This window comes from Cucumis melo, chromosome 3 (assembly GCF_025177605.1).
Source record: "Cucumis melo cultivar AY chromosome 3, USDA_Cmelo_AY_1.0, whole genome shotgun sequence".
Taxonomy (NCBI): domain Eukaryota; kingdom Viridiplantae; phylum Streptophyta; class Magnoliopsida; order Cucurbitales; family Cucurbitaceae; genus Cucumis; species Cucumis melo.
The window spans coordinates 26,633,246-26,869,488 of record NC_066859.1 but is presented as its reverse complement, the minus strand read 5'-3'; the positions used below and the strand labels follow the sequence as shown (position 1 = coordinate 26,869,488).

The window sequence follows — 236,243 nt, the reverse complement described above, 5'->3', positions numbered from 1 at the left end:
GAACAAAATATGAAATTTTTTCTTTTTTTCTAATTTTTATTTTTCTTTCTTTTTGGTAATGAACTACAATAAAATTTACTATAGTTTTTTCACTAACATAGATAAAATAAAATATAAAATAATAGAGAAATTTTATATAAAAAACAAAAAAAACGAATCTCTATTTTAGGGATAGTTTCTTTTGTTACTTTTATGTGTTTTTGCTTTGCTTCTTGTTCTACCATTGAAATCAATTAAATAAAAATATAATAGGGTATGCATGCATGTATATGTATGTGTGTATATAAAATCAAATGGAACTATGTCATTTTTTAGTCATAATTTTCATCGGTCTTAAAGTATAAACCGTAGAATTCTTAGCTAAAATATTCTAAAACAAGATCTATATCTTTTTCTTAGTATTCAAAACTTATTAACTTGAATTTTAAAATGTCGTTAAATACAGAGGACACAACAAATACATCACTAGCAGTGGAAAGAGTTATGGAATGAAGAAAGGATGGGCAAGATTAGTCAAGTAATTTCCAAGAGAAATTTGGTAGGTTAATTAATTGGAGTAAGAAATCTTGAATGCTTTAAGCTAGTAGTGTTTTAATTAGATCATGCGTTGATTGTAGTTAAACTTAAAACAAAATGAATATTAACCTCAAATGTTGATATCAAAATTTTAATTTTGCAAATATATTGAATATAATCAAATATCTTAAGATATAGTTACAGGGATAAGTGATCAAATTATTAATTTTTGAAAGGTGTCATTGTAACAAAAGTTTGTAGGTTGTTTTTTGAAGACTTTTTTTTGCTAGAAAAATAAATTAGCTATGAATTCATATATGCTTCCCTTAAAATTAAAGATTACCTAAGAAAAAAGAAGGAAGAAATAATAGATGTACCAATAGGATTCATCATCTTAATTTTCAAACATGAATTCATCATATAACAAAGACTATGAATTCATCCTTTACTAAACAATCACTTAACTTTTGGTCAAACTTTAAAAACAAAAACTATTAATTTGTCAAATTTTCAATATTCGAATTGATTTTTTGAGAACATTATAGTGGAAAAAGGGACGATATATATAACAAAGAAACTTGTATATATCAATATATAGTATTCATCATCTTAATTTTCAAACATGAAAAACTAAAATTCAAACCAATTGAAGCGGAAGATCAAATGTAAATTAAACAGTTATTGATATAAAAAAAATAAAGTTAAAACAATCTTAAATTTCAAGCAAAATACATGCTTCACTGCTCACAAACACATATCTAGGATGCATAAAAATAGCATAATCTTTATTTGAAAAACTTAAACCAAAAGAAATACACACATATATAAAGTACATGAATAGATCTGAGGTAGCTAAGGAGCAGAAGGTTTAGATTTAGGAAAGGCGGATATAGCAGAAAATATGGTTTGCAGGATGGTAAGGACAAGAAGGAAAGTTGCAGCGGAGACAGAGATAGCAGCCCATGGCGTATTGAAATAGTTATGTTTGAGTGAAGCTTTTGCCTTGTTCCACCGTCTATCACAATGATCACGTAAAGCTTTGCTGGTATCGTTGAAGTAGTTATCGTTAGGTGAGCTTGACACAAACTTACAGAGATTGTTAAACAGTTGTGAAACTTCTCTATCACTGCCACCAATATCGTTGATTATGATTTTTTCCTTCACAAGTAAATTCACATCTTTCTCTGTGCTTATCTGTTATTTTCTAGAGTAAAAATAAATATTGCAATGGAAAATTGAAGACAAATTCATTTCAATTACATTCAAAGAAAAATACAGTATTTAAAGTCTTAAAAATAACTACCCACTAACATCATGACCCTAAACTTTCTCCACTAACATCATGACCCTAAACTTTCTCCACTAATCAACATGACCCTAGACTTTCTCCATGATTACAAATCATGAATGACTAATTCCTAAGAAATAGGAACAAACTTGGACTAAATTAACTTAACAAAGATAAACACACATGAGCATGTTTCAATCATAAAGCACTTTCTTAACACTCCTCCTTGCTTTAGGAGTTGCAAACACCAAGTTTTGACCTTAGAAACTCGAACTTGCAAGTAGGCAACGGTTTAGTTAATATGTCTGCAACTTGATCTTCTGTTTTGCAGTAGACAAGAATCACCTCTCCACTTTTCTGCACTTCCCTTAAAAAAAATAACTTGATGTTAAAATGTTTAGTCTTCTTATAAAACACAGGATTATGAGAAATAGCAATAGCCGCTTTGTTATCAACAAGAATCTCCGTGCTTTTCTTCTGCTCCAGATCAAGGTCAAGTAAAATTTTCCTCAGCCATAAAGCTTGATTGGCAGTAGCTGTTGCAGCAATAAATTCTGCTTCAGCAGTGGATTGGGCTACAATCTCTTGCTTTTTCGAGCTCCAAGAGAAAACACCAGAGCTAAGAGTAAAACAGTAACCTAAAGTGCTTCTCATATCATCAATGGAACCTCCCCAATCACTATCAGAAAAACCAATCAGTTTGAACTCCTTGCCCCTAGTGAACTTAACACCAAAATCACTTGTGCCTTTGACATATCGTATCACTCTTTTTGCTGCCTTAAGATGTAATTCACTTGCACAATGCATGAAACGAGACAAAATACTCACAGCATTCAAAATATCAGGTCTTGTTGCTGTGAGATACATCAAGCAACCAATTAAACTCCTAAAATATCCTTCATCAACTTTGTCAGCACCATCTTCTTTGCACAACTTCTCTTTTTGATTCATTGGAGTGCTTACAGCCTTACACTCATCCATCTTAAACTTCTTTAGTATTTCCTTTGCATATTTTTTCTGGCAAATGAAAACTTCACCTTGCCCTTGCTTGATCTCTATGCCAAGGAAGTAGGACATGAGCCCGAGATCTGTCATTTCAAACATCTTCATCATCTCCCATTTGAAATTTTGAATATGATCTGCATTGTTTCCTGTAACCAGTAGGTCATCAACATACAGTGAAACAATAAGAATGTTAGTACCATTGTGCTTAACATATAAGGTTGATTCTGATAGACTTTTCAAAAATCCCAAGCTCAGTAAATGTTCATCAATTTTGCTATACCAAGCTCTTGGAGCTTGTTTTAAACCATAAAGAGCCTTCTTGAGAAGATAGACTTTATTTCTTTCACCTTGCTTCTCACATCCTTCGGGCTGCTCAACATAAATTTCTTCTTGTAAGACACCATTCAAAAAAGCTGATTTGACATCCAACTGATACAATTTCCACCCCTTTTGTGCAGCTATTGCAAATAGTAACCTGATTGTGTCCATTCTAGTAACAGGAGCAAAAGTATCAGAGTAATCAACACCAAAGATTTGAGCATACCCTTTAACCACAAGCCTGGCTTTGTGCTTGTTAATCGAGCCATCAGCATTAAGCTTGGTTCTAAACACCCATTTAACTCCAATTACCTTCCTATCTTGAGGTCTGTCAACAAGGATCCAAGTTTTGTTCTTCTCTATCATTGACAACTCCTCCTCCATTGCAGCTATCCACCTTTGATCTTTCTTTGCTTCTGCATAGTTTGCAGGTTCACACACAGCAACATTGCACCTTTCATAAATATCAGAAAGCAACCTTGTTCCTCTCACGGAAGCATCATCTACTATTTCATTCTGCCTGTCATCTTCCTCTTCAATGCTTGAATCAAAAAACTTGAATTTCATCTTTTCCAAGGTCTGACCTTTCTTCTCTGCATCATCAAAGTTCCACTCTTCATCTTCCTCGAAGTGAACATCCCTGCTCACGACAATCTTTCCAGTTTGTGGTTGGAAAATTTTATAGGCTTTGCTGATAGAACTATAGCCTATAAAGACACCCGGTGAAGCTCTCCTATCAAGTTTGTCACGCTTGCTCTGTGGAACATGAGTGAAACACAAACAACCAAATACTTTGAGAAATTTCAATGATGGTTTGTACCCATACCATGCCTCAAATGGTGTCTTTTCCTTCAATGCTTTTGTGGGAAGCCTATTTTGAAGAAATACAGCTGTATTTGCTGCCTCTGCCCAAAACTTCTTTGGCAAACTCTTTTCATGCAGCATGCATCTTGTCATCTCCATGATGTATCTATTTCTCCTCTCACTAACTCCATTTTGTTGAGGAGTGTAAGGAGCTGTAAGTTGATGTTTTATGCCTGAATCTTCACAAAACTTGTCAAATTCTGCCGAAACATACTCCTTCCCATTGTCAGACCTTACCATTTGAATTTTGCAACCACTTTCATTTTCAACTCTTGCCTTGAACTTCCAAAAGACATGAGCAACCTCTGATTTAAACTTCAAGAAAAAAATCCAGCACATTCTGGTGAAGTCATCAATAAAAGCAATATAATAGAGACTACCTTTTAAAGAAGGTGTTCTCTGAGGACCTGCAACATCTGTGTGAATGAGCTGCAATTTTTGAGTGGCTCTCCAAGATGACTTGGGAAATGACTTCCTATTTTGCTTTCCAAAATGACACGCTTTGCAGCTTGAGATTTCTTCACTAAGCTTGGGAAAATCAAGTGCCAACTCCGTTAGTTGTAGCAGCCCTTGATGATGATAGTGACCGACTCTTTTGTGCCAAAGCTGTGTTTCATCTTCTTTGAGAGCAAAAACAGATTGCTTCTCCTCTAAAGGATTAAGTGAAAAACTTTTTCCTTTCATTTTTACTTTGAAAATATCTTGATTTGCTGCATCCTTAATCAAGCAATATTCATTTTCAAAAGTAACTTTAAAACCTTTTTCAATAAGTTGACCCACACTCAACAAATTTTGGTTAATGTCAGGTACAAAAAGAACATCTTGTATATGCTTTGTACCTTTACAACTGGCAATCGCAATAGTCCCCTTTCCTTTGACTGAGATGTAGTCTCCATTGCCAATTCTGACTTTGGTGATATTTGTTGGCTTCAGATCTTTAAACAACTCCTTGTCATGAGTCATATGGTTGGTACATCCACTGTCAATCAGCCAGCTTTCATTTGACTCACCACCCACGAAGCATGTTGCCACAAACAATTGATCCTCCTCCTCCTCCTCCTGATAAGCAATTTTGGCCTCTACACCTTGTTGTTGATTATTGTTCCTGCAAATTACAGCTTCATGCCCCATTTGGTTACATTTGGTGCACTTGGCGTTTGGTCTCCTCCAGCATTTAAAAGGAGGATGACCCTGTTTATTGCAATGTGAACAGGGAGGATAGGATCCCTTCTTGACTCCTGCTTTGTTGTAAGTTGAAGATTCTCTAGTAGAAATTTGATTCTTCTTGAAAAACTTCTTCTTCTTATTGTTCCTAACGTTCTCATGATGCTTCGCTGGCAAGGCTCCTTCAACAGCACCTTCTTGCCTCATGGCTCTTCTTTGTTCCTGCGCTTGCAAAGCATTGAGTATCTCTGCAAGAGTGATTTGAGTCAAATCTTTGGTATTTTCTAAGGCAGAAATAGATGCCTCAAATTTTTCAGGCACTGATACAAGAATTTTTTCTACAATTCTTGAGTCCTTGAACACAGAACCAAGTAATCTGATTTGGTTTGCAATGTCCAATAACCTAACAGAATACTCTTTAATTGATTCTGTTTCCTTCATCTTCTGCAACTCGAATTCTCGAATCAAGTTTAGCACACGCATTCCTTTGATTCTTTCATCTCCCTCATATTCTGACTTGAGATAATTCCATATCTCATATGCTGATCTCAGAGTCATAATTCTAGTGAAGATAGTAGATGAGACTGCAGCAAACAGACATGCCTTTGCCTTGGATTTCTTTGTCTTCTTCTCCTTTTGCGCTTTGATTTGTGCCATGGTAGGATTGTCTGGAAGAGCAGGAATTTCATAATCCTCTTCCACTGCTTCCCAAATATCCAAAGCTTCCATATAAGCTTCCATACGAACTGCCCAAACTTGGTAGTTGTCTCCATCAAATATCAATGGAGAAATTGAAGTGAAACTAGAACTTGTTATGGCGTCCATGACACAACAACTCACACTCACAGATCCCTTAAGAAGAGAGCTCTGATACCAATTGTTATTTTCTAGAGTAAAAATAAATATTGCAATGGAAAATTGAAGACAAATTCATTTCAATTACATTCAAAGAAAAATACAGTATTTAAAGTCTTAAAAATAACTACCCACTAACATCATGACCCTAAACTTTCTCCACTAACATCATGACCCTAAACTTTCTCCACTAATCAACATGACCCTAGACTTTCTCCATGATTACAAATCATGAATGACTAATTCCTAAGAAATAGGAACAAACTTGGACTAAATTAACTTAACAAAGATAAACACACATGAGCATGTTTCAATCATAAAGCACTTTCTTAACATTATCAAATAATCCATAAATGTTAGATATGGTATTACATAAGTGTTCTTCACTTCTACGGGAAAATGCTCGAACGCTAACAAGTTTCGCATCATAGGTTCAAAGTAATCATCAATATGTAAAGGTGGGATTTCCAAAATCCCATTTTCAAACCTTATGTTCAGCAAACATTTGGTGTTTTTATCTGCTTTCTTGATGGTTACACCAGCTTCACAAATCTCGGTTATGGATGGAGGAATAATAATATTCCACTCTTCCTCATCATTGCTTTTTTGATCATGCTCATACTGATGTTCGGGGACCAAGTAAAAGCTTAAGAAATCGATAAAGTGCTTTGGTTTTATTGATAGGATATCAGATGGTTCATAATTTTCTAACCAACCCATAGTAAGATACTCATAAGTAAGCTGTTTGAAGCAGTTGGGGGCATCCTTATGTTTTGGTATTAGGTCAAATAGATGTTGAAGAACGAAGAACGGAAGTTGATTTTCCAACTTAATCAAATCTTCATCTATATCAGGGATTCTTTCTTTGTAGAATGACATAGATACATTGTTTTCAATTTGCGGGAATAATGATTCATGTGACTCGTTGTATTCTTCAAAATCAAGTATAAAAAACTCGACTATAAAACAACCATCCACAAGCATCATTTTAATGAAATCTTCGTCGTTCATGTTTATAGTTTCTGCATAACAATTTCGAGCTTCTTCCACCCAACTTTGAGCTCTTTTCACAAGATCTTCCACTGATTTAGTTCGCACTAGTTGCTCCAATGATTCCATCTTATAAACACGACGTAAATAGTTAATAAAACCTTGAAGCTTATATTGTTCATTGGCTATCAAATTCTTGTGAGTATGATAGTGAAAAGGACCGATGGAAATGAGTTGAGGGGCATAGGCTTTAGGATTCATCTCACGTAGTTGTTTGGGAACTCGATAGATACTACATTGATTCTCGTGAGTGGGAGGCACTTGATCCAACATTTTTTCTATGGATATTACAACATTATCACAAACAAGTTGTTGTTGATCAACTACACTAATTTCTACCATATTGTTAGATTTTTGGTTTGATACACCATGCACTTCCTGTTGACCATTTTCTTCCATTTGGACTTGGAACATACCCACGTTTTCAAATGATCTCCTTCAACAAATTAAACAATATATATTTTAAAATTTAACTAAATATATTGAATAAACATATATAGGAATGAATGAACATTAAGATAAACTCCATTTCTACAAATTTATAAAAGAAAAATTAACTAAAAGAGGTAGTTTCTAATGTGTCCGAAAGTTATTAGGAAAATAACAACAACTAAACAAAACTAATTTTTTTATTAAAAGAATATCACACGATAATCATAAAGGCAATAATTATATTTAATTTACACCTTCTAAATTATCGGCTATTTTGTTGTGTTAGAATAATTAAAATTAAATGTGTTTGATGACAAATATATAAGATTTCTCTTAAGGATCGTCTGACTTAAAATGTTCAAGTTAACCATGTTATATTTACTATTATATCACTTAACCATTTTTCTTATACTTTCGTGCGAAAATTTGAGGATGAAAGAAAGAAATTAAAGGGAAAGAGTTGTACCTTTATGTGGAAAATTTGATGGAGGTTTGATAGAATGAAAACGAAGGAAGAAAGACCTCAAAAGAGAGTTTTGAGAAGAAGATTGAGCAAGAGAGATGATTTGGAACTCTGATAACAAAGAGGGATGTGTGCATATATACATAAAATTAGATGGAATTAAATGTTTTCATGTGGGACTTGGGAGAGTAAAAAAATACTATGAGACCAAGTACTTTATAAACTTTTGCATGTGTAGTTTTTTAAATTTTGAAATGAATAAAGAGAAACCAATTACTTCCTAATGAAGCTTTGTAAAGAAGAATTAAAAAGAAAAAGAGTGGATATGGAAAGACACTTGAACGAAAAGAATAATAACAAAAATAAATAGATAAATAAAAGCAAGTGTGGATATAATTTAAAGTCATGATTGATGATATAATTAAGTAGTTTATATAAGTAGTTCTATATTGATATATAGATTATAAGTATATTAATTATACACATCATAACTTATAACATGGTCTATTAAATTATAAGTGAGTAGCTCAAATTTTATGATCCAAATGTAGCACTAATTAATTTTGAAAACATAATCCCAAGCTTTGAATTTGTAATTGTAAAATGCATAATTATATTAGAAAGATAAAAATTTTAATAAATCTGGATTTCAACTCAATTCATATTTTAAGTTTATTGAACTGAATTTATAAAAATAAACTCAATTTATAAGAAAAAAAAATGTATTAGATAATGTCTCTTGCTTATCTCATTGTATCATGTTGAGAAAAATAAAAACAATTCTTATTTTAAATAAAATGTCTATTTAAATTTTTTTTCTTATATTTTATAAATAATTTCTATATGACAATTCCATAATAATTAAATAGATTTTTCAAAATAAAATATATAGGGCACACTTAAGTGTAGTTCGACGTAGTGTTTGTACTATCAATGATGTTCGGGTGATTAAAGGTAATTCATCATATTTCCTACCCCAAATAAAAAATAATAATTAAAATATATGCTCATAAATTAATCATATTTAACCTAAGTCTACAAATATATTTATTTAATGTTTTAAATCATTTGTTTTCAATTTTGCTACGCATATACATATCTTAAAGCAGGAAAATTTTCATTGAATTCTTTTGTTTTCAGAATGTCTCTACCGAAACTAACTCTCACCTACCAAAAAGAAGATGCTCAAATTGTTGGTTTAGGGCAAAAGAGTGTGTTTATATGTCTGTGTGTATATATATCTGGGTGTGTGTAATAAAAATTAAACTTTAGAAAAAATGAACAAAGAAACAAAAAAAATCCAAGCTTGAACCGAATGCTGAACCATTTAATAAGCTATGGTTGGAAGGTTATAATTAGTGAAATTGGTTATGTCTATGCAATAATACAAGAAAACATGGTTTTTCCAACGCATGTAATTGTCGGGAAATGGTCCAAAACGCGTTGGGAGATCAACTCTCGATAAAGAGAACATCCTAGTAATAAGAGTATTGAGAAAAAAAAATTGTTGTCAAAATAAAATGAGAGTGATGAGGTTATTTTTTAAGGTTTGGGTATGGCAGATTAATAATTAAATTTGTTAGTTGGAAAGAGAAGAAGATGAAGAGGAAGGTACTTTGGAATTTTTTATATAAAGAAAAGAATGTTTGCTTAAGGAGGGGAACAAAATACCCAAAGGCAATGTCTGAAGCATAATTAATTAAAAGAAGCTGCTAAATGCTTAGACGAATGAGCAGGGAAGATGAAGAAGAAGAAAGGAAAAGATTGTTAATTAAAATATTAAAGGGATAAAGATAAAGAAAATGCATGGGAATAATATGAATAAAATAAAGAAAAGAAATAATGTGTTATTGAAGCATTGTGTGAAATCAAATGTAACCTTTCTCTTGGGCTTTCCTCTAGTTCTCTTTTCTATTTTTTCCTATTATTAATGAAAATCATTTGGGAAGTAGGAGATGATGAGGGTGTCACATGGTGCTAACCTAGTTGGGATGATCTGACTAACTGAGAAGTGACTTCCTGCAAGAACTTTGGGTCCAGAGAACAAGTTTTTTATAGATCTTGAGAAGAGAGAGAATTTTGGTGATTGTTTTTTATCAAAAATTTTTACTTTCATGATCCATGGTTAATCAATATATATTACTTAGAGACATTAATTTGTGGCTAGCCAGGAAACGTGGATATAGCAGAGAATATGGTTTTAAGGATGGTAAGAACAAGAAGGAAGATTGCAGCAAAGAAAGACAGAGCAGCCTATGGCATATTGAAATAGTTATGTTTGAGTGAAGCTTTTGCCTTTTTCCACTGTCTATCACAATGCTTAAGTAAACCTTTCCTGGTACCATCGAAGTGGGAAACAAATGGGACGAGGACATATATTTAGATAAATTGTTAAACATTTCGCAAATCTCTTTCATCACTGTTAAATATCAAATCTTGCTCTGTGTTTATGAAATGATCCAACCTTCACAGGTTAATGCCAGCTGTCTTGCTCTGTGTTTATCAAATCATCCAAAAATAACACATATTGGATTGTATACCCCTTCTCGTTTCCTGTGGGATAATGATCAAGTGCTATCATGTTTCGGATCAAGACTTCGAAGGTATTTTCTTCAATAACTATAGATGAGATTTCCAAAACCCCATTTTTAAAGGTTATGTTCATGAAATATAAATTTTCGTTTTCTGCAACTTTAATGGTGACACCATGCTCGCAAACCTCAGTTAAATGGAGGTAGAGGCCTCCAATCCTGACTGTTTTTCTCATTAGGCATCTTATTGGGAAGACAACACAAGGAAGCCCCAAAGAAGCTTAAAAAATTATTTTTAATTACTGTTCTCAGTCTCACTACTTTTGATTTCCACTCTGATATTTAGCACGAATCCAAACCACTTGCGAATCATATTTGTATGATCTATGAAGGAGATAGGGCCATCTTCATCCTTTATAACCAATGAAAGCTGGGTGAAATCATGTTTCAATGTCAAGTCAAAAAGATTCTGGAGAAGGAAAAAGGAACTTGATTTTCCAACTTTATCAAGTCTGTTAGATTGTATGGAATATCAATATTTCATTGATGATTCATTGATAATAATGACAGATTACAGCCCTATATATAACCATATTAAAACACACTAAAGGAAAGAATATACAAGAATAATATAATATTTCCTAAGAATAATATTTCCTAAAAATACTCTAATTATGTCAATATCCTCCCTCAAACTCAAGGTTATCACAAACTTGAGTTTGTTAGACAAACTTACTAAACAAATCAGTAAATCTAGGATATCAAGAACCCACGAAGAAGAAAAACACAAGGAACTTCTAGGTTGGAGACAGATCCCACAAAGAACAAAACGAAGAACTTCTGGGATGGAGATAGATCCCACGAAGAACAAAAGGAATAACTTATGGGATGGAGACATAGATCCTCGATCTATAACAGAACGTACGAAGAACATACCGCACTTCTGGGTCGGAGAAATAATTACTGATTTGAAAACAGAATAAATAAATAAATATATATATATTCTGACTGTTCCACGACGACTTGGAGTTGACGGCTTGGATCGGAGATCTGAACGGAGGTGGGGCGGAGCGGATTTGAAGGGCGGCGACGGATCTAAGATTAGAGGGGGCGGCAACGGCGGCTGATGCGAGAAGCTTCGTGCAGCTGATGTGGGTTGCAAAGGAACGGGCGAGGAATGGCAGATCTGAAGGCAGCGGCAGCGGCGGCTGAAGTTGGGGGCGGCGGCGGATGGATTTCTAGGGAATTGTGGGGGCGGATGTTTTTTTTTTTTTTTTTTTTTTAAGTAAAAACAAAGAGTGAAAGTGGGAGATTTACATTTGGGGCTGCTGGGTCTACCTCCGTCTATGGCTAGTCATTGACGATAGACGGAGGTAGAGATCGAACACGAAAATAGAGATCGACTAAAACCTAAAGCTCTGATACCATGTTAGATTGTATGGAATATCAATATTTCATTGATGATTCATTGATAATAATGACAGATTACAGCCCTATATATAACCATATTAAAACACACTAAAGGAAAGAATATACAAGAATAATATAATATTTCCTAAGAATAATATTTCCTAAAAATACTCTAATTATGTCAATAAAGTCTAACAAGTATTTTGGAGATTACTCCTTAGTAGAATGAAAAATATACTGTCTCAACTTTGAAAGAATTATTTATCATCTATTTCGATCATTCAAGTAGATCACCACCATACTCTGTTAGTATAGCCAAAAAAAAACTCGATCGGCTATATATGAAACAAGCATGACATTTTTATTAGTTCATTATAATAAACTCCTCCTTCAACTTTATTAGTTCTGCATAGCAATGTCAAACTTCTTTCATCCAATCACTGACATTTTTCCACAAGGACCTTCGTGGGGCTTTTTTCCAATGATTGAGGGGCATATGCTTTATCATTAATCTCCTGTAGCTCGTTGGGAACTTGATAGATAATGTTGCATGTTGGATTAAGTGGAGGTAGTCTGATCCTTCCAACATTTTGTCAATAGATATCACAACATTATTAAAAACCTTTTGATCAATATTCTCACTTATTATCTCTCCCACTTTGTAAAATATGTCGTTGGGAATCCGACATGGAGCGTGAGGCACACTAAGATACTGGGGGGTGCCTATCAACGAACTAACCAAAGGCTGATATACGAAGGAGATGGATTTACATAAATTAAAAATCCAAGTAGCTGCTCCAAATTTGACTCAATTTTGAAAAGATTCTTCCCAACAGATAACCAAGAATGATTATGGAATCAGTCCATTTCATAGAAAATGAGAACATTATCAAACAACAAATGGAAACATTACCAAACAAACTCTCTGAATAACTCATTTTTAAAGTAAAAAGATCCCAAAATAAACAAAAGTGACACATACAGAAGAATTAAAATAACATTTAATCCATATATAGATATATAAAAGAAGAATGTAATGAATTAAATAAGGGAATTAAAAAATTAAAAATCGAATAAAAAAAGTACCTTTGTGTACAAATTTGATGGAAAGAGATGTTCAGTGGGTAGAGAAGAAAGACAGATAGAAATATGGGAAGAAGATTGATTAAGAGAGGGTTGTGAAATAATAAATTAAAGGAAAGGATCAGCAATCCCCTTCTTATATAAAACCAAGCAATACAATTGATGGCATCAAAACAGAACAGAATATATTTGTTTTTTGTTTCACTATTGATCTTCACTTTTGCATCTCTCTCCAAATTGGAATTTTAATTTAACATTTTCCTTAGTTTTGTACTAGTTATTAACATGAAAATTGAAAGCTCACATCAAGGTTTTGGGTTAGGTTGGGTTTGAGTGTAGATTAACATTTTCTTTCTAACTTTTAAAAAGAAAATTCTTCCTAAAAGACAATCTTCAAGAAAACTAAATATATATATACTTTCTAAAAAACAAACTTCAACAAAACTATATGTATTATTCTTTCTAGAAAACAATCTTCAAGAAAAATATATATTATTCTTTCCGAAAAAACCAATCAACCTATTTTAGGGAAACTATAGCTTTTGTATGAAATTTCTCAAGAAATATATATGAAAGAAAAGAATGAACTTTGATGGTAGTTAGGGTCTACAGAAGAGTGATTGTGTATAGCAGTAAAGCACATTTTCACTTACGTGTCAAGTTTTTTCTTTTTTCTGATCCCATATATCAAGGATCTTACTACGTATCGAGTTAAAATATTATTTTGATATATATGTGTTATTTAACATTTTGTTCACATTGTTATGATAATACTAATACTTATATACATTAAAAGAAAATAAATTCGAATAATAGACACACCAATTATTTCAAATTTTGTTTGAAACTAACAATATCATATAAGCAAATATAAACAAGAAATTAATATAGCATTATTCATCCCAAGTACATGTTTTATAATAGGGTAATTATAATAGATAACACTTTTTAGAATAATTATTAAATATGTAGCAATATTTTTAAAAAATTACAAATATAGCAAAGTCTATTAGTGATAGACTTCTATCGTTGATAGACTCTTATGGTTTACCAATGGTAGACCAACATTTGCTATATGGTCTATCAGTGTAGACTCCTATCATTGATAGATTTTAACAGATTTTGCTATATTTACAATTTTTTTAAAATGTTGCTATGTACTTAATTCTTTTGAATATAATTGCTACATTTGCAACTTTTCCTTTATAATAATTCTAATTATATTATAAAATACCCATAACTACTCCCTAAATTTTTATTGGATGCATGCATAGTTGTAGAAATTGTTTCGAGGAGCAACGTTCTTGCAAAGGTTGTTAATTAAACAATTGTTTAACTTCTTTGAGCAACATGCTCGTAAGCTATCATCTTCCTCACTTGCGTTTCGTATATGATGATTTTCGGCAATTCTAAATACCAATGATCATAGTCTATAAATCCTAGAAATTATAAAATTTATGTAACCAAGCTAAGTTCGGTGACCATAATTTTCTTTTACGAAAATTTCAGGTACTAACGGTTTTATAATTAAAACTTAAAGCTAAGTTGCTTTCATATATATATATATACATATATTATAATATAACATAATTAGTAGAATAATAATTAGTATAAATGGATCATAGTTACAAATATAGCAATGGGGTTCAAAATTATATCAACATTGTATTACGTAAGCTTCAAAATGAGATATATATTCGATACGGTTGTAAAATGTACGCATGAGAGTCTATTTAGGGTTTGTTGGTTTACAATATAAACTCCTCTGGCTAACATTATTCAACAATGTAGCAAATACAGTATATAAAGGTATACTAAAAGTGTAAGGGATAGAAGTGCTAATGTGCATGGGTACAATCTTAATAAGAAAGAAAAATAATATTCAATAAAAATAAATAATATAGAATCCTAATAACATTTGTTTAGCAATATGCATGAGAGAGCTGGTTTGAAGCAGCTTAGTTAGGAAATGCAGAAATAGCGGAGAATATGGTTTGAAGGATGGTAAGAATAATGAGGAAAATTGCAGCAAAGAAGGAGATAATAGCCCATGGCGTATTGAAATAGTTATGTTTGAGTGAAGCTTTGGCCTTGTTCCATGATCCATCGCAATGCACACGTAAAGCTTTGCTGGTATCATCAAAGTAGGAAGACAATGGGGTGGTCACAAGTTTAGTAAGACTGTTAAACAATTCTGAAGCTTCTTTATCACTACCACCGGTATCGTTGGTTATAACCCCAGCCTTCACAAGTAAACACAAATCTTTCTCTGTGCTTATCAAGTCATCCAAAAATGTCACGTATTGGATTGCATACTTCTTCTGATTTCCTGCAGGGAAAATCTCAAATGCTAACACGTTTCGTATCACAACTTCAAAGGTACCTTCAATAACTATAGGTGGGATTTCTAAGACCCCATTTTTAAAGCTTATGTTCATGAAACATAAATTTTCTTTTTCTGCTGCTTTGATGGTGACACCAGCCTCAAAGAGCTCAGTTATAGTTGGAGGACTCAACCTCCGTTGCTTACTAATTTTCTTATGATCAGACTTCTTATTCCAAAGATGGCGAAAGAAGCTTAAGAAATCGGCCTTATTCTTCCTCTTATCATGTTGCTTGTTCATATCAGGATCATTGTGGGGCACAGGGAGGAAGTAGAAACTTAATAAATCAAGTATGTGCTCTGGATTTTTATGATACAAATTATTAATCTCATATTCACGCACGAACCCAAACGCCTTAAGAGCCATGTATGTAAGATCTATCAAAGAGATAGGGCCAGCTTCATAATCTACAATGGAGGAGGTATCATCATTATCTTTTGGTATCAGATCAAATAGATTTTGAAGAAGAAAAAAAGGTACTTGATTTTCCAACTTTATCAAGTCAAGAAGTATTTCGTAGAATACTCCATAGTAGAATAATGAAAATTTGAATAATCTGTCACCTTCTTGGAATGAACCATAACATAGTAGGAAAAACTCAACTATGAAACAAGCATCCACAAGCATCATGTTAAGAAAGTGCTTTATGATTGAAACATGCTCATGTGTGTTTATCTTTGTTAAGTTAATTTAGTCCAAGTTTGTTCCTATTTCTTAGGAATTAGTCATTCATGATTTGTAATCATGGAGAAAGTCTAGGGTCATGTTGATTAGTGGAGAAAGTTTAGGGTCATGATGTTAGTGGAGAAAGTTTAGGGTCATGATGTTAGTGGGTAGTTATTTTTAAGACTTTAAATACTGTATTTTTCTTTGAATGTAATTGAAATGAATTTGTCTTCAATTTTCCATTGCAATATTTATTTTTACTCTAGAAAATAACAATTGGTATCAGAGCTCTCTTCTTAAGGGATCTGTGAGTGTGAGTTGTTGTGTCATGGACGCCATAACAAGTTCTAGTTTCACTTCAATTTCTCCATTGATATTTGATGGAGACAACTGCCAAGTTTGGGCAGTTCGTATGGAAGCTTATATGGAAGCTTTGGATATTTGGGAAGCAGTGGAAGAGGATTATGAAATTCCTGCTCTTCCAGACAATCCTACCATGGCACAAATCAAAGCGCAAAAGGAGAAGAAGACAAAGAAATCCAAGGCAAAGGCATGTCTGTTTGCTGCAGTCTCATCTACTATCTTCACTAGAATTATGACTCTGAGATCAGCATATGAGATATGGAATTATCTCAAGTCAGAATATGAGGGAGATGAAAGAATCAAAGGAATGCGTGTGCTAAACTTGATTCGAGAATTCGAGTTGCAGAAGATGAAGGAAACAGAATCAATTAAAGAGTATTCTGTTAGGTTATTGGACATTGCAAACCAAATCAGATTACTTGGTTCTGTGTTCAAGGACTCAAGAATTGTAGAAAAAATTCTTGTATCAGTGCCTGAAAAATTTGAGGCATCTATTTCTGCCTTAGAAAATACCAAAGATTTGACTCAAATCACTCTTGCAGAGATACTCAATGCTTTGCAAGCGCAGGAACAAAGAAGAGCCATGAGGCAAGAAGGTGCTGTTGAAGGAGCCTTGCCAGCGAAGCATCATGAGAACGTTAGGAACAATAAGAAGAAGAAGTTTTTCAAGAAGAATCAAATTTCTACTAGAGAATCTTCAACTTACAACAAAGCAGGAGTCAAGAAGGGATCCTATCCTCCCTGTTCACATTGCAATAAACAGGGTCATCCTCCTTTTAAATGCTGGAGGAGACCAAACGCCAAGTGCACCAAATGTAACCAAATGGGGCATGAAGCTGTAATTTGCAGGAACAATAATCAACAACAAGGTGTAGAGGCCAAAATTGCTTATCAGGAGGAGGAGGAGGAGGATCAATTGTTTGTGGCAACATGCTTCGTGGGTGGTGAGTCAAATGAAAGCTGGCTGATTGACAGTGGATGCACCAACCATATGACTCATGACAAGGAGTTGTTTAAAGATCTGAAGCCAACAAATATCACCAAAGTCAGAATTGGCAATGGAGACTACATCTCAGTCAAAGGAAAGGGGACTATTGCGATTGCCAGTTGTAAAGGTACAAAGCATATACAAGATGTTCTCTTTGTACCTGACATTAACCAAAATTTGTTGAGTGTGGGTCAACTTATTGAAAAAGGTTTTAAAGTTACTTTTGAAAATGAATATTGCTTGATTAAGGATGCAGCAAATCAAGATATTTTCAAAGTAAAAATGAAAGGAAAAAGTTTTTCACTTAATCCTTTAGAGGAGAAGCAATCTGTTTTTGCTCTCAAAGAAGATGAAACACAGCTTTGGCACAAAAGAGTCGGTCACTATCATCATCAAGGGCTGCTACAACTAACGGAGTTGGCACTTGATTTTCCCAAGCTTAGTGAAGAAATCTCAAGCTGCAAAGCGTGTCATTTTGGAAAGCAAAATAGGAAGTCATTTCCCAAGTCATCTTGGAGAGCCACTCAAAAATTGCAGCTCATTCACACAGATGTTGCAGGTCCTCAGAGAACACCTTCTTTAAAAGGTAGTCTCTATTATATTGCTTTTATTGATGACTTCACCAGAATGTGCTGGATTTTTTTCTTGAAGTTTAAATCAGAGGTTGCTCATGTCTTTTGGAAGTTCAAGGCAAGAGTTGAAAATGAAAGTGGTTGCAAAATTCAAATGGTAAGGTCTGACAATGGGAAGGAGTATGTTTCGGCAGAATTTGACAAGTTTTGTGAAGATTCAGGCATAAAACATCAACTTACAGCTCCTTACACTCCTCAACAAAATGGAGTTAGTGAGAGGAGAAATAGATACATCATGGAGATGACAAGATGCATGCTGCATGAAAAGAGTTTGCCAAAGAAGTTTTGGGCAGAGGCAGCAAATACAGCTGTATTTCTTCAAAATAGGCTTCCCACAAAAGCATTGAAGGAAAAGACACCATTTGAGGCATGGTATGGGTACAAACCATCATTGAAATTTCTCAAAGTATTTGGTTGTTTGTGTTTCACTCATGTTCCACAGAGCAAGCGTGACAAACTTGATAGGAGAGCTTCACCGGGTGTCTTTATAGGCTATAGTTCTATCAGCAAAGCCTATAAAATTTTCCAACCACAAACTGGAAAGATTGTCGTGAGCAGGGATGTTCACTTCGAGGAAGATGAAGAGTGGAACTTTGATGATGCAGAGAAGAAAGGTCAGACCTTGGAAAAGATGAAATTCAAGTTTTTTGATTCAAGCATTGAAGAGGAAGATGACAGGCAGAATGAAATAGTAGATGATGCTTCCGTGAGAGGAACAAGGTTGCTTTCTGATATTTATGAAAGGTGCAATGTTGCTGTGTGTGAACCTGCAAACTATGCAGAAGCAAAGAAAGATCAAAGGTGGATAGCTGCAATGGAGGAGGAGTTGTCAATGATAGAGAAGAACAAAACTTGGATCCTTGTTGACAGACCTCAAGATAGGAAGGTAATTGGAGTTAAATGGGTGTTTAGAACCAAGCTTAATGCTGATGGCTCGATTAACAAGCACAAAGCCAGGCTTGTGGTTAAAGGGTATGCTCAAATCTTTGGTGTTGATTACTCTGATACTTTTGCTCCTGTTGCTAGAATGGACACAATCAGGTTACTATTTGCAATAGCTGCACAAAAGGGGTGGAAATTGTATCAGTTGGATGTCAAATCAGCTTTTTTGAATGGTGTCTTACAAGAAGAAATTTATGTTGAGCAGCCCGAAGGATGTGAGAAGCAAGGTGAAAGAAATAAAGTCTATCTTCTCAAGAAGGCTCTTTATGGTTTAAAACAAGCTCCAAGAGCTTGGTATAGCAAAATTGATGAACATTTACTGAGCTTGGGATTTTTGAAAAGTCTATCAGAATCAACCTTATATGTTAAGCACAATGGTACTAACATTCTTATTGTTTCACTGTATGTTGATGACCTACTGGTTACAGGAAACAATGCAGATCATATTCAAAATTTCAAATGGGAGATGATGAAGATGTTTGAAATGACAGATCTCGGGCTCATGTCCTACTTCCTTGGCATAGAGATCAAGCAAGGGCAAGGTGAAGTTTTCATTTGCCAGAAAAAATATGCAAAGGAAATACTAAAGAAGTTTAAGATGGATGAGTGTAAGGCTGTAAGCACTCCAATGAATCAAAAAGAGAAGTTGTGCAAAGAAGATGGTGCTGACAAAGTTGATGAAGGATATTTTAGGAGTTTAATTGGTTGCTTGATGTATCTCACAGCAACAAGACCTGATATTTTGAATGCTGTGAGTATTTTGTCTCGTTTCATGCATTGTGCAAGTGAATTACATCTTAAGGCAGCAAAAAGAGTGATACGATATGTCAAAGGCACAAGTGATTTTGGTGTTAAGTTCACTAGGGGCAAGGAGTTCAAACTGATTGGTTTTTCTGATAGTGATTGGGGAGGTTCCATTGATGATATGAGAAGCACTTTAGGTTACTGTTTTACTCTTAGCTCTGGTGTTTTCTCTTGGAGCTCGAAAAAGCAAGAGATTGTAGCCCAATCCACTGCTGAAGCAGAATTTATTGCTGCAACAGCTACTGCCAATCAAGCTTTATGGCTGAGGAAAATTTTACTTGACCTTGATCTGGAGCAGAAGAAAAGCACGGAGATTCTTGTTGATAACAAAGCGGCTATTGCTATTTCTCATAATCCTGTGTTTTATAAGAAGACTAAACATTTTAACATCAAGTTATTTTTTTTAAGGGAAGTGCAGAAAAGTGGAGAGGTGATTCTTGTCTACTGCAAAACAGAAGATCAAGTTGCAGACATATTAACTAAACCGTTGCCTACTTGCAAGTTCGAGTTTCTAAGGTCAAAACTTGGTGTTTGCAACTCCTAAAGCAAGGAGGAGTGTTAAGAAAGTGCTTTATGATTGAAACATGCTCATGTGTGTTTATCTTTGTTAAGTTAATTTAGTCCAAGTTTGTTCCTATTTCTTAGGAATTAGTCATTCATGATTTGTAATCATGGAGAAAGTCTAGGGTCATGTTGATTAGTGGAGAAAGTTTAGGGTCATGATGTTAGTGGAGAAAGTTTAGGGTCATGATGTTAGTGGGTAGTTATTTTTAAGACTTTAAATACTGTATTTTTCTTTGAATGTAATTGAAATGAATTTGTCTTCAATTTTCCATTGCAATATTTATTTTTACTCTAGAAAATAACAATTATAATAAATTCCTCCTCCTCCATCTTTATTGGTTCTGCATAACAATTCCAAGCTTCTTTCATCCAACTATGAGATTTTTCCACAAGAACCTTCGAGCTAATTTTAACCTGATCTTCTTCCAATGATTCAACTTGTTTCTCATTAATATTGATACGGCGTAGAAAGTTATAAAAACCTTGAAGCTTATAATGTTCATTTGCTATCAAATCCTTTCGAGTGCGATAGTGAAAAGGACCAATGGAAATGAATTGAGGGACATATGCTTTATCATTAATCTCGCGTAGCTCTTTGGGGACTTGATAGATAATGTTACATTTTGAATTAACTGGAGATAGTCCATCCAACATTTTGTCAATGGATATCACAACATTATCACGAACCTTTTGATCAATATCCTCACTAATTATTTCTCCCACTCTGTGAGATACGTTGTTGTCTTCTATCATTTCAATCTCACTATTTTTCATTTATCGGAATTGAAACACACCCACACTTTCCAAATCTCCTGCAACAAACACCCTGCATACATACAATACATACATACATGCATTATATATATATGTATGTATTAAAAACTTAACTAAATATGGAATATATTATTACCTATTGTTGGTCAGCATTCAAGCATCCATTAAATATCTAATTTTTAAAAAAATTATCGCCAACAAACTAGACACTATGTATTTCTTTAATTACTGTGTTATCAACCCTATCATAAAAGTGTTTTAAAATTTCAAACTAAAAATAAAAGGAAAAGTAGTGCATAAATCAATATGGGGTACTTTGTAAAATTACAAACCCCCTAAACTTTCCACATAAACTTTGTGGTTTATTATAATTACATTACTCAACTTTTACTTATTTAAAATTTTACATTTATTAGCCACTTGTTTAATTTGTAAGTTATTATAAATGTTTTTACAAATAATGTTAATTTGTTGGTTTATTATAATGTTGAGTTTTCGTCATATAAAAATAGTACACTTCTTCAAAAAATTGTTCAAACAAATTCTTTTAGTCCATGTTGGATGAGATTATTGACATTGAAATTTCCTTAAAAAAAAATTAATCGATTGTTTTGGGTGTGGTAGAGATTACGCTGAGATTTAGCAATTTTTTCAAATCTAATTCCCAAATATTATACATTTATAATCTTTTTAAATTAGGTTATTTTTGCCAAATATATATCAAATTCTTACTTTACATCTAAAAAAATTCATTTAAAGATTTAATAAATTGCTAATATTATTATATAAAAATTTATATTTTTATATAAATAGATAGAATTTTGATCGATTTTGTTATATTTACAATTTTTTTAAAAAAATATTATTATATATGTTAATATTTTGGATCTAATTATCATATTAACAATTTAATTGTAATTGTATTTTCAATTATTCTTTAAAAAATATCAAAATAAACATTTAAAAAAGGAGGACCAAAGAAATAAAAGTTGAAGTACATGGACAAAATGAAAATTTTTAAAGGCACGAGAACAAAAATGAACTATAACCCTCCCTGTCTATCTATTTATCTATGTATATATATATATTTGATATTAAGTTGTCTAGAGCAATTCAAGAAGCAAAGTGGGGTAAAGATTTTTATCTTTTATGCATATTTGATTATATAGTATAAAAGGGTATATTAATTATAATAAAAGAAAAAGAGAGAAGGAAATGAATTGGAAGATGTACCTTAGAATGCGTGGAAATTGTTATGGAAGAAATATGTTTGTAGCAAAAATAAAACTGAGGGAATGGAGGAAAGGAAGGAGACGACAGATCGATTATATAATTATTGTCATTTCGTGTAAATGATGCAGCTAAAGTACTGTTCATATCGTTGACGCTTTGAGGTAAACTATGGAGATCAGTTTTATTATTTTATTAAGTTGCAGCTGTAACGTCAAACTTTTCATTTTCAATCTTTCGTTTAAATTTAATTATAAACTATGTTATCTAATATTGTTTTCAATATTTCTTTCACAAAGGTGTGTATGGCATGGTCTTATATTAAATTTGTATATATTAGAAAATACACAACTTAGTTAACCAGGGCATGCCGGAGACTAATTATTGGGTAATCAATATCTTAATGGGATTATTTTTATTATATCTATACAGCCTCCTCCACTTAATTACAACTTTTAATTTGGAGATTTGAAAGGGAGGAAAATTATTATTTGGTTGACATTTTTTTTTCTTGTTGGATTTTAGAACGTGGTTCTTTCACATGAATTATATGGATCTCATACAAAACATCCTATAAAGTATAAAATATAATAACAATATCAACATATAGAGATCAAACAATAATAATATTACTCAAAAGTTGTTAACCCAATTCATTGATTATGTGAATATGCAACTTGGACAGGCACAAAACATGGATGTAATCCAAATGTGCCTAAGGTTTTTCCATAATTAAACTATAATAAAGGGAAAATGCATGGCTTGGGTGCATTGATCCACTCATCTATGTTCTTTTTTCTGTTTGTGTCCAATTAAAATTTGGTACATATATCAAGTTTCTTTATTATAAAATATCTTTTTTACATGTGTCCAACGTATTAATTAGCCACATTTTTAGAGTTCATATTTTAATTAGTATGATTTGTAGAGCTGATCTCTCTCTTTTATTCAAATTTATATTTAGCAGATTAATTAGTATTATTCAAGTTTGGTTATAAAACTAATCGAAGTTTATAGATTTATTTAGATAATACTTGTGAAGATTCAAACATGCAAACATCAAATCTTTTGAAATTGATTATATATAGTTAACCAAATATAAATATGAAATTAATATAGCTTTGATGCATTGTTTTATAATACTAATAATAATTAGTAGTAGTTGTAATATTAATATTTATTCGAAAGAGAAAAAAATAATTACATAAAAGATTTCAACTCAATAAAATATGAAAGAAAATTTAATATTATTTCAACACACTTTAAACAAAGGATAAATTCTTTATATGACCAGAACTACATACGTGTTAATAAAGGAGAATAATATTCAATAATAATAAATAACGACATAAACCAAATTAAAGAGGAAAAAAGCATATAAAATTGAAGCCCTAAATTATATTTTGTTTTAACAATATATATAACAAGAGATGTTTGAGTAGTTAGCTAGGAAATGTAGATATAGCAGAGAATATGGTTTGAAGGAGAGTGAGAACAATGAGAAAAGTTGCTGCAACGAAGGAGATAACAGCCCATGGCGTATTGAAGTAGTTACGTTTCAAAGAAGCTTTAGCCTTATTCCATCTTCCGTTGCAATGCATACGTAAAGCTCTGTTGATATCATCGAAGTGGGAACGAGTTGGGATGATTACACATTTAGAGAGACAGTTAAACAAATATCAGATGTCTTTATCACTGTCACCCAAAGTGTTGATTATTACTCCAGCCTTTGCAAGTAAATGTGCGTCCTCCTCCATGTTTATCAAATCATCCAGAAATAACACATATTGAATTGCATACATCTCCTCATTTCCTGCAGGGTAATGATCAAATGCTATCACATTTCGTATCATGACTTTGGGTACTGTCAATATCTATACATGGGATTTCCAAAATCTCATTTTTGAAGCTTATGTTCATGAAACATAATTCTTCGTTTTTTGCTGCTTTGATGGTGACACCAGCCTCGCATAGTTCAGTTATGGATGGAGGACTCAACCTGAAATGCTTACTGTTTTTCTCATGAGTTGTTGCCTTCTTACTCGGAAAACATCTCAAGACCGAGACACCAAAGAAATCATCATTCTTCTTTTGCCAATAAGCTGGAAAGAGGGTGCGAAAGAACCTTAACAAATTGTTGTTGTTCTGATCACTATTTTTTGTCTCATTTTGCTTGTTCTGCATATGATCATCATTAGGGGGCAAGGGGAAGAAGTAAAAACTTAAGAAATCAAGCAAGTGTTTTGGTTGCTTATGATACAAATCATTGATTTTATATTTACGAACGAACCCGAACCACCTAAGAGTCATGTTTGTAATATATATCAAGGAGATAGGGCCATCTTCGTTATCTCTCGTGGAGGATAACATAGGGACATCATCTTTTGGTATCAAGTCAAAAAGATTTTGAAGAAGAAAAAAAGGGACTTGATTTTCCAACTTTATCAAGTCAATAAGTGTTTCAAAGAATATCCCTTGATAGAATGAAAAGTCTACATTGTCTTGAATTTGAAAGAATTTATCCTCACAACCATACTCATCATTTAGTAGTATAAAAAGTTCGAGTATGAAACAAGCATCCACAAGCATCATTAAAACAAACTCCTCCTCCATCTTTATTGGTTCTGCATAACAATTTCAAGCTTCTTTCACCCAACCATGACATTTTTCCACAAGCTCTTTCGATGATTCAATCCGCTTGTTATTAATACTTATACGACGTAGAAAATTAATAAAACCTTGAAGCTTATAATATTCATTAGCTATCAAATCATTTCGAGTGCGATGGTGAAAAGGACCGATGGAAATGAATTGAGGGATATAGGATTTATCCTTCATCTCGCGTAGCTCTTTTGAAACTTGATATATAGTGTTCCATTTTGGATTAACTTGAGGTGATCCTTCCAATATTTTGTCAATGGATATCACAATATTATCACAAACCTTTTGATCAATCTTACTAATTATTTCCTCCAATTCGTGATCATCACATATGTCGTTTCCATCTTTCATTTCAACCTCACTATTTTCCATTTATTGAAATTGATAACACACCCAAGTTTCCAAATCTTTCAAACAAACACCGTGCAAAAATCATCTTGGTAACTTATTTATATCATTGTAAAATCGGCAAATTCTATAACTCATATTTAAAATTTCTACCGTTATTCATGTTTCTCATATTTACATTATTTATATACTTTTTAATCTTAAAATTTAAAAAAGTGGACTATGTAGCCTTAGAATTATTTCTAAACACTGTTTGTGCTTTTACACACATACGTAGTTTTGAAAACTAAAACAAATTATTATTCTAGTGATATATTTTTTGTTTTTGGAATTCTACAATAATATCCTCCTGAATTATTGGTCATTATATTTGTCTCCCAATAATTTTAATCTAAGTTAAAGCATGTTTGTCCAAAGTCATATGCAAATTAAACACTTGGACTTCTAGTTCTCCCTTGCATATATTTAATGACAACTTTGTCCTATCTTAAGATTTTATAATTAATATAGATCATAATAGTCAACTTCAAAGAATAAATTAATACACTAAAATCAACGTTTGAAAGCGTACTTGTGAAACTAAAATGAATAAATTAAAAGTTGAAAGTATATAAACAAAAATAAACCGATTTTAGAGTACAATAACTAAAAAAACAAAAAAAAAAAGCTAAAAGTACAAAAAGATAACAATAATATTTAATCTACATACACACACATATATATACATAAAAGAAAGGTTGACTGAATTAAAGAGAATAAATTTAAAATAAAATAAAGAAGTACTTTGGTGTCAAAATTTGATGGAAGTTATGAAATGGTAGACTTATGTTCACTCACAGGTTGTTGGTCTAGCCGACCCAAGAAAGTGTTTTTGGACTACAGTTGCTTTAAATTTTCCACACCTTACTTACTGTATGTGCTTCCTAGGGCTTATGCTTTTCTGATCTCTACCTCTTTTCTTCTTTTTTTTTTTTTTTTTCTTTTGTCATTCATTATGCTTTATTGTTTATTTCAACAAAGCTCCGGAGAAGATGAGGGTATTACGTAGATGTCCACCTAATAAATATGGTTAACGGTGATGAAATGAGGGAGAAAAGAAAGAAAAAAATGTGGGAAGAATCTAAAATGGAGTGCTAGAACATTCATGTGAAAGTGGGAACTACTCTAATAGAATACATATTTGAGTTTTGGCTTTTTGTTCACTCGATCTTCACCCTATATGCACACAAACACTTCAACAACTAGCTAATTAGCACAATCATTGCATCATCATCGTATCCCCAAATTTAGTTTTCGTTCGTGTCCACAAATGTCAAACTATCCAAGAAAAATAAAAAAACCCCATAACTTGTGGTATTACTTTATCTTTCCAAACACCAATAATTGTTAACACTTCATTTTAAAGTATTATATATCCATAAAACTATCTTTCTGTAGATAGGGAGTGGGACAACCACCATGTAAAGCACCCTCAAAGGAGACCAATATTATTCTATTCAAATCATGTAAAACACCCTCAAAAGGAGACCAATATTATTCTAATCACATCATGTAAAGACCAATATTATCTTTCCAAACACCACAATGTAAAGCACCCTCAAAGGACAACCACAATGTAAAACACAGTGATCACTCCATAAATATATAATTAGGTTAGAGGGGCCATGGCAACCTAAAGTTAATGAAATTTTAATTTGTCACTCATACAAATTATATGTATGTTAAAAACAAACATTAATTGATAACCACAAATTTTTAAAAGCAAATGTGAATTTCTTACAAATTTCTTGGATGTATCTATATCGAAAGAAAGTTTGTTTGGTTCAGATTTGAGTTTTAGTACTTCAACTAAGAATAAGAGATTTGAATTACAAATTTCATGTAATTTACTAAATACATTCGTATCAAAAAGTTATATTTATTAACCTATAATATTAACGCTAACATTAAAAGGAAAAAAATGGGTACCTCACCTCTTTGAATGGCATATGTCATGGGCTCATATCCTAATTTTCTAATGTTTTGGTTTTGATGATTTTGCTTTATATTTCAGTTAAATATAATTCATATCATTTCTAAGTAAATAATTTATGGATTAATAGTAATAATATATCAAAAGAAGAAGAACCCACTCAACTTTAAATATATATAAAAAAAAAAAAAAAAAAAAAAAAAAAACTAGTATTTTATATTAAAGATGTCAAGAGGCCATTGATGATAAAATAAAATTCATAACAAAATTGTTTTATATTAAAAACTAATCATTAAGACATATCTATTTGTTTCTCTTAAAATATAAATTCATTTTTAAAATAATTAAAATAAATTGATAATACCTATTTATAATTTTGCTTTAGTTTTTTTTTTTTTTTTCAAATTTGGTTCTGTAACAAATATAAATGAAAATATTTTGAAATTTTTATCATATCTAAAACAATGGGGAAATTGTATGGGATAGCAAGAAAATATGTAAAGATATTTGTAAATTTAGCACTGATCTTCTAAAATTGTAAATACAACAAAATATTAAAATATGACTTTCCTTCTTTTTTTTTTTTATTATTCCAATTTTACTCTCATTTGGGTATCGTTCAGTATACTTGGTATACTTTATACGTGATGTATCAATCGACTAATATACTTTATCTTTCGTACATCAATCAATCGATATTTTATATCAAATATAAAGTATATCATTTAATTGATACAGCAAACATAAAGTAAAGTATCTCTGGGATATTGTTCATACAAACGTAGATATACACCAAAGAGACGAGTAAAGTAGGAATAATGTAAAAGAAAAACCAATAGTTTTTTTTTTTCGTGGTTATGTTTGTAAATTTTGGAAAATCATAGTTAAATTTACAATTTTTAATAACAATATACAATTTCCCTATTTTTGCAACTTTCCCTAATTTATATTAACAATACATAATTAATTTTTCAACCAAAGAACTCACTCAACTGAAAAAAGTTGGAAAGATGTATATGACAGTATATATATTGGAAAAACATTGTTAAATAGTAGGTTAATGTTAACAAGGTAAAAGGAGCCCAAACATACATATATAATAACATACATGTAAAAGAACCACAAAAAAACTGGGAAAAAAAACTTGGAGAAAATCATAATGTAGCTGTTAATTAAATCACCAATTGGTTTGAACATATATAATCTTGGATCTTTTCTGTCATGTATCATATCATGAATGCATAGACTAAAAAACTTAAATTGATGAGTGAAAGATAATAAGTTTGATATTAATTATATGAGCAATACTTAAACACATGTATATTGGTTTATCATTCAACAACAGTAGTAAGACAAGTTATAAAATATATAAGGTAAACTAAAAGTGTAAGCTAGGGATATATAGAAGCCCTACACATGCATGTCCATACAATCTTAATAACAAAGGAGATTAACATTCAGTAAAATTAGATATAACAGAAACACGAGAGGAAAAAAATCTAAAATAGAATATGGGGGGGAAGGCTAGCCAGGAAATGCCGATATAGCAGAGAATATGGTTTGAAGGAGGGTGAGAAGAATGAGGAAAGTTGCAGCAATGACAGAGATAGTAGTCCATGGTGTAGTGAAATAGTCATGTCTCAATGTAACTTTCGCCTTATTCCAATAACGTTTTGCCCTGTTCCTCCGTCTATTGCAATATACATGTAAAGTTTCAGCGATTTCACCAAATTGGGAAAAAGGTGAGACCATGTTATATCTAGAGAGATTGTTAAAGAAGTCTAAAATGTATTTATCACCGCCACCAACACTGTTGACTATGACTCCAACCTTCACAAGTAAATGTACATCTTGCTCTTCCTTCATCAAATCATGTAGAAATGACACATATTCGACTGCATACATGTTCTTATTTCCTGCAGGGTAATGATCAAATGCTATAAGGTTTCGTATCATAATTTCGAAGGTTTTTCCCATATTTATATGTGGGATATTCAAAACCCCGTTTTCGAAGCTTATGCTCGTCAAACATGATTCTACGTAACTTGGTTTGATGGTGACACCAGCCTCCCAGAGCGTAGTTACGGATGGAGAAATGCACCACCGATCTTTAGTGTGCACATATTTATGGTTGTCTTCAACATAAGTGGGTGCCGACATGAAAAAGATACTAGAGAAATCAACCAAGTGCTTTGGTGTCGTTTTATCATACATATAATTAAGATGATACCCCGCCACAACAAAAATCTTAAAAGCAAAGCATGTAAGATCCATCAAGGAGGCTCTCTCATGAGTCCCAACCAAGGGTAAATCATCCTTTGTTATCAGGTCAAATAGACTTTGAAGAAGAAAAAAAGGAACTTGATTTTCCAACTTTATCAAGTCACCAAGTATTTCGTATAGTGCTCCTTGGTAGAATTTAGAATCTATTTTTGATATTATTCTTTGTATATTGGATACACGGCCACGAAGCAGTATAAGAAACTCGACTATGAAACAAGCATCCACAAGCATCATTCCAACAAACTCTTCCTCCATCATATTTATTTGATCTGCGTAGCAATTCCAAGCTTCTTTCATTAACCCATGACATTTTTCCACAAGAAACTTTACTGTATTAATTTTAACCTGACTTCCTTCCATTGATTCAATCTGCTCATTATTAATACTTATACGACGTAGAAAGTTATTAAAACCTTGATACTTATAGTATTCATTGGCTATCAAATCCTGTCGAGTGTGATAATGAAAAGGGCCTATGGAAATGAATTGAGGAGCATACGCTCTATCATTCAACTCGCGTACCTCTTTGGAAATTCGATAGATGCAGATTTTTGGATTAACTTGAGGCACTTGTTCTAAAATATTTTTAATAAACATCACAACATTAACACAAAGCTCTTGATCAGCATCACCAGTTATTGGTTCTTCCACTTTGTAAGTTATGTCGTGGTTCGCTTGTATCATTTCAATCTCACTATTTTCCATTTATTGAAATATTGAAACACACCTATGTTTCTAAATCTCCTTCAACAAGCACCCTGCACCCATATATCTTCAAATTTTTACTCAATATTGAATATGCATTACCGTTTTTTTCTTTGAAAAAGCGTGGATCAATTGTTATTAATTTCAAACTAAAAAGTAGTAGTGCAGCGATCAATTGGAATTCATTACAATTACAAACCCCTGAATCAAAAAAAAACTCTTACAAATGTTAAAATGGAGCTTTCAAGTTTACAATACAATTGTAGAATTGAATTCTCACATGATAAAAACTGACATTTCAAACTTAAACAATTGTTACAATTTCTACACAATCATATAAATTTGTGGTTCACTTGTAAAAAATCGAGGGTCCAATAGTGCAACTATTGCTACCAACACATTGAGGATAATTTTTTTGCAATTTGTTCTTAAAAATTGTGAGGAAAAAAACTCATAATTTTCAAAAACCAAAAATGATTATCAAAAAATACCTTTTAGATAATTCTATCTTTATTTTACAATGTGTTGGTAAAAGACTATCATATTTAAATTCCTTGCCTATTTTATGCATGATAAGATCTCTTAAATTTTGTAAAATATGAATCAAAATAGTTAGTTTTAAAAAATAAATAGCCCAAGAGAAACTTTTTGAAGAAATAAGGGGATCGAAGACGTTTTGAAAATTTGAAAATACATTGATAAAAGTTTTTTAAAAAAATTGAAGTATAAGAACCCAAAAGAATTCAAACCAAAGCTAAAAAAAGGAATATATATTATGAAAACTATAAACAAATATAAAAGGAAGAGTTAGATAAATTAAGGGAAGAAAGGAAATTAGAAGTGAAAGATGAGTACCTGCTTGCTTTTATGGAAGGAAGAGAGAAATATGGGAAGAATTAATTAATTAAAGATGAATAAGTGAAAGTAGAACTCTATGCTCAGGTTTTCTGATAACTAACCAAAGAGTGATGGTTGTATATATATAACGTTCAAGAAAACAGTCCCCATTTAGGTTTTGTGTTAGTTAAGTTTATTGAGTATATAAATTATTTCTTTCTTGATCAATTAATCCATCAAGAAATATCAGGAGAGAAAAGAATCGACTTTATGATGGTAGCGATTGGCTAGAGGTTCAAAGAATAAGGGACGTAGGAAGTTAAAGAGAACTTTGAAGCTTAATTATATTGTTATGCAGTTGTGATCATATCCTTGCTAACTACATAAGCAGTTGATCTAGCAATTTTTGTATGTATATCACAACATTACCACTCACTATTTTTTTCTTCTGCCACATTGTGGGATATGTTAGATATAGTATAATTTAAGTTGCACCCAACCAAGTGGTGAGTAAAGTAATTTAGAAAATCGATTTAATCGACTCAAACTAATCCAACCTTGGCAGGCAAGGGGCAGATTTAATGTAATGACATTATGTGATCAATTTTGACTTTCAAAAGAAAATTGATCAATCGGTAGTCAGCGAAGAAAACAATGAAGTTCAATCTAATCCCAACCGAATATGTGCATTTCTAAATATATATATATATATATATATATATATGTTTTGTAGTTATAAATATAATATAATTATTATCTTATTAATGCTTAGTCATTTTCTATTAAAAAGTCATTTAATTGAGTGAGAAAAATATAATTCCAAACACAATAAAATTAACGAAAATATTTATAAATATAACAAAATATCATTATAAATATAACAAAATATCATTATTTATGATGGACAATAAGAAAGTACTATATCACAAATAAATGAACAGTGATATTTTGATATGTTTATAAAAATATTTTCAACAATAGTTAAAATAAAATCAGGTTGAATATTATTTTTGTCCCTAAACTTTTAAAAACTGCATACTTTAATCCTCCATATCGTTAAGTTTTTGTTAACTCTCCACCTGATTGATCATGAGATAGCTTCTATATATTTGGATAACTAGAGAATGTCAATTACCCTTACTATCATTATATAAAATATTCTTATTCCTTATCGATCCTTTGAAATATTTAATTTTTACAAAGCGGCTGTAGAGAAGAAGGAACGAGAAATGAGAGGGACCTCTCTCTTCATGATCCAAATAATTCAATCAAGTATAATATATGCAGTTCTAGCAATTGAAGCTGGAAGAGTGAGGTAGTGGTGGTGGAAAGAACTATCTGAGAAGAAAGTTGTAGATCGAATTCACGGCACAGCTAATAGATCCACAAAATGAATATTGGGATATGCATAAAATGATGTTTGGAAGTGGTCAGGAGTACTCAGGAGAGAATAAAAGAAAAACTCATAGATAATGCTAAGGAAATTACAATTGGACTCACTTGAGCTTAGATTTTGATGAGCTTTGAAGTGGCTTTGCAATTGGTCGAGCAGGGGCACCTCTAACAACCTTCTTCACATCATACTTAACCGATGAGAAAGCACAGATCACAGCGAGAATCATTGTAGGATAAACATAAACAGCTTTGACAGAATCTGTGTTCACAGGTTTTCCCAGGATTCCTTCCTTAACAAGACCCCAAATTACCAAAAGAGTTCCGAACATGCTCATCCTCCCAGGCTTCAAAAGACCAACAAATGCTCCAGCCACTGAGAAATAGCTTCCCGCAAGAACCTGAGTCCAAGGAACATGTCACTCAATACAGCCTCAAAATACTGCTAGTTATTAAGAGTTTTCCTCTTGGAGAAAAATAACAATGACAGGATCGAAAGAGTTTTTTCTTCTTTTTTTTTGTTTAATAACAGCAAAAGTGGAATGCTGCAATTCATTTGAAGTGATTTGTGCATCAGTAAGAAATTTCTCAACAAATAACAAAACAAACGTCCAGCATCACAGAAAAACATGTACGTAATCAGACGGAATATTTAAATCAATTGACTTATTCAATTAAGAAGGATTTCTGCACGACGATGATATCAATATTTTGAAATAAAACACCAAGCTAGGATACAAAATAGACTATCTTGCAGTCCAAATAGATTCCTCTAAAAAGGATTCTCAGGTGCTCAGGAGGATAGCAAATTCTCAAAGTTATCCCTTCGCAATATACCTCACTGGTGGCAGAAGTTGAACAGCAGCAAAATGATAGGGAAGTTATGCTCGGGGCCTTGAAGGAGTATCAGCAGTAACAGCAACAATAATTGAGTATAACAGAATATAGCAAACAACGAGAAGTCCGATTTGCAGTCAAGGACTAAGTATATCCTAAGTTAAAACAAAACCTCCAGGGACCTCAGGTTAAGCATCCAAGTCATACGTCGGTTCCCAGAGTCATTGGTCAATTTTAGGACAATGAGCCTATTGGCTTGGTGGCAAACTGGTTTATCATTTGCATCTACCGAACAGTGTTTGTTCCTAGTTTTTCATGCTCCCAAGTGAGATAGGTTCTTGGACACACTTTTTCAGTGTTTTTGACTCAAGAAAGTCTCTCTTCTAACATAGTATTGCTGGTCCACTATTTGGGCTAGGGAAGCAGTTGGCGCTTAGCAAAAAGCATTTACATTATAGACTATATGAGCACTTTTTGGTTAAAATCTTAAGCAGAAGGGATAGGTAACTCTCGAATTATCCCTTAGATATGTCCCTCTTTATGTGAATAAATAAGATACATGGTCTATCAGATTCCCAAATGGTTTCCAAAAGAAAACTTCAGGAAGCTTGTCCAGTTAGCTAACCACGTTGAGAAATTTTAAAATAAACCACAATTTGCTTTATCAAAATAAGGGCCTAAATCCAAGATATACAACCATGTATCAGATCAAAGGTTACCAATTGAACCAAAAAAGTAAACAAGGAGGTCAAGAACAAGAACCTCCAAGCGTTGAAGATCAGTCACGGCAGAGGCTTCCTTGATGTTAGTCAAATTATAGATGTCGAACAAATCACTCCAGCTAGGAACTGTCAAGTTCATGACAAGCCCATTCACAACTGCTCCAGGATAGAGAAGTGCCTTAACTACAGGTGCAGGAAAGACTTCACTTGCAATCAACTGAGATGAAGTTACATGCAAAGGGGTCGTACACATGCCAGATCTGCATGAGATCCTGAGAAGACACGTTTTGAATTATGAAATGTGCATATCCATCATACACCAAAGGCTACATCAAGATGGATGTTCAAAACTTGCAAAAAATAAATATCACAGTCAAATATTATTGGACAAAGGAAGAATGTGCTTTTCTATTATTACACTTTTAGTAGCCAAGAATCATAATTGCAAATAATGAAAATGTATTCTACAGGACACTGGAAGGAATATATAACTAATATCGAATGAAGCATATAGTAAAATGAAAGCAAGAAATTCACAGTCGTTCATTTCCGTATTTTCTCCAAATTTTATTTCTAGATAACATAAGCATATTGATCTCAAAGCAAACACACACATTAGGCAGTTCCTTGATCCATTTTCTTAAATGATTTAAGGATAATGGAAACATCTCAAACCTATGGCGAAAATGCTACATATTAATTCAATTGAGATCCATAAACCATAATCCTTCCTTTCTACAGAAGAGCCCTTCATTTGCAAGAAGTGGAAGCACTTACTATGTAAAGCGTTGAACCGAAGGTTCAAATAGAAAAAAGAAATGGCACAAACTTGAGCTATTCAATCTTTTTCATCCCACGCTTCAACACTCTCTTCCTGGTGTGTCCTCGAATAATAGTTTTAAATTCACAAAACTCAACACATAAACTGCGATAGAGAACTTAATACAAACCCCAATCTACGTCAGTCAAATGGAGTTAAATAACGACCAACTGTTAAGCTATGCAAAATTCATTGTTTACAATTCGTTTTATCAAGAATCAGAAATTCAAACTTATACAAACAAGTGAAGACACAGATGCCAAAGTATGAATAACAGAACTAAAGTGAAGGAAGCAAGAGAGTTAATGACAAGCCACGACTCTCATATAATCTTCAAAATTGTATCGCAAACACAACTGGAAGTAAACACAAGTGAAGAGAAACAGTTCTAATCAGTCCTACCATCTGAGTACAAAATCCTAAGGAGTTTCAGAGGTTTAAAAAGGGGAAGAAAGTGAAAACACACCTGAAGAGCGGGATCTGAAGTATGATAAGTAAGAAATAGACACGAGACGCAATTGAAGAAAGATTCCTGACCCAACTCTTTGATGCCGTTGATGTCGACGATGGCGTGGAGGTTGCCATTGTTGACAACTCGAGAGAGAGAGAAAAAAAAAACAAATTCAGACGGTGGAGATGGAAGAAATAGGATCTGGTAATGGCGGTTTAATTAGAAATCGATCGAGAACCAAAGGGATGTTGAAATTGGAAATGTTGTCAACTGGTCGGTGTTTCAAGGACCAAATGCGAAACAGAAGAGAGAGAATGTTGAATGGGCTGGGCCTCGTTATGGACTCTGACCCAGCTTTTCGAAAATAGGCCCAAGCCCAAACTAGAAATTATACGCTGAAACACTGAAGGCTAGAAAATATGGTGTATTATTCAATCAAATTGTATTAATTTTGGATCACTCGTTATAGCAAGAGTTTCATCAAATTCATTAGTTAGAACATTAAATAAACATTTTCCATTAATAAACAACCTTCCACTTTAGTGATACTATTATACTTGTTGATGCAAAAATGTTGATACGTGGTGCTTACTACAAGCACTTATATGCATTTCCAAGATGGGGATCATAGCAAACTTTTAGGGAAGAAAATAAATTTACCTCAAATAGAGTTCATGTTCCATATGCACCGGGGCTAAACCCATGGTTATTTTAGTCCCATTATAAATAACACTACGAAAAGGAGGATAGAGCTTGGGTATGAAAGACGTCTAGAAAAAGCGAGTCTCGATCTCAATCTTTGGGACCAAATGACTCAATTGCTTTCATATGTGGGCCTATAGATGGTAGGCTTTAGAAAAGGGGCATGTTGGTTGGTCAAGGCAAACCCTTTGTATGATCTAATTGCCTATCTTATCCTCAAAATATGTTGTAAATGGACTTGTTTCATGTATGTCTCTAAGTTCATTTGTTGAGATGAGAAAACATTTTTAATTTTACTATCAAACCTTCTATTCATCTTCGAGTCTTTCTTAGATTCGACTCAATGCTAACTAGAGAGGAGGAAAGAATTCGAGGACCTACAAGAAGCAAATTTTAGTTACAACTTTAATGTATGAGGATTAAAGACATCTAATTATATCAAATGTCAATTAATAAAATCCGAATGTTGTCAATTTGGATTGGAGAATGGTAAACTTTTTTGTTTCCAAGAAAAAATTATAATTTGAACTAATAGTAATAACTTCTTATTTAAAAAAAACGAAATAAAATCATTTCAGTCAAATTCGAAAAAACAATAGTATTGCATGTGCCAAAATATAATTAAAATGTTTGACCATATAATTCAAATTTTAATATTATAACATTATTTTTCAATTTAAATATCATATAATCAAAATTTATGTACTAACTTGGTATTATTAATCTAGTTAGTATTATTAATTTTGGAGTTGAAAGCAAATTCATACTTATTTAGTCAACAAACTACCTTCTTTCCAAAAAAAGGAAATTTCCTACCTCATTAATATTCACAAAATTATTTTAGCCGCCAATTATTCATGTGATGCATAGTTGCAAAATCACAAAGAAAAAACCAAAGTGATATAGATACCCGTATGAATCTGTTTGAATAATCTATCTTTTGATACCTTTTGGGTAAAATATTAATGAGTTTGAACTAGATTGCATCCAACGACAATTTCGGCCGAAATGGTCTTCAATGAAATTGACAACTAATTTAGAATATATTTCTTATCTAATTAAACTACATTAAAAATATAGCCTAACAATTTGACCGTTTTTCTTTTTTGTGTTCATATACTAGTTTTTCATTTTCTTTGTGAAGGTCAAAAAAGTTACAATAAACTTACATGAGTTGGAATAAATTTAGAAAAGAAAACGTAGCATTAATTTATGTTAAAATGGTTTAGAGTTAAGTACTGATAAAGCCGATTGGAATTCCGTAACGCCGGACGACGCTTTTTCTTTCTTTCGTTCCTTTTGTTCCAAAGAGTACGAAATCCTTTTTGGCCATCAAAGCAAGTGGTCCCAACAACTACAACTTCTAATCCTAGCCATCTGATCTCAGATCCCATCCAACGACTCACGGTTCACCACGTTCCTTTTATAAGCACCTTTGATTTGGCCACCTTCTCATGGCGAACACACATCCACGTTCTCGCTTTTGAAGCCGTCGGATCAAACAACATTTAACGGCGTGAAATCCTTCTGTCCTGGCTTTCTCAGTTAATTTTCAGTGTGAAGCTTTTATGTCCCGCTCTTTCTCTCTTTCTCCTCTTCTAGAAAATATCTTAACTAAATAAATTAAAATTATTGCAAAAGGGATTTTTATCGACCTCTGTCTTTGATTGTTCGAAGCTTTTTTTTTTTTTTTTTTTTTGTTTTGTTTTGTTTTGGTTGACGAAGAAATGCAGGAGCAAGCGACGAGTTCAGCCGCCGCTAGTTCTTTGCCTTCGAGCAGTGAAAGATCTTCCAGCTCTGCTCTTCACCTCGAAGTTAAAGAAGGTTAATCTTCATTGTCTTTCTCAAATCCGATCGTTTCTATCTTGTGATTTCATACATATTCATATAATTTAGGGGGGTTTCTTTTTTTTTTTTTTTTTGGTTTGAATTTTGTGTGTAATGGATGTTTGGTGAGTCTGAATGGGGTGAGAAATTTAGGAATGGAGAGCGATGAGGAGATCCGGAGAGTGCCGGAGATAGGCGGTGAATCGGCCGGAACATCGGCTTCCGGTAGGGATACCGGTTCGGTCGCCGGTCCGGACCGGGTTCAAGTTTCTCGGGAGGGTCAAAGGAAAAGAGGGAGAAGTCCGGCTGATAAAGAAAGCAAGAGACTCAAGAGGTGAGGCAAAACGCGTGTCGTTTTGGTACTTTTCAGTCCTTTGAGTTTCTTATTTTGTCTCATTTTTCTAATTTTAACAAATTTCTATTAGATATTTAATTAAAGTTATTTTATAAAATAACTTTCTTTCTCTTTTTTTTTTAGGTTATAAACTTTGTTTTTGACCAAGTTAGTTTTGAAATGTTTTATTACTTTTTACTCAACTTCAGATTTTGTTTTAAATGAAAGAAAATGAAATTTAAATTTATATGTTTATCCTTAGATTTCAACTTCAAAATGAAAAAAAAAGAAAAAAAGAAAAAAAAAAGCATTTTTTCTTGGAATTGAGGTTTTTGATTGTTGAAGCTATTTATTTAATATTGGATATAGATTGCTGAGGAATAGAGTATCGGCACAGCAAGCAAGGGAGAGAAAAAAGGCTTATTTGAATGATTTAGAGATAAGGGTGAAGGATTTGGAGAAGAAGAACTCTGAACTTGAAGAAAGGCTTTCCACTTTACAGAATGAGAATCAGATGCTTAGACAAGTAAGTTTAATTAATTACTCTAGTCATTCCTTCCATTTAACATTAATTTATTCCATAATTATTTTCTTTAACTTTAAGTTGGCCTTGTGCTGCTGGGCTTTTTATGAAAAGACCCAAATTCATTGGCCGATATAAGATGAAATTTGATTTTTTTTTTCTTTTTTTTTTTCCTTTTAACAAAACTTTTTTCTATTGCTTAATGTAGATTTTGAAGAACACAACGGCAAGTAGGAGAAGCGGTGAGTGAGAGGGAGGAGAGTGTTTTGTTACACCTGATCAGTTCTGATCAAAGATGATAAGTTACTGCCAAAGTTTGGTAATTTAATTTATCTTGTTTTTTTGTTTTTTTATACTCATTTTTTCCTTTTCATTTTCCATTTGAAGAAAGTAGCTAATTTGTCAATCTTTCATGTTAACTCGAGGTCTATAGAGATTCTTGTACTTCTATGGAATTGAAGTTGCTATAAGAACTGATCAAACAGAGTAAGGGTTTATAAATCGATTTGCCTGTTCAACCTTGCAACAATGATCTACAAACTCGTGATAGAAAAAGATTTTAGTAAGATAATGTACATCAATTGTTCTTCTTTGGTACGATAAGTTCAATTTCATGCAATAATGTTGACCAGCAACTTCATTGCTGGAGCCACCTGCATTTTTCTTTGGGAAGGACATATTTTATTTGAAGTCGGTAGGAACTTGGTTGACGACTACACTCGTGACATCGGGCCAAATTCAGTTGCCTGGCATCCCATCCATGGGTACGACCAATCACTCCCAGGAACGACACTGGACATGTTCCACTAGAACAAGTACTTATGCATTGACTAACAATGAGAACAGTATCATATAAGAAATTATCCAAATAAATAGTTTAAAAAAGAAAATCCAGCTCTAGCCTTTCTAAGGGGATCCTTGAACCGAATCTTAGCAAACCACCGGAAATCTAGTTAAAGAGTTGGGGGAGTGGGGTCAAAACAAAAGCTAAAGGGAGAAAAAAAAAACAGAAAACAAAACTGTGTTTCCTCTCTCTAGTTCAGAGCACGAATTGCTTGCTCTATCATGCCATATAAAGAAGTTGTCTACTCCTCAGTCTTCACCGTCGTCTTCGACGAGGATCCTCTTGCATGCCTCGTAGCACATGAAAGAAATCCCGGCAGCAGGAACCAACTTCATACAGCTGGGACCAAGCCCTCTGAAAAGCCCTGGAATGCCTTCTTTCTCAAATATGCTTACAAGTGCATGGATGACATTCTTGTAAACTTGTCTTCCGCTCAAAGCTCCCACCTGCATTTGCTTACGTGCTACTTCGAGTGGGAACGTAACGCTGCTTGAGAAAGCACCAGCTGCCGAACCAATCAAAAGGGTTTCAATGTTTCCAATCCTTTCTTTCTTACAAATTTTTCGATAGGCTTTCCGTAATGTGTCATATGCAAAATAATTAGTCGCAGAATACGGAATTACACCAATGAGACTAGGGGCAAGGCCTCTGTAGAGTTCGGCAGGCCCCTCTTCTTTAAGTATCTTTAAGAATGCATCAAATAGACCGTTGTATGCATCTCTCTACAACATTCACAGAGCTCATATAAATTTATCTCAAATCAGAAAGGAAAGGGCACAAAGTTGCGAATATAGTTTTAGTTTAGCATGTACCTGAATAGTCAACCGGGTCTTGAGTAGCTCAAGAGGATATGTGCATAATGTTGAGCTAACTCCTGCACAGGCCCCAGCAACAAATGAGGCAGAAATAGGTAGTTTTGAAGGCTCACCAGGTTTAGGTGACAAATTCTTGTTGACTGTGTCATACACAAAGAGCTGCACATGGAGTGGTGTAGAAAGTTTCAAAATACATATTGAATTATATTCGAAGCCAGCTTCAACGTCGTTCCAAGCTGAACTTCACTTTTTTGTATTGTGAACTAAATTTAAATTACTGTTTGAAACAGCATGGAACACATGTTACATTTTTAGAGTATGTTACTTTTTTACGGTTCCACAATATGAGGTAGATAAAGCAGAACTCAAGTCTACAACTCGAGCAACCTGAAAATTCAACGATTTTGAAACAAGGTGATGCTATAACCCAACACAACCACCACAGGTACAATGACACAACCACCGAAGCAAACATATTGATGCTGATGATACAATCGGAGTACAAGAACAGAGAGGCTTCTTGAAAAGCCAGTTTTCACTAGCAAATTTAAGTTCAATGCTCCCAAAACTCCTTAAATAACCACAACCTTTTCACAAAAATACATCCCTTAAGGTTATATAGAATCAATTGGACAAGAACAGCACATAGTCAAAAGTAACCAGTTCAACAGATAAGGATAAAGCAAAACATGCAGCTTCAAACTCCCACCCACCAACAACTAAGCATAATCCAATCAGAAACAAAGTATATATCAGAGAATTGACACAAAATCAGAGAGACTACAATACCTCAATGGCCTTGCTAGGTGCAACACGAATGATGTTAACAAAATTTCCCCTAAACAGCCCCTTCCACCCATCAGTTTGCATGATATTATGAAACACTTCTGTGGTAGAATTTCCACTACTCCCCACCATTAGATGTGTCCTTATTGTCTCCAATGGCGCCACGCAAGTCCTTGACACAGCCCCGGCAACAGCACCACTCATCAGCCTCCTCAGTGAAGGATTAGCAACTTTAACTTTCAATCTAAGCCCACCTTTCTTCTTCTTCACAACCCCTTCCTCTTCGTTAGCCCCATGAATCCGAAAACCCTCCACCCAAGATAAGTACTTCATGTACAAATCGGTGTAAGCAAGTTTATTGCCGCCATTGTTGCGAGGATTGGAAGAATCTGGAGAAATTCCAAAGCCAACACCCATCTGCCCCACGCTTGCAAATAAGCCACCAGGTAGAAAAGATTCATCTTGATGGAGACGACATTGAGATCCCAAACCAGAAACCGTGAAGAACCCATGATTGGAATCATCAAAAACTCGAAATTCCTTCCTACCCATAAATCAAAACCGAGGAAACAATCGGGTTAGGAAGAAATTAAGGGCAACCGTATTGAAATCCTGGAAAAGGGTGAAAAGGGTATTGGGAAGAAGAAAGGAATTAACAAAGAACACCCATTTGAAGAGCGGAAAAACCGAGGAAGAGAAGAGATAGAATAGAAAGCCGCATGAAGTAAAGGCAAAAGTGGGTGGGAGAAAGGGGTTTTTCAGGAAGGGATTTGTGAAAAGGAAGATTGAAGAAATGGGGAAGGGAAAACCTATTAGGGTAGAGAGAAGAGAGGTAGACGAATCTCTCTCTTTCACCAACCCAAAAACAGTGCGGCCGAACTTCTGAAGGTTTTGAAGGAAATATTTTAATGGAGGAATAATAAGCTAATTTTGCTTCCTTTATTCGTTTCGCAGAGTGATTGGCCTCTGCTTCATTCCAACGATTTAGTTTTCTCTCTCTCTCTCTCTTTTTTTCTTTTCCTTTAAAAAATATTTAAATTATTTTTATTATTCTCTAAATACGTAAATCTAAGTTTAAATTGAACTAACAAAAAAAAAAAACAAATTTTTTTTTGTCTATTTTGGCTAATAATATTTGTCCACTTGAGTAGAGAAAAAAATTATAATAAATCTTCCATTCATTTTTATTTCTATATTTCTGTTAAATCATTTTTTAAATGCCAATGATAGTAGATTAAAATTTCAAACTATCATATGACCTAATTCATGTATTATTTATTTTAAGTTTATATGTCAATTCACCTATGGTTAATTGACATCTTATTTATGAAACAAGTGACTATATTATTATTATTATTATTATTATTATTATTAAGCTACATCGATCAGTGAAGCATATTTTTAAAAATATGATTTATGAATCGAATTCTTATTTTCACTATTGATTACATTTACTTTATAAAACTTCTATCATACATTTTCCTATAAGCAAAGAAATAGTGGATTACTTTTTTGTTTTTATGATTGCTTCTTCAATTATGGCGTCTTTACTCTCATTTGCTAGTGTGATCTTTTTTTTTCTTATATTTTGTTTTTTTTTTTCTAAATAAAAACAAAACAAAAAAGAAGATGTAGAAGATATTTTCAAAAATAACATAATATTGAAAGTATTTATAAAATATAGCAAAATTTATCAGACTCATTATTTAATTTTTCTTTTGCTATAGTTTTTAAATAGTTTTTTTTTTCTATTCGTAACAATTTTTCTTTGTACTTGCTTGCGTTATCAAATATTAAATAATTTCTTTTTCATGAATTTTTACTTTTAAATAAAAAAAAAATTAATAATTTGTTAGATGAGATATTTTTTTAAAACTAAAAAATATATATGTTATTTTTACTCCAACAAATATGAGGATTTGAATACTGACTTAATTTGTACTTCAAAGAAAGAAATAGTATCTTAATTACTAAGTTATGGTCAATTGTTTAGTAATAAATTGCAATAACGGGAGGTGAATCTCACTAACTTGTCGAGTTCATAAACAGAAACAAAATATAAAATTACACCAATTTAACACTAGACAAATAAAGCAAATAAATTCACCTGAAAGATCATTAAACATACCTCAATCTAAACGGTCTCTAAGAAGACAGACACCAAGGAAATGGACCTCCATGAATTTTTTGATAAAAGCCAAATACCCTTTAGAACAACAGAAGAGCATATAAAACGCCAAACAACTTGATAAATTTTTATATAAAATGATTAGTAGATCAAATAATATCTCTTAAATATATATTTTTGTTCCAGATGAAATAAATCCCTAAATTAACTAGTTTTCACATCATCATTTCTCGATTCTGATTCTGTATATTAATTAGTGGTCACCTGAAAATACATACAAGAGATATAAATTCGTTAGAGCCTAGATTAACTTAAGGAAGAAAAAATATTTTTCAAAGAACTCATTTTTATCTAATCCTTTTTTATAAAATTTGTTGAAAATATATTTCAAAAATATTTTAGGTGGTTTCTCGAAACACTCCAATTTTTTTTAAATAAATTGTTTTTTAAGTTAACATAATATTTAAATTAATTATAAATTTCACACATACATCGACCAAAATGAATAAAAGACGAAGTAAAGATGACATAAATATATATATATCAAACTTCAATTATTCAATTTCATAATTTATTCTTTTAATCAGCCCAACCCCATGGTTCATAGGGTGCCTCAATAGGCTAAATTCATTATATTTTTCCTGACACATTTAAGTTTTAGAATTATTCAGCAAATTCGAGTTAAAACTTGCAATAAATGTCACAGAACAAAAATCGTAAATGGAGACAAAACCTTCTAGGTAGTATCATTTTTTTTAACCCTAAGTATGAGTCAGCATTATTTTGTTTGAAAGAAAGCTAAAATCGAGGGCATGCTGATTCGGCAATATGAAATAATGTTCTTTTTTCTATACAAATTTAATGTTAGATATGTTCTTCAAATTGGTGTTTAATTATCCTCTTTTCCTTTATCGCTAATTTTCTAATCCATTTATTTTAATTATACTTTCACACAGGAGTGATTTAGTATCGAATTTTGCATTATCATTTACGATACAAACAAATTCATGCATGTCAACTTTATAGCAATTATCAGTATTCTCTATTCTTTTGTTAAGTAAACTTATAAAGCAAAGGTGAAATGAGTTTGAAACGTATTTGGATTTATTTTTCATTCATGGAGCCTGGAGGAGTTGTTCAACAATATGAAGAGAGATGAGAATTCAAATCTCAAAGATGGATCAGTCACCATAGACTAATAAAGCAACAATATCTTGATCACTAATTAATCTATAATTAAAGACGTTGTTTTTAATTAAAATGAATGTTGCATTTAAAGAGTCACTTATCAACTCATTTTAGACGATATTTATAAGCCTTGAGATAGTTTTCTATTACAATTTCACAACAAACAAAATAATATATACTAGCTAGGCAAAGTGAAAGTGTATTTTTGGTTTATCTACCTAACACTTCACACTTGGTTTGAAACTATTATCCATATGTTCGGTTTTGGAATTCAATTATATTTGTGGTGATATTGTCCCACTTTGTAAATAAACTCTCATCGTTTTACTTTTGATGCAAAAATAATTGTCTTTATTTATATACTCATGATCACTTCTATCATTAACAAATATAGAACTCTATGATCGATAGTGTGTTAATGCAAATAATATCACCTAAACAATACTATACTTAAAAGGAATTGTTACAAATATAGAAATTATTAGATTCAAAGTATTATCATGTATAGAACATTTTTAAAAATTTGCAAATATATCAAAATTTGTCAAAATCTATCAGTGATGGATTTTGTTACAAATATTGACCTATCACTGATAGAGAACTATAAGAATATCGATCATGGATGTACTTGAAATTAATCTCATTTTAAAGATGGCACATTGATATTGTCCATTAAACTTGGTAGGAATCCCTATTAAAGAATTTGACCACATATATGTAATTCAACTTTGACCAATCCCACTAGAATTTCCATTTCCTCAAATCATTAGTAGCACTTACTTTTTTCCCAAACTCACATGTTTGATAAAATCAAAATCAAATGCAACGCCTCCTCCCTACTCCCTACTTTTAACAATACTATACTTAAAAGACCAAAACCCCACCTAGCAGCTACTATAAATAGATATATATATATATTGGAGAGTATATAAAATATTACCAAAGCTCCAAGCTCCAACTATATATAAACTCTAACACAAGACAAAGAAGCCTTACAACAACAATGGCTCTCTTCTTCTTCTTCTTCTTCTTAATGATCTTCAAACATGTTTCCATGGCTCTTGCAGACATTGGCACTGCCACACCCTATGGCCCCCCATATCTTCGTAAGTAAAAACACATCTTTATACACATATTCAATATCATATCTACTAATTAGAACGTTCCATTATTATTGTTAGTGCCTAATTAGAAATTTTGCAAATGGTCTCTCGTGCTAATTATTGTTTTTGCAGCCACACAGTGTAACGGGAATAGCATCGAACAGTTCCCGCCCGGCAACCTCTTTGTCGCAGTCAACGAAGGGTTGTGGGATAATGGTGCTGCCTGCGGTCGAAGATATAGATTACGATGTTTGAGTGGTCGAAATCGCCCATGCAAGACTGACATCATCGAAGTTCAAGTCGTGAACTTTTGCCCGAAGTCGCCATGCCCTTCTTCCTTTCTCATGTCCAAAGAGGCTTTCTCCGCAATCTCTCGCTTCCCTAATGCTAAACTCAACGTTGAATACATTGAGTACGTAAAGTTCTCTTCTCATATTGAATATATCATAATCTATCAACTTTAAACGTTTTAAGTTTCGATCTGATTTTGTTTTACTATCCTTTTAATTTGAATTCATTTGTTGGGTGTCTCTGCAGGATATAATATCACAAGTTTTGCAGCCATCAATTTCCAAAGTTGAGTACAGTCTCAAATTTTGAAACATAATTTGCTGTGCAATAATAACAACAACAACAGCATACATGTACCCACCTTTAGCAAAGCGCTAACCATATTAGATATTGTTGTCAAAATGAACTTGCTTCAACTAGCAATATAGATGTATTATCAATCTCGAGATCAAAATTTGAAAGAAAACCATTTGATTGGATATATATGGTTGCTTTTTGGTTTATTTTCATTATTACTATACACGAGCAAATTACAACATATTCTTTCTGTAATCCCACACCCAAATTTTTAATCATATTCCACACGTTTCTTCTCAATAAATATAATTGGATGGCGGTGGTTCGTTGTTTATGATCTTTTGTTTATGTTAGTTGGAAAGGAGATGCTAATTGAATAAGTTTTATATATTTAAACAGATAAGAACCTCTAAACATGCTGCAGCTAATCCATTGAATGTTATTAATTTAACAAATTAGAATTAGTGAGGGGGTTAGTTTAATTAACAGCCCTTAATTAAGTTGGTTAGTGGAACAAAAAGAACTAATTAATACTTATAACTTATCTCAATTTCATTGTGCATTACTATTATTATTATTATTATTCCAATTTACAACCACACCCCCCTAAGTGCTAATGGGTATATAATGATTATAAGGCCAATATATATACTGACGTTAATGCTATATCCTATCTTCATTTTAATTATAAAGAGATCAAACCTACATCGTAAGCACTTTTGAGAAAGTAGTGCTAAGTAGTTTTAATATCAAAAATGTCCTTATCTAGTAGTTAAAAGTAGTGCCAAGTAGTTTTTATCATATATATATGATAACGAACTATACTATACCATATACTGTGGGTAAAAACTAAAATGGGGAAAACCCAACTCCAAACACATTAAGCCAAAACAAAAGGGCTAATAAAAAGCAAAGTATAGAGCCAACCAATAGGTAGTTTAAGTCAAATTTGAAACTAAAAAGTTAGAAATTAAAAGTGGAATGTCGTTTTATTATTGAACTAAAAAAGAAGTGGTGGAAGGTTGGCTTATTGCTTTGACGCAAGAGTATAGAACTTGCAATTCAAAATATTTTTAAAATTAACGTTGTCAACCATATAAAATCACAAAATTAAAGGAATTGACATATTTATATATGAAAAAGTCTGTAATTAATATAAGGGAAAAATCAATGTGCATTTTAGTGTAAAAACTACATAGTTATGTTTATAAATATTTGTGGTTTATAAGTTATCAGTATAAACTAATTTATAGTTGAAAGAAATATGAATTTGGGAAATGGTAGTATTTGTGGTATGCGATGGTTGGAGCCCTATTTCCACTTGGAGAGCCACGCATGCACCATATGCAATTTTATTCAAAGGGAATCGTCCATAGTTGACCAAAGGTCTGTCCACTCTTTATCCATTAATCAATTAAAGTAGAAAAGAGAGAAACCAATATTAATATCCATAAATTCATCGTCATCCAAAATATATTCTCACTTCCAATATCTACCTTTTCTTTTCTTCTTCATTCATTCATTCGTTTCTTTGTTTTCTTTTTTCCTTTTCTGTCACAAATTTCAATTTTATGATAAGTTTGTATTAAAGAGTTTTCCATTGAAGGTCAACATTGGTATTAACCATTTTTAACAATGAATACACAACTTTTCTATTTAAGTAAGCTGTTAATATATGGTATGTACAGGAGCTAGTAATCTTAAATTTCAATAGTATAAAAATTAGTTTAAGTTATGATCATATATGTTGAGAATTTGAATACGTAGTCTATATATATATATAAATAAATAGAAAGTTTAGTGAACTTCTAGTTGGCCATCACACACTAACACTTTGTGATTAAAGATTTGATAATTATTAGTTTGATGAGAACAGCCTTTAACTAATTACTGCATAATTAAGTTGGTAGGTGAAGCAAAAAAGATATCTTATTTTATAGATGACAAAATAATGCCCACACACATGCATCCGATAATCATATAGTAAAAGCTAAAGCTTGTTTTTATTTTTGTATATTATAAGATTTGAAGATATATATAATTCTCAGCCATCTTTAAAGATGGAATTAACTATGGCCAATAACCATGCCTTAAACATAATCAATAGTATCAATATTACATTAAGTAGGTTAGATACACACACATATATATATGGATGATGGATCAATGTTTATCAATGAAAATATAGAGATAATTAAGTCTTATCTTTTAATATCTTTTGACATGACATCATGTGTTAAGATTGGGTAGGGATAACACCTTAGTTAATTTAATTGTTTAATCTATGTGTGTAATATGTGGATAAAGTTATGTTTTAACTTTTTTTTTCTCTCTTTTTTATGTTATATATTTTTAAAATTGTGTATTTTTAATTTAAATTAAGATGAAATTTTTAGATTACGTTGATCTATGATATAAAATGACATTAGAGTGGAAATTATGCCTTTACATTTTATTTCTTTCCCAATTATTAATATCGATTTTTACTCTATAATTCAATTTACCTTTATCTATTAACTTATATTTTTGGATCCATTGTCGATTTAGAAACATAACTTTTACCGTTATAAATTTTTATTTTCAAAGGATGCTAAAACTAACCCTATCATAGAGCAAATCCATGTGTTATATAAATTACTATAATTAATCAAATTCATGAACTAAGTCTTATAAGCCAAAATTCCATTTTGTAGTAGTGTTTTGTCACTGCATTCGATATAATAATCGGCAAGATGTGGTCAATAATATAAGATATAAAGTAAAAGTGGTACATTATATTAATTTTTGAATACGAACATTTTGACCGAGTCAAAGTAAAATCCTTAATCATAGGCAGAGCACAACTTCATTGTTCGAGAAAAATTTTCTAGAAGCAAAAGATGAAATGGAGTCAACCTTGAAACGACAAGGGAGGAGATGATGATATTGAAGCACCATTTTATACATAAACCTCATTATAAGTTGAAAAGAAAAACCATATGAGGTATGTTAGAAAGTATAATCGGGTCAACTTGGAAATGACATTACTAGAAGAATATAATGGTGTGTGACACTTGATAATTTGTGCATAACTCAAATAAATAAGGGCTCTTTAATAACTAATTAGGTATATATATGATGAGTTTTATTGTTTACATTGTTTTAAAATCAATGTCAAATTTTGAAAACTAAATAATAATATTAGTAATAACAAAAGGGGTTTTTTAAATACCAAAATTCATAAATTTTTATTTTTAGAATTAGCCTTGGAATATATATAAATTTTTTTTTTTATTATTTTGAAGAATTAAAACCGACAAGTTCTTATTTAAAAAAGATGAAACTATGAAAAAAGAAATTATAAAAGATGGATAGCAATTCTTTGAATAATAATAAGTATAATGCGACATTTTTAAAATTTGTAAATATAGTAAAAATTTTCAGTGATATACTTTTAACATCCATACCAATATTTGTAATATTATAAATCTATCGATAATAGATTATAATAAAATTTGTTATATTTATATATATTTTTTAAATATTAATATATATATATATATATATTTGCTTAGCTAAAAAAGGTTTAAATTACAAATCTAATCTTGAATTCAATTTGTGCTTATTTTAAAAACTTTGAAATTTATAAATTCGGTTACTCAAACTTTGAATTTGTTAAAATGTATAGATGAAACTTATCAAAAGCAACAAAATGACAAAATATTTCCATACAAAAATCAGATGTAAAGAAATTTCACGTTCGTGATCGTAACTTCCTTTTGAAATTTCACCTTGTATGCTTTAAGAACAACCGAAACTCTGTATTTTGTAAAACCCACCGAAACGGAGGGGGATTTGAATCTACATTTACTGAATGAGGAGGCTCTGCACAAGAATTCGTGCTTGTACGTTTGACTAAATGCAATCTCAATTCACGAAACCCAAGCTATTACGTACAATCAACAATGTTTTAGCTTCTTCTACAACTAATCCTCGTGCAGCCGAGCAGAATTGTTTAGCCCTTCTTCAGGCCTGTAACGCGCTACCCAAGCTCACCCAAATCCATACTCACATTGTCAAGTTGGGTCTCCACAACAACCCACTTGTTCTCACCAAATTCGCCTCCATTTCTTCTCTTATTCATGCTACTGATTACGCTGCCTCTTTCTTGTTCTCTGCTGAAGCCGATACTCGGCTTTACGATGCCTTTCTTTTCAATACCCTCATCCGAGCCTATGCCCAAACTGGTCACTCGAAGGATAAAGCCTTGGCTTTGTATGGTATAATGCTTCATGATGGGATTTTGCCTAATAAATTCACGTACCCATTTGTGTTGAAGGCTTGTGCTGGTCTTGAGGTTTTGAATTTGGGCCAATCGGTTCATGGCTCGGTGGTGAAGTTTGGGTTTGATTGTGATATTCATGTTCAGAACACTATGGTTCATATGTATTCCTGTTGCGCCGGTGGGATCAATTCTGCCCGCAAGGTGTTTGATGAAATGCCCAAGTCAGATTCTGTGACTTGGAGTGCGATGATCGGTGGGTATGCTCGAGTAGGGCGCTCCACTGAAGCAGTGGCCTTGTTTCGGGAGATGCAAATGGCGGAGGTTTGCCCAGATGAGATCACTATGGTTTCCATGCTTTCTGCTTGTACTGATTTGGGTGCCCTTGAACTTGGGAAGTGGATTGAAGCTTACATAGAGAGACACGGAATACATAAACCAGTAGAGGTTAGCAATGCACTTATTGATATGTTTGCAAAGTGTGGTGATATTAGTAAAGCATTGAAGTTATTTAGAGCTATGAATGAGAAAACAATAGTTTCCTGGACTTCTGTTATTGTTGGCATGGCAATGCATGGCCGTGGTCGAGAGGCCACTTGTTTATTTGAGGAGATGATAACTTCTGGTGTAGCTCCAGATGATGTCGCCTTTATCGGCTTGCTTTCTGCTTGTAGCCATTCGGGACTAGTAGAAAGAGGTAGAGAATATTTCGGTTCTATGATGAAGAAATACAAACTTGTTCCTAAGATAGAACATTATGGATGCATGGTGGACATGTATTGCAGGACTGGACTTGTGAAAGAGGCTCTTGAGTTCGTACGTAATATGCCAATCGAGCCAAATCCAGTAATCTTACGAACACTAGTCACTGCCTGCCGTGGTCATGGTGAATTCAAGCTTGGAGAAAAGATCACCAAACTGCTAATGAAACACGAGCCTTTGCATGAATCAAACTATGTGTTGCTGTCTAATATTTATGCAAAAACGCTTAGTTGGGAGAAGAAGACCAAAATTAGAGAGGTGATGGAAGTGAAAGGCATGAAAAAGGTTCCAGGGAGCACTATGATTGAGATTGATAATGAAATCTATGAATTTGTTGCTGGAGATAAGTCTCATAAACAGCACAAAGAAATCTATGAAATGGTGGATGAGATGGGTAGAGAAATGAAGAAATCTGGATACCGTCCTTCGACATCAGAGGTTTTGCTTGATATCAATGAAGAGGACAAAGAAGATAGTTTGAATAGGCATAGTGAAAAACTAGCTATTGCATTTGGTCTTCTTAGGACTCCACCAGGAACTCCAATTCGAATTGTAAAGAATTTGCGAGTTTGCAGTGATTGCCACTCCGCATCCAAGTTCATTTCTAAAATTTATGATCGTGAAATCATAATGAGAGACCGCAACAGGTTTCACCACTTCAAGTCTGGGCAGTGCTCATGTGGAGATTTCTGGTGAAGTTATAATAGCATAAAATGAGTATGAAACAGGCAATTGGTAGTTGGTCAGGTTCATCAATGCCCTGCATCCATTATGCAGTTGAGGGCATTACATGTTAAAGATTGGAAGAATGTTTCAAAGATGCAATTGGTAATGTTATATATTTCCTCCATTTGATTCAAAGCTCGACCCCTTGGGCGCCAATATGCTTGAGAGCTTCAAATTCAACTGAAAAAACATAAAATCAGCTGCTTTTGCTTGGAAGCGTTCTTTTATCAATCTTCCAAGTAAAAGGAAAGCTAGCTTCCTTGGTGGACGGCTCCTCAAAGGCAATCAAACTAACAACTTGGTAACGTTCAACTTATCTTCGACTCCGTTGTAAAAGATCTTTTAAGACATCCTAGTTTATGCTTACTACATTTCGATTCTTCCAAGTCATGATCTTTTTAATCCAACCTGAATTGCAGGCATGTCAAATTTTACTCTTATTACCTCTAGTTGTTAAAGGAACTCCCAGCACAAAGACAGGATGGTCTTAGCCTGGTGATGTCATGACTTTCAAGTTGATGGATATCTAAGGTTTCATTTAGGTTTGCTTTAGCTTTTAAAATACTCGTTGTCAGCTTTGCTTCTTAAAAAATCCACCGCTAGAGAAAGTAAAATAGTATTTGGTAAATTTAATTTCATTGGTTAAAAAATTAGGAGATTTTTAAAAAAAAGTTGAATCTAAAAGTGAGGAGCCTACTACTTTCACAAGTTAGTTATAATTTAAAGAGTGATTTTGTTAGATTATTTAACAATTTGCAAAAACGGTTAAGACTTTTTTTTCAAAATCTCCTTTTTACCATTTTAAACACAATCCAAACGGACTTTTGAGATAATAGTTCGGATTGACTAAACAATATTATTAGTATATTATGTTAGCCTTAGGAAATTAATTTCGTATGAAGTCTGGATTAAAGGGAATGGACCCTCCTTTTTGATGGATTTAGACTTTGTTTTTGGCATTTTACATTAATTAGTGGAATCTTTTTTGCATTATTTTAGGGTGGCTATAAATAAAATTGATTATCAATCAGTGGTTCAGATACATATATTTAAATAAATATGTGACATTTTAAGAGAATATACTGAATTATTATTACAAGTATAAGTTTATAAAGTTTATTAAATCAATTGTCATCTATGTCAAGTTGCCAACCAAACACTACGAAAAGACTGAATTATCCCTATCCAGAGACTAATGGAAGGAACCCCAATTTCATCTGGGAATGGTTACCATTTGGTTCATATCATTTTGAAATGATAGCTCTATTCTACACAACGGTGTTGAAATATATTGAACATGACGCTTCAAATGACCCCAACACGAGATTTATCTCACTTCTATGAAGATTTATGGTTCAATCTTTGTTTTGGACTTTACTTTTGACCTACGGTTTGAAACAATGTATATAAATCTTTTGACTCTTACTCATTTTGTCTTTACGTTTTCTACTATAGTAAATCTATGTATCGATCAATTCTCTTTGTTTGGTTCTTTCCTTGCTGAAGATTCTTTATATAATGGCATGTCGATTTATTGCTTGGTAAAAATAAAAGTGTCAATATGGAAAATAGGAACCATTTGAAACTATATTTTCAAATTTGTAATTTAATTTTGGGATTACTTATTAATTAGAGTCAAATAATTGTCTTTAAGTAATTTAGGGTTAGATGAAGAAGAATTGAACTGCAACACTTTGTGCGTTTGGTAGAGTTACCCATCGGCCACCAAAAAGTGAATGCAATGTCTTCAATCTCTATATGAGTGGCTATCCATTTCTAACGAGTTCTCACACTTTTTTTGACTTGTCCAATTTTTACAAATCAAATTAAGCAAACATGTAAGCTTGTAATTAACAAACCATGGAATTATCCAAATGTTTCTAACTTAATTACAAGCACAAGAAATTTATTTTGATTTGACATTGGATCTTTTATACATATAAAAAGAAATGTGTTTTTTAGTTAATATTTAATACCAATTTATTAGTTTTCGTTGATCTAATGAGTATTTTGATGAAATAGAATTATTTTGAAATAAGTGTTGTACCCAAAATTTCAATGTTCTTTAATGAGATGTTGGTCATGGTAAATCCATATAAAGTCTTATAATTTCCATCCTAAATAATTAGGAAAGCCTTTTAGGGAACCTAACAATGAAAGAGACAACCATTGAGAATAGTTCCATTGAATGAATAAGATTTTATAATTTTATGGACTTTTTTGTTCATGGTCCATCCTACCAACTTTATAATTCTCTATCTATTTTAGTCCTTTACATTTCAATTCTTTCAATTTAATATTTAGACTTCTCATTAAATATAAAAAAACCCAACATTAAATTTTTTTTTCTCTTTTGTTACTCACAATCTTTTCTATTAACATGATTTAATTTTAAATTATAGGGTGTAGGCACTTGTTGATACGAATACCTCCTCACAAATAATAAATAAATGAAAAAGACATATATTTGTGTTTTGTTTCATAAATCATTTCAAAAATGTTAATGACTATTTCATAATTTTTATTTTAAGTATTAAATAATTAACAATCGAGAATTGATTTTAAAAACTAAAATAGAATAAATGAGAGTCATTTTAAAAACATAGTAAAATGAACAAAAATATTTACAAAATATAATCTATCTATTGTAGTTTATCACATATAGATTGCGATATTTAAATATATTTGTTAATATGTTTAGAATTTTTTTTTTCTTTTTCTTTTTTTTTTTTTTGTAAGAAGTTGTCCTAAAATTTTAATCAATTGTATTTAATAATTATAAGGAAAGATAATTCAATTATTAAAAGTAGAAACTATATTAATACTCTGTATACTCTTCTCTTTTTTTTTCCCCCTTAGTAATGCATTTTTCAATTTAGGTGTCATATTCTATGGCTTAAGATTTAAACTTTCCATATTCTGATAGTAATTAAGATAAGGCAAGACCAAAAAAAAAAAAAAAAAAAAAAAAAAGCTTTGTAAATTCAAAGTTTGACAAAGAGCCAAAGTAGTTTAAAATAAATTCTTCGTTTTAGCCTACCTTTTGAATTTAGTTCTCATTTTATATTTAGTGAAACTTTATTGTTAATGACTAATTTACCATATTTATAATTAGTTAAAAAGGTTTCTCTTTTTACATCACTATTAAAATTTAATTTAAATTAATAGTGACTCCATATCTACACTTGTAATTAATTGAATATTTGAAACCCTTGAAAATAATCACCCAGTAATATAAAAACTAATTAATTGATTGAATGATGATGAACATTATATTATTAAGAAAATGAGGGAAGCTCCTCCTCATCTTTTAATTTCAATTTTGATTAAAAATCATCCATCAAGTAAACAGCCCTAATTTTTTCTTTGTTCACCAAACTTTGACTTATTATGTTTAAGAAAGTCAAATTGTGCCAGCTGCCTTGCCCATTGCATTGCATTGGTGATTTTATCAAAACTCCTCATTTTGGCATTTAACCCTAATTACGTTTATAAGCAGCAGCCATTGATTGATTAATCCTAATTATAACTCTACATTTTTTTTTTAAATTTCCTTTTCAATTAATTAATTCTTCTTTTAAGTAAAAACAATCACCATTGACCTTAACTCCTTCAAATTACGATGCCGTTTCATTGTCTTTACGGACAACAGATCCTAAATTAATCGAACTTCAAAATATAAAAATACAAACACTTTGCATTAGTAGAATTCACACTAATTATATTATAATTTTATGGAAGAAATTTTTTATTTATGTCACAACGTGAAAGCTTAAATAAAAACTGTGATGGATTTTTTCTTTTTATTTGTGATTTTTCTCGAATTTAAGATTACACGAAACGCAAACATTTCCCTTTTTTAGTACAATTCCAAGAAACAATCAAACAAATAATTTTTTTTTTCAATAATTATAGTGAAACTAAAAACATTAACAGAAAATCAGAAGTTGGAATCCGCCAAATTCAGCCACGAATATGAACGAACGAGCACTTTAGAACATAAGAAGGATGAATTTCATTTTCATGTCAATTTATTCTTTTTTTTCCCTTTTCTTGTAACTTTTAAATCACGTCAATACGAAACATTGATCTAAAAAGCAACGAACAATAATACATACCCACTGAGAAATTGATTCCATCTCTAATTTCTTTCTTTCACTTAATTCTGTGGTTCACTTCACTTCCCCGATTCATCGCCGGCGTTTTTCTCTTCCAACAATCTTCCGGCCTCCTCATCGGCCTCCGCGGGTTTCTTCTGTGATTCCTTGGCTTTCAAAGCTTGTAATTTGGAGTGGTTATAATACGCAACTCCCAAAAACGCAAGCCCATATCCAAACAAATTGATCGGAGTCACCGTATCCTTAATCACCGACCACGAAAAGGCAATCAACAACCAATCCTTAACAACTCCGGCAACATTCATCGTCAACGCGGAAGTCTTTCCCACAAGCAAAAACACAGCCAAATTCAACGCAAAAGCGCAGAAAGAATTAGTCCCAAAAACCAAAAAGTCGAATCGAAAAGTAGAAGTCTCCTTCAAAATTGGGTATTCCACGAACACCCACGGCACCAAAAGAAAAACGAAACAACAAGGGGCAACGTAATACAGAGAGGTAATGGGATTGAGAGAAATCCCTTTAGAAGTAAGCAAAATTTGAATCATAACAAGTCTTGTAGCTTCAAAAGCAACAGCACCCAATTGAAGAAAAACCCCCCAAGCATTGAATTGAGCCTCGCCGTAGGCGGCGACAGCGACCCCAAATGAAATCGAAAGCATGTTGAACAGAGTATCGGATTTGAATGGCTCTTTTTTGAAGAGAACGCCGATGGAGTAAACGGCGACGGGCATGAGGGCTTTAAGCATTTGGATGAAGGAAACGGACAGGAAGATGTAAGCGGAATTTGAGAGCCAGAGGGAGAAGGCGTAGAGAGCGCCGATGGGAAGAACAGAGGAGATGTACAGTTCTTTGGACATTGAAACGGGCTCGACGAGCTTGAAGATGCGGATGATTATGAAGGCTAAGGAAGAACAAAAACCCATGTGGATCATGGTGAGGGAGATTGGGAATGGCCAATTGTACATCTTTTTGTCGAGAATAAATTTGTTGTAAACAATGACTGTGAAGCTTAGGAAGATCCATATTCCGACGTAGGCGTAGGAGAGGAGAATTTTTTTGATAACACTTTCGCTGAGAGCACCGCCTTTCCCCATTGTTGCCGGAGATGGAAGGAGGGGAGTTGGCGGTGTGGTGGAGACTTAAACAGGGGAAGATGGAAGGATTGAAGAGAAAGGGGGAATTGGGGAATTGGGTGGAGACTATTTTTCAATATATATAAGGAAATAAAATAATACATTGGGAAAGTAAAAGTTTAATTTCTTATTAGGTGGTCTGGATTTGACTCTCTTTCAATTTGGTTAAAAAGTTTTAATTTGGTTAATTATGCTTCTTCTTCTTTTTCTTTTCTTTTTTTTTTTTTTTTTTATTCTTAAATTTGATTACATCAATTTCAAGTTGCTACTATACTATGATGAACTAAATTAAAAACAAATTAAACATAAATAAATTAATTGTAATGAAGCTGGTAATTAATACATATACGTTTCTTTTCTATTAGATATTAGGGAAGCAAAAGCATTCGTCGGGCTTTCAAATCAATTAAATATTTTATTTTTTTATTACAAAAAGACAAATTAGAAAAATAGGGTATTTTCTCCCTCCCCCTCTATTAAGGGAAGGATTAATTATTAAAATTTTGAAATGACTTAATATAAAAGAAAAGATGTTCCCTTTGCCAAAGAAAAAGAGATAGAAAATACAAAGTAGAAGCCGCCATATTTTTGTAAACTTATATCATAAAAAAAAAAAAAGTACATATATATTTATAGAAATTGAAAAAAGAAAAGAAAGAAAGAAAAAGAGAGGCAGTGTGAGTAGTAGTTGCAACGTGGCATTGCAAGTTGTCCTAATTTTTTCTGTTGACTTTTTGACTCGTTGGATCTCACCATCTTTTGAAGAATTGACTATTCATGAATCAGCTATAAGTAGATAAATTTGTTTTTAAATATTTTAATTCACTCTTTACATCTCTCCATTCATGAATTTGTAAATCTTAAAATTTATTGATAAAATTTTAAAAGATAAAAAAAAAAAATAATCATCTAAAATTATCACAAAACAAAGCTCCAAACTTTTACTAATTTATAAAAATTGTAGCGGTAAAGTAGAAACTTTCGTCCATCTTCTTTTACCATTGTAAAATTATCATTGACTAAGTTTATAAAAGAAAGTATAGTATAGATTAAAACTTTATTATGTAATATTATAGCTAGAATTATGTTTTGTATTCAACCATTTTAATTAAAGAAAATCATTTTATGAGATGAAGGTTTTTTTTTTTTTTCCTCCCATTTATGATAAGGTCAACATACCAAGGAAAAAGATTCCAAAACAAATATTAACAAATACTTAAAAAAAATATAGGATTTAAATAATAAATCCTTATGAGAAGCACATTTTAATAATTGGACCAGTTAAGTGTGTAGTTTAATTATTATGAACCTTTTTTTGTTAATTTTAAATTGAATACGTACTTTGGACATTTATATAATTTAAAATATTAAGAATAAATTAAAGAAGTTGAAGAAGATCATGCCATGCACAAATTGACAAAATAAATAAATATTTAAGATCCTGATTACCTCTTTAGATTTGTCGGTGTCTTCCAAAAGTATTGATGTTGAAAAAATACACCATTTTTAAGCAAATTATTATAGTATTAAGTTGTTGGATTAAAAGTTTTATTTCCTAAACTTGAAAATATGTTGATTTGATATTTTTACTTCACAAAACTAATGCTATAGATAGCTTTATACCAAAGCCAAATTAGATGTTGTCACAAATAAAAGTTGAATCCTAAATTAATAATTATATTAGGTTCAAACTTTTCTTAAGGAAAGAAAAAAAAATATGCGTTTGCCGGGAGTCGAACCCGGGTCTATTGCTTGGAAGGAAATTATCCTAACCGTTGGACTACAAACGCTACTGCTGACAGAGAACTAAAATAAATATTAATTAATCATATCTCATTAAAGAATTCAATTTAATTTTTTTTTTTGAAAAAAAAATTATGTATGAATTTTTCAGTCATTAAAAGAATTATAATTGGTTCGTAGCTCTATGCATATGAATTATTTGTTTAAGTATTCTTAACATATAATTTGAAATTTATGTTTGTTTTAGAGTGAATTTCAAAGGGTAGGGCATCCAAACAAATGCCTCTAAATATTATAGTTTCATTTTTAATACACAAACTAAAATATATTATTATTCATTTAAAAAAAATATATATCTCTTCCTATAATTTGGAAACAAACGATGGATAGAAGGTTGAAAGGTTTTTTTGGATATATTTTGAATGTATGGTTAGTAGGGAATTTACTCCAATTATATTTATGATTATCAACAAAAGATTGTAGTATACTAATTACTATGATCATCGGAGGGGTACCCTACTTATCCAAATTTGTTTCAATCAGTCTCTTCCACCCATTCACTGCACACTCTCTCTTTTCCACTACCATTTTCTCCTTTTATCTCCTCCAAGTTTAGAAGAGCAAAATTGGGAGACTAAATATTTTGCAGGTACTCCCTCTCTCCCTATCTATTGATTTAAACATGTGTTTGTTGTATTGTTCTTAATATCATTTCACTAATATTCAAACTTTAATCTGAAGAAAGAAAAAGAGAGGTAAGAACATGGCCAGTGGAAGTGTTCTTGTGATCCATAATTTGTTGGTCACAGAATCGAAGTAAATTGTAATATTGCCTTTAGAAATAAATTTGCGACATGAAATGAGATCAAAGGTTTATATCTCTTCCACATAAAAACATCGTTATAGTAAACAGCTTAGTGAAAATCATAATTAGTATTTTCTTTTTTCCTTCTTTATTATAATGTATTGTATCTAACTAGATAGATATATCCAAATGTTTATAAATGTTGTAGTTTTTGCGTCGTATATCTAATAATGTTTCAAAATTATGGTAGATGTTGTAATTTTTGTATCATATATCTAATTATTCAAAAAATTTAGGTGACATTGGGAGTCAGCAATTTGTCTTTTGTTACAATCTGTTTGAGATGGAAATCAACAACAAGGATGAATCAAATAACAATGCTACTAAGTCAAGAGATGAAGAAATCAAAGAGATTTATGATCGAATGGTAGAATCTGTTAACCATTCTATATCTCGAGAAATTTCAATAAGTACATCATTTTCTAGAGAACGTAGCATATACATGGTTCCCAAGCTTTTGCGCAATGGAAACCCAAAAGCGTATAGTCCCCAAGTTATTTCCATCGGTCCTCTTCATTATTATCGCACTCAAAATGACTTGACAATTAAAGAGAAAAAAGGCAGCTATGTTCTAAACTTTCTTACTGTCGCAAAACTGGGTTGGAATGAGATGATAAACAAATTTTTATGTTGGGAAGAAAGAGCCCGCAACTATTATGTGGAAACCATCAAAATGGAAAGAGATGAGTTCATACAACTTCTAATCTATGACAGTTGTTTCGTGGTTATGTATATCATCGGCTCTATGGTTGCCGAGTTTCGGGACCTCGACACATCGTTTTTATGGAGATTCAGTAATGGAATATTTAAGGATCTTCTTCTACTTGAAAACCAACTTCCTTTCTTCCTTCTCCATCATCTTTACAACTTGTGTGCCTTTGCTCAACCTTCACTGAAAGATATCTCTTTCATTGAATTACTGCGTGGATATTTCACTGAAGTTCGTGAAGGGATGAGTTATGTCAATGAAGGCTATTTGGACATAGACGCTAATGAAGTGAACCATCTTGTTGATTTTCTAAGAATACATTTAACCCAACCTCGTCATATTCCACATTTCTTAGACTTTTCGGTCGACGATTTCCTCTCGAGTTGGCCGCTCACTGCCACTGAGCTTCACGATTGTGGCATTTCTTTCCATGGTCAAAAGAGATGCATGATGAACGTGAATTTTAGAGAACGTAACGGAGTTCTCAAAATGCCGAAGATCATAATAGATGACAGTTTCGAAATCCTTTTTAGAAACATGATAGCTTATGAATATTGTCATTTGAAGAGTAAGGATGTAAGTAACTTTGGTATGTTCATGCATTTTTTGATAAACACCAACAAGGATGTGAGTTTGCTTGTTGACGATGGGATTATACAAAACCATCTGGGAAGCACAAGAGAAATTGTTGTGTTGTTTAATGACCTTTGTAAGAACATCATGGTTGAAAGGAATTTGTACAGCATTGAGTGTAGGAAAATGAAAGAATATTGCAAGCATCGTCGACATCGGTGGATGACTTCGTTGAAACGCGACTATTTTGGTACGCCATGGGCCTTTATCTCCTTTGTCGCTGCTGTCCTCCTCCTTTTACTCACTCTCTTACAAACTGTGGTAGCTTTCGTTGCATTATATAAGTGATGACATCCCATGATCTTTGGAGATATGTTGTTGCTTAGCTGTAAAACAGTTGATTATATATATATGTTCTCAAAATCATTTCCAAAAACACAGCCAAGAGCACGGCAAAGAAGTTGTCTCACTCTTACTTTGTAATTCAAAACTATATGTGTATATATAGAAGTATGTGTGGTATTGAAAATTAAAGCCAACATGAAACACAAGGAAAGAAAAACACACACACACCTGACGTTAAAATTTTCAAAATGCTTTTACGTTAAACTACAAAGTTGGCATTTTTATTCAAAACCCACAAAGATATTCACTTTTTCCCAAATGGGTTCTTCTCGTTCACATCAATAACTCCGATCTCCTCTCATACTTTCGAGCCCAAATGTGTTTCCCATTAATACGGAACTTGGCAATTCGCTTCCCGTCGAGAATCTGATCGACGGGAACCACCGAACTCATCACCATTCGAGCATACAACGGCTGCTCCCCGGCCTCAACTTCCTCCATCTGAATACTCTCAACACAATCTCCAAACGCCTGTACAAATAGACCCTTCACTTCCTCCGCCGTCACCGGAAAGCCTCGTGAAAATGTCAGAAACAGAGTCCGGTCATCTTCCGACATGCCAGCGTCCGCTGACGGCCAACCCCACAACCCGCCGGTCGGAAAATCTTGATCCAAGGATTTTGGGATTATTGTGATCGAACCAAAAATGGGATGCGGGAATCCATGAATCACTAAAGCCTCATTCGATTGAGAATTATTTCTACCCAAAACAATCTCCAAAATATCGGTGAAAATCCGAGCACAGACATTGGTGAGAAAGTACTTCACCCCACTGATGGCTCTGAAACGGTTTTGGACGAACATTTCAACCGGAATTTCTCTTCCGCCCGCCTTGGAGGTGGCCGGAAGTACGGTGGGGTGGGGCAATCCGGGGTGGTTGGTGGAATCTAAGCAGCTGAGACAGAAAACAGCTTCATTGGCTAGAGAATTCAATGAAGGGTCGGAGAGAGGCATGATTCTGAAGATGAAATTGGTGAAGCCTTGTTCTTCAAGCCATAGCCAAAGAGAAATGATTAGAAGAGACTGGGCGGGATCTCGAGAGAGTTTAATGAGTAAACGGGAGAAGATTTCTCTGTCAATGGAGTGGTAAAGATGGAGTTCTTCTAAGCTAATGGAGGTCATTATAATGGCGAATTTTGAACGAATAAAACAGAGGATTTGGAGTCTTTTTTTTTTTTTTTTTTTTTTTTTGAATATTTTGGGTATTTGGCAGTTGAAGGGGTTTTAATGGGGGAGAAGTGTTAAGTGTAAGTTAACCAATTTGAGAAATGAGCCAACTGAGGAAATGTAGATGAAAAAGAGTCCGTTTTTTTAATGCCATTTTTGATGAAGAAGCAGAAAGCTGCTTCTTTTCCATCTTTGCTTTTGTTGGGTTTTCTTTTTGTTATTTTTCTTAAACAATATAACATTACTTAGCTTCAGCATTTTATTTTGTATGTCAATATAACATTACACAGCTAGATCGTCGAATTTTTATGTGTTCCAGCACAAGAAGCTAATTCCTATGTTACACTTAAAATTCATCACAATCATGAAAACTTCGAGTATTGTCGTCACAAAAATGGTCATCCAATGGAATCGACCTAACACTAAAACCTCATTCACTATTCTTTATCTTACCATTTTGCAAATAAGAAATAGGAATGTCGTTGATGTACCAATTTACAACATTTACTACCTTCCATTTGAAAAAACCTCAGGTTAAATTTATAATTATATAAATTAGACTAGTAAACTTTTATAAGTAAATAAATTTAGACACTTAGACAGAATCTACCATTGTCCATCTACTCTATTTTGCTAAATCGACGTTTGAATAACTCCACTCAAGCAGGAGAATTGATGCATTATACATAAATAGATTTCAAATGTTATCTTGAAATTTACTGATTTATAAAAATTTAGATGTCTAATCAACTCAAATAATCTTGAAAGTTTAGAAGTTAAATTATACCGTGGTTAGTTTAAGGATGAGTTGCATTTGATTTTAAAAGGACTACAAGTTTAATTCAACCATTGCTTTAATTTGTATTGAAAATATGGAAAGAAACAGTTCAACTTCCTTTTAATCTTTTCATATTTACGTGTGGTATTTAATCTATACTCGCCATACATAGTAAGTCCACAACTCGCTTTCATTTAGGCTTTCACATTTATGAATTAAGATATCCTAATTCTAAAGTGCATAAGCAAGCCAAAGAGGTTCACCAAAATAACCCTCAACGACAATTGGCATATAACGCCTGATGAATATCCTTTCGGCAGCATGGAGCTGCAGAACTCAAATATCATGAAAAGAAGCTAGAGAGATCCGTAGGAAAGATCTTGAAAAATTAATAGAAGCCCCAAAAATCCATGAAGGGAGGTTGCTGGCCAAATAATTATGTGTAGCATCGGTACTCGATTGATGATGTTGCTTCTTCAACTGGGTACAGGAACAGCAAAGTTTTGGTAAGGAAGTCTTCAAACATGAAAAGTTTGAAATTCTCCAGTCTAACATGAAACACAGTCGTTAAAGAGTTTCTTCTCGAGGTATTACTGTCACATTTATGGGTGACTGAGGACTATTTCTACTGAAGATATTAGTCTTTTTAGTACAAAGGTTTTTATATACCTTAGTCTAAAGAAAATCTAATTACTTTGGGAGAGTGAACAGTTTTCATCGTACAAGTTCAAACTTGAAGAATCTATGGGTAGAGAAAGGCACGTTCTTGGATCTATGCTCAAATTTTTGTTACTAGATTGAATGTTTGAACTTCATGCATACCAAAATAGAGTTTTGCAAAACTAACAGAAGACATTCAATTAATTCTGGAGTATCTTGATTTTGAACTCTAATATTTTTTAGTTATTTAGTGCTACAGGAACAATTATTAATCCATACTATCAACTCCAACTACTCAGCTACTTATCGATATGCCACTGTTACAATTTGAAATATTTGTCCAACTATTGTTGAATTCAAAATGATATGAAACCATATGGTCAATTGATGAAGAAACTTCGACCTCAAATCTCCTACAATGGTAGCAAGAAAATTAAGTATTGAATATAGAAATTACCAGTGAAAGACCAGAAGGAATGCTTCCTAAAATTGAACACAAGCTAACCTCAGATACTAAATTAAACACTAAATTCAAAACCAAAAAGTACAGAACTTCTAGTGAAATAAGTCTCAGTCGTGTAATAATATATAAACATCCGATCTCCAAAACTTAATTTAATGTCCATTTCCACATATAAAGCTCGAGGAAAATCCACATCTAAAGACCTGGCAATAGGGAAGTGAGATGAGAGAAGACGGTGGCAGGTATGGAACTAGTGAAATGAGTTCACGTAACGAATCTAATAAAAATCATAGAGAATACTACCAACAGTCTACCGTAATTGTTAATCTTGCAGAGAGAAGGATATCTAAAGTATTACATTTAAGAGATCATTCGTCATTCAGAATAAAATGCATAAAGAGACTTCCAATGCAAGACAGCCCCAGCAATTAGAATACAATAAAACTCAAATGGCAGAGTACACCACCACATTTTAGAGCATCCACCATTGCCCTCACTCGCATCAAAAGCTAGTGCGCAGTGGCCTTTCATCCATTTTTAGTTCGAACCAAAATCAAACCAAAATGAAATTTGAACCACCCCTCACCAACCTGGGTAGCCGATTTTCTATGGTGAAGATCTCTACATCTATGATGGCACTGCAACCAACAAGAGTGGTCTGTGTTAGCTTAACTTGTAAGAATAACGTTTAAACAGATAGAAACTTGATTTCCCCCATGTTCCCGTCAGTAATATTATTTACTATTTGTACACATCGTATATATCTAAAGCAAGTCGAGCTTTCAGAATTTACACGCGATGCCGCCAGTTGATAAAATAATGCTCTAAAATCCTAGAGACGTGGATTCCAAATTAATGTGCAAGTGAGTGAGACAACAGAGCCAGAATGTAAGTCAGAAATACAATCTCATCTACATGTTTCAGTGAACCAGTAGTTCGGATTTACAATTGAAAATCAACTGCAACTGACTGACAAGGAACAACTATGTAAATAAAAAGATACATAACTACCGAGGTTCACCAATTAAAAAATCACATCTAAATGAGCCAAAAAACCCACAACGGTCAGTAAGGAAAGAAGGAAAACTAAATGATAAAAAGTAGTATTAAACAAAGGCTGAAATATAAACTGGGAACTGGAGTTCAAAAAGGAAAATAATCTCATCAAACAAAAAAAAAGGAAGGAAACATACTGTAAGTGGAGGTATCAATCTGCTCTGGAAGCTCCTTAATATCGACTTCAAACCTTTCTTGAACCTGCAATAACCAAAACTAAGAAAACGCCCATCTAATGGCCACCATTAATAAACAAACGGAAATTACGTACATTGTTGAGAACATCAGAATCAGCTGCAGATGACACAAAAGTAATTGCAAGCCCTTTGGTACCAAATCTACCAGCTCTGCCAACCTGTAAAATATTCAAAAAAAAATTAATTGCACTCTTAGGAAGCACAATATAATGAAAATCAAATGAAGTGGGAATAATTCACTTTACCCTGTGCAGATATGTATCAGCTGAATCTGGCATATCATAATTGATAACAATGTTTACACGTTCAATGTCAATTCCTCGACCAACCAAATCTGTAGCCACAAGAATGCGCTTATGTCCTTCCTTAAAACCTTTGTATCGAGTCAACCTGCCACATCATCTTTCCATATTAATCATTGCCTTCATGAAAGATCAACCTTCAGTAATAACAAATGAAATGGGCAATTTCACAACTTCCTACCAAAAAAAGTTAATAAAGTCTGACAGTTCGAAGAAACAGAATTTCCACATCTAGACAATCCAAATTTAAAGATAAATCAATGATAAGAAACAATCAATTGACAACAAACGCCGCTTCAGTAACTGACCACTGGTCCATTAGCTAACCACCAATATGAAGATCAATGTCTAAACATCCCCATTATATAGCATTAATAAGAGAACCAGTATATTGAGGCAGAAATGAACATGAAATTTTTCAACCTAAAAATCGATGCTAGACCTACCTCTCTTCCTGCGACATGCCAGAGTGGATGCATATAGAGGGGAAGTTACACTCCACCAATAACTTATCTAGCTCAGCTGCCCTATTAACACTTTTGACAAAAATAACCACTTGATTGAAGTCCAATGCATCAAGAAGGTCGTTCAACTTCCGATTTTTCTCCATCTCGCTCAATTTGATGTAGTGCTGACATTCCAAAGACAAATTTTAAGGGAAGGAAGGAAACAACATATTCACAGCTAAAACAATGTCAACAACAATTTACCTGGACAAGACCATGCAATGTCAGCTTTGCCTCATCATCTACATATATTTCCATTGGCTGAAAGGAACAAACGTCACAGTAAATCATACTTCCTCAAGATGAAGGAAATGAAAGAGCATGTTCATCCCATGAATCAAGATTGTGGTCCAACCGTTCTGCCTCCCCTTGCAGCTACTTCTATATTCACCAAGAAATGCCGCAGATGCAGACAATTACACTAATAGACAAAAATCTGATTGGACACTTTTTTCTCAGTCTCCTAACTTGGATGCTCCAGACCGAACAGTTTGGAAGTTGAAACCAGAATCCAACAACCATAACCCAACAAGAGAAAACAAGTGACGCACGGTGTAGAGTAAAAAGAATGAAGTAAGAGACTTCAATCACCTACTACATCAGAACCTCTATAAACAGTATCACCAACTATTACTCTTTCACTATACTAGCAAATTCCTGAACAACCTGTAGGTAACGGTGGATAAAAAGATAGTACTAAAACACACCCCCCCCCCCGAACGACAAGATAGTAGGCAACACTACCATATAAACCACAATTTGCAAAACTCTAGGAGAAAGTGCAATTTAAAGGGAAAAACTTCTAAAATTCAAGGTTTACTAGCTGTGGGACATTACATCTTGCATAAACTTCTTGCAAACTGGGCGGATTTCTTTGCTAAGTGTTGCAGAAAACATCATAACTTGTTTGTCGTGAGGAGTCATCTTGAAGATCTCTTGTACATCCCTCCGCATATCTACAAACCACATGTAGGAGGCACAATAAGAAAGTATACTAATGCCACAATAGACATGAATAAAAAAAATAGCCGAGGAGAAATATAAGGACCGGAATGAAGGGACAAATTAGAATTTGGAATAAAATAATATAAAGTTGAGAATCCAATAGAACATTGAAGACGGATGATTATTAAAAGAAATATACCAAGTGACTCAAGCATCTTGTCACACTCGTCCAAGATAAAATGTCGGACATTCTTCAGGGATAGGTCTTTATCTCTCGACAGTGCCAATATCCTTCCGGGTGTTCCAACAACAATATGAGGACATTCATTTTTCAGAAGATCTTTGTGAATTTTAATATTCACTCCACCATAGAAGACAGCAACCTTCAGATCCGGAAGATAAGTGCTGAACCTTTCGAACTCATGACAGATCTAAAAGGATATAAGTATAAGGAAAATGTCAGAGCTAGATATAATATATCTATATATATATAATGCAAGGAACCAAATTCTGTATATGCTTCAAGAGCATCCAGATTAAAAAAAGATAAGCAGCACATCTACGCACCTGGTATGCAAGCTCCCTGGTATGGCACAGAACTAGGGCAGATACTTGACCAGCCACAGGGTCAATCTGCTGCAGCGTTGACAGAACAAAGACAGCAGTTTTACCCATACCAGATTTAGCTTGACAAATAACATCCATGCCGAGGATAGCTTGGGGAATACATTCATGTTGTACTGATGAAGAACCAAAGAAAAGGATCGAACCAAATGAACCGTTGGTAAGTAAATTATAACGTCTCCGATCCTTTTATGTGAAAGGCTTATCAAACCATATATATTGCTCCGAAATCAAGATTATGATATTAATTTATTACCTGCAAACCATTAAACAACTGGTATAAACATCTAAGATGGACTGGTTATAAAGAGCAAGTACTTAAGCACTGAGGACATAATTGTCTATGAAAGAAACGAGAGCCCATGGAAACTGCATAGTCAATGTTATTCAAGAAAGAAAAGTTTTCCAAGCTGTGCGTTCATCCATGCAAATTATACTCTGCTCAAGAGACGTGTCAACAAGTTTCTCTCTACTAGAAACAAGGTTATAATTTTATAGCATCATGTGTTCTCGAGGAACCAGTAAACCATTGTTACAAACACATGAAAAACTGTGCTTCGGAACACGGTAGGTCTCCTTGATGAGCTACAGACCCCTTCGCAAAAACATACCAGAGCAACATTCAATTCACTTTATCCCATTTATGACGTCATAAGTTGATAATTCCTATACAGAACTCAATTACAACCAATACTTAGGAACTCCAAAAAAGAAACCAAACTTAACAGGCATTTAGTGCAGGTTAGTGAGCTACAGCACCTCTACAAACTTAAAGTCGTTTCTTTAAAATCCTGCTAATAGAAAACTTAAGACAAACAGTGCCAATTTAAATTAAATGGCCAATTTGAGTTACGATTCAAGGGTTTCGAATAAAAGTTAGAAATTTGCCTTCAGATGGATGCTCAAATCCAGAGTCTACAATCGCACGGAGAAGCTCTGGCTTCAATAGAAAGTCTCTGAATCCCGAACTATGAATTCCGACATAACCCCTGAAAGAGAGACGATGAAAGAAGGTAAGAATCTCATAAACAAGAAATGCGACGTTCCAGGAAAGGAAAGCAAAAAAAAATGGAGGAAAATTTCATATTTTGTAAGAGATATGTATTATGGAGAATAAAAAATCGAATTTAAGTTCACTCCAAGCTCAAACAACTACTTAATCCAACTGCCTTAGATCCAAACTAAACCGGATGGATACGATTACTACCAAATCTCAAATTCTCGCATGACATGAGTTCAAGAAACCGTGGTGAAATATTGAATCGATAGTTCATCCATAAGCAAATCTGAAAAGAAAAAAGCTAAAGATGGTGCATAAGAAGACCACTCACTTCTTTCCAGCTTCACCGTTGACTTTAGCTCCAACGGAATCGGGGGCCTTCTCTTCTTCTTCCTCGTAGTCGAGGAGCTCTTCCTCATATTCGTTGTCTCTTGTTTCTCCCATTTCTTCCTACAAAGAAACCCAAAGAACAAATTAAAATTCGGGTTCACAGAAAGTAAATCCAACCCAATTTCAAAACTAGGGTTTAGAAGTTGTAAGACGAGAGAAACTATAGCTTCCAACATAGTGATTTAGATTACCTGCTAGCCTGCTAAGAACTGAAGTTGAGAGTTGGGGTTGCGATTACACAAAGTCTGCAAAGGAAAACTAAGTTAGCTGGAGAGAAATTGTTAAGACCTGGCTTTTCCAAAGATCGTAGAGTGTGAGAGCGGAAGAGCCGAAGGGGATTATTAGGGTTCCAACAAATGAAGCCCCGTTATAAAGGCGGAATACTTTTACGATTTGCCCAAAATACCCTTTCCGCCTCCCTCTATTTACTATATCTTAAAAGGATAACTTGGCCTTTTAATCTGACACCTAGTGGGCAAAACTTGAATTATCGATACTCCCCGCTGAACTATTATCAGATCTTTTTTTCTCTCTTTTCGTTTCTTACAAGATATTTTTCTAAACATAAGTTCAGCTCTACCGTATATGAAATTTGAAGATAATACCATTTATCTCACCGTAATATATTTTAGCAATTGTCTATAAAATTAAAATGTTGCATTTTATTGATGCAACTTCACTCTACTCGTTTAAGTTTAGAATAAAAAGGGAACACCTTACGTCTTTTTATTTATGTCATATAGTCCCACAAAAGTATAAGCAGTTGACACATCCATTACATTGATTTTTCTTTTTTGTGTATTATGCTCTTCTCCCTAATAACGTCCATAGTTTGACATGTTTGCAATTCGCTAGTTTTCAATAGGGGTTCTCCAATCTCCTCGAATTTTGTTCACTGTGGATTTCTTATGGCAACTCATTGCACTTGGAGGCAAGTTATCCATGATCGTTGTTCCATATATTGAGGTTAAATTGATGGTCTCTTGTCCAAATGTCTTATAAAACGAGTTCTCATGATTCCCATGTCAATACCTTGTAGGTTTTGGGGGAAAAATTGTCTTTTAGTTGGTGTTCGTCGTTTTGAATCTCTACAAAACATTACCAAAGCTTATAATTTTTTTGTTGCGAAGTTTGATATACTTTTGTCTAAATAGTCACTCTCTTATGATGATATTCAAGACTGTTTTAAAATACGTGTGAAGTGATTTCTCATTCATGATAAATAAATGTAAAATCCATGTGTAGTTATAATAACCAATTTTACAAATTTTCAACAAAAAAAAAAACAACTAATTTCAACAATATAACACTTATAACAATATTGACATTACAAAATAATTAAGTCATGTTTTTCTCAAATAGGATAGAGTAAATTTCCGCTTTAACTCGTTCTTGATATCACCTGAAATACATACAATAACGATGACTTTCACAAAATTATAGTTGCGATATAAAAATATGCTTAAAAATCTAGTTAAAACATGTGTATGTTTGTTATATGTTGTTTAACACGTGAATTAAAAGCACATTCAAAATGAAGTGTTAACCTTTTTAATGTTGGAACATAAAGGTAATATATATATATATGTACACGTGTGTGCATATATGTGTATGTATATCTACACATTAAAAAAAATATATAAAAAGAACAATATCTAACAAATAGGTAGCCAAACACATGTTGTATATACTCGCTTAAATCACCTAAAACGTGTATATAAAATGAGTTGAAAGATAGTTGCAACTTGCTACCAAAACTTAACCAAAAAAAAGTAAAATAAGCCAAAAAGCTAATTGACCTAAAACACTGTATAATAATGAGTTTTATAAGACATTTAAACTTTGCAAGTTGAAAGATAGTTATGACATGGCACCAATACAACAAATTATATCTAAAACGACATTAGAAAAAAGTACTAACATGTGTACATCCATTACAGATCCCCTAAAACAAGCTTCGAAAATGAGGTTGAGTTAGGGTCTTTACACAAAATACTCAACAAGTATCTACATCCTAAAATTGTACAATAAGAGTAAATCAATATAGTAAAATTATAATCTTGCAACATGCAATTAAAACCTGTTACTAAAACAAATCTTATAAATAAATATTATTTGAAACATCAAATTGGTTATACTAATCTGACCATGATGTTGTACCCAAACTTTACAAATTTTCTGCTTGACAACCACTTAACTTTTTGTTATTGGTTTATAAAAATAATTTTTATAACTGTTTCTCCTACGTTATTTTTGTTATTTATTTTTTATAAATATTTTTAAACATCGAGTCACATTGAAAAAACTAATTAAAAAAGTAGTTTTCAAAATGTTACATGAGGTATAAAAGACATACTTGTAATTTGAAGGCGTCATATCCAATCACCAATCTCATATAAATGACATAAATTGAGTGTTTTGGGACTGAGATGTTAGTAGTACAAAAATTGAAAATTGTTAAAACAAAATGAGTTTAAAATTACAGTTGGATTCTCATGAGATGTTACTATTACATTGATTAAGATCGAATAATATGATTCAATCGCTATTATTGAAGGCCTTGTTTCATAAGTTTCCTTCACCCAATTAAAATCGCCAAAGATCATCGAACGCACCTTCAAGACTGTCCTATCAGAGTTTCAAAGAACCAAATCCACGTCCCTAAATATAGAGAGTATTTAAAAAGATGCAAACCAAAATAATTTTGGTTTCAGAAAACCCAAATAACAAAGGAAATAGTTACAAACGACCTCTTAGACTTCATTTTGGTATTGCTATTGGCCCGACCGTCCCAAGGAAAGAAAAACTTGGAAAAGGAAGTATATAACTAAATATTGAAGCAGTTTGAAGAAAAATGTGGAAAGCCACCGGAAGTTGCCGCGCCGTCGAAAGATTTCGCCGGGTCGATTTCCTTTTCCTTTGTATTACGTTTTAGGGTTACTTTTACTAAAGGTCAATTCCGACATTACATAGGCCAATTTGTTCAAAAATCTCGATCTTGAAAATTGTCCAAAAGATTTTTAATCCTCTTGTCATATTCCCATTACTTTGTACAATTGTAAGAAGAGCAAAGCAAAAGCACATAGTCATGGGTATGAAGACCGCGTCGCTCTCGGTCAATATTCCACCATAAATTATTACTTCACTCCTAAACCTTACTCAAGAAGCTACCCACCCGTACATATCAGCTTATATATTTAAAATCTTAATGGTCTCAGCAATCTGCAAAGATTTCTGATTCTTGCGAGTAGCAGTTAGAGGAACCCAAATTCGCAAGTTATTGTTTTTATTTATTTATTTAAGGTTAGTCGTTTCAATTTATCAAGAACGTCCTTTCTTTTTCACTTTAAGAATTTGGGGTTTTTTGATATTGTTTGAAACTCTGTTTGGTAAAATGTGAGGTAAGAAATGGGTGAAACTGTTTGATGTTTATCCTATGATGGGTTGTTTGGTGGGGTAGAAATGTTTAGAATAAGATTGTAGTTTATGGATTGTTCGTTGTTTGATAATTGTAATGTGGTTTAACCTTTTCGTTTGATCAACATTCACAAATATGTACAAGCCCCATGGTTGTTAGTGCCACCACCTTTCCATAAGAGAATGTTGTACTGTTTGATTTTTAGTAGAAGAACTGCAGGAAGGGGGATGGAATCTCGGGTCTTTAGAGACCGGAGGTTATGGGAATACCACTGACGTACTCTTTGATAGTTAATTTCTTGAAAATCGTAAACATGTGCTTAATTCTTGTTCAGATACTCGTTTCATGGTATGCTCTCAGTCTTAGCCAACTCACGGAGAAGATTACCGAGGCTGTCATAGGAATGCAATGTTTTTTAGTGACCATCATTTTTTGTTTTGCTAACATGTTCTCAATAAACAGCTCAGTTTGGATTTCACTCATTCTGAAAAGGATCTATTTGTTGACATCATGACAAAGCTTTTACAAACTAAGACGTTTTCCTAGCCTGCTAACAAGGATCACAGTCCTTTCCTGTTTACGTGTGAGAGGTGATAGCAGGTAGCAATGCTTTACCACAATATTCTTTTAGTGCAGTTCATTTTTTATTATGTTAATGTGTGAAGCTGGTTTCTTTTTGTTATAAAGTTCTTGCTCAATTGTAGTATTACAAGTGTTATATATATATATATATATAATACTGGCACATTAACGTTTGGTGGAAATTCTGATACCTTGGAAGTTGGAAGAGTTAACTATGAGAATATCATATGACTAGAGAGAACTAATTTTTTCTTTTTTCGTGTGTGTGTGTGGGTGGGGGACATGGCATTGCTAAAACAGTTCTGAAAGAAATTATGTTCAAATCCCTGAAATGTTTTGTTTTATAATAGTTCATGGCTATGGAAGGTCTACATGAAAGAGGGATAGAAAATGAGACTGAAAAAACTTATAAATTTCCTCGTACAAGAATGCGCTGCACGAGTTGATCCCTACGTACCAGTTCATATGTTTAGTTTTTCTCAGGAAACTTTTTAAGTTTTGTTCATGAAATAAAAAAAATTATATATAAAATTATTTTGAAAAAATCAACAAGCATCTCTCTCTCTCTCTCTAAAAGAGTCTATTGCCCAAAATACAAGAAAGAAAATTTGAAAAATCTTGCAACTAAAAGATGAAATAAGATAAAACCGAAAAGTTAAACCTTTCATATTCAAACTAATGTCCTGGATAGAACAACCATTCCTGGAGAAACTATTTACTTTTCTGCATGGAGGCTATTCTCTTTCTTTTAAGATTTGGTAGATAAAAATTTACGTTTCTCCCTATTTAGCCTACTTCACAACTGCGGGGAGGCAGTTTTTGGAATTTTTGCCCTGTATGTATGACTTTACATGCAAGAAATCTGTTATGGGCAATTATTACTGACAACTTGAGGGTGAACTTCAACCCTCAGTTTTCTGGAGTTATTGATAGAACGGTTTTTTATTATTATTTCATTATTTTATTTTATTTATGTATTCTGTGCTCATCAACTTAAGATTTTGTTTATAAAATAAAATCTCTCAACTAATTTATTGCGTATTATGAGGAATTGAAATTACCTTCTCTTTTTCTCAGTCAGAGAAATAAATGGGATCAGAAGAAAGTGAAAAGATAGTGGTAACTCAAGTAAGCTTTGGCGGATTTGACAGTGATGTTAAAGCTAGAGATCTTATGAGTTATCTGGAATCCGAGATTGGGCTTGTGGACAGATGTAGATTGAAAACTTCTTGGACTCCTCCAGAATCATACCCAGATTTTGAAGTCAGCAATGTTGCTAATGTTATAAAATCTGATGATTACAAGAAGGTGGTGCCTCATGCATTTGTGCATTTTGTCTCACCTGACTCTGCTGCTGAGGCTCTACATGCTGCAGGTCGTGGCGAGCTTCTTTTTAACGGTAAATTGTTGAAGGCGAGTTTGGGGCCTGAGAGTCCTTTTCATATAAATCAGAGGCGAAGGACTAAGGTTCCCTTTAAGTTATCTGATGTGCAAGTTGATATAGGGAACTTAACTTGTCATGATGGGTTTTCAGTTGCTTGGAGAGGGCCTTCGAGTGGAATGGATTTTCTAGTGGATCCCTTTGATGGAACCTGTAAATTTTGTTTCACGAAGGATACTGCATTCTCTTTTAAAGATAACAACAAGTATACAGTTTTGAAGTGTGATTACAAATTGGAGTTCATAGTGAGGGACATTAATCAGATCAAAAGATATACGGATACATCATGTTATGTTATTCTCTTGCAGCTTACATCATCACCCTGCATTTGGTATAGAACAGCAGATGATGATATTGCTAAATCAGTTCCATATGATTTGTTGGATGATGATGATCCATGGATCCGGACAACAGATTTCACGATTAGTGGAGCTATTGGTCGTTGTAATACTTTCAGAGTTTCAGTCCCACCCCGCTATGGCATCAAGCTGAATAATGCCATGAATTATCTAAAAGAACAAAGAGTTCACCAGGTCTCCCTCAACCGGCCTCCCAAGATCCTGAATGAACCAGATTATGGTGTGCAAATGACCGATCACTTCTTTTGCATCTTTTATAAAGAAGACATATCCTTTGAGATATTATTTCTGGTAAATGCCGTAATGCACAAAGGGATAATCAACCAACACCAAATGTCTGATAGATTTTTTGATTTGCTAAGAAACCAGCCCAATGAAGTTAATTTGGCTGCTTTAAGTCATATTCATTCTTATAGACGTCCTGTGTTGGATGCCTGTAAGAAGCTAAAACTTGTACAAGAATGGTTGTTGAAGAACCCTACGCTTTGGAAAAGATCTAAAGAGCTGGTAGATATCGTTGAAATCAGGAGATTAGTAATAACTCCTTCAAAAGCATATTGCTTTCCACCTGAAGTTGAACTGTCCAATAGGGTTTTGAGAAGATACAAGGATGTTGCCGATAGGTTCCTCAGGGTTACCTTCATGGATGAAGGCATGAAGAAAATCAATTCACATGTTTATACCTATTATGTTGCCCCCATAGTAAAGGAAATTACTTCAAGCTCCTTTCCCCAGAAGACCAAAATATTTGCAAGGATGAAACATATTCTGAAACATGGATTTCACTTGTGTGGTAGGAAATACTCCTTTTTGGCGTATTCATCCAACCAACTGAGGGACCAATCAGCTTGGTTCTTTGCTGAATGCAAAAATATAAGTGTTGATGGTATTTTGGGTTGGATGGGGAAATTTACCAATAAAAATGTTGCCAAGTGTGCTGCTAGAATTGGTCAGTGCTTTTCATCTACTTATGCAACAATTGAAGTTCCAAGAAACATGGTCAATCACAATCTTCAGGATGTTGAGAGGAATGGATATGTTTTCTCTGATGGGATTGGAACCATTACTCCTGATCTTGCGCAGGAAGTTGCAGACAAACTAAAAATGGATGGGAGCCTGCCCTGCGCTTACCAAATTAGATATGCAGGTTACAAAGGTGTTGTTGCCACTTGGCCATCCAAGGAGGACGGGATCAGACTTGCTTTAAGGCCAAGCATGAATAAATTTGAATCAGATCATAGAATCTTGGAGATCTGTTCATGGACTAGATTTCAGCCAGGTTTTCTTAATAGGCAGATTATAACCCTCCTTTCTACACTAAGTGTTCCTGATGAAATTTTCTGGAGTATGCAGGAGACTATGATTTCAAAACTGGATAGAATGATCACCGATACAGATGTGGCTTTTGAAGTTCTCACTGCATCCTGTGCCGAGCAAGGAAATGCAGCGGCAATTATGTTGAGTGCTGGTTTTGAACCTCGAACCGAACCTCATCTAAGGGGCATGCTAATGTGTATAAGAGCAGCACAGCTGTGGGGCCTTCGGGAAAAAGCTAGGATTTTTGTTACTGAGGGGAGGTGGTGTATGGGGTGTTTCGACGAGAGCGGCGTGTTACAAGAAGGCCAATGCTTCATCCAAGTATCCACTCCATTGCTTGAGAAGTGTTTCTCCAAGCATGGGTCTCTCTTTGCTGAGACAAAGAACAATCTTACTGTGGTAAGAGGGACTGTAGTCATAGCGAAAAATCCGTGCCTTCATCCAGGAGATGTGAGAATTCTCGAAGCAGTTGATGCTCCCGAGTTGCATCATTTGTACGATTGCCTCGTGTTTCCTCAAAATGGTGAACGACCCCATACCAATGAAGCTTCTGGAAGTGATTTGGATGGCGATCTCTACTTCACTACTTGGGATGAAAATCTTATTCCACCTAGTAAAAAAAGTTGGCCACCTATGGAGTATGCTCCAGCGGATGTAAAGACTCTTCAACGTAAAATTACTCGATTGGTATTGTCCTCCAACTCAACTTTTTTTACCCTATGGTTGTTCTTCATTACCTGCATGCATTATTCTTTAATTCTTTAACCTCTTTACATGAACTAGAATGCCTACGCTGTTTCTTTTATTCTATATTGATATTAACTTTTCTTCGTCATTTTCTTTGTTTGACCGTATAGAAAGAATGTGGTTTAATTGTGGTAACATATCTAGATCATTAAGCAAGTGTGACTAAATTATCTTCCGACATATTTTATTGTATTTATCTTATCGTTTTATAGGATATAATGGAGTTCTTTGCGAAAAATATGATCAATGAGAGTCTGGGGACAATATGCAATGCGCATGTTGTTCATGCTGACCGCAGCAAGTATGGAGCTTTGGATGAGAACTGTATTCAATTATCTGAATTAGCTGCCACAGCTGTTGATTTCCCCAAGACAGGGAAGATCGTGACCATGCCTCCCCATTTAAAACCAAAACTATATCCAGATTTTATGGGAAAGGAAGCTACTCAATCATACAAGTCCACCAAAATTCTAGGAAAAATGTACCGCCGAATTAGAGATGCGTATGATGATGATGATATGATCACATCACGTGAGCTAAATTTTACTCCTGGCGATGTCCATTATGATGTAGACCTCGAAGTGGCAGGAGCAGAAGATTTCATTGCAGAAGCATGGAATCAAAAATGCTCATACGATGGTCAGCTGAGCGGTTTACTGGGACAATATAAAGTTAATAGGGAAGAAGAAATTGTCACTGGACATATTTGGTCCATGCCAAAGTACGTTAGTAGGAAGCAAGGAGAGCTGAAGGAGAAGCTTAAGCATTCTTATAGCACTCTTAAGAAAGATTTCAGGCAAGTTTTTGAGAATATTGGGCCAGAGTTTGAGCAACTCACTTGTGATGAAAGGAATGCATTTTATGAAAAAAAGGCATCTGCCTGGTATCAGGTGGCATACCATCCGACTTGGTTGAAGAAATCATTGGAGCTGCGAGAACCCGACGCGCCTGAGGCCATCCCGATGTTAAGCTTTCCTTGGATTGCTGCCGATTATCTTGCACGAATCAAAATCAAATGCAGGCGGATGAAAAGTTTTGACCCAACAAAGCCGATTAACTCTTTGGTGAGTTATCTCTCTGAACGAATATGAACATCACGAAGGGCTCTCGCACTTTTGTAGCTGATTTAGATAATCTGGCTGCAAGACCACTCTGCCAGTATAGAACATGGTTGTATGTAAACTTGTTGTAGCCTGTCATGTAGCAGTAGCACTATCGAGTTGGATTGTACTATAAATTCTGAAGTTGCGTTCCTTGAAACAATATTGCCATTTATATTTCTGAAAGTTCAAGATGTTTGCAGGAAAGGGGTAAACTATTTTTTTTTCTCTTTCTTAGCATTTTTTAATTTTTTTCCGACTATGTGATTGGAATGAGTTCCACAAAGATAAATACAACTCATAATGCACTCAAGTATTGCTCTTTATTTACTACGTCCATCTACAAGCTAGTTACAATTTTATCAAATTTAATCTAGAGTATGACAAGTCAAGAAATAAATGTTTGTTAGTTTTGAGTATGACAAGTCAAGAAACAAATGTTTGTTAGTTTTGAAATGAGTGATCCGTTCAGATCCTAACTTTCATTATACTCATCATTGCACCGTTAAATGTTACAATTTTCGCTTAACATACTAACAATTTTCTTCGTAACTTTTGAAGTTTGAAAAAATCGACAAAAGTTTTTGTAATATATATATATATATATATATGAAAATGAAAAGTTTTCTGTTAAAACAAGAAAAAAAGAAAAAGAAAAGATATTTGAAAATTGCAGAAAAGGGAGGGAAATAGAGTTGGAGTAGCAATGGCGGCAAAAGCTATGCGAGGAAGAAGAAAAACCCCAGAACAGGTAATCTTCTCATTTGGATTTCCCCCATCTTCACATTCTCCTAGGAATACCGTTGCCGCGAACCAAAATCTATTCCATCAAGGCTCATCTCTTTCTTCAATTAAAAATCTATAAAGATGCTCTTCTTCCCATTTCATTTTCCATTTTATATATATGAATCCACGCCGTCTAAGATGGAAGAATATCCGAGTTTTCCTGTTTTTTCGACGTATTTTCTGGGAAAAGCAGGAATCCTTTTCTCTTTCAACTCTGTTGCAAGAGGCAAATGCCGCGCTTGCTTCATGGGACGCTTCATGCCGATATATATGGAATCGACAAGCTTCAAACTGGATTTCCTATTTTCTGCGGGAAGGTATGCTTCTAAAGGCTAATCTATCAACAAGTTCAGTTGTTTTTTATTCTATATTTCATATTGTAGAATGTAATTTAAATATATTTCTCCTGTCTTGAACCAAACTTAACAAATAGCATATTCGATTGGTAATGAAATTGTTTTAGATGATGAGTATTGTCCTCTAAGAAACACTTATAATGGAGAAAACATAGGTTATCATGTTGACTTTATACGTGCTGAAAAAGAACTTTGGTTATAAATATTTCCATAATGTCTTTGGAAGAGAAAAGGGGTTTAAGTGAAAAGGACTGGTTTATAAGAAACAAAAGCAGTTGAGTACCCTATTCTCTATGTTTCAAAATGAATTGAATTCCTTTTCAATTTTATTGCAAATTAAAAGAGTTTGGATGTCATTATGGCGTTGGTATGTTATTTATGGTGATGCATAGTGTGTTCTAACTCTAAGCTTGTTATAATGAGTTCGCTGTATTTATTACGTGGACATTCCTTAATGTCTTGAGTTTGTCATAAAACTTGGTGTAAAAGATTTGATACGATTTCTTTTATCTGCATTTTTGTGCATTGAAGTTTATCAATAATCTTAATTCTACAAAATTGTATTTACTGCATTATTTGTAGTCTCTAACTGAGGTGAATTTTGCATTGCAGGACAAAAGGGTAAGTGGTTTTCTTTGTGAGATTACTTGAAAAAGTCAGGTTTTCATCAAATCCATGGATGCTCTAGTTAATTTTAGATTCATTTATCTTATTTTTCCTCATGGATATCCAAGAATTCTGTTTGTTCTCAAATTCCTATGATTAAATTTATCTTATAACTTAGCATTGGCCTGTGTCCTTTTATCTCTAAATTGTGTGGCTTGATATACTGTTGCAAGGTTGATAATGAGAACTCTAAATTACCTCTTTCCCAGTTGTGGTCCTGCTATGGTACAAAACTAGAAGAAAATTTTAGTGCAAAAATAAATAAATAAACATGTCAAAAAAATGGCACAGGAAGCTGTTCCGTTCCTGATATTTGAAGTTTTTGTATTTGTTCATTATAACAATTGATTAATATAATCATCTTGAGTAAGTTCCGTGATATGATTTCTATGGCCCGTTGGTTTCCTGAGTTTCTTGTTTAGATAAAATTTGAATCCTCCAAAAGTATCATTCTCACGTAAATTGGAACTAAAACTCTTATGTTCAAAAACCATATATGTGAAATAAGCTGGTGACTTTTGGGAAGGATAACCAACAATAAAAGCATCTTTACTGGCCTTACATTGCTCCAAACTTCCTATAGAAGCTAGGTATTCATTTAGAACCTCCTCATAATTGGAACTTAAGATCCTCTCTTGATAACTTATACGTACCCTCACATTTTCATCTTCTTTTCATGTGAAAAAGTCGACCAAAAAGTTTCTTGCTGGAGTGAAGAGATGCATCCTTTGTCGTCCCGAGGTATGTAAATTTCGATGGATGTAGCATTGTTTTCGTGTCTTATCCTTTAACTGTGGTCTAATTTCTTGTTTGTTATTTCTTTTCTATATTCACTCAATACGGAGATTGTTGGATCTCGAATGTATGCAACAGTCGATCTTGATAAGGCCAGAGTTGGTCGGACGAGAATAGTGGATCAGCCATACAGTCCTCAATGGAACGATCATTTTCGTATATATTGTGCTCATACAGTGTCACATATTATATTCACAGTTAAAGATGGAGATTTCATTGGTGCAACATTAATTGGAAGAGCTTATGTGCCTGTTGAGGAAATCATCAAGGGATTTGTATTTGAGAAATGGGTTGACATATTAGATGAAGACGGTAAACCTTTATATGGTCGTTCTAGAATCCATGTAAAGTTGCAATTTTCAAGTGTTAATGAAGACAGGAACTGGTCCCGAGGAATCTTGGATCCGAATTTTGAATGTGTACCTTTCACATTCTTCAAACAAAGATGGGGTTGTAAAGTTTCTCTTTACCAGGATGCTCATGTTTTAAACAACTTCCTTCCTCGAGTTGGTTTGTCAGGAGGGAATTTTCATGAAGTACACAGGTGTTGGGAGGACATTTTTGATGCAATTAGCAACGCGAGACACTTGATTTACATAACTGGTTGGTCTGTGTATACAGAAATAACTTTGATCAGAGACAGAGAAAGAAGACAAACAGGAGATGATATTACTCTGGGGCAACTGCTAAAGAAGAAGGCAGAAGAAGGTGTGACCGTTTTGCTTCTTGTTTGGGATGACAGGACTTCCATTGAAGTGTTCAAAAGAGATGGTTTGATGGCAACTCACGATCAAGAAACTGCAGAATACTTCAGGAACTCGAAGGTACGTTGCGTTCTATGTCCACGGAGTCCTGATGTAGGCAGAAGTACGATTCAGGGGTTTGAGACTGATACCATGTTTACTCACCACCAAAAAACAGTTGTGCTTGATAGTGAAATAGTTGGTGGAGGAACAGAAAAAAGAAGGATCATAAGTTTCGTTGGTGGCATTGATCTGTGTGATGGGAGATACGATACATCGCAGCACCCTTTGTTTTCAACTCTAGATTCAATCCACTATAACGATTTTCACCAGCCTAACTTTTCAGGCTCTTCAATTAGGAAAGGTGGTCCTCGAGAACCATGGCATGACATCCATTGCCGCCTAGAAGGGCCTGTTGCTTGGGATATTTTGTACAATTTTGAGCAAAGATGGAAAAAGCAAGTTGGAAATAACTCGTTGATTCCAATGCAAAAGTTTGAAGAAATCATTACCCGCCCAGTAATGGTTTTACCAGCAGACGACCCTGACACGTGGAGTGTTCAAATATTTCGGTCTATTGATGGTGGTGCTGTACATGGTTTTCCAAATACACCCGAAGGTGCAGCCGAAGTCAACCTTGTAACTGGAAAGAATAATGTTATAGATAGGAGTATTCAAGATGCTTATATTAATGCTATTCGCCGAGCAAAAAAATTCATATACATTGAGAATCAATATTTCCTTGGAAGTTCTTATGGTTGGAAAGCAGCTGGTATAAGGGTAGAAGAAATCAATGCTTTGCATACTATTCCTAAGGAGATATCACTGAAGATTGTGAGCAAGATTGAAGCTGGAGAGAGATTTACAGCATATGTTGTGATTCCAATGTGGCCAGAAGGTATTCCCGAGAGTGCTTCAGTTCAAGCTATATTAGATTGGCAAAGGAGAACATTAGACATGATGTACACAGATATATCTCAAGCCCTTCGGAAGAAGGGCCTTGATGCAAATCCTAGAGATTACCTGACATTCTTCTGCCTTGGCAATCGAGAGAAGAAGAGAACTGGAGAATATATACCACCAGAGAAACCAGAGCCCAATTCGGATTATGCTCGGGCTCAAGAGCACCGACGTTTCATGATCTATGTTCACTCCAAAATGATGATAGGTAAGACTTAAGAGATTGCCTTCTCTCCATCATAACTCATTGAATTGACCTTCCTACTTGAAACATGATAGAAAAACCTGGGTTTCATTGCATTACACCTTCCAATTACCAAGCATTCTTATTTTGATATTTCAATAAAGTTATGTGATTATTTCTCTGTTTCATTGTGTTATCTGAATTTTAGTTGACGATGAGTACATAATTATTGGATCTGCCAACATCAACCAAAGATCAATGGATGGAGGAAGAGACTCTGAGATTGCAATGGGGGCTTTTCAACCTCGTCACTTGGCATCCAGTGAGCCAGCGAGAGGTCAAATCTACGGCTTCAGAGTGGCTCTATGGTACGAGCATCTTGGTCTGTTTGACAAAGTCTTCCATAACCCAGAGAGTGAAGACTGCATCCAATTCGTAAACAAGCTCGCTCAAGAGAACTGGCAATTTTACTCGGACGATACGTACGATGGCGATCTTCCTGGCCATTTGCTTTCCTATCCCATCCAAGTAGGACCCAACGGATCGGTTTCGGCACTGCCAAAATTTGAATTTTTCCCTGACACGAAGGCTCGTGTTCTTGGCCAACTATCCGAGTATCTACCTCCAATCCTCACCACTTGACGACATGTCGTGATTTAATCATCTCGTCGTACCTAGGATTGATTGGTCAAAAGATGTAAATATGATGTGTCGGTAAAGATGTGATCTTTAGATGACTTGATTGATGTTAAATTGTTTCATTATTCTCAGAACAAAAAGGGAAAGTAGGAAATTGGAAAAATGCATACATACAGAAAGAGAAATGGGCCATTATAAGAAAAAAGAATAATTTTTATAAACTTCAAATATTGGAATATATTCTCAACTTTGACCTGCGTTTTACTCCTTTACCCTTTTTTTGTTTTGTTGTTTTTGTTTTTGTTTTTTTTTTTTTTTTTTTTTTGGCTTTTCCCTCTTACCATTGCTGAAGAACATACCAGATTAAAAAATGGACAATGAATTGACTCTGTTTTCCACTTGGTAAGGAGCCATCCTTATTCAATGGTTTATTTATTTCGACCCTTCTAAAATAATCTTCGACTGCTGGACATAATTCGAAGGCTTCTCTCTTTCACGGAAAACACAATCAAGAGAGGTTTGGGGAGTTTACATGAATTTAAACGTTGTAAGCCATAGAGATTGGCTATTGAGTTTTTCAAAGTTGTCTTTCCTTTATTGCTTACTGGTTTTTTTTCGTGCGATTCACTGTGCAGGAACTTTAAGCCTCTCCCCACCAGGATTTAGTGCTCTTCTTCCAACAATTTTGCTTGGAGACGCGTTAATGCATTATCCAGGGATATTTGGCTTGTGCTTTAACAGATTATAACAGATGAGGTGAGTTTCTCGTGTGTTTGCTTATCTCTTCCTTTCTTAATGATCATTTAGAAAAAAAAAAATCCTTTTTGGTCAGTGACAAATTCAAGAGACGACAAGCGATCACTCGGAGTAGCAACGATGGACAACCATTAATTTTCAATATTTTCTTCTGTCTTTCTGGGGGTGGTGTTTTCTCTTTTCTTTTCTGGTTTCGGATCTTGTAGATTACATTAAAAGGAGGATTTATTGGTCATTTTGTGGTTCTTCCCTTAGCTTGCAGGGTAAACAAATAGAAATGGAAGGATTAGCTTTTCATGTGTAGTTTAAGAGTATTTTTACTTTGGTTTGGAATCTTTAAATTTTCTTTTTGCTTCTTCATCAAGTAAGGTTGAGAGTTAGTGAACAGGGAACTTCTCCTGGCTTTTTACCCATCATTCCTTTCTTCAAGTTCTTGGAGATTGTTTACGCAGGGGAAACTATGTATTCTAGGTGTTGTCTCCTCAACCGCTTAGAAGGTTGCTCTAGCAAGAATCCATGTTGTTCTTTCTTACAGTTTTCTGGAGAATATATGCGCGCTCTTATTCTTTTGATGGTGGATAAAATCAAGCTTCTTTTCCATGTAAGGATTCTAGTTTAAGGTTTCAATGCGATATGAATCAGATAGAAATATTTTATGAATAGTTAAGTTGGTCTTCAAGGGAGCTCATTCCTTCTGAAATTGGTACCAAGTAGCCTTTGTTTTTCCAATTACTCTATCTCCATATATATATATATATAAGTTTCTTTGGGAGTTGGCTTCTTCTTCTTCTTCTTTAATTACACTTGTTTGTTTGGAGGATTGGGTGACCAGCTTGATAAAAGGACCAGGGAGATTAGAAAAGGCTCACCAATCGACTAACAACAAAAAGGAAAATCTATGAAATTCTTTTGAGAGGAAAGACCAAATCCCGGCAACTAATACATTAGATGAGTGCCATTCCACTTTTTACAGTTTCCTTAAGGATATTTCATTCAATGAATGAAATCTGTTTCTTATCCAAAAGAAGAACCATTTTTCTTGTTCATTTTCAAATCTGCCAGTCCCAGCATACCCCCTAGATGGAGCTACAACCAACAAACTGACTGATTAGTTTTGTTTCTTTTTTTAATATAATTATATTGTTTTTGGTTCTCTCTTTTTAACTCTTAAGCTTATGGAAACTACTCATTCTATGCATTCTTTGTTCGACTCTTTTCTTTCTAAAAACTACTTTCAACTCATCAAAAATTGTTTAGGATTTACAAAATACTTTTTGGAGTGAACTAAAAATACAAAAAAAAAAAAAAAAAAAAAAAGTAAATATGCTTGACTTTTAAAAAAAAAAATGAAAAAAAAAAGAAGTTATAAGTGGGGCTTAGCATTTGAAAGTCGATTTCTGCCCACAATTGTAGCTGTGGATCTCACTGTAATATGCTCCAGAATTGATGCAAACTAAAGTAATTAGTGTGTTGAGGCTGCAGTTTTAGTGGTTCCAGAATTAAGTATTTTGATTTAGAGATATTGGAATTCTTTACTTTGTGATTTAAACGTGGTGTGTAACAGAAAAGAAGGCGTGAGGGATGCTGCTCTGCATCTGCACTAGGTAATGCAATGGATGGGCCGTCTAAAGGTCTGAGAGTTAAAGACAAAGAAGCAAAGAAACAATGCTTACCAGAAAATTTCCCTAGCTCTAGCACATGTGAAATGGACAACAGTACAGTTTGGTCCCAGAGAAGCATGGCATCAGCCCAATCACATGATTCTCAAAGCAATATTGGGAGCAGTACAGACTTTGTAAATTCTGGTAAATGCAAGCCCGTCTGATATTTTCCTCTGATATGCTTATGGGAAAACTTCATTTTTGCTTGTTCCATAAATTTTCTTTCAATCTTTTCTGTTTGGAATTTGGTTTGTGACTGGGTGATAGAGTTAATTTTACTTGGGTTGGTGTTTGATGGGCAATCTTCTAATCTTGGCTCCTTTAGCGGCAATTCTAACATAACCTTTTCCTTTCGGTTTTTTTGTCGTGTTATTCCTCCTAGTACTATGATCATATTGGTATTAGTAGTGGTGATTTAACATGATATTAGAACAAGGTTTCATGTTCAAAACCTTCTAATATTATTTCATTCTCCATTAATATTGATTTCTACTTGTCAAGTCTTCTATAAGTTTATTGAGCCCACAAGTGAAAAGAGTGTTAAAGTATATTGATTACTAAGTTTATCATAATCTATCGTGGTTCTGAATGTTATGCCTCGACTGCTCTGTTCTGTTTTTTGTGTGTGGATGGGGGGATTTATCATCTATTCCGATCTTAGTTTTCTGAGTTTAAGCTGATCTGCATAATAATGAATGGTTTCAGGACTACTTCTTTGGAATGAGACCAGGAAGCAATGGGTTGGAAATAAAATGTCCAAGAGCCAAAAGCAAGTTCAGGAACCTAAAATAAGGTGAATGAATAACGTTTAAAATAATACGAACTGATTCATATTGTAACGGAATTGCAAATGCAAACAAACAGTTCTCTTAAACCATACAAATCCCTTAGCTATATTTGATGGCCTTGAAATCAAATCGTTTGACGTAGAACTTCACTATTGGATCTTGCTCATGAGCAACATCAACAATAAAAACCTTTTTAGATTTCCCCCCTCACGTCCAGCTGTCAATGTGACTTGCACCGTTCTATCACAGATACACTACTAAAGTACTAATTCGCATGCCTTTAAATTTTAACCTTTTGCAGCTGGAATGCTACTTACGACAGCTTACTAACAACGAACAAGCCGTTCCCTGAGGCCATACCTCTTACTGTAAGTAGTTGTTAGCAGCTTTCCCTTATTATCTAATATATTTTCTTGTGCAATTCAACAATGGTTGTTCATTTTGCATATAAAATGGCAGGAGATGATAGAGTTTCTTGTTGATGTCTGGGAGCAGGAGGGTCTATATGACTGAGCCTACAATTCAAGGGAGTCTTCATATTGTTTAAATTTGTGCAGCTTGAATTTTTTTCCTCTGTCGTTCAATTACGAGCAATCGTTCGATGCTTATAGAACAAATATTAGTGTTTATGTTGAATTCAAGCTACCCATTTTGGATCTTTTTCAAGAATGGGATCATTTTGAAAATAATCTTTTATGTTGAACTTCTGCTAGATTTGATCTGTCTGGTGGGGCTGGCATCTACTGGCTTTGGCATAATGAACACAGTTTGGGCTCTAAAATTCTTAAGCCCATGAAGATAAGTCTTGGGCCCAATCATATAAAAGATTCCAAGGGTATAAAGTGTATAAATACCATTTATGATGGACTTTTCTTTTTCATTTTAAGTATATGCTCTGCTTAGTAATTTGATGGATATGCCATTGTTAAGTCATATATTCTTGATCAAGATGTTAGAAATTGGAATTTTCACTTTCATTGTTCTAGTTGGATTAAAAACAATATATATATATATACCTATTTCACAGATTTGAATTTTTACATGGATGTTTTTAGATAATGTATTGGTGTTGCAAATATTACTTACAGAAACAATTTTTTTGATTCATGTTACTAAGTATGTATTTCACCCTGAAATTTGAATAATAACTAGAAGAGAACAAAAAAAGATGCTTAATTACGAATTGTTTGATGATTGATTCAACATAGTATTCAACAAATTTTGTTTTTTCCTCATAATTTTCAATATTACTTACAGACATAAAATTTTTGGAACGAAAAACAAAGTTTCAACCATGCAAAAAATGGCCAAACACAACATGGAACCATCTAAATTGAGTAATAAGAACCAACAAAAAATGAGCATCCATAAACAATATCAGAGAACTGAGAATATTAAAAAGTGGATAGAAAGTAAGAGTGACAAAGGGAACAAAACGCACAAAGATGATTGGATGGGAGAAATTTGAAGTTTTATTTATGAGATCAGGCAGTGAATAGTAAATTGTTAGTAGAGCATTGAAATGAGTTAAAGAAAGTGGGTATGTGTGAAGAGACAGTGCAATAAAATGATTTTAGGGTTTGACAGCAAATATGTGTTGGGTTTTTGGTGAGACAAAGGAAGTGGGTGTGGGTCTTATAATTTATAGGATATGATATGAAGATTTAGATGAGATAAGGGTATACCCTCATTTACCACCTTCAAACCCAACCTCCCCACCCCCACCTTTGTTCTTTCAGTTCAACACCCATTTCCATTATTATCCTTTTCTTAAAATTTTTTTTTTGTTTTCTATTTTTTCTGTTTTTCTAAAAAGAATTTTTCATGTTTTATGATTGTTTTTTTAAAGGATAATAACTAAACCAAATCAGAGTTAACATTAGGATCATCCTCTGTGATAACCACAGGGGCACGTGGAAAGTAAAAATTTCAACATCTTCTGAGGACGAAGAAAAGGGCCACCCAAAACAACAACCGCATGAGCTAGACAAAGGAGGGCACCATTCGTCAAGTGCGAGCATTGGACGAAAGGCTGTACATGAGCCAAAGTAGCCAAAGACGCTACTTCATCCACCATGCACCCAAGCTTGGACAAATAATAATTATTTCTAACCATGACAAGCAAAGATGACTTCACTACAATCAGACTCCACGATTATAGAAAACGATTTATTTATGTCATTTAGCCTATACATTGCGATTTAATGGACTATGTCTAAACATTGACCATTAGGTTGTACAAAACATCGATTAGGACGAAATGAATGACTTTTATGTAATATATCCCCAAATTCAAGACGTTGGTATTTTCATTAACATCGATCTTTTGAAACTTGATAATATCATGGGTCATGAAATCTTTAAAAATAAAATTATATGAAATATATATATCGAACATGTTTGTGAAAATAAATAGACACATCACTTGTGTGACCCTTTCTTTATACTATATATATAGATATCCATGATTTTACTAACGATAGATTCACTTCACATAAGTTTCTAATCGTTATTGTGGTTTGTGATGGACTAATTTTAGACTCTTTTTATAATATATAGTTTGATAGACTTAGTAAATTAGTAATATATGTAAAAATGTTAATAAAAAAAATAGTCTACATACCTTTTTAACATACATCAATTATATACATAGGAACACATAAGCACATAAATATTTAGTGATAAAAAAAGAAGAATTTTAAAAAATAGCAGAATATCAAAACTAATTATCAAAGATAGCAAAATCCATAAATCTCTCCTGAGTTTATTTAAGATTTTTACTATATTTTATAAATAGTTTGTTTCATTTTCGTTACTATCCCTAACAATTATAAAAAATGTCAAATTTCAATTATCTATCGATAAATCTAGTATTAAGTTAGTATGCTAACAATAATATAAAAAAAAAATTAACGTTCCATAATTTTACCATCAATTAAATAATTTATTTTGCCATCCATATAAATTCCCCAGTAATCAAGCATATAAATTGTATAACTATAAATTTAAAAAAAAAATGGCTAAACACAAATCTAAAAGAAAAAACAATAAAGAAAAATACGATTTTTCGAAGTAAGTTTGACATCTATTTTTAAGCGTTTCTCTTTGACTATGCAACTTATGCTTAAACAATTAGGTGAACAATGTGTATGCGATTGCAATTTGTACAATTTTTTTTCAAACATCTTTTTTCTCACTTTCTTAGATTTTTCCTTACACGTGTGAAAGGGTAAAGGACAAAGTTTTCCATGTGATACAGAGAGTCATTTCTACGACTCGTTTATATAACAATTAAAAGTATAAAAAATGTTTTGGTATAGGACGAAATCCAATTTAATTGTCCAAGGTGGGTTTTGTTTGTCTGACTATTATTTTAATTAAACCCCTTTTCACCACCAAATAAAGCATTCTTTTCTTATTGTTTAGTTTGCTAAATTAAATTTCATATAAGGTTGGGTTGGCCATCAAATTGGTTGTACGGCAGCAACTTGCAATTTAATTAACACTAATTAATTAAATTAATTAGCGTTAATCAATGTATCTAATCTATTCTTTCCAAATGGTCAAATGAAAGAGAAAAAGCATACATTGCATTATCCCCAATTCCCTCCTTTTCATTAACCTTTTTAATTCACTAATAACCCACCAAAATTATTAATAGGATCTTTTTTTAAAAAAAATTGATTATATGGATTAATATAGTGATATGATACCAATTGATTTAACTTTATTATATTAAAATGGTTATCAAAATCGTATAGATTATGTCGTAGAATAGGACCATAAAGATATATATATATATACACACCATATAATGAAGCAAGTTCAACTTTGTCATTTCTTTTGTAAATCTTTTTTTATGTAGTCAAATTTAATTCTATACAATAATTTCTAAAGCTTTCTTCACCTACTCCAATTTTATTTCAAAGTATTTTGTTTATTATTCATCTTCATCAAATGGGGTTAGATGTAGAATTTTTGTTTGAAGTATTTTCCCTCTAACTTTCTCCACATCCATTTTTAATTTAGTTTATTTTCAATTGTTTTTCTTCCACCATTTTGATCTTCAAAATTTTCAATAATATTCTAAATTTTTAAAATTTCAATTTGAAAAACTTTTTGTTAATAAAGCAGTTATGTATTTTGACAAATTGGTGCAATAACTAACAAGTAAAAAAAACTAGAAAGCATATGTGACATCCTTTACAACTTTAGTTATATAAATTAACACACACATGGCTATTAACGTGTAAATATTGATCAACGATTCTAACATCTTCGAAAATATAATGAAATAAACGGTGAAAACAAACTTTATTTTGTATACACTTTATATAGTTCAAGAGCATAATCTTATACAAACTTCAAAGTTAGATAATAAAAACGAAGAGTTTTAAAGTTTAAAAACATAATTAACATTGAACGAAAAAGGTCGTTGTTTTAAATTGAATAGAGATTCACTATGTATTCAACATGAATAACAATGAATGAAAGTGGGTGATGATTGAATGCTTTAAAGGGAAATAGAAAAGAAGAAGAGAAAGGAAGAAAAATTAATAATGAAAAGGAGTTTGAATTGAATGATAAAGAGAATTCCAAAATAGAAAAGAGCTTTAAATTTAGACCAATGAACTTAGGAAAAGAATCCATTGGTGGGTCAGTCAATTGGTTGAATGGGGATTGGTTTTCCTTATTCCTTACATTTTCTACTTATAAATTGTACTTCTTTTTATGTTTAATTTGCTAACAACACTTCCAATTTTCTCTCCCCCTTATTGTTTCAAATTTTGTACTCATCAAAGTCAAAAGTCAATGGTTTTGGCTCTTCTTATTACTTATTACTTATTACTATTATATTTTAAACTTAATTGCCATATGCTATATTATTAATCACTCTAATTTTGTTATTCAATTTAAATCCTATTAATTTAAATTCTCGACTTTCATAAATATTTCTAAATAAAACATAATTTAGGGTTTAAACTGATGTCTTCATATATCTTCATGATTTAAATTGATGTACTTGTAAAAGTTTATGATCTAAATTGATATAATTATTAGTTTGAGATTTAAATTAATACAACTCTACAAGTTTAGGGTCTAAACCTATACAAATTCAACGTAATGATTGATTTTTAAAATTTTTGTATGTGTTAGAGAATTATTAACATAAACCTAAAAGTTTAAGGTATGTTATATACAAATTTAAAAGTTTAACACTTTTTTTGAAATTTTGACTACAAATTTAAATTTATATATTCAAATTGAAAATCTATAAAATATGATGTTTTTTTTTTGTATTATTTTGTTTTCTTCTCTCTTTTCGATACATTATCTTCTTAATTTACAATAAATGATAAAATTTATAAGAGGGTTGATTGGTCAAAAGTTTATATCGATAAGTATAAGTATTGTGCCCATGACTTCAATATAAAGTAGTTGATTTTGAACTAGCCAACGATACTCTCTATATATGCAATTTGAACCAATATTTTAAGTCTTTTTAATTGAAGAACACTCTATTATTATTTTTTAAATTCAAAAATTTTAATCTATAGTTTTATAATTTGAATGTGATAAAATTATATTGTATATATTTGTAAAGAAACTTAAAAGTATTTATGTTTAGTTGTAAGTTTTTAAATAATTTATTGAATTTTGAAGAGAAATTTCACCATTTATGGTAGATAGAAATGTGTAGCTTTTCATTTATAATAGTTGACCTTATTGATTGGTAACTTGGTTGGCCTTTTCAAATTTTAAAATAATTTGAGACTTAGTTTTAAAATGAACATATAGGAATTTCCCCAATTGCTCAAGCATTGTTATTCAACTTGGTCACTTTTTTTTTTAAAAAAAAATCAACAATAACAATAAAATGCAGCAAGTGGTGGAATTTGAACCCAAATTATTCTATTATTTGTGACAAGTTGTATGTGTGGTTGTCATCACTTTATATGAAGCGAAATTAATCATAAAATCTACAAAAGTAGTGAAATTATTTCACGTATTTCTCATAGATCCATTATTATTTTTAATTAGAAAAACAAGAATCTCCATTCACATATCATTATCATACAAGTTTCAATTTCTTTAATTAGAAAAAAAAAATCTTATTTTTGGGTTATGAAAAGTACGAAAAGATTTGTAAGAAAATTGTGGAAAATTAAATTGTTCTAAAGAAAAACAAATTTTTTTTTAATTTTCAAATGCTTTTCAGTTGAGTCAAAGATGTGTTATTCCAATTTCACAAATGTAATTCAACATTAATAAAAAAAAAAAAAAAAGAAATGTCAAAATATAATAAAGATATGAAGAAATATGGTAAGAAAAGTTTAAAATAAAAAAGGATAGGAGAAGGGAGTGGGGGAAAGAAGGGAAGAATAAGGATAGGATAGGATAAGTGAGGATCCAAACAAGGTTTGAGAAGAAAATGCAATGTTTTTGAAGAAAAGGGGAAAAAGGAGTGTATGGTTAAATTGATTTTTGATTAGGTGGAAGAATATAAGAAAGGAAGGCCCACCCCACCATTTTTGTTCAAATACATTGCATTTGGGTTTTGTTAGCGTGTATTCTCATGTACCCAAACACAAACACACACACTTCCTTAACTCTTCCATATCAATCAATTCATTCAATAAAGCTCTCTCTTTTATTCATTCTCTACCTTTCATTTTTTTTCCCTTACCCTTCTTCTTCTTCTTCTTCTTCCACCTCCTTTTTTTTCCCTATCTGATAGGGTTTCCATGTCATTTTGCCTTCCATCCCCCTCATGCTTCAGCTCTTCCCACTTGAAAACTTGGTGATTGCTGTCTTCACCTTTGTTGCTTCTCTCTTTTTTGCTCTCTTTGGAGGGTTTTTCACTGGCTTTTTGACCTCTGTCCTTTTTTTGGGTTTCGTCAACCGGTACCCATGGCTAAGATCTTTGGTTTTACTCGTAAGATTTCCTTTTAACTCTGATTCCTTTTTTTTTTTTTTTTTTTTTTTTGTTGTGATTTTTATTGGGTTGTTTGATTTTTGTGGGTTTAAACGATTGGTTGAAGATAGGGTGTAGATTTGTAATTCATACTTAGTGTTTTAGTCGTCTTGACTTTTTTTGGATTATTTGTGGGGTTTTTTTTTTGTGTGTAGACTATGATCTTTAACTATTCTGCTTTATCTGATCGTTTCTATGGGTTGTTTTGATTTTTTGTAGTTTGGATCTTAATTTAGGAGGTGTGTGGTGATATGATTTAACTATAACTTCTTTTTTTTTTATTACTATTTGGGTTATGAAATTATGTGTTGCTATGTTGTAAGGTGTAGATCTTGGAGCTGTACGGTTTTAGATCAATTATCTTAAGACTTGAAAAGTTTAATTTGGTGAATTTTATTGTTTATGGCAAAGACTTGTGGTTGTGAGCTATTTGTTCTGATTCTTCTGGGGATTTCCTAGCAAGGTCAACTCGAGAACGTTAGCCGTGGCTTTGATGTTAATCTTATTTTAGGTTTCTTGGTAGGGATGATATTGGTAGTGTTAAATTCTGATATGTTGCTCAGACAGAAACTATGTGGTTTTATTAAGTACAAAAATGATGATCTGGTTTGCGTTCTAATAGATTTTCCTTGCGGATGTAACGGTACTCACATATTTTCATAGAAGTATGAAGTTTGTGCTCTGTGTCACATATTTTCATTGAAGTATGAAGTTTGTGCTCTGTGGTGTGATTTATTGGGAATACAGTCTCTCTAGTTGTGAACTTGGTAGGATGTATCAGCTAATTTATTGTTCTCTTGATCTTGCAGTCAAAGAAAGTGAGGATTTTTTTCCAGCACCAATCTATCCGAACCCCAAGGATACAAGTCTCTTTTTATCCCTTGGTCCCCATGTGGATGTTTATTATCCTCTCCGTAAGAGGTCCAGAGTCAGTGCTCCATATGTGCCCAGTGGAGAAATACTCAAAAAGAAGGAGGCATCTATTGAAGTTCTTCCAGATGAGTGCCTCTTTGAGATCTTCAAACGCTTACCTGATAGAGAGACAAGGAGCCTCTGTGCTTGCGTTTCTAAACGCTGGCTCATGCTTTTAAGCAGCATTAGTGGAAACGAATTTTACAGTGCTTCTGAAAACTTGAAGCCTAAAATTGTTGTGACTGAAAATCTAGAAGATAACCAAATTACGAACGAGGGATGTCTTTCACGAAACTTGGAAGGGAAGAAGGCAACAGATGTAAGACTAGCAGCCATAGCAGTAGGAACTGCTAGTTGTGGTGGCTTGGGCAAGCTGTCAATTCGCGGAGGCAATCATGGCACTGAGGTTACAAACCTTGGCCTCAAGGCTGTTGCCCATGGATGTCCTGCCCTTAAAGCTATTTCTTTGTGGAATCTGTCTTCAATCGGAGATGAAGGTATGATTGAGATTGCCAAGGGATGTCAACTTCTAGAGAAGCTTGATTTAAGTCAATGCCCTGGAATTTCAAACAAAGCTTTGCTGGAACTTGCCAAACACTGTCCTAATCTGACTGATATAACAATTGAGGCTTGTGCAAACATTGGCAATGAAAGCATTCAAGCTATTGGGCAATATTGTTCGAATCTGAAGTCTATTTCAATCAGAGACTGCCCCCTTATTGGGGATCAAGGAATATCCAGCTTGTTCTCTTCCACCTCTTACACCTTAAACAAGGCAAAGCTCCAGGGTCTAAATGTCACTGATGTGTCACTTGCTGTCATCGGACATTACGGAAGAGCAATCACAGACCTTACGCTTACTGGCCTGACAAATGTTTCTGAGAGGGGATTTTGGGCCATGGGTAATGGTCATGGTTTGCAGAAGTTGAGATCATTTACACTTAGTTCCTGCCATGGTGTGACTGACGTTGGGCTACAATCGATTGGGAAGGGATGCCCAAACATGAAGAAGTTCTGCTTGCGCAAATGTTCATTTTTGTCCGACAATGGAATGGTCTCTTTTGTTCAGGCTGCTACCTCCATCGAGAACTTACAACTAGAAGAGTGCCACAGGATAACCCAATTGGGTTTATTTGGAACCATCTTAAACTGTGGTGCAAAGTTAAAGGCTCTTTCTCTAGTAAACTGCTTAGGGATCAAGGATTTGAGCCTGAACTTGCCTTCTCTGTCCTCATGCAAGTCTCTCCAGTCACTATCCATCCGCAATTGCCCTGGGTTCGGTAATGCAAGCTTGACTCTTTTGAGCAAGCTGTGCCCCCAGCTTCAGCATGTGGAATTTTCTGGGCTCAATGGTATTAGAGATTCTGGGCTATTGCCATTGTTTATGAATTGTAAAGCAGGATTGGTGAATGTCAATCTAAGTGGCTGTGTGAATCTAACCGACAAAGTGATTTCCTCCTTGACCAAGCTTCATGGTTGGACTCTTGAATTGCTCAATCTTGATGGTTGTTTGAAGGTCACCGATTCAAGCTTGGTGGCAATTGCAGAGAACTGCCCATTGCTCAATGATCTAGACGTCTCCAAGTGTTGTATCACTGATTTTGGGGTTGCAGCACTTGCTCAAGCCAACCAGTTCAACCTGCAACTCCTTTCTGTGTTTGGGTGCTCTGCCTTAACTGACCAGAGCTTGCTTGCTCTTGTAAAATTAGGCGACTCCCTCTTGGGCTTGAATCTTCAGCACTGCAACTCAATCAGCACCAGAAGTATTGAGCTGCTATTGGCTCAACTTCATCGGTGTGACATCCTCTACTGAGCTTATTAGCAGAAAAGGCGATAACAAATGGAGGAATCCATCTGTAAGAAGGTAGCATAAAAATATTATCAGGGTAATATCATTAGACTAGTTTTTGGGTCCATGGGGGTATGGGTCTTCGTCATCTAATAACCTTAGGTCCATTTTCCAGGGAATATGGTCATTCTTTCCTTTTTCACAGATCTCCCTTGAATGGGTTCTGTTTTTAGTGTTTTGGCTCTCACATGAGATGTCTCTCACTTTGATTGATGGCCATCCTTCCCTGAGCTTTCCAGTTTCTGGATCAAAGGTTATTAGGTCCTGTGTTATTTGGGTAATCCGTCTCCTGGTTTTTGTCCCACTCGTCACCATGTAGGGATTATCTCAGGTTCAATTACCCGATCCACCTTTCGGTTTCTTGTGCTTGTTTCTGTTATGTTTGGGTTTGTGTTTGTATTTTCCTCAAAGGGGGTAGAGTTTATGATCGCCTAGACAAATCATCTTCTTGGTTACTCTTAGCAGTTCCGGTATTTGGTTCCTTTCCATGCACGGGGCCTCGGTTGTGGCAGCGGGTTATACAAGTCTGTCACCACAATCTTCTTGTTCGCAAGGGATTGTTTTTTAGAGTTTATACCAGGCCTTTGTTTTTCAGGAACCAATTTTTTTTTAAGGAACTTCGCCATTTGCAACTGAGTTGTATGTAATGACTTGACAGATCGGCCCTATGTCCTTTGTGATGTAACTTGTAAGTTTCGTATCCAATATTATTAATCAATAAGAACGTGCTTTATATTTTATTTGTTAAGATCTGAGCAATGGAATTATTTTTATGGCTGCCGCCGCCTAACTAAATAGGTTAAATTACACCAAGGTCTTAAATTTTCCATGTTTTTCATGATTAGCTCAATGAGTTACAATATTACATAAAAAATCAAGTTCAAATTTCTATAGTGCCCTTATTAATTTTTAGTTGTTTTTTTTATTTTATTTTATTTTAAACTAAGAAATTTATAATGGCATAAGTATGGAAAAACAAATAATTTCATTGTTGAATTGATTTCAAATTTGGCTTTAGCTATTTATTCTTTAGTTCATTTGGAAGCACTTAATACGAGATAATATATATTTAGTTGTTTAATTGTTTAATTGTTTATGAGATAATACATATATTTGTTTTTAATTAAAGAAAATGTGATTTTTTTTCACCTCTCCATTTTTTTATTGTCATTGTACATGTGGTTTTTTACCTTTTTCCTTTCCTTTCTTCGTTTGTAAGTTTCCATGTTACTTGAGTTTTGTACAATTGTATATAATGAAATAAATACGGTTAAACTCTTTAATGATAATGAAATTTTAAATAATGATTTTGTTGAAATTAATTACAAGGTCAATTTCCTCCAATGAAAAAGTAAGATCTTTTGAATGAAATATATTTTGAAATTAGAAAAATGGTGAAATAATGGTTCCCTGATTAGGTTATTACCTTTCCTTGTTTGTATTTCTTTTAAGCTTCAAAAGTATCCTCCATATGTTCGGTTTTGTCCATTTACCTGCATTCTTAGACTGGAAAATTGAAAATATTAAATTTCCTTTTGATATGTTAATGGCTACATTTAATTTATAAAAACAATAATTTTGCCTTGAATTTTAAAAAATATTTATTTTAGTTATTAATTGTATAAAGTATAATTACCATTTTGATTATTTAATTCACCACTTCCATCAACCGTACGACTTTGATTTGAATACATACCTACAGTTTCCATATAGAATATTTATCTTGTAAATTTAATGCAAATTTGCGTTTACATATTTGAAACCATGTTGGTGAATGGGTTGTCCATGTGGTTTCAATTTACCACAACGGTTGGTCGATAAATGTATGTAACCACTATTAGCTAAATGATTGGTACCTAAATAACCACAAATTGAATAAAATCTTTAAAAAATTTAAACATCAAAATGAGAATCAAATGTAGGTAAAAATAAGGCACCTTTTATTACAGTTCTAAAAACTCTTAAAAGGCAAAGTATTTTGTATTTCAAATATAGACTATGATAACCGACCAACTATAATAACAATTCTCTAAACATCTGAAATACTCCCCTATTTCCCAAAGTGGAATTATCTTTATCAAGTAGAGTGGGTAGAGCAGGTTCGTTGCGAGTCAAATCCAAGTGAACAGAATAGGGTCTTAAAATCAAGATTGGCTGCTTGTAGATGTCGGTCATTTCACATCTCAACGAGGCATTCACTTCACGTTCTATTCCCAACCACCGTCTAGACAGGCAAGGCACTATTTTATCCACTACTTCTACTCCTATTTCCACTTTATCCACAGCAACCTTATCTGTTTATCCAATTAAAACTAAAGCAGCTGATAGCTAAAACAATTAATATAGGGCACTCATTCACAACTGGATTGTAAAGTTTTTATACACGTTTTAGTTTTTGACAAGGAAACATTGATAAGCATATGCATGAAATATAAAACCTTTTTTTCCTTGCTTTATCCAGAATTTGGAACTTCGATGAATTGCGAGTTGTTATGTTCTTGTCTTCCTGATAAGATACAAGTGCTTCAAGCCAAATTTAGGCCAACAAAAGATAAAGCTTCAGAGAGCGAGTTAATTTGATGGTGATGAAAGCACAATGCATTTCAAGCTTCATCTTCATCGCAACTTTTGCTTTGTCTCGCAGTCATTTAACCTACCAACAAAGGATCGTAGTAAGCAATGCTTTTGGGGAGCAGAAAAGAGTAGTACTATGTGACAAAGCCATCTATAGGCCAATATGTAGAAGTTAAAGCTTGCCTTAAGGTGTATATTTGTAGTGGTAGGACAATAGTTCGCTAGCTTCTCCACTTTGCACCAGAATTTACTAGCTTGATATAAGCATTCTGGAAATCTTCGAAGAACACATTCTGATCCTTGGCATACTCTTTGATCCATCTAGGAGTTCAAAGTAAGTGACTTTATTTAAGCAGATAAAGAGGGGTAATCAGCTGATTTTTTGTTTATCAGGTAAATCTTGGTGGTTGCCTGGTTGTAAAATTGATCTTTTATGAACATTTCTATTTTAGTTCAACAAATTGAACTCGTTGTTGAAATTCTACTCGAGAGACCAGAAATGCCATCAGTTCACAGTGGTGCAGAAAAGTTGTGATGAAAATAGTATAGATTTGAATGAAAGAGAAGAACCTCAAGCATTCATCATCGTCAGCAAGAGCACGATCAGAAGGTAGCCCTATCATACTGGACATACCACCTAAAATTAAAAATTAAAATAAGGCCCGAGTGGTAATATGTATTAACAAATTCAAAGCAATGACTTGTATTATTAACCAATGGCAAAAGCCGTAAAAATAACACTCAGTTTCGTGTAATCACAAGAACTTCATAGCTCACTTCAACCAGAAAAACAAAAACTAGCATTCATTTTTCTTTACCTACTGATTCACGGGCACAAAATATTGTGGATTTGAGCAAGAATTGAGGCAGTGCCTCATGCAGCCAATAATTTGCAATTGAGGCTCAATTCAAACAATATGAGACGTGTGAAAGTATCAATCTGAGATTGATTACCGTTAGATGACCATGGCTTCTCCAAAAGTATTTTGAAATATGCATTATCAAAAACAACAGGGCTTCCAAAACCTTTCCCACCAATAGTATGGGCTCCAGATAGTGCAACTAGTTCTCGTGTCCTGCAAAGAAAAAAGAGCATCCATGAATGTCCCTTGCAGAAGACACCTAGGAGGTGTACATTCATTCTATTATGAATTATCTGGCATTTGTTTGGAGTTTTACTTTCCAATTTCATTTGCCAATGAAATTGTTTCTTTGTAAAAAAAATATGTGAAAAAGGGAAGGGTAGGACAGATGATGGGCAGATTTCTAGAGTGACAACAGCATTTTAACTTCTCTTATACTGTCCATGTGAATATACTTCACAGTGGGAGGGTTGAATTGGTTTTCATAAAAAACAACATTGTTCAAGACACATTTGAAAGGACCGTGTTGTGCAATCAAATGCAGAACTAGGATTTCCCATTACTAAACTTCTAATAATTGGCTTTTGAGTCATTTTCTGTCTAATGTAAGGAAATGAATCCAGATAACACCTTAGAGACGCGGCCACATTAGTATACTAATAAATATATGAAGGAGACCAATGCAGTAACTTAGAATGTATTGGCCAAGAAGAAAAGATGCAAATCAAAAATGAATACCAAATATATACAGTCGAAGGATTACAATTCCTTCAAATGGAAGAGTCAAAATGAGATAGCAGATGCACTTACGAAAATCCTTTTCTGCTGAAGATTTGCTTCAATCCAACAGCATCCAGAGATTCCTCAGGAAGTTTACCTTCTAGATCTGGTTTCCTATCATATGACGGACAGAGGAATTAATAAGAAAGACAAAAAGTTTGGTAGTGGAAACACAGAAAATTCATTAGTTAAAATGGTCTACTGTATATGGGGACTAAAACTCGGTTAGAGAGCTAGTTAGCAGAGCAAAGGTAGAATTGATGTATGGGAGCAAAAGAGAGTGTACGCAGTGAAGAGGGATCTATCTATCGTGATGAATATTAGAGAGAGGACATCTCAGAAGTTGGAACTTTCTCTTGTGCACAAAGCCCATGGAAAAAGTTAAAATGGTGAGAATGCAACCAATCATAGTCCAGGGAAACAAATGATTCTAGTACATAAAGCTCATGGAAAAACGAGCAAAAAAAAAAAGTTAACAGACTGTAACTCAAGGAAAATATGGCTCATCATATAACAAGGAAAGCAGCCAGCTTCAGCTTACTCGGAGTCTAATCTACCCAAATCAACAGCAATACTAGGACCCCCACATATTGAAACAGCTTCAGCACCAGCCACAACTATCACGTCTGCCCAAGATACTATTCAAAAGAAACCAATTTGCTAAGAAGTTAGCCTGGTTACTGGTCAATACCTCTTATTATGGAAACTTCATCTCCTTTCAGATAGAAATAGAGAAATAGACAGTAAACGTACCAGGTCTAATTAAGTCCAGTGTACTCTTCGCTTCCTGAAGAATCTGAGAAACAACAAAACCAATGGTGAGCTTTCTGGTAGACAGATTCCTAAAACAATACGGGCATAAGAAGAAAGAACCACCTTAACTGATTTCTTGAGACCTTTGTTTTCAGGTCTATCAAGTTCATGAATTATAGATCCGTTCATACCACCTGCAAACAAGGCTCGCTAATATGACAATCATACTGAAAACTATACAAGAACAAACATGTCTGAAAGCCTACATGGAAGTGGATATCATGGCCTCTGTGATCGAACAAAACTTCGCGTTTGGTGCAAATAACAGTTCATACAACATATCCAATGCTGTCTGAATTCCAACAATTGAACTCAAAATTTAAAATCTACCTATGAATTCAAAAAATTCAGGGCGCCTACGAAAACCTCATTGTCTCTCCTCTTAAAGTTCAAGGATATTAACCTGAAGTATCATTGGTTTCAAAAGTTCCAGCATCATGAAATACCAGACGAAGCAGACCAGGAGCCCTTCCTTTGGTTACCACCTTTCTTACTTCTTCTCTTATCCGTTCAACTTCCCTTTTATCCAATCTTCTGCCCATAAAAGAAAACAGACAGAATTCAGTTAATAATTCCTCTACTAGGACATAAGAATTCATAAGTTTTCAATAGTGTTCAAAATTCAAGAATACAGAAAGTTATATACTAAATACTTCAAACTAATCGTAAGCAATATCCTCATCCTCCATCTTACTCTGCCGCCTCAGCTTTAAAACCTTCCACGGATTCATGCAAAATAAGAAGAAAGGGCAGCGCGGCAGAAAACACAAATTCTCTCTTCTTCAGTAAGCAGAAATCAGTCTGAACTGTAATTAAAACAGTATTTTTAGGGATAAAAAAATATATAAAGATAACAAGTACTAGTTCCGCTAATATTAAGGATCAGTTCGCCAATGCAAAATGCATAATTCAGATTTCGGTTTCAGCAGCCACAAACCAAATACATCTACACAGGATAGATAATAGCAATCAAATACAAGTTCCAAAAATTGAATATGCAACGCCATCGGAATTGACCAAAGCTTTGCACAAAAGAAGAAGAAAGCAGTTAATTAATATTTTACCAGAAGCATCGCCAGGGGCGCAGAGAGAACGGTTAACGGTAGTTTTGGCGCGAAAGGAGACCGTCGAAAGAGACGATAGAGGTACGGTGGCGGGAAATTTTGGTATGAACTTGAATCTGAGAAAGGAAGAAGAAACGACGGCGACGTTGCACGGCGGCGCAGGATTGAAGAAGGTGGAAATCATTTCCACGAGCGGGTGAAATGAACCGGTCGTTCGTATTGTATGTTTTGTACAATTCACTTCAAGCTCGACCGGTTCTATCGTTTCATTGGTCCAGGATTTTATCTTATTATTTTGTTGGGAGAGAATTTGTTGATGGGATCTCAATTACAAAATATTGATCCCTAATTTTGACTCATGAAATAAGCTTCTACAAATAGATTTTCCCTTATGGATTGTGCCTCAATTGTGAAAGGAGACTCGGATAATAAACTTGAGTTCGGTTAATATAGATAATGGTTTCATTGGATGTCTCAGTGTGAAAAACCCAAATGAAGTTTTTCTTTGAATTTTAAAAAATTTGGATTCTTTTAGCTTTTACTTTAATCATATCATTGTAAGTTCATCAAAACGATACATTATGCATGGGAGTTAGGGTCTCCCTCTTGCTACTCACTTTTTTAAGGTTTAGGATTTCCCATTACTTGTCCTACTCTTGTTGTTTACTTATTTGCTCTTTTCTCTCACTCTCATTCTTTTGTTATTTCATTGAAAGTGGGCAAATAATAAAGAGATGTGAGTCAACTGTACAATCATCACATAAATAACTTGTTGTACCATTTAAACTATAAATGAAGGTTGAACAATCTTCATAAAGCTGTTGAGAAAATTGTGTACACAAAAGCCGGTTTACAAAACTGCAGCAATCCGAAAATTTACAACGTTCTAAACTCCTAAAAAAATGTGCAAGTTTATACAATTTAATGGCTATCTATCTTGGCCCAGATAGCTGCACCGATGAAAGATACGCATCGCTATTGCAATCGGATGGCCCTGATGAAGTCCATTCCTCACTGCTAGATTTCAAGAACCCTGCAGCAACCAGTCGAGAACCCAACGGCGAGCAAATTGGCGGCATTGGCACAGGGCAGACCCCTTCTAGCATTTGCACCACTTTAGCCATGGGCGGCCTTTGATGCATATCCTCCTGCACGCACCACAGCGCCACCTTAATGGCTATGAAGATCCTCTCGTCGTTTTCCTTTATGTTCAACTTAGCATCAAGAATGGCCTTCATTCTTCCTTCTTCCATCATCTTGAAAGCGTAAGTTGGGAAATGGGATTTCTCTGAGCTTTCTGTCGGATCGTAGTTCTTTCTTCCACCAATAATTTCTAGTAGAACCATTCCGTAGCTGTACACGTCACTTTTCTCGGAAATGGCGTAGTTTGTGATCCATTCCGGAGCGAGATAACCTCTGGTTCCTCTGAGTGTGGTGAACACATGGCTCTGTTCTCGGTTCATTAGCTTTGCTAGCCCGAAATCCGAGACTTTGGCTTGGAAATTGTCGTCTAATAGTACGTTTTCGGGCTTTATGTCGCAGTGGACGATTTTAGCATCACAGTCTTCGTGAAGATATGCTAATCCCTTTGCGGTTCCTACTGCTATGTTGAATCTCGTATCCCAGTCTAGCGACAAATCTGCTCTGTTTTTCTTGAAAATCCATTTGTCTAATGACCCATTAGCCATGAACTCGTAAGCAAGAAGACGGTGAGTTCCTTCTGCACAAAATCCCTTTAATCTGACTAAATGGATGTGATGGATGCTACCAATAATGCCCACTTCAGCTCTAAATTCCTTTTTTCCTTGCCCAATTCCCTCTAGTTTCTTCACGGCCAAGCGAGTGCCGTCTGGTAGAAATCCTTTGTAAACTGAACCGAACCCACCTTGTCCGAGTTTCACCGAGAAATTATCCGTGGCAGTTTGAAGATCGTTGTAACTGTAACGAATTGGAGCTCCCGAAAGCCCCTCTAAGAAATTCTCTTCTTCTGAACTCTCTTGAGCAGGTTCTGGAGGTTCTTTCTTCTTTCTAACGTATCGAAATCCGACGTAAATCAGAACACAAATGACAATCACAGTGGAAAAAGCAATACCCAGAATCGCAGGGATTGAGTTCTTTCCACCATTTCCATTTGCGCCATTGTTTTCACCGTTTTCTCCGTTTTTCAACAGTTTTACGTACGAAACGACTTCGGAATTTTTCGAATTTAGAAACCCACCAATCTCATCAAACAAGAAACAACCCCCTGTACTCGCTTGGAAAAACAGAGCAATACAAGAACAGTTACTTCTGCAAGAGGATTTGCAATTCTCCAAATCTGTTTTCGAAGAGGGCTGCATGAATTGAAGTGCAAAATAACCAATCTTATCCTGAGACTCCACAAGCTCAACAGGTCCAGCAGATTGATCACACGGCGAAGTAATCCCAGTTTGGCAATTTGGACGGGAGCCAAGAATTGAAGGACAGAGGCATTTTTTTTCACTGTAACAGATAAAATTAGTCCCACATGGCTCTGGTGTTCCACAAGGATCTTCAGGAATTCGAATGGACGAAGCATCTCCAGACCCACCATCTTGAAGCTTGTAAAAGGAGATAAATCCATCGTTACCCAGAACCGCAGTCCATGTAGCGTTTGAATCAGTATTAGTTGAGAAAGCAAATTGCCAGAGTAAAACATCATTTTCGCCATGGAAATTCCACGAGTTTGCTGTTAGAGTTGCAGAGATTACAGACCCACCATCTTTGTTAATCGTTTTGCGATTCTCTCTACTCATTGACCAATACGGTTGTGGAGTTTTGAATCCTGAATACAAAACCATATCCCCAGATTTTAATTCCAGAAAATACGTCAAATTATTGGAATCAGGCTTACTTACAAGTCTCATTCCCTCAACAAAACCTTGATTCGACAAAAGTGTATCAGTCGGATGGCCAAAACTTTCCCAAATTACTGCATTATCACTCCCAAACAAAACCAAATTTCCCGAATCCCTCAACGCAAGAGCAGAAACTCCTTTATTCGCAGTGTTCGTAGACCAAACCACATTGCTCTCATGATATAAAACTACATTACCGTTCTCATCAAACAAAAATTTATCCGAAGTCGTAACCGGCGAGGCCTGATTCGCAGTCCAGACAATACTCCTGCTACTCAAGTGAATAATCGCTAGATAATACTGCGTTACATCCTGTTGATTAGTGAATCCAAATCCAAATTCAGAGTTATTAGATCGAAGAAACACCCCATCGTGATCGACCCAATTCATTTGAGTTCCTTGAAGCCCAGGAGAAATCTGCCCAACGCTCTGAAAACCAGCGGCGCAAGGTCTAAACCGCAGAAGAAGAGAAACCCATATAATGAGCAGCAAATAACCACGAAATCCGCTCGTTCCCATCACCCTTTTTAGCAGAGAACCACACAAAACAAAAGAAGATAAATAAGAAGAAACCCAAAAAATCAAAAATAAGAAGCGATCTGAAAGGGTGAAGTTGAAGAAAGATGGTTTAGAAATGTTAGAAAGTGGGGGACAGGGAAACCAAAAAACTGGTAGCGGCGATCAAACCGCGAGGAATTGGTAAGTAAAAAGAAAGGTAAATCCATAAAAACAAATTCCAAGTCTGTAATAGAAGGGAAGAACACAGAGAAAGAGGAGGAGGTAAAGGATTTGATTAGAATGAATGATGGCGTTGGTAATTTCGTCGGAATGTGGGTAAGAAAAATGGGAATAATAAATGCAAAGTAGGATAGTAGTGGTGGGTGTTCAAAGATGTCAACTAACTCAACCTCATAGTCTGCCATTGCCGAGCTGTAATGGTATTTAAATCTTGGACCCCTCTTTCTCCTCTTCTTTATCACAAATTTCCATTTTTTTATTTCTTGTGGAGTCAATGCAAGTCTTTATTTCTTTTTCTATCTTTCTTTCTTTCTTTCTTTCTTTTTCCAATTTTCTAAGAAAAAAATTCCTTATTTTCTTGTGTTCTTTCACCATAGGGGTTTGATTTTTACTTTCCCTTGAGAATTCATTCATCACTTTAATGTTCTTGTTTGTGTATTGGGGGCTAAATAATAAATATCATTTTGAAGTTTATTCTTTGTCTTTTACTTTTCTAACTTAAAAATATCACCTTTGACTTTTTATAACCGTTTGAAACTATGGTCAAACATAACTTTTTTTCTAGTTTTCTTATGAAAATTGCGGTGACAATAATTAAGGATAAACAACGATCTAAATTCTCATTTGAACATCAATATAGTATTTTAGGTTGTAATTTTGCTCCAATTTTAACAAATTTCCATTCCAAAATTATGTTGAAGACGCTTACCACGAATATATTAAAATTTTTGAAAAAGATGCGAGTGTTTTTTAAGTAAAAGCAAATGATAAAGCCATATTTTTTTTAAACTTAATATAATCTCTCATCTAACTTTATAAGTTTTTAGGCATTGAGAAATTTGGGAGAGGACCAAAGAAATGATTGTCACACATTCTTAACATTTGGTTTTGGTTTAATTTTTGGAGAATACAAAGGGGTCTCACCTAACAATGACAAGATCTTTGTGAAATCTTAGTAACAAAGATATTATTGTTTTGCAAGTTACATCACCCCTAAAATTACTATTAAATTTTTAATGATTGTTTAGTCAAACAATTTGAGAGTATATTATTATATTTTTTGTATTTACATGTAATAATATCATATCGATCTGTTGGACTTTGAATAATTTAAAAGGCGTAGATAGTAGAGTATAGATGTTGTTTGTAGAGACTAGTAATTAAGCATGTTCGGTGAAAAAAGATAATCTCTAACTTTGAGTTGATAATATTGAGTTATATTAATTGAGAAATTTAAAACCATCATTAGAATTTTTTAAAATATTAAACACTATGATATCGTTTTTTCAATTTCGGCCTAATTTATAAAAATATATTTAAAAGATTAGAGATCGTAAAAACATTTATAAGCTAAATTATCATTTGCTTTGTTTTTAGAAATTACCAAAAGAAAGATGTTAGTAGGGAAATATAACAAAAAGTAACAAATTGGGGAAAAAAATAGAAAATTATGAAGTAATTGATTTATGATTGATGTATTTAGAAAAACCAAAAAGAAAGGATTTTGTGTTGATAATTGAGGAGAACATTAATGAGTCCAGCCCACAAAAGTCCACCTCACAAGAAGATTAGATATGAAATATTAATTTAATTTTTGAACATTCTAATTAAATGGACCAGCAGGCAGGCATTTGCCAATTTGAGTCACATGTCAATCACATTAATAATATTTTGGTACCTCTCATCACATGGAATAAATCTTTTGTAATAAACATATTCATCTTCTAATTGTTCCCAACCACACTTCTCAATTTTTGAAAATACCTAAATGAATGTCTTAGTGATCTCTATGATAAAAAAGGATTAATCATTCAAATACATGTCTTTAAAGAATTTGATATTGTTTCGATTTTCATTCAAATAATGTTGATATTTTATTAGTTACAAAATCTTTGCAATTCAAATTCAATTTGAATTTAAAAGAGATTAATCACACGACATGGAATCGAAATTCCATGTATGGCCTAAATTTTTAAATAATATGTAAATTTGTTGCTTGCAAACTTTATTGTCGAAATACAATTTGACTTACGTAGGCACGAGAAATCCGTACTTTTGTGGATTCTTCTATTAACCTGTTTCTCTTAGTCTAGTCTTTTCATCTAATCTGACTTGTACAAGAGTTCTTGTGCACATGTGTGATTTCCAACTTATTACACTCTGATTGTCTAAGTTAATACAGGAACTTATAGTTCGGCTAAGTAAGGTCGGGACTCTTGTTAGATGATTGCTTAACTCGTTGCATTTAAGGTCGTTGAAGTGAAGCTATTTTTAATGATCTTTCTCTACCTTGCGCCTGTGTTACATACATATACACATCAATTGAAAAATAACTAAGTCATTTAGGTCGAATAGTTATAGTTGTCCTGAGAGTCGAAACTACTCCGAAGCATTGAGGTCTTAAAAGTAATGATGTGTAATCGTTGAAAACCATTTTACTTGTGTGGGCTCCCCGGTTGTAAAGGTAATGTGTAAAATTGACCAAGTTTGATTTGTAGTAATTGAATATATTACAAGAGAGTCCAACAACCAATCAATCACACATATAATAAAAGGATTAAGATTTCAACCCGAAATTGAATTAAAATATGGCACGAAAATTAATATGATTGAAAAAACATTTATAAACATAAAGAAAAAAGGATCGAAAGATTAGGTATAGAAAGAAAGTAAAACATTAATGTTCTCATCCATTATAATATTTTCTAATTCAAAACTTCAACAAGAAAGCAAATTAAAATTGAATAAAATAGAATAAATTTTTTTTGTTGATTCAAACACTCATTCGAAAAGTGGGAGTAGATTTTGAAAAATCTCCATAACTTTGCCATAAAATAGGCATTAGGTATATTTGAATCGAAGGATAGATCGTCAATTTATTTCATCGCATTATATTTTATTTTATTAACAAATTGAGAGAGGTTACAAAATCGAACATTTGATTTTAGAATCGAATAGTACAAATTTTATTTATTTTTAACTATATCTATGTTGACTAATTCCTTTTTAGTTGGTTCGTTACTATTAGTAGGGTAAAGAATTTGAATTTTAGATTTACAATCTTATATTTATATGATTTGTCAATATTTGACTCATGATTAGGTTATTTCATTCTCTCGATTTATATGATTACATACTAATCAATCAATCAAGTAAATTATATCTAAATAATTAAGGAGACGTTGGATAAAGAATTGTTATTATATAGTTCTAAATTATTACAATTGGGTTCAATAGTTTTAGTTTGTATTTAAGGAGTAAATTATTTTAGTTTAAAAATTATATAGCAAAACAAATAATAAAAAATTAATAAATGTAAAATAGTAAAAATTGTAGTAATAACTACCCGAAAAGTGCAAAATAATAAGATGTAATTTTAGATAATTTTACTGAAAACTTATTTTACGAAAATTTTCTATCGATAATATATTTACGAATTTCAATAAACAAATGTAGAACTCTTTGCACTTTTTTTTTCTTTTTTTTTTTTTTAATTTTACGTTTAGGTTGGGATAATTTCATGGTTGAAAATGTTTACAACTAATTTTTATTGTGGCTTCCACTAAAATTAAACTTTTCTAAAAGAAAACCTAAATTTAGATCCTTCTAAATGAGGAAGCCCAATCTGAAATATAGAAGGATCTTCTCATTGGATGGATTTGGGGAAGGGCCCATTAACTACTTCATGACTCTCGGCCCACTTCATTTTGATTTAGGTACAGTCCCTCGTTTCTAAAATATTTCAATTTAGTCCTTCTCAATGTTTCCAATTTCTAAGTTTTTTCTATGCATTAATTATATAACACCATAATGACCCTCAAGTATTGAATCATTTAAAAAAAAATTTAAAGTAGTTAATGATAACTTAAAATAAAGTTTTTCAATAATTATTTTTTCTCGAGCAAATCCAAACACGCACGTAAAAGAAATAATTAATTTAAAGAAATATTTGATAGAAGTAAGTTAGGTGTTTAATTTGTGTTCATTAAAAAAGAGAGGGTAAAAGGAGATAAAAGACACGTGGCGAAAAGAAATGAAGTTAGGGTATTTTGTAGCACGTGCATAATCAGCGTGACGCACGTGAAAGTAACTTTGATTACAAGAAGCCAACGAATTGTTGTTATTTGTTAAGAGGCAAAGAGATAAGGGAAGGGGAAACCGTATCGTCCTTCTTCTAATTCCAACGTACGGCCCATTTGTCGTCTTTACATTTTAATAATTATTTAATATCTAATTTTACCGCGTTTCTCCTACGAAAAATTAACAATCATATTAATATTAATTCGCCGCGTTTCTCTTCTTACGTGTCGCTTTTACGTTGGTCTTCTGATCCTCCCACCTCTGACGTGGCTATATCCTCGACACTCCTCCAATTACATCTTGCCGCGTAAGCTAAATTAATGTAAAGCATAAGTTATAACCTTCTTTTAAAAAGAAAAAAAAAAAAGATTTTTTTTCTTTAAATAGAAAATTTTGACAAAACAAAAACTACAATTAACCATTTTAGTTGTTGGCTTTACAAGTAATAGGTTGTAATGATCCCAAATTTGTTATTTTCTTTTTTTATTTTTGTTAGTTAAAATTTTATTTTTTATTTTTTATACTAAAAAGTGGAAGAAATGGTAAAAATTGTCACATTTATTTAAGTTCAAGGTTCAATTTGACATAACTTAACAAGTTTAAATATAGAACATGAAAAAAAAAATCGCCTATTTCTTTCTTATCTTCTTTTTATTTATTTTTCTTTTCTCTCTCTCCCTCTGTTTTTTGTTTAGATAAAATTGATTTATTTCTTATTGTATAGTTGAAGGAGTATATTAAAAATGGAAATTAGCAGTGAGTTATGAGTGAGAAAAGTTGTATAATTTAATATATATTTTAAATTTCTCTTGCTAATGATATAAGAGTGTGACGATAGTATATTACTTTCGTGGATAGTTTCTATAATTTGAATCATTAGTTTAAGGTAGACTAAGTAAAATTTACCATGGATAAGACATACTTTATATCCTTATAAATAATATTTAAACCCTAAAAAATGTGCACAAGAACACGGGCTAGACTTGTTCTCACAAACAAAATTGAAAATTGAAATAGCTGTCACTTACCCACTTCATTCATATTACGCCTCGTCCTTCTTCTTCCTTCCTTCCTTTCTTCCTTCACAAAACATTTTTCTGAAATTCCACAAAGCAACAATGGCGAAGATGAAGAAATTCCAAGTGAAATTAGACAATTTGAAGCTTTATGGATATGACAAAGAGAATGAAAGAATCGCCATTGAAATCAAATGGAAAGGTCCTCAAAGACATTCCCTTTTATCCGTTCCATTTTATGCAAAATCCCCTCTCCAAATTAACCGAACCTCCGCCCAACCAGTTCTAAACAATCATCACCAATGGAACCACGAATTCCACAGCATTTGTGCATTCGAATTCCCCCATCATGAAGATCCTTCTTCCATTCCGTTCTGGGATACAAAATTCTATGTCTTACTCGTACGTTTCCTTATCTAATTCATTCATTCATTCATTCTTCTTCTTCTTCTTCTTCTTCTTCTTCTTCTTCTTCTTCTTTTTTCTTATCCAAATTTGTAAAATTTATCGTTTCTTTTTCATGGATGTAGGAAGAATCCACAAAATCCAAGACGAAGACTTCTGTTTTAGGCAAGGCGTCGCTTAATTTAGCAGAGATGCTTTTGGCATTGGAGAGGAAAATGGAGCGAAATGTTCCTATTACGTTGAAGGATTCTGCAGGAGCGGCTCCTCATCATGCTATGATTTCTGTGAGTTTTTTTTTTTTTTTTTTTTTTTTAATGAAATTTGATTGTTTATAGATGAAAAGGAAGATTTTAATTTTTGGGTATTTGTTGTGGTAATGGGAATTTTGAAGGTATGTGTGAATTTTGTGGAGATCAGAGATGGGTCGGACATGATTCATCAACAAGACAAGGAGGGATTTATGAAAGCGTTGAAAGGTTTAACGAGCTTCAAGAAGAAGAACAGGGAAAAGGGTAAAATGATTTCATCGGACGGTGAAAACAGGGGTCTGGGAGATCCAACGATTGGGGAGGACGATGGAGATCAAAAGCTGGGGAAATTGTTCTCTAAGAAGAGACGGCTGAGTTTTAGTTTTAGACATTCGAAAGGGAAAGTGGAGCCGTGGTTGGAGAAGACGAACACGGCGGTCAACGACGGAGTTACCGTTGACCAACAGCAACACGACAATGATCCTTCCGTGTTGAAAGACGTCCCCATTTCAACTACTTCTCAGATGGTATGGCTTTAAAATACTCTGTTTTCCTTAATTTGACTCTAGAAACACATGGAAGAATTATTCTTATCCGTTGACGTGTTCAATTATAAAATGAAAAATATATTTAAATGTTAATGATTAAATTATATATTCATCCTAAATTGATTTTTATTCAGGAGAAAACAGAAAGCACAGCGTTTTCTTTAGAAACAGATGGTCAAAACAAAGAAACTAGCGGAGGGAAGTGGGAAACTAGAGAAATAGTAAGCAGAGATGGCAAGACAAAGCTGAAAACAGAGGTGTTCTTTGGCTCGTTTGACCAGCGGAGCGAGAAGGCTGGAGGCGAGAGTGCCTGCACGGCGATAGTCGCCGTGATCACCCACTGGCTGCACTCGAACTATGGTATGATGCCCACACAACAGGAGCTTGACAACCTCATAATGGAAGGCTCATCAGAATGGCAAAAGCTTTGCAACAATGTCTGCTACTCCAACTACTTCCCAAACAAACATTTTGACCTCGAAACCGTCGTGCAAGCTGACGTCCGACCGATCGCAGTCTCACCTGAAGATTCCTTTGTTGGGTTCTTCAGCCCAGAGAAATTCAGCTGCTTGACAGAAGCAATGTCCTTCGAGCAAATATGGAATGAAGTCAATGCCAAAACATGTTCAATTTACGAGTCGAGAATTTATATCGTGAGTTGGAACGATCACTTCTTCGTGATGAAGATGGAAGAAGATGCGTGTTACATCATTGATTCATTGGGTGAACGGTTGTTCGAGGGGTGTAATCAAGCATACATCTTGAAGTTCGATAGCTCAAGTTTGATGTTCGAGAATCAAGAGAAAGGAGAAGCTGGGGAATTGGTTTGCAGGGGAAAAGAGTGTTGCAGAGAGTTTTTTGAAAGGTTTCTTGCAGCCATAACCATTGAAGAGCTGGAAGAAGAACAAAAGAAGTTGAGTGATTTTAATTTCGTACCCCATCAGAGGTTACAAATTGACTTCCATTTTAGCAGCCCTGTTGCTTCATCCTCATCAACTTCCCCTTACTCTCTTTTCTCTGATCAAAGCCCTGCATAAACCAGAGCCCATCTGAATGATTCTATTCCTTGTATATGAATAGTGTATAGCTTCTCTAAGATTTTTCTCCTGGAAATAAAACTCATATCTATTGGACTATTATGAAAAACCTTTTGTTTACTTGTGCTTCATTTTTAACAGTGATCTATTCTTTTAAGATACTCTAAATAGTAAGTTTTAACAAAATACCTTTAATCTTTACAAGTTACCTAAAAAGGAAACAACGATCACTATTTCCAGTCATACATTTGATTGAAAAACAACAGTGAAAAACAGTACAGAAAAGTATGAAGAAATTGAAGAACACGTGAAAACCCAATGGAGGGAGTAAAGTTAGGAATTCAAATCGAGCAAATTCAGATTCCCTATCCATATAACAAGCTCCCATAGGATTTGACATCAATCATACAGTGAATACAGGATAGGATAAGAGGCAAAAAGTGCAAAATAATGACCGGTGGAAAAGGGGCAGAATATGGCATCTAATGGAAAATGACTAAGAGGTATCATATTGATGAAATCTTGTGAAAGAAATCAAGTTTGAATCTTTCTCTAAGCAACTTCCTTATTTGATAAAGCTAGTTTAACTAAAAGCAGAAAGCTTTGTCTACCTTAACGATACATAATTCTTATTTGACCCCACAGGACTAATGTCACCAGTCATTAAAAGTTGAAGGTAGAGACTTCCATCCAGACATTCAATGATCAATTCAACTCTTTCCGAAAAAGAACAAAGATGAAAAAGAAAGGGAAAAAACAAAAAGGACCCACAGAACCAAAGCATATTGCCCCAAAATATGATAAATAAACTTGTTGGCTCAATGCCTCTCTGTCCCCCATTTGCATAGACAGTAATCTCACCAGTTAATTGTTTATCAACTCTTCCCCACTTCTAAAATTTAAGTAATCTCCTCCATGGGTCCACAAACCCTATCAATTGATCCAAAAATATTTTTTTTAACAGACAGCCTTAGACCCTTTTCCTTCCACATATATTCTCTTACTCCATCAAAGTTTAGATTTCATTTGTTGAACTTCATTCTGACATTTCAAACATCCAAACTGCGCAAGTGGACAATTTGGGGCTGTTTAACTGGCCCTTTCCAGCTTTTTCATCCATAATCGTATTGTTTGTTTCAAAATGGAAAAAGATTCAGCCTATGAACCTGCTGGAAGAAAGCTTTGGGAGCAAACTAAAGTGTCTTTCCTTTAATGAATCACTAAAATCTGCCTTCCGTTTTCTCATCCTTGTGTCTGGATCAACACATTCCCCTTCTAGACTCTGCCCCCATGTATCGTGCTCAGATATGCCATATGCATTTCTCATAGAAAACAAGGGAAACTTCCTCTCCATCACTTGGAAACAATCCTCGGTTCTGGTTTCTTTTAGTGAACTGCCTGAACCAACTTTAAGCACACCAAGCGAAGCTTTGTTCTCACATCTTGAGATTGAAGCTGAAAAAGGGCCCAACCGCAATGCTAGATCACATTCATCATCACATGGGCTCGTAAAAGAATACATTACTTCATTTTGGGTGATGCCATTTGCCGCCATAGTACAATAGGCTTTAGTCTTCCCCATAACACCTCCATTTGTAGAATCAACATTTATTGAAACGGGACTAGGAGCGATTTTGAAGCCAGAGTGTTGTCCTTGCCACTGAACGCCATTCCCATAATATAAAGGATAGACAGAGAACCTGCTCGGCGGCAGATCATTTCCTATCAAACCATGTGAGCTTGAAAAAGCAGGGAACTTTCCAGAGGTTGAATTATGAGCAGGAAGAAAGCTTTGGAATCTAAAACCTGAATTACTCATTCCATTGTCCACAGATTTAGCCAAACTCCAACAATAGGGGACACAACGAGAACTATTGACAGCTCCTTGAGAAGTCTTCATTAGCATGGGAGACTCTTGATTCCTAGGACTGAGATAGTATGTAGAGACATTGTTTCGTTGGCTTCTTGAAGCCTTTCTGGGTGTACAGCCTAAATTCAGAGCAGCTGAAAGGTAAATCAAAATGTAACACTAAGAATCAAAACGAACCCCAGAAAAGAGGAAGCAGATGGGGACCAAAGAAGCAGCATTTTCAAGTACCTTCAATGCAAGGCTGAAGAAAGTCTCCAGTTTCTGTGCTCTCATCAAGCCTTATTATGGTATTAATGGCATCCAGTAAGCGGTATCGAAGGGTACCAAAATCCATATATTCAGCCTATCTAAAGAAAAAGAGATTACAACTTCGAAAAAATTAAGCTTAAACAAAGATCATGGATTGGAGGCTACTTGAGTGCCTAAAATATTGGAAGTTACAAATGCAAGCAAAATATCTCATATTTAGAATCCTAAATCAGCTGGACAGAAAATATGATGCAGCAGAGAAGGATAAGAAGAGAGGAGAATACCTCAGAACTGGCTTTGGAGTACAAAATTTCTTCAGCTTTGAGAACAACAACAGGAAGCACTTCTTGCCATTCTTTGTTCTTCTTGGTGGAGGAGTTATGAATCTCATGCACAACCCTAACAGAGCAAACAACACAGATCACTAAAAAAGTCCATCAGAGATTCAAAAGAGAAAGAAACAGAAAAGATGAGCAGAAACATAAAGAGAGAGTAGTAGAGGGAGACCTGAAAATCTGTTGAATGAGAGAACCTCTGATGGGTTGGTGCCTATCACTATGCCAAGCTCTTCTTACACACTCATAAGGCCTGGGCCCTGGTCTTGGCATCTTGAACACAGTAATGACAAATTGGCTATGGGGTTTTTCTTAACAAAAAAAAAATGGTGTGAAGACCCTCCCCCTACAGTTCAAACCCAACAAAATGCAAAAGAAATTCCAAGATTCAAGGAAGAAGAAAAGAGGAGACTTGAGGGGGGAAAAAGGACTTGTATTGACTTATTGTGTGCGTTTCCCAGCTCTCTCCTCTTCTCCTTCACCACAGTTCGTCGTTTAAAAAGCTCAATTATTTGAAAGGAAAGATTATTTTTTTAATAAAAATTGAAGAGTTTGGTGTGTCCCCCACTCATCCACATGCCTCCTTCTACCCCCATCAATCTTTTTTTCTTTATTTTCCATTTTTTTTTTAAATTTGGCTTCTTTCTCAAAAGTCCTGACCATTGATGAAGTAATAGGGGGAGAATTATGATGATATTGTCACAATCAGTGGCCCAAACTAACCCCAACCTCAATCTCATTTTGCAAAAATGCCCACCATAACTCTTTTCTTTTTGCACAAACCCCCAAAAAAGTATTTTACATTATTTCCATTCTTATCCTTCTGCTCAACACTTGCCTTTCTTATGCTCTCATGTGATTTTAATGCTTTGTTTTTCTTCCTCCTCTCAAATCTACTGGTATAAGTCATACTCATAGGCTTAGACCACTTAAAACATTAGTTGTAACTTGTATGTAAATTTCCATTCAATTTTAACATCAATCTCTAGTGACTCATTCAAAACACTATAAATTACATGTTTTACATTTTGTGACTATTTATAGAACATTGATTAACATTTAATATCTATTGCAAATATATTTTGACCCAACTCTAGTTTGTTAAAAAGCTTTTATTGAACTCTAGTTAATTCTAGAAATATAAAACAAAGTTTGAATTATCAACAAAACAAGCTCAGCTACGTCTTCTTAAAGAATAGTGTTATGGTTTTGAATAATAGCTAAAACAAAAGTTCATCTTTTTTGTCTATCATTCAATGATCATGGGGGTAAGAATCAGACAATTGCGATCTGAAATAGTAATAAATTGTCTCGTCCAATTTTTATGAAGGATATTATTGTAGCTTTTTGTAAATAAATTATTGGGCTGTCTCTTCAATTTAATGTACTAGAATTCATTGCTACAATTGATCCCTTTTGTAAATCCATATTTATCGTCATTCAATATTATTAATTTTGCCAAGTCCATTCCCGTAATTATTGATAAATAAATTAGATATAAACTTTAAGAATTGTATCAAGTGAATCCAACAAATTTCAATGTTTCAATGCAAAGGTCATTAGATAGAAGTATGAAACATTTGAATTGAAATTTATAAAAGAATGAAATAAAATTCAAAATTCAAAAATAATAAAAAGAAATATATATGATGATGATGATGATGTAATTTTGGAGTTAAAAAGTAAATATTTTTTTAGATATGTATGGAAAGTAGAAACAGAAAAGGAAGGAGTTAGGTGAAATATTAGTAACAAATACCAATAAGGCATCAAAGAATCTGAGGCTCCATCACCCAATAATTCCACGTCGACATGGGTCCCATTCCATTACATGAGATATCATTCACTGCGACATACAACAACACACCACACCTTTTCCAATCAATCATTCCTCTCCCTCTCACTCTTCCTTATCCCTCCGATCTCTTCTCCTTCATGCTTGCCCGCGTCTTCTCCACCGCTCATCTATCTTTCCCTCTATTTCACTGAAATCAGTAACCCCTCTCACTCTGCAACAAAGAATCATGTTGTTCCCTAATCCACTCTCTCTTATCTTTGCTCTGCTTCTTTGTTTATCTTTAGCTATTTTCTTCACCACCCATACCCCCACCACCACCATGAATTCCATTGATTACCCTTTTATTTTCCCATTTCAATCTCTCTACGCCTCCAACATCCATCGCAAAATTACCCTTTCTCCCCCGTCCCCGCCCCCGCCGGAGGATGATGATTTGCTCTTCCCACTAGCCGCCGGTGTAAACTCTACCCCATCGCCAACTCACAAGTTGGCCTTCTTGTTTCTCACTAATTCACCTCTTCCTTTTGCTCCTCTTTGGGAATTGTTCTTCAAAAATATCCCACCTGATCTCTTCAATGTCTACATCCATGCCGACCCCACCCGATGTTACGACCCGCCTTTCTCCGGCGTATTTGCCAACCGGGTCATCCCTTCTAAACCCACTCAGAGATTCTCACCTTCTCTTTCCGATGCCGCTCGTCGCCTTCTTGCTCACGCGCTGCTTCACGATTCTGCTAATTCCATGTTTGCGCTTCTATCCCCCTCTTGCATCCCTCTTCATTCCTTCAATTTCACATACAAAACGCTGATTAGCTCGAAGAAAAGCTTCATCGAGGTTCTCAAAAGTGAGTTCGGCGCTTACGACAGGTGGGCGGCGCGTGGCCCGGATGTGATGCTTCCGATTGTTAAATTGGCGGATTTTCGTATTGGGTCGCAGTTTTGGGTGTTGAAGCGGCGGCACGCGCGGATAGTGGTGAAAGATAAGACAGTTTGGTCAAAGTTTGACTTGCCTTGTGTGCGGCAGGACACGTGTTACCCTGAGGAGAATTATTTCCCGACCTTACTCAGCATGTGGGACCGGAGAGGGCTCGTGCCAGCTACGCTTACACATGTTAACTGGAACGGGAGTTTCGACGGCCACCCACGCACCTACGTGGCATCTGACGTAGGACCGGATCTCATACGTGGTTTGAGAACCGCCCGGCCGAGATACGGCGACGGTGGAAGGCGAATGAAAGTTAGAATAAGAACCCGAAAGGGCGGCGGCCGAATTGTATCCGTTGGTAAATATCAGCATCAACACCCGTTCTTGTTTGCGAGGAAGTTTTCTGCAGACTCGCTCCACCGGTTGATGAACATAACGAATGACTTCATATTAAAAGATTGATGAAAATGTAGCTTACAACAAACACAGGAGTATATCCAAGTCGTGCAGTTTTGTATTGTTTTGTTCTTTTTTGTTATGTTTCTCCAGAGGACAAGAATAAACCTGTGAATGAAAATGGTAAATCTTTTGTCGGGAATTGGACAATTAAACCTCCTAATTTGATAAAGCAAGTTTAACTAAAAGCAGAAAGCATAGCTTTGTCTTCCTTAATGATAGATAAAACAAGAATTATCTATTCGACCCCACAGACACTAATGTTACCAGCCATTAAAAGTTGAAGGCAGAGACTTTCATCCAAACATTCAATGATCAATTCAACTCTTTCCAAAAAAAAGAACAAAGATAAAAAAGTAAAGGACCCACAGAACAAAAGCATATTGCTCCGAAAATATGATAGGTAAGCTTGTTGGCTCAATGCCTCTATGTCCCCCATTTGTACAGCAATAACCTCACCAGTTGCTTCGTTGTTAAAACTTCATCCCCTTCAAAAATTTAAGTAATCTACTCCATGGATCCAACAGATCCTCGCATAAATTCCTTCCTTCATCCAAGTTTAGAATCTAGTTTTTGAACTTCATTCTTACATTGCAGTTGTGGACAATTTGTCTAATGAACTGGTCGCTAGTTGCAGCTTCTTCGTCGATAATCATGTTGTTTGTTTCAAAATGGAAAATGATTCAGTCTACGAACCTGCTGGAAGGACCCTTTGGGAGCAAACTTAAGTGTCTTTCCTTTAATGAATCACTAAAATCTGCCTTTCGTTTTCTCATCCTTGTTTCTGCGTAGACAAATTCGTCCTCTATACTATTCCCCCATGTATTGTGCTCAGATAGGCCATATGCATTTCTCCGGGGAAACAAGGGAAGCTTCCTTTCCATCACTTGGGAACAATCCTCAGTTTTGGTTTCCTCTCGTGAACTGCTCGAACCACCAACTTTAAACACACGAAGCGGAATTTTGTTTTTGCAACTTGAGCTTGAATCTGAGAGAGGACCCAACCGCAATGCTAGATCACATGGGCTAGCAAGAGAAGAAATTACTTCACTTTGGGCGATGCCATTTGCTAACATTGTACCAGAGGTCCTGATATTCTCCATGCCACCATTAGTAGAATCCAAACATGTAGCAACCGGTCGAGGAGCAATACTGAAGTGAGAGCGTTGTCCTTGCCACTGAACACCATTCCCGTAATATAGTGGATAGACGGAGAACTTGGTCGGTGGCAGAGCATTTTCTATCAAACCATGTGGGCTTGACAAAGCAGAGAACTTTTCAGAAGTGAAATTATGAGCAGGAAGAAAGCTTTTGAGTCCAAAGCCTGAATTGCGTGAGCCGTTGTTCTCGTGTTTGGCCAAACTCCAAAAACAGGGGACACGATGAGTATTAGTGACAGCTTCTTGAGAAGGCTTCATTACCATGGGAGCCTTAGACAAGCTGGGAGTCTCCTGATTCCTAGAACTGAGATAGTTGGTAGACACATTGTTTCGTTGGCTTCGTGAAGCTTTTCTGGGTGTGCAGCTAAATTGAGAGCAGCTGAAAGGGAAATCCAAAAGTAAGACAAAGGATCAAAACAAAATCCCAAAAAGAAAGATGCAAATAGGGACCAAAGAAGCAACATTTTCAAGTACCTTCAATGCATGGCTGAAGAAAGTCTCCAGTTTCTGAGCTCTCATCAAGCCTTATTATGGTATTGATGGCGTCCAGTAAACGGTTTTTAAGGGTACTAAAATCCATGTATTCAGCCTGTCTAGGGGAAAAAGAGATTACAACTTTGAAAAAACTAAGTTAAACAAAGATCATGGACTGCAGGCTACATGAGTGCCTAAAAATATCAGAAGTTACAAATGTCAAGAATAATGCAACATAGTTTGACTCCTAGATCAGGAGGACAAACAGAAAAATTAAATTTGCAGCAGCAGAGAAGGGTAAGAAAAGAGGAGGAGAATACCTCAGAATTAGCTTTGGAGTACAAAATTTCTTCAGCTTTGAGAACAACAACAGGAAGCATTTCTTGCCATTCTTTGTTTTTCTTAGTGAAGGTGTTATGAATCTTATGCACAACCCTAACGAAGCAAACAACACAAATCACAAATACAAAACAAACATGATCAGCAGAAAGAGAAGGAGAGAGTAATAGGGAGAGACCTGAAAATCTGTTGAATGAGAGAACCTCTGATGGGTTGGTGCCTATCACTATGCCAAGCTCTTCTTACACACTCATAAGGCCTTGGCCCTGGTCTTGGCATCTTCAATACAGTAAAATAGAAATTAGTGTTGGGGTTTTTTTTATTCTTTTGGTGTGAAGAACCCCTTAAAGTTTAAACTCAACAAAATGCAGAAGAAATTCCAAGATTCAAGGAAGAAGGAAAGAGTTCCTGTGTATGTTCCCCAACTGCCCCCTCTTTTTCTTGTTCTCTCCCCTTCTTCTTCTCCACCACCACAGTGTGTGTTGCGTAGAAAAGCTCAATTATTTGAAAGGAAAGATTTTCTTTATGAAAAAAAAAAAAGAAAAGAAAAGAAATTGATGAGTTTGGTGTGTCCCCCACTCATCCACATGCCTCCTTCTCCTACCCCCATCAGTCTTTTTTTTCCTATATATTTTATTTTATCTGGCTTCGTTCTCAAAAGTCCTGACCATTGATGAAGTAATAGGGGGAGAATTTTGATGATATTGTCACAATCAGTGGCCCAAACTAACCCCAACCTCAATCCCATTTTGCAACAATGCCCACCATAATAACTCTTCCTTTTCGCACAAACCCCCAAAAAACTATTTACCATTTCTTTCCACCCTTATCCTTCTGCTCAGTCTTTACTTTTCTTCTGCCCTCATGTGATTTCACATTTTGTTTTCTTTCGTTGTATTGTGGATGTTCCATCAAATTTGTTTTCATCTATCAGTATCTTTAATAATTGAATTTTTATTCACATTTTAAGTGAGAAAAGTTTTATATTTTCTATTAAATTTGTCTTAATCCAGTTGATGATAATTTTTAAGTTGAATCAGTGATCGAAGATTTTATGTTTTTTACGAAATAAACCTCTTAGACTTTTAACAACTCATGTGTTAATAATTTATATTCTACTTTATATAACTTTCACCTCATTTTAAGAAAAAAAAATTATCAACTTGGATATCAACGGTCATGTTTTAATTTTACTAACATATACAGAAAATATGAATACATGGATGAATATTTAGATATATTGACTCTATTTTTAGTCTCTTAATAGGGAAATTTTCAATTTTAGGTTTTTTTTATTCTCGATAAATTTTGTTGACGTTGGTTTTGTTCCACTTCTGTTTAGTATTAAGAAAGAAAATCAATAAAAAAAAAATATCAAAGTTATAAATTTATTAGTTTAAAACTGAATGAGTTCGTTTATATAAGCTCAAGAATTGATTAAATATTTTGATATTTGATGTTGTCGATGTGACGAGAATAACTACTATTAGGATTATTGTTCGTGATTCAAATGAAGTTTTGTTGCTTTCTTTGAAACAAATAAGGAAGTCCATCCACAATGTATTAGACACCAAAATTCATTTTTCTGTTTGATATAAGGTCCCTTGTGTCCTTATGCAATAGAGTGACTGTAAATTGACGTACACGTTTGTTTATGGTCCTTTTCATGTCTGATAATTTCACTCTACCTCGTTTAAAATAAATAAATAAAACTCCGTCAACGTTGTAATGGTTCTGAATGATTTTAATGTAGCTTTTAAAAAACCTAAACCATTATAAATAAATTATTGCTGTCTCTTCAATTGGTGTACTATGATTCATTGCTACCATTTATCACTTTGTCAATATTTATTGGAACTCAAATTATCAACGTTGGTTTGTCTCGTATAAAACGAAAAATTATTAACGCCGCTCCAAGTCAATTCTCATAATTATTGCTATTTATTGTTCATGAAATTAACATCTATTTATATTGTAATTCTTTTTAAGAGTTATGTGATTAAAATTCTAAACAATTTCATCCATTTACACTCTAAACCTTTGTTCCACTCTCCATGTTCTTCAATCTTCCCTTTTTTATATATTTATTTTGTATGTTTCTCTTATTTGTTCGTCAATTGAAAAAAAAAAAAAAACTAGAGTTCTTTCGTTACGATCTTTTAGTATAAAGTGATTGAAACTACATTAAATGTATAGAATGTGTTGTATTTATAATTATTCACGTGTTCTTTTCTTTAGATGTTTGGTTAAATTTTTTCTAGTATTTATAATTTTCTTAATGAGAAAAACGAGTATTATATTACAATACACTAACATGAAACTAATCTATAAAATCGTAGGTATGGAAAAAAAAATAAATTTTGTAATCTATGATCGTGTAGCATGGAGTTATAATAATGAAGTATAAACAAAAATAAAAGAATTTACTTTGCCAACAAGAGAGTTTAGACACTTGTATGTATGTGGAAAAAAAAAGTTCAGGTTTAAATTGTCAACATAATTGATAAATAAATAAGTATATTATTTAAAAATAAATAAAGAGACTCATAAACATATTCTAAAAGACCAACCAAAAATATAAAAATCCAAGTTGATAATACAAAATCATAGGATTGCATATGCTTCTGCTCCATATTATAAAACAAAGCATTTTAAAAAATAACAATATATTGAAACTACTATAAATTATTATAGAAAGAAATAAACTTAGATTATAAAAAATTATATAAATTTATTTATATTTTATAAATAGTTTCAAATACAGAAAAACTTTCGTAAATATAACCTACTATTAAAATAGTGATCTTTCTTCTCTTCTTCTGCCAATCGTATTTATTCTTTTCCTCTTCTTTTTTCAGTACCAAATTTGATGTCTTTACATCGTGTTTATTCTTTTTCTTTTTTTTTCTTTTCGCTGCGTGCATCTTCTTTATTATTTTCCTCTTATTTTTTACCTGTATAAAAAGAATCTTGAAAAAATTGTTCCAAAATTTTTTTTTTAAAAAAATCGTTTAACCAGGTCGATCGTGTAACAAGAATCTTGAAAAAATGTAACAAAAGAATCTTAAAAAAAATAAACGTAAACAAATCTAAATGGCGTACCAAAAGATTATTGGAAAAAAAAATTAGCCAAATGTATTAGACACGTTGTTGACCGATCACTTTTTGTAATTTTAATTATGAGCGTGAACTTTTTTTCGTTTTTAAAATTGTTGTATATTGTGTAAATATTTTGCAAATTTGTACCTATTATTATTAGTATTATTATCATCGACTATTACAATTAATATAAATTCAGTTGATCCGAATAGGCCTATTGTAGGAGAAGGATTGAGTGCGCCAACGGCCAAACCACAATCACACCGATTTTTTAATCAATGATTCCTCTCTGCTGCACTCAAGCCTGACCAATTCTTATCCGTCCGATCAATTCTACTGCATGCTTGCCACGTCTCCTCTTCAACTAATTTTTCTTTCTTTTTCTTTCTTTTTTGAGTTGAAAAAAACTGTACCTACCTAAAATTTCGATTGCACTCTTTGTTTCTCCCAAATGATATCAAAACTTCAAACTACAAATTGAATCCTTTCTACCCAATTTCTATCTCCAATCCATCCTCACTGATTTACTCTTCGGCATCACTTTAGATTTTGGTCCACACTAACTAAGTAAAACACAATTTTCATCAAACACACGTTCAATTAATTGAGCTAAAAAGTAAAACTTTGACTATATATGTAGGTTGAAGTAACATTTAACTAAAATGGTGGGACACTTGTATTATTATTATTATTGTTATACTTTTCCGTAATTATAATCGAGAGTAATTTTAATAATAATAATTAAGTATATAATAATATTTTAAAAAATTATAAATATAGCAAAATTTATCGGTGATAGACTCTTACACCAATATTTATAATATAATCTATCAATGATAGATTGCCCTATATAGACTTCGATAAATTTTACTATATTTGCTATTATTCCAGGACCACGACAAGGTTGCAATGGTCAACAACACTTAAATGTGGTTCTCAACCCAACAGGCAATTTTAGGTTATGGGCTGGTTTCAGCCGGCCCTACTAATCCTCTCTTTCTCTAACATTCCTAATGGGCCTGGGCCCCAAAAACTGCCAGTCAACGGTCAACCCACTAATACTGGATGATGTTTAAATACCACTTCCATCCGTTTATTTATTTATTTAACCCTCGTAGTCCTATTTCTTTTCTATCTTTTCTTTTTCTTTTTTCTTTTTATTTAGTCTCGCACAAATAAAATTTTAAAAATTAAATAGACTAAATGGGTCCGTTTTTAAAGGTACATAGACAAAACAACCATTTTAAAGATAGAGGAATCAAAATAAACATTTGCAAGTATAATGATCATGGTAAACTAAAATCAAATGTATAGAAGAGTTATACTACTTTAAATTACAATTTGGTACAAGAGTTTCTAGTAATCTCAAAATATTTGATTTTCTGAAATAGATCCTTCATTTATTAGAGATATAGCAGAGAGTTAATTGTTTTGAAAACTATTAATTAACATTCACTGGTAACATTTGATTTGAATGATTAATTAGGTTTGAGTTCACTTTAAACGGCATTGAAAAAATAATTTTATCCGTAATTTATTGATCAAGTTGTAGGACAGGGACCTTCACCTCATTATCTGGGATAGAAGAAAGAAAGAATTATTTTTATAGAAAAATTTCGACCACACAGGTCCACACTTTAGCAGCAAAGGAAAATATTAATAATTGGTTGTAAGTAATATAGAAGAAGCAAACACATCAAGCCAGTTTAGAATATAATGTGTATATATATATATATATGCTTACATACATGTGGAATATTAAGATTCGGAAACAATAATAATGATAATAATATATGCAACTTCATTCTTTGTTTCTCTTGCGAACCAGAATCTTGAGGCGCTGTGCAGACTCGACGAAGGAACTGCCAAAATTAAAAATATATTATAAATAAAACATGATCACGATGGAAAAACAAAAAAAGAAAGTTAAGAACTAACTTCCATGGAAGATCTTCTGCAAGCATCCAATCACCATCTTCGTCTTCATAGATCAGCGTAAAATCCCAATCGTTGTTATCCATTCCCTTATCTGGTATGTTACACCAGCGGATATAACTCAATCAATGTGAAAGAATTTATAGATATAGCAACATTGTTATGGTGTTAACAAGGAATCTAGTTGATATATTTTTTTGCTATAGTTGCAATTATTTAAAGAATTTGTTGTATATATATTATTAGCACTAAATGTGTAAGGAAATTTAGAATTACTTGTGGTGAACATGGTGATGAGAGCAGTTTTGAGAGAGTGATGAGAGTGATAGAGCTTTAAGTCGAGTTTCCTTGCTATTGCTACCCCTTCCATTTTCACTTTCACGAATAATGAATTTTGTCCACCATTTTGGTTACTTTGATGATCTGCTACTATAGGACGACGATTGTCTATCGTTTGCGGAGGTTGAGTGTGCCAATGGAAGGCCTTCTTCCTCCATGACTCAATGGGTGGCCATCCTACTGCTTGCTTCTTCTCTTCGTCTTTCCTATACGAATTTGTGACATAATTGAAATCACAGATCAACATGAAGTTCCGACCATGTAACAAGTGAGTCTGTCAATACCAGCATATACTAAATGACACATAAATTATTATGAAATAGAGATCAAAAGAAGATGGTTCTATCTTTTTATATATATTTTGTTTGGACTCACTTTTGAATGTTGCAAAAATGTGTTCCTTTAGGGTGGTGAGGGTCATCTTCATCCTTGGGCTTATCATTCCAAGAAAGCAAAGGCAAAGTTTGAGGAAGCTCATTTTCAATAACGAATAGTGGATGATGTTCAAAACCACCAGCTGGCTTGCAATGAATATTGGGGTGGTTGTGAAGGGGAAGAGAAAGGCCAAGTTGTAGCTCCATTTTGGATAGGGATTTAAAAAGGAAATTAAAGAGAAGGTTTTGAAAGGGAATAAGAAGGAGAATGAAGAGAGTGGTATATATATAGGAAAAGAAATAAGGGGCATTCATTTATAGAAAAGAGAGAAGAGAATCGTTTGAGTGTGGGAAAAGGGATGGGGAAAATGAGAGGGGATGAGGATAGAGATAGAGGGGGTGTGTGGGTTGGACCTCCTTTGTCTCTCTTTTATCTCATCTCACTCTTTTGGTATTAATAATCCCTTTTTCTGTCCTCTACCTTGTAGTATTCAACAAAAACAAGTAAATTGCAAACAATGGGTTGTCTCAAATTCATTCCTACTTTCTTACTACTCTACCTTAAAGGGGAACAATTGTGTGGAAACAAAAAAAAAAAAAAAAAAACACAAACACCAAATACCTTAATTTTAGAATATTCATCTGTCAACTTAAGTTTTTAAGCCAGTTAATGATTTAAAATGCCATTAGAGAATAAGTTCAAGACATTTTTATATTTAAACTTTTTCTACGATATTTTCTCGCAAATTAGTATTGATTTCTATTTTATTAATCTTTCTATGTATTCCAAACAAACAAGCGAGGGGAAGTGACTAACCATTTAACACAAAGTGTCTTTGATCCTAGGAATAGAGTTTTGTTTGGTTCAAAGAAGTTTGTAAAACTCTAAAATTACGAGCTTTGCAATTTTACAACTTTAGTTATGTCCGAAAAACACTCTTAGAATGACCAAGGAAGAAACAATATTATCTTTAATGATTGAAGAGTAGAAATTTATGGTGGGAGCTGGTAGAAAGCTTGTGGGTATTGGGAATTTGAATATGGATATGGGAGGTAGGGTTAAAAACTAAAAAGATTGGACAAGAGGAAGGGGTATGTCACGTGGCAGAAAGAAAGGGGATAAATATATATATATATTTTTTTTTGAAAAAGAAAATGAAAAGAGACCCATGCTTGTGAAGTCCACGTGAGCACCAATGGGAAATCATAAAGGGAGATTTAGAAGGGTTTGGGGCAATCGGCTTTTTTTTTTGGTTGGTTGGTAGGTTTAGACTTTCAAACTTAAGGGAGTAAAGGACCCACCCACAGTGGCTCGGCTTTCCTGACCCAATAAGAGATCAAATCACTGTCTCCTGTAGCCTTTCCCTTGCCGCTCTATTATTGACATTTGGGCCTACCTTCCCCCCCCCCCCCCTTCTCCCGATTCATCACCCTTGGGCCTTGGCCCATTAAAACATTACCCAGCTCCTTACTACTTTTTAATAACTATCACGTCTATTCCTTCGCAAGTGGGTGGAAGCGAATATTTATACCAATTATCTTTTGGTTGATCATGTAGCCAAAATTTGGCTCACCAAACTCGTACAAAGACATTTACTTGTTTTCCACTGTAGATTTTAATTTTGGAAGAAGAGATCAGTTGCCAATAGATTGAATTAATGCATTTATGTACACTTTCATACTTAACTTTTGGCAAAGAGTTGAAAGCAAGGTTTTAAAGAATAAAATGAACTTACTTTTTTTACAAATCTCATGATTTACGCTAGCTCAAACTTAGGATTTCTTTCGTTTGAAAAATTGGACCAAATATATATACAATAGATTGAATAGGAGTCTTTTAAAATACTGGCCTCAAAGAAATAGACAAGTTAGCTAGGTCGGGATAATTGCCTCACTCATTCTTCACCTCAGAGATGCCTCTCCTCCTAGGCATGTTTTCTACCCTCATAATTTAATTCACTCATTTTTGCTTCCTTATTGATTAGTAAAAGTACCGATTTGCCTTCTTTTCTATGTTGACAAGTTCCCACTAGAAAACAAATTAGATTATGAGTTTATAGGAAAGAATTAAACACAAATACATAAGTCAAATTGTGAAGTATCAAGATAGGCTGTTAGGACAGAAAGTTCAAATTTGGAAAACAAATATATATGTTATTGAGTTGTCATCTTCTTAGATAATGATAAAATGTGAACTTTTGACACATATAATAAATAGCATGTTCTTGATAAATAGTTTTCCATTAAAACAATAAGCTATTATTGGATGATAGAAACTCCCCTGGGACTACAAGAAAAAGCTAAAATAGAATCAGCATTAAAACTTCCTTTAATAGGATCGTTATCCCAAATAACAACTCCATCTCAAAACACTTCTAAAGAAGTAGTTAAAGAATAACAATGTATATTAGTTATGGATGTTGATGATAGAGAACTTGGATTTTAGCTAAATTTAGAATCTTAAAAAGGGAAGGAAGAAAAAAGGAACAAAATAAAAAGATAACAGTATGATTACTCCAACTTGTGATGAACAGTACCACTCATGGTATGTCAAACATATACATAGAATGAGAACAATTTAGATCAATTAATTTACTCATTTATCCTTCTTGCTACAGATTGTTGAGAAAATAGAAAAACAAATTAAAGTAGGAAAAAAAAAAAGAATAAATGGGGAATTATGGAACCAAAATATCAAGAAAAAGGAGGGGCAATAAATTAAAGAGGAATAGTGTAGGCCTTCTCACAGTGGAAGTATTAGCGTTTAAGTCAGTACCTTACCTTTATTTGTTTTCATACTAAGTTCTTTCTCTTTCATGTTAATAAATTTTCAATCGATCCATCTATTCAAAATGGTGTGTTTTATTAGGAAGAAAGGTAATTTCATACAAGAAGGCTAAAAAATAGTTGACAGCTGTGGGATTTGAACCCACGCCCTTTCGGACCAGAGCCTAAATCTGGCGCCTTAGACCACTCGGCCAAACTGTCGGAATTGTGAGTTGAATAACTAAGATGATCGGAAATGTGACGAAATAAATTGGGCTAAAGAAAAGAAAAGCCCAAACAATGAAGAACAATTCGGCCCACTTAATTTCACGCGCATGGCACGTGTAAAGAAATCCCAATCTGTTCTACTAGGTGGTGGTGGTGGCGAGGCGAAGCAAAGCAAAGCAAGATCAGCCTTATCAAATTGTGTGGTGAAGAATGAAGATTGTATAATGTAGATAGAAAAAGATCCCCCCATTCCCATTCCCATTCCCTTTTCTGAATCCGCCATTGTTATCTCTCTCAGACCTCCATAACCTCCATTTCTACCCAGCCATGGCGAACGTTATCATGGCCTCTTCCAAACCCCTCTCCCCTCCTCTTTCCATCTCCAACAAAACCCCCAAATTCTCCATCCCTAAAACCCTAACCCTAATCCCACAATTCCTCAAAAACCCCCAATCCATCTCCCTCTCCACCTCCACTCTCAAATCCCTCTCCCTCTTCGCCGCCACATCTCTCTCCTTCGCTCCCCCTTCACTCGCTGAAGAGATCGAAAAGGCCGCTCTCTTCGACTTCAACCTCACTCTCCCTATCATGATGGCTCAATTCCTCCTCCTCATGGTCGGGCTCGACAAAATCTACTTCTCCCCACTCGGAAAATTCATGGATGAAAGAGACGCCGCCATTAAAGAGAAGCTGAGTAGCGTTAAAGACACCTCCGAGGGGGTCAAGCAGCTGGACGAACAAGCTGCCGCTGTCATGAGGGCTGCTAGAGCGGAGATTTCGGCGGCGCTTAATAAGATGAAGAAGGAAACTCAAGCGGAGGTGGAGGAGAAACTGGCGGAGGGGAGAAAGAGAATTGATGCGGAGTTGCAGGAAGCATTGGCGAATTTGGAGAATCAGAAAGCGGAAACCATTAAATCGCTTGATGCTCAAATTGCTGCTCTTAGTGATGAGATCGTCAAGAAGGTTCTTCCCGTTTAAATCAATTCCTGTTCTGTTCTTAGGTTTCTAATGGGCTTTTACCATCGATCGATTATTATATGGGTTTCGATCTGATTTGATTTCTACTTTTATATTTTTGCCTTGTAATCATAATGAACCAACAAATTCAATGTATAAAACAATTAAACATCGTTTTTTCCTTCTATTTTGTAATTCTAATGTATTATAACTTTTCATTCCAATTCTTTCAAGATAAAAAGAGTTTTGAAAATTGGGTTTTGGAAATTTGATAAAATTTAATAAAATTGAAGATCAAATTACCAATCAAAATTATGCTATCATTAGATGCAAGGTTGCCTAGGTTTATTAGAGCATGAGATTGGAAATTTGGTGGCAACTAGTTCGTCTCCTAATATACAATGTTAGTCACTAAAAAATATTTTGAGTTGCAATGTTAATCACTCGACAATTGTGTAGGTGTGAGCATATTTATTAGGTTATCTTGATTCTTAAACAGCTATAAGATATCTGAGAAAGAGGGAAAGATGAGAAAATGGAATTTATCCATAAGTATACATACATCATCAATAATAAAAATGATTGAAATTGAGTGAGTTATTTAAGTGGACTTGTAAAGTTTGTGAAGCATATAGGCAAAAAGCTTTATTGTTCTTTTTAGCAATCATATTCAAGAAATTACGAACGATAGCTACATACGATGCTCGGTAGTGAAAGAAATTACCAACTTGTGAGTTTGTTAGTGTAAATCCATATGGAGTTCTTGAATTTGATTTCTTATACCACCACTTTTTCCCATGTTGCTTTAATTAATTAATCGACTAAGGTTGGTGTAAGTCTCTCACATTTCACTATATCCATGTAAATTGTTTAAGAAAATTGTATTTGAGGAACCCAAATTGGATTATAAACTTGAATAATTGTTTAATAACTTGACGAATGCAAAAAATGAATGTATGTTAATCTAATAGAATCTGCCTGACTTAGACAAATAATTATTAATCATACATTTAATCATTAAATGTTTTTTTTTCTGGATAGATGATTGATTTACAATTAAGAATATGAAAAAAAAAATAAATAAATAACAAAACAATTTCAAAACTTAAAAAAAAAAACAATTAAATATTTCTAAAATGTTTAACTAATAGTGGAAAAGTTGAATTTGTCCTTAATAGCTATTAACAAAATAATTTAAAATCTATAACATTTCCCTAAGAAATATGGGAGGTACGATCGTGCAAAAATATCATGAATAGCCGTACTGAAATTGGGCCGATAGTCCAAGCCCATGTAGTAGTAGTCCTATCAGTGTAAGTATTTGGGCTTTAAGAAACCGATAAAGCTTATACAGCCCAGCCCATTTAAGCACACATCTTAAAAGTTGAAAGACTTTTTGTTTAAAAAATAGACAAAAAAACAAACAATAATGATAAAGAAAGAAAGAAAAGGAGATGGGCAACAGCTATCAAAAAGGAAAATCCATCTTCATCTTAAAAATTAAAAAAAATAATAAGAAGAAGAAGAAAAAAAAAAAAGCATTTCCACTTAAAAGGTCCCTTCAATGGGCCAACTCTACTGACCTTTTTCCTCTAAAGCTTTCAAATTTCAATCAAACAACTCATTATTATATAGTGGAAAATCTCTACCAAGATTTATTTTTATTTTATTCTCTAAACAATATATATAAATTTAAAAAAAAAATAAAAAAAACACACACACACACAAACAAGTAGACAATATCTAAGTGTGGTCGATCATAAGCTATAAAGTGCACATAAATAATTAGTTCAAGTTAGGTTTGCTTAGATGTGACTCTCTAAAGATAAGCACTCATCCCCTTTTTTTTTCTTTACATATTTATTAATACCTATATATATCTTCTCGTCCTCTCGTTTCTTTCGTTATCTTCCCACGTTCTATTTTATCAATGAATGTGGTATATATCCAACATATCACTGTATGAAAAAAGTACCATATCTACTCTAATTTGGATTTTTTTTTTTCATTTTACACAAATTTAGCAAATTTTATCAAGTTCCTAACGTTTTTTTTTATTGCGCTAATGCATTGTATGTTGACTTCGAAAATTAATAATAATAATAATAATAAAAAGAGATGAAGGTATAATGGATGATGAAAGTGGAAAATGTGGCTTTTGAGTACTTGAAACGTTTTGTTATAATGTTGGTAAGAAATTTGAATTTTTACATGTAAAAAATTTATTATTATGTTTTGTAAAAATAATAACAATTAATTATAGCGTTGAACCTTAATTAAGCTTATATTTTTGTGCATAATTTGTAAATTGACCAAAGCATATGTTTGTGGAACCCACAAAATATAATCTTTTGTAGGTTAATAACAATAATCATTTTCCCTACGCCACTACTCTTTTAGATGGGTCGTCGTAGGGTCAACATATTAGAGAAATATTCTATTTCATGTTGAAAAAATAAAAATAAAAAATCTCCCTTTTGAACATTTCAAAAAATGAGAATGGGATTAAAAGAAAACAATAAAATTTGGAAAATTAAAATACAAAATAAATAAATAAATAGGTAAAGTATGCAAATATAAAACTTAAAATGTTTATCCTTTACTTTAAATTTTAAACTATTTTAGTTTAAAAATTCACAACTTTTTCATCACTTTTGTTAAGGATTACCAAACACGTTACGTTTTTAGAAATATAATTAATATAATCAATTACATGATTATAACTCTCCAATTAGTTCACATTTTTCTTTTTTGCAATTTATTTGATTAAAAAAATGAATTGTACATTTTAAAATAAATTAATTTTTTTATTTAGATATCTATACACGTAATAATATATTTTGAAATTTGTTTGTTTTAGTCGGGATATTTTAGTTATTGTATTTTTGAAAACTAAGGAGTCGAGAAGTTGTTTATAATATTCATAGAGGATTATAATAATCTGAATTTGAGATGTAGACTATCATCTCCGCTTTTGCTGTTGATGTTTCATTTTCTGGTGGTTATTATTTGGAATCAAGTAAGTGAAGAGTGTGAGGAAGAGAGAAACGAGAGTGAGAACAAATATTATCATAATACTAACATTTAGAAAAATCCCAATCTTAATATTATGATAATACTATAATCAAACATGTAACTGACTAAAATAACTCATTCAATTCCTCTCTAATCCTAAAGTCAAATAACCCTTAACTATGGGATCCTTGTTTGCATAAATTTATATGTAATAAAAACTTGATAATGCAAACTTATAGTTACATTTGAAAATAGAAAAGGAATAAAAAGTGGCTTTAAAAAACTTAGCATAAAAAGTTGGAAGGGAAATAAAAAAGAAAAATTATGATTGGTTTCACGTGCAAGAGATTGAGATGAAAGAGGTAGAAAAAGAAATGAAATGAAACACCCGTGTGGGAGAGGGATTACAAATTTTACTCCTCTTTTTTTTTACTTTACAGTTTACACCCTACAGAGTAAAAAAGAAGGAGAAGAAGGAGAAGAAGAAGAAGAAGAAGGGGTATTCCTGGGTTTAGGGTTTGACCTTGAGGGGAAAAAGAGAGAAAAAAGAAGGGGTAGGGTCAAAGAAGTGGGATGGAGATGAAAATGAAGGGTGAGGATGTAAGGGAAAAAAAGGAGTAAATGAGATCTGGAGGGTTGAAAAAGGTAAGGATATCATATTTTGTAATCTGAGAGATGTGAAAGGTGGTGTGTGTGTGTGTGTAATGTAAAGCTCTTTAATGATCATGTTATCATGTTTCTCTCTTAGTACTCCTCGCGTGCCCTTCTACAGTTCTTTTTCTGTACACAACCCTTCCCTTTTCTTTTCTTTTCTTTTTCTTTTTTCTTTTTTCCCCCCACACCTTATTTTCTCATTTATTTCCATTTTAGGCCCCACTTTTCCTTTCAATTTTTGAGACTCTCAAATTTGTAGTTTTTTTTTTTTTTTTTTTGTTGATTGATTGATTCTACGGTGGATTTGTTCATCATTACATATGTTTATATCTTAGTGTTCTACTCCTAATTATATAATTTCTTTTAACTATCACATGTTACCCCTACTCTAAACGTGCTTTAAATTATATATTATTATGTTTGGATGGGAATTGAATTCGTTTGGGTACATCATATGTGGTTAAATTTGATTAATATAAGTGGTCGTATTCTTGATGATAAAATGGAAACTAATAAAAAGGATATATAATTTTATAGTGATCAGAAGAGATGATGTCAGGAGGAATTATTTTTGAAGATTAGGAAAAGACAAAATTGAAAAGTTTTTAAAAGGTTGTTAGTGAAATATAAAAGAAGGTATTATAATATGGACAAAACTACATATTTAATATAGAAAGCTTTACGTTTTTGTCCAATAAGTCAAAATTTCTATTAACGTTACAGATAGTCAAAGTGATTTGATACTTGGGCTGTCAGTAAAAGTATATAAATATATTTATTCACGTTCCATTTTTTTTCCCATTAAAACTAAAATAAATAAAATTAAGAAAACAGTTTCCCCAAAAATTTATAAAAAAAAAAAAACCCACCATGTATTTATACTTACTAAAACAAAATTTATTAGAATTATAAATATTACGTGAAATGTTCTATTTTTTACTATTCGAGGAAATGTATTTACAATTGTTTTTTAATATAAACTACTCTTCTCTGCAGCAAATCACATTTTTTACTGTTTGATTTTTACGTTTATCATTTTTCATTATATGTTACTTTTTTTTTTCAAACTAAAACAATTACAATCTCAAATGCATGTAATTATAATTCACTAAAATAATTTATCCCCTCAAATTGATGGTATAGGGTTCTATATCATCAACATGGTCCTTCAAGATTGTGCCCCTTTGGGTTCACCAATATTTGACCAAATACTCGTTTAAGTTTAATGGGCTCTCAGGATTATGCTTCTTTGGGTTTACCTATCTTTAACCGTACTCACTTAGGTTTAGTGGGATCTGATATCATGTTTGATAGTATGAAGTTTCATCTCAAAACCAATTGACAATAAAAGAGTAGTCCACCTATCATGTAAAAAATGTGAATTTATTGGTTTTTTTAAAGGTGAGACTCAACATCTCAACAAAAATTTTGACATTTAATTAATGGATTGAAATTTAAAAATGATAAACAAACATGATATCTTAATTTGTGTGCACAAACACAATGCTTCAGTAAATTCAAGTTAACACAACGTAAGATAGGGGAGAAAATTCAACTTTCAAAAAGTTTGGTAGACACAATCGCACACATAATTTAAGTCATACAAACAACTATCCTTTTTTTCTTTTGTCTAATTCTAATATTTATAAACCCCGTTTAAATTGTAGAGAAGGTTTCAAAACAAGAAAAATAAAATTTTGGATTCTCATTATTTAGATCGACCTTTCAATTGTTTATTTTTCATGTCTATTGATTAATAAGATATATTTAAAATTATCTTTTACTTTATTTATATTAAATATTACATTAAATTACTATTTTAATTTATGTATTTTAAAATTTATTCAATCTTAGTTATTGTATTTTTAACCAATTATAAATTTAGTCAAATTGATGTTAATTTTTATTAAAATTTATTAAATAACCATAATTTTTCGATGCAAATAAACACAATAAAATGTTTTTAAAAAAATGATTAAATTTAAGATTGATTTAAAATGGACTAAAATTGGAAAAACTAGATAGTAAAATGATATTTAAAGTTAAATATTAAAGTGAATGAATTAAGAAGGTAGAAATATAGAGAAAAAGAAAGAAAAGAGGTGAAGGGAAAATAGAAAAAAAGGAAAGCAGAGGGCATAATTAGATGGAATAAAGGAAGAAAAAAAGAGTAATATTTGGTAGATAGATTTGGAGTAGGTTGATTGGTAAAAAATGGGAAAGAAATCATGAATGATGTTCTTACGATCCTCGTCGTCGTCGTTGTTATGATTATTATTATTATTATTGAAATAGAAGAAAGAAAAAAAGCAGGGAGGGGGGGGGGGGGGGGGGGGGGGGCGTGGGAAGCACGTGCATAAGTATAAAACTAAAAGGTGTGATTTGGGCATTATGGGTCTGGAAAAAATGGTAAGAGAGTGACGTCAAGCGTATCTAGGCGGAGGAGGAGGAGGAGGGGCCCACACAGTTTATTTTTAATTTTTTTATAAAGGAAGAATTGAAGAAAAGGGTTTGGTTGGTCAATGGGAAGAAGAAGACAAAGGGAGAAATGAAACAATAAATGAGAGTGGTGGAGGTTGGGGGGCTTAGGTCTTTTCCATCCATCATGCTACGTGTACGGTGTGATCAGAATCGCCCACTGCCACGTCGTCTTAGCTGTGATTGGGACCACCCTTTTTCTTTCTTTCTTGGGGACCACCCCCTCCAAAATCTCTGAAAATAATCTGCCACTTTGATTCTCTGTCAACCCCCCCCCTTCCCCCTTCCCCCTTCCCCCTTCCCCCCCAAATTCTATCCCCATTTTTGGAACCAACCCATTTATTATTACTCTTTTTCATTTCTTCATTTCCACCCCCCAATCTTTCTTTTTTAACTCACTTTATTCCTTCCATCTATTTTAATATAATTACATCACATCTCTCTCTCTCTCTTTAACTATTATTCTTATTTAAAAAAAAAAAAAAAACTTAACATCTAATTACATCTTCTATTTACTTAATTCTCAAATTCTAAAGTGATTCAAGCCGGATGAGAGCTTATACTTATAGCTTCCAAAATGGAAAAATGTCAATGCATGGTGATCCGAGTCCATTGTTTGAGGTAGTGAATATATGTGCATATCAATTCTACCCACCATAAATGTCATTTACACTTTTCACTTAACCCCAAGAAATGAAATAGATGTTAAAAGATATCGAAATGTATAAATTATATCGTTTTATTACGAACACAATAATAATAATAATAATAATATTTTAAAATTATTTTTATGCTCAACGAAATTAGACGATATTGAAACTAACTTAAACATTAAAATTAAGTAGTATCAAATCGTTCGATTGTAAATATCTCTTATGTATGTCAACTTAAAATACCTCATAAATCAAATAAAAGTATAGTGGACCCAACATATAATATCAAAGCACCGACAAGCTTAATGATGAGTATTGTTGTTATTTTTACTCTATATTAATTTTTCACCAACTCACCCGTGTAATTTTAACAAATTATGATCTAAAAAAAATTGATTTCCATTTAATATAATAAACCTTTTTTTTTTCAAATGAAACAAAAGAAACGTCGTCGGGGAAAGGAAAGAAGTAATGCCCCCATTAATTAATTGGACAAGAAAGAAAAATGGTGGATTTTCCAATGATGTTTTAAAAGACAAACTCATTCATATGAGGCTTTTTAACTTTTTAGTGAATGAAAGAATAACTTTAGTGTTAAAGAAACTCGTGAACTCTATATCCTGGCTTTCTCTTCTCACACATGCAAATATTACTTTTTCTTTTTGGCCCCAATAAAAAAAAAAAAAGAATCAACAATAACTAAAAAGTTGGTGTTATTTTATTTCAATGGATTTTAATTCATGGTGCTTTTGCAATACTATGGTCTTTCTATTCAAATATCATAAATTCTAGATATTAGTGAACTCCATTCAACTCTTAAACCATGACTTTGATATACAATTCTAAAAAGAAAATGTGATAAGAGAAAATTTTCTGCTCATTTCTTAAGGAGGAAATTTATAGATGACGGTAGTCTAAAAAATTTATCCGTGCTCTCTCTATTTAAGAAGTCAAATAATAAATATGAGTATATATAACAAATCTACTCCTCTTATCTATTCATCAATAATAATCTTAAACCATAAATGCCTATATACAACCATTTTTCTTTTACATAAATAAATGATCTGATTGTATATAAAATAATGCTCTTTTGCATGCAGGACGAGAGGAATCAGAAAATCATCTATAGATGTACTATTAGTTGGTGATCCTGTTTTAATTTGTAATAAAACAAATAAATAGTTCCATTCAAAATATATTTTTCAGAAAAGCAACTAATATCCCTCTTTAGGTAGGCAAGAAGTTGAATCAAGTCTAACAGTATGAGATTTTTTTTTTTTTTTTTTTGGTGAAATTAAAAATAAAGTCACGAAGACTATTAGTGATACTTGGATCTCATTAGGTCACTACGAGGTCTTCATATTTATGTAAGCGCTTCACCAGCAAAATAAAATTGTATCAGATATGTAAGTCAGGAAAGGAAGTGTTTTGTACATTATGCATTATCAGTGTCTTTGCTCTGTTTATAATAATATGTACCCATCGCTTGAAAAACACCTAAAGCTCGCCCACTAATGAGATGGTGTCAACGTAGGGGAAATATAAAGATTACAATGTACATGCCAGTCGGCTTGACTCAACCATCTCTACAATCCATACTTCACTTTTCTTTTTCAACTACGCTTGAGGGTCTGTTAAGATTGGAGTTGAAGAATATGATATTATTTTAGAGTTACGGAGACATGAGACAGAAACTGTGTGAAGGTGATTGTTTTAGAAATGTGTGCTGATGGGAGTAAGAAAAGGAAGATTTGGTTATGTGGTAATGGTAGATTCTGAAACATAGGATTCTTAAAATTTTATTTTCTAAAAAAACAAAAAAGAAGTAATAAAAAATTATAAAAAAAAAAAAAGAAAAAAACTTTTCTGGGTTTCACAACGTTGCTTCAACCTCAGCCTTTGCTGCTTAGATTCACTCAAACTGTTTTAAAAGCTGTGTCCTTTTCTCACACTTCCCAATCCAATTTCCCCCCTCCTTCCCTACTCCTACTCCCCACTCTCCCATTCCCGAGCGTCACCTCACACCCCTTCTATTATTTATTTATTTCTTTGTTTCTTCAAACACACAAAAGAAAATCTAATTTAATTATTAAGATCCTAAAGTTGACATTTTTCTCTTTTAATTATTAATTATCCATCCCATAATCCCAACTTCATTGGATCATAATTTGCACATGCTATCTCTTCATTCCCATCACACATTCTATTTTCCTACCACTCCCAACTTTGTTTCAATTTAATTATCTTACTTCACAAAATTAATTATACCATTTATTTATAATTTTTATACTAAACTAAATTTATTCGACGTCATTTCTAAGACTACATGGTAAAATATCTATTTTAGTTTATACTTCACTCAACTTTTCTAAGGTGATTATTATGAGAAGGTTGACTTTGATCGAAGCATAGTTTGAGTAAAAAAGTTGGAGAATATTGGAGAAAATCTTTTGTGATATATAGCAGTCATATGTTAAGTCAATTATGACTGCGCATGATTGAAGATCTATATCACTAAAAGAAAAGGAGGATGTAAAATTTGCTACTACTTTCTTTTATCATTGCGTATACTTAATCGTCATACCCAAATACCTAATGATTTTTGTAGATTGCACGGTGATTCTATCTATTATTTTAATGTTTATTTTACTATTTAACTTGTTATATGGTCAGAAGATTATATATATTTCTTTTTATAAAAATCAGATACTATGATATATACTTTGTGTATATCTCTCCACTTACTTTTTAAATATAAGATAGGGTTGCTTGACTAAATACGTCATTTTCAATATATAACTTTTCCTTGTTAGTCGTTCTTGATTGGCCATGTTAAACTCATCTAAGGTGTTTTTCAATTATTTTATTGTATCCTTTGTTTATTATTATTATTATTAAGGGTTTTGTATATAAGATTATTCCTAATAATTCATGCTCTAACCTTATTTATTTAAAAATAATAAACAAGCACATAACAACATTTTAAAGAAATTAAAAATATAGTAATTATAAGTACGTGTTTGTAACATAATTTATAAGTGATAGATTTTTATCTTGGAGAGATCGTGTTGTATTTATTTGCTATGGATAGTTTTGTTTAGGGGTGTTATATTTTAATTTTAGGGAAAATGTGAGAGAGCATGATATTTTGTTGTTCCATTTGGATTTTGCATTAAATTTGGCAATTAATTGTCAAAATCAGTTTCGTGATGATACATCACATCAATATTTATTGAGTCTTTTAAAAGATTTTTTTGGCAGGCCATCAAATCTTTGGTAGTTAATTTCTACCACCACGAAACCCCTTCTATTTATTGCTTTTATTTATTTATTTATTATTATTATTATTATGTTTTGATACACACATAAATGTGCAATAAATCATCCATGTCTTTGAGCAAACAGTATTTCAAAAATTTACTTTCTATTTGCTTCATTCAATTTCAAAATTTCATCCTTCAGTCACTAAATTTTGAATTTATTTCCCACTTAGTTACCTAAATTTCATAATGTTAGTGACGAGTTTTGTTTCGAGTTTATTTTTGGCTTTGAGATATGTGTTTTTATTTAAAAATTTTGCTAAATATTTATCTTAATTCAATTAAGTTAAAGTATGTTAGATTGTTTTTCGTCTTTATTAAATTTAATCTTTCATTGAACTTTTAAATGAATTCAAATTTGTTAATAAATATTAATACCAAATATTAGAAACGAGTGTATAACTAAATTTTTTGATTAAAGGTAAAATTTAGGAACGAAACTGAAACTCAAATATTCAAAATAAAATATCAAAGCAACTCGAGATACGTTCACTAAATTTAAATTAAACTTACAACTTAAAAGACCAACAAAAAAAAAATAAGAAACACTTTATTTCTATACGTAAAGAAGTAATAATTTAGTATTTAAATTTAAATTTGTGATGCTTTAGTAAGTGTGGATTTAATTATGTATTAATTTAACATCTAAAAATTGTAAGTAAATAATCTAAAAACATAAAATGAATGTATCTGTTAAGAATAATAGAGACACATTTTAACCATTTCATTATTTCATTTAAAATGACTGTATATTTTATAAATGGCAAAACTAATATAACAACCAACATGGAATAATTTTAAATGACAAAACTAATATAACAACCAACATGGAATAATTTTAAATGACAAAACTAATATCACATCCAATCTATCGTTACGTAATCTATAATAAGTATTACTTTTTGCATCACTTATTTTATCCTTAAAAAAAGGACAATTATTTGAAGACTTGTGTATTATTTTTTTCTAAAGCTAAGTTGGTCAAAATAGGCAAATGTGTGAACTTAGGGCTGTTCAAAGATATTCCTACTTTTATCAAAAGAATGTAAAGATAGGATTTTTACCATTGTACTTGTTATAATAACATTACAACATTGATGGGTACGAGGCCACAAAAATGTTCACAAATGTTTTATTCCATTTAACATTTTTCTTTTTTCTTTTTCCAAATTAATAATATTTGAAAGTCTAATTTTGAATCGATTAAAAATCCAACTTTCGATCTATATATTTAGATTTTTTAACCTCAATAATAGTAATATACATGTCTAGCTAATTTCGAAATCTCAAAAAATATTCTTCGCTTTCGACCTATTTGATACGTCGTTGTATAATTTAATTTAATTTATTTTGATATGTTTTATTTTATCTTTAACTGTTTTTTTACAGTCAACGAGACCAAAAAATAAAAATAAATTAAGAATTGAAGTATTTTCAACACTAATAATTGATGTTAATGAAGACAAAATGTATCATTTATTTTATTAGATATTTAATCCCTATAATGTATCACCATATTCTTTTTCCACTACACATTTTAGATTCGTAGAAAAGATTTAGTTCACTATCAAAGTAGTTAGGCCTAATAAAATAAATATAAATAAACAAACGTTAACACCAAGTCATATTTTATATTATTTTAATTATAAAAAAAATACTTTTTTTATATCCACTCTAATTTACATAAATTTCGTTATAAAAATAAACCAAATGGGTAAACAAAGTAAAATAAAATCTCGAGCCATTAAATGAAAAAGAAAGAAAGAAAGAAAGAAAGAAAGAAAAAAAAAGTATGTTGCAAGCCATATCCAACACATATACTTTAATAGGACCAAAAACTAAAGTAAAATATAACTACCTTACCCCCTAAAGAAATGATTAATTGTTAAGTTGGAATGTATCGTAAAATATTGATAATTAATATAGTAACAAAACAGGATAAAGTCCCATTGATATTGATGTGTTTTATTTTGTTAATGTGAGACAAATGGGTGATGGAAAAGTCCATTTTAGAATAATAAGAAAAAGGGGAAGAGAAAGAGAAGGCATTTATACGAATCTTTATGGGGTTTGGAAACAAAGTTGGAACGTTAATATGTCACAAATAGAGGATAATTAAATTATTAAGATAAATGTGTGTGTTTTAAAATTTGTATGTTCTAAAATCGGGGCGGGGGGCGGTTGGGATTTGTATGAAAAGCCGAACCATTGATTCCGAATCAAATATTCAAAATTTCGGAGTTCCACTTTTTTCATTGTTTTTTGTGGATGGATTCTTTTGTTCTTTTCATGTTCTACAACACTACAAATTCATATACCTATGTTTTTTCAATTCACTCTTTTCAAGTCCTTTTCAAATTTTTGTGTAGTGTAATTTGTGATCGTCAAAAATCAATAGACTTGTTACATTTATCCAACTTTTTAATCTACTCTATTGAAACTAATATTCATTATGGTTGCGACGAGAATTAATATTGGAAAGAGAGAATTCGTTCTACTCGACATTCTCATCCACTTGTTTTTTTCAAACTTAATATTGATGTTGCGAAGAAGAAATTTGACGGGGATGAGAGGAACGTTATAATGTTTTGTGGTCGAAGTTGACATGAAATATTGTTTGACAAAGAAAATTAGTAAAAGTAGTGTGGTTACTTGACAACCTTTTATTAGTTAATTAGTAAGACTCTACTCAATTTTTACACAAAAAGTATAAACTGTTTAATGATAGGAAAACTTTTTCTAGGGGTATCATTAATTTGAAAACCAAATATAGTTATCCAAAAATCAAGAAAGAGCTTTAACCAAAACATTAGAAATTCAGTTCAACACCAACCCCAAAACTCATTTGAATCAATTTAAAATTAACTCGAAAGCTAATTCCCTGTGAAGGAGAATTAAAATGGAAGTAGTTAAACACATATCCTTTAATTAAAAAAGTAGGAAAAAGAAAGTCAAATGAGAATGAAGGGTTTGATTTAAAGAGGTGATTTACAGGTGCGATGGTTAGCGCGTGGGAAAGGATGGAGGTCCTTAATTATCTGTTGCAAGGTATTATGGTCGGGACAACGTTGATAAACAAAACAAAACAACCCCCAAATATATATTAAAAACACACACTCCATTATTCCAACATCTTAGATAAGACCCATCTTTTCCAAACGCCTCTCCTTCCCCCTTCCTCCTTCCTCCTTCCTCCTTCCTCTCTTCTTCTAAACTTTTACTTCATTTCATTTTTCTGTTTAAAAACACTTTCTCCACCCTAAAACCTCCATTAAAACCCCACTTCTTCTTCTTCTTCTTCTTCTTCTTCTTCTTCTTCTTCTTTCACAAAGTTCATTCTTTTCTCACAACCCCACAGAAATGTTTGCTGCAGAAAATGGTCTTAAGGGAGACCCCAGGCTTCAAGGCATCTCTCAAGCCATTAGAGTTGTTCCTCACTTCCCTAAGCCTGGTTTGTTCTTATCTAAATCATGATTCTCTACACATTTTTAATTGAATTTCAAGTTAATCTTGTTTTTGTTTTTTGTTGACAGGGATAATGTTTCAAGATATTACTACGTTGTTGCTTGATCATAAGGCGTTTAAGGATACTGTCGACATTTTTGTAGATCGTTACAGGGGAATGAACATCTCTGTTGTCGCTGGTTTTCTTCTCCTCTTCTTTCTCTTTTCTTTCTCTTTAACACGATGGAATATAACTGAAAAGTTTTGTTTCTCTTCTTTACCGGCATTGACCGATGATTTTTCTTGCTTCTTCAGTGATCAAAAGTTGTACTGATTTTTTCTTTTCCTCTTGTAACTTTCTAGGGGTTCCTCAACTCCTCTGTTTTTTTTGTCAGCTTAAATGGAAGGAGAGAACTATAGGGGTTTGTCGAGGAGTGATTTCTTCTTCTTTTTTTCTTTTACTGATTTAGTGTTTCTCTCTCTTCTTTCACACGGTTCATTGGATGTTCCTTGAAGAAAAGTAAAACTTTCTTCTTGTACTTTGCTGTCCACATCTCTTACCCTTTTAAAAAAACACACAATGCTTTCCTTTCCCTAAGAAACTATGATTATCTTTTAAACTTTTTATTTTGGCCCGCTTAATTACCATTTCAATCAAACACGTTTTAGACATTTTCCCCACTAAGCAGGACTGCGATCTGATTTTGCAAATACTTTGACATCATGCAGGTGTAGAAGCCAGAGGATTCATGTTTGGTCCTTCGATTGCTTTATCCATTGGAGCAAAGTTCGTTCCTTTACGCAAACCCAGAAAGCTTCCTGGTAAAAGTTTTTATTTTTCAAGCATTTGGCATGTGGGGTTGGCTAATTGATTGAAATTTTTGTCTTTCGACTGTGTTTACAGGTGAAGTAATATCAGAAGCTTATGATTTAGAGTATGGAACAGATTGCTTAGAAATGCAAATAGATGCTGTGAAAACTGGGGAACGTGCATTGGTTATTGATGATTTGGTGGCCACTGGTGGAACCTTATCGGCGGCAATCGGGCTTCTGGGTATGTTCAGGTTCTTCGGTACTCTGTTTTTTTAGTTTTGGAATTATTTCATAAGAATATCACCTTGTCAAAATTGAGGATCGATGAATTAATTTTGGGATATTTCTTATCATTAAACCTTAAAAAAGCAAATCCGTGGGAAAATTTTGCTTGTTTTATGTCCATGGTCTTTTCTGGACTAGAAAACAAAAGAATGGGATTCATCATGGTTTTTTAGATTTCTTGATTAAAATCATTATTATGCATGATTATGTTTCCCTCGTTATCTTGAAAATAAAGAATTAAATTTAAATGGGTCCGTGATTATTTTAATAAATTAGTTTGGGTTTCATTAATTTGGTTTTCTTTAATTATCATTTTATGTTGTTAGAACGGATGGGTGCTGAAGTGGTTGAATGTGCTTGTGTTGTCGGATTGCGCGAAGTTAAGGTAGTAATCGTCAGAGAATAATCTCTCTTTTAATTTAATTCTATCCTTTATTAATCATGTAATTAAATTAACTAAACTTTGCTTTTTTGAAATTCCCTGTAATTAAGGGACAGCGTAGGCTGGATGGAAAGCCACTTTATATCCTTGTTGAGCCACGTCAATTGGATGAATGTTTCTAAGGTACATTTTCGAAGCTTTATTTTTCTAGAATTTGATGATGGATTCATTGAGGTCTAATATCAATTTAATGAAACAAGAAAAATCAATGATTCAATTGTGGATGCAACATATGGTTGCTTGAATTTCATTGCTCTTGATTATTATATAACCCACATTTTTACAGTAGTAGCAGACTTGATGAAAAGTAAACCCCTTTTCGCCATTGTGGATGTAGGTGGGTGATATCTCTTTGGTTGTGCTTAGGCTGATGGTGAGAAGATGATGCTTGAGCGAACAGGTAGAGACTGAGACTGAGACAGAGAGAGAGAGAGAAATTTGATTACTGCATCCAAAGTTTGAGCAGCGATGTATGAAAATGTTGGGTCCATTGTACTAGTTGTTAGTGCTAAATTATCTGTCCTTTCCCCAGGCTGTTATTTCAACAAAATCTTGAATGAACAAACTATTCTCAGATTCTGATATTCATAAAAGAAAAAAAAAGATCCATGTCTCATTTGTTGTACATGAATAGGATCCAATTTGTGTCGTTTCTTTCTTTTCTGGTGTTTTCTTCTTCGTTTTTCGTTCTGTTCCGGTTTTGTACCTTTTACCATTACTGCTCCTCTTTCCTTATCTGTCTTACTTTACTAAAAGAATTTCTTAGAATGTAACTGTTGTGAAAGTAGTAGGAAAAGAGGGTTTGGTTGATTAAAGTGGAAAGAGAGAAGGTAATAAAATTTTCAAACCGTGGGCTTGAGATTACAATCCTGAACAAGCTCATGGTTTAAGAACTGAACATGGCATTCAAGATAAGAAAATGTGCGGAGTTTAGTAAAGACAAATTTATCATTATTGTTTAATCTTAATTGCATATAACAGTGGTATACACAAAACAATCATAGTGGGGGAACAAGCCTAAGATAATAAACCAATAATTTTGTTTTAAAATGGCACTGCCAACATGAAGCTTTATGCATGATGATTTTTTTCCTATTTGTCATGTTTCACTGTACAGCTTCTTTTGGCTGTGGAATTGTCATCATTTACCTATGAGAGATGGTAAAGAGTGTGTCTGTTTGTGTTTTATTTTTGAAAAGAAAAGGAAAGAAAAGAAAATTAAATTGTCAGTATCCAAGTTAGAGATGACGTATTTACTTAGAAGAAAAGAGCATCTCGTGAAATGACCTCCCAATCAACTTTCTGGGATCCAATCATTCTGTTCTGACAGCATGACGTCTTTAGAGAAGGGAGTGGGTTCCCCAATCTACCATTTGATCTATGAAGATTTCTGATAGCAACTTCCTTGGATTCACTCATCTTCATTCTCATCCATTCACACCCTTTTCTTTTCTCATCTCATCCCTCAATCTAAAGAATGCTAAAGTTGAAGAAGTAGGAATCGATGACAGAATAAACATGGAATCTTGAAGATCGAAAACAATAAAAAAGAGGATTGAGTTGAAGCTAAAAGACGAAATGAATTTGATATTGCAAATCGGCCTTAAAGTTGTAACTTAGAAGCAATTGTAATCTGTTTTCTTAATTGGTTCTTCCTCCAACAAACTACCTCTTCCTTGGCCTTTTCTTCTAAGTGCTTGATTAAACCTCTTTGACAAGTATCTATCTTGATTGAGTCTACATTCCAACTAACACAACTAGATACAATAACCACCTATCAATGTCAGCTAACTCTGAATTGGAAAAAGTTCAGAAATTCATATTATTAATTTTAACCCATATGATTCGAATCCAACTCAATCAATGATTCGTAGTGGAATTTCTCCACTTCTCAAATGGCTAATTTTTTTTTCTACACTGAATTCAACCTGATCTCTCCAATGATTTGTAGTGTAATTCCTCCGCGGCTCAAATGGTTCATCTTTTCCTCCTACCCTAAAATAGCCAGCTGAAAAGTTGGTATTTTCAAAATCTAGTTCCAAATCCTTTATTGGTTCAAAGCAGGTAGCTTGCTGTATCTGGGGACTCCATATGTACATTAAGAAATTTAAAAAGGATCAATTGACAAGCCCATTTCTCAGGCCCAAGGTTTATCCACAACCAAGTTCTATTAGTACTTCAATCCAGAACTAAACATCATATTCGTGTAGTATACAGTTAGATCTTCAGTGTTGGTTTTTGTCACAAATGACTTTTATGCAATTTAACTTCAACCCAGAAGTAAACACGAAGAACTTAGTATGCCCAAGATTTTGAGCTGCTACTGCAATTTTCCTCATCGGATTCAAGATATTAAAGTCACTAGCTCGCAGCTAACTTGTATCGAACTTTCCAATTCAATCAATTTTCTAACCAGATTCCTGCTCGCCGAAAAGTTTGATAGATAACCTATAGATTATAGAAGTCACCATATGAAACTGATACAAACATAATTCTGGATATTATAAGGTTATATTACTAGTTAGTAAGGGAGGATGTGATGAGGTAAGGTCATAAATGGAAGAGTATGGAAGGAGGGGGTTCAGCATTTTTGTCAGTAAATTAGGACTTCAGCGAGACCCCAAGAAAGTGGGTGGAAGTATCTCGAACTACTTGTTTATCCTGTAACTTTTCCTATTGTGATATAGTTCTATCCTTTCATTTCTTCTGGGTTTGAACACCTAAAACAAACCTTAAAGCCTTCAACAACTCAAGAGTACTTTATGGAATGGTTAGTTCATCTCTCACCAACGTTAAATGTATCATGTATCAGAAACTTCAGTGTGGACTAGTTAAAATTTTCTGCTGCCCAATCCTAAACAGTGAATTTGAAATGGTCATCCTTCACTAATCCTGTGTTCGCAAGTTCCAAATGCTATAATTATCAGATATTATCTTGAAGGAAAACACGATTGAATAGAAGAAACAGCGAGTCCGAAAGAAAAAACTAGGATTTTCTTATGAAATTGGTGTGTTTTCATCTTGGAATATACTGAAAATGTTGGTTGAAGTTTTGGCAGTGCAGATCTTAAGCAAATATGACTAGAATTACAACCAATTCAGGCTCCCCCATTTGCATTATGGTGCCTACATTAAGGAAAGAAAGATAGAAAGAATGGTTTTATTGATGTAACAATGTCAGAGAGTAGCATTATCATGCATTCCTCTACGGGACTTCCTCAGATATCTATAGGTTATGGGCATTCTGGCTGAAGTCTTCTTAGTGACAATATGAGAAGTAATTCATGTCTATAACAAAGATACAAAATTTTCTTCATCTTTAATATTTTCAACGTGTAATCCTGAGCCTCCCAATTTTAGTGGACAGAATCCAAAATCAGAATCCCCTTTTATAATGAAAATGAAGATTATCTAAGGGGAGGATCAATCTAATCTGTGGGGGTGAAATGATTTCTCTACAATAATGTATTGTTTTATCACAGACGAACACTGTACAAGTAATTCAATTTGGATATTATTACAGAATCAGATCCGAATGGCATTATTTTGGAAGAAAACCTAAGATGGTATTGTCTAGTCATATCGTAAATTCACTCCATGTGAGAATTTCTGTGGCCGAATAGTGCCCTGTCCATTATGAATACATGAAAACGAAAACCCACCAAACACCCATTGGAAAGATTTTGAACTTCATCACCCAAATAAAATTCTACCAGCTTAACAATTTCAGTAGGAATTGTTTTTTTGGAACCCTAATGTAGGTATAGATATTATGATTATTAAATCTGGGTTCAACATCATTAGATTGAGGTGCTCCATCATTTTATGTCTCTCTCACTTAATAAATATTATGTGTCTCAAGTCAACAATTCTATAAAAACACAACCATGATTTGAAATAGTAATTCTAAAATTATATAAATCAAATCTAAGTGTGATTAGTTTAATTTGTTCTAGATTTTATTTCATTACAAACAAAGAGTTTAAAACAAAAGGCAAATTGAAAAATTAAAGCAGAACTATTGATAGAAAACATTATTTAAATTACTGATAACCCTTCCTTGTTTGAGTTTTCTTTTGTTCTTTTTTGGGTAGAATTCCTTCTATTAACTATTAACTTCAATCTTAATTTAAATTTCAGAACTTTTTTGGATTAGTGGATTATTGAGATTAGCTGAGGCTGTGGTCTCATGTATGGATTGAATTTAACAGTTGACTCTGAATTTATTCTTTGTAGGTAGAAAGTAATTTCTTCATTAATGTGGAAGCTTCTTATAGAATTATAGTCATCTTCATTACCAAAAAATGAACTTAAATTATTTGAGAGAGTTCTTCTTTAGGGACGGATCTCCCTTTATTGGTCATGAATTTGGATTAATCACGTTTTCCCCTCCATCATTTTCTTATTTACATAATTAGTGAGACATCATTTGATTTTGAAAAATACACAATTTCCATTTGGCTCATTTCATTAATTTGATGTAGTAGTCTTAGATGTAGACAACAGAGTGAAAAACTAGTAGGCATATTTAGAGAAAAAATTACATCAAAGACAAATGAAACGAAATAACACAAATCACAGGGTGAAATTAATAATATATAACACTTGCTAGAGAGTAATTACTAATGATGATTGATGACAGAAAAACAAAAGCTCACCCGAATTAAGGCAAAAGTTTATTTGACCCACACAGAACTTAAATACCAACCAAAACAAAGAAACCCCATTAAACAAAAACCAAACTTTGATCATTTACACTGGTAGCCAGCGGGAAGAGTTTTTTGGCAAGAGCTGATGAGCAAACTGAGTGAAACAGGGATATCCAAGTTAATTCCAAGAACATTGGCTTTAATGGCGGTACAAAGACAAGCAGCAGCTTCAACATCTGTCAGCCCACTAAGAAGAGCACAGCACTCGTTCGAAACAGGGCTCCCAATTACGACACTCCCAATTCCAAGAATATCGGCACAAACGCCCAACTTCAAGGTGTCTTTTGGACAGTAACTCGATTGTACTGCCGGAGAAGATGCCGCCGGTGGCCGGATTATTTTGGGGATGGCGGGTTTTTTCTTGGGCACTGACGGTGCTGGCTTGGTTTTGGGTTGGTCGCATGGGGTGGCCAGAGCTGAGCAAAGGAGAAGAGAGAGCAACAGAATGGTTGGTAAAGAAAGAGATTTGGAAGCCATTTTAAGAAGGAAGTGATATGAAATTTGAGTTTATAGAGATGGAGTAATGGGGAAGGATAACGAGGGGGTTTATTTAAACAAGTTCGAAGATTGAGGGTTGTAGAAGACGATGAAAATGCATTTAATGGAATCTTTTGGATGCTTGTGGGGGAAACTGTAAGGAGGATTTTTTTTTTGGTCCATCAAATAATTCTTTTGAGGAATTATAACATGAAGCGAACAAATAAAAAATTAAAAAATCAGGGCAATTAAAAAATCGAGACTAAGTTCAATCTTTTGCTTGCAAACTTTTCTCTTTTAAGCTAAAGATCTCAAGAAACAATAATAGTGGCTACCGTAACTTCTTAAGCTCCACAGTATTAGCTGCATAGACTTACAATACATAACGCTTTTACTCAACTCACATAGATTAGGTTGCAAGGTATTGTGAATGACGAGTATATTGTTGTTGCAGTTGGAGAAGCTACGTACAATATTATGTCTAAACGTTAGATAAGGTTGTATTCTTGCAAAAACATCACAATGCTTTAATCCTGCGTCTCAATATGTTGTCCTACTGGATCACTAGCCTTGAATGCATGGTTTAAGCTCTACCATCTAAAACATGATTGAGATTTTAGAAGATGTAAAAAAGATTCATAAATTATTCATTCCTTTGCCAATTAGTAATAAGTTAGAATTCCATATATTGTTTAAGATGATGCTAAAGCAAGAGGTTCTATGTTCAAACCCTTATAATATATTTTCTCATGACAATTTTCTAAATTACAAAAGAGTGAATGGTAAACGAGAATGCTCTTTAATTCATCACTAACCAGTAAATATAAACTAGTTGAAAAACTTTTAGAACCTATGTCTCATACATTCAAAACCACGATAATTTTTTTATGGGGGTTTGTGTAGAAGGATGGTTATATGTTTGTGGAGGTTAAGATTACAGATAACTATCGAGTATTGGGTGCAGTAGGGTGCAAGTTGAATTGAGATGAAAAGGATGCAAGTGGGTGTATTACAGCAAGAACCAATTGTGACATGTCGGGGTTTTATTTGTCTTGTTTTATATGTCTTGACAAAGGATCCCAAGCTGTTCATTTGAATTATTGATAACCAAACTAAGTCCCCCACAACACAAAAATACCTATCTTTTCCATCTTTCAAACTTCACATGCTATATGTTCTTCATGCTCCTACTAGATATCATATACGTAAACGTGTCGTATTGGTAAACACATTCTTAATTTTAGTTTATCGTTATTTTTAAGGGAAATAACATAAGACTAAGAGCCTCTCTCTCAGAATCACAACAGTTCAACAATTTGACCACCATCCAAAGATTCTGCTCCATCCAATGCCTAAAGATCAGACCTCAATCAACCCTTCCACAACTGTACCTTAACCCCCCAATTACGCCTGATATGATTAAGACCTCCCCATTGGACACTCCAATTTGGCATATCCCTAATTATTGGAGGTTTTTGGAAACTTCAAATTGACATAATATCAGAGGGCAGCCAGTCGGTAGACCATGCATGACCGCGTACCCTACATCCATCAGTGTGGGTCAGTTTATGAAGTTTCATGTCTCAGTAGGGCTCCATCATCTCCCCCTTCACGTGAACAACTTACTGTTTAAATATAATAATATATATATATATATATATATATATATATATATATATATATATGCCTACATAGTCCTCTAAATTTATGAAGTTTCATGCCTACTTTTCATGAATTTTGTTCCTATATACAATTTAGATAGTTATACTTTTAAGCTAAGAATTTGAGATTAATTTATCTTTGACTACTTTGATCTAAGTTTCAATAATTTAAAGCTTTCTCCAGGAGTTCGTTTGAATTGCTAGATATTATTTCATGATTATTGGAATTCTTTTTAAAAAATTAATGCTATTTAAATAATTATTGTCAAACATAGGGTTATTGTAGAAGTATTTAAATTATTGTCCGAGATTAAATTAAGTTGGCATGAAAATCATGTATCCGATATACAACTTTACTTTTGCAACTGTGGTAGCTGCCATGTTTTCAGAAATGTACGAAATCGTGGACCAAAGTATACAACATCAATGTTGATACCTAATTTACTGATACTTATATATAATCATCATTTTTACTTTCTCATTAAGTAAAATAATTTACTATATATAAATTATATTTTTCCATAAATAATAATTTTCTATTTTTATTTTTTATTACCGAAAATAATTTATCATATATAAATTATATATTTTTTTCATAAATAACAATGTAAAATGTTTGTTTTAGTTACACGTAACAATTTACTTATTTTTGTTCTTTTCTTTTGCGAAGCTTAACTTTTGGGTACCGAAATAATGAGATAAATAAGTGATTTTAATTTTTTTAAAATGATTTTTTATATATTTTTAAATATATACGCCCAGCTAATTTAAATTTGCATGCATTCTCAAAAGAAAATATTTTTACCTAATTTAAAATTTAAATTGAATTATATTATAGGACTTATCATTTTTTATTTTTATTTTATTTATAATTTACCATCTCATTAGTTTTTTTGTGCAATAATATATTTTTAAGAAATCTAGCATTGTATTATTTATTCATAGGTTTTTTATTTAATGAATGCATTTTGAACTATTTATAAAAAAACTCAATATTAAAATTTGTAACTTTTTGAAATAAGTCATACATTTTCTAAAACAAATAACAAAATTCTGACTTCTTTTTAATAATAGTTAAATTAGGTACATTAATTCTTCTTTTGTTACTCTATTCTTATCCTTAGTTGAAATTAGTCCTAATTATTGATATTAAACATTTAGGTTTAATTTTAAAGGACTATTATAACTAAAGTTCAAGTATTAAGTGCAAGTAATTGTCATCAATAAATTAAACTTACATAATTTAATATATTTTGATATTAAGTAATTATTTAATCACTTCAAATATATATAAAATAAAATTTTTATATTAAGCATTAATTAATTTTACTTAATTTAATTATAAAATGGCAAAATAAATATAACTTAGTTAGAATATTAATAACTAACAGTATTTTAGATTAACCATTAAGATAACATAAAATATTAGTGGTAGCAACAACGTAACTTAGCATAATTATCTCGACCTCCTATTTTAGATGTGATCATGTTTTGATCCCTAATTCTCACTATTGTTGTATTATAGAAGAAAAAAAAAACAAATACACCCAAATTTTGTTGCTATATATATTTATTTTGCATAATAATAGTAATGATAAAATAAGAAAGCGATTTATCATCTCAAAGATCGATACTTTTCAAAAGCGCTCATACTAAACTAATCCATTGCAAACTTAACATGGATCAATTAATATTTACCTTAAAACATCTAATCTCATGAAGTTGGACTCTAAAATTTGTACAACTGGAAAAGTAGATTTTTTTTTTGTCACAAAATAATGAAAAGACTAAAAGAATCATTCTTGGTTAAGGCGTAAGCCCTACTTCTCCTCCCACTCTTCCACAACATTCTTTCTTCTACAAGTTTTCCTTTCATGATAACCCACTTATACATACTAAAAATATTGGTGAAAAAATGAAAGATCGTAATTTTTCATCTCTCTAATAAAAGATAATAATATCTATCGTCAGACTACGTTTACTTTAACCACTAATTTAACACATTTGATTATTGTTGAATTATTATAAAATAATATAGGTTTCTACGTGGTTCAAATCTTGGAAAAGATAATATGGGTGAAAGTACAAGAATTGGAAATCCTCTCCCTTAGGAATATATTCATCAACAAAAATTAATGATTATTTGATATACAAATTAAAGCAGCATTAATTAACTTTAACATAAGTTAATTGATTGATTATTAAAGCATCTATATATAAAAAAAGTAAGGGTTCAAAAGTTTCACCAACAAATTTTTCTATTTCGTGCTAAAATACCCTAGAATTAAACTAAAACTTATATCAACTAACTTCATATACATGAATTGTCACATATCCAAGATTAATGTTCAGCGTCAATAAATGTATGGGAAAACTTCAATTCATCCGTAAGTAGGGTTGTGTAATGTGTATTTGTATCAAATCTAAAGAGCTAAAAGATGTTAAAGTAAAGTGTAATATTTAGAGAGTTATGTACAAAATAGAAAATTGGTCATGATAAAGTTTAAGGGTTAAGCAAGTTTTACATTTAATCTCCGAAGCCAAACAGAGTGCAAAATCATATGAAAAGCATCAAACCTCTTAGCCGGACGATTCAGCACAAAGTGCTTCCTCACAGTCCTCAAACCTTGTTTAAGTTTCTCATACTTTTCATCCGACACACCCATCAAAATCTCCTTCAACCTCGGAATTTCCGACGCACTAACCTCAATCGAAAACCCTTTCCATCTCAACACATCGCTGAAGGGCAAAACATAACGCTCCGAAATAATCACGGGAACGCATTCGGCATAAATGGCCTCGACAATTCTGGGACTGGCGACCTCGTAGCCGCTGGGACAGAGGCAGAATCTGGATTGAAGCATTTGGTCGTAGTAGTCGAGTTGTGTCGGGAGGTACTCGTAGACGTGGATGTTGGTGTGGGTTCGGTTTTTCCAATGGTTTAGGAGTATGGGTCTGATTGGACCGTGGAGACCGCCGGCGAAGAATGCGAGGTGTGGACGGTGGTGGTGGGAGTTTGAAGAGAGGAGTTTGGGGGAAATGTCGCCGTCGTAGAGGTGGATCTCCGGGAGGCTGACGTCTTTTTGTGGGTTGAAGCCTTCGGAGGAATTGGCATTACATAGGACACGGATTGATGTGTTGTATAGGAATCGGTTTCCTTCTGTTGCTATTGGACCCTGTGAAATTCATTCCAAACACAAACTTAAGTTCAAAATTCTCAATATTTTTTCTCATCCAATATTATTAAAAATAATATCAATATATTTTTTTGCTTCAATTAGTCAACCAAACCCTTTAATTGATTTTTATTGTAAAATTTTGTTGATTAAACTGTAAATTTAGCTCCTATGTATTAAAAAAAATAAAAAATTAAACGTAAGTATCAACTTCTAATTTATAATTTAAGCCAACATTTTTAATGTTAATCCAATACCTACCTCAAATGACTTTAGTTAATATTAAGGGCGTAAACGGGTTTAATTTTGATGGGTTGGGAGATATTTTCTCAATCCAATCCATATTTTCAAGCTGGTTATTGGGTTGACAATCCTAATTAATTTTTCAATCGATAAAATATTGATTGGGTCGTCGTTTTTTTTTTTATTCCCAACCCAATAATCGTTTACCCTTTTATCTTTTACCTTCCTAGATTCAAATAACATTTCATACTGCGGTGTAACAAAATACTCCTAACTTTATTTTTATTAAATAAATAATATATACATATATATTATTAATTCGGGTCGGATTGAATTGAACCGAATTTTTCAACTTAATCAAACTCACATTTTAAACTAACAACCCAATCCATATTAAATGAGTGGATTATTGAACTTATAGCCTAGTTAATATAGTAAATTTATGTTTTCTCATTAGAAAAGAAAATTATTTGTGTTACTAAATTTTCAAATTTCATTAAAGGTCTAGGAGCCACAAATGCTTTTCGAAAATTAAACTTGTAGTTTAACCAAAACTAATTTTTTTATAAAATAATTTAGAGCTATATATTACTAAATAGTTCAAAAAAGTTGAAACAAAATTTGAGTATAAACAAATAGATGAAATTATTAAGAGAAAATGAGAACTAAATTAAAAAATGAAAAGGAAAAAAGAAAAAAAAAAAAAAAAAGGCAAACTGAACCAACTACACACATGATTGAAAAGAGCATAAAAAGCAAGGTAACTTTGTATAGAAGAAAAGAAGAAGAAGAAGAAGAAAAAAGAAAGAGAGAGACAAACCCAATCATGGCATGCAAGGATGAAATGGTCAGCCCCATTAGTTTTATTCCAAAACGGGTATTTCTTGGACACCACCTCCACGTAGTCACTCACAAACATCCGCAACGGCGTTTGATCATAACTTCCAGCTTTATATAAGTACTTCACCATCCAAGCCACACTAAACGGCATAAACAAAACATGAGCCCGACCCGGATCCACCGTTCTGAACCCGTTTCCACCATCCTCCATTTCATGTATGAACCTCCCTTCAATTGTGTATATGTTTTTACACGGCCCGTCATGTGTTATTGGCAATTCCCCTTCTGGGTACACGTACACTTTAAATCTTTTCTCCATTTCCACGTAGCTTCTGTTTAATTATTGGATTATTATTGGTTAGTCGCCACTGGGGGTAACTATATAGTTATAATATATGGTTTATGAGATAATTAATCAATGGATTATTAGTGAAGATAATAGTAATGATAGTAGAATGTGTGTGTGGTGTACGTGGCTTTCACTGTCGCAATTGAGTAACTTGCAATTCTATTCCACAAAAGAAGAAAATTGGAAATGAGTGTGCGCACTTAACACGCCTATAGTCAGTCATCCTCGGTCACAACTAAAGTAAATAATAAATACCAAAAAAATCAAATTTATCTAAATACTTTATTTGTGTCAGAGTAATCAAAATAGGATGCAACCGTTTCTTTTTCTCTAAAAAATGTCAAGTGATATTACAATTCAATAAGACTTCAAAAGAAAACATTCAATAAGACAGGAGAATATTCTATGTGTGCATCTTAATAACGACCACATTAAGTAAAAAAAAAAAATTGAGAGGAAATAAAGATATATTATGACATAATATATAATCTTATATTATAAAAAAAGGTTTCATCAAACTAGAAAACATATTCCGTTCTTGACGGTGTGTTTACTACATAAATTATTTTCTTTTTCTACCTTATTATTATTATTATTATTATCATCATGTTTATAAAAAGAAAACAGTTTTGCTTCCCTTGCATGATAAGTATAATTATAGAAAAATAGAAATTACTCTAATTTATGAGGAAATTGCCATGATTACGAGCAGATTTATAGATTATAACGTAAAACAATTAATAACTTTTCTCTCTCTCCCCACCCCACAAAGAAAAGAACGAATATCTGAGTAATTAGTAAGTAAGTAAGAATAATACTAACTGATAAAAAGCGCGGGGATTGTGATAAACTGAAGAAGAAGAAGGAACGTAATCGACGGAGGAAGAGGAGAGGTTCGAGTCATTAGCCGCTTTGCGAATAGAAGCCCTAGCCTGTGCGAGCCCTAGTTCCAGCTTTTCTTCACGACTCAGCCAAGTTTTCCTCACTTTTCTCTGCGAATATAAAGATTTATTTACATGCATCATTAATTCCATACACACACATATTAATCATATTCGTTTTTTTGGATATATTTCTTACCAGTGTAACGCGAGAAGGGGCTGTTTGTGGGAAGTGAAGGGCTCGGAATTGATCGGAAATAGGAGGAATTTGGCGGTGCAAGTGCGTGGAATTAAGTGGAGTGTGAAATTTGAAGTTGTAATTTTGTGAGAGGAGAAGAAAGATCAGGAGTAGGAGGAGAACAGAAATTGATGAGAATATTGTGATGGGTAGGTGAAAAAACTCCATTTGAATTATACTAATTTGGAGAAATTTTTGGATTGTCGAGTGAAGGCGATGATATATATACACACACACACATTAAAGCCTTTTAGAACTTTCCATAAAACCAAAATTTGAGATTTATGGACATTTTATGAAAGGCATACAGTGGAATGACTTGTAATTGACTTCACTTACTTCACATTACAAACCACACTCGAATTTATGTCAAATCCCCGAAATACCCTCCTCTTATTTATTCAATTATAGTAAATTTAATTTATAACATTTTTATTTCCGGATTTCTGTGTATATATTTTTGTTTCCTTCCTTCGGTTCTTTTTTTTCCATATTTAGAAGGGAGACTTCAACGTATGTTTATTATATCTATGAACCTTTGATCCGTATCCATCAACATAAAACTTTCAAACTATTTATTATATCCATTTAAATCCTCTCGTATCACCAAAAATTTAATTATATTTAACGTTAATATACTTTGATATCATCTTAAATTAGAGAAGGTAAGTTAAATTATATATTACACAAATTTTTTAATTTTTTTTTGAAGCTATGTTAATTTACTTTTCGTATTATTTTTTATTTTTAAAAATTAAATAGCATGACAAGGCTCATCGTGACTCTAAATATTTCAATAAACTAATTAAAATTTACGCTCTTGTTAACGCCATTACTTCAAATATGATGCGTGAAGCATAACCATAGTGCTTTGACGAAATAAATGAGAGTGAAAAAAATTAGTGGACAAATAATTTTTCAAGTTTGCCCTTACTCCATCCATAATTAATGTTTTTCTGCCACTAATTGATATGGTTATGATTTTTAAAAGAATCCATGGACAGAGATAGAAGGAAACAAAATCTGTTGTTAGATTATTGCTAAACTAATTTCATTTTAATAACATACTTACGTAAATTATTCTTTTAAACAATTTAGAAATAAAGACGTTATGATCGAAAAGTTGTTTAAAAAATTATTTAGCTAAACTCTATATTCAGTACAATAAGAGCTGGAACAAAAAATTTTATTGAACTTCTAACTCGTATAAAATGATAAAGATAAGATAGCAATTAAAATAGATTGAGAATAACAATAAGGAAAAAGAAGGTTATGATAGAACCTACAAACAAAGATAGACGTATTATACTAAATAAAATAAGATTTGCTTTATTTCTTATATAAAAAGAGTGTACTCTCTTGCTTAAAAGTGAAATAATAATATTAATAACTTAATTCTATCTCCTATTCATTAATTGTCCAGTAACTGTGAGTATTCAGGTGTTTATAATTCAAAGAAACTTGATCCTCAACCAAACATAATAAGTCCAAATTGATGTAGAATCTTGGAAACTATATACTTGAGATTGATTGTGTTTTTTTAAAAAAAAAAAATTTTGTTATCGTCAACCAAATTTCATGGCTAATTTTTCTTTTTCAAACTTTTATTTGATGTTCAAAATAAATACCAAAATGATCAAATGTAAACGATTGTGTTTAATATATTAGGCGTAGTTGATGACATTTTTTTTTGTATTTTTATAGTAAGTTTGTGTAGTTTTTCCAAAAAGAGTATATATATATATATATATATATATATATATTTCGAAAAAACTTATAATAAATAAGTAATGAAAGAGAAAATTAGGAGCGTAGACTGAAGCTTTTCAATTAGTATATGGTGAGTGGTGAGGAAAATTAATAGCCTTTCTTAATGGCAATTTTTCTCAAAGTCTTTACAATTATCATTATTTCCTTTTTCTTTTCTTTTTTTTTTTTTTAATTCATTTTTGGAGTAATCATTGGGTTAGATTAATTAGTTGAGACGACTAAGACTCAATTGGATTGTTTAATTCTGAATTTATAACTTAAGAAAAATTCTATTAAATAACTAATAATCATTCAAATCCCATCCAGTTATTCAACTCATTTGTCTATACTAGTTTTACCTCAATTTTAAAACTCAATTCCATTAAAGTTTAAAAAACACAATTCACCTTAAATTAAAAAAAAATAGAATTGATATCTTAACTTTAATTTTATAAAAAGAATTAGATATGTAGATTTTTATAAAATAAATTTGTGATGTAGATATTAGTTGGAGATATATGTGATTATTTTTCTTTATTTTAGATATACTAGGTGGAGATATAAATGGATTCTTTTCAAAATCTCTTCATTAATTAACATGTAAAGTTAAAACAGAATTTTTTTTTATTTTAAATTATTGATTTAACGATGTTATATATTACATAAAGTGTCATTTATAAAGAATATTTCGTGTGTGATGCTAAAAGTATAAAAAAGTTTATGTAACTATTTAAATGTCAAATTACCTATAAATAAGCAAAAAAAAAAAAAAAAATCAAATGTTTCTCGTCATAGTTACTTTTAAGCAACAGAGACATATATATTACCAAGAGATGTTTAAAAATATATATTATTTTAAAAAAAAAAAAAAACTATTTTCCTACAAAATCTTTTAAAAAATTCCTTTGTATATATCAAAATGTATAAATTTTTCTTTTATAAAAAGGTCTTCCATACCCATATATATCAGATTTTATAAACTTTTTTATAAAAATTGTCCCATCTTACCAGTGAAGCTAGATAATAGGAGAAAATACAAGCTTTTTTTGTAATGTGAGATTACATAGAGAATACTATAGCCAATCATTAAAAGAGACAAATGAGTAAAACGAATGTTACTATTCCTATAAATTTTTTTGTTTTGCATATAAAAAGAAAAAATAAAATAAATTATTGATATATAAAAACATCTTGTTATTTCATTATCAAATTCAATAATATTGCCATTAATTTAACAGCTTAATTTTAATATCTATTATGTTTGAATTAAGACTAGAGAAATTTTGAAAACATATCAATTTATACTTGTAATTACTTAGGGTTATATTAATTAAAAATTTTACCTAATAATTGAATCAAATTAAATGTCAGAATTTCATCCTTTCACACCCACGTCCAAAATTCATTTAAAAAGTCAGTAAAAACTCTTATGTGTTAAAGTCCTACTTTTTACAACCTTCATCCGATTCTTACATTTGCGTAGGCTATTTCAAATGTTGTTCTTATATTGATGCATGAAGTTAATTACTGACTCTAAATTAATTAACTTATTTATGTTTAATAGTTTAATTGATATAATTATTAGTTTTGCGATATGTTTTTCAAAATCGAACAAAATAAAATGTATAAATTGATACACTTCCAAAAGTTTCCAAAAATTGTTGTGATTTGTGGACATTATTTTGAAACTTCCTTTTAGTAAATTTGGAATGTAAATCGTAAATTATTGCATATATATAAAAATATAAATTATAAATTGAAGGAAAACTTACGTAAGTGTAACTTTAAACTATTTACGGCTTATGTAACAAAGCCTATAAGTTTAATGATTTTTTAAATATTTCAGGTTTGTCCTTCTATCTTTCTTTTCTTATTCCTCTTCCTTTTGTTATTTCCATATTTTTTTTCTTATTTTTTAATTTTTAATTTATGTCGTTTAATCTTTCCACCGTTTTTCTTCTTTTTCTCTTTCGCTGCGATTTCTTTCCATCATTTTTTTTTTACGCGTTTACATTTGGGTAACCAAATCTAAACGATTGTGTACAACAAAATAGTAAAATCTAAAAATCGTGTATAAAGAATCTTGAAAAAAAAATCATTTAGATTTGTGTTCCACGTGTAACAAAATTAAACGATGAAAGTGAAAATATAAATAGTAAACGATCGCGTATAAATTGTAGTCGTATCTAAACGATCGCTTATATAAATTGTAGTCATATTTAAACAATTGCTTTGTAGCCATATATAAACAATCGCTATAAATTATAATCATATTTAAACGATCGTCTTGTTGTCATATCTAAACGATTGTGTATATATTGAACCATATCTAAACGATCGCGTATAAATAGCAAATAGTGCGCATTACTGACGGCATGTTTGACGAGACATTTTTAGTATTTTACACGATAGGCCTCAGGCTTTTTTCGTTTTTGGAATTATTCTATAGTGTAAATATTTTGTCGCTTTTTTATATTTTTGAAAAAATCCCTAAATTGAACTTACTAACTTTTAAAGTTGAATTGATTATGAAATTTCAAAGATATCAAAATTACAATTTAATTTAGATAAAATGTTTGACTTTTAATCTAAATATTGGACTTCAAAATTGTTGCAACTTTTTTCTTTGATAAATTTGTATTTGAAATTGTGTTACAAAAAAGTATACTCAGAATTTCAAATATAGAACATACATATCCAACAAAATTAATAAAACTTTATTTATAAAAAAAGAAAAAAAATGTTAAGTAGAATTAAATTTTTGTTAAATTTTCGAAGTCTTGTTTTTTTTAAGTATAACTCAAAATTATGTTAATTACTACTAAAATAAGCTACTTTGATCCGTAAAGTTGTTGACTAGTTAATTTGATTATGCCTTGTTTTAGGAGGAATTAGCAAAAATAAATATAAGATGGTTAAGAATTGTAATATTTAAGGAACCAAGTCAAATTAGGATTTTGGATGAAAACATATACCATCCATTAATATTATGTAGGAACTTAGATAAATAATAAAAGGATAATTTAAACAAAACTGAATTTGTTACAACATCAATAAATATTATTGGGGGAAGCTCAAATTTCTGTCATATGGTTAAATTAAAACTAAATTTAGTGAGATTGTTTGAGTTAACCTTGAAGTAATCGATATTCCTTTTACAAATCTATCATATTTGTTAGACGTGAAATTAAAAATGTTGTGTTTAATAAATAAAACCAAAACATTTTAAGAAATTTAAAACAACGTAAATAGGGAAGAAATTAAAGAATGGCGCGAGGAAGGGATGGGCCAAGCCCATTTGTGTGTGGACCTTCGAAACTGAGTGTAATGGCAGGCAAGATCTCAACGACTCTGTCTTCTTCTTCCTTTTGGCACTGAGTTTCCATTACTGTATTCCTTCCTTCCTTCCTTCCTTCCTTCCTTCCTTGTTTATGCCAATTTGTCTCTCTATCCATACATTGACTGATTGTTTCTCAAACACCAACAAATTTCTCCGTTTAAACCCAATCCCATCTCTCTCTGTCTCCATCTCGGCTCTTGCTCCTCAAGATTGACGAGATGGAGAGTTTGCCCACCACCTCCAAACCCGAAAGACGTCCTCGATCCAAGCCTCTTCATGCCTCCAAACCTTCTATACTTCTCGCATTCCTCTCATGTCTTGCTTGGCTATATGTTGCTGGCAGGTATCTTCTTCTTCTTCTTCTACGTAGCAATGTTGATTGAAACGGCAGAATCTGAATCTCGGAAATTAATCCATACATAGTGCACTTTTATTCTTGGTGTTTTTTAGGCTCAATTGGATCTTCTCATTTCATCCGAATTTTTTTTCTATTCCAATTTTTACATGATCTTATGATCATCAAGAAATGTATTCGCGGGGGAGGTAGAGAGAGAGAGCGAGAGGAAATTGATAGTTATATTGCGATAATCTATTGCATTTCACTTGAATTTTGCTTATAAATTCGAATTTTTCATATAAATTCGTATTTTCTGATTATTGTTGGTTTGGTTTCTTCAGGCTATGGCAGGATGCAGAAAATAGGAAATTACTGTCGACTCTTTTGCAGAAGAACGCATCCCAGGTATATTGATTATTAGTACTTTCTTCATTCTAGGAGAAATGTATTGGGATTGCTGCCAAATTTTACATCTCTTTTACTTGAATTGAAAGTTTGAATTAATACTGCACGCATATTTGCAAATAGCTGGTATCCGATAATTCTAGTTCTACATGTAATCGTTTTTCTCCGCGTCCAACCATTAATTCGCCATATCTGTAGAAGTGTTTTGTTCAGTTTTTAGCGCTGTGCCCTCGATTCATTAAAATTCTGTCAATTTATGCAGAGACCCGTGATTTTAAGCGTTGAAGATAAGCTGCAAGTCCTGGGTTGCAAGTATGTGCCTAATTTTCCTTTCTTGATTCTCATATGAAACCCTAGATCTTTGTTTTGTAATTTTTTGTCTTCTTTTAAATGATATCCTGCGTCTTTCTTGTAAGAGTTGGACGTTTTGTTTCCTTTCATTCTTTGTACAATTGGTTTTTATTTCCGTAGTTATTAATATAAATTCTAATCTTGATATTTCACATATTATTGATCCAAAATTTTTATGAAGAGATTTGGAGAGAAGGATTGTGGAAGTTGAGATGGATTTAACATTAGCAAAGAGTCAAGGATACTTGAAGAATCAACTGCGACAAAGTGGATCTTCTTCTAACCCTGGCCGTAAGCTCCTTGCTGTTATCGGTGTTTATACAGGATTTGGAAGTCGACTAAGGCGCAATGTATTCAGAGGATCCTGGATGCCAAAAGGTTAGTCAAAGTTTAGATATTATTTGATGGGGGTGAAAAATAACTTAGAGCTTCATTTCATGCAACAATTTATTACCTTATTCTAGTAGTCTGTAGGAATGATTGGTATGTTATACTTAAATCTAGGAGATCTAGCATGCCTATGGTATCAATGATTGGTAACTGGTTTTGGTGATATCACTTTTCCTTGGAAATGAAAGACTTCCTCCTATTGTCGGGACCTGTAATAGGTATGCAGAAAGAAGGATAATTCCTTGCAATTCAACATGGTTTATTATTGAACAGGATTAGGGGAGAAAAAATAGGGGAAGAGCCATGCTTCACATAAAATAGATCTTGAAAGTGATGCTTGCATTAGACTGAAACTGATGCTTGGTTACATTTTTGCGATGCAGAAATGTATTCTTTTAAGAATATTATAAATAATAATAGGGGAATGAATTCTGTGCCAGAAAATTTGAATCTTATAGAATTACTTGTAAATGTTTCAATATTTGAAGAAACGTTGACCGGTTTAATTTCATGGGACGTGTGTGAACATGTATTTGATGATATATGATTATAGTTCTTTTGGCATTTATAGGTGATGCATTGAAAAAGCTGGAGGAAAGAGGGGTGATCATACGCTTTGTTATTGGTCGGAGGTTTTCCTTTCCACTTTCAACTCTATTTCATATCAATGTTCTACACTTCCATTTCTTTCATTTGATGACATTGTGTTTTTCATCTCTTTGTTGTTATGCGTCATAGCTATTTTGTGTACTTCTCCTGTCATAACTTTACTGATTTGGTATTGGCAGTGCAAACCGAGGTGATAGCTTAGACCGCAATATTGACAAGGAAAACCATTCAACTAAGGACTTCTTGATACTTGTATGTTGTAAAAGTTCCAGCCTTACATATATACCTGTTCCTATCACTTAGAATTAGCAAAGACTTTCCAACTCAACTTTTTGGTTCATGGTTCTCAAGTAGTAATAATTGTGCTTGCATGTTCTCTTGTTTCCACTGAACTCTATCTAGACAATATTAGATGTATTGATATTGTCCAGTTTATAGACTGTTAATTTGTTCACGCCACCAATTGCTTAGAAATTTTCAACACTCGTTCACTATATTTTGTAGGAAGGTCATGAAGAAGCTGATGAAGAGTTACCAAAGAAGGCCAAGTTCTTCTTCAGTACAGCAGTTCAAAATTGGGATGCAGAGTTTTACGTGAAAGTCGATGACCACATCGACCTTGATCTTGGTTGATCATCTAATCAACAACCTCTATTTCCAAGAAATTTATTTATCATGGCTTGCTGATTAATTGAAACTTTCTTTTGGCCAACTAGAGGGTTTAATTGGGCTTCTTGAACATCGTCGTGGTCAAGATGGTACTTATGTTGGATGCATGAAATCTGGAGATGTGATTGCTGAAGAGTATGAGCTCTACCATTCCATTTTTTATTTTAAAATATACGTGGGTGTATGAATTATATTCTCCAACTTCTACCTTTCAAATTGATTTTGGAAATTGTTTTCACCTCCTTAAGCTTCCGTTTTTTTATGGTGAAGACTTTTCATTTTTTGTTTTTGCAAGGTCAAGATTTTATGGTACTCACTCATGGTTTAATTACTTTATCCAGTGCTCTAATCTGTTGAAATGCTATGTATTTTTTTTTCCAGAGGAAAGCAGTGGTATGAACCTGAATGGTGGAAGTTTGGAGATGAGAAATCGTATGTTATCTAGCTTCAGGATGGAGCCATGAAGAAATTTTGTAATTATGTTCAAATATATTGAATACTGCCTCGACTGCTAGTGTAAAAGGTGATCAATTTTTGCATCCTTTAGGTACTTCCGGCATGCATCTGGTGCGCTTATTATCCTCTCCAAGAATCTGGCTCAGTATATTAATATTAACAGGTAATTTCAACAACTAAAGTACCAGAAGTCAGAAGATGGTTTACTTTATCAAAGTTGTATTCCATGTTCAGAAGTCTAGGATTCCATTCTTAATTTACTTGTAGTCAATGGGAAGAGATTATCTTCTTCCATTAGAATTATTATCAACAAGAGTCGGTAGCCCTTCTTTTGGGAAAACCAGGAAATAAACTCTCATCTGCCAAATTGTACTCTTTTAAGGCAAGTTAACTCCATCAATTTGAATGTGGTATTCTGCTGTATAAATATAAAAGAATCTTATTACTGAAATTGCTCGAGTCCTTTTTTCAGCTTTAATTTCTAGAATATATTTCTTGGGTATGTCGTGTATTATAATTGTCCTGCCTCTGAGGCCTTATTAAATGTTGATTTTTTCTGCAGTGCATCGTTGAAAACTTACGCACATGACGATATATCAGTGGGATCATGGATGATTGGTCTCCAGGCTACTCATATAGATGATAATCGACTGTGCTGCAGTAGTATTAGACAAGGTGAATGTGCCTCCATTCTATTATCGTGGTACTTGGTCTTTTCTCATATTTCTTGATTTGGAAAATTGATGGGAGCAGATCAAAGGTGCTTTGTGCATACTTTTTCCTGCTCATCATTCTCCCCCAAATCTAAGCTTTCTGTAAAGAAAAGGTTTGTGGCTTGTCAAATGAGTTGGATGACTAATGCGAGACATCATACGGCCATTAGCTTGCATTTGTATTATTCTTTTTTAATGGAACAGTTAAAATGAAATCAACTAATACATTAATAGGAAACTCTAAGTTTATAAGAACAGAAACAAAACTATAAAACGTTATAAGCCTTAGGTACTAGTCGTTTAAGAAGTTTACTTCACCAGGTGGAATTACTAACTGTCCAAATCACTGCAAAGAGGTACTTTGGTTTCTGGCTTATGGATATGTAAACTTATGCCAATGATGGTGATGCTTTTTTTTTCAGACAAGGTGTGTTCCGTGGTTTAATAGACCCGTAATAACTGAGGGCGGTAGTTTATCTGGACATGCAGCAAATTTTTCGGAGCTTACACAATTCTTTTACCACAGTTTAATGTGCTTGAGTTCATCTTCCAGCCGAGCTGACACCGGGGAATCTCGACATGTTTACTAGATTTCTCTTTTCGGATGCTGAGGTACACAGCAAACTTTTTTTTCTCGGGATAATAGTGACGGTCGATTGAACTGAATGCCCTCTTGTTAATATTAGAAAGTAGAAAATTAGTTTGATACATATGATGGATATATTGAAATATCACAGTTTTTTTCTTCCTTCTCCTTTCTCTTCCTCATTAACATTTCTTTCTTCTTTCTGAAGAGAAGATTGTTGTCTTCAAATAAAATGTTAAATTCAGCAAAGTGGTATTTACATTTACAATTTGTGCCACATTTCTCCGTTTCATGGGTTTGCCATGTGAGTTCAAGATATTAGATTCTTTTGTTTCAAGTAAGAAACTTTTAAGAACGTTATCACTTTGTCGGAAACATAAGCGGTTCTTTAGATAATTGTGAAATTAATTTTCTTATTAAGAATTTCGAGTCCAAGAGATCGTTGTTTCTTATTTCTTCTCTTGCTATAAAAAATGTTCCACAATCATTTTTGGTTTCTTGTGCTCTAAAATTTTAATTGAAGTTTTAGAAGATATTTTCCTATTTTTGTAGTGCAATTGTAGATGAAAAAAAAAAAAAAGATTTCAACTGTGATATGGAAAGAGTGGGAACAACAACCGAAACTCACAACAAGGAAACTTGATTTTGTTTTTTACCCCCGAAATATTAGTTTAATCTTAGAAATGTTTCTTAAAAACAAAAAACAAGAAGTAAAAACTCTCTTTTAAATTGAAAACAAAAAAAATCTAAAATGTTGCCAAACGACTATGTTTGTTCCAATTTTAATAAGTTCACTTTACCCTCCTGGTCACATTAAGTTTCAAAAATGTGTATTGATTTAAGAATTATACGGAACTTGGAACAGTAAATTTTGCATTTTGAATGGAAATAAACATAACTATTTCACCCAACCGCCGGCAGACGTTGCTTGTCAATCTTAACAAGCCATTCAAAATGATTCTTAAATACTTAAAAAGAGAAATTATTAAACAATTTAAAAACAAAAAAAACAAAATCATTTGAAATGGAGAAACAAGAAATTTCATCAGAAGCCCTTCGAGAATTGTCAGTCCGACCAAGAATAAATATATGAAACGAAAATTAAATAACACACTAACGATGAAGGTTGCTGAATGACTGATATGTAACACGATGGACAAGACTTTCTAAATAATTTAAGAACAAAGTAAAATGCATCATATCAGAGGTTAAGGCGAAGGCAATGAAGAAGCTCGTTGCCATAATTCACACAGCTTCAAGCATCCACCTTGGCTGCAGCTGATGCATAGCTTACACTGCTGTCTCTCATCGTTTTGCATTGACTCGATTGTTCATATCGAAGGAATTTTATCTTCATTTTTGTGGAGCTTTGCTTCAACATCTAGTGAAACAAAACCAATAATTCGTAATCAGATTCAGAGGATGCAGCAGAATGGAAATTATGAACTCCAATGAGACCAGGAGAATCGGAATATACACAACTTCAAGATGTTATGTGTGGAAACAAAATACCTCAGATCAATAAACACCCTAAAATCAAATTTTCATTCAAATTTTATACTCCCATCTTTTTGTAAATAAGCAAAGAAGCCATGGACTTTGACAATTGTGAGTCAAACTGCATCGAAGTTACTTCAAAAGCCTAGGCAAAGATCATCTTTACCACTTCCAACTTCCGGATTTTTTCTATATTTTAAAGTTGATCAAACGTGCATAAATCAAACAAATCTCCATATCATCTGTCCAACAATCCTCAGCAAGATTAGAGGATGTTCAAGATTCTAGCTAGAATGCATGGATGATAATTTCATACATGTATTCAATATTATGCAGAAGCCCAAGAGAACTTCAGCACATACTTCTAATCATGAGGAAGGGACCCTTTCAAGGAATAACCAACCTTGAGCGTAATTTCTTTGTTCAAGGACTATCCTCTTTTATTTTTCTTTTACTTTTTCAGCTTTTCCCTTTCTTTATCATTAGATTTAGAGTGTTTTCTGGCACTTACATGAAGAAATACACTAATAGGGTGGCGACCACAAATGGTGTTGTCATACTCCTGCAGGTACTTTTTGAATGCTTCAGGATCTCCTGTTTCTATTTTATCCATGCCCATATGGTCCAAAGCTTCAATAGATTTGTATATTGGCCCATGTTTCTTGTCGTAGTGCATGTAGTTGAACCTAAAGCACACATCAGACGAAATTCAGAACAGGAATGACGATGAATAACTTTGAAAGCCATTTATTGTGAGATTCATGAATTAAATACTTCGTATACATCCAACAGGCATCAACATAAGGGCAATGAGTGCAGTGATGAAATGAAAAAGAATCACTTTCTTCCCAATGAATAGAAAGCTAGAGGACTGACTAATTAGTAATTACTAATATACTGTCAACTTAATTTTACTTAAATTTTGAGGCCCATTCAAACCTAGCCATTTAAGAGACTTCTAATCAACCACGACAGTTGATATCGCTAGTTTGTACAACCAGAACTAGGAGCAGAAAAATGACCCCACATTCAAGCAATCTAATTTGCACCTCAGGCCTTTTTATAATAACTAAGATTGCTAGAAATCACTAATAAGCTATCAACAGAGAGCCCAAAGAGTGATAAACCTCACTAAATCTATGGCTACATTATAGGACATATCATATAGATCTCAAAATGAACAATGCATTATATAAGATAGTGACTAGAACATACCGAGACCCCCAATGACAAAAATCTGAGGATACAGAGAAGAAATTTTTTGGATCATCCACATATTTGGCAAGCAGGCGTCCATACATGGCTTCACTTTCTGCAGAAACAGCACCAACTAAAATGGGTACAACTTTCACTGAATGCCTGCATGAGTGCCTCGTTATCAGTACAAGTAGGTTTCTAGAATGCTATATAATGCCTCGTTCAATCAAAAAATATATACATATATACCCCTCAAATACTTTGGCAAGATATGGCAAGTGCATTTCCATGCTATGTTCAGCTTCATCAACATGCATGTCCATCAATTCAAATTTTCCGGTAGCTTTTAGCTCCTCAATGACTGTCAAAGTGAATAAAACATAAAGAAATTTAGGGATTAAATGAAGTCCCAATTTTTCATGGATGCAAGCCCAAGGAAACCTATATGAGATACCAAGCCATAGTTGAGAAAAAAATGAAAATTCTCAAAGAACAAAATTGAAATCAGAATACCTTCCAAATCAATAGGAAGGTCCCCCACAGGGGTCTGGTAAACAGTGGCAGTTGAAAGAGAACATTTTGTTGTATAATAGTGGTGAGATGGACCAAGAAGAAAGATCCTAGAACTGCAAGCATCAGCATCTAGTATATTAGCAATAAGCTGGAAGCCGCTATGAAACGAACCAACAATTATTTTGAAGATGATATGAGAATATGGTATTTGAAATAATGAGGGTTTGTTAAACGAACTATTCTTAAAACAGCTTTTCATTTTTGCTTTAAAAAATGTTCTTAAGAGTTGAGATAAGAGACAAGTCACTTTTAGAAACAGTTATCCAGACATGTTCACATAGTTCACTGAATTCTATTAGAACATAATAATAATGAGTTTTGGAATGAGTTCACGTAGAAGCTCTAAAACTTAAACACCAAGTAGCATACAGAATTTGTGGGGATAGAGTAGCAGTGATGAAAGGGATATAAACTCACAAGTTGGTTGGATCAATATTACCAAACGCATATGCAGCAGCACGTCCTGAATAAGAATAACCAGCATGCCTGTGTTTCCAAACCAAACCAAATGCATCAAAATTGATACATTTTAATTTCTTTCAGAAAACTTTTCTTACAGAAACTTACGGAGCAATTACACCACGTACATCCGGGGATTTAGACAGGCCTGATGCCCTCAGCCATCCTTCAAGCTCCTCCGCGAGTTTCTTAGCTAGAAAGAGAAGAAAGAAATAAAGAGAGTGAGAGAATTTAACACACCATAGCTCACTATCCATTTGCGTTTGCCTTCAACAAACTATAAAGACTACAATATGAAGAGAAAAGAAAACCCAAACACCAACCTCCACACACACATGAGCAATGTTACATTCTTCCAATTTTTTAGTGTTGTATATTTAAGATTGCATACAGCAAAGTTCATCCATAAATCATAATCTCATGTATCTGAGTATATTTTGGATCGAACTTGGGAGAACGCTTTATCTCCTCGTTAGTAGAATAAAAGTTTAAGCTTGCTCCAAGTATACCCCAACACAAAAGAGGTATTATTAAAAATACTCCTCAATCACATTCATATTTTAAGTAACCTGTTACATGGCTCTTGCGGAAGCATATCAAAAGCAGGATATTTAAAGAATTGCTAGATGATAAACTTTAGTTAAAAAAGGATAGAACCAACGCCCTAAACTCATGAACCTTCGGATAATGAAATTCAGCCAATATCAATGGTCCAACAAATCATCTCACTCTCAACCGGGTCTAAATTTGAAGTTACAAATTTATTCCCCCTTCGTGAAATTAGCAGCACAACGAGTAAGATCAACACTTCACAACTGAACTTGAAGTACCCCCACAATATACAGCCAATAAAACCCGATATCCTAAACATATCACAATCACTATGTCATGTAAGTTTAATCGATGGACTTCTACAAACTTCATTGCGCAGCTGAGGAAGCCACAAAAATCTAGCTCACGCTCGAAATTAATAAAAAAAAAAAAATTAAAACTTTCAGGATTGTAATTTTAAAAAATCACAGTGTCTTCCAGAAGTTCGGATCAGTATCGTAAATCAATTGAAAATTAATAAAAGCAAAGTGAAGAATTCAAGAGCAATCAGCCCAAAAGGTTCGTGCAAAGAGTAAGAAAAAGCGGCGACTTACAATTGTCGGTGTACCAAGAACCGGCATGAGATGCTCTTCTAATTTTCTCCATAACAGGAACTAAGATCAAATTGAAACAAAGCCAGCAAAAGGGTGAGAGAATGTAACAGAAACAGAATAGTGAGTGAAAGAAAAAGGAAGAATGAGAAGGAACTGACTTAGTTCTACCTCTAGTGGATTATGAAATGATGAAGAAGGAATAAGAAAGTGAATCGAAAGTAGTAAAAGAAAAAATTGAGAATCGCTTTTAGAAACTATTCTGATCTCTGAGTTATCACGCAACTTCCCCAATTTTCAATTTTCAATTTCCCCGATTCCGCCGCTCCAATATTTTACGTCGCCTCCTTTCTTCTGTTTGGGCCGAACTAAGAAGGCCCATTTTATTTTATAACTATCCTATTATCTTTACTTTTTAATAGTTCCTAATCTTTTTACCTTTTAAAATTATTTTTATTTTTTTCTATTGTTATGGAAGATAATGGTTGATATTGTTCCATTATTTAAGTAGATTGATCAATTATTTAATTAGTGATAGGATATGCTTCAATAATTAAGTTATACTTTTTTAAAATAAATAATTGAGTAATATATACTTTACTAGAAAGATACATAATTCAAAGTCTCCCCACTTTTGCATATCTATAAAATTGTAAAATTAGAGATTTTAATGATCTTATTTTGTTTATATTTGTGTAATTTTATCTATATTTTATTTTACTTTTAAAGTTTAGAACGATGAATTTAGGGTAATTTTTGGCACATATATTACTTTTCTTCCCCTACTTAGAATGTGGATGGTGGTATTTTGGTTACCAGTATATACCATTTATATTTTTTAATCTTTAAGATTAAAGAAAATTTCAATTAAATTTTTCATTAGGGTAAGATTTTTTTCTTTTTTATTTCTTTTCGATGGAATAGTAATATCAACCTAACTTTTGAAAGTTCAATAATATTTTTTAAACCAATATTAATTATTTTTATTCATATCTTACGAGATTTCTCGAGTTGAATTTATGTTGATGTCGTATTTATGTTGATATGATTTAATTTGATGCAATGTTGTATTAAGTTTTCTAAGCCTCGGAAAATTCTCTATAAACCTAAAAAATTTCTAAATGAGAACTCGTGGTTATCTGGTGGATTTTTATGAACTTATGCCTAATTGATCACTCAACCACGAGACATATTTAACTTTAGCCTAAACGAAACTTTTTTTTTTTGCTCAATTGTTTTAACAAATTTAAATAAAATTTTATTAAATTGAACTAATTAATTTGATCGTCCTGACTCATGTCAATTTCTAATTAATTCCAAATTCAATATTACTTTAGTTACTAAATGATTTCTAAAATTTATTATTCAAATTTTTTTTAATATTTAAAAATTTAGGAATTCTTCAACAAAATTGTTTCACATCCAAATCTAATAATCACGGGATATTGTTGAATTTAGTAATAGTAGTAGTAATAAATAAATCAAAGACCAAAGCTTTTTTTTTCTTTTACAATTTAGTTTACATTTTTATTTGGAATTTTTTTAAAAATATAATTAAAATATTTAAACCCTTTCGAATAAAAAATATATATGATTTAAATAAAAGAATAAATAGTTTAAAAATAAAAAAGTATGAAAGAAAAAGTAACGATTATTTTTAATATTCAAAGCAAATCTAAAAATTATGAAAAATATTTTAACAACTTTACCACATTTTTGTTTTTTGTTTCGTAAATGTTTTTTGGTTTTGTAAATTAATATTTTATTTGTTAGTTTCTAAATTTTGGATTTAAGTTTTAATATTATGCCTTCTCACCCCAAAGTTTTCCATCCCACCTTTGCCTTTGATACTAAATTTTAGTTAAAGCATAGTTTGAAATTTATTGAGTAAAAAAATCCTTACTTGAATTTGTTGATTTGTTTTTTTCATTACTAAAAAATCATAAGACCTCTCCTCTCCAGGTCCTTTACAACAGACAGAAGCCTCATCTCCTGCATTTTAAATTTTGATGGCTTCTCAACCTCCATCAGCAGTCAGATCCCAAGTATTATATTATTATTGGCTACAAAAGCACACGAAATTAATAAAATACAAAAACTAGAAACATTCATTCAAAATAGTTGTTTGAATAAATGGATGAAGAAATCAATTAGTTTAGCATATACCCAGAACCAACGGCAATCACCACATGTTAAAATAACGCCTACAGGCTACCGGAATATAGGATTCAATCGATCGAAGCACAGTTCGATTTTGATTTCGGTTTAAGAAATGTGTATTCACAATTGCATTTCTTATATCTAACTTTGTACAATCTAATTCACGCCATCCACAAAATTTACTAGGATTTGATTTCACTTATATCCGCCGAAAATCAATCAAACTAATCACTCAGCCTTCGACATGACCGAAAGCCGGCTGGGCTGCGGCCGAAAATTGGCTCTTCTTCTCAACTGGTGTGAAGAGGGTCGAATCAAAGCAGTCAACGCTCGCTTAACCCAGTCTCCTTCAACCCCACCGATTCTCACCAGTGAGTTCGTCATCGCAGACCGCCTCATGTTCAAACCGGTCGATGAATACGCCGACGACGACGCCTGATGCTGGTGAATGCCACTTCCCGACTTTTTATGTAGACTGCACCGGAAGGAACCGGGGTGAGTCGTCGGCGAACACATGCACGGCTTTTTCGGTAGAGAAACCGGCGAGTTCCGGTTGGAAAGTTTGGGCGAGCCGGATCGGTGACCAATGGAAAATCGAACAGAGCGAGACAGGGGAGTGGAAGAAATGTTGACACGAGTGGGAGAAGCGGATCGATGGTGGTTATGATGATGATCATCGTGGTTTTGGAGAAAGGTTGAGGATCCGGAAGAGAAGCCGAAGTTCGTTGAAGCAGCGAACGGAGAAGTCCCAGGAGAAGAGAATTGAGATTGAAATCGACCGCCGGCGGGGAATGGCCGGAGAACTGGGCCGCTTGTTTCCTTCTTCATGGAGTAGAGTATGATTGGGGATTTGGGATTACGTTTTTGGTAAAACTAAGTTTATCTTGGCGGTGTGGAATTTATAAATGGGATCTCGGAGTGGGTGGGCGGATTGTAATTGCTTGTAAATTGAAAGGGTATTTTTTTTGAAAAAAAGGTGGGCCATACAATTGCAATTTCTCATCTAAGGGCTAGGATGAGACGACGTAGACTGCGTGATTGCACAGAAGATCTTCGGTTGATTTCTCCAACCGCCATTACGAGCATCTTCAATTGGTGCCACGTATGCGATGTGGAAATGTAACGACGTGACTTCGGAAACTACAAGGAAGTTTTTCCACTTTTCGTGTCGGTTATTTATGGTGTGAAACAAAATATAATTTCATTTTCAGGTTTATTATTATTATTTTTACAAATCACCCTATTACAGTTTCATCCTTCAAAACATCCTATAATTTTATAACACATAAGTTATCGTATCATGTAACATAAAATATGATTTTCTAATTAAATTACTTTAATGTCAGTTCCAGCCCTAGCAATAAGGGACGAACATGTATCCAATATGGTTATTTATTTTTGAAAGACGGCAAATTTGGTCAACATCGTCTACATGCATGACACCTAGCTACTTAATATGATTTTTTTAGCTCCTTGATATGGTTTTCCATGTGTTTAATATAATATTGGTTCTTATCATTTGATTTGAATCCACGTACATCCCATTCTCTTTAGTTGAGTATGGAGTAACGATTCAATAATACCATCATAAAGAGATTCGTTGTTTAAACAAAATTTAATTTGAAAATTTGTATTTTGCAAGCCTAACATAAACCATCTCAAAATGTACAAATAGATGGGCTTTATACTAATATGAAAATTGTATACTGTATGTTTTTCTTTATCATTCACTAAAATCAGGATAGACGCGAGGAAGAGGTTAGTTTACCTTAGTTTACATTCATTCGTAAAATAAACTAGCTCTTACAACTTAATTTAAAAACATATGAAGCATTGGTTATTTAGTTGTGTTCATATGCTATGACGATTATATTGGGAGGGCTCCCCTCATGATAGATTGGAATCAAAATTGATCTACAAAAGGTATGAATGACATAATTTGTGGGTAGACAAAATTTCGAAGATATAGTTGAATGACTGTGCTTTTCATATTGGTGTTGTGGCCTCTTGTTGTTTGGGAGATTCGTATGATAAGTTTTATCATTGAGAGATCCTTCATTCATTGCTTTTAGGGTGTGAGTGGAATTGTGTAGGTTTATATTTGTGATCCTTTGACATGCATGTAGATGTTTTTCAGCCATAAATGGGTGGAAGTTGTAGGTTTTGGGTTAGTACTTCTTCATAGGTCTATGAAGGTTCAAGTTGCTTCATATTGATATAAGGAGTATTATTTGTCCCCATATTTATAAGGAAGTCAGGGTTGTTACCAAGGAGTTTAAGCTATCGCAGTTTAGCTTTAGGTGTCTTCTATTGCAATATTTTCAAATCGTCAAATGTTGATTGGTATGGTAAATCGTTCATTTAAGTCCCATCCATTGTTTCTTTTTTTTTTTTTTTTTTTCCAGTTAAGAACATATGTCATCATGTGTCTCTATTTCTGGCTTTCGTTAACTTTTGCTTTTGTGCAACTGGATTGGAGCAAGATTACTCACAAGTGGGCTCGTAAAGAAAATTATGGTTGTCTATCTCATTTTCGTATGATGGCTTACCTTTTCGATATTGGTGCTTTGTTAATAATTCTAGTTACAAATGTGTGGTTCACGAAACATTTTTCTTTTGTCCTATATTTTATGATGAAACTTTTGTTTTGACGTTATTGATTTTGCTAATAAATGAGAAAACTAAACTCATCGCAAATGCTACTACAATGTTCACAATTGGTTCAAGATATACAAATTTAATTACATGCCAATAAGTATAGATTCATGTCAAGGAAAAACCAATGTTGTCAATAGACGGGGACGTTTTTTTAAACTATAATTAAATACAAAAATATCTTGATAATTATCCATGAAATAGATAAGAAGAAACCGAAGGCAATAAAAACAAAAAACAAAAAGAGCTAGGTTTCCATGCATATATGCACAATAGATATTATATATAGTATAACCATAACCAACCTACGAACCCAATCAACCTTCTCCACGTAAGGCGAAGGGCGAGACATCCGTTTAGTCCGACAAGGATAAAATCGAGTGAGTAATGGATAAAAACGTCGTTTCAAAATTTTGTCTGAAAATGCAAATAAAAAACAAAGATTTTGGAAATATCAAGAAAAGTAATTATAGAAAAATAATTGGAAATTAGGAGGGAATGACAGCTGTCAAGGAGACAATTTTATAGTATTTTGTTAACGTACGCGCGCTTACATGGCGGTGGATGATTGGGGAGATGGGTGTGGGGCCTTCTGCTTCCTAATTTGGATCCTGTGGAGGAAGGTGCATTGAATTGAATTATAAAGTGATTGTGGTTTACGGTTGAAGTTGATGATAAAACGAGCGCACATGGACTTGCGGTGTGGTCGGCCGTAGAGGAAACAACCGGAAAAGTTCTAAAATCACCTGACCTTCGTTCGTGGTCTTTGCTTTTGAAAACTAAAACAAGTTTGTTTAATTCCATTATATTTGGATGGAATTGGATAAAATAATTTTTTTTCAAATGTGATTTTCATTTCAACAATTTTGTAAAAATCAAGTTTGTCTTTGGCATCGAAACTATTGTTTTTATTGAGTAATTGAAAATAATTAATAGTGGTGAGTTCTGAAGGTGGTTGTTAGAGTTGGTTGCTATGAAAATATGTAATGATAATTGATTTCAAATGTTTATTCTAAAGTTAAATTAATTTCCAAACCTATTACAATATGGTAGTTTGTCGCTCCAACTTTTTAAAGGTAACTTATTTTTAAAATTAAATATTTAAAAAGTCGAACCAAACACAATCTTAATTTGAAAATCGAAAAACATCCTAAATTGTGAAATTGAAAATGCATGAATTGTAAATTAATTCTAACCCAAAATTCAATTATTATTGCTGGTCAAGTTAAGATGCTAGATAATTGGCAAAGTAAAGAACAACAAAGCATCAAATCATACTATTGCCAACATAGTTCAACATAAACCATTATTTGTCTTAGCTACTCTTGATACTTAAACTTCATTGAGTCATTCCACCTCCATTTAAATTACAGATAAATAAAGCACTAGTTATGTCTATTGAAAGCTACATTTCAAATCAGCATCGTAGGTCATCAATTCTTTAAAGTGGAATTTGTTTTCTTGCTATTACAAACAATATTCTTAAAATTTGATGGCAGCTTGGGTAAAAATTTGGAAGACAGAAGATTTAATCAAAACAAAGTTGTATTTTATGTTTTCAAATATATAGTTATTTAAAAAAAAAAAAATTAAATGTGTTTCATACTATATATTTTAAAATCATAAAATTCTTGGGTTACATATCTACTAATTTATTTATGAATCTAGTTTATATTTAAAATGTTAGTTAAGTTGTAATTATAGTCCCTAATGGTTGGAGGAAGTTGCATTTAATGAAATATCATATATAGTTCTTAAGATTTGACAATCTTCATAGTCAATAATCCCTACGAGTGAAACTATTTTCTATGATTTCATCAAATCAAAATGACTAAATTCTATTTATAAATCATAAAGACTAAATTATATCAAATACACGTTACAATACATATAATTTATACTACATCACATAATACGTATTATATTAAAAAAACGAATTGAGTTTTCTTATAAAAATATGAATTGAATTTATAACCGTGGGCATTTTAGACTTTTGCAACTTGGGACTTTGAAGTTTAGGATCCGGATGGCCCAGTTCACGATAACACATGGGCTTTCCAAAGAAAAAGCCCAAGCTTATCCAAAAGCATAACAAGAAAAAGCCCTGTCCCATTTTCTCATTTCTTTCATTTGAGATATATTTTCTTCTACCTCTAAATGTTTGATAAATAAATGGAGAAAACAATACCTCATTTGGTAAAAAATGTACATAAATCATTCTTAGATGCATGGAGAAAATGGGCTGGATAGTTAGACGGTCAAAGACTTAAATCAATTTCATTTATTCTCACATTCTTTTTCAACAATATGAAGGAATATAGTAGATTTCATTGTCATCTAAAGATCTCTAGAATTAAACTTTTTCGTCCATCATTCTATTTCAATTCGGATGAATTAAAATCCTTGAATTAATTTAATCACTGTTATATTATAGTATTTAATAAAAATATTACCGCAACAAAAACTTGAAGCTATGTTAAGATCCTCAATATTGTTTATCTTAATAACATTTGAAATCATCTTGTTTATTGATTTTAAAATCTAATAAAAAATAAATGTTTTCTCATAGTCTAAAAATAAAATCCTTTAAAATTTTTTAGATAACAAAAATAACTACTAATTATTTTGCTATTTTCGAGTCTAATTAGGAACTACATGTGGCGACGTGGCAGAGGGCATAGTGGTCATTTTGTTATTTAGGGCTTCCTTATAAACGTCTCAAAGCCTTCCTCCTCACTCTCTGCTGCCTCTAGGGTTTTTACTTCGGATCAGACTCTGCGGCTTAGGCTTCTATCGGATCTTCGAAACCCTAACAATGGCGGAACAGGTATGGATGTTGTTCTTCCCCCGCCGTTTATTCACATTCAAACAATGTCTGATTGGCCCTTGCATTTTTTTTAAAACTCTATTCTATACTGCAGACGGAGAAGGCTTTCCTGAAGCAGCCCAAGGTGTTCCTTAGGTAGGAAATCCTCTGGAAATTGTGTAGTTTTTCACTTTAAAACATGTTTAACGTTTTACTTGATGCGGGAAAGGCTGTTTTATTTCCGGTGTCTAATATACTACTACGTCTGCATTGAATCGTTGTTTCCAGCTCGAAGAAATCGGGCAAAGGAAAGAGGCCAGGAAAAGGAGGAAATCGGTTCTGGAAGAGCATTGGTTTGGGGTTCAAAACTCCTAGAGATGCAATTGAAGGTCGTATTCTCTTATCTTTCTGATCCGTGCTTTAACTTTACTTATTCTTGAGTTTGTTCGTCCATAGAGACTAGTATGCTGAAGTATTCCTACAGTTTGTTCTATCTTTCAATGAACTGTCCCAGCAACATATAGTAGTAGACGAGAAGATGGTTCTTTTTTGCCAGAATTGGTGTGTTTACACACTCAGTTTTCGCTTCAATTTCACTGGTCTAAATCAGCAATTGGTATGCTGTTGGGCCTGTCATTAGTTTTTGTTTATTTGGTTCAAACTAGGGATTCGCGTGTGTGTATTAAATTGCAATTTCTGATAGAGGCCTTGAAAATGTCAAGTTATTCGTTGCTCGTTCTTAATTAGAGTTCATTGGACTATTTTCCCGTATCATTGCCCTCAGCTTCTTTTTAGCTTCAATTGTTGCACTTCCCAATCGAATTGCTAGTCAACGTTATCTGCTCAATTTTTTCATATAGTTAACGAATTCTACGAAACAATGCGGCTCTGTCCTTTGCATCATTTGATCTGGCCAATGGAGAAGTTTGATTTGCATTCATCCTATGACACCATTCAAACTAAAATTTTAATTTAAAATTTGGTGTTTATGTTGCAAGTGAAGTTTAGTAATCGGTAGGTGGTGTGGAGTGTTATTTTGGACTTTTATTCTCAGCGCTGCTCTCTCATCTTAATTTTACCAAAGACTGAAGAGTGTTTCTGCTGCAGGAACCTACATTGATAAGAAGTGTCCATTCACTGGCACTGTTTCTATTAGGGGGCGTATTCTTGCTGGTACCTGCCACAGTGCTAAGATGGTCAGAACTATCATTGTTAGACGTAATTATCTTCACTATGTGAAGAAATATCAAAGGTGAGAAACTAATACTCGAATGTTCTTGTTTTTTATCTATTGTTTGATATTATGCTGACACATGTTATTTCTTTATAGGTACGAAAAGAGACACTCTAACATCCCAGCACACATAGCTCCTTGCTTTAGAGTTAAAGAGGGAGACCATGTCATCATTGGCCAGTGCAGGTTTATACATGAGCTTCCTATATACCTCTGGCTATATACTCTTGCACCTTTATCTAGTCTTTTTCTTAATGCAATTCTTTGCAGGCCCTTGTCAAAGACCGTGAGGTTTAATGTATTGAAAGTGATTCCTGCTGGATCATCCACAGGTGGAAAGAAGGCTTTCGCAGGGATTTAAGTCCAGAATTTTCAGGTCCCATATTTGTTTATGTTAAGGGGATGATATGTTAGCATGAGCTTTTCTTCAGCTAGATGTTCTTTTCACTTTATTTATTAACTGTATTTCATTATCGTGATACTATTGCAATTTTGATTCCCTTGAGTTTTGCTTTATCCATCAGTATCAGTACCTTCTCTGTTCTTGGTTTCTCCAATAGTATTTTCTTCTTACGTCCAACTTATTTCTTCCTCTCTTCCCCCCACCCCCACCCAAAAGGAAAAAAAAAAAAGTAAAAATAAAAACTAATAGAGAAGAAAGACATGGGTGACCCGTGATTTGACTCTATGAGAGTCCTTGAAAGTTGAGAATCTTGGGGTTTAAAGAGAGGGGAGCACTGTTCGTTCTCTTGTTTAGTGCCATTCGAGTATTGCAATGCCTTGAAATTTTGGACTTGATTGCTTGCAACAGAAGTAATTAATATACTTTTTGAAATTTTACGGATTCTTGTTTTCTGGCCTCGTGAAATTGGGACACGAAATGAGGGTTGGTATTGTCTATTTTTCTTTTGAAGTCGCAGACTGACAATTCTCTTGCTCAATGATGCACAATCTAATGTCTATTTTAATATTATTTTTGCAATCTTCACGCAAGAACAAGGCTAATGTGGCAACTTTTGAATGAAAATAACCGTTTCTACGGACCCATTAGTGCAATTATTAATTGGCATTTTTAAGCAGTAAGTGTGACCAACTAACGCAGGTTCTGTTTGGCATAACCTCTTGTGGTTCGTCTTCTACTATCAGTGTAAACGTAAAGGTGGATATTCTAATTTTAACTTAAATTGATCTTTGGAAAATTAGTATGTTATTTATCATACAATATAATCAACCAATCTAGCGCTCCAAATCCCCCCTTAATACTATGATTATGTTATAAGTTTTTTTTTTATTTAAATTACAATGTTGTCTGTTATAGAGTATGATTTCTAGGAACATTGAACGCAATAATTCCTTTGTTGGACCAACAAGAATCCAGATGTTTGATGTTATGGTGTATAGGAAGTTCAACCAATTGGCTCGACAGTAATTGGGTTAGAGGTCGAATATTCGATCTTTAATTGTGTTTTACTAAAAAAAATTGTCATCCTATTTGATTTGAGAAAAAAATTGTTCAGACTTGTAGTAGTGTATTTTTATGTAAACAAGAAGCTTATAATCTGTTTCTCATTCAAAAGAATTATCTGTTTCTCTTACAAAAGAATTGAAAAGTGATATAATCTGAGCTGGTGAATTGATGCTCCTAAACAATAATTCTAGTCCCTTTCTCAGGGCAGTAATATCTAATATGCTCCAAAACCATACAAATAAAGAATTTTTATTTATTTCTGGTCTCACTTGTCCTCTGCTGTGCAATGCTTATGGAAAAATTGTCTTTTTGTTTTTGTTCTTTTGGATGAGATTGACATACAACACAGGACAAACATAAGTAAATGCAACCATATAAATTATCAAAACGTATTCTCTAAATATTGAATTAAGAAGCAATATGATAAAAACGTTGTCAAAAGGGGAATTTAGTATGTACTGTTCAGCAATTAATTGTTGGGAGTTTCTCTTTTGTTCTTCCGAGAGAGAGTGTTTGATTGATGTTCGCTACAAAAAAAATTTATATTGGTCTTTTTTTTAAAAAAAGACATTTCTTTTGAATTGATTCATCACTAGAAAAGGTGGGATTGTCTTCAAAATTTATATTTGTAATCCATATAAACTTAACATTGCAGGTATCCACAGTTCATTTACTCCTTCCACTTTTAAATGGTTTACATTATAATTAACTTAAAGCAATACCTTAGTTTTATCTTTTTAAAAAGAAAGATGATTGTTCTATCTCATCCTCAACGACATGCCCAACGATACCTTATGTCGTCTTCATCGACATACCATTAATATGGTTAGTTTTTGTCTCATTGTCGTAATTCAATTAATAAACTTTTATAACATATGCATACGATTTCATAGATGATAGACATATTCAATGATGTTATCAATGATAACGAACATTAATGTATTGAGAACTATTCCACGTAACTGAAACTTCAAATAATTGGGAAGTTGCTTGGCAATTTCAAAGGGTTGAAATAAGAACTTAAAACCCAACAGAATTTCCTATGGATGACAATATTTCATCAGTTGAATTTTGGATGATGAGTGAAAATAACTCATGGTTTCGACAATGCCGCCGTTTTCGTTGTTTGAACCCAATATATTCCATTCATTTATTAAACCCCCAACTTGTTTTATTAATTTTATGCCTCATTGACTTGATTGACTTTCTATTTTATTTATATATTCATTCATAATCAATACTTTGATTTGATCAACTTCTTCCTCTCCGTCCTGATAATAACAATAAAAAAAAAATATATCTGACTTCTAGCTCTCTGTCTCCCTCAAGCAAGCTCTCATGATTGATAACTATATATGGAGCTTGTTTCCTCGAAATTTCTCAATCAAGCATGTAACGACATCTCTAAAAAGTTGTAAAACATAGCGAAATTGGAAAATAATAAATTTGATGAACTTCTATCAATAATATAATCTATTAAATCTAAACTTTATTGTGCTTATAAGTTCATTTACATTGTGCAACATGTACTAAAATTTGCACACTAATCGGTATATTTACAATTATTTTTGTAAAAATATAAATATTAGTGAAAAACAACAAATTTGACTTTAAGGTCATGTGAAGAAAAATTGATATAATCAAAATGAGATTTTATTGATGGATGAATTGTAATAGACTTGAACCATAAATATAATTAGATTGCTTTTGATCACATTTAACCAAAACTATAAATGTATCATATTTAATTGTTTATCAAATTCATTATTTTTATAATGTTAAGGTAACAATATTTATAACGATAATAATAAAGATAACCGTAAAGATATTGGATGCCGAAGCTTTATTCAATCAAAACTCATGAGTGTTCACAAAATGTTCAAAATTTGTGACGTTTTTCTTCTTCTTTAAAGTCAACTTTATCCAAAATCACCAAAAAAAAAAAAAAAAAAGCAACTTTCTCATGAGAAATAGAACGAGGATGGTTGTGCTTAGAAAAATAAAAAACAGCAATAATTGTGAAAAAAAAAAACTAATTAGGAAAATGAAATAATTGAGAGATGACTTTATGGATATATCTCAACAAAGTCTTCTCTTAGAAATTTGAAAATGTCCTACAAAACTATATGACACTATAATTATTATTAATGCAACTCCCCCAAATCTTTACAACAAAACTTGCCCCTCAAACAACTCCCTAAAACATTGCTTCTATTTTATATAATTAAACGGCTAAATGACAAAAGCCTTCCAAACTTGTTTTGAGAAAAACTTCAAACTTCAGAAGTTAAAAGATGACATTTTGGTATAATTGAAACCAACTGCTTAGGGATATATTTCATATATCATTTTAAATTTAACCTACTTTTAGTGGACAAACTTCATTTGTTTTCTTCCATTTGTTTGTACCTTAGGAAAAGAAAAAAAAAAAAAATTGCTTTCAGAATTAATCATCCAATAAAAAACTTAGAGAATAGTTTTGAAAAACATTAATATTCCCAAATCCAAATGTATTTGGGAAAAAAACAAAAAACAAAATGAAAAATGTAGAGATGGTAAAGGTAAAAACTTTTATGAAAATAGCAAATATTCTATGCAGGGTTAATTTCAGAGATAACATTTAAAGTTACACAGACATATTCACAGTTTCGAACAAAATTTAGATTTTGAATTTCAAATAATATATAATGTATTATTCACTTTGAATTAAAGTAAGCCATAATTACCATAAATATAAAGATTATGAAAATATGTTACCAAATAGGGTATTGAGCACAATTTCTTATTGACCAAGCTACGTTGAGACCGATTTAAATAAAATAGATACAAACTTAAAAAATTAGATTAAAAAGTAAATATAGATTAAGTAAAGCATAAACATAAATACAAACTTATAATTAAAATTTTTAATATTATTTTAAAAATATGGGAGAAAGGAGAAAGAGTCAAAACGATGTGTCAGTGTGTGTGTGTATATATATTTAAAGATGATGATTTGGGAATAGAAACGAATCAAAATCAAATTCACATTCTTCACTATTCAGAGTCTGAGAAGCATTTCTCAAATTCCGTTGCGATCATGTATAAAGTAGCGAGCGCATCGGAATACCTTGCCATTACCGGTGTCGGAATCGACGATATCAAACTCGCTAAGAAGGCATGGGTTCTCCCCGGCCAATCCTGCACCATCTTCGACATCTCTCCCGTCAACTACACCTTCGAAGTCCAAGCCATGAGCGCCGAAAAACTTCCTTTCATTCTCCCCGCCGTCTTCACCATCGGCCCTCGCTCTGACGACATCGAGTCTCTCCTTAAGTACGCCAAGCTTATTTCCCCGCACGATAAGCTCTCCAACCATGTCAAGGAGCTCGTCCAGGGCGTCATCGAGGGGGAGACTCGTGTCCTTGCAGCCTCCATGACCATGGAAGAGATTTTCAGAGGTACCAAAGAGTTTAAACAGGAAGTTTTCGGGAAGGTCCAGTTGGAGCTCGATCAATTCGGGCTTTTGATTTACAATGCTAATGTTAAACAGTTGGTGGACGTTCGTGGGCATGAGTATTTTTCGTATTTAGGGCAGAAGACGCAACAGGAAGCTGCGAATCAGGCGAAGATTGATGTGGCGGAGGCGAGGATGAAGGGGGAGATTGGGGCTAAATCCAGAGAAGGACAAACCCTTCAGAATGCTGCTAAGATCGATGCTGAAACTAAGATTATAGCCACACAGAGGCAAGGGCAGGGGAAGAAGGAGGAGATTAAAGTCAAGGCGGAGGTTAAGGTGTTCGAGAATGAGAGAGAGGCGGAAGTGGCGGAGGCTAACGCCGAACTCGCTAAGAAGAAGGCCGCCTGGACTAGAGCTGCCCAAGTGGCGGAAGTGGAAGCCGCAAAAGCCGTCGCACTCCGAGAGGCGCAGTTGCAGAAGGAAGTGGAGATGATGAATGCAATGACCATGACGGAGAAATTGAAGGCTGAATTTCTCAGCAAAGCCAGCGTTGAGTATGAAACTAAGGTAAATTTCCCTTTACACACACACTGTTCTAAATTCCCTTTACACACACTCTGTTTTCGTTAAATTTCTCTCACAAATTGAAAAGGTACAAGAAGCAAATTGGGAGTTGTACAACAAGCAAAAGAAAGCGGAAGCTGTTCTGTTCGAGAAGGAGAGGGAAGCTGAAGCACAGAAGGCACTAGCCGACGCCGGGTTTTATGCTCGTCAACAAGTCGCCGACGGAGAGCTCTACGCCAAAAAGAAAGAAGCGGAAGGATTGGTGGCACTGGCGGAAGCTCAAGCTTTTTACCTCCGTTCACTTCTCGAAGCATTGGGCGGCAATTACTCCGCTCTTAGAGATTACCTAATGATCAACGGAGGCCTATTCCAAGAAGTTGCTAAAATCAATGCCGATGCCATTAAAGGGCTTCAGCCTAAGATTAGTGTCTGGACTAATGGGAATGGCGGGCAGGGTCTGGAAGGAGGCAGCGGAGCTGGGAGTATAGCAATGAAAGAGGTGGCCGGAGTTTATAAAATGTTGCCGCCGCTGTTTCAGACGGTTCATGAGCAAACTGGAATGCTACCTCCGCCATGGATGGGAAGCTTGGGTGATTCTTCTCAGAATTGAAGTAGAAAGGTTCGATTTTTTTTTTTTTTTGCTTCAAATCAAAAGACCAAAGAATAAATTGGTGTGAGCAATTTATAATCTTTTAATTTGTGTATTTTGTTATTGAGTAAACAATGTAATTTGAAAGTGCATTCCCAATTCTGTGTTTCTTTTTCTTTTTATTTGGATCGTCAATATAATAGTTTGGGTTTCCTTATTTTTGTTAGCTTTCAATTATTAAAAGAAAAGAAGTTTTTTTTTTTTTTTTTTTAGTTAGCATGTTCTTGGTTCTTAATAAGCTATACCAACTAGTTTTAATAAAAACATGAAAGTTTGTGTGAGTATTCATGAGTTTAGTTAACATTGGTTTAAAGAATGCCTAACTCAATTGTTTGGATATATATGTGAATGCTAATTATTATTATTTTGAGTACAATCTCGTGAAAGAGTAATTTCAACATACACATCTTAATTTCGTGAACACATAATGTTGCATTTATTCGGTAAGTAAATATTAAATGTGTGTAATTTAGGTACAAGTACTAAATACTACTTAAAAGACAAAATCAAAAATAAAAAAAAAAGTCTCTTTTATTCTTCAAAATCTAGTCTTAAAAGTTTAAGTTAAAATTATATTTTAAAAAACAAGAACCCGTTTGATAACTTTCTCTTTTCTTATTTACTATTTCTTGTTTTTCTTTTGTTAGAGTGATAATTGCAACACAAAATCAGAAACAAAAATTTGTTTGATAATCACTTCTTGTTTCTTGGGTAAATTTTCATAACATTTTAATTTATTTTTTTTTTAAATTTAAATATAATTTAATTATGTAAAAAATTATATAGAATTCATTAAAATATATAAAAATAATAATTATAAGACATTAACATTAACAAATACACATAAGTCCCCAAAGTTAATAACTATAATACAATAAATTTTATTAATCATATATTGTTAAAATTTGATTTGAAATATTATTTTTCATTCAAATCAATTGTCTTAAATGATATTAATTCAAATCCACTCAATTATATTATTATTATGTAAATGTTGTGGCAGTAGAATATTAAAAGGGATATTTGCAAAAATAGCAAAAAATTTTATGATAATAGAGTCTATGTCGCTACATTTTCTAAATTGTAAAAGTAGTAAATTTTTAAAATAGATAACCCTCTTATAACTATCTGATAGCCCTTTGATAGATATTTAATTACTTATCATATTTGCGATATACGAAAAATAGGTACTATGAGCTGTTTTTTTCTAAATTCTTTTGTCATTTGATACAATTTTTTCATATTAAAAATAACCAAAATAAATATTTTATTAAAAAATTTATATAATGTAAAATTCTTAACTAAAAATAGTAATTTTAAATTTAAAATTTAGAAAAAATTTAAATAAACATATTAAATATTTAAATTTAGAAAATCAAAATAATATAAAATTTAAATATTGAACAATTTAAAATTCAAAATTAAATTAAAGATGTAAATAGGAAAAAACAAAAAAGAAATATAGCTAAATAAAAAATTAAATTAAGAATTAAATATGAAATATGAAATTTGAAAATCAAATGATACATAAATCTAAATATTAAAAAAATTAAAATTTAAAATTAAATAAAACATATAAATATAAAAAAATAATAGAGAGTGGAAAAAGAAATAGACATATATGTAAAATTAATAATAGAAAGAAAAAATAAAATAAATTAAGAAATACAAAACATATAAATAGGAAAGATAATTATAAAAAAAGGAAAAGAATATAAAATCATCAATGTTAGGAGTTCAACCCAAGACTTGAAGGACACAAATGATTTTGAATCCTAACTCCCAAGCAAAGTGTCAATTAACAATTTTAAGAATGAAGGGAATCAAATCTAATAAAATGGAAACAAAACTAGAAGAAAACTACTCTCATCTAAAATTCTCTGTAATCACTCTAATCAATCCCAAATCACAAAACCAAAAATGTCCTCCATCGTCATTGGTATAGTAATATTGGCCAAGGGATCACAGATGGCGGAAGTTGAAGCAGCAAAAGCAGTCTCACTGAGAGAGGCAAACCTACAGAAAGAGGTGGAGAAGATGAATGTATTGACCATGACTGAGAAGCTTAAGGCTGAATTGTTGAGCAAAGCTAGCCTACGACACCAAGGTGAGTTCTAAATCATAGACAAGAACAACAGGAACAACATGATTTGACATCAGAAGGTACAAGAGGCAAAATGGGAATTCTACGAGAAACAAAAGAAGGCAGAAGCTGAGCTGTTACAGAAACAAGAAAATGCGAGAGGCACAAAAGGCATTGCCTGATGCTAAACTTTATGCTTGCCAGCAAATTGCTGACGGAGACTTATATGCAAAGAAGAAAGAGGCGGAGGGACTGGTGGCACTGGCAGAGGCCCAAGCACTGTATCCCTGCTAGATGCATTGGGCGGGAACTACACCGCTCTCAGAGATTACCTAATGATCAATGGAGGGATGTTTCAAGACATTGCCAACATCAATGCCAATTCTATTAAGGGGCTACAACCAATGATTAGCGTGTGGACGAATGGGAGCGATGGACAGGGTTTAGTGTTCATGAGCAAACTGGAATGCTTCCTCCACCATGTTTGGGAACCATGACTGACCCCAAACAGAATTGAGGTTAATGACTTTGGCCTTTTCCTCTCTCTAATTTTTCTTTTCTATACTAGACTTGTCTGTTCCCTAGTTGTTCTTTTATATATATATATATATATATATATATATATATTATGATTTCAGTTTAGATATTCTACAATATTTCGTTTCCATAAACTGCTTGATTAATGGGTTTTGCCATTGAATTTGGAACAAATATTCAACGTTCGTGATGTATTGACATAGGTGTTAGGTTTCTAATATTCATGAGATGATTGAAGAGAACGCTAGCTATTTATTTTTACCTTAAAACCAAACAACGTTTTACACATTTAATACATTCGCCAATGCCTTTTCCAATCAGATACAAGCTAATCAATACATATTCAAAAAGGTAACTATGTTGTGTAAGAATTGAATCAAGTACTGGTCTCCACGCCTTTCGAAAGTACACGTACCAGACTTTCTTAAGATCCCCAGTTAGGAATGTTTGCTGTGGCTTCATTAACCATTTTCACAAGTGTTACCTGCAAATGCATTTATGGAATATGTTGTCTCAGGCATCACCAAGAATATTAAAATGTATGTAATTTGTCAAATTCGTTACGAATTACTTGATCGGTTAATCATAGTAGACACATATTGACAAGCAAAGGATAAAAAAACATTCCACATCATCCACATGCAAGGGTTATAGGACATATACCACGCTTTCAGGGACGCCGGGTGGTGGCAGGGGAAGGTTTCTAGGAGGAACAACATTATCATATGATCTTTTATCAAACCTCCATTCTCCAATCTTACCGTAAGTCAGTTTTCCCTGTATACCAAAGGTATAATAAGTAGCCATAGACAAAGGTAAGCCATGATGTATAATAGAGGAGAGAGATCGGTATACACATAATCAACATTTGTTTGATACCTTCATATCGTAGTCACAACCATAAGTATAATGGATTATGAACTTCTTGCCCACTTCTGTATCCCATGGGGGCTGTAAAGTGTCAACGTACAATAAGTTAATTAATAGATAAAATCAAAATATTGATCAACTTTGAGAATGAAGGGTCAAATTCTCTCATTTCCTAAGATCACGTGTTTCCTACATCACATCCTATCAGCAACCGGGATTGGATAAAATTTCATGTGGTAGATAGAAAGTAAACATAAAAGTTTTCACAAGGATTTCAAATCGGGAACCCAATTCAAGCTGATTATGTTTCGTGGAGGAAGTATATCTAACAGCAATGAGAATCGATACAAAGGCTATGCTGCATAGCGAAAGATAATCCGACCAAAGAGAAAAGGAAACAGAAATATTTCTCTAAGAACCTGAATCATAAAGTCCTTATACAAGATGTTACCAACACCATGTAGAGCAGAAGCGACAGCATAAGCATACCTACAGTTAAAATACAAGGAGAAGACACATGGGGATCGAAGAAAAGAAAAAAGTAAAAAGACCACACGAAGTGAGAAATATTAAAAGGAAACCTCAAAGAAGAAAGGCTTACATTTCAAGAACCCAACCAAAAGCCTTATCTGTATCAGGATCCTTTTTCATTGCCAAAGAAACATTCATCCAAGTGGGAGCAATTTTCTTGAGAGACTCCTAGCAAAATTTATTCAAAAGAGAAGAGAAAAGTAAGACAGAATGGCGAAAGTTGAGAAGAATGCTAAATGTAATCACTTAGAATCATGATATTGCATACCTTTCCAACAATAACAGGTGAATTCCCTATTGGATCAATGTTGGTAATAGGACCCTTGTCCTCAGGAAAGAACTTCCGTAATTGACTCTCGTATTTCTTGGGTTCGATGTAAAAGAATGGAAACGCTGCCCCAAGCCCATCCTTAGACAAATTTGGTATAGGCTTGACAATAATATGATCCGGCTCTGACATGAGTATATAACTGTAAAACATAATTTTAGATCAAAACATTCAGGCTAAACTCAAAGTAAAAACATTATTGATCTATCAGTTAATTAGAACAGAAGAAAGCTCCCCCTACTCTTCCTTGATGTCCGCTTGTTGAAGCCATTGCACAAATGCCCACGGTCTGTTGAGGACAATGTAGCCCTGTAACAGTTTCAAACCACAGAGAAGGCAATTTCAGCTCCATGAAAATGGAACCCAGAGACGGTACTAAAAGCAAGACAGGAAATTTTGAATTCAATTAGAGACGTCGCCCATTGGGCGTCATTTCATTAGCCAAGGAGTTTGCCATAGTAGAAATTCACTGCGACCCCTTGCTTTCCTAAGGCGAATTCCTTCAAACAGGTGTAGAGCATATATAAAACCACAGATAGCACATAACAAAATCAGAGATGAACACTTCCCCTGAGATTCTCAAAGCTTATAATAGAACACCAGAAGCAAAAACAAGCCCACGCTCAAAAGTCAACCCCGTAAATAATAGAAATCAACCAAAGAAATTAGTACCCGATCCATTCCCGCCGGCAGAGGCTGAGCAACGAAGGTGGGGATCTCGTCCATATACTTGTCGGGCTTCCCCGAATGCAAGATCCTGGTGAAGCCACCCATTTCAGAATTAGGTCCGTCCTTGAACTTCTTGAACCAGTAGTACATGATCCGACACTGCCAAGTGTTGTACACCGAATCCGACGCAGTAACTGCCGTATGGAAGAGTCGTTTGGAAGAAGAAGTTTCTGATCTATCCAGGGGCATCTTAATCACGGGGTCCACGGTAATTGAAGATGAAGATCTTGATGGACCAGGAAGTTCTTGCTTGAGAGGGGCATTAGCAGAGAGGATAATGTTGTAAGTAATTAGAGCTACCGAGAAGGTTACCAGAACCAAGAAGAACAAATTCCCACAACCCATATTAGGATTCGTCTCCAACTTGCTGGAATTCAACTTAAATGAATTTGCCCATCAAACTCCCCTTGGAAGCGAAGACAGAATAAAGGTAGGAACTTCAAGTTTGAGAAAAGTCGTCGCGCCCACGCCTAGAAGGGAGTTTATTGAAGAAATTTGCTGACCAAAGTGGAGCGTTGGATTAGTTTTTTCTGGTGAAATTATATAATAATATCTCATAAGATGAAAGTTTGGATCTTTAAGCGGGCGGCGGCTGGGAATGTAGAAGACAGAAGTAAACATGGAGGCAGCCCAGTTCAGATTCTTGGGCCATTGCAACTCCATCCGTAGCTCTTTTTTCCTTTTCTTTTATTTTTTTTTCTTTCCTCCTGCTCAAATTTTGGTACCTTAAAATATAGGAGTGGAAGATAGAATCCACTAATACTGTCTATTAGATTACCAACATGACTTTATATTATTAATTCCAACAATTTTAGTTTCTTAATATGTCGAAAATTTTGATATTTACTTCTTTCTCTGGGTTGTATGAGCTCATATATTCCTTCTTCTTTCTTCCTCTTCTTCCTTCTTTCTTCTTATTATTATAAGCACCAAAGAGCGATGCAAGCGATACTTATTCATCAAATTGGTAAAAGCAGTGAAAGCATTGTGGCCATGAAATGGGAATGGGCTGCTCTAGAAAGTAAGTATAATGAGCCTATAATGCTTATGCTCACTTCCAAAGCCCATGCAGTCCATTTTCAATGCCAACAAAAAGACATGCTTTGCTTTCTAGTTGAAGATTCAATTCAGAACGACTAATTTGGTATTAAAGACAAAATTGATATTTTCTCGCCAACTTAGTGTCACCTTGGATTTGATGACTCAACAATTCTTTGTTGCATATTTAATCAATAGAAAAATATATATTACTTTATGCATACATGCAGTAGAACATATTTCGTATAATATAAACTAAGAAACAAGTTGAGATTACTTGATTTTCAAAGTGATGAACTAATGTAGTATTTATCACCCATACTCTAATGTTTAATTAGTGAGCACAATCTTGATGTATGCTTGTCCAATCCACAGTTTCTAAGGAGTATGTGTAGGATGTTGGAAGAAGAAACCTTTCACTATTAGGCCATAAATAAGAGAAAAATATAACACATAAATTAAAAGAAAAAATCAGAAACTCAATAGTTATGAAAAAAACTCTAAATCGAAGAAAAATCATTAAAAAAAGACCTAGGTAAAAAACTACTACAATCACACAACAATTTCTATCTGCCTTCGATTATTAGCAGAAATTACTCTCAAAACATTTGTGTTATCTACTCTGACACACTCAAATTGAGATGATTTTATTGGAAATTTGAAATAAAAAGATATGCTATCCCTTTTGTGGAGTCTATCACTAAACTAAATAATAATAATAAAAAAAAAAAAAAAAAAAAAGAAAGAAAGAAAGAAAAAGAATAAAAATGAGAAATGGGAACCGTACACAGAATTCTCTATCCTATTGTGATAAAAAGATTTCAATGTTTGGTCCACAATCTGAGTAAGCAAAAGCAAGTTGGAAAAATAAAATTGACCCAAAACTTGGATTTTGAAAGGGGTGAGAGAGTCAGAGTCCAAATAGAGTGACTCACCCCTTGGATACTTTCGACATTTCCCCTAAAAAGATCCGACGCGGATTTGACACATTAATAATCCCCACCCCCACCCCCCACCACGGTTTCCACGCTGTTTCTGGCGCCTCTCCAAACTAAATACACAATCCTTATCCATTTCACTTCTTTTTCCCTCTTCTCCTTTTTGCCCCCAACCTATATATCCACCCCCATTTCCATCCATCCCTTTGCTATTATTATCTTCTACTACTTACTCAGTACTCACACTCACACTCACACTCACACTCACACTCACTCCCACCAACAATGTTCTCTCCTTCATTCTGCTGTTTCCACCCCTCCAACACCCCTAAAACATCCCCCTGTTCCTGGCTCAAATCCACCGCCCTTGAACTCTCTCACTTACTTCGCCGCTGCCGCTATTTCCTTGCTCGGGTTGCTCGTCGCCGGACAAACTACCTTGCCTCCGCTGACTTTTCCTACGATTCTTCCAGTTATGCCCTTAATTTCGACGACGATTGCCGTGACGACCATCAGTTCCCCTTCAGAGATTTCACGGCTAGATTCCCCCCGCCCCTCAAGGACCGTCTTCCGGCCGCTACCAAATTCGCCGGTTCTCATCATGAAATCCCCATTTCCCTCTCTCGTTGATTCATTATACCACCGATTTTGAGATTTTTGTTGTAAATTCCCCCCCCCCCCCCCTACTGCCAGTGGAATTGTAAATATCATATCATATATATACATGGTAATTTCTTTTTCTTTTTCTTGTTTTTCTTACTTGGGTGTTGATGAAATAAATATTCAAATCGTTTTCTGGAATCAAGTTTCATTTTTACCTTTCCATCTTAGAATTATAATCCCAATAAAGGCACTTTTTTTTTCTTTTTTTTGAGGGGGGATGATTGGGGAAAATCTATTTTCAATCGAACAACAATCTTGACTCAAAAGTGGAAAATGTAATTGTATGAACAAATGTATTATTATTATTGGTTAATTAACACGTTGATTAATTTTATGCTGTGGTTATATTTACGAGGAAAATTGTATCTTAAACTTATATTCTCTAGTTAATTACAGAAAACGCTATTATTTTATTTTACTCTGTTTTCATCATGTGGGGGTGGTATTCCATTAAATATAAATTTGAGATTATGTTTCGCTTAATAATGACAATTATAATACAATAAAAATCTCTATCTACGACATGGAATGGCACTATCTCACTTTATTTATATATATTAAAAATTATAGAGATAAAATTACAGCTATCATAACTCAAAGCATAAAAAATATCGATTTAATAAGTCCAAATACATCAAGATCAAATTGATGCTTTTAATTAAGGGGTTAATTGTATAAGTTTTGTGTTATTTAATTGGGAGAAATTTTAATCGGACATTTTTCTTTATTGTTAGATTATAAATTAAAGATTTTGTGTCTATTGCCATTTGTCTTAAATTCTTCACATCGTGAGTTATTAACAGTTATAGAAAAATAAGTGTTTTTCTTCTTCTTTCTTCTTTTTTTTTTTGACAAAAGTGAAGATTTTGTTTTTGTTTTTAATTATAACTTTTTCAAAAAAGAGAGAGTTTTGATGGGAAAATAAAGCGAGGTTGTCTTGAGAAACTTTATGCTATCGTTTTCCTTTATTCTTATTCTTTCACAAACCGAAAGAGCAAAGTGCACAGTAATATTATCTGTTGTATTTTTTCTTTCATAGCATATTTGAAAATTCAAAAAGTAAATTTAACCTTTTTTTTTCTCTTTTCTAAAGAGAACATATTAGTGACAAAAACTCCGTATAAGAAAAATACATATTAGTGACATAACTAACTATAACTTTGTCGAGAGAAAGGAAAAAAAAGTGAATTAAATTACAACCTAACTTCACTTTTTCCCTATGATGTTATCGCACCATATTTAAGTTAAAGATTAAAATATCAATAATGTTACCCATATTAAGATTTTAATATAATATCTAATAATCAAGTTGTTGAAAGAGTAGAAACACAATTACTATACTACAATTATATTTTATTTTAAATAATATTTTATTTAAAATAAATAATATTTTATTTTAAATAAAATATTATTTAATATATATTATGATATGATATTTTAAAATTAATATTAAAATACAAAAATATGGAAGGAACCGATGCTTACTACCTGTATCTAAATGTGTCCTAAGTTTTCTAATATGAACGAAAGAGAGAGACGAATCTTTCTTTTTTTTTTTTTTCTTTTTAAACAAAGAGTCAATGTCTGGGTGATGTCAACAGTGATGTCAATATTCTTTTGTGCCCTTTTCGAGTGGATATCATTTTATAAAATTATAAATATTTTGGTAGTAAAGGAAACAAAATCCATCCAATATCTTTATTGTTCCTTTTTCTTTTTCTTTTTCTTTTTCTGTTAAAGTAAATCAAATGTTAATAATAAATCGTGGGGTTGGTTTGGTTTCAACTTTACTCTAATATTTTAATTTTTCCAATTAGAGACCTAAGACAACTTAGACATCTAATTTCCCACAGAAATTATTAATTGCCATTAACTAATCTTTTCTTTTTAATTTATGTTCAACAATAATGTCTACACAAATCCAATGTGTTGATAAAATTAAAAAAAAAAAAAAAAAAAGGATTTACAATAAGAAAACTAATAATAAAAATCCAAAATGATTAGAAAATTTTGTGAAATTAGATGAGGAGCAGCCGACAAGTAAAAAAGAGAAAGGAGCGTAAGCCACGTAACATAATGTTTAGGGTGAAGTGGGGCCTTTGATTGAACGATTGTATAGAAATAGAATCCCTCTTTGTTCTCATGAAGTTGAAGTATACTAATCACCTCTCTAATGTATTCTACCATCAATTTTCAATATCATCCTCTCTTCCAATACTTTGGGTCAAACAAAAATTTCATACTCCAAATTCAATAATCTTGTTTGAAATGTTAAATCAACCAAATCTATTATATCTTTAAAGTCAAATACTTCCTTTAAAATAACATTTTGATGAGTAGATGTAGTAATAGTCATTTATAAGCGATTTGATGACTCTTAATTAAAATTAATTGAACACATTAAAAAACTGAGTTGAAAAAAAAAAAGAGAGATTGATACAATTGTTTGAAAACATTGCCATACATATCATTTATTACTCTTTAGATGTATTGGATTGATTACATAAGTAGAACTTGATTAAAAGATAAATGAGTGAATAATCAAACATTAAAAGAGTAATAATTAACATAGGTAGATCACCAAACAAAATGGTGGGTTGAGGATTCCTTAGAATGGAAGGATGATGATGTGTGGTAGTTAAAAAGTCGGTGTGAAAGTTTGTAATTTAATTAATAAATCAACCATAAACCCTAACTATTATTGTTAATTATTGCTTTTTAGATATTCTAAATTTTGGCAACACCAAATTGAGATAGAAAACAATGACCTAAATAACCACAAACACTCCCCCACGATTTAACTCAAAATTATCAATATGAAAATATCAAATTATAGTATAACAAAAAATGTTCCTATCTTTTAAAAGAATGTGATAAAATTTGATTAAGATTGATAGCGTCTTCTAAAAAAGAATATCTTCCTCCACGCGTTTGGTTTGTATAAATATTACCTTTATTCTTAGATTTGTTTGAAAAATATGATGGGACGTTTTGTTATAAATAGTGTATGTCCATTTAACTCATTTAAACAAAATCGAGAATTCTAAGCTTCAATTGTTCAAATTCCTTTCTTCCACCTTTGATCGTATATGCTCCACTTAACTTAACTATTTCCAAACTTCCAAGTGCACTTCGTCTAAATTAAAATCATTGTTAGTAAATTGAATCTTTTTATAATATATAATAATATGGATATTTTACCTAAGTTCTTACTCGTTTGTCAAATTTGTAATATATATACATACTAGAAAAATCACACTTGTAAAGTTCTTTTATTCAACAAAATCAAAGAGAATTGAAATTCTAACATCTAATGTTTTGATTGATGAGTTTAACGTCTAACATTTTTATGGATGAATTAGTACTTTAACATCGTATCAAAATAGTTTGTCCATGAAATTTTATCTTTGAACTCTTGCAATCTTATTTTTTCTTCAATTAACATTAATTTTTACGAATTATTTTAGGAAAACATTTGATGATCGATATTTTCTTTGATTGTTAATACTTTTGGGTCTATAGATAATTTAACATACACCTTTGATATTTTAAAGAAAGCAATCGTGTTGGGTGTATATTCCAAATAATTTGTGGGGAGGCAAGTTGGAGTAATGATCACACGATAATATTTGCGAAATATAAATATGGTTTAATTGAGAATAAAATAGTGTTCAAGTCTTTTGTACTGTAAATTTAAGATTAGAATTTTAGTTCGAGTATAATTCTAAGTGTATGTGTTGTAAATTTTAAAAAATTTATTCTATATACTATAAGTTAGTATATTTTTTAAGATAAAAATCACCCGCGCTCTTTCTCGTTTCATAAGATGTAGAACCCTATTTAAAAGTCTTTTATGTTATTATTTAACTAACTAAAGATTAAATTTAGACTTAATATAACGATAGTTTCAAGATTTGTTGAAAGTTAGGAGAAAAAAAAAATCTAAACATTGATAGTATAAAGACGAAGATAAATAAGACCTAAAGTCTTACAAGTATAAAATACTATAACTTTTAGGTCGTTAAACTAACCACTCGGATCTAAGTATTTCAAAGTTAGTTAATTCCATGAACAAAAGATAGGTTCAAATCACTTTTAAATTTTATATTCTATATGTATTTCAATTTTGGTTTATATATTTTCAAGTGTCTAATCTTAGTCCATATTTTTTTAATAAATGTTAGATCAAAGATTTACTAAAATAGAGATTGAATAATAGTGAAAAAGAATAATATTGAGATAGAAATAAGAATATCATGTGTTGTATAATAGATAGGAAGAGAGGGGTCCCATATAGGGCGATGGAGATTTGGACAATTGCAGGGAAATCGTAAGACACAAGCCATTTTAATGTTGTAAATATAAAATCATAAACATTGGGGCATACCAAAACCAACATTATGATATTTATGATATTAATTGTAACAAAATTAATCTGTAGTTACCAATATATTTATATTATAGGCTACATGTGGGCGGGGGGGGGGGGGGGGGGGGGGGGAACAAAAACATCATCTTCCTCAATCACACCGTCAATCAACAGGCCCCACCCACTAATCAAATGCTCTTGATTTCTGACACGTGGACCCCATAATGTTTGTATCCAAAGAAAACCCACACCCAATGACCGTATGCGACATGCGTTGGCTGGCGAATTCTGATTGGTCTTCTTCATGTGTAGCTCTCTCACTTCAGTATCCTTTCGTCTCGGATTCTAATTCTATTATTTCATTTGTGCTTTCGCTTCTTCAATGGCCGCTCAAATTTTATTCTATCCTCTCTCTCTCTTAATCGCTCCTTCGAACATTCTGCTTCTTCCACAATGGCTTCTTCTTCTTCTTCTTCTTCTTCTTCTTCCGCCATTGATGGAACCTTGCGATCGGAGGATGATCGGATCGAGGAGGGAGAAGATCTTCGTGATGAAGAAGTAGGAGGTTTTTCGTATTCTTCATGTGGATGTTTCTTCGGATTCGGATCCAGACTGTCTCGTGTTCGAGGCGGGTATTTACCGCTGCAATCGAATCGGAAGAGCGAAGAAGTGAAGCAGCAGAGTTGGATGATGAAGAAGGTGAAGAGATTGAACGAGATTATAAAAGCTATGGCAGGGCGGAAGTGGAGAAGTTTGATTAATGGAATAATTAACAAGAGACGGAGTGTGAGGTTTCAGTACGATCCGAGGAGTTATGCTCTGAATTTTGACGAAGGGATGGAGGAAGAAGGACGCCGTAGTCTCCAGCCGATCGGACTGGGGATTGGAATGAACAGAAACCAAATATGATAGATATGCTTATTGGCCGGTTCGACACGTTCCATCTGTTGTTGTTCTTCATCATCTTCTTCTTCTTCTTCCCATTGTCATTTTTTATGTACATTGCTTAATTAAATAATTAGTTGTGCTAATTCTTTACGTTTTCACTTAGATATCCATTCAATATATAAATATTTCTTCTTTATATAAAAGAATAAAGATTAAATAAAATTACAACGCACTACAATACAAATTATATATCTATTAAAGTTGGATGATGAAAAACACACATAAACACCCACAAAAGACTGATTTTAGACTAGAGAAAGTAAACATCAATATCATGTAAATATAACATTGAGAGTGAGATTTAGTATCTTTCCATTCTTTGTATATGCATATGAGGTTTGGTCGACCTAAAGCATCTATTATTGGCTAGAGGTCAAGATTCAAATTAATAAGATGCATATTCGATTTTCAATATATGTTTGGAGTGGTAAGTTTTGCTCTTTTGGTGTGATATTATGTAAATATAATTGCTAAAATCACATTTTTTTTTCGCGCACACTTGTAATTATGATTCAAAATGGTTTTTACAACGCTAACAATAATTTTAATCAGTTTTGAATCACTTCTCTGAACATTGTCTAACCTACAGCCTTCGTGTTTTTTTTTTTTCCAAAGTGACAGAATTATATAAGTTGATATTTTGATCAAATGTTATACATAAATTAAACAGAAAAGATTACAAATTCAATTCTTTATTTCACATTTGGCAAAAACAAAAGAAAAATCATATTAAAGTCTCTATTATATAGTTGTTAAAGTATTGATATAACTAAATTTTTTCTGATGAATTAACTATGATCAATGAACAACATGTCATTGATTAATTTTGTGTCAAATACATATATATAATGTAAAAGCTATGTTTTGACATATTAACTACAGCTTCAAATCAATCTGACGAGACGTGTTAAGGAAAGCTATAATGGCTAGTATAGTATGAGTTGTAAAGGAACCATACAAACCTTATTACACTATACATCTATTTTCCTCACCAAGAAAAATTCTTCAACATCTCACTAAACCAAGTGGAAAACACCCAATTCAGTTCTATAAAAGCCTTCAATATTTAAATTCTAATCTTCCGTGTAGTAGTTCAGTTGCATCCTCCTCCATTCACATTCCTTTCACCATATATATATATATCTAAAAATGGTTTAACCTTCAACATCAACATTGCTGCTGAACCCCAAAACACACGATGATTTCCAATTTCATTCGATGCTTCAAATCTGTTTGATCTATTCCTTTAGCTTACAACTTGATATCGAAGGATCGAGGGGGTTCTTTCCTCTTTTTGTTGTTTTTGCTTTCTTTCATCAAGCTAGAGCTACGGATCGTTGCCTGTTGCTTCACCTGCATTACTTCTTTTTCAAATCAGGTTAGAGCAATGGCACACAAGTTCTGGAGTAGCATTTCGTTTAGTAGCTATACCTTTTGCGTTTAGTCTTCAAGTTTGTTGAGGTTGAAGGATTTGTGTGCCAATTCCTCTTCCTTTGGTTAATAAACCAGTTATTTATCTGCTTTAATTGAAGACCAGTTTCCTGAACCAACTTTGCTTTATCTTCCTCCTAAAAACAGGGAAATAAAAGATCAATTCAAGAATAGTTGGTTATTTTGGGAATACAGCTTCACAAGTACTAGGTACTTTTTCGCCCATTTAAGGATTCCATAGAAGGCAGCAACTCATTACTAGTTTGGTAGCTTGAATATGTACTTTTTCTAGACGCCTGTACTCTAAGGGAATTTTTTAATGACTTAAAAATACTTTCCCAAGTACTAGAAGGTCGTATCAAACCGACCCTTAACGTGTTTATGAGGCTCATAATTGACCTCACCTATGGAAAAGGAAGAGAATCTATAACCAGCATACTCACAGTTGGATATGGCCATTTTGAATGTGATTGCCACCAAGCTTTTAAGACGGACGTGGTGTCACCAGGAAGTTTACCTGCTCTCCTTTTTCGCAAGATCTCCTCCCTTATATCTACAATTTTCTCCTTGTATCCCTGTTAAAAGTAGAGTTAGTACTTTTGTTAGTCAAAGATACAGAATAATTAAATTTCATTATATTCCTTGAACTCTTATTTTGTGGCTATATTTTAATCCATAAACTTTCAAAATGTAAATTCATTTTGACCCTTGCACGGCTTTTCCATTTTAATCTCTAAACTTTTAGATAGACTACTTAGTTCCCAAGCTTTTTCAAAACTATTTTGGTATTTGTTTTGTTTTCCTTTTCATCTAATTTTCTCTAACCTAATGCTAGTTTCTAATCAATATAGCCTGAAGTCATGCTCATATAGTAACATGTAACAATAAAGACTCAAACCTATACCAGATTGTTATAAACAAAATAAAATAGGATCAAAATAAAGATATAGAACTAAAGTTTAGGAATCAAAATCGAACAAATATAGTTCAAAACCAAAATAGGATTTAAACCCTTAGAAATGAACAAAAACGTGTGTGTGAGAGAGAGAGAGAGGACTCACATTCTTTAGTTCATGCTTCAATTCGTGCCTCACCCTTTCCATCAAGGATCTCTCACTCTCTGTTGGGATAAGGGGACCAAAATCCATAGTATCATGACCCTCCAAACTTCCATCAAACAAATTAGCATCGCTATCTATTTGGTCTTCGTCATCATCAGACATTGTAGCACCCGTACCTACACCTGGTGAAACGCCTAGACAAGGAAAATGCAGAAATAATTATAGCTTTTACAACCAGCACATGTTAAATATACCATAACTAACACAACCCTTGACTGGAAGAATAAGCATTCTAAGTTCTAACCATCCAAATAGAAATAGTCATCGGGTGTTGGCTAATAAACAAAATAACGAGTAATCATTTCCTTGGTTGAAAAATTTAGGATCATAAGGATCCGCTATTTCTTTTAATCAAAATCACAGAGAAATTCTGATGCTAACACAAACAACCAAAAATAGGATCTATTCTATGCTCTTCGAATTTAAACTACTGGTTTGAGTCATACCATGTCTTTTTTAATAAACTGAAGTAAAGTTGCACCTTTTGATATCGTAATTTTCAGCATACGGTATATAAACGAGTGGCCCAATGTTGCAATAAAGGGAACTTCCTCAAAGGTCAAGAGCCTATGAGCGGTTTCAAAAAACTCTAAGCTTGCCGATGGGGCATGGTAAATAAAAGTAGTCAATATCGATTTACAATGACCACGGGATACAAAAATAAGGGTGGGATGATCATTGTAAGCCAAAAGAACCTCGGAGGAAAACTAAAGAATTCACAGGTTTTAAAATCCAAATAACAGGACAATTGACTTCATTCCATCAGTTTTCCTCCGGTCCTCCAACAGGAGGAAGGCTATCTCCGTATTTCCTATTCCAATATATCAAATAATCAAAATCGTATCTTGTATTCCTTTTGTAGTCTCATAGAATATATGGCACTGGAATTTTTCAATTTGCATCATTTAAAGAACATCTGTCTCACTAGTTAACAAGTCTTCATGTATAATTGTAAACCATCTAGGGCTGACAACTTACAAGCATTATCCTGAAGAAATATTAAAAAGGAGGAGAATGAAACTTTTACTCGGTAAGAAAAGCAACTGCTAAATAGAATAACCAACAAGCATGCAACACATTGAATAAACTTTTCTCTTTATTCTCCTTGTTCTTGCTTTATCTCTTTCAATCTCTTTCACTCTTATAGTTTGAAAATACCTGTCAAGCTTTGCAGAGATTGCTCAATTTCCCAGCAGGCATATACTGCTTCCATTGCATGGACACGGACATGTTGCTGGAGTTGTTCTTTAAAAGAACAAAGTAATAAAACATAATGCGTCTGCAGCATAGAGAGATGAAAAATAGTGAGAAATTAAAGTAGCATCATTAAGCTGTCAGCACCAAACATCTGCAATGTACCACGAGTAACAAATGAATTCATTCAGCACTTCAAATTCTTCATTTCAATTTTGAGAAATCCATCCTAGACAAATATCTTGCAGGAAATAAATTATCTCATGCAAGAAGGTTGAGAAAACAAAGCATGATCTAGTTTGAGAACTGAAATGGAATCCAGAAGAACAACATTAAAAATAATTTCCCTTCAAGAGTCAACTGCTACAAGAAATTGAATATAAACATCATGAAACAGCATGAAAGGAAGAGCTAGACACTGATAATACAAAAAATACACGTTTACTAGAACATGACGATGGCAAAACAGTACAAGCATGAATTATATCCTGAAATTGACGGATAATGGAGTGAAGCATACAGTTCAAGCAATGGGTTTCTGGAAGAAAGAAAAAAATGAACTCGTAGCGTTAGGAAACTTCCTCTACGATGAACCACACGATTCACTTCAAAAATGTAATGGCAATCGGCCAATCACTCGCTTACAAAGCCCTAGTTTTCAAATCGAAAGGGGGTTGGTAATTCACCCAATCTCAGAGCTTAAAATCACCAGAAATTGTTAATTACAAACATTTCGTTATCAAGAAGAGAACAGTAATCCAATAGCTGGATTCAAAAGGCAAATCCCCCAATTCGATGAAGTGAAAGAGATGACAACTGGGGGAGTCTCTGTAATGCAGACATCCCTTTTTCTAGGGAAGACCGATGCCGGAAGACATGCTAGATTCTGCCAAGAAGAATGTCTTTCTCGAATCTCTAAAACGTACTGAACTTACAAAGTAGAAAATAAAGAAATGAAGATACTTACAAAGTGCAGACAGAGAAATAATTTAATAATCTTTCTCAAACTCAGAGAACAATACGGTCTCCCCAATCCACTGTATGAAACAATCCATTAAAAAAAAAACAAAAAAAGATGAAACGTACCATGAACTGATCAAGCTCTTTTCCATTGCTGACTATGGACTGGGAACCGTTGCCCAGCGACGAGTATTTCGCCGCCACATTCTGAGACCGAGAAAGCTGAGAATCTATTCTCGGCAACTGATCCACCGGCGTTGCGATCCGGAGGCAGGCGACATGAGCAGTGAGCAGCTGCTCGTAAAGAGGATGCGCCAGAATTTCAGCCTTAAACCGCGCATTCTGCCAATTCATCGCCGCTTCTCCACCACGAGCACCTTCATTACAATCGCTATCAACCGCCACATCGTCGCTGTTATTCACACCCTCCCCACCTCCACCGCTGCTGTTGTTCTTCAAATCATCCGATTCACGCGATAAAGTCGCAGTAGCGCCAATCATAGCATCGGCAGCATCGGCGACGTCATCGATAACATCACTTTGATTGCGATGAAGGATCGGGCGGGAAAGCCATTGACCGGACGAATTGGGAGCAGTCGTGTGAAGATTAAGAAAGTCGGTGTTGACGTTATCCGCAGCGGTCGTCGTGGTCTCACCGGAGTAGTGAGAATGAGGGGTTTGATTCCGAAGTAACGCACTATTCAACCAATTGGGAGCGCTCTGAAGCGGATTCTCAGACTTAGAACCATCGCCAGCTGTAGAGTGATCCGTAAGTTGATCAGATAGAATCGAGCGCAGAGTGTTATCAGAAAGCGGCTGTTCCGATTGCTGCTGTTGAGGCTGATTCGCGTAATGGAGAGGAAGTTCCCGAGAGAGCTGGTTGCGAAAAGCCATAAAAGTCGCAGCCGGTAAAGGAAGCAGATGCAGTCAAAAATTATAGAGCCATGGAGGAGGGGAGGGAAGGTGTGGAAACAGAGAAAAATGAAGAGATACAAAGTCGAGTGTACTGTACAAAGGTATCTTCAAGAACAGAAAAGGAGAGACATGGGAAGCCTCGGGAAGATGTGGAATTATACAGATTAGGAAAGGAGTGAAAGCACCGGAGAGGGTAAGGCGGTTTTCAGATGAAGAAAAACAGCTCGGGAAACTGCTAATTGTAAAACGGCAGTTTGGTTCCCTCTTGTTTTTGTTTGTAAGTTCGGATCGGAGATTGGGAGGATTCCTTTTTATCTCTCCCACTGCCACGTAACATCCGCATCACCTAAAATTTTACTCATAAATCTTCATAATTTCTGTACTTCATCCATCAACTAAGATTTTCCCTTTCTTATATATTTCATTGTTCTTTAATTATTTTTTAAACTATGTATATACACACTCATAATAATTTCTTCTATATGGTTATATGGTTCAATTATTATTTTATTTTAATTTGTTCCATATGTCTCCATTCCTACTATTTATTGACTTTCACTCTTCACGCTTCCCCATCAAACTTTTAAAAGAGATTATAAAATTAAAACGCAAGATGAACATTTTGTCATTTCTTATCACCTCTCCATAACGATGTTATAAACTAATTACTTTCTAACCATCTTATCACAAATGAGGGAGATCTCAAAAACCATCTTTCCATGTTAAAAGAGTCACTATGATATAAAGCTAGAGTTGGTATGACATGGACAACATAATTCTTCTCTCCATAAAATGGTTTGTAATCTACGAGTACAAACTAACTAATTACATTGTATTAGATAATACACTTAGATATTACTCTATCAAAATTTGTAGTTATTAGTACCTATCAAGTCAAAAAGCTCCCTCTCAAAAGAAAATCTTGTCGATTAAAAAAATTCTAATACGATTATTAGAAGATTAAATATTTTAGTTAGAGTGTCGTACAAGATGATGGCCTAGTGAAGACAAAACTATTTATTGACTAAATGGGTAGTAGTTGCTCAGTTGTTGAGGCAATATTCAAGCAAGATAATAGAATTTGTCCACGTTATAAACTATGGGGATTTATTATTATTATTATTATTATTATTATTATTATTATTGTTATTATTATTCTGTAGACTTTAGTTATTTCAAACAGTGAACGATCATCTTATTCAAATTGTCAAGTGGTAGGTACAATTTATGTAATTTGGGTTGCTAACATAGATAGGAGTGATGAATTTAAAATATGGTAAGAAATTGAGGGGGAAATAATAAAGGAGTATTCTCAAGTGATTTAGTTTTAATACTAAAATATTAGGGATTTGATTGGTGGAATTAAGGTCTCATAATATGTCAACAAACTGAGTTTAATGTGGTTCAGACTCCAATATATAAAACAGAAAAGTACTCTCCAATGGAACAGAGGAGCATTCTCTTTGTCCAACAAACACTCATCCTTTCTCCACCACATCTTATAACAAAGCTTTCTTCTTTTTTCTTCCACCAATCTCAATTTTCTTTACCTATCATCTTTAATCCAAAGAGGTTAAAGATTATATTGTTTAAAGTAAACATTTCAATATTATGGCTAGTGTAGAAATTATACATGGGTTTATCTTGGATAAGGATAATTAGATTAGTATAAAGATTAAAGGTGTAAGGATAGTTAGATACTTAAGAAGTTACTAGTAGTTATCGTGTAAGCATGGATTACTAGTAGTTATTACGTAAATTACTAGGGTGTACACCTTGTTATAAATGGAGGTAGGTTATTCTGGGGAGTGATTTAGGGTTTGGGTAAGAGTATTCAAGAGAGAGGTTCCAAGTGTCTTATACATGGGTTTATGTTGTATTTTCTTATAGTTCATTATAATAAATTAAGATATTGTCTTTGCTAGCAAATGTTCTAACAAAATTTCATAGAAGAGTGAAAAATAATTGAGACATGAAACAATGTGACAATAAATTAAAATGAAAATTGAAATTTAAACACTGTTCAATCTCGTTCTATATTTAATCCAAAATTTATCTTTTCATCCATAACTATTATAATATCTACTCCCGAGATGATTGTTGAAAAATGTGAATATTTTTTAGATGATAAATTACTTTTTGTAATTTTTTTTATTTTTTATTTTTTATTGTTTTGAATGTGAATTTTGGAGCGAAATTGAGTTGAAATGTAAAATTGAATAAGAAAAAGGGGAGAGGGGACCATAGGTTGCACTAATTCAGTCTCCACCAATTTGTTTTTTGTGGGAGGGGAGGGGAGGGAAGGACAGAGAGACTAAAGAACCTGCGACACGCAACGTGTCTCTCTCTCTCGGATCACCCATCTCACCCGCACGCCTTTTCTATACTCAACCTATCATCCTCCTCCACCTCTCTTACTCCCCACCCTCCCTCTTCCTCTTCCTCTCCCTCTTTGTTTCACACCTCCCCCCCCCCCCCCCCCCCCTGCCGCCTTAATCAATGCCATTTTGCCAACTACCTTCTTTTTTATATTCATTACCCCTCTTTCTCTTTCTCTTTCTCTTTCTCTTTCTCTTTCTCTTTCTCTTTCCTCTTACATTTTATGGATTCTTTTTTAATTCCCTCTTTTATCTAATAACCTTTTTCTTTCTTCATTTCCTATCTTTACATCAATACCTTCAAATTTTCTCTACAACGTAATATACTTATTTTAGGTTTATTTTTCAGAAGTTTAGAGGTGAATTTGAGACCTAAACCATCTGACCATGATGATCTAAAACAGTGGGTGATCCACCTCTTCTATATTTTTATGCCATTCTCCCTCAAATCCTCTCTACTTTTAATAAATCTAAATATTTGAAAACATTTTAAATTGTATGAGTAACTATAGAATATTTTCAATTCTCAATTACGAGTTTATATATGTGTATATAATTTTATAATCTAAGCTATTTATGTATGTGCATATGATTTTATTCTATGCATCCAATTCTTATAAGAATTCAAAACAATATATAAAATTGCTTTGATACTTAATTCTCTAAGTGCTTGTATTGAAAATCATTTTAAAACGATTAAAATTATTAATCATTTTGAACATGTTTTTAGTTACTTTCACTTTTCAAAAAATACTATTTCCATACCAATTAAATTAACCATATTTGAATGTACGAAACATATACAATCTCGTTAGTGATTTTTTAAATGATAAAAGTTATTTTATTCATTTTAACATGCAGTTCATTTTTCTATGATTACTGTTGAGAGGCAAATTATGAAATCAATTATGGTATAAAATGTGTTTTTAGACAGTAATGATAATAAAGTAATGAAATAAGGGTTTTTTTCTCTTCCATTTTCATAACACGTAGGTGTAAAGCAAAGAAGTTGGCTGTGTATTGTACCTTTCATAAATCAACTAGAATAAAAAAAAAACGTATTTTTCAAACATGAATTGTCACTTTCATGTATTTGTTTTAAATGGACAACATGTTAATTGATTTTGTTACCACATGTTAATTGTCACTTTCATAAACATATTTTTAAATGGACAAGATTGCATATATTGAAAGAGCGTAGACGTTGATATTTGCTTCAGTTTTTGACCATGACTCATCTTAATGTGAATCCTAAAATCAGAGGAAGATGATTTTTGAAGAAACCAACGAAAAGACGAAGAATCTTTAGACATTAGTACGAAGAATCTGATACGATGCAATTATCTCTCGTTTAGGAATTAATAGAGGAGGATTTTCTCATTAATTAAGGAAGAATATAATACAAGATCAGGTAAATTACGGAGAATTTTAAGCTATAAACGACTCTTAACAAACTAACCTAAAGTAACTATTATTTCAGCTATACAACAGAATAGTTTTCTATTATTAACACTATACGTTATACTTTGATAATTCTTATAATTTTTTATTTTCTTTGGAGACACTATTTTGTTAAAAGAAAATACATATATTTATCTTTTTTCCTATGCAAGAATTTAGGGCTAACACAACTAACCCCGTTAAATTAGGGTTTTTTCTTAAAAAAAATAGAAAATTTGATTTGTATGTTCCATATCAAATTGTCCAATTACAAAACTCGTTGTATAGTATTTTAATTTAATACTTTTATGTGAGAAGTGAGAAGAGATGTGCAAATTTAGATAATATATAAGATATACCTAAATATTGTTTGGTTTAATATATCTAAGTATTGAATGCTAAACTTGTTTAAATAAATTTCTTAACTTAAAAAGAATTATAATTTTGTCTTTAAAATGTTGAATGCTAATTATGTGTTAACTCTATGGAAATTTGATTGGGTAATAGTAATTCATAAACTTTTAATTCTTCTTCTTCTTCTTCTTATATATATATATATATATATATATATATATATATATATATATATATATATATATATATAGTTAGTGGGGCTATTCAACAATTTTAAATTCACAAACTTATTGTAAAAATAATTGAAATAAAAGGAATAATAAATAATGTATAATAGAACCCGAAATTGAAGATAGAATAATGGTGAATGAAAATGTGAGAAAAGGGATGGAAATAATAATTTTGGGTCCAATGATGATGAATAGCAAATTGTATATGCAATAATAATAATGTTGATGATTGAGGGAGGCAAAAGAAATTAAGCAAAGCATAGGCATGATCCATAGTTGTCCCAATCCCAAACAAACACTCCACTGAAAAGAAAAAAAAAAGAACTAAAAATTGGAAGTAGCAAAGAACCTTTCTCCAAAACATCATCTCAAATTGATTTGAAGTGCATATGAGACAGTTTTATTTGAAATTCAAAATCTTTTTGGCTCTTCTTCTTCTTCTTCTTCTTAAATGGATTTAGGTCACATTTTAGTATTCAATTCGGATAAGTTATCAAAACAAAAATAAAAATAAAAATAAAAATAAAAATAAAAATAAAAATAAATAAATAAATAAATAAATAAATAAAATGATTGCCTAACAACTAACATATCAGTGCATTCCACCCGATAATTTCTTTTTGGAAAATAAAAAAGAGAGAGAAAGAGAAAGAGAAAGAGAAAGAGAGATGACAATGCATTTTGTCAAAAACTTGTCATTTCAAGAGGGCTTAAATCAAGTCAGCTAGATATATATATGTCAATGTTTGACAAGATTTGATATTAAAGATAATACATTTAACATTATCTTCATTTTTCTTTTCAAACAAATTTTAAGTGAGCCTTCCTTAATTCTAATCACATGCTTACATTTATATATCAAAATCATCCCAGAATTACACGAGTTACTAAGATTCAAAATGGCTTTTTGAATGAGATTATCAATGGAAATACTTGAATTATATTGGATTTGTAACCAACGAAATTGTAGGATGATGGATCAACTATAATTTTAACCAATAAATTTTGTGAAAAATCTTATTCTTAATCCTACTAGGTTTTAAAATATTAAATTCGATAAAAAAAAAATAGTTCTTTGATATTCTTTTTAAAATATTTAATAGTTCTTTAAACTGAAAATTTAAAGTTCTATTTATACATTAAATCCAAAACCTTAATATAGATCTAATAGACAAAAATTGAAATTTCAACCTACCATTAAATATTATTTAGTTAAAATCGACACAATTTTTAAACTTGAAAAGAAGAAATTTATTGTTATCATTACTATTACTTCAAAAGTGAAAGTAAAATGAATACAAACTTCAAACACTACGAGTTGGTAATCAAGGGTGATAATGTGAAAATTATAGTTAGTGTTTTTTCCGTTTAATAAAAGAGAAGACACGAATTGGATATAAGAATAGGCCATGAAGAATTAGAGATAAATTTTCAAGTCTATCGAATCTTGGGCCCAGCTCAGCCCCCTCGGCCCAATTTATATGCTTTACCATTTCAATTTTCACACATGATATAATTTTCACTAGAAATTATTGCATGATGGGATACTTTGGTGTTTGCATATGTCACAGTATAAATATATTTCCTTAGGAAAAAAATGGTCAGTACCAACAAGGAAACATAAGAGCAGAGGTTCAAAGTTCATTGACTATCTAAACAACATGGAGTACTTAACCTAAATAAGGTTATTGTTTCTCTCGGACTGGCTTTATTTATATATCGACAAATTTAGTGTAAGTATTTAAATCTGAAAAAGATATTATTTTAAAAAATTGTGACGTTTGGCAAGTTTACAAAATGTATATTTTTAAAATTAGTTTACAAAATAATTTATTTTACAGAAATAAGTGAAAACCTACTTTTTAGAAAATGAATTATCAAGTGATTGAGTAAGAATCTATAATTTTTTTTTATCTTATATTGAAATTACGAAAATATCCTTCATACTATCCCTCTTCCTCCCATCTTTCTTCCCAATTTTTGACAGTGCAATCTCGGTCAGACTCGAGCTCAAGAGAGTCCTTAAATATCCTTCTTTGTTTCCAGTTTTGCTCAGAAACTTCTTCGAGTTGGCCCGAGTTCCATCTCAACAACCACAATGTCTTCAACTTAATTGAAGATGCTCTGAGATATGCCCCGGAATCCACTTCTTAAGCTTTCCTGCCCTTGATCTCGACCAATCATCATCGAGATTAGCCCCATGATTTCATGATTTGGCTTGAGAACTCTTAAAACAGTTTGAGATTTCCTTACTACCTTCAGATGATGAAATAAATTGTGAGGACGTCAATGAAGAACATAGAGATACGGTTCGTAAAATGAAGATGAAGGAAAAATATGATCGAATTGCACTTCTCATGCCTAATTGATATTATATTATTTAAGAAAATTTATATTATTATGTTTTGTTGTTAGAGAACAATTATAATTTTTATGATTATGAATTTAAATATCAAGATACTTTTATTTCTAAAATAACATAGTCTAAAAGAACTTAATACAAAAAAGTAGTGTATAGTTCTAATTTTAATAATTTCAATTTTAGGAAGCAATCAATAGTTTCAAGATATCGTGCAATTATTTTCAAAATATATTTATTTCTGAAAACTCAAAACATATACATTTCTTTATGAAATTATAATTTAACTTTAGTATAAATATTTTTAGTAAATATAAAAAACTAAACAAAATTATACATATAAACACTTAGAACAAAATGCATAATTTTACCAAACATACAAGTGTTTAAATTTTAAAATGATTTTCAAAGAAAGTGTTTAAAAGAAAATATATTTTTGAAAAACATTTTTACTCGTAGATAATTCAAACGAACCTGGATGAAAAAAAAAAAAAGATGGCAGGAAAGAGGATAGCATTGCCATGGACATCGCCAGATGAGGAGGAAGAGAAGCATTGGATCAATTTTAACCTTTTGTAAGGCTATTCTTCTTCAATGCTCAATTCCCATTTTTAGTACTACTTATTTTTTGTTGTAAAAAGACAAAATAAAAACAAATTAAAATATTCACATCGTCAATTAATTGGTATTTAAAATTGTGTATTGTTATTACCTTCATTAATGTTTCATCATCTCCTTCCCAGTTTCGATTTATGATTTCAATTGCTTTTATTATTCTTGTTCTTTTTTTCTTTTAGACAAATTTAAAAGTGAAATGAGTTACGAAGCACTGTTTTCTGTTTCCAAAAAGAAAAGAAAGAAAGAAAGAAAGAGAGAGAGAGAGAGAAGAGAGATGAAAAAGATAAAAAGATAAAGGTAATATGAAGTACTTTGACAAAAAGTCAAAAAGTAATTTTTTCCCTTTTGTTGAAAAAAATTTCAAATACTCAACTTAAAAGTGACAAAACCAAAAAAAACAACGAAATAATTAATTATAATCAAGTTGCTTAGGTTCTCCCTCATGATATCATATCATATATTTTTATGGATCTGTCTTTATAATTTGAGTTGAATACATTTCAATCTTACAATTCAAGAAACTCTTCAACCTTCAAACAAGTTTTTAACTTAAAATTTTTTATAAAAAGAAAAAAAGAAAAAAGAGGATATATAATAATATAGAACAGCCTTTTTAAAAATATTCTGCTCCAATATTTCTTGTAATTAAAACAACAAAATGATGCTTCACAGCAATTTCCCATTTCAATTTCTTTTAATCAAAGATAAAAGAAAAATGAGTTCTTTTCTCCTCTCTCTCTCTCTCTCTCTTTTATTCCTCACAATCCAAGCAAGGAATTATGAAGTCATATGATAAAACAACTAGCAGTTTTCTGAATTCCGAGCCAATGAAATTGATTCGACACCTCGGATTTAGAAAATGAAAGAACAAAAATCAAATCAAATATGTTAAAAGAAACCATTACAAAAGGTTTGCTCTATCAAAATGTTAACAGCAGCAGCAGCAGCTCGAGAAGATTGATAGTTAACAATGTCAGTTAGATGGCTTTTCCTGAAAATATAGAATAAGAATTGGGTTGAATAGAGAGAGAAAACATTTCAGAATAGAACAAGTTTTGATTAGCTTTTCTTTTTACCTACAAAGAATCAAACAGGTTTGATCCTACAATATTGAAATGAATTTCAATAAGGTATTCTACTCCAAAGAATTTCGAAACAGCAACAGAAGGAACTCCCCAGTTTCGAAATTCTCTTGACTCTGTCAAATCTCCTTTATGACCTCAAGAATCATCTTAGGGAAAAACGATCTCCTCAGTAAATTATTCTTCATTTGGCATCGGGACAAGTCGTTTATCGTGAAGTAATGTCCTTGAAGAGTCGAAACACGTCTTCAGCTCATGATCAATGAGAGACTCAGAGACAGTCCTCAGCTGGGATCATATTAAGATCTGGTAGAAAGAAACCACCACTTTCCATTGAATTTATCTCCTGTCTGTTGTTTGATTCTGATTGTGAACTGTTTCCAGGTACGGTTTGTATCGGCAAAGTTGCAGGAACACTTTCAGTTGTAGGATCCGCCCTTTGGCACTGTTGATTTGAAGCTACTGGCTTTGACATGTCCCGAAGGTGATCCAATGATGTATTGAAATTCATATTGAGCTGAAAACGAAAGTTCTCAAATCAGAGGAGCCAACGGCAAGGATCGCAAGGCAGGCTCACATATTATTATATATAATACGCATATACGTTTAATGTTCATACATTATCAAAAGATCAACATCAATGTCTCACATTTCTTAATATTTTAAGACACTATTTTCATCTGGGTTCTGAGGGAAAATTTTTGAATCACCTTCATTTTCTTCAACTTCTCATTGTTAGTCGTCTGTTCCTTGAATGTCGCATGTAAGCTTTCCAACTCCTGTTCAAAACCAATCGACTTACATTAAACAAAAACAAAAGGATGGCTTTGATTGACAACTTGTGAAGATTTTTTATTTTCAAATAAACGTTGATGACAACTTTTTCCAAAAGCACTTTTCAAAATTAAAGAGCTGTAGTGGTAAGGAATAAGAATAGATCATAGATCTAAGAAGTTTAAACTCAAAATACCAACTCACTCCCCTCCAAAAAAAAAAAGTTAATAAAAGCAGAATACGGTGACTAAATCAGTAAAAAACATACACTTTAGAAAGGTTGCAAAAATTATTCTAAAACACACAAACTAGTATTCATTCAGTAACAACTACACTAATTCAGGAATCCTCTTTGCTTTAGAACAGCAAACCCACCTTTTTGAGATGTACCCTTTCCTTCAAAAGTAAAGACTCCTCCACTCTCAGATCAGCCAATGCCTGAAAAAGTTATGGGTAATTCAGAATAAGAAAGTAAGATAAGAAAAATGACTAATAATTAATCAACAACAATCAAATGACATTACAAGAATCGGAACAACACCCCGGCTGAGGAAAACTTTTAACACTGAACACAAGATGGAAATTTTTACCTTCCTTCTTTTTAACCTCTTGGCCATGGCAGTGCTAGAACTGAATTCATTAATACCGCAACCCTGCACAAAAGGTCAACCCATCAGATTTCAGTTTCTTTATACAGAAACTACAAAGAAAAAAAGATACACAAAAGTCCACAATTAAATTCAGAAAATTTTTAAAAAAGGGGGCCCTGTTTTAATTTGTATTTTTTTTTCTTTTAAACTTTGATAAACCAGTAATTAAAGGCCACATCATCAAACCCACATGGAGGCTCATCAATCTAACTAAAGTTTAAACCCCAATTTCTTTCTTCAGAATCTTACTTTCAAATGCTCGCGTGACCCTTCACGTGCCTCTCTTCTTTCAATTTAATGGCACTTTGAAATGAAAAACAATTGCCAACAAGGAAGGGGAAAAAAAATGAAAAAGAAGATCATTGACCTTCAGATCTGAGAACCCAAAGGATCAAATAATAATGGCTAAAGAAACATTTCGAGATTGTTCTATTCCAAGCCGTCTGATTATTGGGGGAGTTAGTACGTGGGACATACGCGCATAAACTAATTACTCTGCTCTCGAGAACAGAGGATAAACAAACATACTTTGTTCGATGACTTTGCGAAAACCAAACGCATCCTATCTCTAACGCCGTTTTCAGATGACGAGAATATCGATCTGATGATTCTGATCCCCACCACTATTCCGTGCTTACCGGCTCCGTTCCGTTCAGAAACTTTCAGTTCTGGACTTAGATTACTCTCCACTTAACGGCGCCATTAAGAACGAAAAACAGAGGAAAAGGGCGCCATCGTCCAAAACGAACTCGTGGGGTTCTTGTTTCAAATACGTCTTTGACAAAATACGAGCAATTCATCTTGTGGGGTGACAGAGTCAGCCACGAGGAGAGAAATATTCGTTTGTCGGCGGAGAAATTCGGCAAATACAGGGGAAAGGAAACCGCCATGATGAAGATCGAGGGCTCTGTATTTAACCCAAAACAAGAGAGAGAGAGAGAGAGGGAGGGAGGGAGAGGGAGAGAACAAAAAAAAAAAAAAAAACTGAAATGAAGATTGGGGGAAATAGAAAAAAGTAGAATCGAGAAAGAACCTTGGATCTGGAGGAGAGGGAGAATTCGGATGGATGACTGGACTCTTCGAATCCATCGGCGGTAGCAGAGGGGGATGTATCGCCACTCCAAGAGAGAGGGGTGGTGGGGCTGCATCTGGTGGAGGTAGAGTCCTTATTCTTGTGAGCAACGGCATCGAATCGGAAAGGGGAAAGAATCCTGGAACGGCGTTGCCTGAGACCCCATCTGGGGGGAATAACGGGAGACTTAATGGAGGAGGAGGCTTGAGACTGCTTGAGACGGACGAGTAACTCAACGACGACGCTGTCATCGGCCATGGCGGCACAAAACCACTCGTCCTTCAATACCATACTGAGCGGGGGGTTGGATAGATTGGTAAGGTCTGAAAAGAAAAACCGAGAGAGAGAAGAGAGAATTGAAGTTAAAAAGGAGAAGGGAAAGAGAAGAGAGAGTGAATGAAAATGGTGGAAATTTTGGAAATGGGGAGAAGGGAGAAGAAGAGATTCCAGTCATTCGTTTTTGTTTTGTGGGCTATTAGGGTGGGTGGGGGCGTGGCTTCGGGCCCGCATCTCTTTCCAGTATTCACCATTTCTTTTTCTTTTTTCTTTTTTTTTTTCTTTTTAATTAATGATATCATATTACCGAGAAGGGAACACACTGCGATGTGCGATTCTTTCTTCTTCTTTTTTTCCCTTTTCTCTTTTTTATTTTTTCTTATTGAAATTAAACTACGGGACGGGACCCACCTACCTCCTCCCACGCCGAACTGTATGTTCCGTTTCGTAACTGTGCTGCGCTTCACATGGGCCGGCCCAAACTTTTCCATGTAGCCCAATATTACTTTCGCAGTCTTTGAAAATTCTTAATCCTTTTTAACTTTTTATTTATTTATTTTTTATTATTATTATGATTGCCACCGGCGTTAATAGCTGATATAGGGATATTTTTAAAAAATTACGAATATAATAAGATACGTTACGATAAGCTACACATGGTATAAGTCTTGTTTATCAATATAAGTCTATTAGATAAATTTTATATAAAAATGTTATCATATACTTAATTATTATATTATTTATCGTAATTATATAATAAATTTTAAGTTTGAATGGAAAATTTTTAGTTCATTATCCCCTCTATTTTCTCTTCTCTCTCACTCCCTTCATTTTGTTCATATTTCCATTTTTTTTCTTCTCACACTCTATTTCTCACGTTCTCGCTCTTTGCTCAAAGTAGGAAGAGCTCAACAGGTGTTTGTAATAAATTTCTTTTGGTAGTTTATATTAACGACGACTCAAACAAATGGTTAACTACTTAAGTCTAAAAAGTCAGGCATATTTTAGGTGAATTTTACAATTATCTCATTGAAAATATCTAAGATCAAAAAATAATTTTCTTTTTTCATTATGTACATCGATCTATCTTTCTTCCTTAATTTTCCTATTTTGCCACCAGTTGGCATTGTTGTCTCCATGCTTCGTTCAAGACAACAAGAGTTTTTCGATCTAAAATGAGGGAGAAATAAGAGAGAAGGTGACAACAATAGAACGGTAAAGGAAAGAAGAGGAGAAAAGAACAATAACAAAAATAAATTTTACTTTATTTTATCCTTCACGATTTAGTTCCATGCATGTAGTTTTAAGATAAGGGATGATCTCAATTCAACATTATAAATGCTACAACAAAAACTGCTAAATAAATCCTTTTTTTTTTAATTGAAAGATTTTACTGTTGAGTTTAAAATTTTAACGACTTTGATACTGTTAAATTTAAAAATTCGATGAGATTATAAATGTTATTTTTTCCCATAAAACATAAATGTACAAATGAGTCTCTGATTTCTTTTGTATTTGAAGATTAAGCTTTTCCAATTTAATAAATAATCACTCAACATATTTATTCAATATAGGCAATGTTAAAAATTGACTATGGAAAAAATTATTTTACTTGAACTATTTTTTTGTAACGACGGTTACAAACTCACGAACGTTTCTATGAGTGTTTCCAAAGTTATTTTGGACGATTATAAAATAATTTAATTTTTTTTTCTTAAAATGACAAAACGTTAAACGAAACTATTACTTGTCTTTTTTAACAAAGTGAAGGCATATATATAAATTTTTAAAAACACACACACCCAAGCAAATATACAAAAGTTTGTCTATTTTGCTCGAATTGTATCTTGTTTCTATTCATTTTGCTACCAGACATAGTTTTCTTTAATAAATTATAAAAAAAAAAAATGTTGTATTTAGGTGTCGTTGGGACAAAAGTATACAAATTTACACTGACGTATTTTCAAATATAAATAAATAAAACAAAATATTAACACACAAATGACAAAAGTGTCACTAAAGTTAAAAAAATGATTTACATAGTTACCTGGAATATTCAAAAAAAAATTGTTAGTATTTTCTAACACTGTGTTGCCTATGCTAAAGTAGTTAAAGATCATTTTAAGGTACAAGGGGGCGTAGGGCGAATGAAAATTGATAATAATTCAAGGGGTGGGTCTTATTTGTAAAATAGGTATTGCCTCTTCAAGTTCACATACTTCTTTTTCTTTTTGGTAGCTAATTCTTTTCTAGCCATCTTTATTAAGATAATGAAAAAGAATCCTCTGATTTAATCTATTCGAATTTTCAAATGCAATTTTCTTTTTTTAAAAATTAATTTAATCTAAAAATTTATTTAAAATTTTCAAAGTTAACAGTTTTTATTAACAACTACGAGTTCGAGACAATAATTGTGTTCAATATTAAGACTTGACCCAAACACATATCATTTTTTATATGGTTTTTAGTAAAAATACTTATTTAGTCAAGTGACTCATAGGATTGGTCTATCAAATTGTTAAGTATAAAGACAACCGGCTCATAGAGTTGACCATCAATTTATAATTTCTGAGTATATGAAACCAATCCATAAGAATAACCATAAAGTTTGAGGAGATTTGACCATGTGAAAGCAAATATTATGATTAAGTTTTGTATTTTTACAAATGTTTGTATTACTAATAAAATAAATCAAACGGTTTTCGATATTAGTAACAATGAGATTAATTATATGAGGAGTTGATCAATAAATAACGTTAACCATCATGGTTTGGCTTAATGGTAAAAAGAGAGACATACGCGACAAAAAAAAAAAAGAATAATCCTTACAAAAATTATTTTTATATAATGGGAAGAACTCATGACATTTGAGATATACCAAAAACACATCCCCTAAACTTGAATACAAATTGAGGCTATACAGTATCAAAATTACCCCAACTTAAGAAATGGTATCAAACTCCACCATAATCTTTCAATTTTATCATATTGAACACACGTTACAATTTTTATTTTATATTAATTATTCCATTAAATTCATCTCCGTTGTTTAGGCAATAAAAAAAGAGAGAAGAAAATGTTGATATTCCACATTTGAATGATATGTCAATTATTGAGTAAACTTCTGTTCCCCCAAGTTTAGTAATTTTGCCTTTTCAGTTTAATAATAAAAGCATGCACTTATTAAAACCCTCAAGTAGTCTTTCTTTTATTTCTACACCTTATACTTTTGTCAGGGTATTTAATGGTTAGCTACTTTCAATCTTTTGAAATTCACTTTTTTAGCATAAAAATTAAAATATTAAAAAAACTGAATTTGTAATTTAACCAAATGAAAACAAAACATTTCTTAATCTTTGTTTGTTGTTAGAAAATCGTTTTAACTTAAAATATTTAATAGTTAATTGTGAAATAATTATATAAAGAAAATTATAATTCCATAAATTGAATTGCATAGCGTTTATGAAATATTATTTTAGATAGATTTAAATATGAACTTTATACTTTTCGTTATAATTTTCAAAGCGAGGTTTGTGAAACATGTGGTCGATATGTCCGAGTGGTTAAGGAGACAGACTTGAAATCTGTTGGGCTTCGCCCGCGCAGGTTCGAACCCTGCTGTCGACGTTTTTTTGTTTCATTTTACTTTTAGTTTTGTATATTTGGTGGTGTCTACATTTCAAGATTCACATGTTTATAGTTATTTTTTTCTTTATTGAAACTTACTTTTATTCGTTGGTTGTTTAAAATATATTTGTAATGAATATCAATTGTCACCATGAATTATCATATTTGTAACGAGATTACTTTGTTTTCTCTCTGTTTTGTTTTTTCTAATTGAGGACTTTCATCTTCGGTTGACCATAATTCCGACGGTGATCTTTGGGCATTGGGGACAATTTCCCAGCATTTTCGATGATATGATAAATGGGTCTGTTGGGAGTGGGCTTTGATAAAAAGGAAAGGGTATTATGTTGGGCCGAATCGGAAAGTAATGTGAAACGACATGTCGCATGGACGAATGATTGAAAATGAATAGATGTGTCGGTTGGAAGAAGATGGAGAGGAAATTAGAAAGTGTGGGTCAGAAATGAAAAGCAAAGGCACTCGTTTTTCCAAGAACATGTTCACTTTTTTCCAAGCCATTTTCTGCAAATTGAAATTTGGATTTTATTTATTTTTTCAAAAGTTCAAAGGAAAAGCGTATGACGCACGCATTCCACTTTTTTGTGTCCTAATAATATTTGGGTCTCACACACACACACACAAACCAACACACCATCTTCTTAATTTTCCAATTACTAGTTTTTCCACCACCCTCATACATTCCCTTATTTTCAAAACCCCACTTCCATTTCCTATCATATTTCACACGCCTTCGAAACTATACTCTTTAGTATTCGAAACAGTTCTAAGCATAGTTCAAATGAGTTAAAAACCAATCTTTATTGACAAACATTAGATTAAACTTTTTAGCAACAAGTCTAGTTCAAAAAGAATAATTCTTTTAGCGTAAAGCGAATGTATATGGTAGAGAATACGTAAGAAGAAAATGTGGAATTTCATTGTCTTAAAATCGAATACATCCGGTACAACACCTATTGATTTACTAACGTTGTCTTGTCACTACCTTCAAATTGAAGACTATATTAACAAGACTGATGCATGACAATCAAATTAAAGTTGAAGTTATAAATATAAGCATTGTGTAACATCTTCTTAAGGTAGCTCCCTCCAAAACTTACGGTATAAATAAATTGGTTTTACTTTTTTCAGCATCTGAATGTTTTTTCTTTTCCAAATAAAAGAGCGAATGCTTGTTTTTTTTTTTTTTTTTTTCTTTTTCTGATAAATTTCAAGCTAATCAACATATCTATTTTTGGTACTGTTAAATAATTCTAGTCTTATATTTAATTTAATTTTTTTATAGCATTAAGTTATTAAATTATGAATACAACCCACAAAATAAAAATAAAAATAAAAATAATAGTGAAAATCAGTATTTAAAGCTTTAAAAAAAAATGCAATGAACTGAGCGCCATAAATATAATAGTTGAATACAAAATTAAAAAATGACAAAAGATCATGTTAGTATGTTTATAATTTTTTATATATTTTTTTAAATGTGTGTGTGTGTATATATATATATATATATATAGAGAGAGAGAGAGAGAGAGAGAGAGAGATAGAGAGAGAGAGAGCCGTACAGCGGGGCTAAACTTTAAGGTGGCGTATAGTTGTTGGGCATTGGGGCCCTATTGCCACCCGATCCATCACCCTCCAATTACTACGTTGTTTTTTCTTTCTTTCTTTTTGGTGTAAAATACACATTTTCCTTCTACACTTATTTTTTTTTCTTATCAATTCTCAAATGGACTGGATTTTTTCTAATTATAAAAAAATATTTTTTAAAGCAGGAACATGTATTCTTATTTATATTTTATGATTACTATGTTTTTCATGTAGTTATATTAAAAAGAAAATTATTTTAGTTTTAATGAATTACGTGAATTTTTTTAGCATATTAACTATGAAGTGAGAGAATAAACTCCGACCTTACAAAATTCACATAGTTCATTTTGTCCATATAGATCTTTTACAACTGTTAAATGTAGATAATTTAACATAACTTTTGATTTTTTTTAATCAAATTATGTTTATTTAAAAATCTTAACAAAACAAATTTAATCATAACTCAACGGAATTAAGATATATATTTTGAAAATATATAGAACAAGACTTCCTATACTATTTAGTTTGATTCATATTTGATATTTTACTTTTTAATATTTCCAATCTCAAACAAATAGTGTTAAAAATTTTCTTCTCCATGGATATAAAAAATTAAATTAAAACATAAAGATGTGAATTTTGAAATGGCAATGAACATGAAATAAAATAAAGGCTTGAATAGGACAAGAAAAAATGATGTATCTTATCCAAAACAAAAATTGATCAACACAAATTTCAAAATCTTCTAAATTTGTGGGGTGGGGTTTCTACGTACGTGTAAATGAATCCCAACTTTATTTTCTCATCCCTCCATTATTTTTTTTTAGTAAATTCTAGATATGTTTTTTTTTCACTTCATCTTAAAGTCAAAATTTCTTATCCCACTTGAAATTTTGAAACTTATTAATTTGCTCACTTGGTTGCTCCATTGGGCTTTCATCAATGGATTGATTGGTGAATCCAGCCTATTTTTGTACTTTTATATCTTTAATACTGCGACAATTAAATGTTTGAATATATTTGAAATTATAATGTTATGTCTCAACCTCTCGTTTGACATAAGAGAATGAGAGATAAAAATAAGTAAAAGTATTTTTTTTTGGTGTAGAAAACCACACACATTCGTTATCGTCGCAAACACCTTAGGGGATCGTTCCTGTTTTGGTATGGTTTTACCTTTTAGTCCATCATGCACGAAAGTTTTGCATATTAATATAGTATCAAGGCCTACAACATTCTAATGCATAAGTTAGTACAAAGAATATGTATAGTTCGGTTAAGTATGCAAAAGTAAAGTTGGATACCTTCTTGAAAGATTTACTTCTATCTCTCCTTTAGAGTTGTCAAATAGGGCTACTTACAAAAAATTTCTTGTGGGGTTACATATGACACAAGTGATGTTAGGGTGATTTGCAACATCTAGTTCTATAATGAGCACGATGTATATAATTTTCAATTATTATATATTTATTATCTTGCATGCCTTTGACTTTTCATTTTATGGATACGCGTCTTTTTATGTCACCTTCCAATGTTTTTCGGATTTGGACTCATCCTTAAACTTATACTTTTTAGAACAATCCTCGAGAGTATGTGACACCATGGCTTGCAATAAGAATCATGGGATGAAAAGAGGATAAAAATTTAATGACAATGATTTTGAGTTAGAAACCTAGTTAAATCTCCTCCAACCTATGGTGCCATTAGAAACAAATCTACTTTGAAAAATATTAGATTGTTTATTAATTTAAAAATCCCAAGAAATTTTGAGTTCTTAACCTTTTATCTAAACTTGCGGCATGCAAAAAAATTGTTTTAATTTGTTAATGTAGATCATAGATAGTAGCCATCCATTTCAAATTCCTGTTAAATCTTACCGGTAATTTAATAGTAAGAACTAAAGTACAAAAACCAAATCATTACATTTAAAAGTATAAAAACTAAACTGTTAATTCAATAAAAGTACGATAAACAAATATGATTTTTAACCTTATAAATTTTAAAGGAGAGTTTTATTCATTAAAATAATTTTCATAAAATATATATCATTTTTATTAAATCCAAAGTTAAATAGAGACGTTGGAATTGAATTGTACTTTGTAGACAAATATTTATTTTCAAAAAGAAATTTACGCCTAACAAAGTCAGCTTGATGTTTTGTCGTTTCTAGTTGACTTCTCTCTCTTTTCTTTCATTTTCTTTTTTTCTTTCTTTCTTTCTTTTATATATTAAATAAATAATTAAATGATTAATAATAGTAATAATAATAATAATAATATCATTATTATTAACAAATACATAATGGAAGTCTTGGAGGGTTAAAACATTTGTAATTAAAAAACTCCAAAGTTATGCACTCAATTTGTCTCATTTAGTTACCCACATTCTCTTTCTCTTTCTCCAAAAGCCAAAAACTATTTATATATATATATATATATATATATATTCTCCCTATTTTCTTAATTTAAGGTGCAGTTTAAACAAATAACATACCATTTCTAAATATTCTCATTTTCACATTATATTATGAAGTTGGTTACCTATAGAATTTATATATTTGGTACCATATTCTCATATAAAAGATCTAGATCGAGGAGAAAAGTAAAGTTATATCTTAGTATATACTTTAATAATTAATCTAGATGTTTAAAGTATAATTAATATCGTAAGTTAGAAAGTTCACTCGAACATTATGAACTAATAAAAATTGAACATTACAACTTCAATAAAAATATGTAACATTCATACTTTTTTTTCAAGTTTGAATACATTGGAAAATGACGGGATGTTTACTTTTACAATTAAGATAGACTATATATGTTCGATTTGTGGGTCATTCTTGCTAAAAGCTAGACACTATCTTATTAACTCTAATCTATCTAAAAAGGTTTTTTTTTTTTTTTTTTTGTTGGTATACATTCAGTTTTCATCACAATTCTCTCATAAAAGAAACATTTATTATTTGGTAAAGAGTCCTATATTAAGTGATATTTTCATTGTGTTTTCTTAACTCTATGAATAGGAAAGGAAAGGAAGTCATTGTAGAAACATTGTTGTCTCTCACCTATTAATGCTTGTGTTGTTCTCTTTAATTTCATTTTCTAGATGCAATTAATAAATTCACAAATGAACTATTGAATATTTACTTTAACAATCAGTACCCTATTAAAATTTAATATCTAACAACTTGGATAATATATATATATATATATATATATATATATATATATGCATGATGAAGAAGCAGGTGGTATGCAAAGTTATGGAATTTGTATATCCCAACAACAAAAGGTTTTGAAAAAAGCTAAATAATATTAAATTTGCACTTTACATTTGTTTAAAATGTTAGGTTGTAATATTTTCTTGTCAAAAGAATCCACTAATGTAGAATAATGCGATCATTGTGATACATCACCTTTGTTTTTAAAGGACTAAAATAGAAATTTTTTATTTTTTAACTTTCAATTATAAAGATTGAACACAAACGGGTTAGAAGTTCTAAATTACATAAATTTAAGGCAAAATTTGTAGAGTTATATGAGCTCAATTCTTACTAATAAAAATGAAAATTTGAAATATACATTTTTGTGAGTTTATTTTGGCAGTTTGAAATTTCTGTTCAAACGAAAAGTTCATATTCCCCAAAAAGGTATCACCATTTTTGAACCCAAAGCTTTGTCCTTCTCATAAACTTTCCTTTTTTTTTTTTTCTTTTTAAACAGGCGACGACCAGTGAAGACGACGGCTCCTGAGGCTGTACAGTGCGCCAACATTGCGTGAAAACGCATCTCTCTCTTCACAAATCAATTTTCAATTCCCCCTTTTGGAGATTTGGTTATCTACCCACTGTCATTGCCACTCTCTTTCTCTCCCACTTCTTCTTCTTCTTCTTCTTCTTCTTCATCTTCACTGTTTTTGTTCTAATGGCATCTCTTTCAGTCAGAGTATAATGGAATTTTAAAACCCCGTTTACCCCATTAACTGCCCACATGATTCGTATGTTGTGGATTCGTATGCTGTGTGTGTTTTTGTGCATACAAACTTCTTTCCGTTTCCATTTTCAATCCAAAATCACACTCTCTCTTCCGTCCTTTTGAATCCACAACACGACACCCATCTCTCTCTCTCTCTCTCTCTCTCTCTCTCTCTCTCTCTCCATGTTTTCATGAAATCCGTGAAAATAATTAAACTAGGGATAATATGAACCTTCTTCTTCTTCTTCTAATTCTTCTTCTTTTTCCTTCTCTTCGATTTCAAATTCCCTCTGTTTTGGTTGGTGCTTCTTCTTTTGAACTACTTCAACAATCTCCTTCTCCCATTTCTCCATTTTTGGATTCAATGACTGCTTCTTCTCCAGGTGGGTATTTTACAGATCTGTCTCTTTCAGCTCTTCATCGTTTTCTTTACTTAATTTTTGATTCTCCACTCTCCAATATCCACCGAAACTTCCTCTGTTTTGTGTTTCCAGGGATTCCGATGGGAATGGAGACTCTTACAAATGATACACACAAGAAAATGCTTATTGCCCTTATCGTTTGTGCTTCATTCGGTGCTGTGTTAGTGGTTTCACTGTTTTTATGGATTTATTATAGAAGAAACTCCCCCAACTTCCATAAACGAAACGGTCAGAGCTCAGGTAAAACTCATATTGAATTCTTTTGAGTCATCTGCCATTTTTCATCCGGTTTGAATCGATTCATTTGGAGGTTTTGTTTTTGTTTCCTGTTTGAATTTGGATTTGAAGATACCGAGAAGGGTGTTGTTGGGTTAGCTCCGATATTGCGTAAATTCAGCTCAAACAAAATGATGGGTAACAATAAAGTATCTGTTCCACTCATTGATTACGAGGTGCTGGAAAAAGCCACCAACATTTTCGAGGAAAGTAACATTTTAGGGGAGGGTGGATTTGGAAGGGTTTACAAGGCTCGTTTAGAAGAAAACTTATATGTCGCTGTAAAGAAACTTGAATGTACCGATAAGGATTCCGAGAAAGAATTTGAGGTTCTGTTTCTTTGTACCACCATTTTCTTCTTATTCTTCTTCTTCCTTCAGAAAACTGAACTTCCATAACTTGAAATTTTGCAGAATGAAGTTGATCTATTGAGCAAAATTCATCACTCAAACATTATTCGCCTTCTGGGTTACACCATACATGGGGAATCAAGGCTTCTTGTTTACGAGTTAATGGAAAATGGATCACTAGAGACATTGTTACATGGTAAAACACCAAATCAAAGCTTCTTAACTTTTTGTGGTTCATTAATTAATTGGCTCTATGATTATCCCTTACTTGCTCAGAGTTGTCTGAAATCGAAATGTTTAATGTTTAATGTTAGGTCCTTCACATGGAGAGGCATTAACATGGCACATGCGCATGAAGATTGCTCTTGATGCAGCTAGGTGAGCTTGTTTTTATGTTTCTACAAATGTCTATGTCTACTACAAGATCAGAAAAAATTATTGAACAAAAGCGTCATAATGGAGATGGAATTGTCTTTAATAACAATACCTTCCTTCTTTTGAGCTTCTTCCTTGTGTTTTTCTGACACTTGAAAACTGTTGACCAGAGCATTAGAATATTTGCATGAGCACTGCAAGCCATCAGTAATACATAGAGATCTGAAATCCTCCAATATTCTTTTAGATGCAAACTTCAATGCCAAGGTAAAATAATACGTTAATTCAAGTTTGAAAAAAGTCCAATCCAATGCCCTTTTTTTTAAAAAAAAAATATATAAAAAATTCAGAAATCAAGACAACTATTAATTTACAACAAACAGGTTACGCTCTCAATTATTTAAAAGAAGAATACAATGGAAGAGAGATACCTAAACTTCTATGTTTTTTGTGTTGTGGATTCAGCTTTCTGATTTTGGCTTGTCTGTCATTGTTGGAGCACAAAACAAGAATGATATAAAGCTTTCTGGAACGATGGGTTATGTTGCTCCTGAATATCTTTTAGATGGTATGTCAAACTCAACATTTGATTTTGTGAAAAATAACCTAATCACCATGATGTTATAGTATCACTTTGATTAGTAGCATAATTTAATGTTAAATAAACATAATTAGGGGATTAATTAGTAAATTAACCTTTATGATGGATTTCTTCACTTTAGTCTTTGTGACGATGTAGTTGATTGAACATAAAGTTGGACTGTTTTCAGAAAAGTTAAGCTTAATTGGGTGTTTACCTCTTTTAACTGTTAAAAGGGTCTCATCATGTTTCAATTTGCTTGAACTTTTATTTCTAAAAAACTTGGTGGTATTTGATATCAAGTGTTAGGTGGAGGCCACAGCTAGCTCAAAAAGATATAAGTAGTTTTTTTTTTCCTTCTTTTTTCTTTTTTCAGAAAAAAAATAGTAAAGGAGATATGATTATAATAGTGGGCCATCCCATCTGTCTTGGAATCTAGTCTCACTTGTAAGAGGGTGAGGAGCATGCAACCAAAAGCAATAGACAAAAGAAAAAAGCGAGTGGTAGAGCACTCTAAATAAAAACTTGTTCATAAAGATTTACTCTCCTCTCCCTCCCTACCTTGCCGATATATTTGGAATGGAGAATCTATTAAAAGTGATTACTAATTTTGAGCCTAGAGTTGAAAGAGGGTTAAATATGAACTTTCTAGTCTCTTTAGTGCATTTGTATCTATAAAAGTGCTTCATTGACCCTTTGCATGTAAATGTAGGTAACATACTATCAGTGAACTACGTAAGTCTATGCGTCAACTTATTCTACTTATTTATTTTTTTATTTTTTATTTTGTTGTTGATTTTGACTATATTACAAGAGAATTCATTGTTAACATAATGTAATTGAAGATTTTAACTTGTAGAAATGAGATTTTGTTTTCAACTTGTTTGTAATTTTTGTGTTGATATGTTAGCTGCTTCTACTCCACATTGTCTCCTTCCAGCTTCAGTTTGGTATTTTGGTAAAAAAGAAAAACGATTACTTGTGGACAGGTAAATTGACTGATAAAAGTGATGTCTATGCTTTTGGAGTTGTGCTTTTGGAGCTTCTTTTAGGAAGAAGGCCTGTTGAAAAACTGGCACCATCTCAATGTCAATCCATTGTCACATGGGTAGAGCTCCTACTTAACCAAACCCCTCAATGATATTCCAACTTATATTTTTCTCAATCTTTCAACCTTTAATTGGCATCTTTTTCCTTCATGCAGGCTATGCCTCAACTCACTGATAGATCAAAGTTACCTGATATCGTTGATCCGGTGATCAGACACACAATGGACCCGAAACATTTATTTCAGGTGCATAAATACTCCCCATTTACATTAGAGCTTTTCCTTCCACCTCTTCAATTGAAGGTCTTTTGTGTATATTCATACTATCAAATGGTGTAGGTTGCTGCTGTCGCTGTGCTGTGTGTGCAACCGGAACCTAGCTATCGTCCCCTAATAACAGATGTTTTGCACTCTCTTATTCCTCTTGTTCCTGTTGAGCTAGGAGGTACTCACAGATCATCAACATCACAAGCTCCTGTGGCTCCAGCTTAGCTATTGTTTGGTGGGAGAAAGTGAGAGAGAAGTGTTTGATGATACTGCAGCACTGGTTCAAGGGTTCTTCAAAGCTCAAATATACGATTCTTTCAATCATATTTGTTCTTATTTCTGCAAATATGGTTGCTGGGGTGAATGATATGAAAACCAATTGCTATTGGTGCTTGGTTCAAAGCCTTGTGAGGACTGGTGGAATGTTACGCTACATGTATTTCTTTTATCCTCCTCAAAAGCAATAAAAATGTATAACTTTGGGTCAAAAGAATGCATTTCTTTTTTAAAAAAGGATTTTGTGTACATGAACCGAGGGACACTCTTAGAAGTAATATACTTTCCTAACCCTTTGAAATGCCAACTTGACTGTTTCTCACAGCAAATTTTACTCTTATGTTTGAGTAATGTTGAAAGCTGTTCTTCACCAAAATTTGTACTCGTGTAATTATGATTTCATTAAAAAATGAAAACCCTGATAAGTCAACAAGGCATTTTTGCTTCTTTATCTTTGTATCTATAGCATATCAGTAGTTTTTTTCCTAGCAATATCTCTCCATGAAATAAAACCTCTACTTTATATCATCTTACTCTATCCCCTTTGGCTTGATGCTACCGACCAACACGATGTTGCTCTTCTGTCACTTATATAATCATCACTTTCTTTTTTGTTCATCTCAGGTTTCTTGAGTGTTAGTTTGGAATACCTAATACAGAAACGGCTAATCCAACCACATTCCATGAGACAATTCAAACCCATCAAAGTTAAAAGTACCGAAACTCAATTAGAGCTTTTATAACAGATGAGCTACTTGAAAACTAGAGAGTTCAGTGCACTAAGGGATGAAAAAAAGGGTCTAAAGATCATGATCTGCTATCGCCGATGAGAAATTGAACATGCAAATAACAAAGAACCAATAGTTAAAATGCTAGAAAATATAACAGATTGCTTCAAAATTTGACCTTGAATGAAGAAGTCTCACAATCTCGGGGCCACTTTATTACAAAATTTAGATCATTGTCTCAGCTGAAGTTAGATTCAGTAAAGAAATCTTAATTATTCGATCACTCATGAATACAAGATTTGAAAACAAAAATTTGAAGATATATTTCTATCATATATCCGATAAGATTTCCATTTTACCGTACATTGTGGAATGAATCAATGATGGCATCTGCGAGATATTCACATTTAGCTAACGACAATCCAGCCAAAGATATCCTTCCATCCTTTGTCATGTATACATGCCATTTGTCCGTCATATTATCACTCTGTTTGAACATAAAGAGTACAATACAAGGCAACATGTTACGGAAATGCAAAACAAGAATTGGGATATTGCCCAAAAATGAAAAAGAAATCAGATAAAACAAAGACTACTGCAATAGGTTTTGAAATATCAGGAAGCCTAGCATTGCTTCTCTTCCCAGTTGATGAATTTTTTGGATCAAAATTACAAAGAGGGAGGCACCATATCTTGATTTTCAGTAGATAAAAGTTGATTAATCGACAAGAAAATTACCTGAACTTTGCTCAAGCCTGTGAATGAGAACATGCCGATCTGCTTGAGTATAAAGGACCAATCTTTCCCACTTTTATCTTTTACACAGAGACTATCATAAAGCTTCTGTCTAACATTCTTTATTCTTCCGGCCATCATTTCCATTTCTGCTTTCCACTCGTTAAATAGTGCTGGATCTCCAACAATATTCGCAACAATTCTAGCCCCATGAACTGGAGGATTTGAGTACATTGGTCGAGCAAGCCTCTTCAACTGGCTCTTTACCCTAAAAATAAAAAGGCACCCATTAGGCATTTATAGGGATAAAACAGAATGGATACCTGCCACAACCTACTGGATTCAACGAGAAAAGGACTTATCAAGCACATTAATCATCATGGAAATTAGAGATAATTGATCAGAATAAACTAAACCAATAAAAAATTATTTAGTTGAACCCTGAAAATGCGCAAGCAATGTATCACTCATCCAAGATATATTCTAAACCTGCAGGAGGAAGTTGAACTGCCTATTTCCTTTCTTTTGTGTGATAGTACAATATCATATATAAGCCAGGATTGTATAACCATCTTGTACTTTGGTTCTTATAAATTTCCAAGCAATAATTTGGGCACAAGAATGTAACAATCGTACGAAACCACGGAAAGGACAATGCATAAAATTTTGCTCAGTGCACCTGGTTGCTGCATCTGCTGACGTGCAGACGACATTGATAGCCCCAATCCTTTCAGCATAAAGACCAAGATTTTTACTATAGGACTGAGCAACCAAAAGCTCCAAACCACGAGCTGCAAACAGCCTAACAGATGCTGCATCAGCATCAAGGCTTCCACTAGCAAAGCCCTAGAACTCGAGACAAAACAAAATATTTAGAAAGGAACCAAAAATGAGCAAATTCACAGACATAACTGCATATAGATGGTGCTCCCAAAATAAAAAAAAAAAAAAAAATTAAAAAAAAATAAAAGAAAAAACTGCAGATAGATGAACAAAACTCCGAGTAGCAACAAAATACTACTATGGTAGCCTTTTCTTTTCAAAGACTCAATACCTGGTATGCAACATCAAAAAATGGAATGTGGTTCTTTTCCTGAATGACATCAGCAATTTTTTCCCACTGCTCAGGTGTTGGGTCAATGCCAGTTGGGTTGTGAGCACAACCATGAAGCAGCACAAAAGATCCTTCAGGTGCTGCCTGGAAGATATGAGACGAAAGACAATGTCCAGAGCAAGAAAATCATCAATAAAATAAGCCAAACAAATAAAATTGAGGACCAGCACCACAAGACAAATGTCACAAGGAGAAAATTATTTAGTCAGGCAATAACCTTAATATCAGATATCATCCCCTCAAAATCCAAACCAACTGTTTTAGGGTCATAATATCGATACTCAGACCATGGAACCCTTGCATCATTGAAAATATTTTTATGATTCCCTGGAATGAAAATTTCCTGACTATAAGAATTAGTTTGCCAAGAACCAAACCAATAAATAGTAAAGTAAACATATCAATACAAACCCCAAGTTGGAGAAGATATAAGGACTTTTGCACCAGGAAAGTATCGTTCTATAAGCGCGGCAGCTAGTCTGAGAGAACCAGTCCCCGACAAACCTTGAATAGTCGCAACCTAGAAAATATATAATAAATGAATAAATAAAAGGGATCATCCTTCACAGCGGAAATATCTCATTGATTCTTTCTTAAAGCAAAAATCTAATGATATTGAAAGAAAGTGGATTTTCAAGCTAAAGTTTGACATACACGTTGCTGCTTAATGACGGGGTTATTGGCTCCAAATAATAACTCTGCAGTTGCCTTATTAAATGCTGCCAGACCTTCAATTGGGAGATACTAGACATTGAAAATAGGTTATTTACAGCATCCACGAGTCAGATAAGAATTTCAAATAGCATTCACTTTCAACAACGTCAATGTACCTCTTTGTTATCTCCCCTCTCCAGCATAAGTGACTCAACCTGTTGAATCAAACAAGTCAATTACAATAAAATAAAAGATATTGCCAACTTCCATGAAAAACCAAGATTGAACAAAAAAAATACAAAGATTTAATTAATAAAACACAATTATAGAATCGAATAAGGATAGATCTTAGATTCTTAACCTTCTTCACAACATCAAGCACATAAGGTTGCAGCTCTTCCGTGCGGTATGCACCAACTCCCAAGTTGAGTTTGTTTCCGTGTGTGTCTGCTTTGAAAGCCTCAGAAACTCCAAGAATTGGATCAGGAGGAGCCATCGTAATCCCCTCAAACCGAGAGACATTAACCGAAGCAACCATAGATATCCTGCTGAAGGACTGAAAATCAAAAAATGGTACTGGATCAATCCGCCTTTCACTTCCCTGCACTCAGCTCCACTATACACTTCGCTAACTCCATCAACCAAGGTAAGCAAATAAAATACAGAGATAAGGACAACTAACACCTCATTATATGTCCATGAATCATGATAGCGGTTGCACAGATATCCTTCAGAGGTAAAACAGGATCCAAAAAAGACATATAAACACTCGATCTAATGAACGAATAAAATTCATTTTAAATAGGAAACAATACGAAGAATATTTCCATAAGAAGAAGCATGACGAAGGTACAATACATAAATTAGCAACCAAATGAATAGAAGTTCAATCAATTTTGCTAATAAACGAGAGAGAATAAGCATACCTTCGCCTTCGCGAATGGATGGTTTTTGTCAAGATCAAAGCTTAGAGAGTTACTTCCAAGGTTCAACTTCTTCTGTTAAAGGAGCAGAACGCGCAATAGAGTAACAAAAACAACAAAAAGATTGAAACCAGGAGGAAAAAAAAAAAGAAAAGCAAGAAAGAAAGAGATAGTAAACAGAAGGTAGAGAAAAAAAAACCTTATTGTTCTCAAGTGAGGAACGTGAAGCAGAAGAAGGGGAGGCGGAAGCAAGAGGGAGGACAGAAGAAGCCATCTAAATCCAGGCAAGAAGAAATGAGCTCAACAATGAAGCAAAGAGAAACAAATTAAGATCAATGAAGGTAGAGGTTAGATATGGACCTCGATGGAAATGAGATCAGTGACGATGGCGATTGGAGTTTACAGAGAGAACAAGACGGAGGACAGAAGGCGATGGACCCGAGGGGCAATTTGTTGACGGAGGAGGGACTTAGCCGCAAACTATTAGCGCTCGTTGGATCTGTTCTCTGTGTTGGGGCTGAAATGGTAATTCTGGTCGTTTCAGAAGGTTAGAGATGGGATATTGATTTTATGTATTGTGTTCATGTCTTAAGAGGAAGCCACGTGGACGATAGAGGAGTTAATCTTCAACTATTATCCTTAAGTAATTTCATTCCTAATCTGATTCTTTTTAATTTTGAGAAGTAACCTTAAATATTAATACTATGCATTCAAATTTATCATATATGTATCTTGAGAAATTAATAAAATTTTAAATCAAGACAACATTGGAAATCTGAATTTTGGGAAAATTTTGCTCTTCATTATTTAAAATAATATAGGACAGGTTGGTTGATTTTTTGAGCCAAAATTCAGACTATAAACACAACAATAAATCTATACATATATACGCAAACCAGATCATTTCTACTCTCTGTAATATATAAACCAGATCGTATGAAAGAAGTGTTGTGAACCAAAATTAATTTCTTCATAAACTAATACTTTTGGCCAAAGTCAAATCCATTTTTAGTTTTTAAATAGCTAAATTGGTTGTATGACTTATAAGCCTTAGTTTTGTTTTTAATTGTGTATGCATTTTCATTTGTAGTACCAAAATAATCAAATTAAAAAAACCATTAAACCTTTATTTCCTTACTGGTTTCCAAAAAAAAAAATAAATAAATAAAGAAACAAGATTGATACGTTAGATGATAGGTCGACTTTCCTCATGTATCATATAATAATAGAAATATAAAAAGCTCACATCACATACCAAAGAAATTATTATACTCTACCTGCACTACATAATCTCAACCCTAAACTCACATATGGTT

At 32.9% G+C, this 236,243-nt stretch overlaps 35 protein-coding genes, 1 long non-coding RNA gene, 3 other non-coding genes and 1 pseudogene across 64 annotated transcripts; 18 read left to right on the top strand and 22 right to left on the bottom strand.

The window, feature by feature from the left end:
* Positions 1-1,368: 1,368 nt before the first annotated feature.
* LOC103488293 (UPF0481 protein At3g47200-like) lies at positions 1,369-7,459 on the bottom strand. Its single transcript, XM_008446966.3, has 2 exons — positions 6,345-7,459; positions 1,369-1,705 (listed from the first exon to the last, which is right to left on the bottom strand). The coding sequence occupies exons 1-2, from the start codon at positions 7,457-7,459 to the stop codon at positions 1,369-1,371; spliced, it is 1,452 nt and encodes a 483-aa protein (XP_008445188.2).
* Positions 7,460-14,937: 7,478 nt separating this feature from the next.
* LOC103488295 (UPF0481 protein At3g47200-like) lies at positions 14,938-15,729 on the bottom strand. Its single transcript, XM_017044489.2, has one exon. The coding sequence runs from the start codon at positions 15,727-15,729 to the stop codon at positions 14,938-14,940; it is 792 nt and encodes a 263-aa protein (XP_016899978.1).
* A 13,102-nt stretch (positions 15,730-28,831) lies between these two features.
* Positions 28,832-30,566, bottom strand: LOC127148703 (UPF0481 protein At3g47200-like). Its single transcript, XM_051082906.1, has one exon. The coding sequence runs from the start codon at positions 30,293-30,295 to the stop codon at positions 28,832-28,834; it is 1,464 nt and encodes a 487-aa protein (XP_050938863.1). The 5' UTR covers positions 30,296-30,566.
* A 1,688-nt stretch (positions 30,567-32,254) lies between these two features.
* LOC103488297 (uncharacterized) lies at positions 32,255-35,630 on the bottom strand. Of its 3 annotated transcripts, none has more exons than XM_008446969.3 (4): positions 35,370-35,619; positions 34,124-34,355; positions 32,633-32,925; positions 32,255-32,506 (listed from the first exon to the last, which is right to left on the bottom strand). In XM_008446969.3, exons 1-4 carry the CDS (start codon positions 35,486-35,488, stop codon positions 32,467-32,469), a joined length of 684 nt encoding a protein of 227 aa, XP_008445191.2. In that variant the 5' UTR covers positions 35,489-35,619; the 3' UTR covers positions 32,255-32,466. The 3 variants fall into 3 exon arrangements, with proteins under 3 accessions (XP_008445191.2, XP_008445194.2, XP_008445193.2); XM_008446972.3 differs by having other exon boundaries at positions 32,255-32,470; XM_008446971.3 differs by having other exon boundaries at positions 32,353-32,925; positions 35,370-35,630.
* Positions 35,631-37,694: 2,064 nt separating this feature from the next.
* Positions 37,695-39,243, top strand: LOC103488299 (transcription factor HY5-like). The gene is given in 4 exon segments (NM_001297727.1): positions 37,695-37,880; positions 38,037-38,217; positions 38,587-38,743; positions 38,949-39,243. Coding segments are annotated over 4 exon segments (477 nt in total). The 5' UTR covers positions 37,695-37,783; the 3' UTR covers positions 38,991-39,243.
* A 298-nt stretch (positions 39,244-39,541) lies between these two features.
* Positions 39,542-42,163, bottom strand: LOC103488300 (adenine nucleotide transporter BT1, chloroplastic/mitochondrial-like). The gene is made up of 3 exons (XM_008446976.3): positions 41,189-42,163; positions 40,397-40,558; positions 39,542-40,306 (listed from the first exon to the last, which is right to left on the bottom strand). The coding sequence occupies exons 1-3, from the start codon at positions 41,735-41,737 to the stop codon at positions 39,833-39,835; spliced, it is 1,185 nt and encodes a 394-aa protein (XP_008445198.1). The 5' UTR covers positions 41,738-42,163; the 3' UTR covers positions 39,542-39,832.
* A 3,573-nt stretch (positions 42,164-45,736) lies between these two features.
* LOC103488301 (uncharacterized) lies at positions 45,737-46,373 on the top strand. The gene is made up of 2 exons (XR_007819473.1): positions 45,737-46,016; positions 46,142-46,373. It is a non-coding gene; the product is annotated as an uncharacterized LOC103488301 (long non-coding RNA).
* Positions 46,374-49,898: 3,525 nt separating this feature from the next.
* LOC103488302 (pentatricopeptide repeat-containing protein At4g21065-like) lies at positions 49,899-52,574 on the top strand. Its single transcript, XM_008446978.3, has 2 exons — positions 49,899-52,242; positions 52,361-52,574. The coding sequence occupies exon 1, from the start codon at positions 50,091-50,093 to the stop codon at positions 51,909-51,911; it is 1,821 nt and encodes a 606-aa protein (XP_008445200.1). The 5' UTR covers positions 49,899-50,090; the 3' UTR covers positions 51,912-52,242; positions 52,361-52,574.
* Positions 52,575-55,932: 3,358 nt separating this feature from the next.
* Positions 55,933-57,264, bottom strand: LOC103488303 (probable sugar phosphate/phosphate translocator At5g25400). The gene has a single exon (XM_008446981.3). It carries the CDS (start codon positions 57,151-57,153, stop codon positions 56,119-56,121), a length of 1,035 nt encoding a protein of 344 aa, XP_008445203.2. The 5' UTR covers positions 57,154-57,264; the 3' UTR covers positions 55,933-56,118.
* Positions 57,265-58,910: 1,646 nt separating this feature from the next.
* Positions 58,911-58,982, bottom strand: TRNAG-UCC (transfer RNA glycine (anticodon UCC)). The gene has a single exon. It is a non-coding gene; the product is annotated as a tRNA-Gly (tRNA).
* Positions 58,983-59,420: 438 nt separating this feature from the next.
* On the top strand, positions 59,421-61,572 carry LOC103488308 (UPF0481 protein At3g47200-like). Its single transcript, XM_008446987.3, has 2 exons — positions 59,421-59,584; positions 60,037-61,572. The coding sequence occupies exon 2, from the start codon at positions 60,084-60,086 to the stop codon at positions 61,428-61,430; it is 1,347 nt and encodes a 448-aa protein (XP_008445209.1). The 5' UTR covers positions 59,421-59,584; positions 60,037-60,083; the 3' UTR covers positions 61,431-61,572.
* LOC103488307 (uncharacterized) lies at positions 61,532-62,643 on the bottom strand. The gene has a single exon (XM_008446986.3). The coding sequence runs from the start codon at positions 62,607-62,609 to the stop codon at positions 61,761-61,763; it is 849 nt and encodes a 282-aa protein (XP_008445208.1). The 5' UTR covers positions 62,610-62,643; the 3' UTR covers positions 61,532-61,760.
* A 2,008-nt stretch (positions 62,644-64,651) lies between these two features.
* Positions 64,652-69,934, bottom strand: LOC103488306 (DEAD-box ATP-dependent RNA helicase 15). 5 transcript variants are annotated; one of them, XM_008446983.3, is made up of 12 exons: positions 69,767-69,934; positions 69,517-69,635; positions 69,074-69,174; positions 68,129-68,301; positions 67,761-67,992; positions 67,454-67,572; positions 66,821-66,877; positions 66,557-66,741; positions 66,054-66,198; positions 65,883-65,966; positions 65,749-65,812; positions 64,652-65,193 (listed from the first exon to the last, which is right to left on the bottom strand). In XM_008446983.3, the coding sequence occupies exons 2-12, from the start codon at positions 69,627-69,629 to the stop codon at positions 65,183-65,185; spliced, it is 1,284 nt and encodes a 427-aa protein (XP_008445205.1). In that variant the 5' UTR covers positions 69,630-69,635; positions 69,767-69,934; the 3' UTR covers positions 64,652-65,182. The 5 variants fall into 5 exon arrangements, with proteins under 5 accessions (XP_008445205.1, XP_008445206.1, XP_050938154.1 ...); XM_008446984.3 differs by having other exon boundaries at positions 69,517-69,631; positions 69,767-69,927; XM_051082197.1 differs by having other exon boundaries at positions 64,652-65,812.
* Positions 69,935-72,251: 2,317 nt separating this feature from the next.
* LOC103488305 (RNA-dependent RNA polymerase 6) lies at positions 72,252-78,746 on the top strand. 2 transcript variants are annotated; one of them, XM_051082195.1, is made up of 4 exons: positions 72,252-72,477; positions 73,456-73,593; positions 74,653-77,379; positions 77,652-78,746. In XM_051082195.1, the coding sequence occupies exons 3-4, from the start codon at positions 74,665-74,667 to the stop codon at positions 78,528-78,530; spliced, it is 3,594 nt and encodes a 1,197-aa protein (XP_050938152.1). In that variant the 5' UTR covers positions 72,252-72,477; positions 73,456-73,593; positions 74,653-74,664; the 3' UTR covers positions 78,531-78,746. The 2 variants fall into 2 exon arrangements, with proteins under 2 accessions (XP_050938152.1, XP_008445204.1); XM_008446982.3 differs by having other exon boundaries at positions 72,252-72,878.
* A 1,499-nt stretch (positions 78,747-80,245) lies between these two features.
* On the top strand, positions 80,246-84,424 carry LOC103488309 (phospholipase D alpha 1-like). Of its 2 annotated transcripts, none has more exons than XM_051082192.1 (4): positions 80,246-81,088; positions 81,193-83,053; positions 83,238-84,185; positions 84,304-84,424. In XM_051082192.1, exons 2-3 carry the CDS (start codon positions 81,208-81,210, stop codon positions 83,669-83,671), a joined length of 2,280 nt encoding a protein of 759 aa, XP_050938149.1. In that variant the 5' UTR covers positions 80,246-81,088; positions 81,193-81,207; the 3' UTR covers positions 83,672-84,185; positions 84,304-84,424. The 2 variants fall into 2 exon arrangements, with proteins under 2 accessions (XP_050938149.1, XP_050938150.1); XM_051082193.1 differs by having other exon boundaries at positions 83,238-84,215.
* On the top strand, positions 84,302-87,788 carry LOC103488310 (uncharacterized). Of its 2 annotated transcripts, XM_051082194.1 has the most exons (6): positions 84,302-84,424; positions 84,896-85,025; positions 85,989-86,229; positions 86,791-86,878; positions 87,175-87,241; positions 87,333-87,788. In XM_051082194.1, the coding sequence occupies exons 1-6, from the start codon at positions 84,420-84,422 to the stop codon at positions 87,384-87,386; spliced, it is 585 nt and encodes a 194-aa protein (XP_050938151.1). In that variant the 5' UTR covers positions 84,302-84,419; the 3' UTR covers positions 87,387-87,788. The 2 variants fall into 2 exon arrangements, with proteins under 2 accessions (XP_050938151.1, XP_008445213.1); XM_008446991.3 differs by lacking the exon at positions 84,302-84,424 and having other exon boundaries at positions 84,641-85,025.
* Positions 87,789-93,430: 5,642 nt separating this feature from the next.
* On the top strand, positions 93,431-97,358 carry LOC103488312 (EIN3-binding F-box protein 1). The gene is made up of 2 exons (XM_008446996.3): positions 93,431-93,810; positions 94,659-97,358. The coding sequence occupies exons 1-2, from the start codon at positions 93,786-93,788 to the stop codon at positions 96,572-96,574; spliced, it is 1,941 nt and encodes a 646-aa protein (XP_008445218.1). The 5' UTR covers positions 93,431-93,785; the 3' UTR covers positions 96,575-97,358.
* A 1,577-nt stretch (positions 97,359-98,935) lies between these two features.
* Positions 98,936-103,103, bottom strand: LOC103488313 (putative L-ascorbate peroxidase 6). 6 transcript variants are annotated; one of them, XM_008447001.3, is made up of 11 exons: positions 102,705-103,103; positions 102,335-102,446; positions 102,044-102,174; positions 101,704-101,774; positions 101,581-101,623; positions 101,369-101,465; positions 100,858-100,941; positions 100,139-100,260; positions 99,755-99,821; positions 99,368-99,505; positions 98,936-99,263 (listed from the first exon to the last, which is right to left on the bottom strand). In XM_008447001.3, exons 1-10 carry the CDS (start codon positions 102,886-102,888, stop codon positions 99,406-99,408), a joined length of 1,011 nt encoding a protein of 336 aa, XP_008445223.1. In that variant the 5' UTR covers positions 102,889-103,103; the 3' UTR covers positions 98,936-99,263; positions 99,368-99,405. The 6 variants fall into 6 exon arrangements, 5 of the variants coding, with proteins under 5 accessions (XP_008445223.1, XP_050938147.1, XP_050938145.1 ...); XM_051082190.1 differs by having other exon boundaries at positions 101,710-101,774; positions 102,044-102,171; positions 102,705-103,097; XM_051082188.1 differs by having other exon boundaries at positions 102,044-102,171; positions 102,705-103,095.
* Positions 103,104-103,465: 362 nt separating this feature from the next.
* On the bottom strand, positions 103,466-106,492 carry LOC103488314 (G-type lectin S-receptor-like serine/threonine-protein kinase SD2-5). The gene has a single exon (XM_008447002.3). It carries the CDS (start codon positions 106,097-106,099, stop codon positions 103,637-103,639), a length of 2,463 nt encoding a protein of 820 aa, XP_008445224.1. The 5' UTR covers positions 106,100-106,492; the 3' UTR covers positions 103,466-103,636.
* Positions 106,493-111,380: 4,888 nt separating this feature from the next.
* Positions 111,381-113,761, top strand: LOC103488316 (uncharacterized). The gene is made up of 4 exons (XM_008447006.3): positions 111,381-111,816; positions 111,945-112,103; positions 112,211-112,594; positions 112,750-113,761. The coding sequence occupies exons 1-4, from the start codon at positions 111,517-111,519 to the stop codon at positions 113,650-113,652; spliced, it is 1,746 nt and encodes a 581-aa protein (XP_008445228.1). The 5' UTR covers positions 111,381-111,516; the 3' UTR covers positions 113,653-113,761.
* Positions 113,762-114,020: 259 nt separating this feature from the next.
* On the bottom strand, positions 114,021-121,848 carry LOC103488315 (uncharacterized). Of its 6 annotated transcripts, XM_051082184.1 has the most exons (5): positions 117,866-118,010; positions 116,279-116,417; positions 116,056-116,170; positions 115,751-115,865; positions 114,021-115,656 (listed from the first exon to the last, which is right to left on the bottom strand). In XM_051082184.1, exons 2-5 carry the CDS (start codon positions 116,377-116,379, stop codon positions 114,806-114,808), a joined length of 1,182 nt encoding a protein of 393 aa, XP_050938141.1. In that variant the 5' UTR covers positions 116,380-116,417; positions 117,866-118,010; the 3' UTR covers positions 114,021-114,805. The 6 variants fall into 6 exon arrangements, with proteins under 6 accessions (XP_050938141.1, XP_050938142.1, XP_050938143.1 ...); XM_051082185.1 differs by lacking the exons at positions 116,279-116,417; positions 117,866-118,010 and adding an exon at positions 121,437-121,848; XM_051082186.1 differs by lacking the exons at positions 116,279-116,417; positions 117,866-118,010 and adding an exon at positions 121,437-121,455 and having other exon boundaries at positions 115,751-115,869.
* On the top strand, positions 118,131-119,427 carry LOC103488317 (glycosyltransferase BC10). The gene has a single exon (XM_008447008.3). The coding sequence runs from the start codon at positions 118,131-118,133 to the stop codon at positions 119,289-119,291; it is 1,161 nt and encodes a 386-aa protein (XP_008445230.1). The 3' UTR covers positions 119,292-119,427.
* A 4,214-nt stretch (positions 121,849-126,062) lies between the features above and the next one.
* Positions 126,063-127,289, bottom strand: LOC103488319 (auxin-responsive protein IAA29-like). The gene is made up of 4 exons (XM_008447010.3): positions 127,007-127,289; positions 126,569-126,837; positions 126,296-126,386; positions 126,063-126,219 (listed from the first exon to the last, which is right to left on the bottom strand). Exons 1-4 carry the CDS (start codon positions 127,210-127,212, stop codon positions 126,159-126,161), a joined length of 627 nt encoding a protein of 208 aa, XP_008445232.2. The 5' UTR covers positions 127,213-127,289; the 3' UTR covers positions 126,063-126,158.
* A 2,582-nt stretch (positions 127,290-129,871) lies between these two features.
* On the top strand, positions 129,872-131,143 carry LOC103488320 (ATP synthase subunit b', chloroplastic). The gene has a single exon (XM_008447011.3). The coding sequence runs from the start codon at positions 130,327-130,329 to the stop codon at positions 130,975-130,977; it is 651 nt and encodes a 216-aa protein (XP_008445233.1). The 5' UTR covers positions 129,872-130,326; the 3' UTR covers positions 130,978-131,143.
* TRNAL-UAG (transfer RNA leucine (anticodon UAG)) lies at positions 129,914-129,993 on the bottom strand. The gene has a single exon. It is a non-coding gene; the product is annotated as a tRNA-Leu (tRNA).
* A 13,005-nt stretch (positions 131,144-144,148) lies between the features above and the next one.
* LOC103488321 (adenine phosphoribosyltransferase 5-like) lies at positions 144,149-146,721 on the top strand. 2 transcript variants are annotated; one of them, XM_008447012.3, is made up of 7 exons: positions 144,149-144,530; positions 144,613-144,723; positions 145,253-145,345; positions 145,428-145,577; positions 145,948-146,006; positions 146,114-146,186; positions 146,401-146,721. In XM_008447012.3, the coding sequence occupies exons 1-6, from the start codon at positions 144,440-144,442 to the stop codon at positions 146,183-146,185; spliced, it is 576 nt and encodes a 191-aa protein (XP_008445234.2). In that variant the 5' UTR covers positions 144,149-144,439; the 3' UTR covers position 146,186; positions 146,401-146,721. The 2 variants fall into 2 exon arrangements, with proteins under 2 accessions (XP_008445234.2, XP_050938139.1); XM_051082182.1 differs by having other exon boundaries at positions 144,198-144,530; positions 146,350-146,721.
* Positions 146,722-150,571: 3,850 nt separating this feature from the next.
* LOC103488322 (pEARLI1-like lipid transfer protein 1) lies at positions 150,572-151,680 on the bottom strand. The gene has a single exon (XM_008447013.3). The coding sequence runs from the start codon at positions 151,247-151,249 to the stop codon at positions 150,812-150,814; it is 438 nt and encodes a 145-aa protein (XP_008445235.1). The 5' UTR covers positions 151,250-151,680; the 3' UTR covers positions 150,572-150,811.
* Positions 151,681-155,321: 3,641 nt separating this feature from the next.
* Positions 155,322-158,921, bottom strand: LOC103488323 (probable glycosyltransferase At5g25310). The gene is made up of 4 exons (XM_008447014.3): positions 158,599-158,921; positions 158,341-158,510; positions 157,150-157,501; positions 155,322-156,086 (listed from the first exon to the last, which is right to left on the bottom strand). Exons 1-4 carry the CDS (start codon positions 158,803-158,805, stop codon positions 155,421-155,423), a joined length of 1,395 nt encoding a protein of 464 aa, XP_008445236.2. The 5' UTR covers positions 158,806-158,921; the 3' UTR covers positions 155,322-155,420.
* A 4,755-nt stretch (positions 158,922-163,676) lies between these two features.
* On the top strand, positions 163,677-168,491 carry LOC103488325 (hydroxyproline O-galactosyltransferase HPGT3). 2 transcript variants are annotated; one of them, XM_008447015.3, is made up of 12 exons: positions 163,677-164,069; positions 164,405-164,468; positions 164,731-164,780; positions 165,001-165,197; positions 165,781-165,841; positions 165,998-166,070; positions 166,323-166,446; positions 166,535-166,622; positions 166,869-166,919; positions 167,035-167,106; positions 167,506-167,618; positions 168,079-168,491. In XM_008447015.3, exons 1-12 carry the CDS (start codon positions 163,945-163,947, stop codon positions 168,099-168,101), a joined length of 1,041 nt encoding a protein of 346 aa, XP_008445237.1. In that variant the 5' UTR covers positions 163,677-163,944; the 3' UTR covers positions 168,102-168,491. The 2 variants fall into 2 exon arrangements, with proteins under 2 accessions (XP_008445237.1, XP_050938138.1); XM_051082181.1 differs by lacking the exon at positions 168,079-168,491 and having other exon boundaries at positions 163,684-164,069; positions 167,506-167,894.
* Positions 168,492-169,260: 769 nt separating this feature from the next.
* On the bottom strand, positions 169,261-173,489 carry LOC103488326 (uncharacterized). 2 transcript variants are annotated; one of them, XM_008447016.3, is made up of 9 exons: positions 173,282-173,489; positions 173,114-173,173; positions 172,077-172,161; positions 171,927-171,995; positions 171,450-171,562; positions 171,186-171,297; positions 170,955-171,098; positions 170,251-170,425; positions 169,261-169,623 (listed from the first exon to the last, which is right to left on the bottom strand). In XM_008447016.3, exons 2-9 carry the CDS (start codon positions 173,163-173,165, stop codon positions 169,498-169,500), a joined length of 876 nt encoding a protein of 291 aa, XP_008445238.1. In that variant the 5' UTR covers positions 173,166-173,173; positions 173,282-173,489; the 3' UTR covers positions 169,261-169,497. The 2 variants fall into 2 exon arrangements, with proteins under 2 accessions (XP_008445238.1, XP_008445239.1); XM_008447017.3 differs by having other exon boundaries at positions 173,272-173,417.
* A 1,728-nt stretch (positions 173,490-175,217) lies between these two features.
* LOC103488327 (uncharacterized) lies at positions 175,218-176,159 on the bottom strand. Its single transcript, XM_008447019.3, has one exon. The coding sequence runs from the start codon at positions 176,096-176,098 to the stop codon at positions 175,499-175,501; it is 600 nt and encodes a 199-aa protein (XP_008445241.1). The 5' UTR covers positions 176,099-176,159; the 3' UTR covers positions 175,218-175,498.
* A 4,465-nt stretch (positions 176,160-180,624) lies between these two features.
* Positions 180,625-182,481, top strand: LOC103488328 (40S ribosomal protein S11). The gene is made up of 6 exons (XM_008447020.3): positions 180,625-180,752; positions 180,847-180,887; positions 181,020-181,120; positions 181,839-181,983; positions 182,062-182,151; positions 182,236-182,481. The coding sequence occupies exons 1-6, from the start codon at positions 180,741-180,743 to the stop codon at positions 182,324-182,326; spliced, it is 480 nt and encodes a 159-aa protein (XP_008445242.1). The 5' UTR covers positions 180,625-180,740; the 3' UTR covers positions 182,327-182,481.
* A 3,948-nt stretch (positions 182,482-186,429) lies between these two features.
* On the top strand, positions 186,430-188,242 carry LOC103488329 (flotillin-like protein 4). The gene is made up of 2 exons (XM_008447021.3): positions 186,430-187,439; positions 187,525-188,242. Exons 1-2 carry the CDS (start codon positions 186,513-186,515, stop codon positions 188,044-188,046), a joined length of 1,449 nt encoding a protein of 482 aa, XP_008445243.1. The 5' UTR covers positions 186,430-186,512; the 3' UTR covers positions 188,047-188,242.
* A 1,763-nt stretch (positions 188,243-190,005) lies between these two features.
* Positions 190,006-190,730, top strand: LOC107990713 (flotillin-like protein 3; annotated as a pseudogene).
* Positions 190,731-190,937: 207 nt separating this feature from the next.
* Positions 190,938-193,816, bottom strand: LOC103488330 (hydroxyproline O-arabinosyltransferase 1). Its single transcript, XM_008447022.3, has 8 exons — positions 193,107-193,816; positions 192,676-192,743; positions 192,375-192,576; positions 192,177-192,274; positions 191,995-192,064; positions 191,585-191,656; positions 191,369-191,482; positions 190,938-191,189 (listed from the first exon to the last, which is right to left on the bottom strand). The coding sequence occupies exons 1-8, from the start codon at positions 193,506-193,508 to the stop codon at positions 191,130-191,132; spliced, it is 1,086 nt and encodes a 361-aa protein (XP_008445244.1). The 5' UTR covers positions 193,509-193,816; the 3' UTR covers positions 190,938-191,129.
* An 8,069-nt stretch (positions 193,817-201,885) lies between these two features.
* Positions 201,886-207,160, bottom strand: LOC103488332 (homeobox protein knotted-1-like 3). Of its 3 annotated transcripts, none has more exons than XM_051082180.1 (6): positions 205,952-207,160; positions 204,830-204,950; positions 203,612-203,805; positions 202,994-203,125; positions 202,551-202,687; positions 201,886-202,480 (listed from the first exon to the last, which is right to left on the bottom strand). In XM_051082180.1, the coding sequence occupies exons 1-6, from the start codon at positions 206,717-206,719 to the stop codon at positions 202,447-202,449; spliced, it is 1,386 nt and encodes a 461-aa protein (XP_050938137.1). In that variant the 5' UTR covers positions 206,720-207,160; the 3' UTR covers positions 201,886-202,446. The 3 variants fall into 3 exon arrangements, with proteins under 3 accessions (XP_050938137.1, XP_050938136.1, XP_008445246.2); XM_051082179.1 differs by having other exon boundaries at positions 201,886-202,483; positions 205,952-207,133; XM_008447024.3 differs by having other exon boundaries at positions 201,886-202,472; positions 205,952-207,133.
* A 7,810-nt stretch (positions 207,161-214,970) lies between these two features.
* LOC103488333 (uncharacterized) lies at positions 214,971-218,140 on the bottom strand. 2 transcript variants are annotated; one of them, XR_007819471.1, is made up of 6 exons: positions 217,659-218,123; positions 216,566-216,628; positions 216,351-216,413; positions 215,912-215,980; positions 215,196-215,718; positions 214,971-215,110 (listed from the first exon to the last, which is right to left on the bottom strand). XR_007819471.1 is itself a non-coding variant. In XM_008447025.3 (5 exons), the coding sequence occupies exons 1-5, from the start codon at positions 217,986-217,988 to the stop codon at positions 215,473-215,475; spliced, it is 771 nt and encodes a 256-aa protein (XP_008445247.2). In that variant the 5' UTR covers positions 217,989-218,140; the 3' UTR covers positions 215,156-215,472. The 2 variants fall into 2 exon arrangements, 1 of the variants encoding a protein (XP_008445247.2); XM_008447025.3 differs by lacking the exon at positions 214,971-215,110 and having other exon boundaries at positions 215,156-215,718; positions 217,659-218,140.
* Positions 218,141-221,518: 3,378 nt separating this feature from the next.
* TRNAS-UGA (transfer RNA serine (anticodon UGA)) lies at positions 221,519-221,600 on the top strand. Its single transcript has one exon. It is a non-coding gene; the product is annotated as a tRNA-Ser (tRNA).
* Positions 221,601-226,870: 5,270 nt separating this feature from the next.
* On the top strand, positions 226,871-231,080 carry LOC103488336 (probable receptor-like protein kinase At1g80640). Its single transcript, XM_008447029.2, has 10 exons — positions 226,871-227,562; positions 227,674-227,841; positions 227,950-228,206; positions 228,291-228,423; positions 228,542-228,605; positions 228,773-228,869; positions 229,068-229,170; positions 230,172-230,290; positions 230,387-230,476; positions 230,570-231,080. Exons 1-10 carry the CDS (start codon positions 227,406-227,408, stop codon positions 230,720-230,722), a joined length of 1,341 nt encoding a protein of 446 aa, XP_008445251.2. The 5' UTR covers positions 226,871-227,405; the 3' UTR covers positions 230,723-231,080.
* A 593-nt stretch (positions 231,081-231,673) lies between these two features.
* LOC103488335 (aspartate aminotransferase, chloroplastic) lies at positions 231,674-235,464 on the bottom strand. The gene is made up of 12 exons (XM_008447027.3): positions 235,288-235,464; positions 235,127-235,201; positions 234,931-235,002; positions 234,366-234,560; positions 234,181-234,219; positions 234,005-234,094; positions 233,762-233,870; positions 233,568-233,677; positions 233,291-233,434; positions 232,916-233,082; positions 232,240-232,504; positions 231,674-231,988 (listed from the first exon to the last, which is right to left on the bottom strand). The coding sequence occupies exons 2-12, from the start codon at positions 235,199-235,201 to the stop codon at positions 231,857-231,859; spliced, it is 1,398 nt and encodes a 465-aa protein (XP_008445249.2). The 5' UTR covers positions 235,288-235,464; the 3' UTR covers positions 231,674-231,856.
* Positions 235,465-236,243: the final 779 nt, after the last annotated feature.

What these genes read in the sequence shown, in the direction of transcription:
- LOC103488315 (XM_051082185.1), bottom strand. Translation starts at nt 121,537, where the DNA reads ATGCCAAGACCAGGGCCAAGGCCTTATGAGTGTGTAAGAAGAGCTTGG. An exon ending in ACTCCAAAGCCAGTTCTGAG is followed by an intron (nt 115,866 to 116,055) that starts GTATTCTCCTCT and finishes TTCTTTAGATAG; the next exon opens with GCTGAATATATGGATTTTGG. An exon ending in TCTTCAGCCTTGCATTGAAG is followed by an intron (nt 115,657 to 115,750) that starts GTACTTGAAAAT and finishes TTTACCTTTCAG; the next exon opens with CTGCTCTGAATTTAGGCTGT.
- LOC103488313 (XM_008447001.3), bottom strand. Translation starts at nt 102,888, where the DNA reads ATGATTTCCACCTTCTTCAATCCTGCGCCGCCGTGCAACGTCGCCGTC. An exon ending in TTTAAAGCTGAGGCGGCAGA is followed by an intron (nt 102,175 to 102,334) that starts GTAAGATGGAGG and finishes TTTTATGGGCAG; the next exon opens with AAGATTGGATAAAAGGGAAG. An exon ending in TGAAACCAATGATACTTCAG is followed by an intron (nt 101,775 to 102,043) that starts GTTAATATCCTT and finishes CCTTGTTTGCAG; the next exon opens with GTGGTATGAACGGATCTATA.
- LOC103488333 (XM_008447025.3), bottom strand. Translation starts at nt 217,988, where the DNA reads ATGGTATTGAAGGACGAGTGGTTTTGTGCCGCCATGGCCGATGACAGC. An exon ending in AAAGGGTACATCTCAAAAAG is followed by an intron (nt 215,981 to 216,350) that starts GTGGGTTTGCTG and finishes GGTTTTGAACAG; the next exon opens with GAGTTGGAAAGCTTACATGC. An exon ending in AGAAGTTGAAGAAAATGAAG is followed by an intron (nt 215,719 to 215,911) that starts GTGATTCAAAAA and finishes TTTCGTTTTCAG; the next exon opens with CTCAATATGAATTTCAATAC.
- LOC103488335 (XM_008447027.3), bottom strand. Translation starts at nt 235,201, where the DNA reads ATGGCTTCTTCTGTCCTCCCTCTTGCTTCCGCCTCCCCTTCTTCTGCT. An exon ending in CCTCACTTGAGAACAATAAG is followed by an intron (nt 235,003 to 235,126) that starts GTTTTTTTTTCT and finishes CTCCTTTAACAG; the next exon opens with AAGAAGTTGAACCTTGGAAG. An exon ending in AGAGGGGAGATAACAAAGAG is followed by an intron (nt 234,095 to 234,180) that starts GTACATTGACGT and finishes TTCAATGTCTAG; the next exon opens with TATCTCCCAATTGAAGGTCT.
- LOC103488319 (XM_008447010.3), bottom strand. Translation starts at nt 127,212, where the DNA reads ATGGAGCTACAACTTGGCCTTTCTCTTCCCCTTCACAACCACCCCAAT. An exon ending in CATCACCATGTTCACCACAA is followed by an intron (nt 126,387 to 126,568) that starts GTAATTCTAAAT and finishes GTAACATACCAG; the next exon opens with ATAAGGGAATGGATAACAAC. An exon ending in GCAGAAGATCTTCCATGGAA is followed by an intron (nt 126,220 to 126,295) that starts GTTAGTTCTTAA and finishes TAATTTTGGCAG; the next exon opens with TTCCTTCGTCGAGTCTGCAC.
- LOC103488293 (XM_008446966.3), bottom strand. Translation starts at nt 7,459, where the DNA reads ATGGAAGAAAATGGTCAACAGGAAGTGCATGGTGTATCAAACCAAAAA. An exon ending in TTTATGGATTATTTGATAAT is followed by an intron (nt 1,706 to 6,344) that starts GTTAAGAAAGTG and finishes ATAACAGATAAG; the next exon opens with CACAGAGAAAGATGTGAATT.
- LOC103488328 (XM_008447020.3), top strand. An exon ending in CAGCCCAAGGTGTTCCTTAG is followed by an intron (nt 180,888 to 181,019) that starts GTAGGAAATCCT and finishes CGTTGTTTCCAG; the next exon opens with CTCGAAGAAATCGGGCAAAG. An exon ending in TCCTAGAGATGCAATTGAAG is followed by an intron (nt 181,121 to 181,838) that starts GTCGTATTCTCT and finishes TTTCTGCTGCAG; the next exon opens with GAACCTACATTGATAAGAAG.
- LOC103488329 (XM_008447021.3), top strand. Translation starts at nt 186,513, where the DNA reads ATGTATAAAGTAGCGAGCGCATCGGAATACCTTGCCATTACCGGTGTC. An exon ending in GCGTTGAGTATGAAACTAAG is followed by an intron (nt 187,440 to 187,524) that starts GTAAATTTCCCT and finishes CAAATTGAAAAG; the next exon opens with GTACAAGAAGCAAATTGGGA.
- LOC103488321 (XM_008447012.3), top strand. Translation starts at nt 144,440, where the DNA reads ATGTTTGCTGCAGAAAATGGTCTTAAGGGAGACCCCAGGCTTCAAGGC. An exon ending in TCCTCACTTCCCTAAGCCTG is followed by an intron (nt 144,531 to 144,612) that starts GTTTGTTCTTAT and finishes TTTTGTTGACAG; the next exon opens with GGATAATGTTTCAAGATATT. An exon ending in CAAACCCAGAAAGCTTCCTG is followed by an intron (nt 145,346 to 145,427) that starts GTAAAAGTTTTT and finishes CTGTGTTTACAG; the next exon opens with GTGAAGTAATATCAGAAGCT.
- LOC127148703 (XM_051082906.1), bottom strand. Translation starts at nt 30,295, where the DNA reads ATGGAAAATAGTGAGATTGAAATGATACAAGCGAACCACGACATAACT.
- LOC103488325 (XM_051082181.1), top strand. Translation starts at nt 163,945, where the DNA reads ATGGAGAGTTTGCCCACCACCTCCAAACCCGAAAGACGTCCTCGATCC. An exon ending in CTAAGGACTTCTTGATACTT is followed by an intron (nt 166,071 to 166,322) that starts GTATGTTGTAAA and finishes TATATTTTGTAG; the next exon opens with GAAGGTCATGAAGAAGCTGA. An exon ending in CAGTATATTAATATTAACAG is followed by an intron (nt 167,107 to 167,505) that starts GTAATTTCAACA and finishes TTTTTTCTGCAG; the next exon opens with TGCATCGTTGAAAACTTACG.
- LOC103488305 (XM_051082195.1), top strand. Translation starts at nt 74,665, where the DNA reads ATGGGATCAGAAGAAAGTGAAAAGATAGTGGTAACTCAAGTAAGCTTT. An exon ending in AACGTAAAATTACTCGATTG is followed by an intron (nt 77,380 to 77,651) that starts GTATTGTCCTCC and finishes ATCGTTTTATAG; the next exon opens with GATATAATGGAGTTCTTTGC.
- LOC103488320 (XM_008447011.3), top strand. Translation starts at nt 130,327, where the DNA reads ATGGCGAACGTTATCATGGCCTCTTCCAAACCCCTCTCCCCTCCTCTT.
- LOC103488327 (XM_008447019.3), bottom strand. Translation starts at nt 176,098, where the DNA reads ATGAAGAAGGAAACAAGCGGCCCAGTTCTCCGGCCATTCCCCGCCGGC.
- LOC103488322 (XM_008447013.3), bottom strand. Translation starts at nt 151,249, where the DNA reads ATGGCTTCCAAATCTCTTTCTTTACCAACCATTCTGTTGCTCTCTCTT.
- LOC103488306 (XM_051082197.1), bottom strand. Translation starts at nt 69,629, where the DNA reads ATGGGAGAAACAAGAGACAACGAATATGAGGAAGAGCTCCTCGACTAC. An exon ending in AACGGTGAAGCTGGAAAGAA is followed by an intron (nt 69,175 to 69,516) that starts GTGAGTGGTCTT and finishes TCTCTCTTTCAG; the next exon opens with GGGTTATGTCGGAATTCATA. An exon ending in CTGATACATATCTGCACAGG is followed by an intron (nt 65,967 to 66,053) that starts GTAAAGTGAATT and finishes AATATTTTACAG; the next exon opens with GTTGGCAGAGCTGGTAGATT.
- LOC103488302 (XM_008446978.3), top strand. Translation starts at nt 50,091, where the DNA reads ATGCAATCTCAATTCACGAAACCCAAGCTATTACGTACAATCAACAAT.
- LOC103488312 (XM_008446996.3), top strand. Translation starts at nt 93,786, where the DNA reads ATGGCTAAGATCTTTGGTTTTACTC. An exon ending in TAAGATCTTTGGTTTTACTC is followed by an intron (nt 93,811 to 94,658) that starts GTAAGATTTCCT and finishes TTGATCTTGCAG; the next exon opens with TCAAAGAAAGTGAGGATTTT.
- LOC103488330 (XM_008447022.3), bottom strand. Translation starts at nt 193,508, where the DNA reads ATGGGTTGTGGGAATTTGTTCTTCTTGGTTCTGGTAACCTTCTCGGTA. An exon ending in TGCCGGCGGGAATGGATCGG is followed by an intron (nt 192,744 to 193,106) that starts GTACTAATTTCT and finishes AAACTGTTACAG; the next exon opens with GGCTACATTGTCCTCAACAG. An exon ending in GTTGTGACTACGATATGAAG is followed by an intron (nt 191,483 to 191,584) that starts GTATCAAACAAA and finishes TTTGGTATACAG; the next exon opens with GGAAAACTGACTTACGGTAA.
- LOC103488309 (XM_051082192.1), top strand. Translation starts at nt 81,208, where the DNA reads ATGTATGCAACAGTCGATCTTGATAAGGCCAGAGTTGGTCGGACGAGA. An exon ending in TCACTCCAAAATGATGATAG is followed by an intron (nt 83,054 to 83,237) that starts GTAAGACTTAAG and finishes TCTGAATTTTAG; the next exon opens with TTGACGATGAGTACATAATT.
- LOC103488303 (XM_008446981.3), bottom strand. Translation starts at nt 57,153, where the DNA reads ATGGGGAAAGGCGGTGCTCTCAGCGAAAGTGTTATCAAAAAAATTCTC.
- LOC103488316 (XM_008447006.3), top strand. Translation starts at nt 111,517, where the DNA reads ATGGCGAAGATGAAGAAATTCCAAGTGAAATTAGACAATTTGAAGCTT. An exon ending in CTCATCATGCTATGATTTCT is followed by an intron (nt 112,104 to 112,210) that starts GTGAGTTTTTTT and finishes GGAATTTTGAAG; the next exon opens with GTATGTGTGAATTTTGTGGA. An exon ending in TTTCAACTACTTCTCAGATG is followed by an intron (nt 112,595 to 112,749) that starts GTATGGCTTTAA and finishes ATTTTTATTCAG; the next exon opens with GAGAAAACAGAAAGCACAGC.
- LOC103488307 (XM_008446986.3), bottom strand. Translation starts at nt 62,609, where the DNA reads ATGACCTCCATTAGCTTAGAAGAACTCCATCTTTACCACTCCATTGAC.
- LOC103488317 (XM_008447008.3), top strand. Translation starts at nt 118,131, where the DNA reads ATGTTGTTCCCTAATCCACTCTCTCTTATCTTTGCTCTGCTTCTTTGT.
- LOC103488323 (XM_008447014.3), bottom strand. Translation starts at nt 158,805, where the DNA reads ATGGAGTTTTTTCACCTACCCATCACAATATTCTCATCAATTTCTGTT. An exon ending in AATCCCCGCGCTTTTTATCA is followed by an intron (nt 157,502 to 158,340) that starts GTTAGTATTATT and finishes ATAATTAAACAG; the next exon opens with AAGCTACGTGGAAATGGAGA. An exon ending in TCCTTGCATGCCATGATTGG is followed by an intron (nt 156,087 to 157,149) that starts GTTTGTCTCTCT and finishes TGAATTTCACAG; the next exon opens with GGTCCAATAGCAACAGAAGG.
- LOC103488336 (XM_008447029.2), top strand. Translation starts at nt 227,406, where the DNA reads ATGAACCTTCTTCTTCTTCTTCTAATTCTTCTTCTTTTTCCTTCTCTT. An exon ending in ACTAGAGACATTGTTACATG is followed by an intron (nt 228,424 to 228,541) that starts GTAAAACACCAA and finishes GTTTAATGTTAG; the next exon opens with GTCCTTCACATGGAGAGGCA. An exon ending in ATTGCTCTTGATGCAGCTAG is followed by an intron (nt 228,606 to 228,772) that starts GTGAGCTTGTTT and finishes ACTGTTGACCAG; the next exon opens with AGCATTAGAATATTTGCATG.
- LOC103488332 (XM_051082179.1), bottom strand. Translation starts at nt 206,719, where the DNA reads ATGGCTTTTCGCAACCAGCTCTCTCGGGAACTTCCTCTCCATTACGCG. An exon ending in AAGAGCTTGATCAGTTCATG is followed by an intron (nt 204,951 to 205,951) that starts GTACGTTTCATC and finishes TCTATGCTGCAG; the next exon opens with ACGCATTATGTTTTATTACT. An exon ending in CAAAATGGCCATATCCAACT is followed by an intron (nt 202,688 to 202,993) that starts GTGAGTATGCTG and finishes CCCTGTTTTTAG; the next exon opens with GAGGAAGATAAAGCAAAGTT.
- LOC103488310 (XM_008446991.3), top strand. Translation starts at nt 84,885, where the DNA reads ATGTATTCTAGGTGTTGTCTCCTCAACCGCTTAGAAGGTTGCTCTAGC. An exon ending in AAATCAAGCTTCTTTTCCAT is followed by an intron (nt 85,026 to 85,988) that starts GTAAGGATTCTA and finishes GGTGTGTAACAG; the next exon opens with AAAAGAAGGCGTGAGGGATG. An exon ending in CTGAGGCCATACCTCTTACT is followed by an intron (nt 87,242 to 87,332) that starts GTAAGTAGTTGT and finishes ATAAAATGGCAG; the next exon opens with GAGATGATAGAGTTTCTTGT.
- LOC103488314 (XM_008447002.3), bottom strand. Translation starts at nt 106,099, where the DNA reads ATGGGAACGAGCGGATTTCGTGGTTATTTGCTGCTCATTATATGGGTT.
- LOC103488300 (XM_008446976.3), bottom strand. Translation starts at nt 41,737, where the DNA reads ATGGGTAGGAAGGAATTTCGAGTTTTTGATGATTCCAATCATGGGTTC. An exon ending in CACCTAGCAAGGCCATTGAG is followed by an intron (nt 40,559 to 41,188) that starts GTATTGTAGTCT and finishes CTCCATGTGCAG; the next exon opens with CTCTTTGTGTATGACACAGT. An exon ending in AGACCCGGTTGACTATTCAG is followed by an intron (nt 40,307 to 40,396) that starts GTACATGCTAAA and finishes TGAATGTTGTAG; the next exon opens with AGAGATGCATACAACGGTCT.
- LOC103488297 (XM_008446969.3), bottom strand. Translation starts at nt 35,488, where the DNA reads ATGGCAACCTCCACGCCATCGTCGACATCAACGGCATCAAAGAGTTGG. An exon ending in CTGATCTTCAACGCTTGGAG is followed by an intron (nt 32,926 to 34,123) that starts GTTCTTGTTCTT and finishes CCTTGGACTCAG; the next exon opens with GTTCTTGCGGGAAGCTATTT. An exon ending in TCATCAAAATCTAAGCTCAA is followed by an intron (nt 32,507 to 32,632) that starts GTGAGTCCAATT and finishes TGGATCTATTAG; the next exon opens with CTGTGCCGTGAATTCGATCT.
- LOC103488295 (XM_017044489.2), bottom strand. Translation starts at nt 15,729, where the DNA reads ATGGCTCTTAAGGCGTTTGGGTTCGTGCGTGAATATGAGATTAATAAT.
- LOC103488326 (XM_008447016.3), bottom strand. Translation starts at nt 173,165, where the DNA reads ATGGAGAAAATTAGAAGAGCATCTCATGCCGGTTCTTGGTACACCGAC. An exon ending in AATATTGATCCAACCAACTT is followed by an intron (nt 171,563 to 171,926) that starts GTGAGTTTATAT and finishes TGATGCTTGCAG; the next exon opens with TTCTAGGATCTTTCTTCTTG. An exon ending in CCTTCCTATTGATTTGGAAG is followed by an intron (nt 171,298 to 171,449) that starts GTATTCTGATTT and finishes TCACTTTGACAG; the next exon opens with TCATTGAGGAGCTAAAAGCT.
- LOC103488308 (XM_008446987.3), top strand. Translation starts at nt 60,084, where the DNA reads ATGGAAATCAACAACAAGGATGAATCAAATAACAATGCTACTAAGTCA.